Source organism: Salmo trutta, chromosome 36 (genome assembly GCF_901001165.1).
Source record: "Salmo trutta chromosome 36, fSalTru1.1, whole genome shotgun sequence".
Lineage (NCBI taxonomy): Eukaryota > Metazoa > Chordata > Actinopteri > Salmoniformes > Salmonidae > Salmo > Salmo trutta.
The window spans coordinates 34,191,781-34,470,796 of NC_042992.1; the positions used below are offsets into that span (position 1 = coordinate 34,191,781).

The 279,016-nt window shown below is 42.8% G+C and overlaps 13 protein-coding genes, 1 long non-coding RNA gene and 1 pseudogene across 36 annotated transcripts; 3 read left to right on the top strand and 12 right to left on the bottom strand.

Annotated features, from left to right (window-relative positions):
• Positions 1-3,911: 3,911 nt before the first annotated feature.
• LOC115176163 (glutamate receptor ionotropic, NMDA 2D-like) lies at positions 3,912-34,402 on the bottom strand. The gene is made up of 12 exons (XM_029736003.1): positions 34,101-34,402; positions 28,382-28,648; positions 24,795-25,126; positions 16,318-16,432; positions 14,139-14,347; positions 12,638-12,806; positions 11,949-12,102; positions 9,085-9,210; positions 8,650-8,879; positions 7,791-7,951; positions 7,057-7,244; positions 3,912-4,184 (listed from the first exon to the last, which is right to left on the bottom strand). Exons 1-12 carry the CDS (start codon positions 34,344-34,346, stop codon positions 3,940-3,942), a joined length of 2,442 nt encoding a protein of 813 aa, XP_029591863.1. The 5' UTR covers positions 34,347-34,402; the 3' UTR covers positions 3,912-3,939.
• Positions 34,403-77,245: 42,843 nt separating this feature from the next.
• Positions 77,246-99,415, bottom strand: LOC115176181 (hepatic leukemia factor). The gene is made up of 4 exons (XM_029736043.1): positions 98,069-99,415; positions 91,594-92,016; positions 79,551-79,816; positions 77,246-78,865 (listed from the first exon to the last, which is right to left on the bottom strand). Exons 1-4 carry the CDS (start codon positions 98,256-98,258, stop codon positions 78,650-78,652), a joined length of 1,095 nt encoding a protein of 364 aa, XP_029591903.1. The 5' UTR covers positions 98,259-99,415; the 3' UTR covers positions 77,246-78,649.
• Positions 99,416-105,102: 5,687 nt separating this feature from the next.
• LOC115176159 (zinc finger protein 865) lies at positions 105,103-121,300 on the bottom strand. Its single transcript, XM_029735992.1, has 2 exons — positions 120,378-121,300; positions 105,103-110,684 (listed from the first exon to the last, which is right to left on the bottom strand). The coding sequence occupies exon 2, from the start codon at positions 110,237-110,239 to the stop codon at positions 106,199-106,201; it is 4,041 nt and encodes a 1,346-aa protein (XP_029591852.1). The 5' UTR covers positions 110,240-110,684; positions 120,378-121,300; the 3' UTR covers positions 105,103-106,198.
• A 1,124-nt stretch (positions 121,301-122,424) lies between these two features.
• On the bottom strand, positions 122,425-138,287 carry shisa7b (shisa family member 7). Of its 3 annotated transcripts, none has more exons than XM_029736010.1 (6): positions 137,811-138,287; positions 131,428-135,212; positions 130,978-131,132; positions 130,606-130,671; positions 127,392-127,592; positions 122,425-126,792 (listed from the first exon to the last, which is right to left on the bottom strand). In XM_029736010.1, exons 2-6 carry the CDS (start codon positions 132,168-132,170, stop codon positions 125,930-125,932), a joined length of 2,028 nt encoding a protein of 675 aa, XP_029591870.1. In that variant the 5' UTR covers positions 132,171-135,212; positions 137,811-138,287; the 3' UTR covers positions 122,425-125,929. The 3 variants fall into 3 exon arrangements, with proteins under 3 accessions (XP_029591870.1, XP_029591869.1, XP_029591871.1); XM_029736009.1 differs by having other exon boundaries at positions 137,339-138,287; XM_029736011.1 differs by lacking the exon at positions 130,606-130,671 and having other exon boundaries at positions 137,339-138,287.
• A 4,973-nt stretch (positions 138,288-143,260) lies between these two features.
• LOC115176161 (CCR4-NOT transcription complex subunit 3) lies at positions 143,261-160,264 on the bottom strand. 5 transcript variants are annotated; one of them, XM_029735996.1, is made up of 18 exons: positions 160,078-160,264; positions 157,977-158,039; positions 157,322-157,389; positions 155,509-155,583; positions 155,033-155,122; positions 150,949-151,077; positions 150,306-150,401; positions 149,758-149,971; positions 149,045-149,226; positions 148,608-148,664; positions 147,493-148,504; positions 147,180-147,285; positions 146,907-147,045; positions 146,672-146,768; positions 145,972-146,173; positions 145,596-145,728; positions 145,303-145,428; positions 143,261-144,976 (listed from the first exon to the last, which is right to left on the bottom strand). In XM_029735996.1, exons 2-18 carry the CDS (start codon positions 157,999-158,001, stop codon positions 144,878-144,880), a joined length of 2,850 nt encoding a protein of 949 aa, XP_029591856.1. In that variant the 5' UTR covers positions 158,002-158,039; positions 160,078-160,264; the 3' UTR covers positions 143,261-144,877. The 5 variants fall into 5 exon arrangements, with proteins under 5 accessions (XP_029591856.1, XP_029591857.1, XP_029591854.1 ...); XM_029735997.1 differs by having other exon boundaries at positions 149,045-149,181; positions 149,758-149,977; XM_029735994.1 differs by having other exon boundaries at positions 149,758-149,977.
• Positions 160,265-164,198: 3,934 nt separating this feature from the next.
• On the bottom strand, positions 164,199-178,826 carry LOC115176173 (splicing factor U2AF 65 kDa subunit). The gene is made up of 12 exons (XM_029736026.1): positions 178,661-178,826; positions 177,904-178,042; positions 177,737-177,775; positions 177,197-177,306; positions 173,845-173,999; positions 170,345-170,461; positions 170,013-170,151; positions 169,842-169,921; positions 169,511-169,633; positions 169,102-169,188; positions 165,210-165,461; positions 164,199-164,347 (listed from the first exon to the last, which is right to left on the bottom strand). The coding sequence occupies exons 1-12, from the start codon at positions 178,707-178,709 to the stop codon at positions 164,213-164,215; spliced, it is 1,425 nt and encodes a 474-aa protein (XP_029591886.1). The 5' UTR covers positions 178,710-178,826; the 3' UTR covers positions 164,199-164,212.
• A 132-nt stretch (positions 178,827-178,958) lies between these two features.
• On the bottom strand, positions 178,959-182,866 carry ccdc106b (coiled-coil domain containing 106b). Of its 6 annotated transcripts, none has more exons than XM_029736050.1 (7): positions 182,766-182,866; positions 182,199-182,262; positions 181,905-182,003; positions 181,279-181,470; positions 180,769-180,930; positions 180,409-180,606; positions 178,959-180,259 (listed from the first exon to the last, which is right to left on the bottom strand). In XM_029736050.1, exons 2-7 carry the CDS (start codon positions 182,230-182,232, stop codon positions 179,943-179,945), a joined length of 1,002 nt encoding a protein of 333 aa, XP_029591910.1. In that variant the 5' UTR covers positions 182,233-182,262; positions 182,766-182,866; the 3' UTR covers positions 178,959-179,942. The 6 variants fall into 6 exon arrangements, with proteins under 6 accessions (XP_029591910.1, XP_029591912.1, XP_029591911.1 ...); XM_029736052.1 differs by lacking the exon at positions 182,766-182,866 and adding an exon at positions 182,564-182,654 and having other exon boundaries at positions 181,905-181,953; XM_029736051.1 differs by lacking the exon at positions 182,766-182,866 and adding an exon at positions 182,564-182,654 and having other exon boundaries at positions 181,905-181,956.
• Positions 182,867-189,775: 6,909 nt separating this feature from the next.
• On the top strand, positions 189,776-195,003 carry LOC115176193 (recoverin-like; annotated as a pseudogene).
• A 3,990-nt stretch (positions 195,004-198,993) lies between these two features.
• LOC115176182 (germ cell-specific gene 1-like protein) lies at positions 198,994-206,638 on the bottom strand. Of its 3 annotated transcripts, none has more exons than XM_029736046.1 (7): positions 206,342-206,638; positions 203,176-203,912; positions 202,432-202,626; positions 201,379-201,426; positions 201,013-201,171; positions 200,704-200,815; positions 198,994-199,742 (listed from the first exon to the last, which is right to left on the bottom strand). In XM_029736046.1, exons 2-7 carry the CDS (start codon positions 203,369-203,371, stop codon positions 199,358-199,360), a joined length of 1,095 nt encoding a protein of 364 aa, XP_029591906.1. In that variant the 5' UTR covers positions 203,372-203,912; positions 206,342-206,638; the 3' UTR covers positions 198,994-199,357. The 3 variants fall into 3 exon arrangements, with proteins under 3 accessions (XP_029591906.1, XP_029591904.1, XP_029591905.1); XM_029736044.1 differs by having other exon boundaries at positions 206,192-206,638; XM_029736045.1 differs by having other exon boundaries at positions 203,176-204,037; positions 206,192-206,638.
• Positions 206,639-207,273: 635 nt separating this feature from the next.
• epn1b (epsin 1b) lies at positions 207,274-216,100 on the bottom strand. 5 transcript variants are annotated; one of them, XR_003872167.1, is made up of 11 exons: positions 216,011-216,100; positions 215,267-215,407; positions 214,937-215,038; positions 214,068-214,223; positions 212,406-212,534; positions 211,880-212,000; positions 211,532-211,713; positions 210,371-211,373; positions 210,022-210,174; positions 209,368-209,559; positions 207,274-209,115 (listed from the first exon to the last, which is right to left on the bottom strand). XR_003872167.1 is itself a non-coding variant. In XM_029736015.1 (11 exons), the coding sequence occupies exons 3-10, from the start codon at positions 215,003-215,005 to the stop codon at positions 209,435-209,437; spliced, it is 1,938 nt and encodes a 645-aa protein (XP_029591875.1). In that variant the 5' UTR covers positions 215,006-215,038; positions 215,267-215,407; positions 216,011-216,100; the 3' UTR covers positions 207,274-209,115; positions 209,431-209,434. The 5 variants fall into 5 exon arrangements, 4 of the variants coding, with proteins under 4 accessions (XP_029591875.1, XP_029591873.1, XP_029591874.1 ...); XM_029736015.1 differs by having other exon boundaries at positions 209,431-209,559; XM_029736016.1 differs by lacking the exon at positions 207,274-209,115 and adding an exon at positions 209,835-209,856 and having other exon boundaries at positions 209,478-209,559.
• A 22-nt stretch (positions 216,101-216,122) lies between these two features.
• On the top strand, positions 216,123-222,622 carry LOC115176190 (adaptin ear-binding coat-associated protein 1). Of its 3 annotated transcripts, none has more exons than XM_029736063.1 (8): positions 216,123-216,254; positions 218,044-218,144; positions 218,302-218,406; positions 218,642-218,723; positions 218,953-219,061; positions 219,235-219,382; positions 219,586-219,682; positions 221,402-222,622. In XM_029736063.1, exons 2-8 carry the CDS (start codon positions 218,087-218,089, stop codon positions 221,454-221,456), a joined length of 654 nt encoding a protein of 217 aa, XP_029591923.1. In that variant the 5' UTR covers positions 216,123-216,254; positions 218,044-218,086; the 3' UTR covers positions 221,457-222,622. The 3 variants fall into 3 exon arrangements, with proteins under 3 accessions (XP_029591923.1, XP_029591921.1, XP_029591922.1); XM_029736061.1 differs by lacking the exon at positions 216,123-216,254 and adding an exon at positions 216,954-217,191; XM_029736062.1 differs by lacking the exon at positions 216,123-216,254 and adding an exon at positions 216,954-217,191 and having other exon boundaries at positions 221,430-222,622.
• An 11,354-nt stretch (positions 222,623-233,976) lies between these two features.
• On the bottom strand, positions 233,977-237,820 carry LOC115176179 (serine/threonine-protein kinase SBK1). Of its 2 annotated transcripts, XM_029736038.1 has the most exons (4): positions 237,086-237,816; positions 235,669-235,813; positions 235,355-235,557; positions 233,977-235,227 (listed from the first exon to the last, which is right to left on the bottom strand). In XM_029736038.1, exons 1-4 carry the CDS (start codon positions 237,089-237,091, stop codon positions 234,400-234,402), a joined length of 1,182 nt encoding a protein of 393 aa, XP_029591898.1. In that variant the 5' UTR covers positions 237,092-237,816; the 3' UTR covers positions 233,977-234,399. The 2 variants fall into 2 exon arrangements, with proteins under 2 accessions (XP_029591898.1, XP_029591897.1); XM_029736037.1 differs by having other exon boundaries at positions 235,355-235,813; positions 237,086-237,820.
• An 11,296-nt stretch (positions 237,821-249,116) lies between these two features.
• Positions 249,117-257,996, bottom strand: LOC115176180 (sialoadhesin). 3 transcript variants are annotated; one of them, XM_029736042.1, is made up of 9 exons: positions 257,888-257,996; positions 254,637-254,719; positions 253,489-253,857; positions 252,591-252,902; positions 251,889-252,155; positions 251,585-251,678; positions 251,444-251,462; positions 251,011-251,094; positions 249,117-249,577 (listed from the first exon to the last, which is right to left on the bottom strand). In XM_029736042.1, the coding sequence occupies exons 2-9, from the start codon at positions 254,704-254,706 to the stop codon at positions 249,515-249,517; spliced, it is 1,278 nt and encodes a 425-aa protein (XP_029591902.1). In that variant the 5' UTR covers positions 254,707-254,719; positions 257,888-257,996; the 3' UTR covers positions 249,117-249,514. The 3 variants fall into 3 exon arrangements, with proteins under 3 accessions (XP_029591902.1, XP_029591899.1, XP_029591901.1); XM_029736039.1 differs by having other exon boundaries at positions 251,011-251,097; positions 257,888-257,995; XM_029736041.1 differs by lacking the exon at positions 257,888-257,996 and having other exon boundaries at positions 251,011-251,097; positions 254,637-254,795.
• A 2,327-nt stretch (positions 257,997-260,323) lies between these two features.
• On the top strand, positions 260,324-264,109 carry LOC115176184 (fMet-Leu-Phe receptor). Its single transcript, XM_029736054.1, has 2 exons — positions 260,324-260,592; positions 262,789-264,109. The coding sequence occupies exon 2, from the start codon at positions 262,790-262,792 to the stop codon at positions 263,861-263,863; it is 1,074 nt and encodes a 357-aa protein (XP_029591914.1). The 5' UTR covers positions 260,324-260,592; position 262,789; the 3' UTR covers positions 263,864-264,109.
• Positions 264,110-273,544: 9,435 nt separating this feature from the next.
• LOC115176200 (uncharacterized) lies at positions 273,545-273,811 on the bottom strand. The gene is made up of 2 exons (XR_003872171.1): positions 273,768-273,811; positions 273,545-273,699 (listed from the first exon to the last, which is right to left on the bottom strand). It is a non-coding gene; the product is annotated as an uncharacterized LOC115176200 (long non-coding RNA).
• Positions 273,812-279,016: the final 5,205 nt, after the last annotated feature.

A 279,016-nucleotide genomic window follows, 5' to 3' on the forward strand; every position in this document is an offset into this window, starting at 1 on the left:
CACCAGCAGAGGTATCACCACCAACACTATCATCACCACTACCACCAGCAGGAGTATCACCACCAAAACCACTACCACCACCACCAGCAGGGCTATCACCACCACCAATACCATCACCACTACCACCACTACCACCAGCAGGAGTATCACCACCACCACCAGCAGGGGTATCACCACCACCATTACCATCACCACTACCACCACCACCAGCAGGGGTATCACCACCACCACTACCACCAGCAGGGGTATTACCACCACCACTACCACAAGCAGGGGTATCACCACCACCACCACTACCCCTAGCAGGGGTATCACCACCACCACTATCATCACCACTACCATCAGCAGAGGTATCACTACCATCCGCACTACCACCATTACCCCCAGCAAAGGTATCACCACCACCACTACCACCAGCAGGACTATCACCACCACCACTACCACCAGCAGGGGTATCACCACTACCATCACTACTACCACCACTACCACCAGCAGGAGTATCACCACCACCACCACCACTACCACCACCACCAGCAGGGGTATCACCACCACCAATACCATCACCACTACCACTACCACCAGCAGGGGTATCACCACCACCATTACCATCACCACTACCACCACCAGCAGGGGTATCACCACCACCATTACCATCACCACTACCACCAGCAGGGGTATCACCACCACCATCACCACTACCACCAGCAGGAGTATCACCACCACCACCAGCAGGAGTATCACCACCACCATCACCACTACCACCAGCAGGAGTATCACCACCACCACCACTACTACCACCACCACCAGCAGGAGTATCACCACCACCACCACGAGCAGGGGTATCACCACCACCACCACCAGCAGGGGTATCACCACCACCACTACCACCACTACCCCCAGCAGAGGTATCACCACCACCACTACCACCACTACCCCCAGCAGGGGTATCACCACCACCACTAACATCACCACTACCACCAGCAGGGGTATCACCACCACCACTACCATCACTACCACAAGCAGGGGTATCACCACCACCACTACCATCACCACTACCACCAGCAGGAGTATCACCACCACCAGCAGGGGTATCACCACCACCACTACTACCATCACCACTACCACCACTAGCAGGGGTATCACCACCACCATCACCACTACTACCCCCAGCAGAGGTATCACCATCACCACTACCACCACTACCACCAGCAGGGGTATGACCACCACCACTACCCCCAGAAGGGGTATCACCACCACCACCACTAACATCACCACTACCACCACTACCCCCAGAAGGGGTATCACCACCACCACTAACATCACCACTACCACCACTACCCCCAGCAGGGGTATCACCAACACCACTACATCACCACTACCACCAGCAGGAGTATCACCACCACCAATACCACCACTACCACCAGCAGGGGTATCACCACCACCACTACCATTACCACTACCACCACTACCACCAGCAGGGGTATGACCACCACCACTACCCCCAGCAGGGGTATCACCACCACCACTACCCCCAGCAGGTGTATCACCACCACCACTACCATCACCACTACCAACAGCAGGGGTATCACCACTACCACCACAACACTGTCAACGTTTCGGGAGCAGCTCCAATTCCAAACGGCATTCCTCCAAACCCGACCAGACCCAGAATCAACCCACCACTACCACCACTACCCCCAGCAAGGGTATCACCACCACTACTACCACCAGCAGGGGTATCACCACTACTACTACCATCACCACCACTACCACCACTATAACCAGCAGGGGTATCACCACCACCACCAGCAGGGGTACCACCACTACCATCACCACTACCACCACCACCAGCAGGGGTATCACCACCACCACTACCACCACTACCACCACCAGGGGTATCACCACCACCATCACCACTACCACCACTACCATCACTACCACCAGCAGGGGTATGACCACCACCACTACCCCCAGCAGGGGTATCACCACCACCACTACCCCCAGCAGGTGTATCACCACCACCACTACCATCACCACTACCAACAGCAGGGGTATCACCACTACCACCACAACACTGTCAACGTTTCGGGAGCAGCTCCAATTCCAAACGGCATTCCTCCAAACCCGACCGGACCCAGAATCAACCCACCACTACCACCACTACCCCCAGCAAGGGTATCACCACGACCACTACTACCACCAGCAGGAATATCACCACCACCACCACCACCACCAGCAGGGGTATCACCACTACCATCACCACTACCACCACCACCAGCAGGGGTATCACCACCACCACTACCACCAGCAGGGGTATCACCACCACTACTACCATCACCACCAGCAGGAGTATCACCACCACCACTACCACCACTACAACCAGCAGGGGTATCACCACCACCACCACTACCACAACCAGCAGGGGTATCACCACCACCACCACTACCACTAGCAGGGGTATCACCACTACCATCACCACTACCACCACCACCAGTAGGGGTATCAACACCACCACTACCACCACTACCACAAGTAGGGGTATCACCACCACCACCACCACTACCCCCATCACCACTACCACCAGCATGGGTATCACCACCACCACTACTACCACCACTACCACCAGCAGGGGTACCACCACTACCACTACCACCACTACCAACAGCAAGGGTATCACCACCACCACTACCCCCAGCAGGGGTATCACCACCACTACTACCATCACCACTACCACCAGCAGGGGTACCACCACTACCACCAGCAAGGGTATCACCACCACCACCACTACCCCCAGCAGGGGTATCACCACCACTACTACCATCACCACTACCACCAGCAGGGGTATCACCACCACTACCACTAGTAGGGGTATCACCACCCAGCAGGGGTATCACCACCACTACTACCATCACCACTACCACCACTACCACCAGCAGGAGTATCACCACCACCACTACAAGCAGGGGTATCACCACCACCACCACCACCACCAATACCAACACTACCCCCAGCAGGGGTATCACCAACACCACTACCACCATTACCACCACTACCACCCCTACCACCAGCAGGGGTATCACCACCACCACTACCAGCAGGGGTATCACCACCACCATTACCACCACCTCCACCACTACCACCACTACCACAAGCAGGGGTATCACCACCACCAATACCAACACTACCCCCAGCAGGGGTATCACCACCACTACTACCATCACCACTACCACCACTACCCCCAGCAGGGGTATCACCAACACCACCACTACCAGCAGGGGTATCACCAACACCACTACCACCATTACCACCACTACCCCCAGCAGGGGTATCACCACCACTACTACCATCACCACTACCACCACTACCCCCAGCAGGGGTATCACCAACACCACTACCACCATTACCACCACTACCACCCCTACCACCAGCAGGTGTATCACCACCACCACCACCACTACTACCAGCAGGGGTATCACCACCACCATTACCACCACTTCCACCACTACCACAAGCAGGGGTATCACCACCACCACCACCAATACCAACACTACCCCCAGCAGGGGTATCACCACCACTACTACTACCATCACCACTACCACCACTACCCCCAGCAGGGGTATCACCAACACCACTACCACCATTACCCCCAGCAGGGGTATCACCACCACCACTACCACCCCTATCCCCAGCAGGGGTATCCCCACCACCACTACCACTACCCCCAGCAGGGGTTTCACCACCCCCACTACCACCACTACCACCAGCAGGAGTATCACCACCACCACCAGCAGGGGTATCACCACCACTACTACCATCACCACTACCACCACTACCCCCAGCAGGGGTATCACCACCACCACTACCACCACTACCACCAGCAGGGGTATCACCACCACTACCATCACCACCACCAGGGGGCATCAGTACCACCACCACCAGTCAGTGACTCACCCTGCTGAGGGCCAGAAGGAAGTCCATGCCCCCGGAGTGGCCCAGGCATTGCCTGATCTTCCAGTACACCAGGTGCTCCCAGGAGAACACCAGCAGACTGAGCCCCATGGCCACCAGCAGCATGTAGAAGACGCCCGCCATGTTGTCGATGTCCAACTTGGAGCTCATCACCTCAATCTTGTCGTTGTGACAGATCCCAGAGAGCCACAGGCGCTCAAGCATGTCGATCTCATCTGGCGGGGGGAGAAGAGGGGCCGGGAGGCAAATAAAAAACAACGAGAAGGTGTTATCTGCCTTTGTTATGTGACAAGCAGTGTTTTATACCTGAAAGGGGGGAGCTGGGAGAGATGTTGTATGGCGGGGGGGTGAAGAGAGACAGAGAGAGAGACAGAGAGAGAGACAGAGAGAGAGAGAGACAGAGAGAGAGAGAGACAGAGAGAGAGAGAGACAGAGAGAGAGAGAGACAGAGAGAGAGAGAGACAGAGAGAGAGAGAGACGAGAGAGAGAGAGACAGAGAGAGAGAAGACAGAGACAGAGACAGACAGAGACAGAGACAGACAGAGAGACAGACAGAGACAGAGACAGACAGAGAGACAGAGAGAGAGAGAGAGACAGAGAGAGAGACAGAGAGAGAGAGAGAGAGACAGAGAGAGAGACAGAGAGAGACAGAGAGAGACAGAGAGAGACAGAGACAGAGACAGAGAGAGAGAGAGAGAGAGAGACACAGACAGACAGACAGACAGACAGACAGACAGACAGACAGACAGACAGACAGACAGACAGACAGACAGACAGACAGACAGACAGACAGACAGGGAGACAGACAGACAGACAGACAGACAGACAGACAGACAGACAGACAGACAGACAGACAGACAGACAGACAGACAGACAGACAGGGAGAGACACGGAGAGAGGAGAGAGAGAAGCTGCACAGCTTTGATGGAGGTCTGAAATGGCCAGGATACAGAATGTCCCATGCTAAGAGTGACCCCGACAGTGCTTCAAGATGAAAGGTAGCGGACACTGATAGGACTCACGGCACTAATCATTAGTACCTTATCAAAAACAACTGTTACACTGTCAAGGAATAATGAAAGAAAACCCAGAGTTTGTACTCAGTGGAGAGCAGATAATGTGCATTGAAATGACAGCCACATCTGTGAGCTAAAGCCCTCCGCATTGCAAGATGAGCTACTTAAAGGAAGTTTCAAAATCCCTGTTCATTATAACACTGAAATATTCAACTATATTAACCTTAGGTTCATTTCCCCTTGTGGGACACCCAATTGTAAAGCCCAAGGTACATGGATTAGAAAAACAGGAATTAACCATGTTGACTGGAATGTCATAATCCAGTCCAATAAAACTCAATAAAAAGGATTCTACCAAACAAAAATATTCTTCCAAGAATGTGTAGCTAAGAATTCACAGTCAGAGAGTTAGTGATCTGTCTGATTACATTTTTACATTTACATTTGAGTAATTTATCAGACACTCTTATGCGGGGTGATTTACAGTTAGAGCAAACCATCTTAAAATAGCTGGGTGAGACAACCACATATCTCAGTCAGAGTAAGTACATTCTTCCTCAATATAGTAGCTATCAGCAAAGTCAGTGCTAGTAGGGGGGGAAAAGTGAAGTGCAAATGTTGGTTCACGAAAATCCCTATACTTAACTGCCAATTGTGTTTTCAACAATGGATTCTAATTTGCATGATCATAAACTGTGGCAGACTCCTAATCTCATTCATCATATTTCAATAAGCACCTCCGTCCCCCAGTCGCTTTCGCATTCAATCCTGAATCACGACAGCAGCCTGAACTCAGGGCTTCATAAAGCCACTTTGAGATCTTTACAAAGACCGCTGAACTGAGACGGCGCTGCAACATCCTCGGCATTAGCGAAGGAATAACCCCACCTTTTAAATCTCAGAACCAGAGCAATTGAGTGACAGGATAAAAAAAGATGTAATAGAAAGAAAAAGTCCCATAATAGGAATACCAATTGTGACATTAACAATACAAAGTATGATACAGTACTGGAGAATACATGTATGGAATCTTTAAGACCTCGTATAATGTGATGATTAGTGAAACATTCTGGGGTGGTTGCACAGACCCAGATTAGGCCTACAGTTCTCATGCACTACAAGTTAACTAGAGAATCACCGTTGCAGTCCATGTTAATGCTTAATCTGGGTCACAACCACCCATAATAAATCCAACATTCAACATTAATTTACTGTCTTACAGTACGGTAAGCCTCCTGTAAAACAGAGTGTGTAGGCCCACTGTAAGACATACAGGTAACTGCCAAAATAACGGAAACTCTTGAGTAAATGAGGGATACAAAGTATATTGAAAGCAGGTGCTTCCACACAGGTGTCGTTCCTGAATTAATTAAGCAATTCAAATCCCATCATGCTTAGGGTCATGCATAAAAATGCTGGGCAGACCATTATTTTGGCTACCATGGCTATGCCCCCATTGGATGACAATGTCCCCATCCACAGGGTACGAGTGGTCACTGAATGGTTTGATGAGCATGAAAACGATGTAAACCATATGCCATGGCCGTCTCAGACCAGATCTCGACCCAACTGAACACTCATGGGAGATTCTGGAGCGGCGCCTGAGACAGAGTTTTCCTCCACCATCAACAAAACACCAAATGATGGAATTTCTCGTGGAAGAATGGTGTCTTATCCCTTCAATAGAGTTCCAGACACTTGTAGAATGTATGATCAAGGTGCATTGAAGCTGTTGGTGGCCCAACGCCCTGGTGGCCCAATGCCCTATTAAGACACTTTATGTGGGTGTTTCCTTTATTTTGGCTATTACCCGTAGGTCTACTGTAAAATGTACAGTATGTAGGACAAACTGTAAAACCGTGAATACGTACAGCATTCAACTGAATTAAGCAGTAAGTACTGCAGGAAAGTTTTTTTTTTTTCTCACTTCAATCCACCACCAAAAGCAGAGACATAGATTGATGCTGCCAGCCCGCCACTAACAAGCCAGCACATTTATCAACTTCTCCTGCCTGTCCCCAATCCCTCGCTCCCTCGTCCATCTCTCCCCCACTCCTCTTTCTCTCCTCACCGTCTCCCACCAGCTGCAGTAGGGCCAAGTCCACAGGGCGTTTCCAGCGGGTGTTCTTATGCAGGGCAATGCCGTAACCCGTGGTGGCGAACACCTTGCCCGAGCCAATGGTCATCACCTTACAGCCCTCGTCCTTCCGCGCCATGTAGTTTAGCACAGCCGCATCATAGATGAAGGCATCTAGTTTGCTGAAGGGGAGGGAGGGAGAGAGAGAGGGGAGAGAAGAGGGGATGAGAGTGAGATGATAAGTGAGAATGCATCATGTGAGGTTTAATAACACGGTACGTCAAGTCCGGGTGAGGAATAAGCTGCTAGTGGTCAAGTCGTCTGGGGGAAGTGATTGTCTTTCCTCTGCATGAGGCGCACAATTTCTTATAACTACCCTCATGCTTCCAACATAGGTTTATGTATGTTTTGTCTAATGTAAGCAGAATCCATATTTTGCACTACAGACACCAGCAGAGAGACAAACACACATACAGTACAGTACGACAGGACATCCCAGGGAGATAATTGTTGCTAAGAGGTTGCTATGCTGGGTTGTGTTCATTTGGGCACATAACGGGAAAAAGAAATGCAACGGAAAAAGAAAATGTGCGTTTCTTATTGGACAAGTCTAGGTAGTCCCTCCCTGTTTCAGTCTGTTTTCTTTCCGTTTGGTGCCTAATGAACATGGCCCTGGTTGAATGCAATGAAATGAAAGGGATGTCATCTTCACAAACACACAAACTGACCCAGTCTTGAGGTTGTCGATGGCCTCCTCCACGCCCTTCTGGTTGTTGCGGATCATGAAGTTGTGCATGTTGGCGTAGTTGCTGCGGATGTTCTCCTCTGTGCTCCCGTTGGGGACGGTGCCAAATCGTAGCGGGGGGTACTGCTCAGTGGGCTGCTGGAACTGAGGAGATAGAGGAGGAACTAGGGGTTGATGTGGGGATTCAGGGTAAAAGTTGAGTGACAAGAGTACATTACATCGTAAATAATGCATGCAGAGATCTAAGGAAGTTGGACAGGTGGACAATACCTCAAGCAACGTGTCATGAAATGAAAGAGCTGCCAAAACGCGAGAACATTTGAAAAGATTGCGGCTCAAATCTCCAACACCAACTCAGCAAGTTGAGCGTCTATCTTTTGAGATGTTACTGTGATTTTTGCCTGTGCTGTCCAGTGCCCACCCAACGTCCTTAGAGCTCATGTAAAAAGGCTTCTTCTATTTCCCCCCCAAAGAGAATTCTTAGTACAGAAATCTTCAGAAAGGGAGAGAATTGAGAGGCATGAAAGTTAGAGATGGATCAATGCATAAATTGTCTGAAGGTGGCAGCAGAATTACCACTAGACCAACCTTCAGCACAACAAAAAACATCTACTTTTATTGACTTCCAGGCGCTACCCTGATTCTCCACCCTTCTCCTGAAGCATGCACTTGCACATTCCTGTCATGGATTAACAATGATGGAGACTCCCTCCATCCAATGCCTTCACCAATCCATAGACAGGTAATGTGCAAGTGGGAAGAATTGAGGCACCGCTGTGGTATGGAAACAGACATTATGGCCATCCTGGCCTTGGATCAGAACGGCCTCCTCACTCACACACCTTCTTGTCGCTGAGACCAGACACAGTGTCGATGTACTCCTCCTGGATCATGAAGGCTGCCAGGTTGGCCGTGTAGGAGGCCAGGAAGATGACAGCGAAGAAGGCCCACACCAGCACCATGATTTTACTAGTGGTTCCTCTGGGGTTCTCCACGGGCACTGAGTTATTGAAGACCAGAGCCCACAGCAGCCAGATAGACTTCCCTATGGTGAATTTAGAGCCCCCTGTCTCTGGATAGAGAGAGATAAGGGGGACAGACAGAGGGGGGAGTGGGAGAGACAGTGAGAGAGAGAGAGAGAGAGAGAAATGGACATTGAATGGAAAAGAAATATCCCCAGGGTACTCACAATGGCATATAACTCATCACGACCACTTAAATTGCTTCAATGGTGATAACCTGAAATAATAATGACCATACTGTAATAAATGACTTACTCTTTGCACTTTGCAGGCTGCGGTTGTAGCCAACAGGGCTGAAGAACTCGAAAATAAAGACGGTGACGGCGACCACGGACAGGCACATGACGAACATCATCACCCACACAGCTGGGCTGTACGGCTCTGAAACATCACATCACAAAGACAAGGGTTCTGTCCTAAGGTTCTCACTAGCTTGCTACTTAGAATGAAGCTAGGGATGCATCCCAAATCGCCCTAAAAATGATCAAAGACTCCAGCCACCCTAGTCATAGACTGTTCTCTCTGCTACCACACCGCGAGCGGTACCAGAGCTCCAAGTCTAGGTCCAAGAAGCTTCTAAACAGCTTCTACCCACAAACCATAAGACTTCTGAACATCTAATCAAATGGCTACCCAGACTATTTGCATTGCCCCCCCCCCTCTTTTACGCTGATGCTACTCTCTGTTTATTATCTATGCATAGTCACTTTAATAACTCTACCTACAGTACATGTAAATATTACCTAAATTACTTTGACTAACCGGTGCCCCCGCACATTGACTCTGTACCGGTACCCCCTGTATATAGTCTCGCTATTGTTATTTTACTGCTGTTCCTTTTATTTCTTATTCATATTTTTTAAACTGCATTGTTGGTTAGGGGCTTGTAAGTAAGCATTTCACTGTAAGGTCTACACCTGTTGTATTCGGCGCATGTGACTACCGGTAATAACATTTTATTTTATTATCGTCAAAATAGGTACCCTATAATTCCCTATATACAGTGGGGTCTGAAATTATTGACACCCTGGAAGAAGATCAGCAATAGTGGCTGTATAAAATAAATAATTCAAAAACTGAGCTATATTGTACGATCCAAAAAATTGGGAAATTATATTATTTTATACTAATACAATTGCTCAGAGAAATAGCTTTTATTTAATAAGTAATACAAAAAAAATATCAACATGGTAGGAGTCTAAATTATTGACACCCCTAAAGATTCTTATTAATAAAGTGGTCAAAGGTTTCGTTTTTGGTCCCATATTCCGAGAACGCAATGACTATATCAAGCTTGTGACTCCACAAACATGTTGGATGCATTTGCAGTTAATTTTGGTTTTGTTTCAGATTATTTTGTGCCCAATAGAAATTAATGGTAAATAATGTATTGTGTTTTTTTGGAGTCACTTTTATTGTAAAAAAGAAGAGAATATGTTTCTAAACACTTCTACATTAATGTGGATGCTACCATGATTACGGATAATCCTGAATGAATCGTGAATAATGATGAGTGAGAAAGTTACAGAGGGTCAAAGATCATACCCCCAAGACATGCTAACCTCCCCTGTTATTGGTAATGGTGAGAGGTTAGCATGTCTTGGGGGTATTGTCTTTGACCCTCTGTAACTTTCTCACTCATCATTATTCACGATTCATTCCGGATTATCTGTAATCATGGTAGCGTCCAAATTAATGTAGAAGTGTTAAGATACATTATATTCTTATTTACAATAAAAGTGACTCCAAAATGAAACAATACATTATTTACTATGAATTTCTATTGGCCACAAAATAATCTGAAACACAACCAAAACAAACTGCAAATGCATCCAACATTGGAACACAGCGAGGAAGTGGAGGGAATTCTCCAAAAAAGCCATTCTCAAACAAATACACTCGTGTCATAGGTAGGGATAGCTGGATCTTAAAGGGGTTGTTTTGCGGTAACATGATGTTGATTTGATACCTGTGAAGTAACGCTGCAATTACATGTAATATTGTGTTACATGAAATGAAGTTTTTTGTTCTTACACAAGTGGAATAAGGAACTGTCTTTAAAGATTCTGTCTGACTCGAGTCATATAGGAGTAACTTACAAGCTCAAAACAATTAAGGTCAAACCCAAGATGGTTGACAAAATGGTTGATGGTCTCAAGAAAACGACCTTACAGAAAGGGTCAGGCTTGAAGATCCAAGATTTTCTTGGCAAGAGATTACTCTGGGATCAGGCCAGCTAAGACATACTAAGACCAAGCCAAGGACCCTTAGGTTATAATCAAATCAGTGACCCTTGAATCAGACGAAATGGCCTTGGGGTAAAAAAAAAAACTCCAGGTTGGATACAGTACATGTCCAGATTGCCTACTAAATCTTACTTGACAGATAGATAAACATCCATGTTTGAAACGGATCATTCAGAGGGGAAAAACGACATACATTATGTGCTGTTTGAGTGTCTGAAACTAAGACCACATCCAGTCTGTGCTACTTGAGTCGATGGCTGAACGAGCTTGTTTTACTTACAGCACAGCCGCCTCCTATGGCCAGATTACTGTGTAATACTGAGTCATATCTGATGAGCTGCCATTACACACTGTATTATCTAAGATCTGGCTGCAGATATAGACGTACCATCACGTCTCAATCGATGGCTGTAGGATTAAAATGTCGGCCTTGTCTGCAGACTGAGCCTCTGTCTCTACATGCTTGGGAAAAGTCTGGAATTATGCTAACGCGATTTGAAATGTAGAGGTGTTATCTTAGAGACATATTTTACTCTGAAAAATCTTCACCCTTCATTATCGGGGGGGGGGGGGGCATAGCCCATTGGAATAGTGAATTTCACCAAAGGCTACAGTGAAAAATACAAGAAAAAATGAAAATGTCGACGGGTTTATGGCCTTTGTTTGAGAAGCCTGTGAAACCATGCTTGACAACTTTGATACTAAACCAAGAGGGAGAAATAAAGGTTTTCCTTGTTAATGGGGGGTAACATTGGTTGGGGTATGTCAGGTACTGTGTGTTACAATAGACTCTTCATAGCCCATCATAGGCCCTTCATAGCCCATCATTTGCCCTTCATAGCCCTTCATAAGCTCTTAGTAAGCCCTGCTCACCAAGGAAGGCCGACGGCGAGACGGTGCCGTTGCTACGGGAGACCATGACGCTGATGCCCGTCTCCACGAAGGGCACGGAGAACTCCACAGCCTCTGACCTCTCCTTGTTGACGGTCAGGGAGCCAATGGCCATGTCGGCCCGTTTATAAACCACCTGGTGGGCGGGAGGGGAACTGCAGTTAGGAACAGAAAAAAATGGGCCCATTCACGTTCACAGGCATTCACTTCCAGCTGTCTCAGTAGTAAAATGGTTACGTTAATGAGATCCGAGAGTGAGTTGTGCAACTGAGGAGCCTCGCGGTGGGGGAAAAGGGACACCTGCACCTGGTAGTAGCAGGAGCCTAGCCACCCGGTGGCTGTGTAAACACAGCACCACACCCTTAGCTGTGCTGTCACTGTGAATGTGGGTTGACACATCCCCATCTCTTCTCTGTTAGCCACCCGTATTAATCCCGGCACCCAGAGGGGGATTGTCTTCCCTGGAAATAGCGAGGCATTTGCCCAAGACTCCACGCCAAACACTCCCGAGTTACTTCTCCATGGGAATACTAATCTACTTGACAGTTCTTGGTCTCATTCTGTCTCCCGTTTACTTTCAGGGGATTTTGAGGAGGAATTGCATGGCACCCCTTGAACACATTTTTTTAATATGAAAAGAAAGAGAGAAGAAGAAATACATGACCCCTGACCTCCCCGACCATGCCATTCCACTGCCCATCACTCCCCCTCTTCCCGTGTCTGCCATTGGTCACCAGGTAGAGGTCATAGGAGAAGCCCACTATTTTGGCCAATCGCTTGAGGACGTCAATGCAGAAGCCTTTGCAGCAGTGCTTCGATGATTTCTCATCCACCGGCACACTGTGGTTACAGATAGAGCGAGGGAGGGAAGGAAGGAGAGAAAGACAGGGAGGGAGATGTTAGAGACAGGAGGCAGAGGAAAGAGAGAAACAGAAGGGAGACAGAAGGGCAGGAGGAATGTATGAATTATTAGCAAGAGCTGTAGTTGCTGGATCAATACTGCCTGTAGGTGGACTGCTCAGTTTTAGAGAAGGGAGGCATATCAGGACAGACAGGAGAGGAGGTGGAGGACTGCATAAAAACTGGATTAATTGTCATTTTTCAAGGTGGGTTACCCTCAGCAGGGGACGAGGAGATTTAACAGGACATACATGGACTCTTTCCAAGCATGAAGCTTTACAATAGGAATGTCGACAGAAAAAGCCTAATGACATATCAAAAGTGAAGTTTAACTGGGCAAATATCAAACGTGTGGTCCCTCCCTGTATGCCCACTATCATAACCAACCAGTCAGAGCAGGTGTTGCGATTCCAATGGAACTTTAAAAGCAGTCTGATTAACTTGGGCAATCTCACTGAGCCAATACAATTGATGGAACTTTCAGCAGGCCTTGTTACCAGACCTCTTATCAGAGACAGGCTGGGAACACATAACACACTAAACAGACCTCCAGAGACCAGGACAGACTGTGAAACACTGAGTGAGAGTTGATAAAAGAGGACAAGAGAGAATAAACAGCAGCATGTCAATGAAACAAACTGGCAAAGCATGTGGTTACTGGTTAGACTACGCTGCATCCCAAAAATGTAAGTTTTTTTTTAAATTTCAAAGTATATTTCTACCTTGTGTGTAGCCCGGAGCTGTTTGTCAAAATCTATAGTAGAGCAATGAAGCTGATGATGTCATAGGGTCACTGGGCACTATTGTGGCGCATGGCATAGATTTACTTTGACAATTATAGAGACATTTTAAAAAGTTTCAAGGGTTTATTTCTTATTTACTGCAATTCAGCTGCTAAATCTTTACAAATTCCCTGCAATTCTTTTCCCTGAATGGCTTGAGGGGAGGGAATGTAACCATGTGACATCATAGGCAGAGTGGAGTAAAACATTGTACTTGAAACACACTCTCAATAAACTATATCAATAATGAGGAGCAGCATGGCCAACCACAATTATCATTTTTGTATTACCCTTTACGCTTATGATGGCTATAACATTTAAACTATGTTGGTTACATGTTGGTCATGGTTAAAACATCTGCATGGTTAGACCATGGTCAGTCATGGTTAAATATCTGCATGGTTAGATCATGGTCAGTCATGGTTAAATATCTCCATGGTTAGACCAGGGTAGGTCATGGTAAAACATCTGCCCCAGTAGCAGGCCTTACTTGGTGGTGTTGAGTGGTAGTCTGCAGGGCACCGAGTCCCGGATGCAGGAGTTGGTGCCTGGGTCGGCTGGCTCCACAATGACAAAGGGCCTCTCCTCCAGGGTGACAACCTTGAGGTGCTGGGTGTCATCCAGCGGCTTGAGGAAGGAGCCGTAGCGTGAAAAGGGCTGGATAATGAGATCCAGAACACCGTTCTGCCACGTGCCAACCTGCAGGAGATCATTTATAGCCATTTAGGAAGTACAGTTGAAGTCAAAAGTTTACATACACCTTAGCCAAATACATTTAAACTCAGTTTTTCACAATTCCTGACATTTAATCCTAGTAAAAATGTCCTCTTAGGTCAGTTAGGATCGCCACTTCATTTTAAGAATGTGAAATGTCAGAATAATAGAGAGAATGATTTCTTTCAGCTTTTATTTCTTTCATCACATTCCCAGTGGCTCAGAAGTTTACATACACAATTAGTATTTGGTAGAATTGCCGTTAATTGTTTAACTTGGGTCAAACGTTTCAGGTAGCCTTCCACAAGCTTCCCACAATAAGTTGTGTGAATTTTGGCCCATTCTTCCTGACAGAGCTGGTGTAACTGAGTCAGCTTTGTATGCCTCCTTGCTCGCACACACTTTTTCTGTTCTGCCCACAAATGTTCTATAGGATTGAGGTCAGGGCTTTGTGATGGCCACTCCAATACATTGACTTTGTTGTCCTTAAGCCATTTTGCCACAACTTTGGAAGTAGGCTTGGGGTCGTTCATTTGGAAGACCCATTTGCGACCAAGCGTTAACTTCCTGACTGATGTCTTGAGATGTTGCTTCAATATATCCACATAATTTTCCTACCTCATGATGCCATCTATTTTGTGAAGTGCACCAGTCCCTCCTGCAGCAAAGCACCCCCACAACATGATGCTGCCACCCCCGTGCTTCACGGTTGGGATGGTGTTCTTCGGCTTGCAGGCCTCCCCCTTTTTCCTCCAAACATAACGATGGTCATTATGGCCAACTATACAAACTATTGTTTGTACAGATGAACATGGTACCTTCAGGCGTTTGGAAATTGCTCCCAAGGTTGAACCAGACTTGTGGAGGTCTACAATTTTTTTTCTGAGGTCTTGGCTGATTTCTTTTGATTTTCCCATGATGTCAAGCAAAGAGGCACTGAGTTTGAAGGTAGGCCTTGAAATACATCCACAGGTACACCTCCAATTGACTCAAATGATGTCAATTAGCCTATCAGAAGCTTCTAAAGCCATGACATCATTTTCTGGAATTTTCCAAGCTGTTTAAAGGCACAATCAACTTAGTGTATGTAAACTTCTGACCCACTGGAATTGTGATACAGTGAATTATAAGTGAAATAATCTGTCTGTAAACAATTGTTGGAAAAATTACTTGTGTCATGCACAAAGTAGATGTCCTAACTGACTTGCCAAAACTATAGTTTGTTAACAAGACATTTGTGGAGTGGTTGAAAAATGAGTTTTAATGACTCCAACCTAAGTGTATAGAAACTTCCGACACGTATCCGACCCAATACAATTAGATTTGATTTGAAGCGGTCAGACTTTTTCCATTACATAATGTGGTCTTGGGTCAAAAACTGGTCCCAGAGCTCAATCGTCCACTGCTTGTTCACTCACCCTTACTGATCAGAGCCCAGAGCACTCAGAGGAGATAGGACATTAACTGAAGGAGCACTACTAAAGAGTCCATGTTATCATACAGCTGCAACTGGGTCAGATTAACCCACCTTGACAGTATGGAGGCATATCACGGTTCATGCTGAACAAATTCCTCCTGTTGTGAATGGATATCATGGAATCACCAGGCCTTGAGGCAACAACGTGGGTAAACGTACAGAGTGCTGAAAGGTTCGTTGAAAACAGCAGGAATGGAGTGAATGGAGAGCTGAGGCAAGTGCATGGGCTTTCTCTCTCTCGGGGGAACAAACATTAGACGTCGAGTTAGCCAGTTAACGAAAGCTAACAAGGTTGACAAAACGTTAAATAAGGGGTAAGTAGGCACATCCGATGGACTGTGATAGTGCGGTAAGGGTGGTTAGCAAGTTGAGGGGAGAGAGTGTGTGTATGAGGATAAGTTAGCCAGACTTGATGGTGGTGAAATGGTGGTTAGCGAGTGTGTCAGATAATTAGCGGTTAGCACGCTAACTCACTGACCTCCTCCCAGCCTTTCCCCTCGGAGTAGGAAATCACGTCCAGCACTGGATTAGACAGGTAGCCATCGCTGTTGAACGAGTAGTCCCGGCCACTCAGCGTAATGTTACTGAAAAACCTGGAAGACAGGGAATGGAGTGAGGGAATGGCAGACAGAAAGAGAAAGAAATAGAAACAGGGAAATAGAGAGGCACACTAAACAACTTTCAGCACAAACAGACAGAGAAACTGAGAAACAGGAGACGGAAAAACAGAGAAACGGAGTGGCATGCTAGACTTTCAGCAAGATTCAAGGTTTAGCTGGAAGTGACAGGGAAGGCGATGAGAGAGTGGCAGCGCGAGAGAGAGAGAGAGAGAAAACGAGAGAAGCAGGGGACACTTAATACTAGATATCTTTCATGTGTCTTCAGCTGCACGCTTTGTAGTTGAAAGTCTAGAGTGGCAGGGTGAGAGACAGCGGGATGCAGGTGGGCAGTTAGGCACTACACTAAAGATCTCTCAATGTCCCAAGCTGCTTGTTATTATGTTCCAGCCATGTACAGTTACAGGTAGCTACGTGACATGAAATGGAAATAAATCAATGAATTGATGAATAAAACATGTGAGCTTGCCTTTGGAGTAGCCAAAGTTCTGCAAACGGCAAGTAGTTTCTGCTTATCACATGAATAATGTGCAGACATTGTGAGTGGTTGAGACTTGCAAAGACTGCAGTATGCAGCGATGTAGGGTAGGCAGGCAATTTTCCATCATCTTCAACGCATCTGTATCTCGTTGATATCGAGAGTGCTAATGATTTCCCAGCCCTACCCCGATAATCAGGGGTAAAAGCTATAGAGCAAACTACACTAGCTGTTGGCTTTCATGTTTTTGTTAGGGGCAGTCTGTCGGTTACAGAGTCTGGGATGCTTCTGTGTCACCATGACAACACTGCACCTAAAAGCACCATTCACAGAGGACGCCAGTCAGATAGCATGTTAAAAAAAACAACCCCAGTTCGCTTTTTCTCTCCCTTCCTTCAAAAAGGCATTCGGAATTTGTCGTCAGCGCTTTCTTGTTTTCATGATGCAGCAATTGCTGATTGAAGATGCCCTCATTTCTTTTCATCAAGCCATTATTTATACGAGGCTGTCACATAGAAAGCCTACCACATAAGATGAGATGTTTATCTGCGTCTCACCCACTGCCCTCTCCCTAACTTCACAAGAGTATTGAGCTGAATTATGACCTAGAATTAATGGGTATTTCTAGATCATATAGTAGGAGAAATTATTCACATTCTGGCACATGATAAGACAGGCTGGAGCCCTACTTTTAGGGGCTGTGCTGATATTCATATCCATCCTGTTGCTACTGTATACAGTATATGAGGGGCAATAATGGAATGCAAAGTAATGGAATGCAATGCAAATGAGTTGGAGGGCCGTATATGTTTATAAAGGCTGTATGAAGGAGTCACAAAGGGCAATATTACTTTTCACACATGATTTGTCAAACCAAGCCTATGAAGAGAATACTGATGGAAAACAGAAATCCAATAGAAAGCATAAAAAAATGGAAGCAGAAAACACCCTTGGTCTCTATTCTACATTCAAATGATTATTTCATGGTTTGGAAAAATAGAGAAGAAATTCTGCTGACAAATACAAAAGTATTCAGTAGTTGCTTTTCTTATAAGATGGAAAAATACAATGTATTAATGTTAGCATTCACTTGAACTCTGCAATGCCACTGATCTCTCTTGGTGAGTGCCATGTTGTCATGGCGACACACAGTCATTGACATTACATGTGTTTCCACTGATGCCGAACATTGTGAGGTGAACAAGCTACGGAATATTTGAATATAGATTTGTCTCTCGTACCGTAACAAAGACAACTCATAATGGCTAATGCATTCAGACAGAGAGAGAGAGAGAGAGAGAGAGAGAGAGAGAGAAAGAGAGAGAGATGGGGAGAGAGAGATATGGGGAGTAGGGGTGAAGGGTTTGGGGTGAGGGGTTACTAGCTATTTAAACATCAGGCAACATTCACATTAATATACTCTCTTTAGAGCTGCATTTGCATGCCCCCCCTCCCCCCTTCTATTAGATTATCCCATGCCTCACTGGTGCCAGCTCCTCCATTAGGAAACGGGACGGGTCATGTGGTGGGAAGGGGGGGGGGGGTGTATGGGAACTGTTTGGTGTGTCCCTATGCTGTTGACAGTGCTCCTACCATGATAGTGATGGCTCAGGAGATATAGAGAGAGGCCTGAGGAGCTCTGGTGGCTGGTTGGGTTCGTGGCTGTGTGTGACTGCCTCCAATATTTCTACCCTGCATTTGTATTTGAATTTATTAAGGATCCCAATTAGCTGGGATCCAGCACCATTAAGGCAGTTATGTACAATTTAAAATGGTATATAACACTTTTCACAACACATTAAGTGTGTGTGCCCTCAGGCCACCACTCTACTTCCACAATATCTAAGCCACCACAATCAATTATCCTATTTACATGTAAAACGATGAAGCATCAGATCCCTTTTAGAGTCGGGCCAAGGGAGGGGGGAGATGGGGGGGGGGGGGGAAGGAAGAGGAGGTAAAGGGAAGAGTCGAAGTGATGAGGAAAAGAAAAAGTGAACCAGGGAGAAGGAGAAGAGAGAGAGAGGGTTGTGAAATGACAATAGATGGGAGAGCGTGGGAGGGAAGGAGGAAGGGAGGGATGAAGGGGAGAGAGAAGGAAATTAGATTGAGGATGAGATTGAATGGTGTAATAAAAACAAAGCATAAAGAGCATAGTGGTGGGAGAGATAGAGGGAGGAGAGAGGGGTGCAGGGATGACAGAGGAGCAGAGAGGTACGGAAGGAGATGCAGATGAAAGATAGAAAGAATTGTGAGAAAAAGAAGGGAGAGTGGTGAGAGGTAGATAATTGTAGATTTACCTTGACTGGTCAAATAAATGTATTAAAGAGACCCATTATAGCTGACACATTAAGAATGAACGAACAGTAGTTAATAATTAATACATACATTGGTACCATTTAGGCCTTTGGTAACAATTTATTGCCTTCAGAAAGTATTGACACCCTTTGAAATTGATTACATTGAGATTTCTTGTAATAATGTCAAAGTGGAATTATGTTTTTTGAAATTTGTACAAATGAATAAAAAATGAAAAGCTGAAATCTCATGTCAATAAATATGTACAGTGAGGGGAAAAAAGTATTTGATCCCCTGCTGATTTTGTACGTTTGCCCACTGACAAAGAAATGATCAGTCTATAATTTTAATGGTAGGTTTATTTGACCAGTGAGAGACAGAATAACAACAAAAAAATCCAGAAAAAACGCATGTCAAAAATGTTATAAATTGATTTGCAAATAAGTATTTGACCCCTCTGCAAAACATGACTTAGTACTTGGTGGCAAAACCCTTGTTGGCAATCACAGAGGTCAGACGTTTCTTGTAGTTGGCCACCAGGTTTGCACACATCTCAGGAGGGATTTTGTCCCACTCCTCTTTGCAGATCTTCTCCGAGTCATTAAGGTTTCGAGGCTGACGTTTGGCAACTCGAACCTTCAGCTCCCTCCACAGATTTTCTATGGGATTAAGGTCTGGAGACTGGCTAGGCCACTCCAGGACCTTAATGTGCTTCTTCTTGAGCCACTCCTTTGTTGCCTTGGCCGTGTGTTTTGGGTCATTGTCATGCTGGAATACCCATCCACGACCCATGTTCAATGCCCTGGCTGAGGAAAGGAGGTTCTCTCCCAAGATTTGACGGTACATGGCCCCGTCCATCGTCCCTTTGATGCGGTGAAGTTGTCCTGTCCCCTTAGCAGAAAAACACCCCCAAAGCATAATGTTTCCACCCTCATGTTTGACAGTGGGGATGGTGTTCTTGGGGTCATAGGCAGCATTCCTCCTCCTCCAAACACGGCAAGTTGAGTTGATGCCAAAGAGCTCCATTTTGGTCTCATCTGACCACAACACTTTCACCCAATTGTCCTCTGAATCATTCAGATGTTCATTGGCAAACTTCAGACGGGCATGTATATGTGCTTTCTTGAGCAGGGGGACCTTGCAGGCGCTGCAGAATTTCAGTCCTTCACGGCGTAGTGTGTTACCAATTGTTTTCTTGGTGACTATGGTCCCAGCTGCCTTAAGATCATTGACAAGATCCTCCCGTGTAGTTCTGGGCTGATTCATCACCGTTCTCATGATCATTGTAACTCCACGAGGTGAAATCTTGCATGGAGCCCCAGGCCGAGGGAGATTGACAGTTCTTTTGTGTTTCTTCCATTTGCGAATAATCGCACCAACTGTTGTCACCTTCTCACCAAGCTGCTTGGCGATGGTCTTGTAGCCCATTCCAGCCTTGTGTAGGTCTACAATCTTGTCCCTGACATCCTTGGAGAGCTCTTTGGTCTTGGCCATGGTGGAGAGTTTGGAATCTGATTGATTGATTTCTTCTGTGGACAGGTGTCTTTTATACAGGTAACATGCTGAGATTAGGAGCACTCCCTTTAAGAGTGTGCTCCTAATCTCAGCTCGTTACCTGTATAAAAGACACCTGGGAGCCAGAAATCTTTCTGATTGAGAGGGGTCAAATACTTATTTCCCTGATTAAAATGCAAATCAATTTCTAACATTTTTGACATGTGTTTTTCTGGATTTTTTGTTGTTATTCTGTCTCTCACTGTTCAAATAAACCAACCATTAAAATTATAGACTGATCATTTCTTTGTCAGTGGGCAAACTTACAAAATCAGCAGGGGATCAAATACTTTTTTCCCTCACTGTATGGCATGTCAAAATAAGTTCAGGAGTAAAAATATGCTTAACAAGTCACATAATAAGTTGCAGGACTCCCTCTGTGTGCAATAATAGTGTTTAACATGATTTAAAGAATGACTACCTCATCTCTGTACCCCACATATACTATTATCTGTAAGGTCCCTCAGTCGAGCAGTGAACTTCAAACACAGATTCAACCACAAAGACCAGGGAGGTTTTCCAATGACAGTAAAGAAGGACACCTATTTGTAGGGTAAAAATAAGAAAAGCATACTTTTTAATATCCCTTTGAGCATGGTGAAGTTATTAACTACACTTTGGATGGTGTATCAATAAACCCAGCCACTACAAAGATACAGGTGTCCTTCCTAACTCAGTTGCCAGAGAGGAAGGAAACCGCTCAGGGATTTCACAATGAAGCCAATGGTGACTTTAAAACAGTTACATAGTTTAGTTACAGAGTTTAATGGTTGTTATAGGAGAAAACTGAGGATGGATCAACAACATTGTAGAAACTCAACAAAACTAAACCAACTGACTGAGTGAAAAGATGTAAGCCTGTACAGAATTTTTTTCTTCTTCAAAACATGCCTCCTGTTTGCAACAAGGAAATAAAGTAATACCGCTAAAAATGTGTAAAAGCAATTAAATTTTGTCCTGAATTCAACACATTACTGAGTACCACTCTCCATATTTTCAAGCTTAGTGGTGGCTGCTTTATGTTATGGGTAATCTTGTAATCGTTAAGGAGTGGGGAGTTTTTCGGGATAAAGAATAAACGGAATTGAGGCAAAGGCAAAATCCTAGAGGAAAACCTGGTTCAGTCTGCTTTCCACCAGACACTGGGAAATTAATTCACCTTTCTGCAGGACTATGACCTAAAGCACAAGGCCAAATCTACACTATAGTTTCTTATCAAGAAGACAGTGAATGTTCTTGAGTGGCTGAGTAACAGTTTTTACTTAAATCTGCTTGAAAATCTATGGCAAGACCTGAAAATGGTTGTCTAGCAATGATCAACAACCAATTTGACAGAGCTTGAAGAATTCTTAACAGAAAAACGGGTAAATGTTGCACAATCCAGGTGTGCAAAGCTCTTAGCGAATTACTCAGAAAGACCTACAGCTGTAATCGCTGCCAAAGGGGACTCTTACATGTATTGACTCATGGATGTGAATATTTACGTAAATTAGATATTTCTGTATTTCATTTTCAATACATTTCTAAACATTTCTAAAAACACGTTTTCACTTTTTGTGTGTAGATGTGTGAGAAGAAAAAAAAAATCTTTAATCCATTTTGAATTCAGGCTGTAACACACATAAAATGTGGAATAAGTCAAGGGGTATGAATACTTTCTGAAGGCACTGTATCTACAGCCTATCAGTAACATTTCAACTAACGATCTACTAACCTTAGCCCTAACCCTTACCCAAACCCTAAACTTAACCCTAGCCCTAACCCTAACCGTAACCTTAGCAAGCAGTTTGCTTATCAACAGATAGTTTGATGATAGTACGACCATCTGCACAGCATCTACAGATTGAAAATCCGGACTATCCAAATAAAGTATGACCAGGCCTTTGTAGTTATTATGGAATACATCCTCAGCAGTTCATTTAATCCCCCAATGCTAGTCAATAAACTAGCTTGATTAGCATAGACAAGTCATGTATTTTAACTTGATTTACATTGACTCAACATGGCATGCACAGTATCTTTAACTTGATTTACATGGACTCAACATGGCATGCACAGTATCTTTAACTTGATTCACATTGACTCAACATGGCATGCACAATATCTTTAACTTGATTCACATTGACTCAACATGGCATGCACAGTATCTTTAACTTGATTCACATTGACTCAACATGGCATGCACAGTATCTTTAACTTGATTCACATTGACTCAACATGGCATGCACAGTATCTTTAACTTGATTCACATTGACTCAACATGGCATGCACAGTATCTTTAACTTTATTCACATTGACTCAACATGGCATGCACAGTATCTTTAACTTGATTCACATTGACTCAACAAGCCATGTACAGTTGAAGTCGGAAGTGTACATACACTTAGGTTAGGACATCTACTTTGTGCATGACACAAGTCATTTTTCCAACAATTGTTTACAGACAGATTATTTTACTTATAATTCACTGTATCACATTTCCAGTGGGTCAGAAGTTTACATACACTAAGTTGACTGTGCCTTTAAACAGCTTGGAAAATTCCAGAAAATGATGTCATGGCTTTAGAAGCTTCTGATAGGCTAATTGACATCATTTGAGTCAATTTGAGGTGTACCTGTAGATGTATGTCAATGCCTACTTTTATACTCAGTGCCTCTTTGCTTGACATCATGGGAAAATCAAAATAAATCAGCCAAGACCTCAGAAAAAATATTGTAGACCTCCACAAGTCTGGTTCATCCTTGGGAGCAATTTCCAAATGCCTGAAGGTACCACATCTGTACAAACAATAGTATGCAAGTATAAACACCATGGGACCATGCAGCCATGGGACCCTGACTCAGTTACACCAGCTCTGTCAGGAGGAATGGGCCAAAATTCACCCAACTTATTGTGGGAAGCTTGTGGAAGGCAACCCAAAACGTTTGACCCAAGTTAAACAATTTACAGGCAATGCTACCAAATACTCATTGAGTGTATGTAAACTTCTGACCCACTGGGAATGTGATGAAAGAAATTAAAGCCGAAATAAATCATTCTCTCTACTATTATTCTGACATTTCACATTCTTAAAATAAAGTGGTGATCCTAACTGACCTAAGACAGGGAATTTTTACTAGGATTAAATGTCAGGAATTCAACTGTATCTTTAACTTAATTTACATGAACGCAACAAGTCTTGCACCTTTTAACTTGATTCATAGGACATAAGTCATGTATCTTTACTTCAACACAGGAACATGCCTCATGTTCTGATTCTGATTCATGGCTCATTACTTTATTCTGACACGTACTGCTAACGGACGGACACAGACATACAGCATGTACACATGGCTCATGTATCTTTCAGACAAATGTACTGAATGAATGACACGAGAGGGACTTGGAGGAGTCACCTATGAGACACGGTTGACAGGCAGCAAAAGATAGACGGAGGGAGATACAGAGACTTCTCATACACAACTGAGAACTAGACAGGGAGAGAGAGAGAAAATGAGGGCGAGAGAGAGAGAGAGGGGATGAAGTGTTTCAGCTGTTGATGGGGAGAGAGAGAGAGAGAGAGATATGATCAGCGATGACAGAGAGAGAGAGGCCGAGAGAGATGATCAGCGATGACAGAGAGAGAGAGGCCGAGAGAGATGATCAGCGATGACAGAGAGAGAGAGGCCGAGAGAGATGATCAGCGATGACAGAGAGAGAGAGGCCGAGAGAGATGATCAGCGATGACAGAGAGAGAGAGGCAGATATAGACATAGACAGAAAGAGAGAGGAGAAGAGAGAGAACGAGAGGCAGAGACACACTGAGGAAAGATATAGAAGATGGACAGAAAGAGGCAGGCAGAGAAATAGAGACAGAATGAGAGAGAGAGAGAGATTGAGAGAGAAAGAGAGAGAGCAGAGAGAGAGAGAGATCGAGAGGGAAAAGCAGCCGTATGTGACACTCCTCTGCCACAGCTGAGCAGTTCTCCCCCCTGAGAGTTCTGAAGGAGCACCTCCGCTCTCCTCACCTGATCCTGTCTGGCACCCTCTGCGTCTGGTTGCCATCTGTCTGGCAGTTGCCTGCGAAGTAGTGTGGCCCTCGAGCCCAGCCGTACTCCTTCCTCAAAGCCATGGCTCCGTGGGTCAGCACAGACACCCCTTTGGCGATCCTCCTGCGGGGCTCGTCCCTCCAGCCCTGCGGCCGCACTGCGAACAGGGCCTTGGGGAGGCCCTCCAGGCCAAGGCCGGACAGGGCTGGCCCCACGGCGAACCACATGTGGGAGTGTCCGGCCTGACCCGAGGCCCAGGCCGCCTTGAAGATCAGCGCGGCCTCCTCCTGGGAGCAGTAGAGGAGACGCACCTGGAAGGAGCGGGAGAGGAGGATAGGAAGAAGAGGGTCGGGGACGGGGGGGGGGGGGGGTTAAGTGGGAGTCTTGTTGGACCAAACTAGGTCAAATGATGTCAGTCACACTGTGGCAGTTTTGGGGGAGTTGCTGACCCCGTTCACTGCCCTCTTTGAAAACATCTCAATTCAGACAATTTCCCACTCAGACTACAGCAGTGGACAGTTTTTGGGGGCGAAATTTCATATCGTTACATCATTTCTTTTTCTCTTTGTCCATTCTATTTCTTATTTACATATATATCAAAAAGACCATCAACAGCAGGGTTTCCATTACATGGAAGAAAAGATTGAATTCAATGTTCCAGGTTGAACTATTTGAAGTATTCCAGTTAATTTATGAACTATTCTGAAAAACTGGCAGAATATCTTAGCATATTTTCCAAGACAGGTGATTGGAGTGTCTATCAGGTAATTGGATACCAAGACGATTCTGTACTAATTAGTGTCTAATTAATTCTTAGCAGGAATGAAATCCGGCATAGACTGCACAGCAGGGTCCCCGGGAACAAGGTGGAGAAACACTGTCCTGCGGTACAGTTACACTGCGATGAAAGGACTGCAAAGACAGGACGACGGCATGAAACACAACAAAGGTCCCCACAGTCCTGTGGCTGGTACAGCGGGTTGAGTTACCATCTGCAGCACATCTATACAGTCTGATGGTCTATGGAGTTTTTAGTGCAGACTGGGAATGCGCAGGACTGGGGTGTATACACAACTGCATGTTTACCCTTCAGTGTGGGATCAAAGCCCAGTCCCACAGCTATTCTCTCCCCGTCTCCCTTCTACCTTCAACCCTGTGTCGTGGTAATTCTTACACAGGGACCCTCAAAGTCAATCTTAAACTAATCATTCTTTATTTATCAGCGTGCTGGAGAGGCTCCAACCAGCTCAATGCACCATAGTACACATGTCAATCAGGAGCTCTCCCTGGGCAGTCCCTGTAGTTGTCTTATATATGACAGTACACAGACAAGTTATATTTGCATGATTTAGCATAATTAATTAATCATTACCGTTTTGTTTCATTCATGTGACCGACCAATACTGGTTCATAACACGTGACAGACCAATACCTCACGAGGCTTCTTCTCACTAAGCGGAGACCTTGAAACTGAGATATCTTTCGTTCGTTCTCAAAACAAGGTCTGGGCGTACTGCCAAATTGCAGCTACTGCTAGTGAGGATTTGTACAGTCAGCCACTTGCATGAACACAGAAATTGGTTTATAGAACAGCACATGAATAGAACACAGAAATGAGTTATAAGAAAAGCACAAACATAAAAATTCCATTACACCTGTCTGAAGAAATAAACATGAAAATGACTAAATGATTAAGAAGAGGGAATTAAAGGGTCCCCAGTGTAGACCCTGTAGTATAGCGGTAACACACCCACTGCTAGCACATATACAGTTGAAATCGGAAGTTAACATACACTTAGGTTGGAGTCATTAAAACTCGTTTTTCAACCACTCCACAAAGTTCTTGTTAACAAACTATAGTTTTGGCAAGTCGGTTAGGACATCTACTTTGTGCATGACACAAGTCATTTTTTCCAACAATTGTTTACAGACAGATTATTTCACTTATAATTCACTGTATCACAATTCCAGTGGGTCAGAAGTTTACATACACTAAGTTGACTGTGCCTTTAAACAGCTTGGAAAATTCCAGAAAATTATGTCATGGCTTTAGAAGCTTCTGATGGGCTAAATGACAAATTTGAGTCAATTGGAGGTGTACCTGTGGATGTATTTCAAGGCCTACCTTCAAACTCAGTGCCTCTTTGCTTGACATCATGGGAAAATCAAAATAAATCAGCCAAGACCTCAGAAAATAAATTGTAGACCTCCGCAAGTCTGGTTCATCTTTGGGAGCAATTTCCAAACGCCTGAAGGTACCACGTTCATCTGTACAAACAATAGTACGCAAGTATAAACACCATGGACCACGCAGCCGACATACCGCTCAGGAAGGAGACGCGTTCTGTCTCCTGGAGATGAACGTACTGTGGTACGAAAAGTGCAAATCAATCCCAGAACAACAGCAAAGGACCTTGTGAAGATGCTGGAGGAAACAGGTACAAAAGTATCTATATCCACAGTAAAATGAGTCCTAAATCGACATAACCTGAAAGGCCGCTCAGCAAGGAAGAAGCCACTGCTCCAAAACCGCCACAAAAAAGCCAGACTACGGTTTGCAACTGCACATGGTGACAAAGATCGTACTTTTTGGAGAAATGTCGTCTGGTCTGATAAAACAAAAATAGAACTGTTTGGCCATAATGACCATCGTTATGTTTGGAGGGAAAAAGGGGGAGGCCTGCAAGCCGAAGAACACCATCCCAACCGTGAAGCACGGGGGTGGCAGCATCATGTTGTGGGGGTGCTTTGCTGAAGGAGGGACTGGTGTACTTCACAAAATAGATAGCATCGTGAGAAAGGAAAATTTGGTGGATATATTGAAGCAACATCTCAAGACATCAGTCAGGAAGTTAACGCTTGGTCGCAAATGGGTCTTCCAAATGGACAAGGACCCCAAGCATACTTCCAAAGTTGTGGCAAAATGGCTTAAGGACAACAAAGTCAAGGTATTCGAGTGGCCATCACAAAGCCCTGACCTCATTCCTATAGAAAATTTGTGGACAGAACTGAAAAAGCTTGTGCGAGCAAGGAGGCCTACAAACCTGACTCCGTTACACCAGCTCTGTCAGGAGGAATGGGCCAAAATTCATCCAACTTATTGTGGGAAGCTTGTGGAAGGCTACTCGAAACGTTTGACCCAAGTTAAACAATTTAATAAAGCCATTGCTACCAAATACTAATTGAGTGTATGTAAACTCATTGAGTGTAAACTTCTGACCCACTGGGAATGTGATGAAAGAAATAAAAGCTGAAATAAATCATTCTCTCTATTATTATTCTGACATTTCACATTCTTATAATAAAGTGGTGATCCTAGCTGACCTAAGACAGGGTATTTTTACTAGGATTAAATGTCAGGAATTGTGAAAAACTGAGTTTAAATGTATTTGGCTAAGGTGTATGTAAACTTCCGACTTCAACTGTACATGCCTCCCCACCGGAGACCTGGGATCAATCCATAGCATCTGTTCTTCCTGTGTCTCCCCTCTCCATCAGTATCCTCCCTCTGCTTCTGTACCATTAAAAAGAACAGCAAATTTTAAAAAAGGTCGTAGCCGTCTCACCTGCGCCTCGTTCTCCTTGAGCAGCCTGCGTGTGCGCGTCCCTCCGGGGTCGTCGGTGACGTTGAGCATGACCACTCCCTTCTTCTCCCAGCCGATGAAGGATCCGTCCGTCAGGCCCTCCACCATGGCCAGGAAGTCCTCGTAGCCGTGGTGACGCGTAGCCACCACAGAAAAGGAGGTCCAGTCGAACTCCTCCAGCACCTCGAAGATCACGTCCAGCTGCATGGCTGTGGAGCAGGTGAACTGGAGGTAGATGGAGCCGCTCTCCTGGGGGAGGAAGACAACAGTGGTGTACAGAAGGGGGAGAAAACGGTTTGTTAAAGAGCTAAATGGGTTTTCAGGACCGGGAGAGGGATAGAGAAGAGGTCGCAGTGAACTGTCTCCTAGAGGGTTGTGTTCAGTAGGGAGACATTTTTTTGAAGCGGAGTGAAATGGGGAGGTAGTATGTGAACAGAGTTTATTTTCTGCTATTGCCTCCTAAAATATGTTTTTTTTTTACATAAACAAAAGTATTTCGGGGGGGAAAAAAACATGTTACCAAGAAAAAATTGGGGAAAAATATTGTTATTTATCTTTTAAAGTGCTAAATTGTTCTCTGTAGTGGTCATTAGGACATAAATATTATACATTTACATTATAGTCAATGGGTACAGTAGGTGAAAAACCTAGCTGTGGCATCCAGGTGTCCACTACAGAGGACATTTCTTGATAACCTCTTAAGTTAACTTTTTTCACGTGAAATAAGAGCATTACACGGTCCTGACAACTCATTTAACTATTCCTGAGATATTCACTTACTAGAAGCAACTTCAATATCAAACTCACAAAAATGATCATTTATAATTACACATACTTCTTACAAAATGTACATAAAATGTGCTAATTTTCACAGCTGCAATTTTTCTGAGAACCAGGAAGATAAAATTGTCAAGGTCACACCCCCATACATGTGATATCATTGAAAAGCCCAGAATGTCCTCTCAAATGGACAACAGGACTTAATACAGTGGCTTGTATGGCCTCAGAGATACGGACCAAGAACGGATGTCTACTCGAGAGGACAAAAATGAATTGCTGTGTCTCAGGAGGATAGAGGAGGAATCAAGGCCTCGTATTCACAGTGCATCTCAGAGAAGGAGTGCTGATATAGAATCAGTTTAGCCTTTTAGATCATAATGAGAAAGATACATGGACAGGAGAGACCTGATCCTAGATCAGCACTCCTACGCTGATACGCTTTATGAATACAGTGGAGACCAGTGTCGTGTTCAATAGGGAGAAAACATTTTGAAACGAGGAGGTAGAATCTGAACGTGTCCAATAAGAACACAGATTCTTCCTACTGAACATAGTCCATGTTAAGAGTAATGTAAAATGAGAATGACAATGTGAGCTTAATTCAATCCTACACGCATTGCAGTGGCTTAGTCTGATGAAGGCCTATGTAAACGTTGGTTAGAAAGATCCATTAAAGTTGTGGTGCATCAAATTTCTTACCTATTCAGTGGCTTACATTCATGCCATAGCAATTTTACCCATGGTTAAATAGGCCTATAATTACACAATGTCAATGGGTAGTATAAAAACCCTTCTACTGCTGCTACCCCCCAGGTAGACTCCTTTCAAAGCTTCCTGTTTTCAGAGTAACAACTACACGCGTAGGTAGTAGTCTTTACCCAAAGACACCGCGCAAACATCGATACGGCCATTTTAATTGAATTCCAGTCTCAATAGCCCTCCTCCCTTTCTTGTTATTCTCTCTTTGTCTGTCTTGTGTAGACATGTGACACGGTCTACTGTGAAGTCTTTCCTGTACAGTCCAACAGTATGTCCCAAATGGCAACCTATTCCTTTTACAGTGCACTACTTTTGACCAGAGCCTCGCGGGGCCTGCTTAAAAGTAGTGCACTATGTAGGGAATAGGGTGTCATTTGGAACACACCCAGTATGTCCCCGTTGTTTTTTTTAACCAGATGTGGGTTAAATTAAATGATTCGTTATTCACTGTGCCACTATTTCCATTTTTATAAAAATGGTAATCTTATCTTTAACTCTGCATTGTTAGAAAAGGCCCCATAAGTAAGCATTTCACTGTTAGTCTACATCTAACAGTAAATCCTTTTATTTGATTTGAAATTCTGTATTGTACTGTAGGCCATCATTTTAAATGAAAAAGACTAGCCTTCGTCTCCTTGTCTCCTTTCTTTCATCTTCACTGATCTGACCAGATTGGACAGGTAAAAGTGATTTGAGGAAAGCCTACAATTGTCCAGTTCTTTAGATTAGGATAAAAAACAGATGGAGGAATGAAAGATAGTGTACTGAAAGGTTTACGTAGAGGATAAGGTTTCTAGACCCTTGTACATAAGGCAGATAAAATAACAGAGCCAGAGATGGGCAGATACTTAAAAATGTTTCTTGTTAGAAAATACAAAATATCAAAGTAAAATACAAAATACTTTTGCCAAGTAATGTATTTAATTAAAATACGTGCAAGTAGCCCCATTGACAACAACAACATTCTCAGTAACGATTACAGAAATGTTTTACTTGCTATGACTTTGATGTGGTTGTTTATCTACCTTAGTTGAATGTACTGACTGCTGTAAGACGCTTTGGATAAGAGCGTCTGCAAAATGACCAAAATGTACATTTGTAAAAAATGAGCACCTGCAAAGCACATTGGGTATTATTTTCTAATGAGCTCTACCCCCAAACAATTAGTATTTTAATTAAATATGGCCTTGTTTGTGGGCAGAGCTCATTAGAATAATACCCAGTGTGTTATGCCAGTGTTCATATTTCCATTTTGGTCATTTATCAGACACTCTTATCACACCCGAGTGCCATCACACTTCTGATACCAATGCAGCAAATTTGGGGTGATGGGGGGAGCAAAATTGTGAACCGCTATAAAAAATGGTACAGAAAAGTATTTTGTATTGTCCCAAACTCGGTCCTGTGGACCCCAAGTAAAGCACATTTTGTTTTTTTTCCCCTAGCACGACACAGTTGATTCAAATAAACAAATATTGATGATTAGTTGATTACTGTGCAGTGCTAGGGTAAAAAAAAATATATGCACTACTCTAAAGTATCTTGTTACAAAATACATTGGATTGTACTTCAGATCAGTTACTCAAAAGTAATTTGAATATGTATTTCAAATACATGTAACAGAAATAAAGCCCATCTCTGAACAGGGGGATACAATTTAGAAGGAACTATGTACTAAGCATATGTAAATTACCCCCATTGAACTCCCTCATTATATACATTTTTCAGAGAGCTACAGTGCATTCGGAAAGTATTCAGACCCCTTGACTTTTTCCACATTTTGTTACATTACAGCCTTATTCTAAAATTGATTAAATTGCGTTTTTCCCTCATCAATCTACACACAATACCCCATAATGACAAAGCAAAAACTGTTTTTCTGAAATTTTTGCAAATGTATTAAAAATGATCAACTGTAATATCACATTTACATAAGTATTCAGACCCTTTACTCAGCACTTTGTTGAAGCACCTTTGGCAGCGATTACAGCCTCGAGTCTTCTTGGGTATGACGCTACAAGCTTGGTACACCTGTATTTGGGGAGTTTCTCCCATTCTTCTCTGCAGATCCTCTCAAGCTCTATCAGGTTGAATGGGGAGCATCGCTGCACAGCTATTTTCAGGTCTCTCCGGAGATGTTCGATCAGGTTCAAGTCCGGGTTCTGGCTGGGCCACTCAAGGACATTCAGAGACTTGTCCCGAAGCCACTCCTGCGTTGTCTTTCTTGGCTGTGTGCTTAGGGTCGTTGTCCTGTTGGACGGTGAACCTTCGCCCCAGTCTGAGGTCCTGAGCGCTCTGGAGCAGGTTTTCATCAAGGATCTCTCTGTACTTTGTTCCGTTCCTCTTTCCCTCGATCCTGACAAGTCTCCCAGTCCCTGCCACTGAAAAAACATAACCACAGCATGATGCTGGCACCACCATGCTTCAACATAGGGATGGTGCCAGGTTTCCTCCAGACGTGACGCTTGGCATTCAGGCCAAAGAGATCAATCTTGGTTTCATCAGACCAGAGAATCTTGTTTCTCATGGTCTGAGAGTCCAAGCAGGCTGTCATGTGCCTTTTACTTAGGAGTGGCTTCCATCTGACCACTCTACCATAAAGGCCTGATTGGTGGAGTGCTGCAGAGATGGTTGTCCTTCTGGAAGGTTCTCCCATCTCCACAGAGGATCTCTGGAGCTCTGTCAGCGTGATCATCGGGTTCTTGGTCACCTCCCTGACCAAGGCCCTTCTACTCCAATTGCTCAGTATGGTCGGGCAGCCAGCTCCGGGAACAATCTGGTGGTTCCAAACTTCTTCCATTTAAGAATGCTGGAAGCCACTGTGTTCTTGGGGACCTTCAATGCTGCAGACATTTTTGTGGTACCCTTCCCCAGATCTGTGCCTCGACACAATCCTGTCTCTGACCTCTACGGACAATTACTTCGACCTTATAGCTTGGTTTTTGCTCTGACATGCACTGTCAACTGTGGGACCTTATATAGACAATGAAGTTGCAGAAACATTTTACGGATGATCAATGGAAACAGGATGCACCTGAGCTCAATTTCGAGTCTCATAGCAAAGGGTCTGAATACTTATCTAAAGAAGCTATTTCTGTTTTAGTTTTTTAAAAATGTCTAAAAACATGTTTTCACTTTGTAATTGTGGGGTATTGTGTATAGATTGATGAGAAACCTTTTAATCCGTTTTAGAATAAGGCTCTAACGTAACAAAATGTGGAAAAAGTCAAGGGGTCTGAATTCTTCCTGAATGCACTGTGCACAATTAACAAAGCCAAGTGAGACTTGAACGGAGCCTCTAATTGTAGAAAGGTTCACAGTTGGATATGAGTACAAAAATAGGTTAAGCATCAAATTATACATTTGGGTTTGAGAAGAAAGACTGATTAAAGGTGCTAGGCAAAGGTCTGGGTTGCCTTTAAGGGTTGGGTGCCCTTATCCTAAATGGGACTGCGTGGCGAATAAGCACATAAGTACACTTAGACAGGATATGCCATTGAGAGAGTCTCTAAAGGTAAGGTTGTGCAACCACTCTCTCTGTTGTCTGTTTCATCAGTGGCTGATTTTGACCTTTGGAGACCAAGTGTTGAACCTTCCCAGCAATCAGTGACATTAATTGTTCAATTATAGTAAGTACGAGGCAGACACAAAAAGCAGCAGGACTGTGGCCCTCGAGAACTGAAGTAGTGTTCTCCTAATCAGACCACACCGTATACAGCGGGCAACCATTGTTGCAAAGATCAAATCAAATCAAATTGTATTGCGCCGAATACAACAGGTGTAGACAGTGAAATGCTTACTTACAAGCCCTTAACCAACAATGCAGTTCAATACTAGTCGTATAAGGAGGACGTTTTGTGAACATCTTTTGAGCAACTAGATAGCAACCAAAATACAACGTCTTTCCTCATGACGTCTTGAAAAAGACATCTTTACCTGGTTGTAACAGAGACCAGTTGGTTGCAATCTGGTTTTATGACGTCTTCTCAACCAGAAACCCAGTTTACAAGCAGAAAATGAAGACGTCATGTGCCAAATTAGTAAGGCTTCAAACACACAGTAACTTAGGACTTATTGTGGAAAATTCAATAATACTGCCTCGACAGAATGGTTGATTACTTGAAGTCCATTAACAAGGGAAAGGTCACAGCCAGGTAGTTACCTGTGGCTCCCTGCCCAGACCGGCCCCTCCTCCCACGGCCACAACGGGCACTCCGGTCTGGGCCGAGACAAACTCCATCATGGGGGCCAGGGGAGCCTGGTTGTGTGGCGGGGGCCTCTCCTCCTCGAACACCAGGCCCTGGAGCGGCGTGGTGGCCAGCAGCTCACACAGCTGCAGAAGAAGGCTCGCCGGGCTGCTCTCGTTCACTGTCAGGTAGATCACGTTGGCCGGGCCATACTGCGTCATCACGCTGTCGCCCACCAGAGCCGCCGATGCAGACGCCAGCGGCGCGGACGCCGACACCGTAGCCAATGACGATGAGGCCCCCCTTCCCTGAGGCCCCCCCGGCCCGCCCGTTGCGCCCGTTCCCCCAGCAGCGGCCGTCTCCGGGAGCAGGGAGGAGCCCGAGTGGACCACAGCGATGTTGACTACGCCCAAGTCCCTCTCTCTCTCCCGGGGGCGGAGCAGGAGGGGAGGGGAGGAGCGGGCGGGCCCCGTGCAGGCCAGCACGGCCAACAGGAGGGAGAGGGCAGGCTTGGCCGCCATGGGGGAGGGAGGAGGGGGGGCGCAGTTTGGTGGGCGGAGTGGTGGCGGCAGTTCACAGGCGAAGAGGGACCTGAAGTGTAGAGGGGAGAAGAAAGGATAAGTTAGTGAGGAGAGGAGCAATGATACGCATAGAAGTAAGTAGGAGCTGCAGTGGCGAGAGATACTATTGAAAAACTATCAAGTGGAAGAGAGAGGGGGGGTTAGGCGTAATGGGAAAAGGGGCGCTTTCCACTGTGCCTCATCTACAAAGAGCAGGTTTCAACAGGGAAGGGGGGAGAGAGAGAGAGAAAGAGAGAGAGAGAGAGAGAGAGAAAGAGAGTCGCAGTGGGGCAGAGAGATTGCGCTAGACGGGGGGGGTGGATGAAATGTGAAGGAAAGGCCTGCATCACCTACCATACGATCGATCAACATCAATTAAGGTCAGTGTAAGAGTAAAGCCAAGTACAGTGAACTACAGAGGAACATAAGCTCACTGCTAAGGGACTAGAGTAGGAGTGCTCACCCCTTGAACTCAACCCTCCCTCCCTACGGGACATCAGAATTCATTACCCCGGGAGCTGATTCATGGTTCGGTCCCACACCATTGGAGAGCTTTAAAGCTAAGCTATAGGTATTTGCAGCCATAAACCACCAACGGGTACTGTACATCTAAACGGACCGGGCTAAATTACAATACAATTAAAACTGTGGAGGAGGGAAGAGTTAAGTCGAGGTAGGTGTGTGTATGCAACAAAAAAAAATTACAAAAAATTGTGGTTGAGGTGGGGTAATGCTCCGTGCAGTCGAATCAGGCTATGGGACTGTATGCGAAATGTAAGGAGACGTAAAGCAATGAATCATTTTGAAGTGGCTTAGCGTGCCAACCCCCCCCCCCCCCCTACCAATCCCCTCTCCTTCTCATCCCCCCCTTTCCATTCACTCTCTTTAATTAACCCTCCCTCTCCCCTTGGGGCACACACAAATACACACAGTCGAAAACACACTCTCTCCAGATCACGAACGCGCAGAGCAACGTGCATACACAATCAGCATCTGGCCATCCGTCTCCTAGAGCCTGTTATTTCTCCTAGCGTCCGTGGCTAATGTCATTGCTTTGAACCAGAAGGCTTGCTGACGTAATGTTCTCCTCACACCCCCAAAACCAACTGCTTCTTCCTGCCTTGTTCTCTCACTCTCTCTATCTAATTCCATTTTCGCATCCTTTTGATGCCGAGTCATCATCTGAGGAAGAAATGCATAAAAAGAGGGGGATCACAATGAAGTGATCAGTTTGGGGGAAAAGGGGGGGGGGGGGGGGGGCAAACAAAAATAAACCGTAGCAGTCGTGGAATAGAGAGAGCAAATATAGGAGTGAGCCAGTGAGCCAGATAGCCACAGTGGCTGGAAAGTGAAAGAGAAGGCAATAAAGTAGGGCTAGAGGATATACTGTATCTAGGGGACGGTAGTAGAGGGAGGGTAGAAAGAGAAATATTTAACACTACCCTCAATATACCATTCAGACAGAGCCAGACCTCAGCCAGAATGAGTGAAAAATGGCTCACCCAAACCCGGCCTGTTGCATAATTAAGTTGGATATTACTACTGCCTACCCCAGTTAAGCCTATGGGCAGAACCTGCCATGAAACCTAATGGCCTCACCCTTTTTCACAGGGAGAAAGACTCTTGAATGTTTCCCCGGTACAGCCCAAAGGGCAAGTGGCTGAGTCCAGACCGTATGAAACCAGTACAGACCATATGAAACCAGTCCAGACCGTATGAAACCAGTCCAGACCGTATGAAACCAGTACAGACCATATGAAACCAGTACAGACCGTATGAAACCAGTACAGACCGTATGAAACCAATACAGAAACCAGTACAGACCGTATGAAACCAGTACAGACCATATGAAACCAGTACAGACCATATGAAACCAGTCCAGACCGTATGAAACCAGTACAGACTGTATGAAACCAGTACAGACCGTATGAAACCAGTACAGACCATATGAAACCAGTACAGACCGTATGAAACCAGTACAGACCATATGAAACCAGTATAGACCGTATGAAACCAGTACAGACCGTATGAAACCAATACAGAAACCAGTACAGACCGTATGAAACCAGTACAAACCGTATGAAACCAGTACAGACCGTATGAAACCAGTACAGACCGTATGAAACCAGTACAGACCGTATGAAACCAGTACAGACCATATGAAACCAGTATAGACCGTATGAAACCAGTACAGACTGTATGAAACCAATACAGAAACCAGTACAGACCGTATGAAACCAGTACAGACCGTATGAAACCAGTACAGACCGTATGAAACCAGTACAGACCATATGAAACCAGTACAGACCATATGAAACCAATACAGACTGTATGAAACCAGTACAGACCATATGAAACCAGTACAGACCATATGAAACCAGTACAGACCATATGAAACCAGTACAGACCATATGAAAACAGTACAAACCACACAGGTGCTGTACTCAGTCCGCAGGCCATAGGGATTCATCTAGTTCAAACCATATGAAACCAGTACAGACACAGGTTCTGCACTCAGTTCGAAGGGGATACGGCTAAATCCAGTACAAACCGCACTACAGACCGTACATACGGGTTCCGGATCAATCATTCCAGGCTAGCATTCCATCCGTTGGCCCTAACACCAGTCAGCTTGTGTTGTCACTCCCCAGAGCTCTCATACACAGGAGTTTTATGGTCTTCCACTGGCACGGAGCACATTGTTTGTTGCCTATGTTAAATGGGCCCTGCAGTATCATGGCTGTAGAGTGGTATAGGGGTTAGGGAAATGGCGTTGGGAGAAGATGATTAGAATACAGGTCAGAGTTGCTGTACGCTGTGGCTCCCCAAAGATTGCTGTCAAACACACAGCTGTATGAATGGATAATGAATATCCTGGCTGGCATGAGCAGTTTCAGCTGTAAGTACTGGACCGAACTCTGTAGCCACGTTATCTATCCAGGCATTAGCATAGAGGGTTTACATCCTTGAACTCCTCCCCATATCTATTTGTCTTGGTTGTCAGCGGCTTACAGTCCTAATGGGTTTTACAACATGAATGGATGTCCTCATATTTCCCCTCCAAAAGCCCCTGCATCTTGTGTTGACGGTCGTATTGCACGTTCAGCTCCAACATGAATCTTCTGTGATGATCATATAGCATGGTCAGCTCAAAACGCTGTCCGGGAAAACAAGATAACCGGTAGCCATTAGTAACTGCACTGCCCATGAAGGAAACGGACGGGCAGAGCCCATAGACAGCGTGATTGTGTCCAGTCTCTCTTTCTGGCCGTCTAAGTGTTGCCAGACTTTCTGCTCTTGTCCAGAGCAGCACAAGGCTTATGAGGAACTGTCTGTCCCTGTCTTACTCCAAACGGCATCCGCTGGCACTGTGGCACACCATTAGCACCATTAACACCATTAGCACCATTAGCACCATTAACACCATTAGCACCATTAGCACCATTAACACCATTAGCACCATTAACACCATTAGCACCATTAACACCATTAGTACCATTAACACCATTAGCACCATTAGCACCATTAACACCATTAGCACCATTAACACCATTAGCACCATTAACACCATTAGCATCATTAGCAACATTAACACCATTAAAACCATTAACACCATTAACACCATTAACACCATTAGCAGGAGTGTGATGGACAGTCAGGTGTGCTCAAAACATCTCATGACCCATAAGTCAGGACCCTCCCTAATAAGCTTAAAGATGACTTGGATAGCCCCTTGACACACAGAAGGACATTCACACACACACACACACATGCTCTCGCACGCAAACACACACACACACTCTCATACACACACAATCTTATACACACTCACACAGAGTAAGATTAAATTCAATTTTGTCAAAGCAAGCTGCTTTTCAAGGCACTCTGTGACTCCATGTCTGACAGAAATGGAATTTCACGTAGTTAAAGACGTCTTCCTCCTGCTACAACATCTACTGTAGTTTCAGCTCGATGCACGTGTAATATATACATTGTCAGACAGACTGGCGGCTACTATATTTATCTTATTCTATTTATATATTTATATATATATAACAAACAAAAAAATGATTTCAAAAAAATCCCCTCGAGGTGATCTGTCTTGTTTCCAAGGAAGTCCCAGGAGAACAACGGAACAGAACCAGGGCTCCCTGAGTTTAAAACACGTAAACATACCTATTTTTCTTAAACAAAAAATATACTCCAATTCCCTCACACTGAGCACAGCAGTTAGTTATGCAACGCTACTTTAAGTAGTTAAGATAAACGATCTAAAGGGCTTGCCTGGATGAAATACAATCATTACTTTACGCACTAGTATTTCTCATTACATTTTGCACCAAATAAGGACACACAAGAAGAAATATTCATCATTTCCTACTGATTTTGTGGCTGTAAATAAAGAACATCGCGTTCCAATTTATTGGGGATGTGATGCATTACCTCACGCATCGTCTTTGCATGAAAGTAATTTGGTGGTGGAAATTGTACTGGGAACAAACCTTGCCCCATAGCACTCTGCATACAAAGGAGCAATATTACTTCTATCAATAATTGCTACTCTAAAAATACATATCACATTACATTTGCTGAGGGACATTGGTGACATTCTTCATTCCCCATATGCTGCGGCTATGGATGATGGGAGGGGAAGGAATCAATGAATGCTGGCCTGCTCGGAGGAAGCACTGAGGTATTTAACAGCGTCTGCTCCCTCTGCAAAGAAGTAATCAACAGGCTAACCGGTGACCTTGCTAACAATGTTTTTAATAAACATTACCTTCATTAGATTTAAAGAGAAGCTGGTGAAGGGAGTTATGGGTAAAGGGGCAGAGGATGATCAGATGTATTTTTTCAGGAAATGACAGGGGAAGAAGGAAAGGTAAACTCAGGCAAGTGAGAGAGCGAGAGGGGTGGGAGGGGAGGTGGATAAGACGAAGGAGAGACATGAGGACAGACCAAGGACGGTGGGGGATGTGTGCCCAGTGGGTGTCTCTTGCTCCCTCGACCCCCCCCCCCCCCTTGGTATGTTCATTCTGCCTCTATCTCTCTCTCTCCTCTCTCTACCATTCCATCTATCTCCCACTCCCTCTCTATCTATCCCTGGCCTGTCCCTCTCTCACATCCTATCTATCACACTCCCTCGTTTGTTTCTCCTTCTTTCCTCTCCTGCCCCTCTTCCCTCTATCCTACTCCCTCTCCCTCTCTTGTGGCTCCCTCAGTCTCTCACACGCTTCTAAGGGTTTCATGTCTCCAGAGTCCCATTTGGCCAGGCCTAATGAGTTGGTATTTAGCTGGCTCACGATCCTCAACTTTGACCCCAGGGGAGCTGGCGGATTACAGGTCTCCGCCGGTGGGTGTCTCGGTTGTCACGCCACCATAAAGAATCGGCAAAGGTGCCTATCTACACGCCCCATGCAGTGCCACCAAAGATGAACAACCTTTTGCATTCCCGGGCACAACGTAAACCCCCAAAGACTGGCCTTATTGTTACACAAAGCTTTATGAGCAGCTTTATTAAATCCATGCGTCTGACAGGCGATCCACCTGTTTGAGGTATACTTATGTAAAATGCCTTGGCTGTGGTTTTGTGGTTTGGTGCTAAGGTGGAATCAAAGTTGTTGAAGGTAAAGAGAGACAAAGAAATTGGCAGGGTCTGTACACAAGCACACCTATCGCAGGGAAAGTACGCCTGGGAAGAACGAAAGGCAATAGAGAAGAGAAATAAAACAAATCTATACCAGAGACAACACACAACTCTTTATTTCAGTCTCTATAAATTGTCTTCCTCTTATGCCTCATTCAGCTCCCTCGCTCTCTCGGTTTCTCTCTCTCTCTCTTTCTCTATTCCTAGACATGTTCTGAACATACTGTACTGGGTTTTGAGCCAAAAACCTGCCTCTGTGAAAAAGGTCCACAGACTCATTCATCGGCTCTGTCAGACTCACCCAACCACCTGCCAGTCAAGCAACCGACCAATAAACCTGCCTGTCAGTAGAACTGACTAAGAAGAAAAAAAGAAGAAAAACACAGCTGATCCGAGATGTGTAATCATTTGTGTTGGTCGGTGTCGTAGAGTAGCTGACTGAAGCTCAATTGCTCTCCTCAGAGGAAGCGAAATGAAGACAGACGTTTCCAGTTGTACTGGTACAAGAGGCTGTGGCCTAGCAGGTCGAAGCAGTGACTTCATCAAGCCAAAGTGTGCAAATGAAATGTCAATTTACATTTGGACGAAGGGGATTTACGATCAATGCCGTTAGCCAAATGTTAGCTCTCCACGATAAGGGAGACGGAATTTACGACCCGATTAAAACGCAATGTTAACAGAAAGCAAACCAATCTGTTCCACAGTGTTCTCGACAACTATTATAGCTAGTATTATTTAGACAGTATCAGCCCCACCATCCTCAAGAATAGAGTCTCTCCATACCCAACTGTTTGCCCAGGTTAAAAACAAAAATCTATAACAATCAAGGTTACGTGGTCCCCTGAATACATTTGATCAAGATGACACCCCCTCCCAAAAAAAATTCACCTGAAGACTTTGGAAAGAGTGCTCAGCTCACAGTAAAGAACAAGTATTAATTCCCGGGCATTGTGTGGTTCATTATCGTGGGACGTTATCAGGTTTTGTGCTTTAGAAGTAGAGTAGAGATTGCAACACCTACGCTATAGCCATGATATACCACAGGCCTATTTGCAATGGATAGATACTGGCTGGCAGCACTGTAAATATGCAAACAGTGATACAAGAGGCACCATCAAACACCAGTTCGGTGAGTCACCGAGACAAGAAGCTTGAGTTGGTTATCATTGAAAAGTCTTACTAGCTACACACAGCCGATAAAAACAGAAAAGGAGCATTAATGAATTTTGAAAGTTCATTTGAACATTAGATATATCGGCTCCCAGATAGGCTTGTGTTAAATGAGACGGCGCCTTCTTTGGTCAATGGGATCTGATACTGAGAAGGATAGCATTTAGACCTACATTTAGCCTAGCCTTACTGTAGGCTAACTGACTAGGCTATGTAGCCAAACAGAAACAATAGAGCATTTGGAATGAAGATGTGGTTCAGAAGTTTCGGAGTGGCCTTCAAACAGGGTCTGGGTGAGTCGAAGGTGAGGTTCCGATCATATTATTCTGTCACGTACGTTCAGGCGGTCGTCTTTGGATGCGACCTTAAGGCAGACCCCCACCTCCAGCTCACTACTTTGACGTTAAGTCGGATCGAAGGCTTAATCCATTTTTGTCTTCAGTCAGGAAAGCTGAGAAAGTCTCATGGTGGGTCCCCTGGGTGTAGCCAAACCAACCAAGACTTTCACCACCATCACCTTGACCACCATCACCATGGAGGAAAGCCAGGGCCACTTGGCTTGTCTCTGAAGAAGGTGAAGCTAAAATGGCCTCCTTTCCTCCGCTAAGCAGAACAGGTGATTTCAGTGCAAGGCCCCCACTAACATAGCTAACAATGTCATGCAGCCAACAACCATTCATTCATACACAAGTGACTCAATGAAACACCTCAGACTGAGTGCAATTCTCAGGGATGAAGAATCACTTTTGTAAAGGTGTACTCGATATGAAAGGACATCCTGCTTTCTGTTCCTGGTCTGTGGTAGGGTTTGTGTTCACTAGGCACCAAATGGTAGAAAACAGGCTGAAACAGGAAGGAACTACCTGGACTCGTTTTCTGTTGCTTGAAACGTTTTCCGTCGTGTGCCCTAATGAACACAACCCACCCCTGCCTGGAAGTTGGAAGCACAGAGCTGAATCCTCAGGTGATACTACAGGTGCAGCCCTCCTTCTCTTCCTCCTCTGTCTCCTACTCAGTGGACCTGAACTTCTGAGTGTCACATTACTCTGGTGATTTACTGTGACAAGTCCCAACAAGTCGAGAGTTACTCAGAGCTGAAACAACTGTCTGAAAGAAGCCTCCCCTGAGTGACTTGGGTCTGCCACTGTCGGATTTGGTTCTCTACATAAAAGGGTTCCTCTGGGATAACGTAGCCTAAGTCATTCAGAGGCCATGATATCAGCTGATGACAAATGGTAAGATGTGTTTCAACATCCTTCCCGGATGAAATGGATGAAATGGAGCATTTTGGATTTGGCCTAGTTCCACAATCGGTTTCACTGAAAAAAAAACTAAATTAGAACGTGTGGACTGTTGCATATTGTGTGTGTGAAAATTTGATGACACGTGAAACTAAGTCCATTATAGTCCAATAGCAAATCCCACCCGCTTTCATGCACACATGTCCAGTCCAGTATAACTAACAAAAGAAAACATGTCGGGTACAGTGTCATCAACTGAACAACGAGTTTTCAGGCTACAGTCAAGATTCCATGCTGTCAAGCGCTTGAGAACCCCAAACATGGAGTGTCCCTTCAAGGCAATCTATCACATAATGATCAATGAAAAACCTGTTTCAACTTGCTCTAGGATAGAAATAAAAGGCCTACAATATTAGTTTCCACAATAATCAGAGTGTACCCATGGACGGTTTAAGGATGCAAATGCTATTTAAACATGCCACTAGCCTACAGATCAAGTATTTACTCAATATACACCAGTGGCGGTCGGTGCCGTTTATGACGAGGGAGGACCATTTTCTTTTTCATGAGCATGGCCTTATTTCTATTCCAGCATATTGGATGACTGTCATTCATATTCCATTCACCCAGTTCAATGTATCATCGATAGGTTTAGGCTACTACTGTACATGATGCTTGAATTGACCCTTTACCCATCATGAGGTTGCTACAACCTAGCCTATGAATGAACGTTTTACAATGTAGGTGCACAGGTCGAGAGAAATTCGAGTAATCAAGGTGACAGACAGTGACACACATTCAACACCACCTTGCACACTCTCGTCTGCATTTAGTTCATCTAGGTTATAATCATTACTCCAACAGTTGCAAACGAGAGTTTCTATTGGACAAATTCAGGTATGTTTAGCCCCGTTTCATTTTGTTTGCTTCCGTTTAAGAAACGTTTTTCAACAGAATCGGCGGAATTAATAGCCACATAGCCTATAGGGTGTGTTCATAAATTCACTCTGGAGTGCCAGAGTGCGCTCAGAGTGCGCTGTGGGCGTTTGTAAATTCAGAGCGTTGTCAGATTGTACGTTTGTAAATTCATAGCGTTTAGCTCTCGGCGCGTTCAGAGCACACACTGGACGCTCTGGCCGAGGAGTAGGGTTGATCCGAGCATTCTGACCTCAAAACGTCAGTGAAGAACTTAAGTTAACTGGCTAAAGTTGGCTAGCTTGCTAACTACTTCTAGACACAAATGAGAGAACACCCGACTGTCCATTTTACTCACCCTAGCAGAGCTGGTTGAGCTGTTTTCATGTTATCTAGAGTGTTGGTGACTGTAACTGAGCTGCTGGCAAAAATTAAATTATGTTATTTTGCCGACATTTACTGGCACCGGTCATTTTCAACGGGTGTTGCGCGTTCGTAAATTCATCATTTATTCTGCGCTCTGGCACACTCAGACTAGAGTGCTCTAAAATCAGAGTAGATAGCCAGAGTGAACGCACCCATAAACCACATGATCACTTTGCTCATTGTATGTATAATTCCTTCTTACATCTACGTTTTCTCCTCCTCTGACCTTTTCCCTTTGCTTCTGGACTTCAGTGCACAATACAACAGCTGTCTATTATGGGGAAAAAATCTTTCCAAGCCAAACTTTCCTACCATAACCGCTACACACAGTCTACATTGTTTTCACTATATTAAGGTCATAGTCAACATAGCTACTAGAACTAACGCATTAGTTAACCCGCTACAATCATGCAGTAAGTTTATAGCAAGAAGTTAGTTACACCGGTGGCAATAAATTAATAAAACCAAATGCTTACCTTGACTTGGAAGAGTTCCCATGTTAGATAGCCATAGCCAGCTAGCTAACACAGTATCCCTCTCTGAACCGGGTGTTTGAGTAGGCTAAACTACCTAGCTACATTTTCTAGCTAAGTAAGTGAAAGTTTAAAAAAATATGTATATATATGTATATATACAGTGCATTCGGAAAGTATTCAGACCCATTGACTTTTACCACATTTTGTTACATCACAGCCTTATTCTAAAATGTATTAAATACATTTTTTCCTCATCAATCTACACACAATACCCCATAATGACTGAGCAAAAACGTGTGTTAAGAAATTTTTGCAAATGTATTAAAATACATAACAGAAATACCTTATTTACATAAGTATTCAAACCCTTTGCAATGAGACTCGAAATTGAGCTCAGGTGCATCCTGTTTCCATTGATCATCCTTGAGATGTGGTAAATTCAATTGATTGGACATGATTTGGAAAGGCACACACCTGTCTATATAAGGTCCCACAGTTGACAGTGCATGTCAGAGCAAAAAACAAGCCACGAGGTCGAAGGAATTGTCCATAGAGCTCAGAGACAGGATTGTGTCGAGGCACAGATCTGGGGAAGGGTTACAAAAAATTGCTGCAGGTCCCCAAGAACACAGTGGCCTCCATCAATATTTTAAAAAAGAAGCTTGGACCAAGAGCTGGCCGGCCCAACCTGGCCCAGCCAGAGCCCGTACTTGAACCCGATCTAACACCTCTGGAGAGACTTGAAAATAGCTGTGCAGCGACGCTCCCCACCCAACCTGACAGAGCTTGAGAGGATCTGCAGAGAAGAATGGAAGAAACTCCCCAAATACAGGTGTGCCAAGCTTGTAGTGTCATACCCAAGAAGACTCAAGGCTGTAATCGCTGCCAAAGGTACTTCAACAAAGTGCTGAGTAAAGGGTCTGAATACTTATGTAAATGTGATATTTCAGTTTTGTACATTAATGAGGGAAAAAAAAACTATTTAATCAATGTTAGAACAAGGCTGTAACATAATAAAATGTGGACAAGGTGAAGGGGTCTGAATACTTTCCAAATGCACTGTAATACGAAATATAGCTAGCTAGCTCACTCTCTCTCTTGCTTCTCCTTCAATTTGAAATAAACTATTGTCTTTCTCTCTTTTTGAGTCAACTATTCACCACATTGTATGCACTGCAGTGCTAGCTAGCTGTAGCTTATGCTTTCAGTACTAGATTCATTCTCTAACCCTTTGATTGGGTGGACAACATGTTAGTTCATGCTGCAAGGGCTCTGATAGGCTGGAGGACGTCCTCCGGAAGCTGTCATAATTACTGTGTAAGTCTATGGAAGGGGGTGAGACCCATGAGCCTCCTAGGTTTTGTATTGAGGTCAATGTACCCAGAGGAGGACAGAAGCTAGCTGTCCTCTGGCTACACCATGGTGCTACCCTACAGAGTGCTGCTGAGGGTACTGTAGACCTTCTTTGCGAAACAGTGCATTTGAATCAATTATTTGGGGATGTGAATATATTTTGTATAGTTTTATCTAAAAAGGTTAACTTTTTAATGTTTCACTATTTTTATTTTTATGAAATTCACTGAGGAGGATGGTCCTCCTCTTCCTCCTCTGAGGAGCCTCCACTGAAATACACACAACATCAGTGAAAGTAGGATAGTTCAGCCCAAAGAATTCTGATAAGATCAGAGCAAATTACCTTGTGCACAGCTCAGAATTGCAATTCAAAGAGCTGTCTCCCAATGAATATAGTGGGGAGAACAGCTGACAGATGGGTATTGGGTACATACAGAAAGCTCTAGGATTGATTCAACATCTGAAAGCTGTCTTGGGCAAATAGCAGGAGATGTGGCAGGGAAAAGGCTACAAAGTGTTCTCCGTGGACAATAAGACAATAGAAAGGACAAACGCACACATGCGCATAAAACCGACATCAAATGAAGGCAATGTGGTCGACATGGCATATTAATGAGGAATGGTAATGTACCCAGATACACATGCGGATTTTGATGAGGTAAGAAAGGTCCACATTTCTTTCATCACTCATGTAAGTTATGTGTGGTGACTCAGAACGTGTGTGTGTGTGTGTGTACAGTAGGCTATGCATGTGCAATGCGAGTCTGGAAGCTCTTGGAGTGTGCACGCGCATCAATGACAGAGGGTCAAAGTCTCGCGCACCGGCCGGTTGTCGCCTATCCATCAAGCTATCTCCCCATACGAGTCGACACATATATAGCCTCGAGAAACGCTACGCCACTATTCCGGTCCCCGTGCATAACATTCAGCAGCATTTGAAGGGCAAATCTTGGAACACTTCTTCAAGAAAACCTAAACATATCAGCCTCGCAGCAAGGAGAAAAAGACTCACTGTTTTTCAGGAGCCCGACACTCTCTTCTCCCCTCGTCTCTCCGTCCACAATACATCCATTCCTCTTCTGACCATATCCTGCGGGTTATCTCCCGATGTGTAGCCTATATATTTAAACGTTGCACCGATAAACAGTGTCGAGCTGTTCTGTACTCCGCGAACCTACATGTTGCTGACTACATCTCTCTCCCTCCCTCTTTCCCCTCTCACCAGTTATTTTGTTAAAATTCCGTATATACGCCTCGTCACCTAGCAACCTCTCTCTTCATCACTCCCGCGACACGTGTTGAATGCTAAACTTGTCGTTGTGGAATATATATATATATTTTTTTTACGAAGGAGTAGATACACACTCAGTGGTGTATCAGTATGCAATCAAGATATTTATTAAAACTCTCTCTCCCCTGTCTCCCTCCCTCCCCTCTCTTTTTTCCCCCTCCCCTTAAACCCATATGTAAACCTCTATTCCTCCTCCCTGCTCCCTCATCTCCTCTCTCTCTCCAAGCGAAAGAGAAGCCGGTTTATAGCCTACCTTAAAAAAAACACTTAAGATAATTCAAGCCTCGCGCTTTGCGGTTATGTTTGTCCTAAGGGAATACATGATAATTGCTATTGTGAGTTTATAATATTCAACTCTGGGCTGAACTTTTTCACTGCAGGGGGATTTTGCCACTTGAAATTATTACACACAGATAAAGAACTTAATAATGCATATGTTAGAGATACACATATAAAGAATCGTGCTATTTAATTACTGTAATCCTGTCTGCATTTATCTGGTAATTATTTGATATCACAATATTAGGTTTTTGCAATTGTTCTACTTCTGAAAGTAAGTACTATAATTAGTCCTTATAGGAAATAAGAGAAAAAAAATTCTTATTCACCCTTTTTCATCTTTTGTGCTCAGCACCAGCCATTTTGTCCTCTATGCTGGACATCACATTTTTGACTGTAGCAGAGAAGAAGAGAGGATGTGCCTATGTACCATGCAGACACACACCTTTTATATATTCATGTAATCATTGTGTGTGTGTGTGTGTGTGTGTGTGTGTGTGTGTGTGTGTGTGTGTGTGTGTGTGTGTGTGTGTGTGTGTGTGAGCCTCTGTGTCTATGTCTCTGTTTTGTTTGAAGTGAATCCACATTCGCGGTGAAACCACTTGTTTTCATTCGTAAATATAGAGCTGCCACGCTGCCAACCAGTTCTGTGAAATATTAAAAATAGGCCCTAATTAACAGAAAACAATAGAAACCCATCTTGGTTGTTTACCCTGTTGTTTTGTAATAGGATGACAGGGCATTGGCCTCTCTCATCAGGAAGTTGAAGGAGATAGAGATGATAACAGGAGGAATATTGTGATGAGGTAGAGAGATGGGAGGCTGGAGCAAGTCTTTCATGACTGGAACACAAATCCAGGAAAATCTGAAACAAGCTGCCACAGGTGGAACAACACCAAGTGGATATAAAACCAATATGGCTTTTATACCCTACAAGCACTATCATGTCTGTACAGTCATTGCTTCTGAGTGTGTTACGAATACCTAAAGGAGATAAAAGCTAACCAAATCCTCTTTAGCTAACCAATCTATTCATCTTAGAGAATAATTACAGACAAATTGTATTGGAATGCCGCCATGAAGAAATAACTGTATTTCTGCACACTTCTGAAGGCTGTGCCTCGCTATTGGGATTATACAATTAAAGCAGCATATTAGTTCTTTGTTAATAATTGAGTTACAGCAACCAATATTCATACCAATAGACATATGACAGCACACTTTTAATTTAGTCTATGATGTAATTTAACATCTGAATTCTCCCTTTCTCTGTTCTGACTGGGAATACAATGTAGTTAATTGCCTTTCGTTTTTCAATAAAAAATACAAGCAATTGACACATTTCTTTTTTCGCACCGTAGAAAAAGAAAGTTGAGGCAAAATGATTCAATAAAATGGTAGCTTGACTGAAAACAGTGAAGTGGCAGTACAATTTGCTATTTAATTAACAAGGTTCAAAATCAAAGTTTGACAGATGCTTTCAGATCTCAAAAGTGGTCTGATGTCAAGATGATTCGTCAATCCCAGGTAAATAGAGATGATGAAAATAGAGATTGAGGCCCATACACCTGGATATGGATATATAGCTGGAACAAATGGCTTGGGGCGTTAACCCATTGTGGAGGTCTGAAAACATCTGACAAACCTTGATTTTGGAGTGAACTATCACTTTAAGTCTTGTGACACTACTTGCCATCAAAATATCAACATTTTAAGCACCTCAAAATTGACAGATTATTATTTTTTTTAATCAAAATGTATTTAGGTTGCAATTTCACAAAACATGTCGCAATACAAAAGAAAAAACGCTAGGAGGAAAAACATAATCACAGTACTCTCTCACCACCAAACATCCTGTAGATCCATATCTGCAACTTGGCCAAGTGAAGGAAGCCTACAAACAAATTTGGCAGGAGACATTGCCAGTTCATTGGGAGAATGATTACGTGAACTTCCAGGCTTGGTGAGAAGGGAATCTAATCGATGCACCAAGACAGAGCCATCCAAGGCATGTCGGTATCTCTGCAGACTTAACCATGGAGACGTGCAATACACTTAGACATTTAGCAGGTATAGCCTTGATTGAAGCATCCACTGATAACATGTCTGTTACTAATGACACAATTAAGAGGAAAGAGCGAGATCCCTCCTTCACTCACTCATTCCCTGGCTCATTAACTCACTCAATGTTCCTATAACAAGCTTACATGGCATCCACAGCGAACTTTGTTGTAAGTGTACATCGCTTCAATGTAGTAAGTCAAACGAAGATGTGTGTTTACGTTGCATAACACAAACCCTGCCAACCCATTACTCATTTGTTGTTTTCTTTCATTTACTTCGAGCGTTTGGGGTTCCTCCCTAGTGTGTTAGATGGGGGGGGAGTTTCACTTTTTGGACAATTACATTGGATCCATTGCACCAGGCAAGCTCAAACAAGCGCAGCTAAAGTATTCAAAAGAAAATGAATACTATTGACACTATATCTATCAGCAGGCCTTCCAGCCTACAGCCACAGCCGAGCACAGCTGTGAGGAATAGTCTCTCATTAAGAGCTCTATGCGTATCTGTCCAAGCTAAAATGACTTGAAAGCTTTAGCAGTTTCTCCCTGTCCATGGTGTTGAAACAATTGCAATGTAGCATCACATTTTACGACGCATTATTACTCAAGTGTGTTGATAAAAAGTGAAACGTTAATATATGTGTGTGGAACTGTCTAACGTGCTGAAACGGTGCCTGGTTTTCACAGGCTTTGTCCCTGGTTTAGGGTTGGTTGCTTTCCCTGTCCATGGTGCTGAAATGTTTGCCATGCAACGTTTGCCATGCAACGTTAGCGACGCACATTTACAATGCATCATTACTTAAGTGCAATGTTAATAGTGAGTGTTTCATAAAACACCACAGTCTTACTAGCTTGTTAAAATAAACTGAATGTCTCATATAGAAATAACACATCAGCATTCACCTTGAGAGGGTCGCTATATACAGTGGGGGAAAAAAGTATTTGATCCCCTGCTGATTTTGTATGTTTGCCCACTGACAAAGAAATTATCAGTCTATCATTTTAATGTTAGGTTTATTTGAACAGTGAGAGACAGAATAACAACACAAATATCGAGAAAAACGCATGTCAAAAATGTTATAAATTGATTTGCATTTTAATGAGGGAAATAAGTATTTGACCCAGCTCTTTGGCATCAACTCAACTCGTCGTGTTTGGAGGAGGAGGAATGCTGCCTATGACCCCAAGAACACCATCTCCACCGTCAAACATGGAGGTGGAAACATTATGCTTTGGGGGTGTTTTTCTGCTAAGGGGACAGGACAACTTCACCGCATCATTTGACGGGGCCATGTACTGTCAAATCTTGGGTGAGAACCTCCTTCCCTCAGCAAGGGCATTGAAAATGGGTCGTGGATGGGTATTCCAGCATGACAATGACCCAAAACACACGGCCAAGGCAACAAAGGAGTGGCTCAAGAAGAAGCACATCAAGGTCCTGGAGTGGCCTAGCCAGTCTCCAGACCTTAATCCCATAGAAAATCTGTGGAGGGAGCTGAAGGTTCGAGTTGCCAAACGTCAGCCTCGAAACCTTAATGACTTGGAGAAGATCTGCAAAGAGGACTGGGACAAAATCCCTCCTGAGATGTGTGCAAACCTGGTGGCCAACTACAAGAAACGTCTGACCTCTGTGGTTGCCAACAAGGGTTTTGCCACCAAGTACTAAGTCATGTTTTGCAGAGGGGTCAAATATTTATTTCCCTCATTAAAATGCAAATCATTTTCTAACATTTTTGACATGCGTTTTTCTGGATTTTTTTGTTGTTGTTATTCTGTCTCTCACTGTTCATATAAACATACCATTAAAATTATAGACTGATCATTTCTTTGTAAGTGGGCAAACGCACAAAATCAGCAGGGGATCAAAAACTTTTTTCCCCCACTGTAAATACAGTACCAGTCAAAAGTTTGGACACACCTACTCATTCAAGGGTTTTTCTTAATTTTTACTATTTTCTACATTTTAGAATGATAGTGAAGACATCAAAACTACGTAATAACACATATGGAATCATGTAGTAACCAAAAAGTGTTACACAAATCAAAATATAGGTTAGATTTTAGGTTCTTCAAAGTAGCCACTGTTTGCCTTGACGACAGCGTTGCACACTCTTGGCATTCTCTCAACCAGCTTCATGAGGAATGCTTTTCCAACAGTCTTGAAGGAGTTCCCACATATGCTAAGCACTTGTTGGCTGCTTTTCCTTCACTCTGTGGTCCAACTCATCCCAAACCATCTCAATTGGGCTGAGGTCAGGTGATTGTGGAGGCCATGTCAACTGATGCAGCACCATCACTCTCCTTCTTGGTCAAATAGCCCTTACACAGCCTGGAGGTGTGTTTTGGGTCATTGTCCTGTTGAAAAACAAATCAAATCAAATCAAACTGTATTTGCCACACATGCCGAATACAACAAGTGTAGACTTTACCGTGAAATGCTTACTTACAAGCCCTTAACCAACAGTGCAGTTGAAGAAGATGAAAATATTTACCAAGTAGCCTAAAATAAAAAGTAATAATAAAAAGTAACACAATAAGAATAACGAGGCTATATACAGGAGGCACCGGTACCGAGTCAGTGTGCGGGGGTACAGGCTAGTAGAGGTAATCTGTACATGTAGGTGGGGGCGAAGTGACTATGCATAGGCAACAAACTAACAGCGAGTAGCAGCAGTGTACGAGATGGTGGGGGTCAATGTAAATTGTCCGGTGGCATTTTTTATGAATTTTTCAACAGTCTAATGGCTTGGGGATAGAAGCTATTGAGGAGCCTTTTGGTCCTAGACTTGGCGCTCCGGTATCGCTTGCCATGCGGTAGCAGAGAAAACAGTCTATAACTTGGATGACTGGAGTCTCTGACAATTTTATGGGCTTTCCTCTGACACCACCCATTATATAGGTCCTGGATGGCAGGAAGCTTGGCCCCAGTGATGTACTGGGCTGTTCGCACTACCCTCTGTAGCGCCTTACGGTCAGATGCCGAGCAGTTGCCATACCAGGTGGTGATGTAACCGGTCAGGATGCTCTCGATGGTGCAGCTGTAGAACCTTTTGAGAATATGGGGGCCCATGCCAAATTTCTTAGTCTCCAGAGGGGGAAAATGTTTTGTTGTGCCCTCTTCACGACTGTCTTGGTGTGTTTCGATCATGATAGTTTGTTGGTGATGTGGACACCAAGAAACTTGAAACTCTCGACCTGCTCCACTACAGCCCTGTCGATGCTAACGGGGCCTGTTCGGCCCGCATTTTCCTGTAGTCCACGATCAGCTCCTTTGTCTTGCTCACATTGAGGGAAGGGTTGTTGTCCTGGCACCACACTGCCAGTTCTCTGACCTCCTCCCTATAGGCTGGCTCATCGTTGTCGGTGATCAGGCACACCACTGTTGTGTCATCAGCAAACTTAATGATGGTGTTGGAGTCATGTTTGGCCACGCAGTCGTGGGTGAACAGGGAATACAGGAGGGGACTAAGTACACACCTCTGAGTGGCCCCAGTGTTAAGGATCAGCGTGGCAGACGTATTGTTGCCTACTCTTACCACCTGGGGGCAGCCCGTCAGGAAGTCCAGGATCCAGTTGCAGAGGAAGGTGTTTAGTCCCAACGTCCTTAGCTTAATGATGAGCTTCGTGGGCACTATGGTGTTGAACGCTAAGCTATAGTCGATGAACAGCATTCTCACATAGGTGTTCCTTTTGTCCAGGTGAGAAAGGGTGGTGTGGAGTGCGATTGAGATTTGGTAGAACTGATTTAAGTTTGCCTGCATTAAAGTCCCCGGCCACTAGGAGCGCCGCTTCTGGGTGAGCATTTTCTTCTTTGCTTATGGCCTTATAGAGTTGGTTGAGAGCGGTCTTTGTGCCAGCTTCGCTTTGTGGTGGTAAATAGATGGCAACGAATAATACAAATCAGAACTCTCTTAGTAGATAGTGTGGCCGACAACTTATCATAAGGTACTCTACCTCAGGCGAGCAATACCTCGAGACTTCTTTAATATTAGACATTGCGCACCAGCTGTTATTGACAAAAAGACACACACCCCCACCCCTCGTCTTACCAGAGGTAGCGTCTCTTTTCTGCCGGTGCATGGAAAATCCCGGCAGCTCTATATTGTCCGTTTCTTCATTCAGCCACGTCTCGGTGAATATTAAGATGTTACAGTTTTTAATGTCCCGTTGGTATGATAATCTTAATAATAGGTCATCAACTTTATTTTCTAACAATTGCACGTTAGCAAGGAGTATGGAAGGCATTGGCAGTTTACTCGCTCGCTTGCCTCTGGCTTCTCAGAAGGATCTCCGATCTGCGTCCCCTTTTCCGGCGTCTTTTTTTCACGCAAAAGGCGTGGATCTGGGCCTGTTCCAGTGAAAGCAGGATATTCTTCTCGTCAGACTCGTTAAAGGAAAAGGTTTCTTCCAGTCTGTGGTGAGTAATCGCTTTTCTGATGTCCCGAAGTTCTTTCCGGTCATAAGAGACGGTAGCAGCAACATTATGTACATAATAAGTAAAAAAATAAGTTACACAAAACGCAAAAAAAATAACAAAATTGCACAATTGGTTGGGAGAATGTAAAACGTCAGCCATGTTCTTCAGCTCCATCTTATCCAAATGATAGTCCCACTAAGCGCAAACCAGATGGGATGGCGTATCGCTGCAGAATGCTGTGGTAGCCATGCTGGTTAAGTGCACCTTGAATTCTAAATAAATCACAGACAGTGTCACCAGCAAAGCACCATCACACCTCCTCCTCCATGCTTCACGGTGAGTACCACACATGCGGACATCATCCGTTTACCTACTCTGGGTCTCACAGAGACACGGCGGTTGGAACCAAAAATCTCAAATTTGGACTCATCAGACCAAAGGACAGATTTCCGCCAGTCTAATGTTCATTGCTCGTGTTTCTTGGCCCAAGCAAGTCTCTTCTTATTATTGGTGTCCTTTAGTAGTGGTTTCTTTGCAGCAATTCGACCATGAAGGCCTGATTCATGCAGTCTCCTCTGAACAGTTAATGTTGAGATGTGTCTGTTACTTGAACTCTGTGAAGCATTTATTTAGGTTGCAATCTGAGGTGCAGTTAACTCTAATGAACTTATCCTCTGCAACAGAGGTAACTCTGGGTCTTCCTTTCTTGTGGTGTTCCTCATGAGAGCCAGTTTCATCATAGAGCTTGATGGTTTTTGCGACAGCACTTGAAGAAACTTTCAAAGTTCTTTAAATTTTCCTTGATTGACTGACCTTCATGTCTTAATAAAGTAATGATGGACTGTCGTTTCTCTTTGCTTATTTGAGCTGTTCTTGCCATAATATGGACTTGGTCTTTTACCAAATAGAGCTATCTTCTGTATACCACCTCTACCTTGTCACAACACAACTGATTGGCTCAAACGCATTAAGAAGGAAAGGAATTCCACAAATTTACTTTTAACAAGGCACACCTGTTAATTGAAATGCATTCCAGGTGACTACCTCATGAATCTGGTTGAGAGAATACCAAGAGTGTGCAAAGCTGTCATCAAGGCAAAGGGTGACTACTTATATTTTGATTTTGGTTACTACATGATTCCATATGTTTTATTTCATAGTTTTGCAAAGGGGTTTTCTAATGATCAATTAGCCTTTTAAAATGATAAACTTGGATTAGCTAACACCATCACTCCTGGAACACAGGAGTGATGGTTGCTGATAACGGGCCTTTGTACGCCTATGTAGATATTCCATAAAAAATCTGCTGTTTCCAGCTACAATAGTCATTTACAACATTAATAATGCCCACACTGTTTTCCTGACCAATTTGATGTTATTTTAATGGACAAAAAAATATGCTTTTCTTTCAAAAAGGACATTTCTAAGTGACCCCAAACTTTTGAACGGTAGTGTACATATATCAGCTTTAGAGCAACATTGTTTTTTTGGCAACAAAATGGATATTAACGATTAGCTTAACTCTGCAAAAGCTCTAGGAATCTCAGCCTGTCTGCTTTTGGCAGATCACTTTTATACATACCCTCTCCGTGATTAAGTTACATTATTTTCAATCATCTGAAATTTGCTTCTTACCACAACCAATCATTGAAATGCCATTTTTCAGACCTCCCAATCACATAATCTCAATATCTCCCTGATAAAGATGGCTGCAATTTCTTCGGTTCCCGACCTGAAATAGAAGTTTCACCAAAAGTCTAATCAGTGTCTTCATCCCTTGAATGTATGTTGAAATAAAATGAATTCAATATGCATTTACCTTATCAATTCAGTTTTTATAAGTGCAGACAGGCAGCCAGCCAGGCGGACGGACAGACGGACGGTAAAAAGGGGTAAACAGGTCAGAAGACAGTCAGTTAGAAAGACAAACAGATTGAAAGATAGACAGATAGACACCCAGAAACTCTGTAAATATCGCTAATAACCTTTGACCCCACTCAGTGGACGAGGGATCCTAATGCGGCGTGAAACTGTAATCCTCTCCAGTTTTATAGTTTTGGTGAGTTTAATCTTTGCGCCACAAGCCCACGACAACTTCCTTTTATTTGCATGGTTGACTCTATTGCTGGACATCGTTTCCTCCTGGCGGTTTCCGCTCATTAATCATAATGAACATCATGCCGGAATGGATTCAATAAAGGCTACCTCTACGCACCTGTGAATCAAAGTACATATTCATCTATTCCCCAAGCCCATTTAAGTGGCCGTGAATGAGGAAAATCAGAGAGAAGTCAAATCAAAGAAAAGAAAAGTCTAATCACACATCTGGTCAAGTTCTTTGTCATGAGTCAGAGGACTTTTACATGCGCCACCAGAGATATTGGACTGTCGCCCCGAAATGACTTACAGTCAATATACTGTACTTATGTACTGCGTTGGGCCTATGTAGTTCAGATTGGGGTGCATTAGTAGTTTGAGTTAGATTAGCTACTCCCAAATCAGGTCCTGATGTGCCCTTGAACATTGCTGTTTTTTGTATTCACACTAGTCTTTAGGACTCACATAGGATGACTGTGAGACATTATCAAAGGTGTAATGTGAAAATCAGTATCTCATCTTGAATGTATGTCATAAACGTGATTCATTGATAGATCAAGGTTAAGATGAATACCCGTTTCCCAGAATGTAGCTCAGGAGAGACTGGTTAGATCATACAGAACCTCATTGTACCTGGATGTATCTGGTCACTGTCTGCTGAATTCCATGGATGTATGATATTTTCCAGGAGAATTATGATTTCTGTTTGCCGTTGGGAACTTCTCTGCATGTTTGTTGACTTTGCGGCATGGCAATGATGGGGCTTTGTATTCAGGACACTCTCCGGTAGGGTCTCAACTCTGGTAAAGGTGACCTAGCCATTTTGTTTGTTTACATTTCAAATCAGACCGCTTGTTTTATCAAGACTTAATGGGAACTTTTGGATGTGGTTGGTGGATGTGGCTTCTGTTTAATTATTAGATCTAATATGTTGTAACAAACTTGCATAAACCACAAAACGTTATATTTTACCGAAGTAAAATATTGGCGTACTTGCTCAGTGCAATAATAGCGTATGGATAGGAAAATCAAAATATTTCAAAATAAAAAACACAAGAAAGATTTATCAAGAATGATTCATTCAACTAATGAATAGTCATAGCCACACAGTCCAATGAGCAGATTCACTATATACTGTAACTGGAAAAACTTAGTCTTACCAGAACCTCTGGTTGAGTATTTGAAAGAAAGTCTCAAATCCAAATAAATATTTGTAATCCAATGGTAAAACCCCCCCCAAAAGAAAAAGAAAATAGTCCCGACAGAATCCCAAATTTAACGTCAATAATCCAACAGAAAGTGGAACGGTCCAACAGAAGGTGTTGGCTCTGAACCACTCAATGTCTATTTTCCTAAATTGTATTCATTAGCCAGATTACGTTGCAAAACGTTTGGTCTGTTGCGCAATTCTTTTTGCAACGGAAACTGTTTACTCCAAACGGAAAACGTTTTGCAACGAAAACAAGTTTCTACTGGACAAATTCAGGTAGGTCCCTCCCTGTTTCGTTCCGTTTGCTCTATTTGCTTCAGTTTGGTGCTTAAAGTAAACGGTGACCGGTTCCAACCAAACGTTTTGCAACGGAATCCAACTAATGAATACACCCCTGAAATCCCTCTTAATAGCAAACATTATTAGGCTCTCTCCAAACAATGGTGCTTCAGCTTAATTCAATATGGCACCTGCAGCCTTAAAGGCCTACCGCATAATACTCAATTATCAGCACAATACAGTGTGCTGACATAGTCTTGGACAAGCATATAATTTAACACATTATTGTCGTATTTTCACTTTATGCTTTTATGTGGCAATGTTCTTGTTAAAGAAGTGCTTATAACAAAAAAAAATAAGAAGGTTGACACTTTATATACTCTCAACTATTTAATGGAAAGAACCAACATTTCCCCTAGGATTCACAGAACCCAGAAATGTGCTTATCTTTATGGTAAGTGAAAATGGAGAAAAATCACGAGTCTATTCATTTGCAATGGACATTATCAAGGGATGATCTAATTTATGGCCTAAGATAATTTTAGACTCCCCTTTCTATCTCCTTCCTAATATCTCAGTTAAACCCATTTGCTGTTGGAGCGAACCTGGAATGAAACCTTGCTGCTATCATACTGATTTGCATTCAATTGGCGCCGTTGGTATCTAAGATTAATTAGGAACTAATTATGTGGGCATATGGAGTGAGAACCAGCATACAGAGTATGTATAGTAACTCTTCTGAGATCCGACATCTTGAATACCTTGCCTTAAACACGTTACGCCTCACTGAAATATGGACCAAATATGGACCTTGTATTTTTACTTCCTCTTTCCCACTGGACACACACTGGCCCCATTCTAATTCCTGAAACGTGCATGATTGGACAGGTGAACGTAAGGGCTCCAGAGTGCTCCACCGTGGCTTTCACCTATCACGCCATTTCTAGTCAGAGATTACCTCAGGGACAGGACAAAGAAAGGATGCACGTTTAAAGAATTTGAACGGGGCCGGTGGTTGCCGTTCTGTGAGCAGAGCAGTTTATTCCATGTCCCGGGGACAGGGTGTACCCTGTTTTCCTCTGGCGTTCTGTTGGCATCAGTGCAGTTGCAGTTACTGTATCAGCCCACAGTTACAGCTGGTGAACAGCAGGTGGCAGCACTGCGTTGTTTTTTTTGTTGCCCTGCAGGCTGTCCTCTCTGTTTGATTAGTGAGAGAGGAGCTGTAGGCTCCTCATAGGCTCTCATGAAGTCACACAGACGCACTTCCCCTCTCTATCTCCTGGTGTATACTCACCGCATAGACACTCATACACTTAGAAATGTCCATGTGCACACAATCTCATTGTAGAGGCATACATAAATGCATGTGTGCGCACTCACACAAACCGTAGACACTCTCACACATAATTTCCCATGAACATACACACACTAAAACAAAGTCTCCCACACACATACACAGATATTGCCATTTAGCCTAAGGATCCCATTGGTGCACTTGCATTTGCACACACATGATCAAACATCAATTATCATGCACACACACACACACACGTCTGAGTGACGCAGCGGCCTAAGGCACTGAATCTCAGTGTTAGAGGCATCACTACCGACCCTGGTTCGATTCCAGGCTGTATCACAACGGGTGCACAATTGGCCCAGCGTCGTCCGGGTTAGGTCATTGTAAATAATTGTTCTTAACTGACTTGCCTAGTTAAATAAAGGTTACATACAAATAAACACACATTTACAAATTCCGATACACACACACAAATACATTTACAAATTCCCATGCACGCACACACACACACACAGTCTTGTATACAGTGTCTTCGGAAAATATTCAGACCCCTTGACTTTTTCCACATTTTGTTACGTTACAGCCTTATTCTAAAATGTATTCAAAATAATAATAATTCTCAGCAACACAATATCCCATAATGACAAAACGAAAAAATGTGTTAAGAAATGTTTGCAAATTTATGAAAAATAAAAAACAGAAACACCTTATTTACATAAGTATTCAGACCCTTTGCTTTGAGACTTGAAATTGAGCTCAGGTGCATCCTGTTTCCATTGATCATCCTTGAGATGTTTCTACAACTTGATTGGAGTCCACCTGTGGTAAATTTATTTGATTGGACATGATTTGGAAAGGCACACACCTGTCTATATAAGGTCCCACAGTTGACAGTGCATGTCAGAGCAAAAGCCAAGCCATGAGGTTGAAGGAATTGCCCTTAGAGCTCCGAAACAGGATTGTGTCGAAGCACAGATCTGGGGAAGGGTACAAAAACATTTACGTGTAGCATTGAAGGTCCCCAAGAACACAGTGGTCTCCATCGTTCTTAAATGGAGGTTTGGAAGCATCAAGACTCTTCTTAGAGCTGGCTGACCCTGCCATACTGAGCAATCAGGAGAGAAGGGCCTTGGTCAGGGAGGTGACCAAGAACCCGATGGTCACTCTGACAGAGCTCCAGAGTTCCTCTGTGGAGATGGGAGACCCTTCCAGAAGGACAACCATCTCTGCAGCACTCCACCAATCAGGCCTTTATGGTAGAGTGGCCAGACGGAAGCCACTCCTCAGTAAAAGGCAAATGAAAGCCTGTTTGGAATTTGCCAAAAGGCCCCTAAAGACTCTCAGACCATGAAAAACAAGATTCTCTGGTCTGATGAAACCAAGATTGGACTCTTTGGCCTGAATGCCAAGCGTCACGTCTGGAAGAAACCTGGCACCATCCCTACAGTGAAGCATGGTGGTGGCAGCATCACGCTGTGGGGATGTATTTCAGTGGCAGGGACTGAGAGACTAGTCAGGATTGAGGGAAAGATGAACGGAGCAAAGTACAGAGAGATCCTTGATGAAAATCTGCTCCAGAGCGCTCAGGACATCAGACTGGGGCGAAGGTTCACCTTCCAACAGGACAACAACTCTAAGCACACAGCCAAGACAACGCAGGAGTGGCTTCGCGACAAGTCTCTGAATGTCCTTGTGTGGCCCAGCTGGAGCCCGGACTTGAACCTGATCGAACATCTCTGGAGAGACTTGAAAATAGCTGTGCAGCGATGCTCACCATCCAACCTGACAGAGCTTGATAGGATCTGCAGAGAAGAACGGAAGAAACTCTCCAAATACAGGTGTGCCAAAGTGTCTGAATACTTATGTAAATGTGATATTTCCGTGATTTAGAATAAGGCTGTAACCTAACAAAATGTGGAAAATGTCAAGTGGTCTGAATACTTTCCGAAGGCACTGTAACTAACCTTGTGAGGACACACAAATCAGTCCCATTCAAAATCCTATTTTCGCTTACCCCTAACCCTAACCTTAACTCCAAAACCTAACCCTAAAATTAACCCTAAACCTAATTCTAACCCTAACACTAATTCCAACCTTAGCCCTAAACCCCCTAGAAATAGTATTTTACCTTGTGGGGACTAACAACATGTACCCAGTTGGTAAAAAAAAAAACAATCCTATTCTTGAGGGGACTTCTGGTCCCCACAAGTATAGTTAAACACGTCCACACACACACACGTCCACACACACATCCCACACGCCCCTCTCTCTCTCTTCTCCTCTGTCTCTCACTCACCCAGACTCTGTCTAACAGATGGGACAAGGGCACTGCCAGATCCCGGTCACCTGACAGAGTCCAACAATCTGATATGTGAGAGAGAGAGAGAGAGAGCGCAGGAAGAAGGGATGGGGTTTGATGATGACACACAGGGCTCAGACGACAGACAGACAGACAGACAGACAGACAGACAGACAGACAGACAGACAGACAGACAGACAGACAGACAGACAGAGACAATAGGAAAAGAGGGAGATGAAGATAGAGATGAGAGAGGGGGAGATCAAGAGCCTCTCTTTAGCTAATGGCTTTGATATTACAACCTCGGTGACATATTCATGAGACATTTATTTTGCACAGTTAGCAATGCAAATCAGTGGACGACGAGGAGCGACAATTTACATGCTAATACGTTCTCGTTTATGTGTGGAATGTTTTACATGCAATATCATTTTTTGAAGAGAGCACTTCTGCATGACTAAGGCTGTGTGGTCATAATTGTGCACAAGCTTCTAGTCAAAATTAGTCCCAATTTTATGTTAGACTTGTCACAGCAAATTATACATTTTTTAAAGTAAATTTGTTTCCCTGGTGAGATGCAGAGGAATGGTAATAAAGTATTTCATTTTACAGTTTGTCAACTTTGATTCATTTTATAGTTGTATGACTCATCATTGACCTCTATGACAATACACATATACTGTCTGTAAAGTATATCCCAGGGACCAACCAGCTTAGCCTGCTACAGCCTGATAGTAAACTGTCCTATTGTCCTGTTGTGCTCAGATTTGTCATGTAAATCACATTTCTTCATTTGTTTTCATTCATTTCAATTGAAGAAAATTGAATTGGGAAATTGCCTGTATTTATGTGTGTGGGCAGAGAGAGGTCTCGGTTTCTCCTTCCTCATCAATATCATGATTTTCCTTTTCATCTAAAACCTTTATGAACCAAATTAAGACCAACGTATGGTATGTCAATGGTTTCAGTGTGATTAAAATCCTTCTGGATGTGTGGATCAGGTATGAAGCTGTGAGATTTGGCATTACTCATGATAGGCTTGGAATTTAGCATGAAAGGCATTTAAAGGATTAGTGTAATGATGAGTGAAGGTAAACAAATCACATTGAATCAGATCTGACTGGCTCTCTATCTCTGAGACACAAACACACACACACACACACACACACACACACACACACACACACACACACACACACACACACACACACACACACACACACACACACACACACACACACACACACACACACACACACACACACACACACACACACACACACACACACACACTGATATAAGACAAATGTGCCTGAGATAGCTAGAAGGAATGAGATAATTGGATGAAGCGTGTGCGCGCGTGCATGTATGTATACAGTTGAAGTCGGAAGTTTACATACACTTAGGTTGGAGTCATTAAAACTCGTTTCTCAACCACTCCACAAATTTCTTGTCAACAAACTACAGTTTTGACAAGTCGGTTAGGACATCTACTTTGTGCATGACACAAATCATTTTTCCAACAATTGTTTACAGACAGATTATTTCACTTATAATTCACTGTATCACAATTCCAGTGGGTCAGAAGTTTACATACACTAAATTGACTGTGCCTTTAAACAGCTTGGAAAATTCCAGAAAAGTATGACATCATTTGAGTCAATTGGAGGTGTACCTGTGGATGTATTTCAAGGCCTACCTTCAAACTCAGTGCCTCTTTGCTTGACATCATGGGAAAATCAAAAGAAATCAGCCAAGACCTCAGAAAAAAAATTGCACCTCCACAAGTCTGGTTCATCCTGGGGATCAATTTCCAAACGCCTGAAGGTACCACGTTCATCTGTACAAACAATAGCTAAACTTTACATACACTGAAATACTATTTGAGTGTATGTAAACTTCTGACCCACTGGGAATGTATAAAGTATAAACACCATGGGACCACGCAGCCGTCATTCCACTCAGGAAGGAGACGCGTTCTGTCTCCTAGAGATGAACGTACTGTGGTACGAAAAGTGCAAATCAATCCCAAAACAACAGCAAAGGACCTTGTGAAGATGCTGGAGGAAACAGGTACAAAAGTATCTACATCCACAGTAAAATGAGTCCTATATTGACATAACCTGAAAGGCCGCTCAGCAAGGAAGAAGCCACTGCTCCAAAACCAGCATAAAAAAGCCAGACTACGGTTTGCAACGGCACATGGGGCAAAGATCGTACTTTTTGGAGAAATGTCCTCTGATCTGATGAAACAAAAATATAACTGTTTGGCCATAATGACGATCATTATGTTTGGAGGAAAAGGGGGGAGGCTTGCAAGCCGAAGAACACCATCCCAACTGTGAAGCACGGGGGTGGCAGCATCATGTTGTCGGGGTGCTTTGCTGCAGGAGGGACTGGTGCACTTCACAAAATAGATGGCATCATGAGGCAGGACAATTATGTGGATATATTGAAGCAACAGCTCAAGACATCATTCAGGAAGTTAAAGCTTGGTCGCAAATGCGTCTTCCAAATGGACCATGACCCCAAGCATACTTCAAAAGTTGTGGCAAAATGGTTTAAGGACAACAAAGTCAAGGTATTGGAGTGGCCATCACAAAGCCCTGACCTCAACCTATAGAAAATTTGTGGGCAGAACAGAAAAAGCATGTGCGTGCAAGGTGGCCTACAAACCTGACTCAGTTACACCAGCTCTGTCAGGAGGAAAGGGCCAAAATTCACCCAACTTTTGTGGGAAGCTTGTGGAAGGCTACCCGAAAAGTTTGACCCAAATTAAACAATTTAAAGGCAATGCTACCAAATACTAATTGAGTGTATGTAAACTTCTGACCCACTGGAAATGTGATGAAAGAAATAAAAGCTGAAATAAATCATTCTCTCTACTATTATTCTGACATTTCACATTTTTTAAATAAAGTGGTGATCCTAACTGACCTAAAACAGGGAATATTTACTAGGATTAAATGTCAGGAATTGTGAAAAACTGAGTTTATATGTATTTGGCTAAGGTGTATGTAAACTTCCGACGTCAACTGTATGTATGTATGTGTGTGTATGTGTGTGTATGTGTGTGTGTGTGTGTGTGTGTGTGTGTGTGTGTGTGTGTGTGTGTGTGTGTGTGTGTGTGTGTGTGTGTGTGTGTACATGTGAATGCGTGCAGGCGTGTGTTTTCATGTCAGAAAGGATTGAGAGCAATCGCGGCACAGCTGTGCGAGAGGGAGAGCGAGGCAATTTATCAGCAATGAGTGTCTGAAACACATGTCAAACATCTGGAGACATTGGGCAATACCCTCCACATGGCTACTTCATTTGGCAATAGTGGGGCACTCACAGCCTTACTGATAAATCCTCTCACACTCACACAGAAATAGCCAGATGGAGGGAGAGAGAGGAGAGGATGAGAGAAAGAGAGAGAGAAAAAGAGACAGAGACTGTAAATGAGTGTGCAGGAGAGAAAGAGGAAGAAAGAGAGAGAGAAAGAAAGAGGGAAAGGAAAGAGAGATGAAAGAGTTGTGAAATAATCTAGCAGGAAATGAATGCACTTTGAAGATCAGTACTGTTCCGGAGATTCAAGGAGAGAGCCCACTGCCTACAAACCACCATCATAAAAAAAAGAAAAGTAAACCATATTGTTTTCCATAAAAAGAGGTAATCTCCATCAGATTCCATATTGCATTATAATATCATAATGTTGTTAGATTAAGCAGGTCTGAGCATAAACATGAAAACAACAGATCTTAGGCCTAAGTTGCCAGACTCTCCATGCTCAGCCAGGCGAACCCAGCAAACCAGCCACATAAATAGACACACAACAAGACGGGCAAATGAGGCTAGCATAGCGTAGCATAGCCCAATTAAAACGCAGTGAGCAGTAATGCGGTCGATGCTACATGCCGTACCAAAGAGGTACCAACGAGATGCTAACGATTACATGCTTGAAATAATACTTTGATACTCCGAGAGGGCGGGGATGGAGGGGGAGGTTGAAAGGGTTCACTCGGGCTTAGTTCAAATATGCAACATCTAAATATAGCACCTAGAGTCTGCTACTTAACAGATTCAAATTAATTAAGCTTGCTTTTTCCTGGCTCCAAAAAGGGAAATGAAATAAACTGGAACGGGGTCATGTTTGTTCTCATGTACAGTAGAGAGAAGGTTTGTAAAACATGTATTCCTTTTCAGATATTTTATGTATGGCCTACAGACACCGTCTGTTTCAATCTCGCTAAAATGGGTGAAATGGTGTTTCAGTAGATTTTAGAGAGTCAAATCATTCCCAAACTGATGTTTTACATGCTGTTAAAATGTTATTAGGCCATAAAGGGAATTCAAAAGCTACAATTTTATGATATGCAATCTGAAAAAAATGTAAAATGCTTCTCAATTCACAGCCAGTGGCTTACTGGTCATCTGGCTAGAGCCAGCATAGCAACGAACTGTTAAGCCGCTAACAGCAGGCTGCTATCAAATAGCCTCCTATAAATAGTGTTGGAGCCAAGATCTGATTCTGACTCTGGGGCATTTAAAAACGGAACAAGTCACCACAGTCAGTAAAGACCTTACCAACCAGGGGTGATTGTTCATTCACCAGTAAGCATTTAGGGAAATTCTGTGGCCGTTAGTTATCCAGATGTGGTAGTAAACAATGAAGTTGTATTACAATACTACTCCTTCAAATCACATAAAATGAAATGTTATCGGTCACATACACATATTTAGCAGTTGGTATTGCGGGTGTAGCGAAATGCTTGTGTTCCTTGCTCCAAAAGTGCAGTAATATCTAACAATTCACAACAATACACACAAATCTAAAAGTAAAAGAATGGAATTAAGAAATATATCAATATTAGAACGAGCAATGTCAGAGCGGTATTGACTAGAATACATTAGAATACAGTATATACACATGAAATGAGTAAAACAGTATGTAAGCATTATTAAAGTGACTAGTGTTCCATTCTTAAAGTGACCAGTGATTCCATGTCTATGTATATAGGGCAGCAGCCTCTAAGGTGCAGGGTTGAGTACCGTAAATTCCGGACTATAAGCCGCAACTTTTTTCCCAGGCTTTGAACCTCGCGGCTTAACCTCGCGGCTAATATATGGATTTTTCCCGCTTTCAATTTTTTTTTCCCCCCAAAAAAACATTCTGTGACGTGCTCAGTTTTTGGGCGGCATGAAGCTTTCATTAGACCAATGAAATTGCCGAACGGGTTACGGTCAAACAACTTTTTTGTTTACTGTTTAGATTAAATCGAGCGCTCTCAAACTTCCCATCTTTCTGATTACGGTAGTCATTTTGTCACCCTCAACACGGAGAAATGCATATGATGCAGCTTTCAAGTTGAAGGCGATTGATCTGGATGTTGGAAAAGGAAATAGAGCTGCTGCACGGGAGCTTGGTCTTAATGAGTCGACGATAAGACGTTGGAAACAGCAGCGTGAGGAATTGACTCAGTGCAAAAAGACAACTAAAGCTTACTGCTAATTTAAATTTTTTGTTACAAGCCGTGTTTCGTTAAAGCCTATTTATTTTTGTTACAAGCCGTGTTTCGTTAAAACCTGTGTAAAGGTCATTTGTTTCAATGTACCGGTAGGCACCTACGGCTTATAGACATGTGCGGCTTATTTATGTTCAAAATATTTTTTTTTTTTTTAATTCAGTGGGTGCGGCTTATATTCAGGTGCGCTTAATAGTCTGGAAATTACGGTAACCGGGTGGTAGCCGGCTAATGATGGTCTTGGATGCAACATACTGAATACACACACCAACACATCTGTGTCAAGCTTTTCCAGCTGCTATACTGCAAGAAAAAAAGAGACATTAAAACTGCAAAAGGAAGAAATTGGAGTCTACTTTGTATGCAAACCTATTATATTTTTCCTTTGATGTAACAAAAAGACATCATGACCTGGAACCAACTGCTGTTCAAACCAAGAATCATTTATTGTGAGATGCAGTCATCTCCCAATAAATGTAATGACTGGGACTGCTGTAAATTGATGCCCAAGACCAGAACAGATAGATATCCACAGCTACAAAAATGAATTTATTTTGGAATTGGAACCGGTGACCTGCAATCCACTGCAATACAGCGTGCACTTATTCAATAGACCCTCTTGATTTAAGTTATAGGCCATACTTGATCACATCTACGGTGTCCATTTTTAGGACATTCATCACCCGTCTAGCTCCAACACAACATGCTCCTATGAACACCAAAGACCTTATTTCACCTATACGAAGTCTATTGCACCATCCGAAAATGTGTTTTCCCTAGCACCTAACACACTCTAGAGAGTGAACACTTGTTTTGGCTTGGGTGCCCATTCTACTCGATTGTTATCTGTGTCCTGGCCTCAGTGGCTGGGTTCTTGGACCTCATTCTGGGTTTCTATCTGCATCACAGCACATACTAATAAGGTGCCTCTGCCTCCCACCTCTCTCTCCCGTGTCACTGCAGAGAGGTTTGGACCACGGCCTGTCCAAATCTCTCTCCCTCTCCCTCTCTCTCTATTTGGTCTCTCTGGTCACTGCACATAAAGATTTGGAGCGTATGCCTCTCTCGTTCTCTCCCCCTATCCCCTCCCTCACTCTCTTTCTCGGTCACCTCCCTGCATCCCTCTCTCTCCCTCCCTCTCACCCTAGGCCTGTGCCTGTTTACTTTGATCCGTGCTGTAGGAAAGGAGCCAATTCCAGGGTGCTGCGGTGCACTCCCCCTGCAGCAGCCAGGAGCCCAGGGCTCCAGATGAGCTGAGCTGATCTCCAGTGTGTAAAAGGAACAGTCGGAACCTTCGCCTCCACTGCAGCTGCCACCCACACAGCGCAGAAACACATTGACACACACTCTGCCACTGCATGGAAACCTCACACTGTAGCTTATTTACAGAGTTATGATTAGAGTGAAACAAAAAGGCACGTGTACAGTGGACTGAATAAAGAAATACAACTGTGACACACACTCACACCGGATGGTACACATTGCTAGGCAACCAGGAGTGTGGAGTATTCCTTTCGGAACAGGCAGCCACACCAGCTGAGAAGCAGGAGCCTCGTTGCTGGCTTCACTTCACTCACACACTCTCTGCCTCTCGGACAAACATATTGTAGACGGCACACACTAAAACACACACACACACATTATCACACGAGAAAGCTTCACCTCACCTACCTCTGCGGAGGAACTAGCCCTCCCCGCAGCACTCCAGCACCAGTCTCCATAGCGACGGCCAATCCAGAGCTGAGGGGAAAAAAGAGTCAGTCATCTTTAAAGCAGAACTGGCAGAGGAATTCCAGGAGTGGAGAGGTGTAGAAGGAGAGTGAAGGAGCAGGTGAGAGAGGGAGAGGGAAAAGGCTCTGGGGCTCGGGACGGAAAGCAGAGGTCAAATCGAACCTGTAGAGAGAGAGAGGGAGAGGAGAGGGGAGAAGAGGAGAGGAGAGGAGAGGAGAGGAGAGGGGAGGGGAGGGGAGGGGAGGGGAGGGGAGGGGAGGGGAGAGGAGAGGAGAGGAGAGGAGAGGAGAGGAGAGGAGAGGAGAGGAGAGGAGGGGAGGAGAGGAGAGGAGAGGTTGCTGAAAGGCTTTGGGGGGGTAGATAGAACAGTTTCCATTTCCACACCACTGAATAACTGTCAAATCTGCATGTGCCTATGCTCAACGTAACTGTCAATGTGTTATGACTGCTTATACAGTGCAGACAGCCTATACCTAGATTAGAGTCAGGACCTAATGCACATGCCTTTAAGAAAGACTTGGGTTCCACCACTTAGTCAAATTGCCTGTTGCCGGGATTCAATCAAAGGCACAGTGTTGACAAACACACTGCAGTTCACTTTTAAAGGTAATTTACGTTTACCGAAATCTCCACGAATGTCAGAAAAAAATGCCTTTAAAAGGCATTTTGCCGACAGTGCCGTTTGCTTGTGGACAATGCATCTGATTGAATCCCAGCCTGTGTGTAGGCTAACTGGTGATGTCATCCTGATAGTACGGAAAGTTTCTCTGACCCAGCAGGCCTCTGGAGGGGTGGTTATATAGATTACAGTTGTAGCTAGCGACACATCTATTCAACAGCGTACCAGAAGAACCTGGCAATTTCCTGGAGTTCCTGGAAACTTGGCCTCCTTTGACATTTCAGTGTTTCAGGGACAAAAAACTGAGATTTACTCCCGCCATTTAAAGCTGTTCCATTGGTTTGCCACCATGCCATTGAGAGACTGCAATAGGACAATTGATTTTAGTCACACGGAGCGCTGTTATGTACATTGACATGTGACGCATTAATTTTATTGGGCCACTATTTTCTGTTGTATAGATCGACAGAGTAATGCGACATTGATATGTTCCAGCCGGTGGATTGATGTGTTCCAGCCGGGTGGGTTGATGTGTTCCAGCCGGGTGGATTGATGTGTTCCAGCCGGGTGGGTTGATGTGTTCCAGCCGGGTGGGTTGATGTGTTCCAGCCGGTGGATTGATATGTTCCAGCCGGTGGCTTGATATGTTCCAGCCGGTGGATTGATGTGTTCCAGCCGGGTGGGTTGATGTGTTCCAGCCGGGTGGATTGATGTGTTCCAGCCGGGTGGGTTGATGTGTTCCAGCCGGGTGGGTTGATGTGTTCCAGCCGGTGGATTGATATGTTCCAGCCGGTGGATTGATATGTTCCAGCCGGGTGGATTGATATGTTCCAGCCGGGTGGGTTGATGTGTTCCAGCCGGGTGGATTGATGTGTTCCAGCCGGGTGGATTGATATGTTCCAGCCGGGTGGATTGATATGTTCCAGCCGGTGGATTGATGTGTTCCAGCCGGGTGGGTTGATGTGTTCCAGCCGGTGGATTGATGTGTTCCAGCCGGTGGATTGATATGTTCCAGCCGGTGGATTGATATGTTCCAGCCGGTGGATTGATATGTTCCAGCCGGTGGATTGATATGTTCCAGCCGGTGGATTGATATGTTCCAGCCGGGTGGATTGATATGTTCCAGCCGGTGGATTGATATGTTCCAGCCGGGTGGATTGATATGTTCCAGCCGGGGGATTGATATGTTCCAGCCGGTGGATTGATATGTTCCAGCCGGTGGATTGATATGTTCCAGCCGGGTGGATTGATATGTTCCAGCCGGGTGGGTTGATGTGTTCCAGCCGGGTGGATTGATATGTTCCAGCCGGGTGGATTGATATGTTCCAGCCGGGTGGATTGATATGTTCCAGCCGGTGGATTGATGTGTTCCAGCCGGGTGGGTTGATGTGTTCCAGCCGGTGGATTGATGTGTTCCAGCCGGTGTATTGATATGTTCCAGCCGGTGGATTGATATGTTCCAGCCGGTGGATTGATATGTTCCAGCCGGTGGATTGATATGTTCCAGCCGGGTGGATTGATATGTTTCAGCCGGTGGATTGATATGTTCCAGCCGGGTGGATTGATATGTTCCAGCCGGGTGGATTGATATGTTCCAGCCGGTGGATTGATATGTTCCAGCCGGGTGGATTGATATGTTCCAGCCGGGTGGATTGATATGTTCCAGCCGGTGGATTGATATGTTCCAGCCGGTGGATTGATATGTTCCAGCCGGGTGGATTGATATGTTCCAGCCGGGTGGATTGATATGTTCCAGCCGGTGGATTGATATGTTCCAGCCGGGTGGATTGATATGTTCCAGCCGGGTGGATTGATATGTTCCAGCCGGTGGATTGATATGTTCCAGCCGGGTGGATTGATATGTTCCAGCCGGGTGGATTGATATGTTCCAGCCGGTGGATAGATGTGTTCCAGCCGGGTGGGTTGATGTGTTCCAGCCGGTGGATTGATGTGTTCCAGCCGGTGGATTGATATGTTCCAGCCGGTGGATTGATATGTTCCAGCCCGGTGGATTGATATGTTTCAGCCGGGTGGATTGATATGTTTCAGCCGGTGGATTGATATGTTTCAGCCGGTGGATTGACATGTTTCAGCCGGGTGGATTGATATGTTTCAGCCGGGTGCATTGATATGTTCCAGCCGGTGGATTGATATGCTTGTGCCTAAGCATGAAATGTAACTATACAGACAAGTCGAACTTGAGAACACAATCAAGACCTATTTCATCTCCGTTGTTCTGCAGTAAAAAAAAAAAGAATGAAAAAAAAACTTGTATCTCCACAGATATCGCAACCCTCCTCCAAAAGCAAATGGGAGACATTTGCCGTAACTGCAGGCCACGGAAATTATGGAGTGTGTTGCCCTTTTAATATAACGCAGCTTAGATGTATTTAATCATGTTGATACTTAAAGGGAAAAGGGAGACACAATGATCTACAAACAGTTCACTAAATGGTTAATAAACGAGTTATAACAGTTAATAAGCAGCGTATGACCTTCACGTCGTTGTGTTACTTGGTTATTCACCAGTGTCTTCTATACCCTAACCCTCATAACTTATCGAAACACCTTGCTGTCAACTCTGCTCGGCGACATAAGCTACAAATGTCAGGAGCCACATATCAACAATCAGACAGGCTTGCACCATATATATCCACCCTACTGGTGATCACTCACACTGCCTACAGTACATTACAGCCTGGCTTGGACAGGCTCACATCACAGAATACATCAGTGGGATTTCTATCTCCAACTACAGCCGTCGCTCATTAATGCCGTTCGGCCTTTGAATCTGATTCCACACGGAACTCGATATTACCCCGGAACAATTACACGGCTGATTCGGTAATCAGCATGCCTGTGACATTTGGCTCGCTCGGTATCGCGACAGCTTTTCCAGACCTGTCAGATATGCCGGCCTCCCACGCCACCACGGCGATCGCTCATAGGGCCATTGGCACGCTCAGCTAGAGTGGAGGAGGAGGTGGGAGGTGTTTGCTTGCGCTGTGCAAGGCCACACTGAGACATTTGGAGTGACATTCTCATGCGGCTGCGCTGAGTCTCGGGGCTATGATGTGACAGGCTACCCATCTCGACCCCCCCCCCCCCCCAACACACACACCCAATAGCATAGTGTTACAGGTTGGTTGTCAGGGAGATGGAAAAGTCCTAAAAAGGGAGGCTAGGGGAGGAGGGGAGCCATCTTCCCTGGCTGTCAAAAGAAGAAAGCTGGGGGGGTGAAAGAGAGAGGGAGGGGGTGAGGAGTTAGTGGGGGCAGGGGGTGTCCAGTAGGATAAGGGGTAAAGTGAAAAAGACTGGGAGAGAGGGAGAAAGTGAGAGACAGAAGGCGGTGTTTGTGGATGTTTGAGGAGAGGCGAAAATGGAGGAGAGAGAGGATTGGGGAAAAAGTGAGAGAGGAGAGAAGAAGTAATGGTGGAGATGGGGGTACATAACGAGAGAGAAAGAGGCGGGGGAGTGGTGGAGGTTGGAGAAGAGAAGAGAGGGGCACCACAGTGAGGGACCTTACATCTGTTTTCCATTGAGGCATGACACATCACACAGCCGTAATGAACGGGACCTCTCACCCAGTTCTGCAGGGAGCTGAGGGAGGCTTTGAAGAGCACAGAGACGGACATCCACACATGTAAAGACATTACACTACCCACTGCCACACTCTCAAGCACGCGCTCTATGTCTCTCTCTTCAATTTTCTCAGGCCCAAACTCTTGCACACGCACACCAACATCCACATGTGCATTCTCTCTTTGTAAGTGATTAGACTGTCTTCTCAGTCACACACACACACACACACAAACACACTTTCCACTCATCCTCGCAGTAAGACAGTACAATTATTTCCCTCACGTAATCTTCCTGTTCACTACCCTCTATTATTTCTTTCACTGAGCGCTGTTCTTCCTTAAGCATATCCCTGCCTCAGCGACGACAGAATAACACTTCGTACTGGTTTAATCAGTAGCAGGCCGAGGCCTTGATACCGTGGTCAAAACAATGGCTTACGTCTTAAATTGCACGCTATTCCCTTTATAGTCCCCTACTTTTGACCAGGGCCCCGGTCAAAAGTTGTGCACTTAAAAAGGAACAGTGTACCATATGGGACATAACCAACGTCGTCTCCCTCTAATGGTAGGGAACACATTTGTCCTCCGGCAGTGTTGTCAAGGACACTGTGACGCCATGGTAATTGAAGGTGTTGCAGTGTGTCCACCACTTAATCACTGCTCTGGTGAAGAGCGTGAAAACTTGCCTTTGGCTCTGCTCGTATCGCGTCGGCACAGATTCGGGTTTTCCTGCATCTAATACGATAACACATGCTCTGCTAGATCGAGATCAATTACTTTTTATTGAATTTTTTCAGAAATGTATCATTTTTTAGGGGAAAAAAAAAATCAATGACTTAGTCGAGACTATTTCTCTAGCCCCAAAGCATACAAACATTGTAATTGTATGACATCCAGGATTTGTGGAGGGTTCTTTGTTGTCAGACGTGAAAATAGCCTGTGCTACAGTTAATGAACTGCAAACATATCAAATGTACAATCTAATATTAACTTTTTTATTCATCATTTCATCACTTCACCTGGGAAATCAGAGCATTACATACTTGTATCAGGTGGAGCACTGAAAGACAATCAAACTTTCCATGGTGAAATGGATACTGTGGTCAGAAAACAGACGCTCCGGGAGTCCATGTGGATCTATCATTTGAACCCATGTTAGTTAACACCTGGGCGATGCCATGCTGCTACTATTGACTGAACAGATGGCAGACGGAGTTGAGAGGGAACTGCTTGAAGCAATCCATGTTGACGAACAGCTGAACCAGCCCACTGGTCACAGGTGGCAGTGGGCCGCCATTTTATGATGTCTAATATGGTCTCGGGGGGTAGCACCATCTTAAATGGCCTTAGTGCTTTCGTTGTACTTTCTGATGCTGTGAGAGTTCGATTCACTGTAGTTTCGCACAAAGAGAAGATATAAAATGATGACAACATACAAGACACCACAAAAGCGTTCTCAGTGAGTAAGGATGAATCTTTATTGGTGATTTCGGAAAAGCCAGACCACATTCCCCAGCATCCATATAGGCAGGATCAGTAGACATTACTGGTGCAATAGGGTAGTGGTGTGCTCATGGGATTTGTAGTTTATTTATAACAGTCACAACAGGTAGTAGTTTATAATCCACATGGGGAAGGGGAAATAGGCTGTGTACATTACCCGCAATGCCGTTTAGTAGCATACCATCATTGTGAGGATGGGCTACAAATGCCCACAAAAAGTTGTAGTAATCATACAGTATACAGACATGTAGAAAAATACCGCTGTTAAAAGTTTATAAGCTTCTGCAAACAAGTCCCAGGTATCAAAAAGTTGCTTCTTTGTCCATCAAAAGATGGGTGGTGTTAGAAGCCTGTGCTGGGAGGTGTAGCTCAAATTCTTCCAGGTTTTTTCAAGTCCATAGTTTGTGGTTGTTTCTGCTTTTGTTACATTACAACACACACACACACGGACAAGACTACAGCCCTCACAGTGCACCTGCAGATAGTCTCAGTGGATAGTGCCGATAGTGAACAGGCTCATGGAAAGTAGAGTAGAGTAGAGATGGTCTTGAAAAATACAAAGGGAGATAAAAATAAGAACTGCATTCCCACTTAAAAAGTTGTAGCAAGGAAAAGAAACAAGAGTAGTGATAATAACAACGACGACAACGACGATAATACTAGCAATAATAAACTGTAATAGAGAGAAGAATAAAAAAGAACATTGAATCCTATGTCTGAAATCAACAAAGACCTTTAAATCCAGAACTGGTATAAATACAACCTCCCTACCAAGGTGAGTCGGTAGTACGCAGTACAATTCCATCTCATTTTACCGAAATGTACTGCCAAAGTGGGCCAGCTCCGAAATGTATCCTGGTCAAACCGTAAAAATAAAGAACAACTTCAGTAATCAAGATTTATCGTAAAGAGTTGTTTTTTTTTTTTTTTTTTTTTTTTAATCCCCCAGAACACCTGAGAAATTGACAATGATTCCAATCATTTTATACTACATTTATATATTCAAGCCATGTATATTATTACATCTATAGTCACATGTTCAAGCATATATCATATACACACACACATATCTAGTGAGAGATTAGTTTTCGTACTTAATTGTACATGTGTATGGTACATTAGGGTGTATGGTTTCACTGGGTAAAGTTGTTCAGGAGAGGTATAGACATACTCTGTGTGTCAATCTATATATATGATTTCCTCTTACAACACGATACGCTAAACAAAGAACAAACCAAAAGAAATAAAAGGTATAGGCAGTTCAGTTACTGTGTTGAGGTGTGTGTGTTCAGATGGAGGATCAGGATGAGCACCATATATAGTCCGCACTAATAATAATAGTAATCAAACTTGAGGTGTGTTAACGGTCGGCATGCTCAGGTTCATGCTAAACACTGCCGACTTAACCTGGGCCATCCATTCCAAACCAGTTTAAATTCGGTTTCACAATTCAAAATAGGATCAGAAGATAGAGGGAGAGAGCGATGCTGTAGAGAGTGATGAAGTGTTGTGTGCTATCACACACGGCCCTGCGTTTCAAGGTCCAGCTTGCTTTCAGGGCCAAATAAGTGTGTGTGTGTGTGAGATAATCTGAGAGCATATGTGTGAGTACGTGCATGCATGTCATTTAATGTAAAAATGCATATGTAGTCACTGGTCCAGCTTATTTGACTGTGTGGCTTGTAATGTTTGTTTGCGGTGTGCGTCGAACATATTCACCCATCTACATGAATACCTGGCAACACATTTGAGCAATATTTATTCACAAATATCTGTACGGCTGCAGCTGTTCTCGCGATTGATCACTGACTGTAGCATTTCCATTTATTTTCTCTCTCTCTCTCTCACTCTCCCTCAGTGCCAGACACACAATTAAAACGATTTAATTCCAGAAAGGAATCAAAGAGAAGATAACAAATTAAAGGGCAACTCCACCACTTTTCAAATTCACTTTCATTATCTCCAACACAATACCAGTGTCAACATACATAACATGGCCAAGGGTATGTGGACACCTGCTTGTCGAACATCTCATTCCAAAATCCTGGATATTAATATGGAGTTGGTCCCCCCCCTTTGCTGCTATAACAGCCTCCACTCTTCTGGGAAGGCTTTCCCCTAGCTGTTGGAACATTGCTGCGGGGACTTGCTTCCGTTCAGCCACCAGAGCATTAGTGAGGTCGGGCACTGATGTTGGGGCGATTAGGCCTGGCTCACAGTCGGCATTCCAATTCATCCCAGATGTTCAATGGGGTTGAGGTCAGGGCTCTGTGCAGGCCAGTCAAGTTCTTCCACACCGATCTCGACAAACCATTTCTGTATGGAGCGCTTTGTGCATGGGGGCATTGTCATGCTGAAACAGGAAAGGGCCTTCCCCAAACTGTTGCCACAAAATTGGAAGCACAGAATTGTCTAGAATGTCATTGTATGCTATAGCGTTAAGATTTCCCTTCACTGGAAGTAAGGGACCTAGCCCGAACCATGAAAAACAACCCCGAACCATTATTCCTTCTCCACCACCAAACTTTACAGTTGGCACTATGCATTGGGGCAGTTAGGTTTCTCCTGGCGTCCACCAAACCCAGATTCGTCCGACGGACTGATGGTGATGCATGATTCATCACTCCAGAGAACGCGTTTCCATTGCTCCAGAGTCCAATGGTGGTGAGCTTTACACCACTCCAGCCGACGCTTGGCATTGTGCATGATCTTAGGCTTGTGTGCGGCTGTCCGGCCATGAAAACCCCCATTTCATGAAGCTCCCGAAGAACAGTTATTGTGCTGACATTGCTTCCAGAGGCAGTTTGGAACTCGGTAGTTAGTATTGCAACCGAGGACAGCACTCGGTGGTCCAGTTCTGTGAGCTAGTGTGGCCTACCACTTCGCGGCTGAGCCGTTGTTGCTCCTAGACGTTTTCCCTTCACAATAACAGCCCTTGCAGTTGACCGGGGCAGCTCTAGCAGGGCAGAAATTTGATTAACTGACTTGTTGGAAACGTGGCATCCTATGACGGTGCCATGTTGAAAGTCACTGAGCTCTTCAGTACGGGTCATTTTACTGCCAATGTTTGTCTATGGAGATTGCATGGCTGTGTGCTCGATTTTATAAACCAGTCAGCAACGGGTGTGGCTGAAATATTTGGCCGTGTAGTGTATTTCTATGTTTTGTAGGGGGAAAAAAGTTAAAAAGTTCTACCCAATGACATCATTGAAAGTTTCAACATTTGAAAAACTGATTTTCATAAAACTGAGATTTGCAGTGACGTGGGGAGCAAGAAAATACCCTCACTTGGGCTAAAAACTTGTTGCAGGTGATGTCATAGAGAAGCATTTTTTTTAGGACCTATCTTATCTTTTTAAGCACAGATAATACAAACGTGATGTTCTCATATATGTAAACACTGGTTTGGTGTTGGAGATGATGATAATGTAGTTAAAAAGGAAATGTGTCATTTTCATAATCTCCAGAACCACCCCAACGTCAACATATGTGAAAAGTGTTTCCAATGACATCATCGGTGTGCATCATGTGATTTTAACCAATTACAAGTAGGCATTGCCTACTAATCGATTGATGAATTCATTGGAAACATATTTTTTACTACAAAACATAAATGCCCCATTTTCACATGTTAAATGGTACTGGAGATGATGAACATGAAGTGAACATTTTTGAGAATTCCCTTTAAGTGCTTCAACGAACCCACCAGAACAAAATTAAAACTATACAATGTTTGTTTCATCTTCGATCTGTCTATCTCCACAAACATTTACTAAGATAATTATCCTCTCTTGCCATCATGTTATCCCTGGATACAACCATTATACATTCTCTATTATGACCTCTGACCCCTCTATCTTAGTTCAAAATATATCATTTACCAATCCATTTACCAATAGCCCCCCATCTCTATACTAAACTCACCCATATATAAAATATACAAAATATTATTTCCAAAATCTCCTCTGAACTGTCCATCTTTGCAAATATAAAAATATACAGTTATGTTAAAATCTCTTTGCTTTCTTCTGTCCTGAACCACCTCTCCTAATCTTCCTCTTCTAGTTATACTGTAGCTCATCCTCTGTTTCCTAGTTTGCCCATGTCTCCCTCCCTGCCCAGTACAGTTCAAAAATATACACGTTTTGTCATAGAAATAAAGTACACACCTGTCTTCCCCTGGCTTGTCTCCTTGTCTATAGCTTAAAAACATTAGTTGTCTTGTGATCTGTATGATTTGAACACCTCATTTGAACGGGTGCACGTATGGCCTGCGCATTAACCGGAAAAACACTGCAACGCACCTGATATAAAACACTGAATGACGTCGCGACGCCCAAGTGACAATACCAGTCAAAGAGACACGGGAAGTGAAACCAGCATAGCACAGAATCACTAAATGGAGGCTGCACTCACTACAACACTGCAGGCTACTCGCAACATGGACGCTTACGCCAGGTGTCATACGATGCTTATGTCACGTCTACGTAGGCCGTACGCGCACCCCATCAAATAAAGTGCTGCCAATGTTGCCTTATACCCCTCTCTCCTCCTCCTCCCTCCTCCTCACAAGTCTCCGTGTCGACTCTCAAACTTGTTGAGGATGTTGCGGCAGCGGCCCAGCTCCTTGCGCATGTCGGCCACCTCCTGTCTGAGAGCAGCGTTCTCTCGCTCCAGGAAGGCGGCGCGCACCGTGATCTGGTTCTCCTTAAGGCGCCGGGCGTCACGTGAGCGCTTGGCAGCCTCGTTGTTCTTGTAGCGCCGGCTCCAGTACTTGTCGTCCTGCAGAAGTCACCACAAAGTAGAGGCGTGTTGTGGGGGTGTGGGGGAAAAGAGGAGAGAGGAGGAGAGGGGCAAGAAGGCTCAGTTTTGTGATGGCGAGGGGGGCAGGGGGAGAGGGGTCACAACTGAGCATTGTAGTTGCACACTTGAAGCATGTATATAAAAGGTTTGTATAAACATTTGTGTTGAAATTACTGAAAAATACACAGAGCCATACTAATAATGCCATCACAATTAGCTACTCGACAGACAGCAATATGACAGTTTCCTACCTTATTCTTACCATGGTGTTTCATGCACATCTACATGCCAGTTCCATCAGGAACGTATAACTACTTCTTTCTGCTCTACAATGAGCAAGAAAGATGAACGCGTGCACCTCAATTACGCAATTAGTTTTAATTCATTGAATTCAGCCTGTAAAAAAAGCTGCACATCTATTAAAAGGTAGACTCAGCAATATGACATCACACGCAGCGGGGAGGACCTCCTGCCTACAGACATCAACAGAACTTAAACTTGCCCATTCCCAATGTGTGCCCTCCCTTGAGGCATGCCCACATTGTCATTCACTTAAGCAGGAAGTTGACCTGCTTTTTTTTAGGGTTACGTTTTGTTAACTCTACCATTAAGCTTCTTAGGTGCAAACTCCGTTTAAAGACAAGAATTGTAAGAAATGTAGCACCTTCTGCTCGTCTGGCACCAGCATCTTGCGGGCCTTCTTGATCATGGGCTGTGGCTTGAGCTCCTCGTCCGAGAAGCGGTGCCTCCGGGGGTCGAAGGCCTCCTGGCCCGGCACGCTGGACAGCGCCACGTCTGCCGGGTCCGGGTCAAAGTTCACCATGACGTCAGCAGTGCCGCTGGTGACCGGCGGGCCCCCTGGAGGCCCGGGGGGACAGGGAGAAGTGGTGGTGGAGGAGGGCGAGAGGTCGGGAGGCCCAACTTGGCCACCTATACGGAGAGGGGCAAACAAAAAAACTTGTGATTGATAACATACTTTTCTCCATGGCCAGTGTGAAAGGTCAAAGCCTCAAGCATGCCGATAATAAGGTATAGAGGATGAGTTATTTCTGTGTATAAAGGCATCATCACACATGACACGTTTATAAACAGGCTGCTGCACGGAGGCTGCAGTGTTACTGGTCAGCCACCAGGTGGAAGCAGAGGCCACATCACTCAGTCAGTTTTGGGGTTGAGTTGGCAGCTGGCTGATCCAGGATAAAATGGCACCAAAGCCCAATCTTATTAACAACCATTTTGGGCAAAAGGTTGAAACTGATCCAAAAACAGTGTTGCTGGGTAAACAACCTACATGCAGCGCTAAGCTTTCTTATGGCCCTTGCCATCTCCCCTCTTTACTCTTTAAACCTTTGGTCAATGTCACTCTATTTTACCCTCAGTCAGTAAAATATGCTTGATCTTCAAAGGAGTAGTTCACTATTTTACAGCTTGATGTTAGATGGTTGCTCACCTTGAAAGTGATCTATGAGCCAAGATAAACTGTAATCATTGATTACAGTTTTTCTTTAAACAGCCACTACAAAATTCAGCTAACCTTAGCCCCCACAAGATCATTAGTGGAAGTGATGGGGGCATGTGAGCATGTTTAACAAGAATATCCAAATGACCTGAAATCAATTCAAATCTACTCCATATTTGGTTTGATGCTACTTAAAAAGGTGATTTTTTTTTTTAAATACACGCTTACATGCCCCCATCACTTCCATTGATTGTTAGCTTGTGGTAGTTAAAAGTTAGCTGAAGTTTTTAGTGGCTGTTTAATGAAACCGGATTACAGTATCTGCTGGGCCATAGATTACTTTCACAGTGAGGAACAATCAAGTTGTAAAATACACCTTTAATATAAATTTTTTTTCACACTTAATAGCAATACAGGTACATTTTCCAGGTAACAATTCTGAGCAGGGTTGTTGGCAACGATTGTTTGATTGCGCTTTGTTTTTAGGAAACACTTGAGGAAATGGAAATGCTGAAATGGAATGTGCTTTAGGAAGTGTTACATAAAATGCGCTCCCCAGTCCTCTCGCTACATAGCCACCACAAAGACAGTTCCCTACAATCCCTACCCCACACTCCCTCCATCTTCGATTTAAAATAAGCACAAAATCCTTCCTTCGTAAGTATCCATAGGACAAACCAGTCTCTCACATTCTTCCTCCCTCCTTCAGAAAATAACACAGAGAGAGCACAGCTGTCTAAAGCAGCACCTCCCCCCCCTCCCCACCACACACTCACAATAAACCTCACCTTTCATTTCATAGCAGTCTTTCCCTCAGTCTTTATGTCAACAACACGTCATTCTGAAATGTTATGTCACAATGTTGTTCAGTGTGTTAAAATGGTATGGCGACATGGTGGGGATATCTCTGCAATGTAAATCTCTCGGCTTCTTTATGTAAGGCTAGTCTTATGCAATATTATGCTAGGGCTCACCAGAGCTCGCTCGCTCGCTCTCTCTCTCTGCTTTACTCCCTCTTTATGCCTCTCTCCCTCCAACCCCTCCCTTCTCTTGCTCTCTCTCGCGCCATTGCTCTCTGCATCGGCACGTGACGCAACGCCTGCACATGGCCCAAGCGTGTGAGAGTGGGAGTAAGGGGGGGGGTAGAGATAGAGAGGTTTTAAAACATGCAAGGAGAACACTCAACTGGACTCTCTCCCTCTCGTTTTTACTGTATTGCAGAGTCCTTAAAACCCTTTCCTCTCCACAGGTCATTAAAATTATTTATTGTGCTAAACATTTCTACGATTGATTCCTGAATTTGATCATTTCTCTAAGCACTTGGATTGTATTCCCTGGTCTGTAACTAATCTATATACACTGCTCAAAAAAATAAAGGGAACACTTAAACAACACAATGTAACTCCAAGTCAATAACACTTCTGTGAAATCAAACTGTCCACTTAGGAAGCAACACTGATTAACAATAAATTTCACATGCTGTTGTGCAAATGGAATAGACAACAGGTGGAAATTATAGGCAATTAGCAAGACACCCCCAATAAAGGAGTGGTTCTGCAGGTGGGGACCACAGACCACTTCTCAGTTCCTATGCTTCCTGGCTGATGTTTTGGTCACTTTTGAATGCTGGCGGTGCTTTCACTCTAGTGGTAGCATGAGACGGAGTCTACAACCCACACAAGTGGCTCAGGTAGTGCAGCTCATCCTGGATGGCACATCAATGCGAGCTGTGGCAAGAAGGTTTGCTGTGTCTGTCAGCGTAGTGTCCAGAGCATGGAGGCGCTACCAGGAGACAGGCCAGTACATCAGGAGACGTGGAGGAGGCCCTAGGAGGGCAACAACCCAGCAGCAGGACCGCTACCTCCGCCTTTGTGCAAGGAGGAGCAGGAGGAGCACTGCCAGAGCCCTGCAAAATGACCTCCAGCAGGCCCCAAATGTGCATGTGTCTGCACAAACAGTCAGAAACAGACTCCATGAGGGTGGTATGAGGGCCCGACGTCCACAGGTGGGGGTTGTGCTTACAGCCCAACACCGTGCAGGACGTTTGGCATTTGCCAGAGAACACCAAGATTGGCAAATTCGCCACTGGTGCCCTGTGCTCTTCACAGATGAAAGCAGGTTCACACTGAGCACATGTGACAGACGTGACAGAGTCTGGAGACGCCGTGGAGAACGTTCTGCTGCCTGCAACATCCTCCAGCATGACCGGTTTGGCGGTGGGTCAGTCATGGTGTGGGGTGGCATTTCTTTGGGGGGCCGCACAGCCCTCCATGTGCTCGCCAGAGGTAGCCTGACTGCCATTAGGTACCGAGATGAGATCCTCAGACCCCTTGTGAGACCATATGCTGGTGCGGTTGGCCCTGGGTTCCTCCTAATGCAAGACAATGCTAGACCTCATGTGGCTGGAGTGTGTCAGCAGTTCCTGCAAGAGGAAGGCATTGATGCTATGGACTGGCCCGCCCGTTCCCCAGACCCGAATCCAATTGAGCACATCATATCTCGCTCCATCCACCAATGCCACGTTGCACCACAGACTGTCCAGGAGTTGGCGGATGCTTTAGTCCAGGTCTGGGAGGAGATCCCTCAGGAGACCATCCGCCACCTCATCAGGAGCATGCCCAGGCGTTGTAGGGAGGTCATACAGGCATGTGGAGGCCACACACACACTACTGAGCCTCATTTTGACTTGTTTTAAGGACATTACATCAAAGTTGGATCAGCCTGTAGTGTGGTTTTCCACTTTAATTTTGAGTGTGACTCCAAATCCAGACCTCCATGGGTTGATAAATTGGATTTCCATTGATTATTTTTGTGTGATTTTGCTGTCAGCACATTCAAATATGTAAAGAAAAAAGTATTTAATAAGATTATTTCTTTCATTCAGATCTAGGATGTGTTGTTTAAGTGTTCCCTTTATTTTTTTGAGCAGCATATTTTGTTCTTCGTAAAGTTAGTGTGACGACCCTCCCACTCTGTCTGCCGTATTCTCTCTTGTTCTTGTTTCTTTATTAGGAGGCCGGTGGGCGGAGTTGGAAGGGTCGTCAGAGAAATGGGAAACACCTGGGCTCAGGTGTTTCCCAGGATAAATGGACCTCTTCCACATTCATTGAGGAGACTCTCTCCACACAGACACCTTATTGTTTTTGGTTGTGTAGTTTTGTGGTTTTCTTGGTTATTTGCTTTGGCACCTTTCAACACTCTGCATTATTACATTCAAGTATGCAACACACTCACTTACACTACTGATTACTGATTACACATGCCATTGTTAACTTCTTAGTTGCTTTATTTAATAAATATATATTTTTGATACACCTTGTCTCCACGTTGTCTCCCTTTTGTTACGAACCCTGAGCCGGTTCGTAACAAGTGGGAGCTCATCCGAGATCTTGAACTTGTGTTTGGGAGAAAACGTGGAGGTATGTTAACTTGAGGTGTTTTGTTTGTTAGTTTGAGTTTGGTGCTCAGTACTGGTTGTCTTTGGTTGTTTTGTTTGTGTGCTGCGTTGGAGAGAGTACGTTGGTTAGTTTCCAGGACTCTGCCCAGCCTGGAAACACTTGTTGTACTCGCTGTTGGAACATTGGTCTGAGGTGAGTAGAATCAGCTGTGTACCTCGGTGGGAGATTTGGATAGGGTAGTGAAACTTACTACCTGGAGCTATAGTCGTTTTCCCCTGATAGGCTTAGCGACGTGTTTCATTTTGGAATATGTTGGGCATTGTTAATGTTTGTTATTTTTGTGTGGTGTCTGTGGACTGAGCAGTTGTCTCGGGAGCACATCCGTGGCTTGGTGGAATCTACCAGCGTGCTGGGGGGTTACTTCCTCGCCAGCGGGCTACAGTGCATAATTACCCACCGCAAATCTGCATGAAGACTAGGGTTGAGTTATTGTAGGTTTTGGGGAAGCTCCATCTCTCATCTCTTTTCTGTGGTGCCCGGTGTGATTGTTTTTTCTCTTGTTGTGGTCTGGTGTGCTCAGAGGGGTTGAGTGAGATTTTTTTTTTTTTCTCTCCCTTTCCTCTCTCTCTCTGACTATGGCGTCTAATGTAGACGAGTTCATTCGCTTTCCATCAGAGGAACTGTTAGACTTATGTACTAAAGAACAGCTGTTGAAGGTTGCTGAACACTACAAAATTGAAATTAGTGATAAACGTCTAAAAAATTCCATTAGGTTAATATTGAAGGCCAATCTGATGGAGAGTGGTATTCTTGACGTTACCACTGGGGCAGCCTCTGCTGAGGACTCGCCGTCTCCCCGATATGTCACAATTACCGCTCCATCGGTTAGTCCTAGTAATCTTCTTTTTGAACAGCAGAAAGAGCTGCTTCTGTTACAGCAAGAGCACGATCGTGAGAAGCTAGAGTACGATCGTATGAAATATGAAAAGGAATTGGCTGCTGATCAGTTAAAATATGAAAAGGAATTGGAATTTAAACAGGATAAGGAGCGTGCAGATCGGTTGAAATATGAAAAGGAATTGGCTGCTGATCAGTTAAAATATGAAAAGGAATTGGCTGCTGATCAGTTAAAATATGAAAAGGAATTGGAATTTAAACAGGATATGGAGCGTGCAGATCGGTTAAAATATGAAAAGGAATTGGAATTTAAACAGGATATCGAGCGTGCTAAAATCAAGCTGCAACAAGAGCGACTAGAGTTGGTTAGGGAAGGAAAGCTCTCAGGAGAGAGTTTGCTCTGGGAAGGTGACCCAGAATTACTTAGGAATCGTTCCTCTTTTGGTCGTGCCCCGGACACATTTGACATTGTTGGGAATTTACGGTTGTTGCCTCAGTTTAATGAAAAGGATCCTGAGACATTCTTTTTGTTGTTTGAGCGTGTTGCTAACGCTAGGAGTTGGCCTGATTCTGATCGCGCTTTGATGTTGCAATGTGTGCTGACTGGTAAAGCGCAGGAAGCATATTCAGCTCTTAGTGTAGCCGACAGTGTCATTTATGATAAGGTTAAAACGGCGGTGTTACAGATTTACGAATTGGTTCCTGAGGCTTACCGCCAACGATTTAGAACTTTAGAAAGGGATGATAAGCAGACTCATGTTGAGTTTGCGCGAAAATTATCTTCACAGTTTAATCGCTGGTGTTCCGCCTCTGCGGTTATGACTTTTCAAGGGCTGTGTGATCTGATTATGCTAGAGCAATTTAAGGACACAATCCCTGATTATATAGCGACGTATATTAACGAACGCAAAGTAAAGACTGTCGCTGAAGCTGCGGTTTTGGCAGACGAATATGTTTTGACTCACAAAAGTGTTTTTGTAGAACCACGTACTTGGAGTGAGTGGGGGCGTTCGGAGAGATTTGAACCACGCTCACAGAGATACTCTGGTTCACGGGCAGAGTTTTATTCAACTAGGGTTGAGCCTGATTCCCGTGGTAAAACTGACTTTGGTCAAGAGTGTCACTACTGTCACGGCTCAGGTCATTGGAAAAATGAATGTCCGGTTCTCAGGTCTAGGGGTAAATTCAGTACGTGTGATAACGTTAAATCTAGGCCTACGGCGTTAGCGGCGTCTGTTTCACATCAGTTTACTCCTGAAACATTGTCTCAGGCCCAGGGCCATGTGAAAGTTCATATTGACCCAGGCTATTTACCTTTTGTTACAGAGGGTTTTGTGTCTATGTTAGGAAGTAAGAACCTAGTGCCAGTGAAGATCCTACGAGACACAGGTGCCTCGGAATCGTTTGTGTTGGAATCTGTGTTACCCTTCTCTGCTGAGACTGATTCTGGGAATAGTGTTCTAATTAGGGGAATAGGTTTGAATAATCTGTCAGTTCCATTGCATAGACTAATGTTGGATTGTGGACTGGTGAAAGGTGAGGTTGTTGTGGGGGTGCGTCCTTCGTTGCCTATTGAGGGTATCGACGTTATCCTTGGGAATAACTTGGCTGGCGAGTGTGTGTGGCCTGTTGTGTTTCCATCTCTAGTGGTTTCCACTAAATCGTCACTTGTAGGGATTCCTGATGAGAGTGAGCAGAGGTTCCCAGCGGTGTTCTCTGGGGGTACAGTGATGCGGTCTATGAGCCATGGTGACCTGGTCCCTGCTCCGGTAAATGTGAATACCACAAAGAAGTCTCTCGCTGTTTTCCCTGTTATTCCGTTGTCTGTACTCATCTCCGATCTAAACAATGCGCCACGGATGGACCACACATTAGAAGAGTTGCGTGACCAAATTGTGCCTGTGGAACAGTTGGGAGATGTCGCATATGGTTATTTTCCCCAAGAGGATGTTCTGATGAGAAAGTGGGTGTCTATAGGGGACGGTAAACCTGTTCGTTTGGCTGATAACGTTGCTTCCCTTGGTTCTGTTAATACTAGGTCTGTGCATGAGGAAAAAAATGTTCCTAGTCCCGATGATTGCATACTGCAGGGTAGATTAAAAAATTCTGAGACACTGGATATTTTGGATGGCCCTTTCACTCAGCTACCTGTTGATGGGCGGAAAGAGCTGGTTGTTCTGATTCGGAAAATTCCAGGATTGTTTTCTGTGACACCTACATGTACAAACTTGATAGAACATGATATTGACACTGGAAATGCTGACCCCATTCGTCAGGGGTTCTATAGAGTCTCTGTAGAGAAACTGCGTTGTCTGGATGCTGAGGTCAGGTACATGCTGGAGAGTAAGATAGCAGAGCCTTCTTTCTCTAGTTGGGTTTCTCCCTGTATCTTGGTCAGTAAAACGGATGGAACGGACCACCGTAATGTAAACGGAGTTACTAAGCCGGATTAATTTCCTCTTCCTCAGATGGAGGATGGCGTTGATCAAGTCGGCGCAGCTAAGTTGTGAGCAAATTTGAACGGTTATTGTGCCATTGGCAGGTGCCACTGACGAGTAGGGCATATGACATTTTTGCCTTTATTACTTCCTCTAGTCTGTACTCGTATTCGTTATGAGTTTAGGACTATGAATCGTTGGAAAAGGTTGTTTGCGTTGGTAGTTAATGTGGTCTCTTGTGTGCCCTGTTCCTGAGTGTTATGTGAGTGATCATTGTTGGGGGTTGTCATGTTCTAACTTTCCTGTCTGTTCCCTCCTAGTCTTGTGTTCTCCTTTCCTCTTAAATGTTGCTTCCCTTATATATAAAGGTTGCTGAGGACTGGGGAGAAGGAGGTTGGTTGGGGCAAGTGGAAGGTGAACATGTAACCTCTTGTAAATTTGAGACGCAGAGGTTTGTGTCAATTTGGGACGCAGAGGCTTGTGTCAATTTGGGACGCAGAGGCTTGTGTAGATTTGGGACGCAGAGGCTTGTGTCAATTTGGGACGCAGAGGTTTGTGTCAATTTGGGGTTGTCGTGTTCTGTCGTTCCTGTCTGTTCCCTCCTGGTCTCGTTTTCTTCTTTCCTCTTAAAAGTTGCTTCCTGTACACAAAGATTGCTGAGGTCTGGGGAGAAGGAGGTTGGCTGGGGCAAGTGGAAGGTGCACATGTAACCTCTTGTAGATTTGGGACGCAGAGGCTGGTGTGTTGTTCCGGGGTCCTTGTTGGTCCCCGGTTTTATGGGGGGGGGTGTGACGACCCTCCCACTCTGTCTGCCGTATTCTCTCTTGTTCTTGTTTCTTTATTAGGAGGCCGGTGGGCGGAGTTGGAAGGGTCGTCAGAGAAATGGGAAACACCTGGGCTCAGGTGTTTCCCAGGATAAATGGACCTCTTCCACATTCATTGAGGAGACTCTCTCCACACAGACACCTTATTGTTTTTGGTTGTGTAGTTTTGTGGTTTTCTTGGTTATTTGCTTTGGCACCTTTCAACACTCTGCATTATTACATTCAAGTATGCAACACACTCACTTACACTACTGATTACTGATTACACATGCCATTGTTAACTTCTTAGTTGCTTTATTTAATAAATATATATTTTTGATACACCTTGTCTCCACGTTGTCTCCCTTTTGTTACGAACCCTGAGCCGGTTCGTAACATTAGTCTGTTTGTGTAGAAGGGATTTAGCAGATCTGTTTTGGTCCGGCGTGAATGTTTTGTCAGAAAATAGAAAGTGACACGTCATTTGAAAGCTACAGCCCTTGTCCTTTTGGAAATCAAACTCAAATCTTACTGCTGGCGATGTCATAAGAGTATGCAATGTAGGTCTAGTCATGGAAAGGGTACACCCTGATGGACATTGTAAAGCATGTATTTGTAGTTTTGGAAACAAAATGCACTTCACGGGGGTAGTATACAATATTATGCATCGTTTAGAAAATGCCACCAGAGGGCGTCAGAGTTTAAGAGGTTAATTACGATAAAACCAAGTGTCAAAATGAAGGGCCCTGGATAGTCTATTGGACAAGTTGTTTGAGACTGTACCCTGTCTTTTTACCCTTTCTATATAGTTTCTGCTTGTTTTTGTCTCCTGTCCCTTGATCATCTTCCGCTAGCATCAAGCCACCAATTTCGCACTAGACAGGGGATTTATCAATGCACAATGAGGCGTTTGTACTTTGGAATAAAACATAAAGTAGTTCTATTGGCCCTCCTAAATATTCGCTTTTGCCTTGGAGCTTCACAAACTGCCGTGTTTTCCCCCACCGACCAATGCCGACACGGGGCATGTTGAGGAAGGTGCAACTACTGCAATGACAGTTTCAGTCATCTTGTAACATTGCAATCTTGTGACATTGCTCAGACACACGCCAATGCAAAACACGCAAACATATGGTCAAAAATAATCCCTCACCTACACACCGGGGGTTCGAACCGGTTCAAGGCACAGAAACAGAACCTGGGCCTCCCGCGTGTTTCACAGAGGTCTATGGCACTGCATCGCAGTGCTTGAGGCGTCACCACAGACCCGGGTTCGATCCCAGGCTGTGTTACAGCCAGCTGTGGCCAGGAGACCCATGAGGCGGCGCACAATCTGGATTAGGCCGTCTGGGATTTCCTTGTCCCATTGGACTCTAGCGAATCCTTGTGGCGGGCCAGGCGCCTGCAGGCTGACCTCGGTCGCCATCTGGACGGTGTATCCTCCGACACATTGATATGGCCGGGTTAAGCAAGCAGTGTGTCAAGAAGCAGTGCAGCTTGGCAGGGTTGTTTTGAACAGAAACAGTATATTTCTCTCCCTGGTCGGAGAGAATGGCTCTCGACCTTCGCCTCTCCCGAGTCCGTAGGGGAGTTGCAGCAATGGGACAAGACTGGATACCAATTGGATATCATGAAATTGAGGAGAAAAAGGGGTAAAAGTACAAATCCAAAAAATATAAATATATATAAGTAAACGGAAGCTAGAGCGAAAGTGATCCATACTGTTCCGGAACAGAACCGTCATTTTAGAAGAATGGGAACCGCAACCAAGCATTTATGCAAAGCGCTCAAGCTGCAGGCAGACACTGGAAGCATACTGTACTGACGTTACAATTTTTTTTTATTTAACTAGGCAAGTCAGTTAATAACAAATTCTTATTTTCAATAACCGCCTAGGAACAGTGGGTTAACGACAGATTTTTACCTTGTCAGCTCAGGGATTCGATCTTGCAACCTTTCGGTTACAAGTCCAACGCTCTAACCATTAGGCTACCTGCCGCCCCGAACTTGATTCAGAAGATAGGGAGAGATATTTATAATTATATAGAGAATACTTTTTAATGCTAGTTAAGGATACTATAGGCCTAGGCTAGTTATCATGTTTCACATTGGATTTATAAATCTACAAAAAGGTAAGACGTGTTTTTAATTTTGGTGCCGCTCTGCACACACAAGCTTGTTAGCTAGCTAGCTCAAAGGACATTCAAAGTTCCTCCATAGAATCCGCTCCTCCTAGGCAGAATTCTGTGGACCTAATTCAGATAACGCATGTCATAACAAGATGCCCGGCACTTCAAGCCTCATCAACCCGCAAAATTTACTTTGCATCTTGCGCCATAGGCTACACTTGTCTGTCCATTACGCATGTAAACAACTAGCTTGCCTGCTCTATCCTCAACGATTGGTGAAGTCATTCATGAGCTACATGTGTAAAAAAAAACGGTTGATTTGACAGGTTAAAAAATGAACGATATAAACCAATACTTTTTTGGGGGCCGAACCAGCTCAAAACTTTATTTCGCTGGTCAGAACAAAAACGGGGAAAAAAAGTGGTTCTGTTCAGAATCAAAGATGGGGAAATAATTTCAGTTCCAACGTATGCTACACACAGAAACAAACACACACACATACTGTACATACCTACACCCACCCACACCCTCCCCTCTTTTACCACACACTAACTAGAGCCCTGCATGGGCATGAATTTTAAGCCCTGACCTGCGACGTTCAGGCCCTACCATACCCAGGCCCGATTGCTTCTGCCATTAGCGGCTCCCCTCTGTCTGTCACTCGATCATTCCCTGCGTGCAGGCAGCTCGCTCCGCATGCGTTCTGCTCATGGCGGCTTTGAGTCTGTGTATCCATAGCAACGGCTCTGCTTGGGCTACTCTGCCAGACATATTAGAGAAAGGAGGACATAGGAATCCCATTGGCCAACGAATAGGGGAATGTATAACGCCCCACCCAGCAGTTTTCGACCAATCGCATTCACATTGTCATGCTGCATCACGCGATTGCTAAGCTAATCGTCACGCAATCCCTTCTCAAAGTCAGGATATGAGTCAAGAAACGTGCCTATTTTCCTTGAAAAGTACGTAATGTCATGATTCCAAAGTTCTACAATATTACAGATAGCAAGTTACAGTAAGTATCTCACATCTCGGAAAATATTTGTAATGTTGTACTTCTTGTTGACGAACGTCATGCTAAGGTTGCGTATTTGACTCTCATTCACTCCTTGAAGGAGATCTCTCCATGTCCCAGAATCGCCCAGAATGCACAGCACGGCCCATTGACGTAGCATGGGCAACGTACAAAATGGCCGTCAATACGATTCCAATGGAGTTTCCCCATCTCCTCAAAAGTATCTCTGGCTTTGCTCTGCAAACGAAGAGACATGAGAGAGCAGTTAGCTGTTAGCTACTTTTGGTCACTCTACACTCGAGGAAATGTTTTTTAAAATAATTTCTCCTGTCTTATATTTGCCGAGGTTTAAGGACTTCTGACATCATGTTATGATCTTAGTCAGATATGGCTGTACTGCGCAGCAGAACACGAGCAAATAGCTCAGCTTCAAAACGTTAGTGATTAATTTAGCGATACCCGAGCCCTACTAGTACCTTAGTTATTGATGGAAAAAACAGGCCCTAACCCGATGTATAACGTTGGGGCCCGTCAGGCTTGGGTCAGGTAGCAGAGCTCTACTACTAACCATGTAGGCACTCGGGCCCTCCCATCATGCCTGGCAGTCCATTTGGTGGCAGCGGCACATTGTCCAGGCCCAGCAGCGAGGAGGAGGATGAGGAGGAGGACATGGAGGACGATGAAGAAGAACATGGCGGAGGGGATGACGGCGGGCACTGGGAGCTCTGGTTGGGCACGGCCGACTGCAGGGAACTCTGTGAGGGCACCTGGGCGCTGGCGCTGGAGCCGTTGCCACCTTTGTTGTGCATGGCCATGCCGTTCTCAGTCAGGAACTCCTCCAGGTCCATGTACTGCAGCTGGAAGAGGCCCCCGTCACTGCAGGGCAGCGTGCGCTCCCACAGATGGGGCCCCAAGAAGGCCGACTGGGAAGGCCGGCCACCTGGAACCCCACCCATGGAGTCCTCGTCTGAGTCCTGGGGCTTGTCTTTATCTGTTAGTGGGAGATGGGGAGAAAGAGATAGAAAGGAGATGGAGAAAGAGAGCGAGCGAGATGGAGAGAGAATAAATGAAAGAGAAAAATTGGAGGAAAACGGGAGAGAGAGCGAGAGAGAGAGGGTCATTGAGTGCAAAAATCCAGCCTGTTCAGTGTTCATCACTGCTGTCGCTTATCATCACATAATCTGCCTGGGAGCCTTGTGCCTTCAACAGCTCTGCAGGCAACCAACCGCCATTACATGGCTGCATCAGTAACAGTGCCAGCAGTCTTCCCATCCACACACAGGCTGGCTGACAAATGTGAGCAAGGGTGTGAGATGCTATGCTAATATCATGAAGGTGAACTGAAATGCTAAGCTAACATAATGAGGAAAGAGAGAGATGCTAGGCTAACATCATGAGGAAAGAGTGAGACGCTAAGCTAACATAATGAGGAAAGAGAGAGACGCTAGGCTAACATAATGAGGAAAGAGAGAGACGCTAGGCTAACACCATGAGGAAAGAGTGAGACGCTAAGCTAACATAACGAGGGAGTGAGATGATATGCTAACATTATTGGCGGAGGTGGCATCGTCTCGTGTCTCAGCCCTCACTCCCTCGAGTTGGCAGCTTAGCGAGGGTAATAAGGGGAGGCGAGAGCCATCACATTAATGAGCAAGGAGAGGGGGCTCCAAAATGGGGGATGACTATCAGTGTGACACCGCTGAGAGCTAGGCAGAGGAGATCAGATAGAGGGTAGACGGGGTAGGGAAGGATGTGACAGGGCCGATTCATAGTGTGATGATCACACCAGGGCTGTACTGGCCAGCAGGACAGCCCAGCACATTATTGTCAGCACACACACACACACACACGCAGTTTTGGAAGAGGGAGAGAGACATGCAGAGGAAAGAGAGAGAGAGGAGAAAAAAAGGGAATGCAAAATAAGCCAGACAGACAGGAGAGATGATAGAGAACAGAGGAGACGTGAGAGGGGTGAAAGGGAGGAGAGAGGAGAGAAATTCAGAGAAAAGCAATGCAAAAATCATAAATAGACAGGAGAGGAGAGATGGAACAGAGGAGTAATTAGGTAGGAGAGGATGGAGACAGAAAATATAGACGGGGAATGAATATAAGAGGAGATGTGGTGATAAGGAAGAGGAAAGGGAAGAGGAGACTAAAGAGATTCAAATAGGAGGAGAGATGGATGACAGAGCGATTATGGTGGATGAGGGGAAATATAGGAGATGAGAATAAAGAGGGTGAGGAGAGAAAGAAGAGGGAGTGGAAATAGGAGGAGTGACAGAAGAGAGGAGAGAAAAGGGTAGACAGAGAGATATGCAATGCAAAGAAAAGAAGTGGGATGAGAAAAGAGATAGAAGTGAAGGGGGATTGAGGGAGATGTGACAAGTGCAAGAGGAGTGAATGAGGGGGATTTGGTAAATGTGCTAGAGGATGGAGAGGATGGAGAGGCGGACAGAAGAGGTAGGAGAGGAGAGATACGCACAGCAAGTGGGTGTACATGAGGGTGTCGAACAAAGCAAGCAAGCCGACCAGGGAGAGAAATATACTGTTTCTGTTCAAAGGGAAATGCATCATGCATCGAAGCCACAGGCAAGCAAATATGTTGGATGCAAAAAACACTCAAGACTCCATCTCATGTAATAAAACCCTTCTCCATCCCTTAACATTAGTGATGCATCCCAACTATGCATGCTCTAATGGTGAACTTGATGCTGGTAGGCCCTTTGTGCCCCGACTCCATTGGAGGAGCTGTCAGTCTTGGTCAACGTCACCTCTTACACAAAGACATCCATGGAAATGGTGGAGGGCTGCTGTTCAACTCTATAGCCACCAGGGGGAGGCTGTTAGTCAATGTGATTGTTGTTTGTGTACGGACAGCAGCCGACTACGGTTGTGACATCCCTTTAACCTAAACGTTAAGTTCCTTATTTTAGGGGACTAGCTACAGAACTGTTTCGGCTGCACAGACTGGAATATGTTCTGGGACTCTTCCAATGGCATTAAGGAGTTTACCACATTAGTCACCGGCTTCATTAATAAGTGTATCAATGACGATGTGCCCACAGTGGTCATACGTACATATGCCATTGATTACAGGAAACATCCGCACTGAGCTAAAGGTTAGAGCTGCCACTTTCATGGAGCAGGACACTAATCCGTACACTTATAAGAAATCCCGCTATGCCCGCCGACGAACCATCAAACATGCAAAATGTCAATACAGGACTAAGATCAAATCCTACAACACTGGCTCTGATGCTCATCGGATGTGTCTTAACAGATTACAAAAGGGAAACCCAGCCAAGAGCTGCCCAGTGACACGAGCCTACCAGACAAGCTAAATGCCTTCTATCCTTGTTTCGAGGAAAGCAACACTGAACCATGCGAGAGCACGTTGTTCCGGACGACTGTATGATCACACTGTCCATAGCCAATGTGAGTAAGACCTTTAAACAGGTTAACATTCACAAGGGACAGACAGATTACCAGGATGCGTACTCAGAACATGTGCTAACCAGCTGGCAAGTGTCTTCACTGACATTTTCAACCTGTTCCTGAGTCTGTAATACCTATATGTTTCAAGCAAACCAACATAGGTTACCTTGGCGTTCTTCGCCACAGTGGCTGTCTAAATGACTACCGCCCTGTAACGCTCAAATCTGTAACCATGAAATGTTTTGAAAGACTGGTCATGGCTCACATCAACACCATCATCCCAGAAACCCTGGACCCAGTCCAATTTACATACCGCCCCAAACAGATCCACAGATGACGCAATCTCCATTGCACTTCACACTGCTCAATCCCACCTGAACAAAAGGAAGAATGCTGTTCATTGACTACAGCTCAGCATTCAACACCATAGTGGCCTTCAAGATCATCACTAAGCTAAGGATCCTGGGACCGAACCCTCCCTCTGCAACTGGATACTGGACTTCCTGACGGGCTGCCCCCCAGGTGGTGAGGGTAGGCAACAACACATCTGCCACGCTGACCCCCCCGAGTGTTCACCCACGACTGCGTGGCTGCGCACGTCTCCAACACCATCACATTAAGTCTGCCGACGGGGCTGTAGTAAAGCAGGTCGAGAGCTTCAAGTCCCTCGGTGTCCACATCACTAAGGACCTATCATGGTCCAAACACACCAACACAGTTGTGAAGAGGGCACGAAATTGCCTCTTCCCCCTCAGGAGGCAGGAGTCTGAGAAGATTTGTCATGGGCCCTCAGATCCTCAAAAAGTTCTACAGCTGCACCATTGAGGGCATCTTGACTGCCTGCATCACCGCTTGGTATGGCAACTGCTCGGCATCCGACCACACGGCGCTACAGAGAGTAGTGCATATGGCCCAGTATATCACTGGGGCTGAACTCCCTACCATCCAGGACCTCTATACCAGGCGGTCATTGCAGCGGGAAGTAGGGGGTTGCTAAGGGTGCTGCAGCCCCCCCTGAAAAAAATCTAAATTATATTTGAAATAAATAATTTTTCAGAAAAGTAGTGCACCGGGCATTTAATAGTCCTGTTTTAACAGACCAATATAGCCGTCTGCAGTGCCAGCACAGGCAAAAAAGATTAGTCCAGTCCCACCCCAACTACTTCCCACGGCTATGCAGGCAGTGTCAGAGGAAGACACTAGAAATTGTCAAAAACTCCGGCCACCCAAGTCATAGACTCTTCTCTTTGCTACCGCACGGCAAGCGGTGCTGGGGCACCAAGTCTTTGATCAAAAGGCTCCTGAAGAGCTTCTACCCTCAAGCCACAAGACTGCTGAACAGTTAATCAAATGGCTACCCAGACAATTTACATTAAAGCCCTCTATTATTTATTTCTCAGTTGTTTTGCACTGACACTCCAAAACACACATTACATACACTCGCACACACATGCATTTTGACGCCACACACACACACACTGCTGCTACTCTGTTTATTATATATCCTGATTGACTAGTCACTTTTCCCCCTACCTACTTGTACATACTATATTACTTCAATTACCTCATACCACTGAACAGGTACTGGTACTCCTTGTATATAGCATCGTTATTATTGTGTTACTATTTCCTTTTTTATTTAGCAAATATTTGTCTCTCTTTTTAACTCTGCACTGTTGGGAATGTCCTCGTAATTAAGCATTTCACTGTAAAGTCTGCAGCGGTTGTATTTGGAGCATGTGACCAATAAAATTTGATTTGACTCAAAGTTCTGGTTGTCCCCGTTTCACATGCTGTTCTCATCTGAGATGCAGTATGTGAAACCTGACGCCTTATTTGCATAGGCCAGAAAATGTGTCGCTCCCTATCTAAACAAAGGATCGATTTCCTCTGGCTGTGAAGCGTGCAGCTCCGCTTACAATGAATACAGCATATGAAAACAGGTGAGGCTAGCGATTGCAGAAAGAAAATATCTCTCACTGTGATGTTCTCAGATGGACTTAGAGCTCTCAACATGAAAAAATGACAAAATAATTTAGAACAATATAAACAAGACCACTTTCTCTTGGTTACAGAGCAACTAAGTCATTTTGTGCTTAAAGTTGAAGTTGTAACAAGTTAGCAGGCGTTTGAATGGCGTCTTTTCTGTTGTCAGTTATATGAAATGTCAATTTTGTACTGTCACAAAGTATGATCATACTTATTTTACAGCTATAAGAAAGATTAAATATTATAGTAAGTCATTACCGTAATCATTTGATTGTTACTATATTTAGAATGCATTTTAATCATTTCAAGCCCTTTCCCCAACTTTTGTTGAATAGGAAATAAATCATACATGATTTTTCATATTTTCATCATATATGTAGTGTGAACACCTCAGCATTTTATAACTACTTGCCAGAAAGGTGAGATTTTAATATTTCTATCAGTATAAGCAATATATAGTAATTCTTATGGCCTTCATGATAAATAACTACTTTTGGGTACATCCATTTTTTTTACATTACATTTAACAACCTTCCCTGCCCCTACCCTTAGTTAACGTTTGACCATTTACAATGTATCTAGTCTGTTTTTGTTGGATCAATGTTTTTTGGATTGAGAGCTCGTGTTAGACATCCTTATACACTGAGTGTACAAAACATTAGGAATACCTGCTCTTTCCATGACATAGACTGACCAGGTGAATCCAGGTGATTGATGTCACTTGTTAAATCCACTTCAATAAGTATAGAATGTTTTTTTATTATTTAACTAGGCAAGTCAGTAAAGAACAAATTATTATTTACAATGACAGCGTAGGAACAGTGGGTTAACTGAACGACAGATTTTTACCTTGTCAGCTCGGGGATTCGAACTAGCAACCTTTCGGTTACTGGCCCAACGCTCTAACCACTAGGTAACCTGCCACCCCATACAATAGATGAAGGGGAAGGGCCAGGTTAAAGGATTTGTAAGCCTTGAGACAATTGAGACATTGATTGTGTATGTGTGCCATTCAGAGAGTGAATGGGCAAGACAAAAGATTAAAGACCTTTGAACGGGGTATGGTAGTAGGTGCCAGGTGCACCGGTTTGAGCGTGTCAAGAACTGCAACGCTGTTGGGTTTTTCCATTTCAAAAGTTTACTGTGTGTATCCAGAATGGTCAACCACCCAAAGGACATCAAGCCAACTATGGGAAGCATTGGACTCAACATAGGCCAGCATCCTTATAGAACGCTTTCGACACCTTGTTGAGTCCAATGCCCCAACGAATTGAGACTGTTCTGATCACAAAAGGGGGTGAAACTAAAATATATTCCTAATGTTTTTTTACACTCAGTGTACATAAATATCATGAGATATGTCCTTAACGAAGGATAAACACACTCATGTTCTATGCTGTGTATGTGTTGTTGCTTGCAACAAAAATATGAACCTATTGCCATAAGAAGTAATGCATGATACAAGTTAATGCAAGAATGCTTTATATTTATAAACATGAAACAAGCAAACGGAATGAAAACAAAGATTGCAGGCCAACCTGTGTGTATGTGTATTTATTTTAATATTTGTTATGCATATACTGTCCCCTTCCTGCCCTCACCACACACACAAACCTCACCTTTCATTGCACAGCAGTCTTTCGCTCGCTGGTCAACCTTGATGGGCAGCTGTAGGAGAGTCTTGAGGCTGGCCATGGAGTTCAAGTGTCCGCCGGTCGGGACACTGCCCGCAAGGTTGCCCGTGCCGAACTGTGGGCTCGCTCCAGCCGGGAGGTCAGGCGGTAGGAGCTGTGTGAGCGGCCTAGACATGATTGGGATGGTCGTTGATTCCCACGGTGGAATGAGCGCGGAATTTATCCGATTAATCCACAAAACGATTGACTGGCTGTCAGCGGGTTCACAACACAGTGACGTGACGATTAAAAAGGTGGACAGGTGGGCAGCTGAATACACACTGCTAGACCGACTGTTATTTACCTCATTCGAACACCGAATGTTAGCCTATCTAAATATGCATTAAGTGCTAGAGAATAATAGTAAAATTCGACATGACAAATATAACTTGATATCAACAATAAACTATTGCTATTGCTCTTCCAACTTTCCATGAGAAAATCAAAAGTGAAAATGATGTCCTCAAAAATATGTTCATGGTAAAATGTGTTCCTATTCAATATCCTTAACAGATGCAATGTGCCCTTTAAGAGTTAATCACTTATCCCTGCCTCTATCTATGAGATAAACAAAGTTGCACGTCAGCGCTCAGATGTCGCCAATATGCCTTGCTTGATGATGTCCGTTTAATTGAGGATAATAGGCATCAAACCGAGTTGATTTTCTTCTTGACCTGGACAAAAATAAAACAAACCTGAGGGTTGTCCATGGAGTAAACTGGATTATGGAGCGATACCTGGAAATCCAATAATAGAGAAAATACGTGTGGGCGGGGGGTGATACGAGGGGGAAAAAAGTATTCGTCAAATAATATCCAACATGAGTAGGATAGGTGTTGAGGTCTCTTGTTTTTCCTCTCCCTACTTAGTCGATGTCGCTCCCTCCGTCTTTCTCTCTCGTTATTTTTGTCGTTTACCTTCTTTCCCTGCCTTTCTGTAGGCTTCGAGCAAGGAAGCAACCGAGCGCGGCAAGAGTCAGCTGGAACGAACACGGGCCGCTCTCGTGACATCACCGCTCACAGGGGATTGGCGCTGGGGAGAGGCTGATCAATATTCATGATCTACAACTCCTAAAACGCCCAAAACAACATTAATGAGCACCACCCCTTCATAAACAAACCAGTCAGGGGGAGTTGTCGATTACTGTAACCAATTACTGCATAACTTTTAATGTAACCAATGGATGGAACACGTGGTTGACCTTAATGTCAGTCATAAAGCTAAACTAGTAACCACGAGATGAATGGACCAATGTACATATCTGATTAAGATCACGGTTACACACAAACTCCACAACTGTAACCAATCCTAAACCTACACAAGAATGGAATTGCTTTGCAATGTCCAGTACCCTCTGATTTATTTAAAAAAAATGTTACTATTAAATTCCTTGTAGACTACTTGGGGTGTGGACTATCTCTGTAATTTCAAGGATCCGGATCCCAAATTCAACAAATTATTAAAATTATCTTTATCAATATTTTTTCATTATGTGAAAGATATTTTGTGTCGGCCAAAACACAGACTATCTCCCTACTACCTTAAAACCGATTCCTGCACTCGAAGGGAGCACATGGCCCTGGCACGCGCGGATGGTGCCTACCAGCGATTGGTTCAAATTAGGTTAGTCTCTGCCCTTTGCAGAACGCTATTGGACAAAACTAGGTCATTGGCTCCGCCCAAAGATTTCCCCATGGTCGGGCCGCGTGAGACAGAGGCGAGGTAAAACAGGCAAGTTAGCCCAGTGAGATTGAACGGATTAGTGTTTCATTTAGCAAGATCCAGAGATCATACGGAATTTGCTTTAAAGTAATTGGTGACCACCGCACAGTGTAAAAGTGTTGCTTGATCATTTCCTTATTATAGTATTCCCATAATGACAATAGGCTATTAACACTTAACATATATCTATGGAAGGTACTTCTCTATATTAACTACCCCTCTAGGTAATATTTGCTTTGAAAGTTAAATACAATTTTGTCTTGATAGTAATCATTTCCCATTTTATCTGTCACACTTCTGAAGTACAACAGTGTGATGTACTATTTTACATAATTTAAAAACTGCTTCTGAGGAACTGTGTTTAGGAAAAGTAGACCATATTATCAAATCCACATCACAACTCTTACAATTCATTTTTTAAAAGACAGACATTAATGCTTTGTATTATTTATATTACTATTCACATGGGGCCTTTCAATAAAGTAGGGGATATGTTGGGATTTGAATTAAATGAACAACATGGATTGTCTGCCTTGATAATCCCAAATTTGAGTGGTTAAAATTGCCTAATGCATTTGATTTTATATTGTGTCATTAATTAAACAATAACCTGTCACAATTTATTAAAACTTCAATTTTAAAATATGCATTAGACCGACAAACCACTAGATGGAGGCGATACTGCGGTTTTCAAGAGCAAACATATAAACCAAAAACATTCAAAATACATGGACAAATTATTCACACAGATTAATCACTCCTTGACTTGTGTATATGGTGTGAATTGTTATAGGATGGATACTTTCAATGTGCATGTATAACTTCATTTCTTTATGTAAACTGCAATGTTTCTCATACACAAAATATTCCCCTCCGTCTCCCTGGTCATACTTCTGTAAGCGTTCATAAAAGGGCCTTATGGCCATCTAGAGGACACTGAATAGTATTACACAAGTCATTTTCTAACCACAGATGCGCTGTTCTCCCAACAGTAATCAAATGTTACTGTGCGCTTAATCTGTATCATCTAATTTGCAGTTTTGACTGCAGATTCACACCATTTACCCTATGAGAAACTAACGTGTTTAATGCATGCCCTGCAAACTGGTGACAAAATACAGTATATCAAAAAATAAAGAACTTTCTAAAAGGAGAATTCTTGCAAATACACACAAACTTTCAGAACAGCCGGTTGTGAGTCTGACAAACAGCCGTACTCATCCTCAGGGATTTTTTCACTCTGTTTCTAAATGGAGCATGGAATGTGCCAACAAGTGCGCAATAAACATCTCTGCAGTGTAAGGACAGTGCACTGGGGTGCCAAGTGTGGAGGACCTGGCAATTCTGCCATTCTTTTGAACCTGTTAACTGATCAACACACAGTGCATTCTGAAAGTATTCAGACCCCTTGACTTTTCCACATTTTGTTACATTACAGCCTTACTCTAAAATCGAATATATACACTACCGTTCAAAAGTTTGGGGTCACTTAGAAATGTCATTGTTTTTGAAAGAAAAGCAAATTTATTGTCCATTAAAAAAAACATCAAATTGATCAGAAATACAGTGTAGACATTGTTAATGTTGTAAATGACTATTACAGCCGGAAACGGCTGATTTTTAATGGAATGTCTACATAGGCCCATAATCATCAATCATCACTTCTGTGCTCCAATGGCACGTTGTGTTAGCTAACACAAGTTTATAATTTTAAAAGTTTAATTGATCATTAGAAAATCCTTTTGCAATTATGTTAGCCCAGATTAAACTGTTGTTCTGATTAAAGAAGCAATAAAACTGGCCTTCTTTAGACTAGTTGAGTATCTGGAGCATCAGCATTTGTGGGTTCGATCAGCCTCCAGTATTTATGCTGCAGTAGTTTATGTGTCGGGGGGCTAGGGTCAGTCTGTTACATCTGGACTATTCTCTTGTCTTATCCGGTGTCCTGTGTGAATGTAAATATGCTCTCTCTAATTCTCTCTTTCTCTCTTTCTTTCTTTCTCTCGGAGGACCCGAGCCCTAGGACCATGCCTCAGGACTACCTGGCATGATGACTCCTTGCTGTCCCCAGTCCACCTGGCCATGCTGCTGCTCCAGTTTCAACTGTTCTGCCTGCGGCTACGGAACCCTGACCTGTTCACCGGACGTGCTTGTTGCACCCTCGACAATTACTATGATTATTATTATTTGACCATGCTGGTCATTTACGAACATTTTAACATCTTGACCATGTTCTGTTATAATATCCACCCGGCACAGCCAGAAGAGGACTGGCCACCCCTCATAGCCTGGTTCCTCTCTAGGTTTCTTCCTAGGTTTTTGGCCTTTCTCAGGAGTTTTTCCTAGGGAGTTTTTCCCAGCCACCGTGCTTCTTTCACATGTATTGCTTGCTGTTTGGGGTTTTAGGCTGGGTTTCTGTACAGCACTTTGAGATTTCAGCTGATGTACGAAGGGCTATATAAATAAATTTGATTTGATTTGATTACAGGCTCAAATTGGCCAGAAGCAAAGAACTTTCTTTTGAAACTCTTCAGTCTATTCTTGTTCTGAGAAATGAAGGCTATTCCATGCGAGAAATTGCCAAGAAACTGAAGATCTCGTAGAACGCTGTGTACTACTCCCTTCACAGAAAAGCGCAAACTTCATTAAATAGTACCCGAAAAACACCAGTCTCAACGTCAACAGTGAAAAGGCGACTCCGGAATGCTGGCCTTCTAGACAGAGTTGCAAAGAAAAAGCCATCTCTCAGACTGGCCAATAAAAATAAATTATGAAGGTGGGCAAAAGAACACAAACACTGGATAGAGGAACTCTGCCTAGAAGGCCAACATACCGGAGTCGCCTCTTCACTGTTGACATTGAGACTGGTGTTTTGCGGGTACTATTTAATGAAGTTTGCGCTTTTCTGAAGAGTAATAATTGACGAGTTTCAGAAGAAAGTTATTTGTTTCTGGCCATTTTGAGCCTGTAATCAAACCCACAAATGCTGATGCTCCAGATACTCAACTACTCTAAAAGCCAGTTTTATTGCTTCTTTAAATCAGTACAACAGTTTTCAGCTATGCTAACATAATTGCAAAAGGGTTTTCTAATGATCAATTAGCCTTTTAAAATGATAAACTTAGATTCGCTAACACAACGTGCCATTTGAACACAGGAGTGATGGTTGCTGATAATGGGACTCTACACCTATGTAGACATTCCATGAAAAATATGCTGTTTCCAGCTACAATAGTCATTTACAACATTAACAATGTCTACACTGTATTTCGGATCAATTTTATGTTATTTTAATGGACTTTTTTGTTGTTGCTTTTCTTTCAAAAAACAAGGAAATTTCTAAGTGACCCCAAATACCCCATATAGACAAAGCAAAAACAGGTTAAGACATTTCTGAAACTCGATAAAATAAAATAAAAATATCACATTAACATAATTATTCAGAACTTTGTTGAAGCATCTATGGCAGCAATTACAGCCTAGAGTCTTCTTGGGTATGACGCTACAAGCTTGGCACTCCTGTATTTGGGGAGTTTCTCCCATTATTCTCTGCAGATTCTTTCAAGCTCTTTTAGGTTGGATGGGGAGCATCGCTGCACAGCTATTTTCAGGACTCTCCAGAGATGTTCGATAGGGTTCAAGGTAACTCAAAGACATTGAGACTTGTCGCGAAGCCACTCCTGCATTGTCTTGGCTGTGTGCATAGGGTCGTTGTCCTGTTGGAAGGTGAACCTTCGCCCAAGTCTGAGGTCTTGAGCGCTTTGAAGGAGGTTTTCAACAAGGATCTCTCTGTACTTTGCTCCATTCATCTTTCCCTCAATCCTGCCTAGTCTCCCAGTCACTGCCACTGAAAACATCCCCACAGCAGGATGCTGCCACCACCATGCTTCACCGTAGGGATGGTGCCAGGTTTCCTCCAGACGTGACACTTGGCATTCAGGCCAAATAGTGGAATCTTGGTTTCATCAGACCAGAGAATCTTGTTTCTTACAGTCCGAGTCCTTCAGGTGCCTTTTGGAAAACTCCAAGGAGGCTGTCAAGTGCCTAATACTGAGCAATGGCTTCTGTCTGGCCACTCTACCATAAACGCCTGATTGGTGGAGTGCTGCAGAGATGGTTGTCCTTCTGGAAGGTTCTCCCATCTCCGCACAGAAACTCTGTCACCATTGGGTTCTTGGTAACCTCCCTGACCAAGGACCTTCTCCCCCGATTGCTCAGTTTGGCCGGGCGGCCAGCTCTAGGAAGAGTCTTGGTAGTTCCAAACTTCTTCCATTTAAGAACGGAGGCAACTGTGTTCTTGGGGACCTTCAATGGGGCATAGATCTTTTGGTACCTTTCCCCAGATCTGTGCCTCGACACAATCCTGTCTTGGAGCCCTACGGACAATTCCTTTGTCCTCATAGCTTGGTTTTTGCTCTGACATGCATAGTCAACTATAGGACCTTAAATAGATGTGTGTGCCAATCCAAATCATGTCCAATCAATTCAATTTACCAAAGGCGGACTCCAATCAAGCTGTATAAACATCAAGGATGATCAATGGAAACAGGATGCACCGGAGCTCAATTTCCAAGTCTCATAGCAAAAGGTCTGAATACTTACTGAATACTTGTACATTTGCCAACATTACTAAAAACCTGTTTTCACTTTGTCATTATGGGATATTGTGTGTAGATTGATGAGGGTGAAAACATTTTTTTTTTCAGAATAAGGCTGTAATGTAACAATGTGGAAAAAGTCAAGGGGTCTGAATACTTTACAAAAGCACTGAAGGTAAATAAACAGCGAACTGTTTAGGAGTGGTCATTTGTGCTTTGGCAAAAATTGCTCTCAATTTAAATCAGTGGTATTCAAACCTTTTCAGCGCAGAGCCCATTTTTTTGCGCCAGAATTTCTACCAACCCCACCCACTCAAACAAATAGCGTAATCAGTCCGCACTTAAAAATGTTGCATTAAAGCTGACTTAATTGTTAAATTTTTGAAATTATTTTCACTACATGAGGGATAGCGCGTAGAGACATTTAGGATTTCCAGCCTTCTTCATTGTGTAGGTAAAATGTTATTTGAATTAAAAACAGCATTTGAAGGGAACAACCAATGAGCAGCAGGTGCTTCTCAGGGTTGCTGCTAATCTTACAATCAGGGATGTGGGTTTCTGGTCTACCTGTATACAAATTAGACCCCATTGCATTTCCCTCGCGTCCCCACTAGGGGGCGACTTCAAATACCACTGATTTAAATTAAAAGGGAAGGCATGAGATTTTTACATTTTTATTAGATGAGGGTTTCAACAATTCACTTTAGGCAAAGAAAAGGATAGTTATTTAGTAATAATATTTAATGTTTTAGTTTACTGAAAGGAAAACACTGGGGAACAGGACCTAGGTAATGAACAATGTGTATGCATGTTACGGGATAGGGCTTAACTGTGGCGTAGGGTTGGTAAAAGGGGGAGGGGGGAAAAAAATCACATCGATACATATACTCATCATCCCATTGTTTTACAAAGACAGTCCCCAAACTCATTCCCACCCACCCATAGAATAGCAACAATGATAAAATAAATGATACTTGGGAGTATTACAAAAAAAATGCAACAATATATAATACGAATTGTACAGTATTCTCCGGTTGTTCCCATTGACCCTTTCCATTCCTGACACCTAAGTCCCATTAATGTTTTCCCATATATATAGGAATAGTTTACAGAAAAATGCTCTCATTCCATTCTGATCCATTTCAACCTATTCAGCTAGTCAGTTTTGCAAAATTTAACCGAATGTTTGAAAAGATACCTCCAGTTACACTAAGTGATTAATCAATTTGGTAAGTCAAGTTTCATAACAGGAGTGACTTAATTTACTTCCTTTTTCGGATAAATTGCTTCTTAGAATGGCTGGGCAATTTTTAGCTTCAGGCCAAACATCTGTATGAAAAATAATCTCTACAGGGAACAAAGAAAGAAAAAAACACATAGTACAGAACGAGACAAAGACTATACTGTTTAACTGTGAATAATGACAGAAAACATAAAACATCAGTACTTTTGGTACTCCACTCTTACTAGTATGCATTCATAATCCCAGCGCAAACACAGCTAACAAAAACGATACTGTGGTTGAAAGCATTTTAGAAGAGGTGCTCCTCAAACACTCAGATCCAGAATACTCTCTCCCCTTTGGGGAAGCAAAGACCGGTGGATGGTGCTTTTGATGTGAGCCTTTAAAAGTCTCCTTACAAACATCTCTGCTATATGAAGGATTGTATGGGATGTAAGCCTCTTGCCCACATCTTTAAAACTTGCTAGTTCTTGCTTGCTTTTTAGTTTAAAAAAATCCTACACTAGAAAATAATTAGTGGCTGTATTCAGTCACCACTGTTGTTCTCCCAGGCAGGCCCCCCTGGCCCTCTTTTTCCGCTGTCTTCTCAACAACCTCTCTTGGGGACAAGTTCACTTTCAAGGCCCAGTTTCCACTACCTAACATAGATTGACCCTGGCATGCGACGCTGTGCCTCTCCAGGAGAGATCCATTCCAGAAGCGGGAGCGGCATTTGGGACATGAGAACCGCCCTTGGGAAAGGTGACGTCCACGATGAATGAGGGCTTTCCGTAACGTCCGAGAACGCTTTCCGCAGACCGAGCACTTCAGACGGGCTTGGTGGCCGTTATTTCTTGGAGGATGCCTCACAGAACGATGGAGCAAAAGTTTGGCCTGACTGGCGAATGTGGTGCTGGGGCAGTACTGGCATGGAAAACGTTTTATGGGGACTTCCATAGATGACAGCCCACTGACTTTAACCACACCTCCGCACCATTGTCTAACTCTATACCCTCCTCTCATCCTCAGGAGCTGGGCGAGCAGTTTCTTTTGCTTAAGCTTTTCATGCATTATTCCCTTTTTCCGCTTCATCACTTTGAGTCTCCTGCTCGTGGCCTTATTCAAGGCAACCCCTACTAGTTGCCCCCCTCTCATTATACTTTGATATTCAACCCTCCTTTTTTTCTCTCTTTTTCTCTTGCCACCAACCCATCCTTCTTGGGACTGGAACTGAAAAGGGCGGTGTTGACCTTGGGAGGATTGGTTTGGCATGTAGGAGCCTGACGGATAAGTTAAGGGGTGGCCTGATTCAAAAAGAGGGATGTACTGATCTGCTTGGGAAGGATGTTGGGTTCCACTAGCTGGTGGGTTTGCTGACCCGGTGCGGCCCAATCCATGCTGCGATTGCCTGTGCCTGGACAAGCTGTTAGAATAAGCAAAGGCCTTCCCGCATACCTCACAGCAGAAATTCTTTTCACCCCTTATTCCACCACCATGGACAGTTTGTTGATGGGCTGTCAAGTGGAACTGATGGCGGAAGGATTTCCAGCACGTTGTGCATGTAAAGAGCTTCTGAGTGGGCTGAGGGGGCTGAGTGGATGAGCTGGACCCCTGAGACTTATCTTGAGGGTACGGATAATAAGATTGAGAGTTTGCTTGATTTCCATCTAGACTAATAACCCCTCCATGGCCTTTAGCAATTTTTCCTCCTGGTGTACCATCCAATTCCACTTTTGTGTGTAATTTTCCATGTCTCACCAAGCTCTGAGCGTAAGCAAACTCTTTACCACATAGGTCACATTTGTAGTTCTTCTGCCCAGAATGCACAGTGGAATGTTTAGTAAGATGGAAGTATTCCCGGAACTCTTTCCCACAAACATCACACCGGTGTGGCTTTTCACCTGTGTGAACACGGTCATGCCGACGTAGGGTCTCACGTCTCCTGAATCCTTTACCACAAACTCCGCATGAATATGGCCGTTCTCCCTCTCCACGACTTCTTCTTTGTCGAACTATGATTCCATCAGGTCCTGGTTCTCTCTTTTGCCGAGGCTTGCGGGGCTTTTTCGGTTTAGCGTTCATCATCTGCTGGCTTGGATGGGTTAAAGGGATGGTAGAGCCACTTCCTGATCTGTAGGTCTTGTCGATTTCTGATGTAGATGATGGACCACCTGGTGAGACTCCCATATTCCCAAAGCCAAGTCCCCCAAGCAAACCTCCAATGATGTCTCTTCGCTCCTCTCCTCGACTCTCGCCAGTACTTATCTCGCAGGATGCAGCGGCAGCTGCAGCAATGGCAGACATGGCACTGCTAGTGACCTCATCCTCAGAGTCATCCAATAGAGATGAAAGGGGAAGATGAGGTTGCTGTTGATGGAGATGGTGTTGCTGTTGACTTTGAGGGTGTGGGTGTAAGGTAGGAGCCAGTGGTGCCTTTCTGAGTGTCTGGCTTGATATCCCACTGCCATGGGAGCTCTCTCCAGAATAACAAGATGGGTTAGCCTGCTGTCGTCGGTAGTCATCGACACTGTAGGATGGCTGGTATGACGGCCGGTTCCTTGAATAATCCGTGCCAAATTTGCTCGCGCCATCTCGTTGGTAATCACCTGTACCACTGCCTCCAGCCTCCATTCCAGTTTTTCTGCTACTCGCACTTGATGAGCTTTGATTTTCACCACTACCACTTGGTCTGGGCCGGGAATTCCTTCCAGGCTTTCCACAGGTGCCAGACGCAGCATGGTTTAGCAAAGAGGTGCTCTCTCGGAAGCAGCGACCACAAGCAGGGCATCGGAAAGGCTTATCATCATGGATCTTCTCATGCCTGGTGAGGGACTCACGGCGGTTGAAAGACCGTTGACAGACACCACATGCAAATGGACGAGCACCTGAATGGATAACACCATGCTGGAGGAGGTGCCCCCTTTTCTTGAATCCCTTTCCACATTCGGTGCAACAGAATGTTTTGTCTTCGCTTGAAGTGTCTGGCTTGGCATCTTCAGAAGTCAAACCATGACTACGGAGATGCCTGCGAAGGCTTGTAAGATGACTGAAAGTCTTTCCACATTCACCACAGTGGTAGATGGCTTCAGGGTCAGGTTGACAAGGCATGGAGGCCATGGGATTTAGGTTTTCAGGTTTAGGTAGCTGTGAATCATTAGCTACCAGCACAGAGGCCGTGGATGAGGAAGGGGCTGAGGAGGAAGAGGAGACCGTTGAGGAGGACTGTTGTGTTGAAGAGAGGACTGATGAATGGTTACCACCAAGACTGGTTATGGCTCCTCCTACAAGGCCCGGTTGAATGGTTGAATTTTGACTGTGTTCAGTGGAGCTGCTGTGGCAGTTACTACCACTGCTACTGCTGTGACTGGTGCCATCTGCTTTTCTCTGAGGAAGGTAGCCAGCCATAGCCTTCTTTCTCCTGCTACCACCACTTCCACCAGATCCACTGTCTCCTTTACCTTCATCTTTCGAAAGTGATAAATGGAGTGGTAGAGGGAGGGGCATACCGCTAGCCTCTTGTTGCATCAACGAAGCCAGCTGATTGGAGGAGAGAACTGGAATACCTTGGAAATCAAAGCCACCCAGAGACGACGGCTGAGGTGTTGGGTGAAGAGGATGGTGTGGGTGGGTATGGCTGTGAGAGTGAGATAAAGCATGGGGTGCCAATGGTTGCTGCTGCTGTTGAGGCTGGGGAGTGGAGTGACTATGACTGTGAGAGGAGTGAAGAGCTGGAGGTGGGGCAAGGGCTGAGCTCGAGTCACTAGCTCCTTGGCCCAAACCCAGGCCAAGATGATTATGACCCCCTTGTTGAACCAGAAACTGCTCCAGACTGCTGTTGGTCGGGACACCAGAAAGAAAGTACTGATTGGCGGCAAGCATGCAACTGAACTGCTGATGTAAGCTACGTGGATCAGACTGCCCAACGAGTGGTTGCCCTAGGGAGGACACTGCACTGCCAGGGTTGTTAGAGGCGGACGATGAGGCTGATGGGGAGGGCGAGGAGGAGGATGGTCCAGGTGATGCTTGGGGAACAGAGAGGCCAGGGTGTAAGGGTGGCGGTGGGGGAGCAGATGTAACCACTCCTCCAATAACACCAGATCCTCCACTGCTACTACCCCCAAAGTCAAAACGTCCCATTCCAGAGTGCAGCTGTTCCTGGGCTAGCGCTGCTTCTGCAGGGTGAAACGGACGTAAGAATTGTGGGTATCCTGCAGCAGAGCTCCCACTAACACTACTGCTCATCTTGCTGGATTTCCGTGAACTGTGTGAGGATGAGGACTGGCTCTGGTGTGATATTGGTGGAGGTGGGGCACTCATTTTGGCAAATATAGATGAAGAATCAGCAAAAGCATTACTTCTAGACCCCTGAAGAGACCCCAGACCGAGCCCAGAGAGAAGAGCCCCTGAGGACTCCCCCTGCTGTTGGTGCTGCTGCTGAAGCTGTTGCTGGTGCTGAAGTTGGACTTGCTGTTGGTGCTGGAACTGTCTTTCCAATCCAAGGCCTTTAAACTGGTGGGCTTGGTGTCCACTTAGCATATCTAGAATGTCCAAGGGGTACTTACTGAACTGGAACATCTCCCACTCACTGATGGGAGGTTGTTCCTGGGTCACTCGCCCTACTGTTGAAGCACAACAATATCCCACCAATAATAATCAATTATCAATAGCCACAGCTACTGGAAGTAATGCTTCATGAACAACTCTAGAATGACTCGCTGCTACCAATGTCTATGCCTGATCCCCTCTTATACAGATTAATGCTTACTGCTTGCACGTTACAACCAAGAAGAGCAGGTAAAAGGTCCTTTTAAATAATAAATTATTTTCCTAATTTGGAATACAATGTATAAAACACAAAGTATAAATAGAATGCAGTCTACGTAGTGTTTTTAAGATTCCTTCTATAGTTGTAGTCTATTTTTCACCAAAAATGTGAAGCTGTCAGCATCCAGCTGGGGAGATGAAGGATGAACAGGTGTTCCACTTCTTTGTCTGCCCGTTGATGTCACGATCTCGAAGACTGGGGAAAAACAGAAATAGGGATTAAGATAAATAGGCCGGGTGCTTGATAGCGCCTCATCCCCAGAGAATTTACCATGCATAATTTCTAATAATTTTCAGCTCCCATTGTTAGCATACATGACCACTTATCGCTAGACAAAACTCTGGAGACCTTCATTTTCCAACTTAAGAATTGTCAAAATGCAAACAAACATCTGTGCCTGTTGCATAGACCAGAACTGTTGTATAGACCAAAGCAGCAACCAACCCTGTTAAAGGTGCATTTGGTAATTTAACCAACTGCAGGTACTAAAGGATTACAATCATTTACTTTATTGAAACACAAAAAGGGCCAACATTTTCAGGTCAGAATCAGACACTGATTTGAAAGAGCAAAAAACAGGACAATGGCCCGAGAACCAAAGTTGCTTGTCCGCAGGGTCCTTCCATTTGATTTCAATCACTTTTTGACCTCACCCCTTTTGATATGAACAAAGCTTTCTATACATATTTGCCTATGGTAGAAGCAGGTTTAGAACTTTAGAAATCAGCATTTCAGGCCTCTCAAGTGGCACAGCTGTCTAAGGCACTGCATTGGAGTGCTAAGACGCCACTACAGCCTGGGGTTCAATCGGGAGCCCCATAGGACCGTGCTCAATTGGCCCAGCGTCGTTCGGGTTAACAGAGGGTTTGGCAGGGGAGATTTCCTTGGCTCATCAATTTCTAGCGACTCCTTGTGGCGGGCCAGGTGACTGCAAGTTGACTTTGTCCGTCAGTTGAACGTTGTCTCCTCCGACACATTGGTACCGCTGGCTTCCGGGTTAAGCGAGCAGTGTATTAACAAGCAGCGCGGCTTGGCGGGACATCTTTCGGAGGACGCATGACTTGACCTTTGCCTCGCCAGAGCCCATTGGGGAGATGCCTTCCCTGTAGCTCAGTTGGTAGAGCATGGTGTTTGCAACGCATGGTGTTTGCAACGCATGGTGTTTGCAATGCCAAGGTTGTGGGTTCGATTCCCACGGGAGGCCATGTATGAAATGTATGCATTCACTACTGTAAGTCGCTCTGGATAAGAGCATCTGCTAAATGACTAAAATGTTAAAAAATTAAAATTAAAAAAAAAGTAATGCTGTGATGAGACAAAATCGTAACTACCAACTGGATATCACAAAATCGAGAATAATAGGAGAAGACATTCAAACTATGAAATAACACATATCTAATCATGTAGTACTCCCTCAAAAAGTGTTTAACAAATCCAAATATATCTTATATATTTCAGATTCTTCAAAGTAGCCACCCTTTGCCTTGACAGCTTTGCACACAATTTGGCATTCTCTTAACCAGCTTCATGAGGATGTCACCTGGAATGCATCTCAATTAACAGGTGTGCCTGGTAATTGCGGAATTTCTTTCCTTCTTAATGCATTTGAGCCTATCAGTTGTATCGTGACAAGGTAGGGGTGGTATACAGAAGATATCCCTATTTGGTAAAAGACCAAGTCCATATTATGGCAAGAAAAGCTCAAATAAGCAAAGACAAGTAATGATGGACAACAGTCCATCATTACTTTAAGACATGAAGGTCAGTCAATGCGGAACATTTCAAAAACTTTGAAAGTTTCTACAAGTGCAGTTGCAAAAACCCATCAAAGCACTATGATGAAAATGGCTCATGAGGACCGCCACAGGAAAGGAAGACCCAGATTTAGCTCTGCTGCAGAGGATGATGTTCATTAGCGTTAACTGCACCTCAGATTGCAGCCCAAAGAAACTCTTCAGAGTTCAAGTAATAGACTAGAGGTCGACCGAGTATGATTTTTCAACGCCGATACCGATTATTGGAGGACCAAAAAAAGCCGATACCGATTAAAAAAAAATGTACATATTTTTTTTTGATAGAACAATTTTTTGTATAAATAAATGTGTTCATTGTTCATTCAGTGCTGTTGTAATTGTTTGTTTATATACACACACATACGTATTTATATACATATATATATATTTATTTATTTATTTATTTATTTATTTAGAGGTCGACCGATGATGATTTTTCAACGGCGATACCGATTATTGGAGGACCAAAAAAGCCGATACCGATTAAATCTGTCGATTTTTTTTTTGTTTTGTAATAATGACAATTACAGCAATACTGAATGAACACTTATTTTAACTTAATATAATACATCAATATAATCAATTTAGCCTCAAATAAATAATGAAACATGTTCAATTTGATTTAAATAATGCAAAAACAACGTGTTGGAGAAGAAAGTAAAAGTGCAATATGTGCCATGTAAAAACGCTAACGTTTAAGTTCCTTGCTCAGAAAATGAGAAAGCTGGTGGTTCCTTTTAACATGAGTCTTCAATATTCCCAGGCAAGAAGTTTTAGGTTGTAGTTATTATAGGAATTATAGGACTATTTCTCTCTATACCATTTGTATTTCATATACCTTTGACTATTGGATGTTCTTATAGGCACTTCAGTATTGCCAGTGTAACAGTATAGCTTCCGTCCCTCTCCTCGCCCCTATCTGGGCTCGAACCAGGAACACAACAGCCACCCTCGAAGCATCGTTACCCATCGCTCCACAAAAGCGATGTTCAAAGCGGAACAACTACTCCAAGTCTCAGAGCGAGTTACGTTTGAAACGCTATTAGCGCGCACCCTGCTAACTAGCTAGCCATTTCACATCGGTTATACCAACCTAATCTCAGGAGTTGATAGGCTTGAAGTCATAAACTGCTCAATGCTTCAAGCACAGCGAACAGCTGCTGACAAACACACGAAAGTGCTGTATGAATGAATGCTTACGAGGCTGCTGCTGCCTACCATCGCTCAGTCAGACTGCTCTATCAAACCATAGACTTAATTATAACATAATAACAAAGAAATACGAGGCATTGGTCATTAATATGGTCGAATCCGGAAACTATCATTTCGAAAACAAACCTTTTATTCTTTCAGTGAAATACGGAACCGTTCCGTATTTTATCTAACAGGTGGCATCCCTAAGTCTAAATATTGCTGTTACATTGAACAACCTTCAATGTTATGTCATAATTATGTACAATTCTGGCAAATTAATTACGGTCTTTGTTAGGAATAAATGGACTTCACAGTTCGCAACGAGCCAGGCGGCCCAAGCTGCTGCATATACCCTGCCTCTGCTTGCACGGAGCGCAAGAGAAGTGAACATTTCCCTAGTTATAAGAAATTCATGTTAGCAGGCAATATTAACTAAATATGCAGGTTTAAAAATATATTATTGTGTATTGATTTTAAAGAAAGGCATTGATGTTTATGGTTAGGTACACATTGGTGCAACGAGTGCTTTTTTCGCGAATGCGCTTGTTAAATCAACACCCGTTTGGCAAAGTAGAATGTGATTCGATGAGAAATTAATAGGCACCGCATCGATATGCAACGCAGGACATGTTAGATAAACTAGTAATATCATCAACCATGTGGAGTTAACTAGTGATTATGTTAAGATTGATTGTTTTTTTATAAGATAAGTTTAATGCTAGCAAGCAACTTACCTTGGCTTCTTACTGCCCTTGCGTAACAGGTAGTCAGCCTGCCAGGCAGGCTCCTCGTGGAGTGCAATGTAAGGCAGGTGGTTAGAGCGTTGGACTAGTAACCGGAAGGTTGCAAATACGAATCCCCGAGCTGACAAGGTAAAAATCTGTCGTTCTGCCCCTGAACAAGGCAGTTAACCCGGCGTTCCTATGCTGTCATTGAAAATACGAATGTGTTCTTAACTGACTGCCCTAGTTAAATAAAAGGTGTAAAAAAAATGATATAAAATATATATATATATATAAACGGCCACAATCGGTGTACCGATTACCGATTGTTATGAAAATCGGAAATTGGCTCTAATTAAAATCGTCCATTCCGATTAAAATCGGTCGACCTCTAATATATATATATATATATGACAATTACATCAATACTGAATGAATAATGAACACTTATTTTAACTTAATAGAATACATAAATAAAATCTATTTAGTCTCAAATAATGAAACATGCTCAATTTGGTTTAAATAATGCAAAAACACAGTGTTGGAGAATTACCGTAATATCCGGACTATTAAGCGCACCTGAATATAAGCCGCACCCACTGAATGATTTTTAAAATTATTTTGAACATAAATAAGCCGCACATGTCTATAAGCCGCAGGTGCCTACTGGTATATTGAAACAAATTAACTTTACACAGGCTTTAAAGAAACACGGCTTGTAACAAAAATAAATAGGCTTTAACGAAACACGGCTTGTAACAAAAACAAAAAAAATTTGAGGTAAGCTTTAGTTGTCTTTTTGCACCGAGTCAATTCCTCACGCTGCTGTTTCCAACGTCTTATCATCGACTCATTAAGACCAAGCTCCCGTGCAGCAGCTCCATTTCCTTTTCCAACAGCCAGATCAATCGCCTTCAACTTGAAAGCTGCATCATATGCATTTGTCCGTGTCTTTGCCATGACGAGGGTGACAAAATGACTACCGTAATCAGAATGATGGGAAGTTTGAGAGCGCTCGATTTAATCTAAACAGTAAACAAAAAAGTTGTTTGACCTTAACCCGTTCGGCAATTTCATTGGTCTAATGAAAGCTTCATGCCGCCAAAAAACTGAGCACGTCACAGAATGTGTTTTTTGGAAGAAAAAAAATTGAAAGTGGGAAAAATCCATATATTAGCCGCGTCATTGTTTAAGCCGCGAGGTTCAAAACTGGGAAAAAAGTTGCGGCTTATAGTCCGGAATTTACGGTAAGTAAAAGTGCAATATGTGCCATGTAAAAAAACTACCGTTTAAGTTCCTTGCTCAGAACATATGAAAGCTGGCAGTTCAATATTCCCAGTTCTTCAATATTCCAAGTTAAGAAGTTTTAGGTTGTAGTTATTATAGGAATTATGACACGTCGACTATTTCTCTCTATACCATTTGTATTTCATACACCTTTGACTATTGGATGTTCTAATAGGTACTTTAGTATTGCCAGCTTAATCTCAGGAGTTGATAGGCTTGAAGTCAAACAGCGCTGTGAATCAAGCATTGCTAAGACATGCTGACAAACGCAGGAAAGTTTGAATGAATGCTTACGAGCCTGCTGCTGCCTACCACCTCTCAGTCAGACTGCTCTATCAAATATCAAACCATAGGCTTAATTATAATATAATAAACACAGAAATACGAGACGTTGGTCATTAATATGGTTAAATCCGGAAGCTATCATTTTGAAAACTAAACGTTTATTCTTTCAGTGAAATACGGAACCATTCCGTATTTTATCGAACGGGTGGCAACACTAAGTCTAAAAATTGATGTTACATTGCGCAACCTTCAATGTTATGTCATAATTATGTAAAATTCTGGCAAATTAGTTCGCAACGAGCCAGGCAGTCCAAACTGTTGCATATACCCTGATTCTGCGTGCAATGAACGCAAGAGAAGTGACAATTTCCCTAGTTAATACTGCCTGTTAACATTAATTTATTTTAACTAAATATGCAGGTTTAAAAATATACACTTCTGTGTACTGATTTTAAGAAAGGCACTAATGTTTATGGTTAGGTACATTCGTGCAACGATTGTGCTTATTTCACTAATGTTCTTTTGTTAAATAAATCACCCGTTTGGCGAAGTAGACTGTGATTCGATGATAAATTAACAGGCACCGCATTGATTATATGCAACACAGGACAAGCTAGTTAAACTAGTAATATCATCAACCATGTGCAGTTAACTAGTGATTATGTGAAGATTGATTGTTTTTTTTATAAGATAAGTTTAATGCTAGCTAACAACATACCTTTGGCTCCTTGATGCACTCACGTAACAGGTGGTCAGCATGACACACAGTTTCCTCGTGGAATGCGACGTAATTGGCCATAAACGGCTTCCAAAAATGCAGATTACCGATTGTTATGAAATCGGCCATAATTAAAATTAGGCCTTCATGGTTGAATTGCTGCAAAAAAAACACTACTAAAGAACACCAATAAGAAGAGACTTGCTTGGGCCAAGAAACGAGCAAGGAACATTAGACTGGTGGAAATCTGTCCTTCGGTCTGATGAGTCCAAATTAAAGATTTTTGGTTCCAATCGCCGTGTCAGCATTCTGCAACAATACGCAATCCCGCCTGGTTTGCGCTTAGTGGGACTACCATTTGTTTATCAACAGGACAATGACCAAAAACACACCTCCAGGCTGTGTAAGGGCTATTTGACCAAAAAGGGTGATGGAGTGCTGCATCAGATGACCTGGCATCCACAATCACCCGACCTCAACACAATTGAGATGGTTTGGAATGAGTTGGACCACATAGTGAAGGAAAAGCAGCCAACAAGTGCTCAACATTTGTGGGAACTCCTTCAAGTCTGTTGGAAAATAATTCCTCATGAAGCTGGTTGAGAGAATGCCAAGAGTGTGCAAAGCTGTCAAGGCAAAGGGTGGCTACTTTGAAGAATCTAACATCTAAAATATATTTTGATTTGTTTGACCTTTTTGGATACTACATGATTGCATGTGTGTTATTTCATAGTTTTGATGTCTTCACTATTATTCTACAATGTAGAAAATAGTAAAAACACAGAAAAACCCTTGAATGAGTAGGTGTGTCCAAACTTTTGACTGGTACTATACACACACACACACACACACACACACACACACAATACGCATTTAAATTCATTTCACCTGCATTTTATATTTGTAAGTCATCAATAGCGATCAGGGTGTGCAACTATAGTTTTACTTCACGCAAAATAAATGAATGGTACCCATTAGATTGCAACTCTATTTGGCTTGCATTATGTCAAAGACATCAGAATATGCTAGAGCCCAATTGCACCCTTTGACTCATTTCTCAAAAGGAAAACTCAGCTGGGTCGTTCCATACAATTTCAACCAATTTCTGACTGCACCCCTTTTGAGTTTAACAAAATCTCTCATACATGGTGGAAATGGTCAGAACGTGACTTTTTGGACCCTTTTTTGACAAACCATTTAGGAGATGCTCAAAGTTGACCCATTTTCAATACCCCACCCTACCATGAGACATCCATGTCTTTATCACTGAAAATTATAAACGATTGAGATAAATATCATTTGAAATCTTACAAAACAGGGTTGTCAATATTCTGATTTCTCTAAAAAAAAGTTCATAAAATAAAATAGACTTTAAGTTAAAGTTAAATAAAAATATAAACGCAACAATTTCAGCGATTTTACTTAGTAACAGTAAATCTGTCAATTTAAATAAATTCATTGGGCCCTAATCTATGGATTTCATAGGGACGCACCGGCCAAACCTGGGCCTGGAAGTCTTGGAACTTTTATTGGTCTATTAACTCATTTACCGCCCGGTAATGTCCCCAGGCAGGCCAAAACTCCATCCCACCACAACAGGCAGAAATTTCAGGCAGTCGTTTTAAACAGCTCTTACACTAAAAGGGCATTATCAACTCAAATTGGCAACATATTTGCATGTGAATAAAATATTTATGCGTATTTTCCCTTCAGTGGTGTTAACGTCAAACTGACTTGTTGCACAGAAAATACTGTGCGTACTGCCCGCCCATTTTTTTTTTCATGTACAGAATAAAAATCTAAAGTTTAATGTGTTTCTGTTGCATTTTCAACTCTACCGATAACTGTCACAAAAACAGTTGCGTTGAAATAGCAAATGTGCCTACTCTGGTCTTGGCACATGCACTCTAGCCCAGGGTTTCCCAAACTCGGTCCTGGGGCCCCCACTGGGTGCATTATCAAAACGGCAGTCAAGCATCAGTCATGTCACCAGAATAAAACCCTCGATATTTATTGGAAAGCATCGTCAAGCTCATAGCGTGCACTTTCACCACCCTGTGAAGTTCATAACTTACTTCATCTGTAGGCTAATAAACTGCATGGTTTCACGAGTCGTAGTGGGAGGACCACACACACCATATCGTCACGTGACTCCAAGTTTGCTTCGATATGATGGTAATTAAATCAGCATTTGTGCATTAAAGGCATTTCCACCGACATTTATCACATAATCCATTTGACCGACACAAACATCCCACCATGTCGAATGAACAAAGTACCTATCTGTATTTTTAATATTGTATCGAAACGTCCTGTTTTCGTCACACCAATCTACTTCTTTTTCTTTTTTTTTAATAGGGTGCGCATGAAAACGTGGTTATTTTCACAATATTATTCCAACCTCAGTGTGGAAATATAAAACACACAGAAACCACATTTGACTGCAATGGACCTTTAATTTTTTAACAATGGATATTCCCATTCAAGTCAACCATCTTCGTAGTACCATTTGAAAGTTTAAATGTAAACTATTTTCATGTATTTTTTACATTTATCAGCAAAAGCATGAGAGCAACCATTCAAGACAGTATGCTGTGTCTCAACCGATCGCAGGCACAACAAATACCTCAGATGTAAAATAGGGTAAAAGCTAAAATGTGTTTTTCAATTCTGGTCCTTGGAGCCCACAGAGGGGACACATCTTTGTTCTAGCCCATCACTAATTCAATTAAAGTAAATCTCACAGGAACCCCAGGGTAAAACTTCTGCTAGAGTACAACAATGAATTCACTGTGTCCTTCCCCATAACAAGACACAAAAACAGTTTACCGTCTTGTGGGTAATTTTCAATTACCTTTCTTATAGGGCGATAAGCTCACCCAACCCATTGTATTTTCTTGGCTATTATAACAATGATGACACATATAACCTAACAGAAGTTTGTACAACTGTCTTATGTTATAATAACCAAACAAGTAGCCTACTCCATAGATTATTTGTATTGTCATATGAAACTTTATAAACAAATGTAGGCCATTTACTCTAAATAAAGTCTAAAATATTAATGTTGTTGTTCTCATGGAATGACATTGCTTGAGCACTACAATAAGGCCTATATCATAGACATTAAGTGTTACCAGTAACGTTATGTATGGGTCAGATTTTCTGTTCTCAATCATTTACTCTTTTTCAGGAGGGCACTTTGATAGAATGCACAAATTGCAGATGTAGGCTATGCACTAAAGCCTCAAAGGCAAAGAAAATTAAATGTATGTAACTAGTTATGAAATTCTCTACGATTGAACTTTAAAGTCTGAAGTACCAAGAAGGCAATCAAATAGGCCTAAACAGAATGCAGCCTGGGCCTTGGTCAAATCGACGTTTATTGGTCGCGTACACAGATTTGCAGGTGTTATAGCAGGTGCAGCGAAATGTTTATGTTACTACCTCCAACATTGCAGTAGAATGTCCCGCAAATGCAACCCAACTAAAAACATAACAAAAAGTAGATATATTAGCGAGAATCGAGAATATAAATACGTGACATAACTTGTGCAAAGTTTAGCAAAAAAAAATGATTGGCATGCAAAGCATTCAATTTTATGATAACATACTGTGCATCATTATGCATAGCAAATTGACAAAACTAAGGATTAGCTAACACGGCCATATCTAGACCAGTACCTGATAAGTGCTAATTGCTTACTGTTGAGATATTTGCAAACATACGATTTTCACACATTTTTAGGCCAATACAATCCTTTGTAAATTATCAGTGACGTTCCCAGTATTTCCTAATAATTGCTGCTGGTCTGTGAAGACCTTGCTTGCCCCACTACAACGTTGTAACGCAGCTACCATTCGAACAATATATTTTAAAACATCTTACCAACAGGTTTGGTGGAATGTATATGGGCTGGAGACTGGTGTCGCGCTTTCTTCTTGAATGAAGATCAAAAGGGGGGAACAGGTAGAAACGAATGGATCTACTTCCATTGATCTTCAGGTAGGTAGCTAACTAGACTAACTTGAAAAAAAGAAGAAATTGCAGGTGGTGGCAAAAATAAAAAAATGTGCAGTTCGTCATTCGCCAGCTAACGTTAGCAGGCTAACGTTACCTTGTTTTTTTTGTTTGTTTTTTATAGGCGGCTGCCTACAGTTTTCAACCAAAGTAACAAGAAAAAGTTATTTGATTTGAATACAGGAGTCTTTCAATCATGTCGTTGTTAGCTAGCTAGCTAATAAATTAGAATCTCGTATGAACGCCTGGTTGCATAGGTAGCTGATCCTAAGCTAACCTAGCCACAAAGATAATAACTAGGTTGATAGCTGTCGTTTTAGCTAACATTATATCTAGCATTCAAATCCCCTGCCAAAATGGTTAAAGAAAAAATATATATCATAAAAAGTGCGCGGGAAATGCCGTGATAACTACAACGGCCTCCTTTTTTTAAATGTCAGATTGCCATTTTTCTTCATCCAGGGAAAAATATTTTCAAAGGCCTGCCTCTCCATCGGCCCAGGAGGGCTATTTTCGACTCGTTGTTAACAAAAACTATTTCCGCTGGGTTGGCCTGCTAATTCAGATATGTTTCTTATTTGAAGCAGATGCTTGAATCGTTAACTCTTCCAAATGAGCCCTTTCTGGAGTTTTTGTCGTATTTTCATTATTTTTCTTCGGTCAAATATTTTCCGCCCCGTGTCAATTTTATGTGTACCCGTCTAGGGGCTACGGCTGCTAATGTTCTTCTCCTTAAAATGGTAGCTTCCGGTCTGTATTCTATTTCCGGGTAGTGTCACAGGTTAAGAAGTCCGACCAGCTGTATCTGGTTGTGCGTGTATAACTCAACCAATCTATGTATGGCCATTCCATGGCATTGACAAATACATAATTAAATGCATTTATTTAGTTGAATTATGCATTAGAAAACAGCAACTTTATTATATTCAAATACATTTTTAGTCTAGGAAATAGAGTGAATACATTTTTGAAAGGAAATATTGCCAGATTAGTTTCCATGTGTGCTCATACTGACATCATTCATACTGAATCCACAAGGGTGACAATGGGGGAAAAAAGAACAAATGACTTCATGTTTTGGTATAAGAAAGGTTAAGAGAACAATATCAAAGTGGCTCACATATTACTAGACACTTAACAGATGTGCATCACATATGTGAGGTAAAGCAATTAGAAATAATTAGTTCAGAGCATTTGGCCCAGAGAGTTTTATATTCCTGGAATTTTAAGTAAATGAGTAGAGTGTAATTATAGGGCCATTTTCAGAATTTACAGCCAGTTTAAATACTTTAAAGGCACAATCTAACCCTGCCACTTGATTTGCTATGGGGCTGGATAAATGAAACCACTGTCAAATTCAAGGAGATATGGATGCAAGCTTTTACAGTCCATGAAATCGACATATTTTTAAGCAATACATGTTTGTTTCTTTACAAAGGCATTGTTACAAAATTATTTTGCGTTATGATGGGGTAAGTCAATTGTGGGCTATTCAATTCGTGAGGCATTTGATAAATTGTATTATTTAAGAATAAATACATATAATTAATTTACATTATATTGAACAGCAGTACATTTAGCAGATTGCACGTTTGAAAATTAATTTTCTCTCCCGTAATTGCTGACCTAACTTTAGGACAGGTGAAGACAGGGCTCCGCACCGTCACATAGCTGCAGCATCACCTGTTCATTTATATCTGATCAGAGATTAGGAAGGATAAAGGGAGGGACAATCTGCCTGTCGGTTTGCCTGTTTGTCTGTCTATCTTCTGTCTGTCTTTGTGTGTTTCCTATCCATCATTGATCAGTCAGTCCAACCTTAAGACAAAAAGCCAAAGTGATTTGAATCGAACAATCACAATCATAACTTGTGTTGATTTGATCAACACCAATAACCCAGTGGACAAAAAATGAGTCATTGTGGATATTTTTTTATTGTTATTAACAATTGAACAGTACGATTCTACAAATGCGAGAATTGACCAATAACCAAAATAAGGGTTGCACGCTTGTAAGAGCTTCACTTAATATTCTTGGAAACAGACATGGGGATTATGTATTAGATGAATCCCTATACATTTTTCTGAGGTATGCCAAATTACTTGGGGGATACAATGCAGCCCCGCCTCCTCCTCACCCCGCAATACAATTAGGGGCCAATGAAGCTGTCTCATGCTTACTCACACCTCCTTCCATCTAAAAAACCCCACGCCACTAACTGTCGCCCCACGAGCCACACACAAAAACAAACATTTTATACCACAACCTCCCTCTTACCTACACACACACACACACACACACACACACACACACACACACACACACACACACACACATTAATCAACAGTACATTTACAGGCACACAGATTAATGAGGACGTACTCAACTAAAACATAATCACAACATCAGTATACCTCCAAATGTACACTAAAAACATACATTGAAAATATAACTGAATCTTCGTGTGACATAAATATATTTAGCCTTTCTTCATTTTAGTTTAACAAGATTCTAGTTATGGAATCTGACGTTTCCTCTCTGTAAAAATCATTGGGCCATTCTAGTCCTATAACTGGTTATCCAAAATCATGTCAAACAACAAGGCAAGCCACAATACATTCTCCAAACTATCCTAGCAAAATCCCCATTCTTTACAATAAAGAGTAAAGTTCTTGAAAAGAGTGATATTCCGGTTACATAAATGTAATCTTATAACGAAATGCACAAATTTTTACCAAAAATGTTAACAATGTAATTTTATAGCTTTTGCTCTACAACTTTAAATTTGAGAAACATTTTTTTTGTTATATTTGCTTTGGTGAATGTAGCTTTACAAGGAAAGCTGTGATGCATGTCCTTTGTGATATTAGGCTTTTGAATCCAAAAAGCCAATATGAATAATAAGATCATAGCCTTGGGTTTTAAATAGTTTGTGGATTTTTAGAAAAACACAATTGTCTTACTTGTTAATATCCCAAGTCAGATCAAATGTGAGATTCATCATTCCTGAAAAGACATTGAAATACACACACAGCAAATACAGACGCATGTACATTAGACATACACGCCATGACATCATAAGTCAGCACTATGACATCATCAACACTGGCTTTGACATCTTCATGCGGGTTTGTCTTTTTACTTTGATTGCATCTGGGGGTTTTTCCGTCAAGAATACAAAGGTTAATATCCACTAGGAAGTTCAATATTCAAAATCCAGGAAACATTGAGCTTCACAGAGAATAAAAAAATCAATAGGGGTAACTAATAATCATGTTGATAATAATAATACGAGTAAATCTATAGTAAACATAATCATGACTATAAACACACAAACACATATCATAGTTTTCAAAACGTTGTCTGAAAGTTCCATCAATCAATTTTTGTCTTTTGTTAAAGGGGAGAGCCGAAATACTATACAAAGATTTGAAGTAAATACAATGGTCTCCTTATCCTTTCAATCAAAGTGGAGAGTCCAACCCTTTTAAAAATGGACAGTAACAACCACATCTTCCATCTTATAACCAGATAACTGTGAAACACACACAAAAATAAAAATGTTACTTTTGCAAATGTACAAAAATATGACATGTCCAACTCCACCCCTGCAATGTAAAAAAAACGATGGTATGATTGGCTTTTTGTCACACTCAATGTCAACCTCACAAGGGCACAAAGTAGCTTTGCAGAATTGACTGTTTTCTTCACACTTACAAAATGTGTCTGTCATTTCTGCAGTGTTGCACAAACTGTCTCCAATATTGACACAGAAAAATTAAAAAGCCAACAAAGTACAGACCACAAACACACAAAGAGTTTTCAGAATAGCCCTTGGTGTTAAGCGTCCATTGTTCCCTGTTCCACCTTTCCAACCTGTCTCCAAATATTGTGAACAGCTGGAGTTTCAGAAACAGTAATAATATGTGGAATTCAGAGAAGACTGTGAGTAGTGTATATTAACTACTGACAAATCAATTTATTACCTCACAATCTGTGGTAAACAGCTCTGAAAGTATCATCAATGGAGCAGGAGCTTGACTGGTTTTGGGGATTGTTTTAAGGGGCAGACCCATGGGCAAGTATGGCTAAACAAAGCCTTTGCATTAGCCACTCTGTATGGCAGTGTCCCTCGAATTTAACACAACTTCACTGAGCTTTCATTCTCATCTTATGTGGTCAACAGTTTTGTCATCTTTTTTTCTTTTATCTCCTTAAAAACAATGACTGACATTGTGTGTCGAATAACAGTGTCAAAGAATTTCTGTGTGACTATAAATGTAACTGGAATCAGCTCCACAGTTTGGAAACTGACCTCAGAGCTGTGAAGGGACTGACCATTGCCGTGGAAATGCTCATGAGTGACGTATGTCTCTTTGGGAGTGACAGCCGTCACATCGACCAGCCAGCCAATCAGGCGAGGGTGCAAAGGTGATTCAGCAAAGTGATGTTTGTGTCAAATCATTATAATAATAACTGAGAAAATTCAGCCATAATCAAGAGATTAACTTATACATGACCTTATACAAAATGTCTGCAGACTAAGTTATGGCTGTAGTGTTAGATTGTGGTATGTAGCAACAGTACTCCAAATCTGTCTATTTTCAAGTCTTCCAATCAAAAATTAGGTAAGTGACGATTGGCAACTCAAATGTCCACTAAGTGTCAGCCATTCAGTCATCAGGCTATAGCATATATACACAGAATATACATACTGTCCAACGGGGCTTTATTCTTTTACAAAAAACAAAACAATTTACAGTCTTGTATTTTTTTTACAAAAGTCAAACAACCATCACATTGTTCTATACTCCATTGACATCTGTGTTTGTTCAGATTCAAAGACAGGTTTGTTCTCTGTCAGAGCAGCTAAAGGCTTCACGACAACTCAATAACCATTGAAGAATTTTGACCCAAGCAGGATCCACAAGTAAAAGTCATCATGTCCTAGGATCCTTTTTCAATTGCACAAAAAACTTTTTGAAATTGTTCATTTTTTGCTCTATACATGGCCCTTATTCTTTCTCCCTCCTCAACAATATGGCTGAATATTCTCTTTCCCAAGAATCAAATCAATGGGCTTCATTCAAAATTCTCTCTAATAATTCAATTTTTCTCAATGGTTCTTTCTATCATTGCCCTTTTCTGTGTTTCCTAGCAACAGGTAACAATGGCATCCACTCTTCTCTCACGTCTTTCCTTCTCTGGCCTTCAACACACTCATCTGAGGCGGTTGATGGGACGCACTATCCTCTCATCAGCTTGCCCATGTCTCTCTTCTTGTTTCTCCTTCTATTCACCTTTCTCTCCATCATGCCCCCAATTGACCTTTCCTTCTTCTCTTCTTTCTGTGTGAACACTTTCAGCTCGAACATTCTCAACGCGACCTTCATCATTCCTTCTACGTTGTCTCTACTCTCTCACACGGTCACCTCGTTCTTACTAGCCGTTCTCAATGTCTGGCCCCCTCCCCCTCCTCCTCCCCCAGGGATGTATTGGAGCTGTTCGATGGTGTTCTGCCTCTTGGTGGCGAATGCCATCCTCCGTGCGTTGTGGCCCCCGATGGTCCCCGCCCCGCTCCCTGGTCCTACCCCGGCCCCTGAGCCGTGCCCATGAGGGTCCCCCCAGCTTCCTGCCGGATGGCCCACCACGCTCATCTCCAGCTCGTGGCCCGATGTGGGGTGGGAGTTCATCTTGATCATGTGATGTCGGTCCAGCGAGGGTGTGACGCAGACGTTCTGCTGTGATTGGGCTTTGTGGCTGAGGCATCCCATGGTCGGAACCCCCATCCCCCCAAAGTCACCCATGCCCCCCATACCCACCATACCGCCCAACCCTGGCATGCCCATGCCCACCATCCTCTCCTCCAGACGGTCGGGCGAGACTAGGAGTCTCTCGTGGGACTTGCGAAGCGTCTGTGAGGTGGAGCTCTTGCTGGTGGTCATAGCCTTGTAGTACTGATGCTGCTGGTTCTTGGAGAGTCTGGAGAGGGTGTTGCCCTCACCAAGCGCCAGGAGCTGGTCCTGGGACATGACCCTCCGCGGGGGCTTGTCGAAGGCAGGCTGGTACCCCAACGACTGGGCTGGCAGAGGGTAGGGGTTGGGGGTGGATGTGGGCACGTGAATCCGTGGCCGGGAGGAGTGGAAGGGGAGGGTGCCCCTGGCTCCGAGGGTGTAGTCACCGCCCCAGTGGAGGTGGTGCTGGGAGGAGTGGAATGACGGAGGGGCGTTGTTAGGCCGTCGCTTTGATGTGTAGTAGCCAGAGTAGTCGTCCAGATCCTTCTCTGTTTTTTGGGAGGGGGAGGGGGGGTTGAGTAAAAAAAATAAAAAATAGGGATGATGAAAGAAAGAAATGTTGAAATGACAGTTAGTGAAATTCATTAATTATAAGGTGAAACAAAGTGTTCAACATTTCTCTCCCTTAGAACCCCTTCCTCTTTAAAGACTTTCCTTGGACTGAGCTCCCTGAGAGCCAATTTAAATGTGACCTTTAGGCAACCGTTACAATCCCCCAATACATCCTCCATATAATCTAGCTTTCAGGGGCACCCATTCGAGACAAACAAGCCTTTATCGACGCCCTTTCTATAGACTATAGCAGCCTACATTAAGGCACATCGAAAGGTAATACATCTGACGCACATCATCGGCTGCTGCCTCTCTCGCCTGTTCTGCCTTCTTCCACACACACACACACACACACACACACACACACACACACACACACACACACACACACACACACACACACACACACATCTCTGGAGCTCTCTCTAGCCACCGCCTCCAGTCGCCTTCCTCCCAGCAGCGGCTGCCATCCAGACATCCAGCCCTCTCTCCGGCCCCCACCCCACTGCCCCTCCCCCATCGCTCCCCTCCTCACCGAGCTTCTTCAGGGAGCTGTAGCGGTTGATCTCAGGTTTCATGGCCGCCTCGTAGGAGGGGGGTAGCTGGGCCAGGTTGTGGAAGGAGTGCGAGAAAGGGGGCTGTGGGTGCAAGTGCAGGCCGGAGCTGTTGTTGTGCTTGCTGGTGAGGAGGGTCCCCGTGGAGGCTAGCTGGGCGTTGTTCATGCGGGGCACGCGCTCTGGAAGAGGAAGAGGAGGAAGACATAGGGGAGCATTAACCAGGGACCTAACACATACAGTATATAGGGCTACATTTAGATTGACATGTTAGCATAATATTTATGAGTACATTAACCAGGGACCTAACACATACAGTATATAGGGCTACATTTAGATTGACATGTTAACATAATATTTATGAGTACATTAACCAGGGACCTAACACATACAGTATATAGGGCTACATTTAGATTGACATGTTAACATAATATTTATGAGTACATTAACCAGGGACCTAACACATACAGTATATAGGGCTACATTTAGAATGACATGTTAACATAATATATACGAGTACATTAGTTAAGGACCTAACACATACAGTATATAGGGCTACATTTAGAATGACATGTTAACATAATATATATGAGTACATTAGTTAAGGACCTAACACATACAGTATATAGGGCTACATTTAGAATGACATGTTAACATAATATTTATGAGTACATTAGTTAAGGACCTAACACATACAGTATATAGGGCTACATTTAGAACGACATGTTAACATAATATATAGGAGGACATTAATTAAGGACCTAACACATACAGTATATAGGGCTACATTTAGAATGACATGTTAACATAATATATACGAGTACATTAGTTAAGGACCTAACACATACAGTATATAGGGCTACATTTAGAATGACATGTTAACATAATATATATGAGGACATTAATTAAGGACGTAACACATACAGTATATAGGGCTACATTTAGAATGACATGTTAACATAATATATACGAGGACATTCGTTAAGGACCTAACACATACAGTATATAGGGCTACATTTAGAATGACATGTTAACATAATATATACGAGTACATTCGTTAAGGACCTAACATACAGTATATAGGGCTACATTTAGATTGACATGTTAACATAATATATATGAGGACATTAATTAAGGACGTAACACATACAGTATATAGGGCTACATTTAGAATGACATGTTAACATAATATATACGAGTACATTAGTTAAGGACCTAACACATACAGTATATAGGGCTAGAATTTAGATTGACATGTTAACATAATATATACGAGTACATTAGTTAAGGACGTAACACATACAGTATATAGGGCTACATTTAGATTGACATGTTAACATAATATATATGAGTACATTAGTTAAGGACCTAACACATACAGTATATAGGGCTACATTTAGAACGACATGTTAACATAATATATATGAGGACATTAGTTAAGGACGTAACACATACAGTATATAGGGCTACATTTAGAATGACATGTTAACATAATATATGAGTACATTAGTTAAGGACCTAACATACAGTTCCTTCGGAAGGTACTCAGACCCTTTGACTTTTTCCCTATTATGTTACGTTACAGCCTTGTTCTAAAATAGATAAAATAAACTCCTCAGCAATCTACACACAATATGCCATAATGACAAAGCAAAAACAGGTTTTTAGAAATCGTTGATATTAATGAAGAAAAAAAACAACAGAAATACTTTATTTACATAAGTATTCAGACCCTTTGCTATGAGACTCGAAGTTGAGCTCAGGTGCATCCTGTTTCCATTGATCATCCTTGAGATGTTTCTACAACTTGATTGGAGTCCACTTGTGGTAAATTGAATTGAATGGACATGATTTTGAAAGGCCTGATTGGTGGAGTGCTGCAGAGATGGTTGTCCTTCTGGAAGGTTCTCCCATCTCCACAGAGGAACTCTAGAACTCTGTCAGAGTGACCATCGGGTTCTTGGTCACCTCCCTGACCAAGGCCCTTCTCCCCTGATTGCTCAGTTTGGCCGGACGACCAGCTCTCGGAAGAGTCTTGGTGGTTCCAAACTTCTTCCATTTAAGAATTATGGAGGCCACTGTGTTCTTGGGGACCTTCAATGCTGCAGAAATGTTTTGGTACCCTTCCCCAGATCTGTGCCTCGACACAATCCTATCTCAGAGCTCTATGGACAATTCCTTCATCCTCATGGCTTGGTTTTTGCTCTGACATGCACGGTCAACTATGGGACCTTATATAGACAGGTGTGTGTCTTTCCAAATCATGTCTAATCAATTGAATTTACCACAGGTGGACTCCAATCAATGGAAACAGGATGTACCTGAGCTCAATTTCGAGTCTCATTGCAAAGGGTCTGAATACTTATGTAAATAAGGTATGTCTATTTTTTATAAGAAATAAATTAGCTAAAATTTCTCAACCTGTTTTCACTTTGTCATTATGGAGTATTGTGTGTAGATTGCTGAGGATTTTTTATTTTAATTTAATCCATTTTAGAATAATGCTGTAACGTAGCAAAATGTGGAAAAAGTCAATGGATTTGAATACTTTCCGAAGGCACTGTATATATGAGTACATTTACAAGGACCTAACACACATAAGGTAGGTAGCTACATTAATAATGGGCCAACATGTATAAGTACATTTAAAACGGCCTTACATTTAACGGTACATATACAATTGACGAAACGTGCCAGTTCCTCACAAATAATTTGTCTTAAAGAATTGCTGCCAATTTGTCATTTGTACATTTTCAAGTCATTCTAGGACGACTATTACAAAGGTCCCTTGAGCTAATATATAAAACAAGCCAAGATGATTGTCTGACGCTTTGGTCATTGACTGTGTACAATAATGTCTTTATAACCACTGAGCGAGCACACGGGAGACATTAACCACTGTGGAGTAACACGCGCAGGCTTCGGTAAGTGCAGTAACACACTGACTTCACTCAAGCCAAGGCCCACAGTGTACGTAAGCACGCTTACAATACAAACGGATACAGTACATAGTGCATGCTGAGACACTCACGAGGGTGACACACAGAATGAGTGGGAGTAGTGAAACGGCGACTGTGTTAAGAAAACAGCGACTGTGTTAAGGAAACACACCCAATGGTACATATATAACACCAGACAGACGTTTCATGAGGCCAACTCACACACCCGCCGGCTGTGTTAGATAGTTCGGCTTACCCATAGTGGCCGAGTGTTTGGGACTGGAACCAGACACCTGGATAAAATTGTGGTGCAAGTTGCCAACTGCAAGAGAGCACAGCGAACACTGATGGTACTGCCACTCGTATGCGTGTGTGGTGGTGTGTGCGCTGTGGGATTACATGAGCGTGTTTAAGAGTGCGAGTATGTCGAACGTGACCCCATACAGTCAGCATTACTAGGCTATTGCATCCGCCACCGCTGTCCACCATCATCACTGTAATGGTTCATATATCTGAAAACAGGCTAGTACAGTATTTCAACGTAATAGCAGTGTTATTATACTAACAGTGTTATAACATTGTCATCACAGTGTTGTTGTTGTCCCATGCTTTCTATGGCGTCACTCACTGCGGTTGTCTTTGCTCTGGAGCACCGGGGTGTAGAGGTTCTTGGGGGGACGACCGAGGATGTCGCCGGTGGTGGCGGTGGTAAGGACGGTGCTGTTGTTCCTCTCCCCCTGTTGGACTGGGCTGGCCTGGCTCCGTAGGATGTCCACCAGGGCTCTGGGAGAAAAAGGAGAGAAGAGAGGAGGGGAATGAAAAATCATAGACAAGGGCGAGAGAGTCGAATAGAAAATATATAATAATGTAGTATCCAATGTAAATGTGTTACTTGTGCATTGATTGTGGTTCAGTTTCATCACCCCTTTGGTCTGTGGCTTGTGACCTTAGTGAAACTCAGTAATGTGCTGAATTTAAGACTACAACCCGCTGACAGATCCACGTACACCCATAAGGTCATTTTCAGACACTCCTTACTGATCTTCTATTCAGAGACACTTCTCCATTCTTTTCTCACCTGGGCATGTTGATGTCTCTGTTCCGGGGTCGTCGGGATATCTTGTGGAAGGCCACCTTGACGCCCACTGCCACCACTAGGGTGAAGGAGATCACCCCGCCAATCACGTACGCCGTGCTGTTGCTCTGCTGCTGCAGCTGCTCCGAGTCTGGGTCACCCCGGTTCCCCGGCGGCGGGGTGTTCGTCAGCGGTGTGTCGAGCCACCCGGGGGAGTTGTAGTTGTTGCACGACTCCTGGTCCAGGCGGCTACGCTGGTGGTCACAACAGTAGCGGTAGTGGCAGGTGCCGCAGCAGTAGATGTAGGTCCCCTTGGAGCAGTTGAAAGTGTTGTCCAACTGGCCCATGACGTCGTAGTAGGCCCGGCACACGTCCACATCCACCAGGCGCCGGGGGGGTGGAGCCACCTGGGCGGCCCCCAGCGGAGGTTTGAGGGCGTCAGCTGCCGTCATGTTCTGAGGGAGCTTGATTTGGGGGAGGGGCTTTGGGAGCGTTTCGGGTTCTTTCGGCTCACTGTCCTGAGCGTCCTCCATTTCAGCCGCTTTAGGCGCCACCTTTGGCCCCCCCGGGGGCGGCGGCATCGGTTTGTTCCCAAAACCGGTGAGAAGGAACAGGGTGGCGCCGCTGGGGCCGCCGTTGGATGAGCGGCGCTCTGTGGTGATGGTCACGGCGGAAAGGACGAGGCCGGACACAAGGAAAAATATGAGGGAGGTGCTGAACATCTTTTTGTAGGTTCTAGGACTCATTTTTCGGCGTTTCTGAGCCAATTCAAAAAATAAAAGGCCCGTCAAGAGTTCAAATATGAAGGTCCTCCTCCAAGAGGGATAGTGTTCTCCTCTCCTTTCTTCTTTGAATTTCACTTACGTGTTAAGTGTAAAAATATTAAAAGCTTACACTCAAGGTTTCAACTTAAATACGGTAAACTAATCCTTTGTTAGTGCTTCCATGTACATTACATACAATAATGTGGAGGTTTTCACTTAGTTGAGTGATTATTTTGTTTGTTCAAGCAATATGTGTGGCATGTAACTTGTATGTATTTATGTAAACATATCTCTCAAGCTCTCAATACAAATCTATTATTGTTCCTAAGCAGCTTATGTAAACTCAGAGGTTATATGTTTCTATGTTTTAGGCCTATATTATGGCTATACTTGTGAAAGGACTATTTGAAGTTTGTCTCGACAACTTCAACTTAGCACACAAAAACAAAACAGAATTATAAGGATGCTGGAAAATGTATAGATTGTAAACACCAGTCAACCAAGTGTTGTTTTATGGAATGGTAAGAAAAATGATTGGAGTTTCTTGATAATTGTGTGGTCTCTAATGTGCAGACCTCACTAAAATGGCAAGTCTTTCTTTGTGATAGGCAGTATTGTCTTGTAAACAAAATCGATGTGTAAACGTTTCAAACCCTTCTGAGTCTTTTGAACTGAACTGACCTATGGTACAAAGTTATGAATAATGTAGCTAACGAATCCTCTTCGAAGGGAAGGTGTACTCTGTAAACATTAGCGTTGCATGTAACCTTTATTTGAGTACTTTTCACCTACGCTTAATCGTATTGTCACTGGAATTGGCACATCAGTTATCTGTTGTAGGTATTTGACCCACAAACCTTTCTGTGACACTTTAGTCAAAATCCATTTCTAGCTCTTTGCGTGAATTGTAAACATTTTGCTGGCAGCTTTAGGTGTCTGTAATTCATCATATCAATAAATGTGCTTGAACAGATCTGGCACTGTTTATTAACAGTATTAGCTTGCTAGGGAAATTTCTTCTGCACTGAACTTTCTATTTGTTCACGAATAAACTCTTAGAATATTTAGGGAAAGGAAATAGAGGTTGGGTGGTCAATTGAGGAAATATTATTCAGAGAGATTTGAGATTCTTAATTCGGACTCAAATACAGCGGTTGAAAGTCTACAAGTTTTGCACTATGAGACAAGGACCAATCACTAAGGCCTGTCACGAGGTCCGGTGAAAGTGGGTACTGCAGAATTGTACCAAGCAGCATATATAGTTGAGACAGACTGGGACCACACAATTCACACCTAACTTAGTGAGAAAGGGAAAACGAAGATATAACACAGTGAGTGGTGGACAAAATGAATAAAGGCAGCCGGAGATCGTACAACAATTGTTTGATGAATTAGGAAAATGTGAGAAAGGGAAGGAGAGACGAAACGGGGCTAAGGATCTATGTGCGTTTGATCCCCTTGCGTGAGTGTCTCTGCTCTGAGTTTAACTCGGCCCAACAGAATAGAACGAAGGTGGGCTTGGGCCCGGTTCTGGCAGGACAGCGCGGCTCCGCCCACAGAACAGACATGAAAATGTCTGGATTCATTCGTTCAATGCAGAATATGTGGAGGAAACGTACACTATGAAATGGTCACTTTCCAGCCTAACCTAACCTGGGCTGATGACTACAGATACATAGTAATTGTGACCTAAGAAAGAAACGTAGAACAATCTAATGTGAATAGCTTTATAAGCTATTTTCTTATAAATAAAATGGAAATGGTATCCTAGTATCATATAATCTCTTCACTGTATCCCTGAATGTATCAGCGTACCTATAGTTGAAAGTCAATATATGAGATGTTGTCAGTACAAAGAAATATTAAACATAGTGAGATGATAGTTCAAAATGTTTAGTCATAGTATGGCAGGTATAATATGGCTTAATTGTTTCTTTAGTAAGTGTTGAAGTTTATCTCTTTTGACAGACAACATGAATACGCTCAGGGGCTGTGTTGCATGTTTTGAGAAAAGAGAACACAAGGGTTTGAATATCATTCGGGTTAAAAGGAAAATGGGGACTTTTCAAATTGTTTAATGTGGCGTGCCTACACGCGCTGTATGGGAGAATGCTGGAGAGATTCTGACAGAAAATAAGTTTAAAAAATCGAGGAGCGATGGATAAGCAAAGGAGCGACAAAATAGCAGCAAGGTCAATTGATCTTGTTATATGTGACTTGTGTTGCCCATCAGTCAGTCAAAGCCCAGTTGGATTGATCGCTCTGGGGCCGAGCTGTCACAGCCCGAGTAAATTTGTAAGATACCACTGCTTACCATGTTCCAGCTAACGCACTACAAACAAATGCAGGCCATCCATTAAAGATTTGGTTATAAAGCACTTTGAACCAATAATGCACTATTCATCCAAATCTGAAAGACTATAGGAGCAGGTTTTTTTTTTTGAACACTGACGTCGGAAAGGGAATGTGCGTTTAACACCTCTCTGCAGGCATTAGGCTAACTCTCCACAATGTGGTTCTAACTACTTTTTCATTCATATGTTTTGCGTTTATGTATGCTATGAGCTTCAATGCTATTTTGATGTAATAGGGATCTGAAATGTCTATTTTATGTGTTAGGGAGACTAATTAAAAATGTGTATTTTGATATTGAATCAGGTATGAATGAAAAATGTGACTTTTTGATAGCTTTGTTGTTGTCGATATTTTGCTTTTTTCTTGGCGCAGTTCGTTTGGCACTGGTTTTGGTCTCTCTTGAAAACAAAACAGGGAACAAAGAAAAACAGTCTGTGCAAATGAAGGTCCAAAATCCCCCCCAAAAAGAAAGAAAACGAAAAAAAAGGGATGTAGAAAGGCCGTTGTAATTAGTAAACACCCGCTGGATCAAAAACAGGGTAGAACATCCCCCTAGTTGTTCCACCTGGCCAAGAGTGATGATGATGTAATCCAGGTTTGAGGTTATTTTTGTTCTTTGCCCTTTTCAAATTTCTTCGACTTCTTTATTTCTTTATTTCTCAATTGACACTGCAATAAGAAGAAGAGAGCAAGCTGATCAATGGATAACATTTTCTTAGTCCACAGTTTAGCCAAAATGTTTCTATTCTAGGAGAGTTAGCTACAAGACATACAAAAGCACTGGTAATACCAATATTGAACAAGCATACATGATTACACCTACATAAACAGTTGTCTAATAACTGAAATAAGCAGTAATTAGCAAGTACTAACATTCACTCTGTTTGGCTAAATCGATTCATATTTCAGATTACGTGATATCCATGTTGTAAAAATGACAATGCATGTTGCATTAATTCGTTAATTTAAAAGCAACAATTGAATTTATTCGAATCATCATACTGTCAACAAAACTGTAACAGAATACGATTCGGAAAAGCTCGTCCTTTCACACCGGACCTTGAATATCCCAATCATAGACACCTGAGAACCATCCTCTCATACATTCCTTTGTTAGATAAGGACCTGCGAGATCACACTACATTAACATCAACTTTGAGAGAATAGACATGTTTTCACTTCAACAAAAACAGCTAGATGGGAGATGATGATGAGAGACACCATGTGGATAGTGCTGACACCGAGAGACGAGTGTCAGGGGAGAAGATTAGGTTTCATGGTAAAGACTAGGCCTCGAGAGGAGAGAAAGGAGCGGAGAAGCCACAGATGTGAGCAGAGTGGGGGGGTTGCCCTGAATGGGAGTATCCTGTCGAGATGAGAAGAGGAAAACAGGGAGCGATGCTGTGTTGGGGCCCTAAAAGTGAAGTCTCTTGTGCTGGAAAGTTACGGGTGCCTTTCAAATCAGTGACTGCCCTGGGGTCCATTTCCCTTATGTCTCCTTGATGCAGCAATTAAGAAGCTACTGACGACAGCTGATCTCCTCGAATGTGAAGCTTTCCAGGAAAACACATCGTTTCGACAGACACACGTCTCGGCCTGGCCACAAATGGTGAGATGTTTATGAGTCTGTTCGGGTGCATATGGAACAGAGCATTCCCAACATATATGCTGCCTGAGCATCTGCTGATGCCTGGCCCTGCCGAGCACAGGTCTTAAAGAGACAGTGTAAACGCTGACACACAGCGTGTTAGCACCACACTGACCCCCTCGCTCCCACTTCCCTCCCTCCCTCCCTCCCTCCCTCTCTCTCTGCCAGTGAGTGGGCTGGAGCAGGCTCTCTCAGAATAGCACTGCAGCATTGAACGAGAGAGGGAAAGAAAGTGAATGAGCAACACTGTCCTCCACTGTGCTCTCTATATACATATATATACACGTCTATTGTCTTATCAATGCAATTCGTTGTACAAATGGGCTTTGCTTCACCTCTTCTCCTTTACCAAAGATCTCTCCATCTATCTCGCCCTCCTCCTCCCATGATGCTCAGTGTCAGATGTTTGTCCACCTCACTGCTCCATCCATCCCTCCCGCCGTCCATCCATCCCCCAGCTGACCTATTCTCCCTGCCTTTCTCTGAACTGAAGCATGCTGGTTCTTAAGGCAGTGCACTAGGACAGTGAGCCTTTGTAATTAGGTGTCAGCATTCATAGGCCTCCGAAGACAAGACATCATGAATTATGGAAGCAACGTAATTACCGTAGACCTATTACTGACTCCCTTGATAGTGAACGATAATTACCTTTAATACTGGGAAATGCCATAATATAGTATAACTGCCCAATTATTGAACTATTGTGGCTGTGTCTCAATGTGCCATATCATGAAGCATTCATTGAGCTTAGTCTACAGACTATTTGTGGGAGATTATATATGGACAAGACTCCCACAGCTGAGGTTTTGGGCAGCAAACAGGTGACTATGTGACAATGTTGTCAAAGCAAAACCATATCCATTCAGGCTTCTGCACATGAGCGACCATGAACATTATAGCACGGTTGGTGTGTCGAAATTTGCATTCATGTGGCGTTGTGGTATAGTGTGGTATAGGCCAATTCACACACTTCCATTTTCCATTGATGCTAGGGGACTTAATTTATGGGGGGAAACGGACAAGACAGACACAAAATGGGAGGGTATGTTATGGTGGTCGAGGCGCAAAGAGCGATACTTGTTCACGTGCACGTTTCATTGGGCAATGTTGCAGCACTAAACAGAAACAAAATGAAGGAACGTCTTACCTATGTGTCGCTGGTTGTATTCAGAATGGCAATACGATGATGATCCTTATTTAGATGCGGCCGTCAGACCCGTCACCATGTTTATTTGAAATGAAACTAGGAACAACTATTGCCGCACATCAATTGTTGCAGATTGATGCCAATAAAAGAATGCATATATGCATTGATCAAAAATGGCCCTGCACTATGCTGCATCACAATAAAAGCGCATAGATTGGAGTTCACAGGCGTATGCGCTCGTCTCTTTCAAATTACACCCAAATTGTATGTCTTATGGTCAAAATAATTGTTATAGAAATAGGAGAAAATCTGCACTCAATTAATAATTTACTTCCATCCTAAATTGCGAGAATCATGTTAATCTATCCAGTCGAATGAGGTTGTGGAAATCCGTTTCAAGCTTTGAAGTTATGCAAAGAGGAGAAAATGAATCAGATTTTGTTCTTAAAAAGTGTTCAAAAGATAGCTTTACCGGTTGTCTTAGTTGTCCATTCACCAACGTTGGATCTTTGTGATTCCCGGAAAATAATTGACCATGCCTACATTCTCATTGTAATTCCAGGTGAGGATGACATTAATTGGTCTCGAAAGACATTTTTCTCTGAATATACATATAAAATGCCACGATAATTTAAAAAAAAACGAGAGGGAGCGCGTCTGAAAATATATTTTCTGCTATAATTTACACCATCACATATGGCAATTTCCTTTTAGCGGTGACTATAATCCTCAATGCGCTCCCCCTTTGCTAAATAGGTTCTACCGCGTTGATGAAATTCGCAAAAAGTGATTGCTTTCACAAAGGTCCGCCACACTAGGTGTTCATTCATTGATTGGCCAATAGGGTATTTGTCTACGTTTCCATTTGTTAAGTGGGCTAAAGTATCTACCAATCGGTGACACACTTTATTCCCAATGAGATATTTTTCTCCAGGAACCATTGGTTTACAACCGGGGATGGAATGGAATAGTTTAAACGCATGCAACAAGAGCGAACACTCAGACACCTTCAAAAGGGCCAATTTGTCTATTCAATGTGCCGAACAAAGCTCATTGCAATTAACAATGGAATGTTTAACTCCTAAAACACTAGCAGAGTGATGGGGGGAAAATTACACTGCTTTACAGCGTTTCTTGGGGAATATATGAGAGGGAAGAGTCTATGATAATGCAGTGACATTAGTTTCCTTGACAACCGTGTCCCTGTATTTCAGCTAATTATTAATTTGATGGAAATTAGTAGATGCTTGTTTCCTTCTTCCCGAGTCATTGCCCCATTCACTAACTTCAAATTGTCACACAAACTGTTTCCAAAATCTCTCAGGCATGCCTTCCTCAGTTGACATAAATGACAGTACCCTGTAGGCTACTTAAAATAGAACCGAACAGAGACGATTAGAAAATAATATGCATCAAAGGCTCCCATAAAGTCCACCATTGGGGAAAGCATTATTATGTGACAGAGACAGCTATATCAGTCATTGTACCAGAACAGGAGCAGGACTGCATGGTGTCTGGGGCCACACAAATGGTCTTCTATAACATGGCACATGGTGGCTCTTTGAGCCAGGGTTAGTCAACTGTCCAAATCACCACCTCTCACCAGTGATTACTCTGAACGTCAATATATCAATGAATTAACCAAACACATAATCAATACTGTCTCCAAAAGGCTAACAAATATGGAAATAGTCATTTTAACAACAAAGGTAATTGCTGACAGAAAGCTTAGCAAATTGCATCTGATTGAAATGTCCAGAGACTCACTTTTCACTCCATAAAAGCCATTTGAGGATAGGCTAAATGAGAACCCCTGTGAACCAGCCACAGGAAATGCTCCCCACCTGAACAGGAAATGGAGAATTCTCAGGGGTATCTACACAGTCAATGGGCAAGCCCACCCATATGAAGCTGACAGGGTGTTAGTGTTGAGTGACTGCACCTCACAATGGCAATGTGTTACAACATGTTGTTTAGTAGTATTACTCTTAGATTAAAAAAAAGAGACATGTTTGGCTAGTCCTTGATGGCATTACAAGAGCCTGTTGGTGCCAAAATGATACTGGAATACAGAGTATGTTGGTCGAAAGCGTACTGTAATGGAAGTTAGTAATGGCTGACTTATTACTCATTTCAGGCTTTGGGTCAGGCTTTGAACCCGCCCCCTCCTGACCCAACATCCCCCAAGGGCTCATATGATTGGGCTATTTCTGCGGAATGTCATTTTTCTTTTATTAGACTGCAATAGTGACAGTTCAAAGTATTTCACAGTAATACAACATGCATCTTTTGGGGCGTAACTACAAAGCATATGAATATATACAGTATATGAACCATTGGGGCGTAACTACAAAGCATATGGATGTATACAGTATATGAACCATTGGGGCGTAACTACAAAGCATATGGATGTATACAGTATATGAACCATTGAACAAATTAGTATTAAAGGACCAAATCTAGGTCACATGGAGACAGAGAGCTAACAGCAAGCTCCCAGATGTGACATGGGAGAGAGTTAAGGCATAAGGAGCCTTTCCTTGCCACTTGCGTCACTTCCTCCATTCCACGTCTTGAGGGCAAAAGAGAAGTATCGTCACCATCGCTATGCAGGTCTCTCAGTAGTAGACCTGCCATACCTCTATTCAGTCAACAGAGCAGGATGACTCAAAGTGTCCTCTGGACAGGATGGAGTCGGAGTGCGTCACACACACACACACACACGCGCACGCGCACGCGCACACACACACACACACACACACACACACACACACACACACGCACTCCTGGCTCCCAAACATCTTCAGGCGGTAGTCCACGACCAGGTAAATCATGTCATTCAAACAATAACAAAGCGCTCTACACTGCACTTTGTGGTCCACAGCTGAGGAATGGAGATGCAGAAATGTAACCATTATCATAGTCATAGACAGACATATTGAATCAAGTACTGACCATGACCATGAGATCAAATGTACAGTTTTAACCATGTTTTGAGGCTATATGCAGTACATTCGGAAAGTATTCAGACCCCTTCTCTTTTCCCACATTTTGTTACATTCAGCCTTATTCTAAAATGGATTAAATAAATAAAAAATCTTCATCAATATACACCTAACACTCCATAATGACAAACAGAAAACAGGTTTTTAAAAATGTTTGCACATTTATTAAAAGTAAAAAACTGAAATACCTTATTTACATAAGTATTCAGACCCTTTGCTATGAGACTTGAAATTTAGCTCAGGTGCATCCTGTTTCCATTGATCATCCTTGATGTTTGTACAACTTTATTGGAGTCCACCTGTGGTAAAGTCAATTGATTGGGAAAGGCACACACCTGTCTATATAAGGTCCCACAGTTGACAATGCATGTCAGAGAAAAAACCAAGCCATTGTCACGTTCATCGTATGGATTAGACCAAAACGCAGCCGGAATGTGTAAACTCATCTTCTTATTTATTGAGAAGAAACCGTGAACACAGAAACACAAAATAACAAACAATGACGAAGAAAACAGTCCTGTGAGGCACACAGCTACACTTGGAACAACTACCCACAAATCCCAATGACAAACACCCCTATTAAAGAGGACCTTCAATTAGAGGCAACGAGGAACAGCTGCCTCCAATTGAAGGCCAACCCAACAAACTAAGCATAGAAATAGAAAAACTAGACACCGACATAGAAATAGACTAACTCAGAACATTACCCAAAACCCCCCGAAACACATAAAACAAACACCCCCTGCCACGTCCTGACCAAACTACAATAACAAATAACCCCTTTTCTGGTCAGGATGTGACAGCCATGAGGTTGAAGGTTCAATAATCAATGGTCCATAGAGCTCAGAGACAGGATCGTGTCAAGGCACAGATCTGGTGAAGTGTACAAAAAAATCTGCTGTATTGAAGGTCCCCAAGAACACAGTGGCCTCCATCATTCTTAAATCGAATAAGTTTTGAATCACCAAGACTCTTCCGAGAGCTTGCCCCCCGGCCAAACTGAGCAATCAGGAGAGAAGGGCCTTGGTCAGGGAGATGACCAAGAACCCGATGGTCACTCTGAGAGAGCTCTAGAGTTCCTCTGTGGAGATGGGAGAACCTTCCAGAAGGACAACCACCTCTGCAGGACTCAGCCCGCTTGGAGTTTGCCAAAAGGCACCTAAGACCATGGGATAAAAGATTCTATGGTCTGATGAAACCAAGATTGAACTCTTTGGCCTCTTTGGCCAAGCGTCACGTCTGGAGGAAACCTGGCACCATCCCTACGGTGAAGTATGGTGGTGGCAGCATCATGCTGTGGAGATATGTTTTTCAGTGGCAGGGACTGGGAGACTTGTCAGGATCGAGGGAAAGATGAACGGAGCAAAGTACAGAGAGGTCCTTGATGAAAACCTGCTCCAGAGCACTCAGGACCTCAGACTGGGGCGAAGGTTCACCTTCCATCAGGACAACAACCCTAAGCACACAGCCAAGACAACACAGGAGTGACTTCGGGAAAATTCTGAATGTCCTTGAGTTGCCCAGCCAGAGCCCGGACTTGAACCCGATCGAACATCTCTGGAGAGACCTGAAAATAGCTGTGCAGTGACACTCCCCATCCAACCTGACAGAGCTTGAGAGGATCTGCAGAGAAGAATGGGAGAAACTCCCCAAATACAGATGTGCGAAGCTTGTAACGTCATACCCAAGAAGACTCGAGGCTGTAATCACTGCCAAAGGTGCATCAACAAAGTACTGACCAAAAGGTCTGAATACTTATGTAAATGTGATATTTCAGTATTTTTTTATTGCTAACATTTCTAAAAACCTGTTTTTGCTTTATCATTATGGGGTGTTGTGTGTAGATTGATGAGGGATTATAAAATATATACATACATTTAGAATGTAACGTAACAAAATGTGGAAAAACTCAAGGGGTCTGAATACTTTCCGAATGCACTGTAGTGTTTGTTTACAATTAATTGTTTACAAACATTGGAGTAAAACAAGCTTGTATTTTGGGTTCGGATGGTGTAGGGCAGAACTAAACTCATGAGACATTTATAAGTTGAATTCTTCAATAATCAATGGGTAGATTGTACAAGTACAAATGTAGCTACTGCAAATTGCCCCATTAAAGAGCTTGTTCTTACAGGCTTGCTGCAAGTCTTTTCACGTTGCTTATTAGTGCATATGCCGTGCATATCCCAGAGCAGCCTGAGTTAAGTGCCTAAGCCTAGCATCAGCACGCAGTGTTCCTAAATCTGGAACAGCAGGTAACTGCTTCTATTGTTACCTCGGTAGACACCTATCCTCTCTGTAGAATAGAGTACTCCACTCAAGTTTAAAAAAGCACCAGTCACTTCCATCAAACGGTAGAAATATCCCATGAATATTGCATTGAGCCGTAGAGGCGTAATCCGTTTTAAGGTGTGACCACGTGTATTGCTTATAACGTAAGAGTGGAATCCATGCATGCTTATGACAAGTCTTTTAATGCATTATAACTGTATCATACCAGGGTTTTAAGTCAAATGTTACCACTTCAACCATACAATTTCGGCTGCCCCCTCTGTTTCATTGTTTTTACATTGCTCCATTGAGCGCCTATGTTTTCCTCTCCTTGTCTCTACATACCTTATGATACACGCAGCACAACACAACATATGGTTGCTGATGTGTTCAACAACAAGATGGCTGCTGAGGCTCTTGGGAGACTGGCCCTGCATACACCGCATGTGGTAAATGTAAATGCCATGTAGCGTTCAGTACACCTATTGGACCAACTATGTGTGGTCCTAAAAATGTGTATTGTAAGATAAAAGGCACTGTATTACTGTAGTAATACTGTAGCGCTATTATAACAAGTAATAATGCATTATAACTGTCTGCTTTAAAATACCCCAGAAGCTTTATCAATGATTAAAAAAACAAATACTTCTGAAAAGTAATTATTTGTATTAATATTTTACAATCCTTTATTCATGGTTATGCTTCATATTTACTTAATTTTCTCAGCTCCACTTTGCAAGTGTCATTGATCATGCTGTCCAGAAGACAATGCCAAACAAAAAGAAAAGGATGAAAATGACTGTCTATACAACACCCTTTCAGAGGGGGAGAGATTCACATTTCACCTCTGGATGACTTCTCTTCCCTTCCGCTTGCCAAATAGGTAAAGGTAACATTAAAAAACAGCAGGCTCGCCTGACAAGTTATTTTCTTAAAAAAATAAAATAAAATAAAAAACTGGGTCTCACTCTTTCGGATTGAAATGCTTTCCATCTCTGAGATGACATACACAGGCAAATGAAAATGACTAACTTAAGATTGCACTCCAAACATTGGAGGATATGATTTTTTAAAAAGCCTGAAATGAAAAAGAATGGCCATTAAAAGGGATAGCAAGCCTTATTGGGGTGGACAAATAAAAATTGCCTGCGGTGTCGGTCTGATCTCTGTGGGGTTTTTGTGCTGCAATGGAGCTCCGGACCTGGTATATTTCCTCACATAATGATCCACCAAACACTTCCTGAGAAAAGGAAATATCTACCTGGAGGTTGAAGTGAATTTTGGAAGTGCAATCACAACTGATTTGTACATTATCATCATCAAAGTGGCGGGAACAAACAATGAATTGTTATTACTAGGGCGGTCAAGTTTATTGTAAAAGCCCACCTCTCGGGTTAAAACACTTGTAAACATACTCTACAGACGAGACGCTTAAGTGCTGGTGTGGTTTCTGTTGCTGTTGACCACAGCAATATAAACGTAATGCTGTAACTTGGGGTCAGAATGAATGGAGGGATGGAGGAGGGCTGGGTTACCATATTTTATTAGAGCAGTCTTTATGGCAGTCTGGTCAATGCTGGGTGTACCCAAGAGGAAGCTATTAGTTTAACATTAGGGTGGGCTGGTGACATGAAGAGTCTATTCATTAGGGCTAAAAACATGGAGTCACCCCAAAAAGACCTTACTGTAACATGGAAATGCTACCGTTTCCCCTCTAGTCTTTAGCTTATGTACAACCCAGCAATGACCTCGGACTGCTGTGAAATGCTTTAGGCTTTGGACCCACCCCCCCCTCTCTGACCCACCATCCCCCAAGGGCTCATTTGATTGGCCTCTCGCTTCATCTTGTCCCTTTTTAAAAAACTTTTTTTTTAATTGGACTGCCATACTGCTGGGAATTAAAACAGATTTGACCAATCATCTTTGGTTCTCTCAAAATGAGTGGTAGGTGAGTAAAAATAATAAAAGGAGTGTGTTATCAACCAAACATACATATATATATATATAAAAAGGGATCCAGTTCAGGTAAAAGATCAAATGCTTCAATCTAAATCAAAACTGCCTGATGGGAAAAGAGGGAGGGCGTTTATCACTGTAGGGGGTGTGGCTTCGCAGGGCAAAGAGGGAGAAGCTCCAAATGCATTATGCTCTGCTAAGACTGGCTCAGTCTGGCGTCTGCATCCATCCCTCTTCCCAGTGTGTTGAGTTCAATCCAGGAATGTCGACGGTAGTCCACCCTTTTATTCTCCTCCTCTGCCTTATGTCACTGGAGGTCTCGGTCCTCAAGGTACCTGTACTCAAACGTGAATCCCTCCTTCTTCCGTTGTCCCCACTTCTCGTAGTCAAAGTAAATGTACGTCCCCTTTAAAATACATTGGAGAAAGCACAGTAACGTTAGCGAACAAAAAGTAAAACATCAAATCAAATGTAACAAAGACTCCCCCTAAAAATTAATAATAATTCTGACCAATCTTCAAATATGGGATAATCTACAGAGAAAACTATATTTTAACGGAGCATGCAACGGATAACATTTTTAAACATTTCGCAACGGAAAATGAAAATAAGTGTTTATTATTGGTCAAGTCTAGGTAATCGCTCCCGGTTTCAATCCGTTTGGTGTCCAATGAACACGACCCAGGTTGCGGTCCAAGGAGTCTGCTGTGTGCGGAGGGGTGCCGAACTCACCTGCTCAAACTCATCTGTGATGGTCTTGGGCTCCTCGTGCCTCTGGAACCACATCATGTACTTGGTGTGGAACCGCCACGACTGCTTCTTCAAGGCCTTGGCTGCCAGATACTGGGCCTTAGTGCCCTGCGGAAAGAACCCAGAAGGGAATCTGTTACTACAATCGTATCCAAAACATGCTTGGCCTGAAGACTGAAAAGACGCAGACCGCCATCTTCAAAAAGTAAAACCATGGGAAATGATCAGCGTCTCAGTCACACAGTCAAGCTTGTTTTGTCACACGCACAGCACACCTCTAGGTAGTAGAAGATGAAGAACAGTGTCTCCGTGGACAGTCTCTGGTAGAACTCTACAGAGTCGGAGTGGGGCGGTGGCACCTGGTGGTGGAAAGGCAGGGTGGGACACGGGTTCCTCATCAGGTACTGCCTGGAGGACCAAAACAGTCACAATAGGGGATTAATACATGGAGTAATGATGAGGAAAAATCTACACGCCTTTAGTCTCAAAAGCAATAATAAAGAAATTCCCCAAATGTAGACCTGTGGTGAATCTCACAAGTATTTTCCTTGATACCTCATGTCCTCTTACTTTGCCAAAATGTGAGAGGGAAGCGAGAAGACTTGAGATTCAACCCTGGAGACCTTTTTCAGATTGCGGCTCGGTTCGTACCTGATCCTCTCCGAGTCGGAGGGGTGGGGCATGTGCGTCCATGCCGACTCCTGCATGGCCTGCTGGTACAGCTGGTCTTTGGACAGGGGCACAGGCCCGAGTGGGCACACGCCCAGCGATGGGGGGATGCTGACCTCTGAAAGCGAGGGCTGCTGGGGGGCCGAGGGAGGCCCCGGGGGCAATGTAGTGCTGGGGAAAATGTCTGAATTCACAGAGAGAGAAAAAAATAGTTATAAAATGGAGCGTCTGGTGTGAAAGCCCCCCCCAAAAAAGTTGCTTTATTGTCACATACACCGGAATAGACTATGGGAGGCACACAGTACTACATGGAACTCTATTCCACAACAAGTAACACATGCAAGCAGTAGAATCAGATTTTTTTTTTTAAAACATCTTATGGAACAGCAGGGACTGCGAAGAGAGACAGAGGCACACGCATACACACACAATAACATACACACACACACACACAAGGATTTTGTATTGAAGATATGTGGTAGTAGAGTAGTGGCCTGAGGGCACTCAATGTGTTGTGAAATGTATTGTAGTGTTTTTAAAATTGTATATAACACTGCCTTGATTTTGCTGACACCAGAAAGTCAGCAGCTAATGGGGATCTATAACAAATACAAACTGGTCTCATTCCAAGACTGATCCCCCCCATGGCCCAATTTTGAGCCTAGTCTAGTCGGTTGCTTACCTGTGGTGAGGTGCAGAGAGAGCATCTCTCCCTCCATTCCTGAGCCCAGTGCCGCTCGTTCTGCCATAGACTTTAGAGTGCTCAGAGGCTCCTGGGGCTGAAAGAGAGGGAAGAGGTTAAACCGACTGGGTGAGAGATCACGAAATCTGGCTTCCGGTTGAGTCCCAAGAAGATCTCCCTGTAATGGCTCAGGGCAGGGCAATTACTACATGAAGCTACCTGTGTTTTTCCTCACCTTGCTTTCAGAGGTCTGTGTGTAGGAGAGTGGCCCGTTGAGCATACCGCTGCCTGGAAGTTTACTCTCGCTGTAGGAGGGCGAGGGAGAGCTGGTGGGAAGAGTCATGGGCCCTAAGAGGCTGGGGCCACTGTCTTTACTGGGAGGGTGGGAGAGAGAGGAGAGACATTGGTTGATGTGCTTTTACGTTTGACTAATTCTGACTATACACATTGTACAGTGAGAGTCACAATCCAAGATACTATAGGACATTTTTTATTATATTTGACTCACGGCTGATTGGTGGTGGAGGTCAAAGACGAGGGTTGGCTGCTTTGTAATTGGCTGGCACTGTTGAGGGCGGAATCGGGTGTGCTGTCTGCTACTACAGCACTGTAACCTGGGACAGAGGAGATTGAGAGGGAGGCTTACAAACTGAATCAGACCTCTGATAATACATAGGTGATATACATTTGGTTTGCTCTACCTTATCTGTATAACCCAATGCTGGGTTGAACAACTATGGAACAAAACAAATACCCAAATAAGGGCATGGATGGATACAACCAATCAACAACAATATAAATGTATAGTAATTCAAGCTTACTAGTGCTACCATTCTGCTTCTGTCCACTGGGTGGCCTTGTGATCGACATGCTTCCTCCTCCCATGCCCACGCTACTGCTTGGCGCGCCTGAACCAGAGTTCCCTCCAATGCTTCCTATGGCTCCCAGGCTGCTTCCAGGGGCCAGGCCTCCTATGGGACTGGGGGCCACCAGGGGAGGGCCCTGGACCGCCAACTGCCCTGAGCCAAGGCCGCTTAGGCTGAGGATCCCACCGCTGACACCACTTGCACCGGGTGCAGATCCCAACAGGCCCGTGGATCTGTCGCCAACAGTGTTCCCGCCCACCGGTCCCACTGTGCTGGAGTTAGGGCTGCTACTGCAGCCGCTTTTCCCTGCTAGGGGGCTTCCGATGGTTCCGGAGCCTGCTGCTGCCGTGGCGTAAGGGGCCGAAGTTGAGCCCGCCAGGAGCCCGGCCATGGTGTTTAGGGATGCCGGCATCCCCGACAAGCCAAGGCCCGACATCTGGCTGACGGCCGGTGACCCCGTAATGCCGCCTTTACCAAGGCCCAAGCCCAACCCAAGCCCCAAGCTGGAGGACGGTGAAGGCCTTGACGGAGCATGCAACTGGGTGTTGGGCGTGAGTGGGGGGAGGGTCGTGCTCGAGTTGGCGGGTGAGGAAGCAGAGGGGCTGGGGAGGAGGATGTTGTTCGACGGGTTGGAGTTGGAGGGGGTGTTGGAGGAGATGACTGAGTTTCTGGCCTGCTGGGTTTGGTAATGCTGCTGCAGTTGCTGCTGCTGGGTAGCGTCTCTGTAGCTGCCAGAGTTGGAGAGGAGACCCCCCATGTTGCCCAGGAGGCTGTTGCCCCCAGTGACAGGCAGGCAACCCCCGGCGATGGTCGCCAGCGAGGATGAGGAGGCACCCGAGGAGGCAGAGGATGAAGAGGAGGATGAAGAGGAGGAGGAGGACAACGACGAAGAGGGGTTGCCGTTCTTGACAGGCGACTGAAATGTTATAAAAGGCATTACTTCAAAACCACTCCTGGTGCAGCACAGCTGAAAATATATAGATGGAAAGTTGTGACATTTTTAAGACCATAGACCCAAATCAATGCAAGTGACTCATACACAGCACTGTTACCACTGGAATTCATCTTACCTGACCGACTTCACTGTCTGTCGAACGTCCCCTTTTCTTGTCATCTTCAGAGTTCTCCTGGGGGGGGAAAAACCAAAGAAATACCTCCTATAAGCACTCAGCCACAACCATCTGTTCTAATTCAATGCAAAATATGGTGTATCGCATGCTATGTTTTGTACCAAAATTCATACAAGTGCTGTTCATATTAAAGCTCAACACAAACTTCAAATCAAACGTCAACATCATAATCCTCTCGCTTTCATCCTCGTTGCTCCAAACCCCCTCTGATCTGAGAGCGAGGGACCACTGAGCACCCACTTCAGCCCAGGAGCATTCAACATTCACAAGATCTAATTACAGATTGAGAGTGGGTGGTTCTAAAGAATGGGAGAGCAAGTAGGGGATACAATGGAGGCTGTAGAGTGAGAAGTAGCATGGCGGGGGCGTTCCCTCACCGTAGTGTAAGTTGCGGGCGAGGGAGGGATGGGCGAGGAGGACGTGGTGGAGGTAGGTGTGCCGCTGGAGATCTGATGGAAGAGATCGTCGTCCAGGAGCGATTGGCCAGGCGGGGACGTGGCCACCAGCGACCCGGCTAGAGAGACAAGAGATGGATGGGGGGAGACAGAGGGAGAGGTAGCTACATAAAAACAAAAAGTTGCATATGGAAAAAGTTAAGTGGGCAGTGATACAGAGACAACAGGAACAGAAATTATAGAATTTACAGTATTGTAATAACCAAGCTACGCAGACAATTACATTGATAGAAGCCAGAAGCCACAATCTCCAATATCAAAGCTGATCTAGACAGATTTTTTTTAATAACCAAGCTATCATCCATTTGAGGCTATACATACTCCACATGCGGTCTAAGATATGCAGTACAAACGCAATATTCAGGAATAAACACACAAGTAGTGATGTCTCGACACAGTATCGATACTACCGATACTCCACGGTTCTTTAAGAACCGGCTTTAGGGAAAACAATGTGTGCTATAGTGTGGGAAATAAACAAAATGTTGGGACTTTGGGTGACTGTTTCCAACATCAGGATTGTTTCCTCAGGAAATTCAGTCTGCTTCATGTTATGTTTCCTTGCCGTGATACTTTGTCGTATCAGTAGCGCGATACTGAGTATCGCGACAACACCACGATGAAGCAGCACTTACGGAGCTCCTCCAGATCCAGGTCGTCGTAGAGGAACTCGTTCTCCTCGAAGTCGGGGTCCTGCGACGAGTCCATGTAGTACTCCACGTCGTCCTTGATCTTGCGGATGGAGTCCACCGGCAAGGTGTCGTTGTCCAGCATGCGCAGGATGGTCTCCAGCATCCGGATGTGGTACCGGTGCTTCTCGATGAAGCACTTCAGCTCTTCGATGCGGTCCTGTTTCTATAGCAGAGATGCGGGTGTAAGTTCATGCTTAAAACTCACTGTATGTTTGGGCTAACAATCTCAAATGTACTATATGTATGTGTAGAGGCATGGAAGGGGAACACAGATGGTAAAGTAGATGGTACCTACTTCACATTTGGTGCATTGGGTAATGCAGCGTGCCGAGAAAATAAAGAGAGACATATAGGATAAGAGATGAATTTGGAGTTAGAATGGCAGCATCTGAAGAGAAAAGATTCAAGTAGTACGGAAGGAAACAGGGAGAGAAGGAGGAGAGGAAGATATGGAGAAGATAGCCATATGGCGCGGCAGAAAGACTATTGACCTCTTTGTCTCCCTTCTTCTTTCGAGTCTGGACTGAGAGGGACTCCACTTCGCTCTCAAACTGGTCCACCTGCATGTTCAGAGTGTCTATTGTATTCTGATGGGCGACAGGGAAGACAGAGGTCATTCATGATTTACACCAACACAACAGCCGTAATCACACCACAACCACAGTCTGTATGGACCACACTGCATAATAACCTATTTCATAGGTGAAACTACTAGGGCTGGGACGATACCAGTATTGCGATAATAAAGTGTATCATGGCAAGGAAACAAAACACGAAGCAGATTTAACTTTAGAAAACAGCCTTAATGTTGGAAACAAACATTTACCAAGCTAAAGCACACAATATTTTACATTCAGCAGGTTTTTAAAGGACCAAAGACGTCCGTCTGCTTCGTGTTTTCATTTTTGCCATGGAAAAAAATGTGCGATAGTGGTATCGTCCCAGCCCTAGAAACTATGCAGTAAAACAAAAGAAAATGCAAATTTTTTCCCAATCTACTTTGAAAGGCCTAGCATGCATGATGAAATCTCTAAGTCATTATTGTCATGTCATCAGACCACATTATTGAAATGTGCTCATGTGTGAAACAAATTCACTTTGGGGTAAAGGTTTTCAATCAAAAGTAGTGCTCACCGTTAGCCAATTTCCGACCTCCTCTTTCTCCCTTTGGGCCGGGTCCACCTTCTGTGCCAGGCCCAGCCCCTCTTTCGAGTACGCCTTTGTCTTGGTCTCTCGCTCCACGATCTTGAACCGCTCCATTTGCTAAAGGGGGAGAGAGCAGGAATTGGTTTATAAAATCACTACAGGTGACAGGTTCTCTTTTGACCATATGCTAGCTATGCCAGAGCCCAAAACATTTGGCTTGTGAAAGCCAACGTTTCCAACTGCTCATGTCAAATCATTGGACTAGTTGCCAATCAAAGCAGGGTCATATTAGGGCATTAGGACGCGCCATAACAAAACATTTCAAAAATGTTTTTCAACGGTAAACGAAAGGGAGTGTGTTTTTGTTTTTTGTTGGTCAAGTTCAAATAATACTTCGCTGTTTCAGACCTACTGAACTTGTACCTGCTGGCCACTGTTGGTGGAGATTGAGACAGAGTCCTCACCAATTAAAGCCATCCAATATAATGGTTCAGGATGACTGTGGCAGGTGTACACATCTCCCAATCAGGCCAGTGATTACTAAGTTGAGACACCTGTGTGTGCTTCCTTGACTAGTAACGCTGTCTACGCTCTCCTAGGTGTTCTCAGTAGAGGCTCCACAACCTCTGACTTCTACATGCAACAGAGTTCACTGAGATTTTGATGCATGCCAGAGGAGAATGCTTGGAGGCGTGTGAACCTAGACTAAAAGCCAATTGATGCTTGATCCAAAAATGTGGTCCGCGGCTCCCTATGGAGGGTGTGATGCAATCGCGGAGCCTCCAGAGGTATGCAGAGTCCGCATCACCGTGCACCTTCCCAATGTCTGTCTAGCTCCATATTGACATGATTGGTTGACGGTAGGTGGGGGGCGGGAGGTCCTGTATAAACACAAACTCACTTCCTTGACAACAGCTCTGCTCCGTGAAGCTCAAGAAGTATGAATGCCCTGACTTCTGCAGAGGCCTTATCCCTGTGAATGCTGCACGGCCAATACAGATGCCGGATTGACTATGCAGCGCCCTTTTTTTAACGCGCAACACTGTTTAAATGCATTGCCCTTGAAGTCAGCTGCCACCGTAAGTGTAGTAATATGTGTCGTCCCCACGAGCATCCCAGAAGCACCTTTGTATAAAAGATTGATTGTCCCCCTGTGTTAATCTGTTAACTGCATAACAAGAAGCTAAATTAAAGCCCTGGCATGAAGCCTGTGAATGCTTAGCAGAGCGGTGAGTATATGCTAAATGCTTTTTAGTGCTGATGTGGCTAATTGTTCTCCTGAAGGGGGGGGGGGTCCTGGTTGTGGATGGAGTCTCTGCTGGGGTTTTTATTCCGCCTCAGCACTGGCGTGGACTGCTGAATCCTTGATCAGGGTAGGGCTCTGCGAACCTGAAACCTAAAGGCTGCGTCCCAAATAGTACCCCATTGCCATCTGGGACAGTCAAAGTGGCAAGCTGCCAGGTGTTGCCAAATTATCCTCAGTTCCTTGGACCCTACCTCAATACTACAATACGTATCTCAAATGCTGAGTGACAAACAAGACAATCAGTCTTCAATAAGTGCTATGGAGCAACTTCCTTTGTTTATCATATCTGCGGACCATACATTGGGCTATGGTGATGCCATAGATTTCACTAACAGTGATCAGTTTAGTTTTCCTCCCTTGTTAATGCAACACAGATATTGTCTGAGTCTAGAAGTTGAGCGCCAGCCTGGGGGGGACAACAAAAAAATGTAAGCACATTATGCTTCGAGGCATTTCCATCAAAGGACCCATGAGCACCAATGTGAAATTCATAGCAGGGTTGGAGTCAATCCAGGAAGTACACTGAAATTCCAATTCTCTTCAATACTTTTCAATTAGGAACATTTCAAATTGCAATTGTGTTTACTTTCTGAATTGACTGGAATGAAAATTAAATTGACCCCAACCCTGTGGAGGAGCATATCAAATTGGGTGTCAAATGAAAGCCAAGAGTCAATATTTTAGGGAAATGAAGGTATAGATACATTTTAACCATTTTCCAACTTACAAATTTGGAATAAGTAAAGGCTTTGATTTCTGGATAAACGGATGGAAAAGGGGTCTTAGAAAACATCTACCAGAAAGTCTTAAAAGGTATTAGAAATGATAACACAATGTTGAAGACCATTGCCAACTAATATCAACACGTTAGCCTTCTGTAAGTTTAAGAAATATTGCCTGGTGCCTTGTTACCAAAAACTCAAATTTCTTTAAGAAATGTTCTAATATTCCCTCCCATGAGGAGGGAGGATAATGAAAGTTCACAGAAGTAACAAGTAATGGTAGACCTACCAATTATTAGTTATAGTGATTTTACTGATATCAATTGTTTCTGAATTAAGTGATTAAAACTTGGTAACGGAATTACCCAAAAATCAGTAACGGAATTGTTATGTTCAGCTCCTAACGGTTTTCTTTGTCTTTCTGTTTGGTGGTCAAACCAAGAGTGTTAAAACAGTCTAACTCTGGACAACTCCTCACCCTCTCTCTCACTCTGCAGCTCTTACTGACACCTACCCATGAGCCCCCTCTTTCCATTTACTTTAACCAGAATCCTCACCCACTGAGCACCGACCAACACCGGGTGTCCATGGGCATTGAAAAGTAGTTGAAATTTGATCAGTCCACCCTGGCCTTGACGTCTACAGACGGACCGGACTGGGCCAAATCTGAACCTATCAAAGACGCATGTTTCACACGTTTGGACAGTATAGTACAGCGAGTACAGTAAAGAAAAGTAGCGTACAGTATATTGTACTGAACTCTGCTCTGCTGTAATGCACTGTGCTCTGCTGCGATGTCCAAACTTGTGAAACATGAGAATATCCATAATTATGCATTTCTGTGTGGTACAGATCAGGGACCTTTGATGTAATTCCATTGCCGGGTGTAAAGCCATTTCACTTACTGTAGTTCAATAACAAAAATCGATTTTTCAAAACTCAAGATACCATGCCATAGCTGACACTCCATTCTTTCTGCAGACATAATCTTAATTCGGAGCAGATATTTATGAGTTTTTAGAAAAATTGGTCACATAGAAACCTGAGATTTTAACCGTGAATCCATTATCAAAGTTGGCATCCTGACTCTTCTTCCACTAAATTAGTTTATGTACATTTTTCTGTGGAAATTGTTCAAAGTAGTCCTTGTGCATAGAGGTGTATGCTTTGTTAAACTTGGAAATCAATGGTTTTTGTTTGGCACACATTTTAAGTGGAAAAAAAACCAGAGTCAAAGTGCAATTTCATTACGTTGAATTGCCCTTAGCTAAGAACAGTGCTACAGGTGTGAAAAGCAGATGATTAAAGAACTGCAGTAGACTCAAATAGACCAGGGGTCTGCAGCAGGCGGTTTTGGCCCGCGAGTGATTTTTATCTGGCCCTGCAAATCAAAAATGTTGTTACATTAACTAAATCTGTATTCCCACAAAAAAAGAGATATGTGATCATGTTGCAATGTAATCAAGGTATGAAATGATTGTTATTTTTAAATATTAAAAAAAATAGTTGTCAGTAGTTGTGGTCAATTTGCAGTGTACAAATTATGTCCCCCCCCACCCCCACCCCACACACCTGATTTTGCCTACACCTGATTTAAACCTTACTGCTAACAGAGATAATGGTATTCACAATGAACATGGCTTTGACATGAATACTAACAAAGATAATATTAGCAAAAGTCACCATTGTTTGTTTCTGCATTTGTATTGCCCAATCACCACAATAGAAAAGTCGCATCAGGAGTCTTGATATCCAAGTGCCCTTTTCACCATTATCCCTTGTATTTTTGGCTTGGTAGCGCCACGTTTCAGGTCAACCAAAACCACACAGATGCTCACACTTACATACGAGACCCTAGATAAAAACCCTTAAGATCCATAGGCTAAGATGACACATCCATCTCATTGTGTTAGCAGGTGCTGTTGTTGAAGCTGTCTGAATAACCTCAGTGCACTATGTGGCTTGGTAAGCCCTGCTAACCACAGGCATTTCATACCAATTGTTTCGTCAGTATGCGGCTAATGAACGTGTTCCACACACTCACCGTCTCAATCAGTTTGCGATTCTCCACTAGCTGCCTTTTGTCTTTAATCTCGTTGGAGGCCACCCACGTCTTGATCTGGTCTCGAAGACGCTGGGGGATGAAGGTGAAGGAGAGGAACAAATGGAGAAAGAAAGAGATAAGTTCTCTTAATGAAGGCATGCGGTGGCTTGCCCTGAAGTCAAGTATGGTTGACACGCACACACGTACGCAAGCTTGGCTTGGGGTAAGATATGTCCACATGGCCAAGTTAAGAAACAAACAAAAACGCACAGACACTTTCACTTGGTTTTAAGGATAGCTGACCCTCATATTTAATCATCAGCACATAGATGCCCTCTCGCACGTGTACACACACCCCTACCCATGGTCAGGCGTAACCATATAACACTAGTAAACAAACATTTGAGGAACATCCCAAAACCATGTCCCCTCAAGCCACATAACAGTTAAGAGTCATAGGGTTGTCGGTGTCCCACCTGTAGTTTTTTAATCTCTTTCTTGAGGTCGGCTTCATACTTCTCCTTCTGGTTAGCGTTGGCTGCATTGTGAAGCTGTGGTTTGGAGGGGTACAGTCATAGAGTACACTCAGACAATCAGTATCTTTTCCCAAGCATGTTTCATATAGTCTTTGTAAACAAAGTAAATCATGTAGGCTATAGCTTCAAAATACGTCTAAAACTAGCGTATCGTGGACTGTCAGTCCTAAACCATAGGTCAGCCTCCGCCTAGAAATTTGAGTGATTAGCCTACATTCCCTCCAGTTTCATCCCTCAACTTTCCACCAAACCAAATGCCAATGGGCCGAAACACAAACTCAGGAGTGTGCCTTTAAACCTGGTTCTTCTTTGGCTGTACAGAACACACTAACAATAGGTCTCCTCTCCATCCCCACGGCCGTGAATAGGAAAGGCTACAACCCCACCAAACAAAGTGTGATGAAGTATCGAAGACCCCTGCATATACAACGGATGTTAAACGTTAATCATTTGGTGGACCTTTCAAAAGGTCAGCACAAAACGTTCCAACAACCAAAGTGTTAGGGTGGTAGCACTTAACTTGCATACAGTGCCTTCGGAAAGTATTCACACCCCTTGACTTTTTCCACATTTTGTTGTGCTACAGCCTGAATTTAAAAAAGGATTAAATTGGCCTACACACAATACCCCATAATTTTTTACAAATTAATTAAAAATGAAAAGCTGTCTTGAGTCAATAAGTATTCAACACCTTTGTTGTGGCAAGCCTAAATAAGTTCAGGAGTAAAAATGTCCTTAACAAGTCACAATACGTTGCATGGACTTACTTTGTGTGCAATAGTAGTGTTTAACATTATTTTTTGAATGACTACCTCATCTCTGTACCCCACACACACAATTATCTGTAAGGTCCCTCAGTCGTTTCTGTAGAGGAAGGAAGCCGCTCAGGGATTTCACCATGAGGCTAATGGTGACTTTAAAACAGTTAGAGTTTAATGGCTGTGAAAGGAGAAAACTGAGGATGGATCAAGAGCACTGTAGTTACTCCACAATAATAACCTAATTGACAGAGTGAAAAGGAAGCCTGTACAGAATATTTTTTTCTCCAAAATATGCATCCAGTTTGCAACAAGCCACTAAAGTAATACTGCAAAAAATGTGTAAAGCAATTAACTTTTGGTCCTGAATACAAAGTATTATGTTTGGGGTAAATACAACACATTACTGAGTACCACTCTTTATATTTTCAAGCTTAGTGGTGGCTGCATCACGTTATGGGTATGCTTGTAATCGTTAAGGACTGGGGAGTTTTTCAGGATGAAAAGGAATGGAGAGAAGCGCAGGTAAAATTCTAGAGGAAAACATACAATTGAAGTCAGAAGTTTACATACACCTTAGCCAAATGCATTTAAACTCAGTTTTTCACAATTCCTGACATTTAATCCTAGTAAAAATTCCCTGTCCTTGGTCAGTTAGGATCACAAATGTATTTTAAGAATGTGAAATGTCAGAATAATAGTAGAAAGAATGATGTATTTCAGCTTTTATTTCTTTTAGAGCTTTTCTTTTAGAGACTTACCCAGAAAGACTCACAGCTGTAAATCGCTGCCAAAGGTGCTTCTACAAAGTATTGACGAAGGGGTGTGAATACTTATGTAAATTTCTGTATTTCATTTTCAATAAATGTGCAAATAAAACACGTTTTCACTTTGTCATTATGGGGTATTGTGTGTAGACAGGGTGAGAAAAAAAACATACATTTAATCCATTTTGAGTTCAGGCTGTATGATCCACCACCCTCCCTGCATGTTACCTTTTGCCAAATGTCTTCAAACTGTTCCACGCCTTCCGTTACTTTTTTCAAACATCGATCTATTTCACCTGGGGAAGGGCATAGAATAACAGGGAGGTTTGGGAAAGAGCCGTGGTTTAAAAAAAAAAAATCCTTCAACACGCATCGCATCAGGATGAATAATGTAAAGTCAAAATGCGGAGCTCTCCCACTCCCCATAAGCAGCACTGCTTTTACAACTGTGGCTGGCAGCCTTATCAAAGATACATGCAGTAAAACCTAAATGTGTCACCACAAACCTGTTTAAAAATGCAACACCGCAGGCACTGGCAACAGGGTATGGTATATAGTCTTAATTTAAGAAGGTTGTCTCTGCAGACTAAGTCTGACTTTGGCCTTGTGCAGCCTTGCACAAGCCTTGCTTCTGGCTTCTTATTTTTGGTATCACAGGTCACAACCCTTTTCAGTAATACAGTGCAGCACTTCTCTTATTGCGATCACATCCGTGCAGGACAATTTGACAATCTCTACATCATGAATGGATAGAGAAATTAAAAGTGACATTTCATCTGTTGGATAGACATGCTTCATAGAGAAAAGGGAGGTAATATAGTGATGGACTGGGTCGTGGATCATTGGCAGGGGTACCATCTGGTCGACCATTTGGTAACCTCACCTTGAAGTTTCCTTTTATCAGCCATGACTGTTGACTAGGATGCTGTCTTCATGCCTTCTTTCACTGTAGAGAAAAATAACAGGTGTGATAACCGTAATCTCTGGCAACCTTTTTACGCTACATTACTTTTTCATAGCATTTTAGCTTGGCAGCCAAGTTCAGTGAAGTCAGCAGCGTGAAATCCTGGGATGTATTCATTACAGCACAGGCACATCATAGCAAAACATTTAGCAACAGAAAATGAAAACGAGCGTGTTATTGGACATGTTCAGGTAGTTGCTGCCTGTTTCATTTCACTTTCTACCACTTGATGCCTAATGAATACAACCCAGCTTTCCACCTGGGGAGAATGTTTCTCACAGCTCGATGTGATGAAGATGTATCGTGAGAGCATGCATGGCTTTCACATTAGGCTACCACTTCAAAACTGCCAGCATGCAGAAAAAAGTTTGGATTCATTTCGAAACGGTACAGTATTCCACTTTCACTCAAGTTAATTACATTAAAAAGCATTTTGAACGAGACATACTCGACTCTCTAATTTACTACCCTGGAGGCATCACCATTACATTAGTTAAATAAAGGTTAAATAAAAAAAAATACATTGCATCATAAAGTGTCTTATAGTTATTAAGGAGTAGTGGATAGACCATAGTTGACCGTCTGACTTGTTGACCTCTCACACACAATCAATTCCTGGTAGAATGGTGCATGTAATTGGGTTTAGACATGGTTCATTCAACAAGGCATTTCTGACCATTACGGAAAAGTGACTTTTCAAGGGGGGCATCACAGAAACATTGATATTTAAAGTACTGTAAAGAACTAGCCTGTAGTTGAGAATTTAGAAATGTTTTAAAAACTCAATGTCTCAACAAAAACATTGACCATGTTTCTTGAGAAAATGCCAGTGGTGTAAAGTCCCTTAAGTAAACATACTTTCAAGTACTACTTAAGTCTTTTTGTGGTATCTGTACTTCACTATTTATATTTTTGACAACTTTTACTTCACGACATTCCTAAAGAAAAGTATGTACCTTTTACTCCATACATTTTCCCTGACACACAAAAGTACTCGTTTTGAATGCTTAGCAGGACAGGAAAATGGTCTCATTCACACTTATCAAGAGAACATCCCTGGTCAACCCTACTGCCTCTGATCTGGCAGACTCACTAAACACATGCTTAATTTGTAAAGGATGAGCCTCTGGCTATCTGTAAATAAAACATGTAAAAAAAAGACTTTTACTCAAGTAGTATTTTACTGGGCGACTTTTACTTGAGTTATTTTTTATTAAGGTATCTTTATTTTTACTCAAGTATGACAATTGGGTACTTTTTCCACCACCGGAAAATGTTAACTAAAATGTTGGCTAAAGTATTTTTTCTGTCAAATAATACAAGAGTAAATATCACAAGTGGCAGTAGACCACAGCTAACTGATGTAGCTTGCTAGCCTGCCTACGTGAAAACTTGAAACATTGTAGCCACTGAGTGACTTCTGGTCTGGATAATTTGACATTGACGGTTCACGTGAATTGAACAACATAACGCGCATAGCAGGTTACTTCGCTGAGCATCACTTAATACTTTTTGCGACAATTTTTCACGTCCACGCAACCACCGTTTGATAAGGTCATTTTACCATTACTTCAGCCAGTGAGTTTTGACCATGTATTTACCAAATGTTACCGACGCTAGACTTTCTCAACAGATCCAGCAAGCCAGCTAGACTAGTCTCCATATCTGGCTTGGGGGCAACGTTCGCTAATAAAAAAGTGAGCAGTAATAAAGAAACATTAAATGTTTACAAGCAACATAGCTAATGACTTTAAAAGCTGTTTCTATTTGTCAGAGACAAGCAAACAAGTATACCACTTCAACACCTGAGTAACAAGAACTTGTCGGCTACATAATTGCCGTGCATTATAGCAAAATGTATGAATTTCCTTGGAAAATATCAGGCGAACCCATGTCAATTTGGCTCTGTAGCTGATAGCCAGCTAGTGGATAACCACCAGCTAAGATATTAGTGAGACACATTGGAAGGGAGAAGATAATGGCACATAAGTACATCTGTTTTAGCGTACAATTTATTTACCTGGATTTTCCGATTTATCTTTTCTGTTCTTAGTTGACACCACTCTTTTAAATCGTATTTGCCTAAGTCTTCACGCTATTTTTCTAAATTATATTAATTATTTTCGCCAAACAATCACTCCGCACATCCAAGATGGCCACCAGGAACACCTCCTCTGCTGTTGCCCTGATGGACTGGAGGCCCGCCTCCCTTGCAAGCGATTCGATCCTCACCCTCATTCTACGCCTTCCACTGGCTAGACTACCTGTCACTCTGGAGTCTGGAGGGACAGGTTTCCCACTTCCGCACAAGTCGCACTATGATTGGTTAACTTTGAAAGGTGAAAGGTAAACATGAGTTCTCAGAACACCTCATCCCCTTCATGTTTTGGTTCCTGTCCCTAACCACTGACACTGGCCAGAAAATGTCAAGAAAACAACATGATAGCAAACTGAGCTGACAGAAAATCTATTGATAATATGAGCTGTAATAGTCCAAGTGTAGACTGCTATGTATATTATTAATTGCAGTGCAATATGAAATGCTGTCTTTCATTAATCAAATGGCCTACATTGTTAAAACTGCATTGTTGGTTAAGGGCATTTCACTGTTGGTCACGTAAGCATTTCACTGTAAGGTCTACACCTGTTGTATTCGGTGCATGTGACATACATTTGACTGAATTATATTTACATTTTAGAAATTTAGCAGACGCTCTTATCCAGAGCGACTTACTGTAGTGAATGCATACATTTCATACATTTTTTTTGTACTGGCCCCCCGTGGGAATCGAACCCACAACCCTGGCGTTGCACACACCATGCTCTACCAACTGAGCCACAGGGAAGACTTATGATGTTGCCATCAATCTAAAGTAAAATTACATTTTTTTACCTTTATTTAACTAGGCAAGTCAGTTAAGAACAAATTCTTATTTACAATATATATATACACTGAACAAAAATATGAATGCAACATGCAACAATTTGAAAGATTTTACTGAGTTACAGTTAATTTAAGGAAATCAGTCAATTGAAATACATTCATTAGGCCCTAATCTATAGATTTCACATTACTGGGAATACAGATATGCATCTGTTGGTCACAGATACCTTAAAAAAAAAAGCTAGGGGCGTAGATCAGAAAACCAGTCAGTATCCACCATTTGCCTCATTCAGCGCGACACATCTCCTTCGCATAAAGTTGATCAGGCTGTTGATTGTGGCCTGTGGAATTTTGTCCCACTCTTAAACGGATGCGAACTCGCTGGATATTGGCAGGAACTGGAATAAGCGGTCATACATTTCGATCCATATAATCTTAAACATGCTCAACGGGTGACATGTTTGATGAGTATGCAGGCCATGGAAGAATTGGGACATTTTCAGCTTCCAGGAATTGTGGACGAGAGCCATGCGACATGGGGCCGTGCACTTTCATGCTGAAACCTGAGGTGATGGCGGGGAATGAATGGCACAACAATGGGCCTCAGGATCTTGTCCTTGGTATCTCTGTGCATTCAAATTGCCATCGATAAAATGCAATTGTGTTCATTGTCTGTAGCTTATGCCTGCCCATACCACCACCATGGGGCACTCTGTTCACAATGTTGACATCAGCAAACCGCTCGCCCACACGACGCCATACACGTTATGGCGTCGTGCGGTTATGAGGCCGGTTGGACATACTGCCAAATTCTCTAAAATGACTTGAGGCGGCTTATGGTTGAGAAAATCATTACATTTTCTGGCAGCAGCTCTGGAGGACATTCCTGCAGTCAGCATGTCAATTGATCACTCCCTCAAAACTTGAGACAGCTATGGCATTGTGTTGTGTGACAAAACTGCACATTTTACAGTGGCCTTTTATTGTCCCCAGCACAAGGTGCACCTTTTTGTGCATAGGAAACATTTCTGGGATCTTTTATTTCAACTCATGAAACATGGGACCAACCCTTTACATGTTGCGTTTATATTTTTTGTTCAGTGTAGTTATCAAAACACACTGAATAGACCTCTGGGCTGGCATTGTCTTTTTTTCCAACCCTGCAGGGAGGCACTGTGAAATTAAAGACTGACCGATTCAAGGCTTAACCCATTTGGGAACACGTAATAGAAATGTTCTATTACACCTTTTGATCCCCTTTTCCATCCACCATCAAAATTATTCCGCCTTGGAGCAGATCTCAGATAGTTGGCTCCATAAAATATCAAGGACGAGCCACAAGCACACTCAAATTTTGATTCAATATCCTGTAGACATTAAACAGATCAGACAGACATCAGAGTACATTAAATATGTTTTAATGAGATCAGTCAGACCTTCTGTAAACAACCTTACAATGTAGAGGGAAGTGACGGAGTGCAAAAATTCTCACCTGCTAACCTGTTGACAGTATATGGACAGAATCAAAGCCATTCTCTTACATAATCGTTCAACCTGTTTAGGAAAACAAACAATCTCAGACGTGGAGAAGCTTTGGTAATGCAAATCATCTAAAAGATCCTCAGGAGACTACAGCATTTGGAATGCAAACCTGTCAAAATAAAAGTCCATTATGAAATTCGAAGCAACGGAAAGTCTTGGAGAAGGGGATGGGAATAGAAAGGAAAATAATTGCAGACAGGTTCTTCCAAGTGTCATCCTTGTTGTAAAGAGAAAATCGAAAACAATTGAATAGGAAAGAGGAGTAGAAGTGGAAGAAAGGGGCATGTAATCGAACTCTTCACATCGTTTTAATAGGGCCCACCCACGCCTGCAAATTATCTTGACTTTTCTTTTTTATTGCCTGTCATCAACCTGAATTCATGTCATCCACCAGAAAGCCTCACACGTGCATATCCACATCCTTTTTTGGTCCTAAAGATATCACTTTGAGGCAAAACGTACTACAAAAAAACAGCAGATATGATTTTACAGTGAAATAAATAGCATTAAATAACATTGTGTCAATGTTGTTTTACAAAACCAACCAAGGGTCGAGGCAGGGCAGTGATAACTCTTTCGGGCTGTACAGCAGTTTGTCTGAGGAGAGAGAGAGAGAGAGAGAGAGAGAGAGAGAGAGAGGGAAGCTGTGGAGGGGGAGAGTTCAGGGTCGTGTTCATTAGGCACCAAAACGGGGAGGGATCTGAACTACCTGAACTTGTACAATAAGAAATACATATTTATTTTTTCAGTCGCAAAACAGTTAGCTATGGTATGCCCTAACGAACACGACCCAAATGTATCTAGTTACAGTACCTCTGATTGGGTGAATAATATATGCAGTGCATCCAATCTAATGGAGCTGATTGGACATACAGTAAGGCCTAAAATACAGTTAAAGACTTAACACATACAACCCTATGAGATATGGTTAATAAAACTCTGCATTTCATCGTCACCGCTGTGTCATAGCATCAGCATGGTCGAGAGCCTTCTATTACAGGCTCTGGATCTGGCCTGGTTCAGCAGGTACTTCCTGTTAATATACTGGCCTGTAAGGTCTCCATATCAATGCAGTTGCCATTTTGGAGGTCTCATTGTTTTCTGTGGAATGGGGGTTGCCCACTGAGAAAGTCACATTGCATCATTTTCAGACATTTTGTTATCAAAAGAGGGCGGTGATGCTAAGTTAAATGTACACAAAGACACTTACAATACTTGAAGGTCCCCTCAGACTTAAGTCAGTGCTGACTTCACAATAAGTGGCATTGATGTTCTGAAAATGGGGGGGGGGGGGGGGGGGGCTAGAACATTAAAAAAATACCTGGCTCAGGTATAGACAAAACAAAATGGTTAAAATCGTGATTGAACTTGATTCATAGGAGAAAAGTCAGAATTTGACCAATTCTGCTGATAAGTGGCCTTAAATGAACTTCAATAGGCCTCTGTTACTCATTATATCAAAGTGATAAATTAATAAATAAATACTCCATATAAATACATATTATCCACTGGCCAGACCCAGTTTGCTGTACAAAATGTACCTCCCATTCTTATAATACAATATAGGAATAATCTTTGTTAGAAGTCTTCCAGTTTGCCTCTCTAGTAGCTAAATTCAAACTTTGTCTCCTCTTTTAAAAAAAATGCAAGTTGGGAGTGTTGTGATGCTCATAAATATTCATATCATTACATAAAACTCTGCTTCTCTCCCTCTCTCTGGTTCTCAGGTCTACCAGAAGTCTCGGCGGTGGTAAGCGTCTGGGTCACAGTACTTGGTCACCACCACCCTGTTGGCAAACTTCCTGCCTGTCAGCGCCTGCATGGCCTTCTGGGAGTCAAACAGGGTCATGAACTCCACAAAGATCTGAGAGAGGGAAAGAAAAGGATAGGAGAGTAGGTGAATAGCCATTCTGTATGGAACCAGACAACCATGTTAAATGTAATTCTACAGCAATCAACTATGATAAATATTTACACATACACAAAGGGCTTATTGCATTGGAAACTATTATCTTAAGCCTAGGCAAAAGTGATATGTTATAAAATGCTTGTTTGATGGAAGGTGAAAGGCAAATTTCTTCAAGGAATACATTTTTCTATTCAAATATTTTTTACCCCCCTTTTTCTCCCCAATTTCATGATTACAATCTTGTCTCATCGCTGCAACTCCCCAATGGGCTCGGGAGAGGCGAAGGTCGAGTAATGCGTCCTCCGAAACATGACCCGCTTAACAGCGCTTCTTAACACCCGCTTGCTTAACCCGGAAGCCAGCTGCACCAATGTGTCAGAGGAAACACCGTTTAACTGACGACCGAAGTCAGCCTGCAGGCGCCCGCCACAAGGAGTCGCTAGAGCATGATGAGCCAAGTAAAGCCCCCCCGGCCAAACCCTCCCCTAACTCAGACGACGCTGGGCCAATTGTGCGCTGCCCTATGGGACTCCGGGTCAAGGCTGGTAATGACATAGCCTGGGATCGAACCCAAGGCTGTAGTGACGCCGCAACACTGCGATGCAGTGCCTTAGACCGCTGCGCCACTCGGTAGGCCAGGGAATTCAATCATTTAACCTGAACTGAACGGATTCACTTTAAAACTGTACAATTTCAGAATGCACACCACACAAACTCCTCAAATCACTGCAACAAACACCCCCATGTATCATGACCCCTCATCCCCTCCCATCTTAACATCCAGGTACTCCTTTACCCCTCCCCTTGCTCATCTCACCTTCCCAGTGCCTGGGACCTCCAGGCCATCCACAGGCTGGGGGATCTCAATGCTCTTCACCTGGCCGTACTTGCCGCACTCATCCCGGACGTCCTCCACGATCTCCTCGTACTCCTCGTCATCCAGCAGCTCCTCCACAGCCACCATGTTCATCAGGCAGAGGACCTCAGTGGGTAGGCCACCCAGCGAAGCCATGGAGGTGGGCATCAGGCCTGGCACCTGAAGGGTCACCGGGGTCTGGTTCATACCCGTCTGATGGGGGAAGGGTGGGGAGAGGTGTTGGTGATTGGGAAGGTGGGAAGGTTGAAAGAACATGAGCACTTTTAGAAAACCAATCAACACCTTGATTGTCCTGCTGGAAAAAACAATCCTCCACCAAATTTCACAGTGGATGCGAGACACTGTGGCTTGTAGGCCTCTCCAGGTCTCGCACCCACTGTACAATTTGGTGGTGGATCGGTGATGATCTGGGGGTGCTTCAGCAAGGCTGAAATTGGGCAGATTTGTCTTGGTGAAAGACGCATGAAACAACCCACGTACAAGGTTATCCTGGAAAAAAACTTGCTCCTTCTGCTCTGACAATGTTCCCCAACTCTGAGGATTGGTTTTTCCAGCAGGACAATGCTCCATGCCACACAGCCAGGTCAATCAAGGTGTGGATGGAGTGTGATCAAGTGGAAGATGGATGGTCACAAGCCATCAAACAAAGCCGAGCTGCTTGAATTTTTGCGCCAGGAGTGGCATAAAGTCAACCAACATCAATGTGAAAGACTGGTGGAGAGCATGCCAAGACGCTTGAAAGCTTTGATTGAAAATCAGGGTTATTCCACCAAATATTGATTTCTGAACTCTTAAGATAACAGTAATGTGTTAAAAAATGAATATGAACTTATTTTCTTGACATTATTCAAGGTCTGACAACACTTTTTTTTGACCAGTTGTCATTTTCTGCAAATAAATGCTCTAAATGACATTATTTTTGGGGGGAATTTGGGAGAAATGTCAGTAGTTTATAGAATAAAACTAAAATGTTAATTTTACCCAAACACATACCAAAAATAGTAAACCAGAGAAACTGATAATTTTGCAGTGGTCTCTGTATATAGAGAGTTGTATATACACACTACTGTTCAAAAGTTTGGGGTCACTTAGAAATGTCCTTGTTTTCCATGAAAAAATACATGAAATAAATTGTAAAATTAATAGAAAATAGTCAAGACATTGTCATGGTTATAAATAATGATTTTTAATTGAAATAATAAAAGTGTCAAATAATGAAATAATCCTCCATTTGCAGCAACTACAGCCTTGTAGACCTTTGGCATTCTAGTTGTCCATTTGTTGAGGTGATCTGCAGAGATTTCACCCCATGCTTCCTGAAGCGCCTCCCACAAGTTGGATTGGCTTGCTGGGCACTTCTTTCGTACCATACTGACAAGCTGCTCCCACAACAGCTCAATAGGGTTGAGATCCGGTGACTGTGCTGGCCACTCCATTATAGACAGAATACCAGCTGACTGCTTCTTCCCTAAATAGTTCTTGCATAGTTTGGAGCTGTGCTTTAGGTCATTGTCCTGTTGTAGGAGGAAATTGGCTGCAATTAAGCGCTGTCCACAGGGTATGGCATGGCGTTGCAAAATGGAGTGATAGCCTTCCTTCTTCAAGATCCCTTTTACCCTGTATAAATCTCCCACTTTACCACCACCAAAGCACCTCCAGACCATCACATTGCCTCCACCATGCTTGACAGATGGCGCCAAGCACTCCTCCAGCATCTTTTCATTTTTTATGTGTCTCACAAATGTTCTTCTTTGTGATCTGAACACCTCAAACTTATATTCGGCTGTCCATAACACTTTTTCCCAATCTTCCTCTGTCCAGTGTCTGTGTTCTTTTGCCCATCTTAATCTTTTCTTTTCATTGGCCAGTCTGAGATATGGCTTTTTCTTTGCAACTCTGCCTAGAAGGCCAGCATCCCGGAGTCGCCTCTTCACTGTTGACATTGAGACTGGTGTTTTGTGGGTACTATTTAATGAAGCTGCCAGTTGAGGACTTGTGAGGCGTCTGTTTCTCAAACTAGTGTAATGTTCTTGTCCTCTTGCTCAGTTGTGCACCGGGGCCTCCCACTCCTCTTTCTATTCTGGTTAGAGCCAGTTTGCTCTGTTCTGTGAAGGGAGTAGTAACTAGCCTCTCAAAGCACTTCATGATGACAGAAGTGGGTGCTACGGGGCAATAGTCATTTAGTTCAGTTACCTTTGCATTTTTGGGTATGGTGGACATCTTGAAGCAAGTAGGGACAGCAGACTGGGATAGGGATAGATTGCATATGTCCGTAAACACTCCAGCCAGTTGGTCTGCGCATGCTCTGAGGATGTGGCTAGGGATGCCATCTGGGCCGGAAGCCTTGCAAGTGTTAACGCGCTTAAATGTTTTACTCACATCGGCCACGGAGAACGAGAGCCCACAGTCCTTGGGAGCGGGCCGCGTCGGTGGCACTGTGTTATCCTCAAAGCGGGCGAAGGTGTTTAGCTCATCTGGAAGCAAGACATCATTGTTCGTAATGCGTGATTATCTGTGACCCTGCCACATACATCTCATGTCTGAGCCATTGAATAGTGACTCCACTGTCTCGGAACGGACGTTTTGCCTGTTTGATTGCCTTACAGAGAGAATAACTACACGGTTTGTATTCGACCATATTCCCAGTCACCTTGCCATGGTTGAATGCTGTGGTTTGCGCTTTCAATTTTGCACAATAACAACAAAACAATCTTGAAGCATGGATTCCGATTGGTCAGACCAGCATTGAATAGACCTTAGCACGGGTAGGAGGAGCAAAATTGAGTCATGATCTGATTTGCCGAAGGGAGGGCGGGGGGAGGGCCTTGTAGGCATCTCGAAAAGGCGAGTAGTTCTCCCATCTCCACAGAGGAACTCTGGAGCTTTGTCAGTGACCATCGGGTTCTTGGTCCCCTCCCTGACCAAGGCCCTTCTCACCTGATTGCTCAGTTTGGCCGGGCGGACAGCTCTAGGAAGAGTCTTGGTGGTTCCAAACTTCTTCCATTTAAGAATGATGGCGGCTACTGTGTTCTTGGGGACCTTCAATACTCCAGACATTTTTTGGTACCCTTCCCCAGATCTGTGTCTCGACACAATCCCGTCTCTGAGCTCTACGGAAAATTCCTTCGACGTCATGGCTTGTGTGCCTTTCCAAATCATGTCCATTCAATTGGATTTACCACAGGTGGACTCCAATCAAGTTTTAGAAACATCTCAAGGATGATCAACGGAAACAGGATGCACCTGAGCTCAATTTCAAATATCATAGCAAAGGGTCTGAATACTTGTGTAAATAAGGTATGTTTTTTTTTTTAATATAAACTAGTAAAACATTTAAAAAAAACTGTTTTCGCTTTGTCATTATGGGGTATTGTGTGTAGATTGATGAAGGAAAAAAATGTATTTCGGCTGTAACGTAACAGAATTTGGAAAAAGTCAAAGGGTCTGAATACATTCCGAATGCACTTTGTGTGTGTGTGTGTGTGTGTGTGTGTGTGTGTGTGTATATTTACAGTACCAGTCAAAAGTTTGGACACGCCTACTCATTCAAGGGTTTTTCTTCATTTTTTACATTGTAGAATAATAGTGAAGACATCAAAACTATGAAATAACACATATGGAATCATGTAGTAACCAAAGAAGCCCCCCTTTGCCTTGATGACAGCTTTGCACACGCTTGGCATGTTCTCCCAGATTTTGTGCCTTACTTACTCACACATTTTTCCCTCATTCCGTCTTCCATTTCGAAACATTTTCTACCGTATGCTCCTTTTGAACAGCACCCAGTTGTAAAGTGTGCCTCTACTTGTAGTCTATCATCTCTGCTACTCACCAGAGCTGCGTTCTTGGCCCCAACACTGGCTCTCTGGACCAGGAGCTTCTTGTCCCCCAGCTGCATCCCATTCAACCCTGCAATTGCCTGAGACAGCAAACAGAGTTAGAACAGAGGGATGCATCACAATAGTCTAAATTAGTTTCCTATCCACATCTCCTTTCCTACAACAGCGCTGATCTGCTAAGGCTGGATGGGTGACAGCAATATGGAAGACGACTACTATGAGATTGGCTTTCACCTGGCCAGGTATATCAGATCAGTGCGGATTAAAGACAGACAGACAGACAGGGTAGCCACTTTGCACTTTTGACATGCAGCCCAAGAGTATGTGACCTTATGTTAATCTCATATCTATAACAAGAAACATATTGCACACAGCAATACAGGTGCAATATCTGACACTGACCTGGTCGTTCAAATTGACGTCCACATATTCACAGAAGGCGTAGCCCTTGGAGAGGGCCGTGGCGCTGTCTTTGACCAGGTTGAAGGCCTTCAGAGGGCCAAAGGAGGTCAATAGCTCTTTTACCTGGGGGGGGGGGGGGTTTGTGAAGACAGGAAAACACAAACAATTAACAAAATAATACGAGGGGATGGATTGCTCTATCAGTAATATTGTCTGAACTAAAACAAATTAATTTTGAACCTTGATGATTAACAAAAATAAACAGTAGTATGAAATGTATTGATCATGCTAGAGACTTAGAAAGGACTTCAATAAGTTAGAAAGGACTGACCTGATCATCATTAAGATAATTTGGCAAGCCACCGATGAAGAGTTTGTGGGCTGAGTCTGGCACCACAGTTGAAACCACCCCTAATCCAAGCAACAGTGAGAAATAGGCTTGAGACATTTTCTATTGAAATCAGAGGATTCAACTGGGTCAACAATCTTTTGAAAGACCCACCTGGTACATAGACACTGGGGCTCTCACTCATGCCGGGCAGGGGCTGGTAGTCGTGAGGCCGTCTGATCTTCAGGCTCTGACCCTGGAAGATGATGCCGTCAAAGGCCATGGCCTGGGTCGTCTCGTCCACCGAGCGGAACTGGAACAGGTAGAGAGAAGGTCAACATTATGACGTGCTATTGTAGAAGCATGCAGAACACAAAGATACTTCCGCACTCAGCATGGCAACTGTTAGCGGGTAATGCAAGTTAGCTAATAACTGCCATCCATGATCTACATGTATTTTATGCCATTTCATTTTTATACTAAATACATTTTAGTTGAGCACACACCTCGAGGAAGGCAAAGTTCTTGTCCTGGTTTATCTGCACAGCTAGAACAGGGTTGCCAGGGGCCTGGGTGAGTCCGCCAAGGCACATCTGGGCATTGAAGAAATCCATCATTGCCTCCTATTGACACAACATGGACGATCACTTATACGTTTTGCAGTGGGGAAGGCAGAAGTATGTAGAAGGCTCTCGACCAGGCTGATTCTATGACACAGAGTTATTTTTTAACCATATCGCATAGGGTTGAGGCGTTAGTCTTTAACTGTATTTTAGGCTTTATGTCCGATCAGCTACGATGAACAAACGCAACATGCAACAATTTCAGCTAATTGAAATAAATTGATTAGGCTCTAATCTATGGATTTCACATGACTAGGAATACAGACATGCATCAGTTGGTCACAGATACCTTTAAAAACAAAAGTAATCCCAAACATGCTCAATCGGTGACATGTCTGGTGAGTATGTAGGACATGGAAGAACTGGGACATATTCAGCTTCCAGAAATTGTTTACAGATCCTTGCGACATCGGGCTGTGCATGATCAAGCTGAAACATGAGTTGATGGCGCCGGAAGAATGGCACGGCAACGAGCCTCAGGATCTTGTAACGGTATCCATGTGCATTCAAATTGCCATCCATAAGATAGAATTGTGTTTGTTGTCCATAACTTATGCCTGCCCATACCATAACCCCACCGCCACCATAGGGCACTCTGTTCACAACGTTGACATCAGCAAACCGCTGGCCCACACGACACCTGCCTGATACAGTTGAAACTGGGATTCATCCATGAAGTGCACATTTCTCCATCAAAGGTGAGCATTTGCCCACTGAAGTCGGTTACAACGCCAAACTGCAGTCAGGTCAAGACCCTGGTGAGGACGACGAGTACTAAGATGAGCTTCCCATAGACTGTTTCTTAAAGTGCAGAAATTCTTCAGTTGTGAAAACCCACAGTTTCATCAGCTTTCCGTGTGGCTGGTCTCAGACAATCGAGCAGGTATAGAAGCCTAATGTGAAGGTCTTGGGCTGGCGTGGTTACACGTGGTTTGTGGTTGTGAGGCCGGTTGGAGGTACTGCCAAATTCTCTAAAAACAATGTTGGAGGTGGCTTATGATAGAGAAATGAACCTTCCATTCTCTGGCAACAGCTCTGGTGGACATTCCTGCAATCTGCATGCCAATTGCACGCTCCCTCAAAACTTGAGACATCTGTGGCATTGTGTTGTATGACAAAACTGCACATTTTAGAGTGGCCTTTTAGGTGCACCATTTTAATTATCATGCTGTTTAATCAGCTTCTTGATATGCCACACCTGTCAGGTGGATGGATTATTGTGACAAAGGAGAAATGCTCACTAACAGGGATGTTAACACATTTGTGCACAACATTTTAGAGAAATAAGTTTTATGTGCATATGGAAAATGTTAGGGATATCTTATTTCAGCTCATGAAACCAAGACTTTACATGTTGCTTTTATATATTTGTTAGGCTACAGTTGAAGTCGGAGGTTTACATACACTTACGTTGGAGTCATTAAAACTCGTTCTACAACCACTCCACACATTTCTTGTTAACAAACTATAGTTTTGGCAAGTTAGTTAGAACATCTACTTTGTGCATGACACAAGTACTTTTTCAAAAATTATTTACAGACAAATTATTTCACTTATAATTAACTATCACAATTCCAGTGGGTTAGAAGTTTAAATACACTAAGTTGACTGTGCCTTTAAACAGCTTGGAAAATTCCAGAAGATTATGTCATGGCTTTAGAAGCTTCTGATAGGCTAATTGACATCATTTGAGTCAATTGGAGGTGTACCTGTGGATGTATTTCAAGGCCTACCTTCAAACTCTGTGACTCTTTGCTTGACATCATGGGAAAATCAAAAGAAATCAGCCAAGACCTCAGAAAAAAAATGTAGACCTCCACAAGTCTGGTTCATCCTTTGGAGCAATTTCCAAACGCCTGAAGGTACCACGTTCATCTGTACAAACAATAGTACACAAGTATAAACACCATGGGACCACGCAGCCGTCATACCGCTCAGGAAGGAGACGCGTTCTGTCTCCTAGAGTTGAACGTACTTTGGTGCGAAAAGCGCAAATCAATCCCAGAACAACAGCAAAACACTGTGTGAAGATACTTTTGTACCTGTTTCCTACAGCATCTATATCCACAGTAAAACGAGTCCTATATCGACATAACCTGAAAGGCTGCTCAGCAAGGAAGAAGCCACTGCTCCAAAACTGCCATAAAAAAAGCAAAATACGGTTTGCAACGGAACATGGGAACAAAGATCGTACTTTGAGAAATATCCTCTGGTCTGATGAAACAAAAATATAACTATTTGGCCATGATGCCCATCGTTATGTTTGGAGGAAAATGGGGGATGCTTGCAAGCCGAAGAACACCATCCCAACCGTGAAGAACGGGGTTGGCAGCATCATGTTGTGGGGGTGCTTTGCTGCAGGAGGGACTGGTGCACTTCACAAAATAGGTGGCATCATGAGGAAGAAAAATGATGTCAATATATTGAAGCAACATCTCAAAACATCAGTCAGGAAGTTAAAGCTTGGTCGCAAATTGTTCTTCCAAATGGACAATGAACCCAAGCATACTTCCAAAGTTGTGGCAAAATGGCTTAAGGACAACAAAGTCAAGGTATTGGCCATCACAAAGTCCTGATCTCAATCCCATAGAAGATTTGTGGGCAGAACTGAGAAAGCGTGTGTGAGCAAGGAGGCCTACAAACCTGACTCAGTTACACCAGCTCTGTCAGGAGGAATGGGCTAAAATTAACCCAACTTATTGTGGGAAGCTTGTGGAAGGCTACCCGAAACGTTTGACCCAAGTTAAACAATTTAAAGGCAATGCTACCAAATACTAATTGAGTGTATGTAAACTTCTGACCCACTGGGAAGGTGATGAAATAAATAAAAGCTGAAATAAACCATTCTCTCTATTATCCAGACATTTCACATTCCTAAAATAAAGTGGTGATCCTAACTGACCTAAGGGAATTTTTACTAGGATTAAATGTCAGGAACGTGAAACTGAGTTTAAATTTATTTGGCTAAGGTGTATGTAAACTTCCGACATCAACTGTACATTAGATAGGGTGAATAATATTTGCAGTGCATCCAATCAGTAACTGGATCTGAAATGGATAAATCTGGTTGTGTTCTTTACGGCACACTACAGCTATTTGTCAACTGTTGCATTGACTTCACTTGCTATGGTAGCTGATGTGCATTGTCATCAGCATATACAGAGAAACAGGCTTCACTCAGAGCCAATGGCAAGTCATTAGTAAAGATTGGTGGGAAAAAAAACATCAGTCTGCTTCATGTGAATTATATACACTTTTCACACCATCATGCCAACCCAAACCGTACTGCAACTATGTTGAATGCTTAACCAGGCCAGCACAGTACCGCTCAGCTTGGCTCTGCTCAGTAGTGTGGAAAGGGTAGCAGTTTCCCCATTACCTACCTCTGTGATGCCAAACGGTATGTTGCCTACGTAGAGCCTTCTGGCCTGCCTGGTCATTTGGCTGCCCACCACGGGTACAGAGGTGGGGGCGGGGGGCAGCCCCTCTGGAGTTATCATGGTGGGCAGCAGGGCCGTGGCTGGGATCTGGCCAGCAGCTGGGAGAGGAACATGGACTCAAGTTAGATATGAGTCTAACGGAGACGAAATACTCAGCTCCTTCCATGACATTGGCTGACCAAGGGAATTCAGGTGAAAGCTATGATCCCTTATTGAAGTCACTTGTTAAATCCACATCAAAGAGTAGATGAAGGGAAGGTGACAGATAAAAGAAGAGTTTAAGCCTTGAGACGTGGATTGTGTGCCATTTAGAGGGTGAAGTGGGCAAGACAAGATTTAAGTGCCTTTGAACGGGGTATGGCAATAGGTTCCAGGCGCACCGGTTTGTGTCGAGAACTGCAACGCTGGTGGCTTTTTCACTCAACAGTTTCCCGTGTATATCAAGAATGGGTCCACCACCCAAAGGACATTTGGGGGGGGGGGGGGGGGGCAGTAGCAATATTAAGAAGGTGTTCTTAATGTTTTGTACACTCAGTGTATGACTATATACAGTGCATTCATAAAGTACTCAGACCCCTTCACTTTTTCCACAATTTGTAACGTTACAACCTTATTTTTTTCCCTCATCAATCTACACACATTACCCCATAATGACAAAGTAAAAACAGATTTTTTGAAATGTTGGCAAATATATTTAAAAAAAATGTAATATTACGTTTACATAAGTATTCAGACCCTTTACTCAGTACATTGTTGAAGCACCTTTGGCAACGATTACAGCCTCGAGTCTTCTTGGGTATGACGCTACAAGCTTGGCACACCTGTATTTGGGGAGTATCTCCCATTCTTCTCTGCAGATCATCTCAAGCTCAGGTTGAGAGACTTGTCCCGAAGTCACTCCTGCGCTGTCTTGGCTGTGTGCTTAGGGTTGTTTTCCTGTTGGAAGGTGAACCTTCGCCCCAGTCTGAGGTGGTTCCAAACTTATTCCATTTCAGAATGATGGAGGCCACTGTGTTCCACTGTGTTCAATGCTGTAGAAATGTTTTGGTACCCTTACCCAGATCTGTGCCTTGACACAATCCTGTCTCGGACCTCAACGGACAATTCCTTCAACCTAATGGCTTGGTTTTTGCTCTGACATGCACTGTCAACTGTGGGACCTTACATAGTGTGTGCCTTTCCAAATCATGTCCAATCAATTGAATTTACCACAGGTGGACTGCACTCACATTGTAGAAACATCTCAAGGATGATCAATGGAAACAGGATGCACCTGAGCTCAATTTCAAGTCTCATAGAAAAGGGTCTGAATACTTTTGTAAATAAGGTATTTCTGTTTTTTATTTTTAATAAATGTGCAAATGTCTAAAAACCTGTTTTCGCTTTGTCATTATTGGTATTATTGTGTGTAGATTAAATTTAAGAAAATCCTTATCAATGTAATCAATTTTAGGATATGGCTGTAACATAACAAAATGTGGAAAAAGTCAAGGGTTCTGAATACTTTGCGAATGCATTGTATTTCCGTACAGTTGAAGTCGGAAGTTTACTTACACTTAGGTTAGAGTCATTAAAACTTGTTTTCAACCACTCCACAAATGTCTTGTTAACAAACTGTAGTTTTGGCAAGTCGGTTAGGACATCTAATGTGGGCTTGACACAAGTAATTATTCCAACAATTGTTTACAGACAGATTATTTTACTTATAATTCACTGTATCACAATTCCAGTGGGTCAGAAGTGTACATACACTAAGTTGACTGTGCCTTTAAACAGCTTGGAAAATCCCAGAAAATGATGTCATGGCTTTAGTAGCTTCTGATAGGCTAATTGACATAATTTGAGTCAATTGAAGGTGTACCTGTGGATGTATTTCAAGGCCTACCTTCAAACTCAGTGCCTCTTTGCTTGACATCATGGGAAAATCAAAAGAAATCTGCCAAGACCTCAGAAAAAAATTGTAGACCTCCACAAGTCTGGTTCATCCTTTGGGAGCAATTTCCAAATGCCTGAAGGTACCACGTTCATCTGTACAAACAATAATACGCAAGTACAAGCACCATGGGACCACGCAGCTGTCATACCGCTCAGGAAGGAGACGTGTTCTGTCTCCTAGAGATGAACGTACTTTGGTGCGAAAAGTGCAAATCAATCCCAGAACAACAGCAAAGGACCTTGTGAAGATGCTGGAGGAAACGGGTACAAAAGTATCTACATCCACAGTAAAACGAATCCTATATCGACATAACCAGAAAGGCCGCTCAGCAAGGAAGAAGCCACTGCTCCAAAACCGCCATAAAAAAGCCAGACTACCGTTTGCAACTGCACATGGAGACAAAGATCGTACTTTTTTGAGAAATGTCCTCTGGTCTGATGAAACAAAAGTAGAACTGTTTGGCCATAATGACCATCATTATGTTTGGAGGAAAAAGGGGGAGGCTTGCAAGCCGAAGAACACCATCCCAGCGTGAAGCACGGGGGTGGCAGCATCATGTTGTGGTGGTGCTTTGCTGCAGGAGGGACTGGTGCACTTCACAAAATTGATGGCATCATGAGGCAGAAAAATTAAGTTGAAATATTGAAGCAACATCTCAAGACATCAGTCAGGAAGTTAAAGCTTGGTCGCAAATGGGTCTTCCAAATGGACAATGACCCCAAGCATACTTCCAAAGTTGTGGCAAAATGGCTTAAGGACAACAAAGTCAAGGTATTGGCCATCACAAAGCCCTGACCTCAATCCTATAGAACATTTGTGGGCAGAACTGAAAAAGCATGCAAGAGCAAGGAGGCCTACAAACCTGACTCAGTTACACCAGCACAGTCAGGAGGAATGGGACAAAATTCACCCAACTTATTCTGGGAAGCTTGTGGAAGGCTACCCGAAACGTTTGACCCAAGTTAAACAATTTAAAGGCAATGCTACCACATACTAATTGAGTGTATGTAAACTTCTGACCCACTGGGAATGTGATGAAAGAAATAAAAGCTGAAATAAATCACTCTACTATTATGACATTTCACATTTTTTAAATAAAGTGGTGATCCTAACTGACCTAAGACAGGGAATATTTACTAGGATTAAATGTCAGGAATTGTGAAAAACTGAGTTTAAATGCATTTGGCTAAGGTGTATGTAAACTTCCGACTTCAACTGTATATGTATTAAGTGAGAGAGGGACTGAGTTGAATACTTTCATACAAAATCGCATTAACAGCCTTTTCTTTTGAGCAAAAATAATACGGACCATGATGTGACACTATTATAGTGAGTGCTGACAAGTACTGACAAACTGACCCTGCATAGCCTTGTACTGCAGGGGGGTGATATGCTCGAAGCCTGGTGCTGGGACATCCCAGTACTTCCTCACTTTCTTCTTCTTCTCTCTGTGCAGAGCTGGAGAGCGACTGCAGGAGAGAGACAGGAGGGGACAGGAGAGATGGACATATAGCCTTGCAATGCAGAGACCGTGTGGACGGAGGTTAATGGATAGCTCAAAAGTTGGGAACCAATGGGATATAAAAAAAACATTTTGGATTGATAGTTATAACACATTCCTCTTAGAACTCTACCTGGCATCTACATGCTCCCACTTGTATATGGTTTAAACATTACACATTTACCATAATATAAGGCCTGATTTCAAAGCAAGCCTCTGACCATTATAGATTCAAGTAGTCTCCCCTTACCTTGACCTTGTTTGTATTAGGAACCATTCTAACATTAGAACACTCAACAACCACCAAGTATATTACTTAACAGATGGACAGCCGACTCATAATTAGCAGTTCAAAGTTGATAGTGTCATGCACGTCACTGTCTGCTGTAATACTGTACCTCACAACAGTCTCTTGGGATTGTTTTTGAGTCTGTATGCTGAAATAACAGTTGAAACAAGGGTATTCCGTTTATTATTGCATAAAGGTGGGGAAAGAAATAGTTGAAACCAGTCAATGATCCACAGAAAGCTATTCAATCATTTCAAATACTTGTACAGTATCCACCTGCGCCTGTGTCGACGACGTTCCTTGCTATCGCTGCGGCTTTCCCTGCTCTTCCTCCTTTCCCGGCACCTCTTCTTCCTCTCTCGGCTGAGACTGCGGGACGGGGTACGCCACCCATGCCGATTCTCCTTGTCCCGCTCTGAAGGGGGAAAGAGGGAGGAAGAGGAGGCGAGCAGGGGAGAGTCACAGTGACTAAGTCACAGGATCCTTTAGTTGCAGCAGGAGAGAAAAATCCTTATGCATTCTGCTTTAAAAAAAGTCATATGCACAAGTATATGCTGATACTCCTGTTATAGCTAACGTTAGAGTTAAAAGGCAATTGCCATTCACGCTATCAATATGCAGAGAAAGCACATCTGTGACACTATTCCCTGATTCTACATTGCATAAATGTGTCCTGGTCTAGTAGCCTTTATATAAGCTAACTGATGGTGAGCGTGGTGCAGTTAATAAGAGCAAAAGTCATGGACAAGGTCCCAATTCTTTTTTTCTTTCGCTCCCGAAAACCCCCACTAATCAGGCAGATGTAACTAGCTATTCTGTGACGGCTAGCGGGTCAATCAGTCCCTTTTGTCGTACATTGCGAGCAGACGTGCCAGCATGTGAGTCTGTATGTGTCATAAATTAATATTGTTTTGGTAAACAAATCATCGGCCTAGTGCAAGCAGCTAGCTGACAGCAATGTAGTGACAGCGGGCTACTGGTATGCTAGCTGGTAAAATGAACCATTACTATAGGATGAATGGGCAACACTCACCTTTCTTATTTTCAGTCAACAATCTCTCGAATTCATCAAAATCCGACATTTTAGGCCTAGATTGGATGACTTATCTTGTTAGTTTAGCTACCAAGGCTACAAATAAACACAGCTTGTTTGAATCAAGACTGGACACAGGAAATTAGGACGCCCTCTGTCGGCATGGAATAATACTGATCTAGTGTGTGTGCGGAACAGAGGAATTCTGGAACATTTTTCAGAGGCCAGTTAAAAAGACAGACATATTTCTTAAATGTAATATCTAGGAAGACAGATACCAACTACTAAAACGCATAACTGCATTTTGCGCAAACAATGTTTTTTATTGTACAGCAGATGGGTTACACTGCTTTCACTGACCTCAATATACTATCGAAACGTGGGGAAAAAATGTCAATAAATACATAAATTAACAAAATAATATTGTAGCTGTGGATCAGGAATTAACAAATGGTTCAACAATGAAAACAAATAAACATGTACAGGTGGAGTTTCTTTAAACCCACGGCTCAGAACGGTGTGCCTGTCCATTAACTGTCTTTACCATCAAAACAACATTCGATGTATGCTCAAATTCTTCACATTTTCCATTAATTTGGACTCCGCAAACTTGTAGAAAATATTTCCCTGAATGGCAGTCATCTACAAAAACTAGCAGGGCTCTCAAAGGAAGGAATACAGTGTCTGCAGTATGTCAGTGCTTCTACCATTCATGAATCATGCAGAAAGTCACACCGCAGATCATTCTGCTGTGCCACCTGACAATGAAAGATAGCCATGAATCAAAGACTATAAAAACTTAATTTAATTACCATGAACAGCATCTCCAACCAGCAGATGACTCAGGATGGAGCCAACATTATTTTTCTATGTAACTGCTGTAACAGGCTACGTCACAAAATTATCCAGTGTGTGGCTTTTAGTCAATACAGTGACAGACTACAACCTTTTACACAAATTCCAGCTCTCTTTCCTTGCAAAAAAACAAACAATCTATGATGGGTAAACAGATATCTCGCTCAGCAACAAAAAACTCCTCTTGGTGCCCCAATGCAGTAATCCTGCAATTAGCCCTTTAGAAAATGATTCAAACACAATGAATGTGATACTTCAAAAGAGGTAAAAAATAAATACAAAAAATTAATTATAACTTCTGAAACTAGAGCCAAATGGCTCTTAACGAAGCCTTACAGCCTTTGGTATGTGACTCCCCATGAAGGTCAATAACTTTTCAGTCTACCTTCCCTCCATGTCTAAACTTATAGGAGGAAAGGACCTTCCATTAGTTTCTGAACCTGTAGGAGATAGGCAGAAGCAGGTGGTTCTTCTTCATGGCTGCCACTTTGGCGTGCATGGGCTCGTCCAGGGCCTTGTAGCAGCGGCGGGCGTAGTCTAGGAGCTTCTCCTTGGAAGACTCAAACTCGCCCACCTCGGCCACCTTCTCTGGGGCTACCAGCAGCAGCTCGGCGATGGGGGATGTGGAGGCCATAGTGTTGCGGTCCACCCGGTGGACCTGGAAGGCCTTGGACATGCTTCTCAGGCGCTGGTAGGTGAGGAGGATCTTCTGGTACCGATGGAGCACACCGTCAGGATCTTTCACTGAAGGAGAGCAGCCATTTTAGTTAGCAGTTGATAGGAATTTCCCCCAAGATTGTGATAAGGAAACAATTTTTCCCAACATACAATTGAATATTATGACGCAGCAGACAAATGCACCGGGCATAGGAAATAAACTATGACTTGATTACCTCTTTGTCTTTCCTTGCCTCGAGTAATCCGGAAAACTCGTCTCATTTTCATTCTTGGCTCCCCACCATTCTTGGATCCCTTTTTCTTGGACATCTTCTCATCCGATGAATCGTCCTCCTCTTCCACTTCCTCTTCCTCCATATAACCGTCTTCCTCAAAGTACTTATCTTCTTCGATCACACGCACCTCCTGTTTTACTGGATTGGGGGGAAATGGGGGGGGGGGGGCAGTGACAAAATGTATCCTCGTACACGTCAAGACACTAGATGACGGTTGACACTAAAGCCCAGCTTAAGCTATATGATTCTCCCACTCCTAAAAAGCCATCCCACCCAAAATCTATTCTGCTTCCCTCTCACCAGGTACTCTGCTGCTACATGTGTGAGGTTGGCTCTGGACGTGTTTCCGTAGCATTCCAGACCTAGTGGTCATGGGTGAAGGAGGAGGGCTTGGAGCTCTCTCTGGTGGAGGTTTCAGAGTAGTGTAGTTCAGACTAGTGTGCTGGGATTCGGGATAAACATCTAACAAAGAGGGGAGAGGATAATCGATTTTTAAACGAGTTCCAATTTTGAACTAATTTTTTCCCCTCTACCTCAATTTCCCTCTCTCCATGTATCGGCCTATATAGTTGTGTATTCACTTGTATATTTTTCCAAACAGTGCACTAAATAGAAAGCGTGACTAGATAAGAAACAGTGCTTCAATTGAACGTACAGTCAAGTACTAACCCACTGGGCACACACTGGTTGAATCAACGTTGTTCAATGAAATCACATTGAACCAACCTGGAATAGATGCTGAATTGACATCTGTGCCCAGTGGGAAGTCAGTAGAAAAGTGCTCCCCACCCACAACCCCCCAGTCTTTACGGTTGCTCTCCGGCGTCCTCATGGAGGAGACAAAGCGGTCCAGCTGGCAGCGCAGGAAGTTGCGTTCCTCCTCCAGGTCCTCGATGCGCTTCTGCAGCCACGAATTCTTCTCCAGGGACACACAAAGGTGGGTGCGCAGGTTGGTGATCAGCATGAACGGGCTGTAGTGCGGAGGCATTTCAGAAGCCGACTCTGGAAGGGGGCAGTTCATTATTTGACTGTTTGAGGCATTGGTCATACATGGGTAGGCCCTGAGAAGTTATTGACCACCTGACTTATGACACCATAATTACATTATTAATATAGTTGATTAAGGTAGCAAGAGGTGATTATGCAGGGCACTATTCATGAGGGATGGTAGTTTAATTACCTCCACCCTCCAGGTGAATGGAATTTCTATCCAATTAGTGACAATCAATAAACTGTAGATCACTTTGCTCGGGTTTGAGTAGCCCTGAACTATCTGACATTGTCATGATAGGAGAACACATTTATCAGGGGTTGCTTAACTTACTAATATTCTGTATGAGAGACAGGTAAAATGGTTAATACAGAAGTCTGGTTGTTACCCAACACCCCCCCCCCCAAAAATGTATCTGTCTGACTGGTATTATGCACAAATGTACCTTCCAAAATCTGCTCACTCTGGTTCAGATAGGCAGACCGGCCCTGGTTCTCCTCAAAGGGGAAGGAGACTTCATATTCATCCACAACATTATACAGACCTTCAGGGACCACAGTCAATGGTAGTGACACATGAGTGACACATAATAAAAAATTATGTCATTTGATAAATATACTGTTTAAATGAAAGTGCATCGAGTAAGCCAATTCTGCTTTTAAACATTTGCAAAGTAAATGCAGTAATTTTGTAAAATAACAATACAGGCTATTCGGAGGAGGAAGACAAATGAAAGTACCTGTTGCATTCCTCGTGCTTGTCCGATCCGTCATCCTTCGTGGGTTGAGTGCTGTTCTGCAAATCTGTAATACATATGGCAACATTGTAACATTATAATAAGCACCATCGTGGATCATACGTTAAGAAACGTGTTGAAACAGTCATTAGTCCGTCGAGACGGTGATGTCACCAGCTGTAAAACAATTAAGGTACCCCCAATGCGATTTCGCCACATAAGTGGTATCAAATAAGTTCACCTGCTCCGAAATTGCTTGCACAAAGCTGAACTGTAGCTAATCAATGTAGAATGCAATACGAATACAGGTTAAAAACAACTTATGTTCTGGCATGAAAGGTCAGCGAATGGTTTGTATTAGTTGTTACCTCGTTCTTCAAAAAGAGCCGCAAGTTAATAAGCAAGTTAATAACCATCCGTTTCCCATCAGGTGAAATGGGGTGAATTCGACAGCTTTTCTAATCGAGCCACGTGCGTAATTACTGCGTAGGGGGTGTAACGCTTCGGACTTCCTCTTCGATGGCTAATGAGAATGTATAATAATTACAGTGAAACTAATCTAATACCTACTTCATCGTGTCTTCAAATAACCTACATCAGCTACTGCATTTGCATCTTATAGCCGACCATGAGAATCATTTCATATTTTTTTTTGCATACTGTATGTGGGAGGAGCTCAGGTGAGATTGTGGGAGGGGATAAAATAGTTTTTGAGAAAACACAAAAAAAATTAAAGATGGGTTGGAATTCGACAATTCCGGGAGAATACAAAACTTGGCCAGGTAGACAATTATTTTTTCTAATAAATAACGGCATTAAAAGGTGTCGGAGTCAACATCAGTGTCACCTGGGCCAATTAAAAACAAAAAGTGTAAAACATGACAAAGCGCATCTAAACCTCAGTCTACCGACTATCAAAATTATGTTTAACAATATATTCTGCCTAGCCTTACTATTTTCTTTGTTGCTTTGGAGTGAAAATGTAATTAGTTTGGATATGCTGGGATTATAAAATAGTACCTTCCCACAGGGCACAGTTTTGATTTACATTTGGTTGAGTTGTCAACTAACGAGAATTCAACGTGAATTCAACCAACAATTTCACCCTTTCGTTGGATTTATTTTAAAAGTTGGGTGAAAAAAATACGAAATTCTCTTACTTTGATTACATTTTGCAATTCTACACAGTTTTCCACGTTGATTCAACGTCATTACATATACTTTTTGGGTTGAAATGAAGTGGAAACAACGTTGATTAAACCAGTTTTTGCACTGTGGATTCCTTATACCATACAAACATTGTGTTTACATTTTTGTTACCTAATACCAACCACTTTTATTTCCCACTCATGTAGATGATAAATTATATTTAGCCTTTCATATTCCCTAGCATTTATTTACATTTTTTTTGTGTCAGATTTCTGATTCCCTCACTCATTCAGGTGTGACCATGGGGCTTTGTGATGGCCTGTCCCACTGTAAATGGACTTGTGCTGATGGACTTGCTGGGTGGCGCCGCCTTGCTGGTGGGAGTCTTTGTCCCTCTGGATGTCAAAGGCAGAGACTTTGGGGATCTCCTGGTGTACACAGGGGCACTGTTCGTGCTCATGTCTCTGGGTGCTGTGGTACAGCGGCAACATTGACGGCCTTGCCTCCAGCAAAGAGCTGGGCCACATTGGCACCACTCTGAACCGACTGGCCCGCATCCTCAGCCGCAAGATGCATATCCATCGCCCCAGGGGACCTTGTGGCTGTCCATAAAAACAGGTAAGTTACTTATCGGGACTTAAATAATGGGTTATAGGCCCAAACATATTCTAAATTATACATACAGTATAGGGCTCATCTGGGAAAGAGACGGCATGATTCCCTGTTAAAATAAAGGTTCAATATTATAAATACATGCCAAGACATGCTAATTGTGATGCATCTACTCTGCAACATGTAAAATAATGACATGCAATTGATCTGTAACCTCTCGTTCTCTGCCTCTTCTTTCAATAGGCTTTCCATCTTCACACTGGTGGGTGGATGCCAGACATGGATCAATTACCCCCCAATCTCCCCTCACATTGAACCACTTCAATAGTTATTGTTCTAGTGCAGTATTTTACATTTTCTTCTGAGACTTGAGTCCAGCAGTATTAGTGTTTGATGGGTAATAATAGCAGTGTTTTATGCCAAAGGGTTGACTGCACTCACCTAACATGTATTTCCCCTGTATAGGGGCGGCAGGTAGCCTAGTGGTCAGCGCGTTGGACTTGTAACTGAAAGGTTGCAAGATCAAGATTTTGGGACCGTTTCTACAGTGAACTGTAGATAGAGTCAAACAGATTTATTCTCAGGTCCCCACAAGGAGAGTATGTACATTATGTACCAGTAGACCTGTTTGGACTGACACTCTTATTCAACCAAATCACACAGCATACATTTAAACACACTTAAGAACTTGGATACACACAATGCATATTCCATCGCAGAGATACACCAATGCAAGTATCTATGGTGACTAAGCATGGGAGAGAAAATGGGCTCTCCTGGAAGAAGAGAAAATAGATTTGTTCTGTCAAATGTAGAGTTTTTTTTAACTTGTGTTCTATAAGAGGGCAACTCTGGTCCAGGAGGGCCAGCCGCAATGTGTGCAGAGTTTTGTTCTAGCTCACAATCAACACCTGATTTAATTAATTAATGATGGTCTTCAATTTAATCATGGCCTAAAATTAAGATCTAATCCGGTATTTAAGAGCTGGAACAAAAGCCTGCAGTCTGTGGTCCGCCGGTAGCAGAGTTAACCTGCCTATATAGCCTGTCCTGCCCGGGCTTGTTTGTTCCATGTTCCATTGTTGTGATCTAATTGCCAGCTCTTTTCATACCCCTCACTATATTTATCATGGCATGTATCTGACATACAGACATGGCATGGCCATTAGATCGCTTTGGCACCGCTTCGTCCTGGCATAAACCATCACTTTAACCTCTCCTCCCTCTGTCTCTTCGTCAATCAAAAGATCCCTTCATTAGCACGGTCGGCCCGCCACCCACTAGGCCTAAACCTTAATTTAGAGTGAAGGTTAGATTGTATTCGGTCTTGGGGCAGCAGCTTTACTGGCTCAGAGAGTTGAGGGGGCTGTTGAAACACTTAAACACAAGTATAGATCCAGCCCAGGGGAAAAAAACACTCTTTAAAATAGGAATGGATGGACAAAACAAGTGGGGGTGAATGTGTGTCAGGCCAGGGAGATCCCAATGGATAAGGTGTGTGTGGAGAAAGTGGAATGTGAGGACTAGACTATAGCTGAAGAGTGGCACTATGCCAACCTCTTTTAAGGCGATCTGGAGCTATGCCTCTGTCAGTGGGTGTTCTGGCCATCTGTCACGGGTGTCATATGAATTGGACCAAAACGCAGCGGGAATATGTATACTCATCTTCTTTTTTATTGAAGAAAGAAAACAAAAATAAACACGTATACAAAAACAACGACGAAACAGTCCTGTAAGGCTACTAGGCTAAACAAAGAACAACTACCCACAAAAACCCCATGAAAAACACCCTTACTAAATAGGACCTTGAATTAGAGGCAACGAGGAACAGCTGCCTCCAATTGAAGTTCAAAACAATAAACTAGACATAGAAATAGAAAAAATAGAAAATAGAACATAGAAATACAAAACATAGAACACAACCCAAAAACCCCGACAACACAAAACAAACACACCCCTGCCACGTCCTGACCAAACTACGAGAACAAATAACCCCTTAACTGGTCAGGACGTGACACCATCTGAACCTTTAAGTAGTTTGATTTCATTCACAGGTTAATTGGGGGACTGATGTTAACACACATGTCTTGGCGCCAGTCTTTCCAGGGGTCTCTCCTTGATGTGGTTGAGAAAATGTAATCAATGTTAAAGGTATTTCAGTACCTGGCATCATTTAAATTAAATTCAAACAACTTTATTTTCCCCCTTAGGACAATTCTATAAGTGATATAGTGGGGCTTCACACATACAGCGCATTCGGAAAGTATTCAGACCCCTTGACTTTTTCCACATGTTGTTACATTACAGCCTTATTCTAAAATTTATAAAATAGTTTTTCCCCTCATCAATCTACACACAATACCCCATAACGACAAAGTAAAAAATAGTATCACATTAACATAAGTATTCAGACCCTTTACTTTGTTGAAGCACCTTTGCAGATCCTCTCAAGCTCTGTCAGGTTGGATGGGGAGCGTCGCTGCTCAGCTATTTTCAGGTTTCTCCAGAAATGTTCGATCGGGTTCGAGTCCGGGCTCTGGCTGGGCCACTCAAGGACATTCAGAGACTTGTCCCGAAGTCACTCCTGTGTTGTCTTGGCTGTGTGCTTAGGTTTGTTGTCCTGTTGGAAGGTGAACCTTCACCCCAGTCTGAGATCCTGAGCACTATGGAGCAGGTTTTCATCAAGGATCTCTGTACTTTGCTCTGTTCATCTTTCCCTCCATCCTGACTAGTCTTCAAGTCCCTGCCGCTGAAAAACATCCCGACAGCATGATGCTGCCACCACCATGCTTCACCATAAGGATGGTGCCAGGTTTCCTCCAGACGTGACGCTTGGCATTCAAGCCAAATAGTTACATCTTGGTTTCATCAGACCAGAGAATCTCGTTTCTCATGGTCTGAGTCTTTAGGTGCCTTTTGGCAAATTCCAAGCGGTCTGTCATGTGCCTTTTACTGAGGAGTGGCTTCCGTCTGGCCACTCTACAATAAAGATTGTAAAGTGGTTGTTCCACTGGATATCATAAGGTGAATGCACCAATTTGTAAGTCGCTCTGGATAAGAGCGTCTGCTAAATGACTTAAATGTAAATGTAAATGTAAAGGCCTGATTGGTGGAGCGCTGCAGAGATAGTTGTCCTTCTGGAAGGTTCTCCCTTCTCCACAGAAGAACTCTGGAGCTCTGTCAGAGTGACCATTGGGTTCTTGGTCACTTCCCTGACCAAGGCCCTTCTCCCGCGATTGCTCAGTTTGGCCGAGCGGACAGCTCTAGGAAGAGTCTTGGTGATTCCAAACTTCTTCCATTTAAGAATGATGGAGGCCACTGTGTTCTTGGGGACCTTCAAAGGTGCAGACATTTTTTGGTACCCTTCCCCAGATCTGTGCCTTGACACAATCCTGTCTCGGAGCTCTACGGATAATTTGTTCGACCTCATGGCTTGGTTTTTGCTCTGACATGCACTGTCAACTGTGGGACCTTATATAGACAGGTGTGTGCCTTTCCAAATCAATTTCGAGTCTCATAGCAAAGGGTCTGAATACTTATGTAAATAAGTAATTTTTGTTTTTTATTTTGAATACATTTGAAAACATTTCTAAAAAAACTGTTTTTAATTAGTCATTATGGAGAGTTGTGTGTAGATTGATGAGGGAAAAAATATATTTGATCGATTTTAGAATAAGGCTGTAATGTAACAAAATGTGGAAAAAGTGAAGGGGTCTGAATACTTTCCGAATGCACTGTGCAACAAACAAACACATAGACAATAAATGGACAAGAAACATAATTAGTTTCCTCGATGCTATCTTTTATTGGTGTGCCCTTGAGCAAGGTACTTAACCCCTAAAACTGCACTAGAGGCGCTCACGGAAAATTGGTAACAGGTATTATACTACATACCTCTTTTGCTGTAAGAATGTTTGTATTCATTTGATCAATGAAATGATGTTCACTGTGAGAAACACAAAATAAATTGAACTCATTTAGATTCAGACACACTTTGGCTGCATTTAAACAGGCAGCCCAATTATGACAGTTTGCCAATAATTGGGCAAAAGATCGGAATTGGGATGCCTGAGTAAACACATCCTTTCTGGCTTAGATTCAATACACAGTGTTAAAATTAGTACTTTCTAACGTTCATAGGCCCATCTTTTTTCAGTGTTGATAAATGAAAACCCCTTCACAGTGTTGCGTCCCTATAATACACTGACTGGGGGTGTCGAAAATGAACATTGTGCCAGTCAATTAAGCAACAACGCTAAGCATTACAGGTGGGGTAAGGAAAAGGCCAGAGAAAACAAGGGAGAAGGAGAAAACGGGTTAACCAAATCAATAAAAACTTGGCCCCTCCATAGGACAATGCTACAAAGCAGGATCAACGAGTTAGCCAGCTAACTTTGATAAACAACTACAAATAACTATTGGTTTTCTGGTTCATTAAACTTCGGTATGTGTTTGTGGTTGTTGAGTCAATTAGACCATACCCATTTCAAGCTCATCTTTTTTTTTAAATATATAAAAAGTTATTTCAGAAAATGTATACAAGTTAGCTTGCTAACTTATTGATCCTGCATTGTAGTAAACCCCTCAGGTCCTAGTGATAAACAAAAGTAGACAGATGTGGTGAAACCTCAGGCTATCAAGACCCATCCTTCTTTTATGTAGAGCTATCTTGGTTGTCAACCAGTTACCGCCATTATACTTATACCAACTCCAACTAAATTAGGGAAGTAATTAGCACTCTACCAACAAATATAATGCACATTTTCTTCCAGGCAGTTTCACCTAAGCAGGTGGAGGACTTAGGGGTCATAGGTCAGGTGAGCGCACTTAAGACCCCTGGACCAAAGACAGAGGGGCCAATCATCACTAACTCGTCTTAGTTCTGTGAGAACCTGAAAGTTTAGCCCTTTCTAATTACGGGAGAAGAATAGGTTACCTGTGTGTTACTATTCTGTCTTTTTTACTATTCTATCTGTCTCTGTCTCGATGGTGGTTAAGTGTACATGGTGGAAAGAGGGGGTTTATGAACATCTTAAATAGTAACAGGAGCTCAACAAAAATAAGATCTACATCAACAAAGGAATCTTTGTTCACTGTTATGCTGCTCCCAAACCTGGTGATTTAATAAAGCTAACGTGATGATTTAATAAAAATAACGTGGTCATTTACCTCAGAGGTGATTTGAATAAAGCTTGACGGTTTGTTAAATAACCATATCTGGCAACAAAGAAACAGTGAGCAGACGTTACCTTTTTGTTCTATATCACTGTACATAGTTTGACCAAACCCTCTAGGTGGGATCCCAACTGACTAAAGTACCTAAACCTAAGAGACAGACCTACAGTTAGCTATCTAGGAACTGCCAACAATGTGTTGAGAAATGGTTGCATGGCCCCTCTACACTAACCTCAGCTGATATCTGTGACAACAGCTCATATCTGTAAGACCGTTGTTGTTGTTTTCTTATTCAACTCAAGCGTTGACAATGGACAAGTCTTACTGACGGTGTTGAAGGTAAAGCTACATTTACATTTTAGTCATTTAGCAGACACTCTTATCCAGAGCGACTTACAGTAATGAATGCATACATTTCATACATTATTTTTTTATTTCCGTACTGGTCCCCCGTGGGAATCGAACCCACAACCTTGGTGTTGCAAACATCATGCTCTACCAACTGAGCCACACGGGACCACTACAGACAATACCTACACAGCAGTCTGTGTATGTGGATAAAATGCTCATTGCAATAGGTTAAAAATAATGTAGTTGTTTAAAGTTGTTTGTACTTGTTAAGAAAGGGAAATACAAAAATAAGGACATATTAAGACATTACATAGACATTGCATAAAATATATTGTGTGTGTGTTAACAAGGATTGACGGCGAAACAAAAATGTGCAGATAAAAAGTTAATTTGCGTGTGTTTGTGGCTCAGCACCTTAACAATCCTGTATAATTGACTTAGTCCACCGGCGGGTGTAGCAGGATCCCCTTTTCTCTCTGCTGACCATGTGAGTATCACTTTCATCTTGACTCGTCTTCTCTGAGTCACTCACACCTCACACAGGTAAGCTTTGAATTCATCGATGTATGTCTTGTTTCCGCATCACAGTCCGTGTTGATATGCATTTGCCCTGTAAAGGACACAACGGGGGACTATTTATTTCACCTTGAAACATAACATGGGGAACGCCAAGAGCAACGCCGTCTCCAAGGAAATCCTGGAAGACCTGAAGCTCAGCACCAAGTTCACAGAGACGGAGATCACCCATTGGTACGAGAACTTCCAGAAGTCGTGTCCCACGGGACGTATCACGCCCAAGGAGTTCGAGGTCGTCCACAGCCGCTTCTTCCCCGAGAGCAACGCCCAGACGTATGCGCAGGTCGTCTTCCGCTCCTTCGAGACCAATGATAACGGCACTCTGGACTTCAACGAGTACGTCATTGCGCTGCACCTGACGTCCACGGGCAAGACCTGTCGGGAAGCTGGAGTGGACCTTCTCGCTGTTCGACTTGGACAAGAACAGATACATCACCAAGTCCGGAGTGACCGAGATCTGCAGCATGATTGGGGGAGGGGAAGCGGAGAGTGGATGAATGGGTAGATGAATAGACAGATCAATAGAGATGACATGCATGTTAGAAACTAATGCTGTTGACGGATGCTTGTCATCTAAATCCAAACTAGCCTTAAACTAAGCCTCTGCATTGACATTGAGGGGTTAAGGTTTAAGGTTGTGTGAGGTTGATTCTGGTCATCAAGTATCATCTGCTTGTCCTACTTGTTGAGCTACTTGGTGAATGACAGAGATGGGGGAGGGGCTGTGGTTAGGGTCTCAGGCAGTATGGATGATAGTGTCAATGTCCCTGCGGTGCAGATTCATTCTGACACTGATACCATTCCACTGCAGCATCTGACTGTATTCACCGGACCCATAGTCAGCTCTCCATCACTTAGGTAACCAGTTGTGTACTGAAGGTGGTCAGAATGAATGAGCTGTAAACAATTAAACATGACCTAGTACTGAGGTTAAACTAAAAGTGTGTAGAAGGGAGGGAGGGAATTAGGGAGGGAGGGATAAACAGTGTCTTAAAGACTTAAAGACACATCTCGTTGTGTCCTGGGCTGCAGGTCATGATGCACGTAACACTCACTGTGCAATTATCTCCCATGGCTGTCTGGAAGTAAATGTGTCAATTGTACAAACGTGCAAAGGATGTTGAATACTAAAATCGTGAATGATGTTTTAGGCCAAATGAAAATGTTTTTTTAAACCTACCATTTCTCATATGGCCCTTCGATCTGGATATATGCTAAAGAATGACAGTGAGTTTGCCCACCCTGTAGTGATCATGGTGAAGTGTACAATATTGCCAACCAATATCTGAACAGTCAGTGCTTTGCCGTGTAAATGTGACCAATGGCAAACACCACATACTGTATTTTGCTGGGGTTAATAGTGGTTTACATACAGTACCGGTCAAAAGTTTTAGAACACCTACTCATTCCAGGGTTTTTATTTATTTAGACTATTTTCTACATTGTAGAATAATAGTGAAGACATCGAACCTATAAAATAACACATATGGAATCATGTAGTAACCAAAAAAAGTGTTAAACAAATCAAAACATATTTGAGATTATTCATAGTAACCACCCTTTGTCTTGATGACAGCATTGAACACTCTTGGTATTCTCTCAAACAGCTTCATGAGGAAGTCACCTGGAATGCATTTCAATTAACAGGTGTGCCTTGTTAAAAGTTCATTTGTGGAATTTCTTTCCTTCTTAATGCGTTTGAGCCAATCGGCTGTATTGTGACAAGGTAGGGGTGGTGTACAGAAGATAGCCCTATTTGTCAATTTTATGGCAAGAACAGCTCAAATAAGCAAAGAGAAATGAGAGTCCATCATTATTTTTAAGACATGAAGGTCAGTCAATCCAGAAAATGTAAAAAACTTTGATCATTTCTTCAAGTGCTGTCGCAAAAACCATCAAGCGCAACGATGAAACTGGCTCTCATCAAATCAAATCAAATGTATTTATATAGCCCTTCTTACATCAGCTGATATCTCAAAGTGCTGTACAGAAACCCAGCCTAAAACCCCAAACAGCAAGCAATGCAGGTGTAGAAGCACCTCTCATGAGGACCGCCACAGGAAAGGAAGACCCATAGTTACCTCTGCTGCAGAGGATAAGTTCATTAGAGTTAACTGCACCTCAGACTGCAGCCCAAATAAATGCTTCACAGAGTTCAAGTAACAGACACATCTCAACATTAACTGTTCAGAGGAGACTGAGGCTTTTAATGGTCGAATTGCTGCAAAGAAACCACTACTAAAGGACACCAATAAGAAGAAGAGACTTGATTGGTTTTGTGCTTAGTGGGACTATAATTTGTTTTTCAACAGGACAATGACCCAACACACCTCCAGGCTGTGTAAGGGCTATTTGACCAAGAATGAGAGTGATGTAGTGCTGCATCAGATGACCTGTTCTCCACAATCACCCAACCTCAACCTAATTGAAATGGTTCGGGATGAGTTGTCATCAAGGCAAAGGGTGGCTATTTTGAAGAATCTAAAATGTAAAATATATTTTGATTTGTTTAACACTTTTTACTACATGATTCCATATATGTTATTTCATAGTTTTGATGTCTTCACTATTACTATACAATGTAGAAAATAGTAAAAATAAAGAAAAACCCTTGAATGAGTAGGTGTGTCCAAACTTTTCACTGGTACTGTATATTTAAAAAAAAGCCTAAATCCTCAACAAAGCAAGTCTGTGTGAACTGTAAATGGGAAAAAGCTGCTGCTGATTTGTCAGTTGGCACCAGTCCTTAGGCTCTAATCTTCTTTAAGCTCCATGTTTACAGTTGAAATGCTGAAATGTGATTTAGTGGTTTTTGTACCACCATTCTTCTCTCCAAAATGTTATTTTGATTGCTTACGAGCGATGGGAACACAATGCGATTTAATCAAAACTAAGGTTCAGATGGGAAGCATATTTATAAATGGTAGTTACTAACATTTGAAATCCCTCGAAACCAACATATTTTCCCTGAACGTAAATGTTTTAAAATGTTCATGGTATATGATTATTTCATACATTTACATTGTTCAGGAAGGAATGCGGTGTGTCTTTGACAACGCTTCGGAGCGATATGTTTTCTTTATCCTTACCTGTAAAGATTATAACTTGATTGTTTCATAGTACAACCATCAATGTTCCACAGTAATCTCTCTTTTAATATGTTCCCATATAAACTTTAATCAGGCCTGGGATATGGTTTTGTGAGAAGATTAAAAAGAACAGGATGGGGATGTTCTAAGGATATGTTCTCACTGCAGTGATCTGGTGTTTATAGTTGATGTAGGGTGAGAGAATTTCCGTGACATCCTTTCACAAACACTTTACAACAACGAGCCGCTTGTATTGAGCGTAATTCTCAAAGTGAATGTGGATAAAATGGTTCCATGATTTTTTAAGTATTCGGCACGATTGGTTTTTACGTATTTGTCAGTAACTCTCCCATGTTACAGAATAACTGATAACCGCCTCAAATAGCTGCCGATGCCTATTTCAGCAACAACAAAAAAACACCTGTTTCAAATAAACACCAGGTCTAAATTATTATTTTTACGATATTACCATGGACACAGCTCTGATATTCACATGGTCATGTGCATTAAAAACATTTTTACAAAATTGTGTCATTGTTGCCAGCCATCGCGCCACCATAAAGAAACACATCACCGGTATCGTTCTTCGTGGTGTTGAAGGGCGAAACGGGGGGTATGATAGGCAGTCTAGTCGTTGATCTGCGATGGATTTGTTGTTATCATTTTTATACTGGTCATACGGGTCACAATAAACAGTGTGGTAGTCTATTCAAAATTGTACTGAGCAAAAGCTATACCATATTTAGTCCCTCCCTGATATTTGACTGATCCTAAACTATGCCCCTTGTGTATCCAACAGGCTATTTTCAATCTAATTCCTAAGGACTAAACAGGCTGAGCTGCCCAACGACGATAACACACCGGCCCAACGACGATAACACACCGGCCCAACGACGATAACACACCGGCCCAATGACGATGACACACCGGCCCAACGACGATAACACACCGGCCCAACGACGATAACACACCGGCCCAACGACGATAACACACCCGCCCAACGACGATGACACACCGGCCCAACGACGATAACACACCGGCCCAACGACGATAACACACCGGCCCAACGACGATGACACACCGGCCCAACGACGATAACACACCGGCCCAACGACGATAACACACCGGCCCAACGACGATAACACACCGGCCCAACGACGATGACACACCGGAGAAGAGGGCCAACAAAACTCTGGACATTCTTTGAGAAAAAAGACAATGGTGAGAAAAATAAATTCTTGTTTAATGTGATTTGACATTTGAACTGTAATATAAACCTGTTGATGATGATTCCTATCTGTTTCTTCCTCTTGCTCTCTCTCCTCACCTCAGAGCGAGTTACAGACGGAGAGTTCATCACAGATGTGATGAGGATGCGCTTCGCCTCATTCAGTATGCTAATAAATTCTGCTGATAAATTCTGTTGCCTCCGGTCTACATTCCTAGCTTGGTCCCAGATCTGTTTGACCATAGGACCATAGGAGTTGACAATAGGAGTTGGCAAGACAGCACAAACAGATCTTGGTTCAGGCTCCTACATTCCACAATCCCCACCGCTATCCTCAATTTACCCATCATACCGCAGGAAGTATTTTGTTTTAATCCCAGTCCAATGTCAAAAATTGATCAGACCTGTGTTCAAATAGTATTTTTTTTCTTCAAATACTTTAGCTGTGCTTGATTGTGAAAACATACTATTTGAACCCAGATCTGATTCTAAAGTACACTGTCGACCAGAAAGAGATTTGAAGGACATCTATAAGAAAATATTAACATGTACATGTCCAAGTCAATGTAACACTCACTGACTTATGTTATGATGTACATGATTTATTGCGCAGTTGCCATATGCTGAAGTTTATACTTTATACTATACACTGACTGTACAAAACATTAAGAACACCTTCCTGATATTGAGTTGCACCCTCCTCCCTTTTGCCCTCAGAACAATTCGTTGGGACTGTACGAGGTGTCGAAAGCATTCCATAGGGATGCTGGCCCATGTTGACTCCAATGCTTCCCACTGTTGTGTCAATTTGGCTGGATCTCCTTTGATTGGTGGACTGTTCTTGATACAGTCGGGAAACTGTTCAACTTGAAAAACCCAGCAGCATTGCAGTTCTTGACACAAACCGGTGCGCCTGGCACCTACTACCATGTCCCGCTCAAAGGCACTTAAATCTTTTGTCTTGCCCGTTCACCCTCTGAATGGCACGCATACACAATCCATGTCTCAATTGTCTCAAGGCTTAGAAATCCTTCTTTAATCTGTCTCCTCCCCTTCATCTACACTTAATGAAGTGGATTTAACAAGTGACATCAATAAGGGATCATTGCTTTCACCTGGATTCACCTGGTCAGTCTATGTCATGGAAAGAGCAGGTGTTCTTAATGTTTTGTGTAATCCGTGTGTACTGTATACTAGTATTGCACAAATTTAGAAGGTTGTCTGTCAGAATTATTAAAATGTAACCAATGTGTTGGACGATACTCTTCTCATCAATTATCTTGAAAAAACATTTACTTAAACGCGAAATAAACCAATCCTCCATCTTTAAGACAACGGAAAATCATATGCTTGATTTTGTAAACATTGAGCATGGGCGACGGAGAGGAACAAATGGTGCAATTTGAGGACATGTGTCGGAGAGTAGTGCAGGCACTGGAGAGAGGAGTGAGAACAGATGTTGTTGATCTTTGTGTGCGTCTGTATGTTGTCTTTTGTGTGTGTATGTTTTGTGTTGTATTGTTTGAAGAAAAAAAATTATAAAATAATAATAGCTATATCATTTTTGGACTTGGTATTTAACTTCTGAATGATTTGAGAAAGGCTTAAGAGTATTGAGAGCTATTACAAGGGGTTTAGGAAATTAAAGCAAGCAATGAGTAATCTGTTGATAGTACTTAATACCAAATGTGCTATTCATTAGCTAATCATTCGTTAAATATTTTTGAAATGTGTATCAATGAAGCAATAATAACAAAGGGAGTGCAATCATAAGATAATGTTTTAGGACGTTTTAGAGAATGTGTTTAAAATGTAACTTGTAAAGACATGAGTCCTGATACCGCTGTTATTGAAGGATAAGGATTATTGTGCTTTTCAATCAGTTTCTTTGACTTAATATTACCCTCTGAAAATGATAGACACAAACTTTATAGAAGTGCAAATGCTTCGACTGAAAGTATTGCTGAACTAGCGTTTTCTCTGTCTGTTGGAGCTTGGTTCTCACTCATTTAATGTGCAAACCTTTTCTTTTGATAAGATGTTGACTTTATGAAAGATTTGTCATGAACTTTAGATTCCATTAGCTTCAAGCTTCATTAGATAAACATGTCTCTAGCAGTTCTTAGAGAGCTAGGGTGTATGGGAAGGCAAAATCAAATCTGTCTATCAGATGATTATTTGTCTTTTTGTTTGATTGTGTTATTTGTGTTTTACCCCTCTGTTTTTGCAAACAATTCGTTTTCTGTTTTGATTCTAAATAATTATTGTGAGATAAAGCATTTCACGTCAAGAAAAGTTATTTTAACGGTTGATACATTATTAAAAGAAATTGCTATTTTCTGATTGGAAATGTCAACATTAAATTCAAAATCGATCCATACAACATATAAACTCTTGCCAAATACATTCCATACAGTATTGTCATACTACTTACATTACTGATCATATAGGCTAATGTTGCATAATTCCAATCCTCTTTTTTTATTTACATTCTCTGTCATTTACTACATACACTACATGACCAAAGTATGTGGACACCTGCTCATTGAACTTCTCATTCCTTGTTCAGCTTAAGGTGATATACAGGTTGCATTACTCAAAACTGCATCAAATATTCCCAGACACCACACCACTGTGTGAGAGGTGCAAGCAGGATGAGGGGACATTGACCCACTTATTTTGGACATGTCCTAAGTTACATGCTTACTGGGATCTCATTTTTGATGACTTATCTAAAGCCTTTGATAGAGTTCTAGCCCCAGACCCATTGATCAGTCTGTTTGGTACAGTTGATGGGAATAACCAGGAAGGGAAGGCTGTCTCTCTTTGTACTCTATTAGCCAAAAGGCTCGTATTGCAATTTTGGAAAATGGAGACTGTACCTAGGGAAAGGAAAGGGGAATAACTAGTCAGTTGTCCAACTGAATGTATTCAACTGAAATCTGTCTACCCCTGTGAATCAGAGAGGTGCGGGGGGCTGCCCACGTCTTCGGTGCCCAGGGAAATCGACCTACCTTTGTCCTCTAAATTTGCTATCCCGTTCAACACTACAATGATTGTCAATGTTTGTTTCTCTTGTCTTCTTTTTTATTGGAAAATAATAAACATATTATTAAAAAAAAGAACATCTCATTGTAAAATCATGGGCATTAATATGGAGTTGGTCCCCCCTTTGCTGCTATAACAGCCTCTTCTAGGAAGGCTTCCCACTAGATGTTGTAATATTGCTGCGTGGACTTGCGTCCATTCAGCCACAAGAGCATTAGTGAGGTCGGGCACTGATGTTGGGCGATTAGGCCTGGCTCGCATTCATCCTAAAGGTGTTGATGGGGCTGAGGTCAGGGCTCTGTGCAGGCTAGTCAAGTTCTTCTACACTGATCTTGACAAACCATTTCTGTATGGACCTCGCTTTGTGCACGGGGGCATTGTCATGCTGAAACAGGAAAGGGCCTTCCCCAAATTTTTTCCACAAAGTTGGAAGCACAGAATCATCTAGAATGTCATTGTGTGCTGTAGCATTAAGATTTTCCTTCACTGGAACTAAGGAGCCAAGCTCGAACCATGAAAAACAGCCGCAGACCATTATTCCTCCTCCACCAAACTGTACAGTTGGCATTCTGCATTGGGGCAGCTAGCGTTCAAACCCAGATTCGTCCGATCGGACTGCCAGGTGGTGAAGTGTGATTCATCACTCCAGAGAACGCTTTTCCTTTGCTCCAGAGTCCAATGGCGGCAAGCTTTACACCACACCAGCCAACGCTTGGCATAGCGCATGGTGATCTGAGACTTGTGTGCAGCTGCTCAGCCATGGAAACCCATTTCATGAAGCTCCTGACGAACAGTTATTGTGCTGACGTTACTTCCAGAGGCAGTTTGGAACTCGGTAGTGAGTGTTGAAACTGAGGACAGAGGATTTTATACGCGCTTCAACACTCGCCGGTCCCGTTCTGTGAACTTGTGCGGCCTACCACTGGTGCTCCTAGATGTTTCCACTTCACAAAAACACCACTTACATTTGACTGGGGCGGCTCAAGCAGGGCAGAAATTTGACGAACTGACTCGTTGGAAAGGTGGCATCCTATGACGGTGCCATGTTGAAAGTCACTGAGCTCTTCAGTAAGGCCGTTCTACTGCCAATGTTTGAATATGGAGATTGCATGGCTGTGTGCTCGATTTTACACACCTGTCAGCAACGGGTGGGACTGAAATAGCCAAATCCACCAATTGAAGAGGGTGTCATTTTGTGTGTGTGTGTATATATATATGAGAATATCCCTACAGACTTATAGAGATGACTGTCACACACACATCAATCCATCCTTCCCTAGCCCCCCTCTCTCTCTCTCTCTTTGCCCTTGTTCTTCTGACTGGGGAGATTATTGACATAATCTTCTGTCAAGCATCTGTTTTAACTTCCAAAGCTCCCTGTATTTTTATGTAATCTTTGCATCACTGTCTGTTTAACTACAAGATCACGTCATCTCTTTCTGGACATCAACCGGTGATAGAGACAGTCGTCCCAACCGACAATGCCTCGGATTCATCCAGTTTAATTACAACTGGCATGACAACAGAGACTCAGAGAAAATCCCAATACTAAGTCATTGACATGAGACAGTTTCACTTTTTTAACCACTTATATTCACAATGTCACCACAGTTACTATCAATATCAGGATAGTAATAACAGGGTTACCATCAATACAATAAAAATTATATATATATATATATATATGTTAAATGTGGCCAATGCCAGGCATTTCTTAGCGATTGTCTCTATTGATCTCTACCCAGACAATACATGTCAATCTCTGTGTGGGGTTTTACAGAGCTTTATCTACTCAGATTTCATTTATGGGTTGAGGTACTGAAATCAAGCACAGTCCATTTCACAGTTCAATCCAAAACATGTAAAAAATAAAAAAGACCAAAATAAGTTTCAGGTGGCTAGAAGCTCTTTTTAACCTCTCCTCCTCCCTTCCCTCAGCACCTCTCACAGTCCTCTCCCTCCATCTCCTCCCTCTCTTCCCTATCCAGGGCATCCTCAATCTCATCCATCTCTCTCTCGCAGTCCTCACACCCCTTTGTCCCACAGCCACCAGCCATCATCACCAGCCCTCTGTGATCTGGAACCCCCGGATCGGGGTCGATCAACGCCCCCTGCTTGCAGTGCTGGAGCAGGCTGCTGACTGAGCAGACGCCCCCGGCCGCCTGCAACACCTCGTCGTACGAGGGTGCCTGGATGGCCGCCCGGGCCTCCTCCAGACGAACGCGGGTGCGGTGCTTCATCTCTATCAGCGTCTTGGTGTAGGAGTTGAGGGTGAAGACAGCCGCCGCCATGCAGCAGCTGAAGGAGATCCAGGCCAGACTGAGGGTAAGAGAGAGAAAGGATGGTAGGGCCGTGGTGGTCATTGGCTATGAATAAGTTGTAAATATGGCCTAGAAGTTTAAAATATGCTGATATCGGTTAAATACTGAGGGCTCCAGAATTAATGCATCCCTTGATAAAGATAAGCAAAAAACACAGTATAAAATAAACAATACAAATACTGTGCTGTATTGTATGCTCACTTTTTTTTATTATATTGTTTTATACTAATACAGTTGCTCAGAATTTTTTTATTTTGTCTAAGAAGTAATACAAAAAATATATATATATTATTGGATCCCTTGTTTTCAATGCTCCAGTACCCTCCCCTTGCGTGGATAAGGTCACTGGGCCTTTTTCTCAAATGTTTTATGAAATTGGAGAACACATTGGGAGGGATGTTAAACCATTCCTCCATACAGGTATATTTCCAGATCCTTGATATCCTTATTCTGCTCTTATGGACTTCCCTCTTCAATTCAATCCATAGGTTTTCAATGGGGTTCAAATCCTGAGACTGAGATGGCCATTGGAAAATATAGATTTTGTGGTCAATGAACCATTTCTTTGTGGATTTGGACCCCTATCTTTTTGAGATTTGTAGTAGTTGATAAACAAAATCTCTTTCTCTGAGAAATTGTATTAGTATAAATAATACAATTATTTAAAAAAATAAATAAATAGCATACAATATAGCTCAGTATTGTATTGTATTAATTATTTTAGACAGGGTTTATGAAGGGATCCAATAATTCCGGACTCCACGGTTTTCAATTGGACTGTGGTTAGAAAATGCTTAAGCCAACGGTTGGAGACAGTGCCTAGGTAAACAAACCAATCCTGGATTGTAGTGCATTGTAGTCCAATCCTGCATCTTCATGTCCAAAGACTGCTTTCAGGGTAAGGGAACAAAATAAGCTATTTTGTAATTTGGGTGAACTATGCCTAAGGGAATACTTACACAAATGACCAGCCGTAGTCCCAGGTCTGTGGTCTCCAATCTTTTGGCCCAATGCTCACAGTCATCTGGAACACTGTGGTGTACATCATATGAGCCACCATCCCCATCAGACCTGAGAGAAAGAGAAAGGGGGATGAAGAGTGAGAAAGAGAGAAAGGGTGATTTATTTGTGGACGATCTCTTAATTTATTTGACCAACATCGAATAATCAATGCTTTACCTTGTGAATATTTTTACAGAATGCTCAAAAGCCTTGCTATAGATCATTTTGGTGATAAGACACAGTTCTGCTCGTCGTGGCTGTCTCACCTGAAAGGACAGTGCATATTGCGGCAAAGGCGTTGATCTTGAGAGCGTACATCTCCTTACGGGCACAGAGACACAGCACCTCCACCCACATGAGGAGAAAGCCCATGGCCAACAGGCCTATGTACGCGAACTCTGACACTACTGACAGCCACAGCACCCCTGTGAGTGAGTGAGTGAGTGAGTGAGTGAGTGAGAAATAGATTGAGGAAGAGAAGAGAGCGATAGAAAGAGAGAACGAGAGAAAATGAAGATTGGAGAGAGGTAGAGCGAGAAAAAGTTGGCATACAGTGCTTATTTGACTTGACAACCCGCAATTTAATGGTGACGTAATAGCTTCGCCTATATCTACTTTCAATGAGCACAAACCTTGTGTCTCTCCTGGAGTCAATTCAATGAAGCTCCGGCATTTCTCCTCTGTAAGACAAATACAATGTGATTAGCAACAAATATAACTTAAGTCATTTTATTCACTCGTACTGTATCTTTTAGGGCCTTGTCAAGGAGATTGACATACTGATTTAATTTAGATCCCTTGAGTGTCTGTTGTGAGATCTTAAAATAGTGCTCCAATTGGCATGGGTAATCGGAAGGGGACACTTTCTGTAGTAGAATAAGCCACATTGAGAGGGAGAAATCCACCAGATGTTCTCTATCTAGGGTCAAGACAAAAGCTCTAACTCTCCCAATCTCTACAGTGATTTTGCTAATTAGTCCTAAGGCGACATGGAAAGACATTCCTTTGAGTTTTACTTCACTGACTAGAGCTTACATTGCCAACATTAAAGATTATTCAATTATTAACAGAGCACCCGCTTGTGATAATTTACTTCTAAATAGCCTTGGTTGATTAGGGACTATCCCAGATCAGTGAATGCGTATGGTGTTAAAGCAACCAGTCTTGCAGAGATAGATTGACAGTGGAACAGCAACACAGCCACATTCAAAGACACAATGGCAATTGCTGATAGATATATCAACATTATAGTGCATTCTAATAACTAGTGTCCAGTCATTATTGGGGTTCCACAAGGCAACGTCCTAGGTCCGACTCTATTGTAAGACTTTACTCAATCAAGGTTCTGTAGATCAACAGCCTAAAACAAGAGCTGTCTCCTGTTTTATTCACTTTCCAATTAAGTTCTCCGTGTCAAGCAATTACTGGCTAAGGCTAGAGATTTATTTTACATTTTAGTCATTTAGGAGATGCTCTTATCCAGAGCGACTTACTTAGTGCATTCATTCATTATAGCTAGGTGAGACAACCACATATCACAGTCATAGCAAGTACATTCATTGAGGAGATTGGATCTTACAGTGCAAGAACCAGGCTGGGATGAAGGGATGAAGGCTACTTAACCCCCCTTTCTATAAAGGTAAAGCATACTCAAACAATGGCCTGGATAAAGACCCAATGCTCACCCTCGTTGTGTGCCTCGCAGGACAACCAGAAACCTGTGTGGAAGTAGCGCAGCATGTACTTGTCCTCGCCCGTCTCCCAGATGTAGTGCACTGCGTTGGCGAGGGCCTTTTTCTGAAGCCTCGCCTCCTCTTCCTTTTCCAGGGGCGACAAGGTGATGTTGTTTGACGGCTTCTTAGGGTCCAGAGTGGGACTCTCTGAGAAAAAGAGAGGGTAAGAGGGTCATTGGGACAGGAACGGTTGGACAGTTTTAGGCGAAATATATGCGTCTAGTCTACACACCGTACTACTGTCATTTTTTTCTACAATAAACTCCAGAAACACATCTTCAAACCATGTTTCTCAAAGGCATTTCAAGACCATCATTTAATATTCTTCAGGGACAGAGGTCAAAAGTGCCCATGAGTCCATAAACCGCTCCCTAGTGTCAACGGAATGAAGGGGCAACAATCTACAGCTGTTTTTTTACGTAATCTACCTTATGTTGAAAATGGCATGTTCCATGGCAATAGGCTTAGACAACAATGTAATCCAGATATTCAACAAAGTTTGAGATTACATACATTGGACTTTGTCAACAGACCTCTGTGTGCCTTCTGTAAAAAGCAACAATTCTCAGTGTCAGGATTCATGTTCAGGGGTTGGTTCAACGTGGGTGAGTCCACAAGTACAGAGCGAGGGAAACAAATCATTATTTATGTACCGGGCTCCACATTCATTCTTGCGCAGGTGAATTATTTCCCTACCTGTGGTGTAGGGCTGGCTGTCGTTCTGGCCGCAGTTCTTCAACTTGACCGGGGAGAGGCAGAGGGGCTTGGCAACTTTGTGGGTCCCCTCGCACCAGTACGAGGTGCAGAAGGCCAGGATGGACAGTGCCAGGGCCAGTGAGGTCAGGGACAGGGAGAGCAGGGAGCGGTTGCATCGTGACATGTTCTCCAGCATGGTGGCTTATGGGTGTGGGGCGAGGGCCACTGCTAAGAGAAATAGTGGCCCTCCGATGGAGAGACAGAGGTGGGAGAGAGGTCGGGGAGAGACGGGGTGTCTCGAGAGGAGCTTGAGACGAATGGTGGTGAAACAGGGTGATGAGGCTGGTTAGAGGACGGGTACAGGGATGACAGATCAGCTAGAGTGAGGGCAGTGACAACGATGAGGGGGGGGAACTGTGGGGGATGGAATGGAGCGATATAGAGTAGAGAAAGGGGGATTGACAAAGGGATGGTATGGCAGAGTGGGATTAGGAAACTGTGAGAAAATGATGGGATGGAAGAAGTAGAAGAAGAGGGCAATAGAGCGGAGGATTTATTCGCCGAGCCAGATGGATGAGGGCTAGCTAGCCTCTGTCACCTTCTTCAATTAGTCCTTTCGATATTCCTCCACCCTTTACACGCTGATCCAGCTGTGGTCCCGCAATAACAACTTGTGATGATCATTTGCAAATCAAAGCGGTCATTGAACTGAGGCAATCAGTCAGAGAGCTTTTGAGCTTTCGATTTGGGAAGAAAAAAGTAATATAAATTAGTTTCTTACATTTGACATCCATATGCTACATCCCATATTTCCAGTGTTTGACATGGATTTGTCATGTGTTCGCTGGTGTACAGCTGTGTCCTGGAAAATAAACATTTACATTTTTACCACGTTTTATACAACCACTAATTATTTTCTCCCGTCTCCTTTCTTTTTCTCAGGAAACATTCTGTTCTTCCCGTGCATCTCGGCTTTCTTAGGAAGATTGTGATTTGATATAATGATTAGTCTACCTCTCTGTTGACCCGTAATCCTCATTAATCTGTGTTAATCTCCCTGTACTAAATCCATCTGTTTAATCCCACGCTCGTAACGTCTGTCCAACCACCTATAGAGCAAGACAAATCATTTGGATTAGTATCGGGAGGAGTAATTAAGGGGAAACAATCTACAGAAAGCACCGGTCTTGATGTCATCTTTATGTAGGAACATTTCATATCACATGGCAATAGGCTTAGACAACAATGTAATCCATATAGTCAAAATTTGAGATTACATATTGTATATACATTGGACTATGTGGATTACGTAAACAGACCATTATCATAATCGATGACAATCATCATCATCATCATTTCATCGTCACAACAATCTTTTTCATCATCACAATCATCCACACAATCGTCATCCTATCATCATCATCATCATAATTGTCATCATATCCTGTCATCACAATCTTTATCATTGTCACAATCTCCTGCATCATCACACATACTATGCGGATGGTTTAGTGTACTGGTCTGGGCTGCGTTCAGTACGATTTACGTTCTGGAACGTTCAATTGAACAGAAAAGGTACTGAACGACCAGTTGAAAAACAAGGAGGGGTTGGGAGATGGGGAACGCCCTTTAAATACGTCACACATTGCTTCAAGCCACACCTCGCCACACCCACCAAACAGGAGCAAACATACCTCAAACTCTGTTCAAGAACGTTTTGGGGAAACGTGTTGTTCTGAACAAACCGTTCAGCAACGTAGCAAACGTTCAAGCGAACTGAACGCACTTCTGAGGTCTGTCTTGACCCTTTGAATGATTATTGGATACTTTAGAGCAGGGATCATCAACTAGACTCAGCCGCGGGCCGATTTGTTCTTGAGCCGATGGTCGGAACACAATTACAAATCATTTGTAGACTGCAAATTGACCGCAAAAAGACCAAACAGATACAGTATAATACTGCATTAATCAATCACTTTAACCTTGCTTACCATCACATTTTTCTTTATTATGCGTGGGAATACTTGGGAACAGATTTCTTATATTAAAATCACTTGGGTCTTATTTCCTGGTGTTTTTACTGTATTTAATATTCTACAATGAAACAAAAAGCGTTTATTTTTTTGTTGTTGCTCAGAAAACTTGTGGGGACAAATTCCGTACGCGAACCTTGCTTTAGGGAATAATCATTGAAATATTAATCCATCTGTGTTGATATGGTCTTTATGTAAAATAGCAATCTGACAAAGATAGCAGAATGACAGATGTTTGTGTATTTTTATTTAATCTGGCGACATCAGTCCATCTGCATACTTTACCACTATACACTATTTGAAAAAAGGTGCCATCTATAACCTAATATGGTTATTCGGCTGTCCCCATAGGAGAACCCGTTGAACCCATTTTGGGTTCCATGTAGGACCCCGGACAAGAGCATATGCTACATGTAAAAATGTAATAAAAAGACAGCCAAATAACCTTTTTGGAACCCTTTTTCCAAAGAGAGTAAAGCTGTATTGTTGACAGATTGGTTTGTCAATTGCGCCACAAAATAATGACAGCGATTATTCCTCATTACAGTAAAACCAGGAGTTAATCAGACTCGGGTATTTCATTTATCCCATCATGACACCAAAATATTTCAACAATTAGAATATCCTTCAAACATTGTACATTTCCCCCAAAAGTATTAAATTACAAGCTCTTAAATTTTCCAAATCGGTAAGCGTTCCAACAAAACGTTTGTTGCAAACTGTCAATCAATATCTCCTTCCTAAGAGTCTCATACATATTAACTCCAGATACTCCGGCAAAAAAAAACGTTTTTATACTTGACTCGAAACCGGAAAATATTTGCAGCAGTCTAGGAACCGCATCAATTTAATGCGTAAACCAAAGAAAAGCTCCTATCCCAATTGTCCAGCAATATGATTAAATATGACACAGCCACACAATCACACACGCAGTTTCATTTCCTGTAATAGCTGTGCCTAGATTTGAGTTCAAATGGCCATACCAGTTGTATTTTCTCTGTGCTGCATATCACCGGGCTTTCCATTGAGTCCTCGTCCACCCATACGGTTGTACAATACATGCATGAAAGTTACTGAACGGATGTTCGTGAATGAAGCTAAAAAAAAATGAAACTGAAGCAAAAAAAACATACCATATAAGGCCTTCAGAGACATCGACCCTCTACCCTCTGTCCTCTCTACCAGATTAACTTTCTTCACCTTTTCTCACTCTCTCCCTCTCTTCCTCACGCTTCTGCCTTTCTTGGGTGAGTTTATATCGCAAACCCACCCAGATTTCACTTAATCCTCACAAACCCATCTGTTACTTCCTCTCCCTTTGCTCCCTATATACATCTATCATCCATCGTCACATTCTCTCGCTCTCTCTCCCACCATTTCTTACACTCCACTTTAAGCAAATCCATGATCCTACTTTGTAGTTCACTACATAATGATTAAGGGTCACGTGTTGTTCTATACTGTGTGTCTGTTTGCCTCCGGGGAATCCCCATCTTGACCCGGATGACGAGTCACCGCCCAGCTTCCCAAAGGTCATGCCATACTCTGAATGAGGAGCGGAATTAGAGAATGTACAGTATGCGCACCGCTCAGCCCCTCACGTTCATCCCGTCGTTTGGAGTGTTCAAGTTATGTAGCACACTCATCAACACTGATCCACCCAATCTCCCTTCGACCCAGCAATCTCTACTCCGTTTAGATCACTCCCCTTCAAACAGCTGTTCCTCAAATGGTGTCCACAAATGACTTTGAATCATCACGATTTTGGAGAGGAGCTGAAAGAGTGATGTGAGCGACTGAGTGAAAATAATTGAAATTGGGCTTTAGTATTGTGGCGCGCATGCATGTATGTGCAAACTAAACAACGGAGATACAACGCTGTACTGGAGTGACTGTAGTGACAGATGTTTCCCCAGCCCTGATGTGGCCATTTGTAATAGGTGCCAATCACTGATGTTGATTGTGACAAATGTGGCTTGAGCATAGGCCATACACCTCAATCAAAAGAGATAACAGGCATTGATGGACACCTCAAAACAAGAAATGTCAACAAAGAGAGAATTTGCCCATACCATAGTCAGATCTGAGATCTCAAGTATTGAATAACTTTATTTCTCAAATGTGTACTGTCACAGTTTACACCACAGCCTTGACATAAATAAAAAAGTATATCATACAAATTAAATTATAATAGTAGCTGCGATAAAATGTATTATCGTAACAATACTAATCCTTTTGCGCTACGATTCAGATACAATTTTTCATTTCGCTTCACATTTTGTAAACTGTCTTGTTCTATTTCAACTGTTTTGTTTGAGGCCCAAGAGGAAATGCAAAACACAGAATGACAAGCATCCCGTAGGATTCATAGGCCTTAGGATGAAAACGCACTGAATAGATAAACATAACAATACCGTATGCATGGAACGTTGTCCTGTCATACAAATATTTGACATAAAGACTTTCAACTGACTGAGATACAGTTTTCAACAACATACGCAGGACAGAAAAAAAGGATATGACAAATTCAGCTTTCAATTGTATACAATGTGTTTGTTCCCAAACATAACTAAATAAGTAGACTTATGTGTATAAAATGACAAAACGGAAATAAAGCCACTGTTGGTTATTGGCTGATAATGTGGATGATTAGGGTTCTATCCAATTGGATATGACCCGTTTCCAACCAAAGTCACTGTTCAACTCAAGAAACCCACTGGACAATGACAACTTTGATGCTTGCTGTCAGTAATGTGAGATGAATGAATTTGAATATGGCTCTAGTTTGTTTTGAAAGTATCTGTTGGAGGCCAAGTGTTCAAGAAACAAACAAATAATTTCATTAATAAATAGGCTAATAAGTAAATGAATAAATAGATACAATATGTACTTTTTTTTAAATCACAAAAAAGTTACTGTTGTGCTATGGTTACTTTTGCTCAAGGATCTCACCTCATTTTCACACAAAACATGCTCGCTCTCTCTCTCTCTCTCACACACACACACACACACACACACACACACACACACCTGATAGCGGCTCTACTGCCATCCTGTTCTTTTTGTGTACATGTTCCATTGTACACTCCTGTAATGATTCAATCAGGTCTTCTTAACCCTCCATCCACCTATCTCAGAGCCTTATGAGTCAAGCATAGAGAAGGTGAGCATTGATAATAACCAGTCTAATTGAAAAATAACAGCACAAGAACAAAATCACACAAGGACTAAATGGAACTAACTCCTACGGCCCGATCTCAGCTTCCCACTCCCAGAAGAACCGAAATGAACATCGAATCAACCAAAATGGAATGTTTTTCCTTGGGAAAAACTATTTTGAGATACTTATATTTTGTCTTGTTTCCATTTCTTACATATTATTGCATACACTTACATTGGACATGTACATTATATTAACCACTGTAGATATTGGGGTTGAGGAAGGTGAGCTGGACAGGTTGTAGCTTTTCAAAAAAAGGAAAGGATTGTTGTTCCGTTGGGGAGGATCTCCCATTCTGGTGTCTAAAACCGTGTGTCACTGCAAAGGGACCACCCTCCCATTTGAGGAGTGGAAGCTCCCAAGTGGGCCACTGCAGGGTGTCCTGCCTGAGGAACCCAACCCAGACAATTGGGTTGTACCATCCCAGCTCCAAAACAGGGGCATGCCATCTGAGGTCCCATTGCAGGCATTGCCAGGCCAGGATGAGGCATTCCCAGGGAACGGGATGATAGATGGGATAAAGGAGGCCCCAGCAAGGGGTCGTGGGATCCAAAGGCGGGTAACACCGTAGGGCATAGGGGTGGAAAACAAAAAGGCTGGAGTTTGGGGAGATTGTGGTACGAGACACTCCAGCAATGGATGTGACTCTGCCCATAGGGCCAGCCATGCCTGGGCCTTGTAAAACACCTAGGAAATACAGAAAAGCAAAACAAAATGGGGCAAGGGAGGGAGGACAGATACAGTACAGAGCATTCCAAGAGAGAGTATAGAACAGAGAGAGGAGTGAAACGGTTACATCTCTAAAATCTATGCATGGCTACAACTACCGATGCTGACCCACACAACAGTTATGCACTATAGGGGGAGGAAGGCCTAGTAAAAACACTGAATCACACACACTGCTTTAAATGAACAGATAAATATACTTCTCATATTCACTCTCTGGTTCTCTCTGTCTATCTCTCTCACGGTCTGGTCTCTCTTTCGTTTACCCGTCCTTACTTTGTTACTTTGCGAGGGGGGGTTGTTTGGGTTTGGGGGAAAGGAGTGAGTCCATGTCCACGAGCGAAGAGCCGGCACCATGGAAGGAAGCTGGCGATTTGTTGTCTTCGTCCGCTGTGGCTCCATTGTCTGTAGAGAGAGAGAGGAAAATTAGGCCTGTGAAATATTACAATATTATCACGATATTACAACATGATTGTATATCATGAAGATATATGACGACAAGGATGTGTTAAGTATAGTGTCGGAGACACAGACACAGAGGGAAGACAGACGGGCACGCTAACACAAACACATGACTGGGATCTGTTAGCGTACGCAGACGCTCTTCGGCTCAGCTTGACTGAAAAATGGAATACGGTGCTCAACAAAGGGACTTAGGAATCCAAAAAAAAACATCTTACCCCAGGGCACTTCAGTTGTCGACTATCCCAGAAAAAGAAGAAGGGGCACTCAGATGTCTGCATGCAAGGGTGTTTAAGGTTTATTGCCAGGACAAACAGACAGGCTTACATTGCGGCGTGTCAGACGCCTTCCTCAGAGCTTGGAGGCAACAGCCTTGAGGAAGCATACAATACTACACTATATTACCTGTGCCATTACTTGGATCTCCCCATGGGTCAGAGTTCATAGCGTCTGTAGTGGTGGAAGCCCTTCCATCTCCCCAGGGGTCGTCTGTGGATGCTGTGTCGGTGGGAGCTGCAGGTGCACCCCAAGGGTCACTGGCGGTGGGCGGAGTAGATGCTGGTGTAAAGGGGGTGGGGTTAAAGCGATTTAAAGGGGAACTCCAATGAAAAATTGTTATATGGAAATTGTGCTCTACATCTTAAAATGACCGTATACACATTTTCTATCATGTATTTAACCTAGGGATTGAGACACAAATCTGAATTAAGAGCACATGTGATGGTGTCACAAGATTATAACTATCACTGCTTACCTGTTGGTCCCCATGCGTCATCATCAGCCTTCGAGCCATCGCCAAATGGATCTGTGGGGGGAGAGGCAGCTGTGGTCCCCTCGTCTCCCCAGGGATCAGCCTTCTTTTCGGACAGTGGATTGGATGGCGCACCCCACGTGTCTGAAACCTCGGTTTTTGGACTGGATGGTGCCATAAAAGGATCAGCACCCTTCGTTGGGACATTCAATGGGCCCCCAAAAGGATCAGAATCGTCTTTTGGTGCCCCAAAGGGATCTGAACCGTCTTTTGGTGTATTGGATGGTGCTGAAAATGGATCATCTTTTGGTGCCCCAAACGGATCAGAACCACCTTTTGGTGTATTGGATGGTGCCAAAAATGTATCCTCTTTTGGTGCCCCAAACGGATCAGAATCAACTTTTGGTGTATTGGATGGTGCTGAAAATGGATCATCTTTTGGTGCCCCAAATGGATCAGAACCACCTTTTGGTGTATTGGACGGTGCTGAAAACGGATCATCTTTTGGTGCCCCAAACGGATCAGCTTCAACTTTAGATGGTGCCGAAAATGGATCGGAACCATCTTTTGGAGCCGCAAAAGGATCTGAACCATCTATTGGGGCACTGGCTGGCGCCGCAAAAGGATCTGAACCATCTATTGGGGCACTGGCTGTCGCCGCAAAAGGATCTGAACCATCTATTGGGGCACTGGCTGGCGCCGCAAAAGGATCTGAACCATCTATTGGGGCACTGGCTGGCGCCGCAAAAGGATCTGCTTCTTCTGTTGTAGCATTAGATGGTGCACCCCATGCATCCTCGGATGGAGCTTTGGATGTTCCACCCCATGCACCCTCGGATGGAGCTTTGGGCGCACCCCCCCAAGGATCAGGAGCGGGTGCTTTGGCTGCTGCGCCCCATGCATCCTCCTCTGATGGCTCATCTGCCCTGCCAAAGGCGTCAGCAACCTTAGGCTTTCCTGCTTTGGCGGCATCCTCCCATTCAAGCTCTTCCTTGGTCATCTTGGACTGCAATTACATAAGAGACTGGTCAATCAAAATGCCAAAAACACATTTATTTGGTAGATGATCCAAAATGTCCTAAGTGTACAATCATTTACCTTTGAAAGGTGCCTTTGAAAGTCCAAATAAAGGGAGAAATCGGACTATTAAGGTGTAATACTAACCCTTCGTTCCTCCTCTTTTTTCTGGGCCTCTAGCCTCAGTTTTTCTTGCTTCTTGGCCTCAAAGCTGGCGGCGAGATCAGCCACAGATGGGATGTTGGCTAGGGAGGGGAGCCCGGTGGCTCCTGGGACATACACTGGCTTGTAGTTGGGGTCCTTGGGGTCGTTGGGGTCGTCCGAGGAGGCTGTAGAAAGAGAACAATAAGATATAGCATAACGAGATACATTATTATGGTAAAGCAGGGTTGGGGTCAATTCAGTTTTGTGTTCTGTGGGGATTTTCCAAGAATGTTTTAAGGGAAATGGTCAATTGAAGTCTCTCAAATGTTGGGGGTGCTCTGTAACGCTCACCAGTGGCGTTCTTTGAGATCTTGTCTCTGGTCTTGAGTGCAAACTCTCGCTCTTCCTTTAGTTTCTCGTCGTCCTCCATAAGAACCAGTACTACCTTGGCCTTCTCCCTCACGTTCACCCCCTGTGAAGAATAGCATGAGGAGGCATCATTAGTACTGCTAGGCAGCTCTCTTTCTGAAGCATGGTGCTCCCTAAATGTAACTGTGCAGAATTAGTAAGGGGAAGCTCAAATGATCAGTGTATGCATGGAAAAGCAATGTGTTAGCTTAGATGTTAGTAGAGCCAGATACCTCAAGCCTCACTCACTTATTGGACTGGTCTCCCAGACCAGTTTAAGCCTATTCCTGTTCTACAAAGCACTTTCACTGGAGTTATGCTGGAGTTATCCTAATAATAATTATTCATTAGTAAATTATCTCACAGTGAATTTCTCAAGTGGGGAGGTTTCAAAAAGAGTACATTGGAGATGGAACCTGCATATCAGAGGAGTTGGTGGGACAAACATGCATTTAGCAAGCTTTAGTACCTGATCTTTCCCATCCTTGTCCTGGAAACGGAACTCTGTTAGCGCTTTCACAATGTAGATGTTGTCTTTCATCGTATTCAGAACGCGGTCTGAGCCCGTCTTTAATAGGTTCTCCAGCAGAGTCAATGACTGCAGTTGGGGGATGGGAGAAAAACAAAATGGGGGATCCAGATGAGTCAATGACTGCAGTTGGGGGATGGGAGAAAAACAAAAAATGGGGGATCCAGATGAGCGTCCCCTGCTCCTTAAAAACACTCTGCGACTTAAATCACTGAATGGAGCGATCATCAACAGAAAAATAAATACATAAAAAGTTAAGATGGCACCATAGTGTTGCAAAGATGGGAGGGTTTTTATGAAATTACAAGCGGATTGTAAAAACTGAGAAAGATTACCATGCATACTGTATATATTTCCCATGTCAATACAAATCCTGTGGAGGACATGTATTTGTATCTGATTTGTGGCAACAGAAACAAAACAAAGAAGAAAGTGTCAAATAATATAAAGACCATCTTTTCACAGAAAGATAAAATATATGGGCCACAGTTTTACAAAGCACTTGAAAACCCACCAAAGAACCCGAATAACCAAAAATAAAAAGGAAGGAAAAGAAGACCCAGAGTTTCCTCTGGGTAGGATAAGTTCTGGGTAGGATAAGCTGCAGAGGATAAGTTCATTAGAGTTAACCGCACCTCAGATTGCAGCCCAAATAAATGCTTCACAGAGTTCAAGTAACAGACACATCTCAACATCAACTGTTCAGAGACTGTGAATCAGGCCTTAATGGTCGAATTGCTGCAAAGAAACCACTGCTAAAAGGACACCAATACGAAGAAGAGACTTGCTTTTTCCAAGAAACACCAACAATGGAGATTAGACCGGTGTTAATCTGTCCTTTGGTCTGATGAATCCAAATTTGAGATTTTCGGTTCCAACCGCCGTGTCTCTGTGAAAAGCAGAGTACAAGAACGGATGATCTCCACAAGTGTGTTCCCACCGTGAAGCATGGAGGAGGTGGTGTGATGGTTTGGGGGTGCTTTGCTGGTGACTCTGTCTGTGATTTATTTAGAATTCAAGGCACACTTAACCAGCATGGCTACCACAGCATTCTTCAGCGATACGCCATCCCATCTGGTTTGCGCTTAGTGGGACTATAATTTATTTTTCATCAGGCCAATGACCCAACACACCTACAGGCTGTGTAAAGGCTATTTGACCAAGAAGGAGAGTGATGGAGTGCTGCGTCATATGACCTGGCCTCCACAATCACCCGACCTCAACCCAGTTGAGATGGTTTGGGATGAGTTGGACCACAGAGTGAACGAAAAGCAGCCAACAAGTGCTCAGCATATGTGGGAACTCCTTCAAGCCTGTTGGAAAAGCATTCCAGGTGAAGCTGGTTGAGAGAACGCCAAGAGTGTGCAAAGCTGTCATCAAGGCAAAGGGTGGCTACTTTGAAAAATCTCAAATATATTTTGAATTGTTTAACACTTTTTTGGTTACTACATGATTCCATGTGTGTCATTTCATAGTTTGATGTCTTCATTATTATTCTACAATGTAGAAAATAGTAAAAATAAGTAAAAACCCTTGAATGAGTAGGTGTGTCCAAACTTTGACTGGTACTGTAAATGCGTGATTATTTCTCTTTGGCCTCACCTTGTAGATGTGCCTCCAGTTCTTGTCGTCTTTGAGGCGTTTCCACAGCATGGTCATGATCTCATTGCAGGCCACCACATTGTAGGTGAGGTCCGAGATGTCGGCCATCTGTGAGCTAGAGGGGCCCCATGGGTCGTTGGAGGTGGCCTCCCTCACCTGACAGACATACAGCAGTGTTAATACAGATTATTGTCCAGATGGAGAACAAAGGCTCCCAAAGCATCCAGGCCTTCTGGCACCAAACTTGTACTACTGTATATAATTGTAGGGGAAATACTGGTGATAGAGTCACTGGTGTTTCAGATAGGGGTAAGAGATGGAGAACTGACTCATGCTCTGCTACAGAGGGTGTGTCATATATTAGAAGGATACTACAAAGGTATTTTGGAATGCTGACAGTGTCAACTGAACAGCATATGTGGCCAATCTTACTCTGCAAGGGCCAGTGTGGATGCAGGCTTTTGCTCCAGCCAAGCAGTACTAGCTTGATTCTACTAAATGAAAGCCTTGATCCAAGACTGTGATCAGTTGAATTAGGTGTGCTACTAATTGGCTGGCACAAAATAATGAACCCACACCAGCCCTTGCAAGGTAAAATTGACGCACCCTGGTTACAACATCAAGAGGGGAGAAAGAGAGGGATAGTCAAGATGAAGGGAAGCATGTCGTGGCAGAGAGTGCGAGGAAGATGAGAAAAATCAGGAGAACAATCAGAGAACGCAGGACAGAGAGCAACAAAGGAGAGAACAGGAGGAGTGAGTGATGACAGAAGAGAAGGAAAAGTGAGAGTGGAGGGAAAAGGAAAGAGGGGAAAGGAGAGGGGTAAATGACAAGATGGGGGATGGGGTAAAGTAAATCATCTCCCTTACCTTGACCTCAGCCTCAGAGAAGTTTTGAACGAGGTTCTTCAATTGTCGGCGTAGCATAGAGGACGTCATGACGCCTAATGGGGTGTCTCAAACCCCAAGGACCTAGTCAGTATAAAGACTAGTAAGAGCATGTACACACACACACACACACACACACACACACACACACACACACACACACACACACACACACAGTCAACGGAAGCAGACAGAGCTTTCATCCATATATTAATGAAGCTCCTGTCTTGCCCTGTAATGGCCGGTATCAAAACAGGAGAAGCTGCTTGGCACTTAGCCCAAATCATGCTGCTGATAGCTACATCTCCTTACCTATTGAAATAAAACGGATAGTGGGGGATGTCAAAGACGTGAGTCTGTCTTTCGATCTGGTCTCATTGGATGCTCATTCTTTAAGTCTCTCTCTCCACGACGACATCGGGTTCCAGCACACACAGATCTGGAAAAATGATTCTAAAAGGGAGCAAAGCAATCACATAGCTAGGCTAGTGAAGAAGCTACTTCACATTGGCATGCCATTGGGCAACAAATAGTTTGTGTTTTTATAATGTAAATGCCAGAAAGCAGCCTAGAAACTAGACCTCGTCATGATTGCGACCAAATCAACACCATTCATGTTTGCAAAAAGCTAAGCTAGCTCTGTGGCTAGCTAGCTAGCATTCCGCAATGCCAATGCTATGGCGACAAATCCAGGCTCTGCAGTGCTACCGATTAGCTATGCACCTGAGAAGGCTATTGTCGATTTAGAATGTTATTTGGCCATTTTCGTCTTGTCACGAACGCTAGTTGTGTTATGTACATCCATCTACTAAAAGCATCACGACTCAGCACCATGGACAGCGACCGCCGTAGCTAAAAACGTCAGTGCGTCTTCATGGCTGTCGAATGTTGTTTTTAGAGCAAGCTTTAGCAAGCGAACCAGTTAGCTGACGGCGACAGCTTTGGAAATATAGCTTTGGTCTACTTCTATGGACAACTGACACCTTTAAAATACATACTTCCATTGAGCATACATTTATTTAGATGATTCTGCGTCTATTTCAAAGGAATACGAACCTTCGAGATGCTTTCAGAGATCTGCAAAAAAAAACTACAATTTCCGCTTCCGTCTGGCATCCGCACCTGACTAAAAGACCACTCCCCCTACTTAATAAACACGAGGATGTCAGGCTACATTGTAGTCAATAAAAATGTAACAATGTAGTAACAGTGTCTTTATTGAGAGGGAAACAAATGACTCTTTGTTTTTCCACAAATTAACGGATTATTATTGGGAGCAGTCTTGCCTGTTTCTCATAAGGTAGGCATTTTTGGGGTCTCAAACGTTTACATAAACATCTGTTTGCCTTGGTTACAAATGCCATCTAGGGGTGCTTACACATCTATGCATATTGGCAGTGGTGTAAAGAACTTAAGAAAAAATACTTTCAAGTAGCACTTATTAAGTCGTTTTTGGGGGGTATCTGTACTTTACTTTACAATTTATATTTTTGACTACTTTTACTTCACTACATTTGTTAAGAAAATATTGTACTTTTTACTCCATACATTTTCCTTGACACCAAAAAGTTCTTGTTACATTTTGAATGCTTAGCTGGACAGGAAAAATGTCAAAATCATGCACTTATCAACAGAACATCCCTGGTCATCACTACTGCTTCTGATCTGGTGGACTCACAAAACACACATGCTTCATTTGTAAATTATGTCGAAATGTTGGAGTGTTTCTCTGGCTATCCGTAAATAAATAAAAAAACAAGAAAATGGTGCCATCTGGTTTGCTTAATATAAGGAATTTGAAATAATTTATACTTTAGCTTTTGATACTTAAGTATATTTGAGCAATTACATGTGCTTTTGATACTTAAGTATATTTTACTTAGAGGGTGACTTTTACTTGTGGTGTCTACTTTTACTCAATTATGACAATTGGGTACTTTTCCCACCACTGATTATTGGAAGGGGTATGCTGCCTTATAACGTTGGGGGATGTGCTCGGGGTCAATGCATCCTGGAACACAAACTCCGCTCTTGAATCCCCGTCACGTCATCGCCGTCTCGTGGCTTGTGAGAGTGTAGGCCACTCGCAAAAACCGAAAGGACCGATAAATACGACACACATCATCAATTTATTTTACATAAATGGCGAGCGAAGGCGAATATGAGTCAATCCTGTGCGTTAAACCCGACATCAATGTTTATCGCATACCACCGAGGGCTACAAATCGTGGATACAGGTAAATGCAAAGGGTTGGCCCATTTTTGGGGTGTTGGACTAAAAGCGCGGTGCCGGTGGTTCTATCTGTGGTCATAGTGCTGCATTGTGTGTCTATATCTGTCTGTTTGCTTAGAGGATGTTTACCGCTGTCGATGTGTGTCTAATATTTGTTTTGCGTAGGCCTATGAGTCATTAATTATTCTGCCCCATTGCCAATATTGATGTTACACTCGCAAAACTGGCACTATCAGTGCGGATGAATCGACAGTGAATGGCATGATATGTCTATTTGCTTGTGTCGCTTATCACCGTAGTTTACCCAGAAAATGTATTGGTGTAATGCATTGACAGCAAATGTTATGTGAATGTATATAGGTGATAAATAGCCCTATATCCGTTGGCCAAGGCTAGCAATTATTCTACAACAGTCTTATTATGATAGTAACATTTTATTACAGAATTGCTCAAATAATGAAACCATTGTCTATTAAGGGCAACTGAAACAAGCAGTGCCAGCTGCCAGGGAGGATAACAAGTAGTTTCAGCAGACTACTGTTTTCCATCTGGCCTATATGTCTGTGTCCCAGTTAACTGTAGGCTAAATGGTTTTAATTGAGATTCTCTAAGACCGTAGATGATCTGATATGCTATTAATTGGGGTTTGTGATCTTCCTAATAGTCTTGCTTCAGCCTTCAGGCGTTATAAGAACAAGACAATTGGGTCAATTCAGAATTATCTCCATATTACACAGTACTATTTGTTACAAAAGCTGTCTGAAAACAGTTTAAATAGGCACTGTTTACTGACCTTATGATATACTTCCTGTTTTGCTCTGTTATTGCCTACCTCTGACCTGGGTATTAACTGTAGGGCAGCAGACTGGAAGCTGGATGTGCCCGATTGGTCAGGGCGCATGCGGATCACGGCGAAGGGGAAAGTGGCCTACATCAAACTGGAAGACAAGGTCTCAGGTGAGAGAGTCATGAAACTGTGTGTGTGTGTTGCACAGCTGCCCCTTTGTCCCAGCATTGCTCATCAGGCGCCCTTTCGATGTAGCCAGTAAAATGAACTTCATACAGCTGATCTGTGTGGTTTATTATTATGTTGTTTTCTCCTCCCATCCTGCAGGGGAGCTGTTCGCCCAAGCCCCTGTCACAGAGTATCCCGGCATCGCAGTTGAAACCGTAAGCGACTCCAGTCGCTACTTTGTCCTGCGAATACAGGATGGCAATGGTGTGTATATGAGTGAAAGCCCCTCCCTGTGCATTCACAGCTGTCAGACTTTTACACAGGTCATATAGTGTTATGTCAGCTTCCTTTAGCAGGTTAGATTGATGAAAATACTACATGTCAACATCATGTCTCGGATCGCATTCGAATTTGTCAGCTCTCCTCAAATGTTAATTCACAATAGACTGTCAGCTCCATCCCTATGCACTCATATAGCGATGTCAACCTACTCTCTCAGGCCGCAGTGCGTTCATTGGTGTTGGATTCGGGGACAGAGGGGACTCTTTTGACTTCAACGTGTCTTTGCAGGACCACTTTAAGTAAGTGATGGAAGGGGTCACTCCAGGGACAGTGTGACTGTTAAGGCACTCAAACACTGGTGCTTCACCATTTCCCACTAATAACAAACACGCCGACTGTGGTCTGTCTGCAGCCAAAACTGTCATTGAGTACGCTTGTTCCAGATATTGCCGTTTCCAAAACAACTGATGTGACATTGGTTTTTCCAGTGTCAGTGCATATTAAATAGATTTTGTGTGTGTCTCACAGGTGGGTGAAACAAGAGAATGAGATCAGCAAAAACCCTCAGGGGGCAGCTTTGGGACCAAAGCTGGACTTGGGATTTAAAGAAGGACAAACCATCACCCTTAATATTGGGGTAAAGACCTGGAACAATTAAACTAGATCATTCTTATAGAAATTGTATAACAAAATCATAGCCTGTGCCCCTGGGGTCTGTTTGGGATTGGCCATTTAACCTTTCACCAATACCCAATATTCCTTAAGCGTTCCAATTTCAATATTTTCTCTATCATCCTTTCTCTTTACCAGCAAGGCAAAAAAAGGGATAAGCCACGCTCACAGGGGGCAGGTGGGTCCGGTCTCCTACCGCCGCCACCAAAAGGAAAGATGGCTCCTCCTCCTTCCTCTACCTTCTCCAATCACAACACAGTGCCTCAAACAGGAGGCCCAGAGATCGGTACAGCAGTTAAAACTCTCAATAAAGCCTTGATAAACTTTTCTCTATAGCTAAATAAAGCTTTGATTGTTTATTCTTTCTTTCTCCATTCAAAGGGGCTTTTTTGGCATTGGAAACATATGTTAACATTGTTTATTTCACTTGCTTTGGCAATCACAAATGAACAGTTGAACACACAAAAAGGTCTCTTTTTCTCTCTCTAGGCTGTTTGCTAGATCTGGACAGTAGTAACTCCAACACTGTGGTCCAATCATCCAACCCCAGCACTGATCTTTGGGGAGACTTCTCCACTCCTGCAAGGTAACTTGTTACAACTGGCTGTGATGAGCTTATTTTAGCCCTTTTTCTTGTGTGTCTATGACATACTGATATAACCTACCAGTCAAAAGTTTGGACACAACCTACTTATTCCAGGGTTTTTCTTTATTTTTACTATTTTCTACATTGTAGAGTAATAGTGAAGACAAACTATGAAATAACACATATGGAATCATGTAGTAACCAAAAAAGTTTTAAACAAATCAAAATACATTTGAGATTCTTCAAAGTAGCCACCCTTTGCCTTGATGACAGCTTTGCATACTCTTGGCATTCTCTCAACCAGCTTCATGAGGTTGTCACCTGGAATGCATTTCAATTAACAGGTGTGCCTTCTTAATTTGTGGAATTTCTTTCCTTCTTAATGTGTTTGAGCCAATCAGTTTTGTTGTGACAAGGTAGAGGTGGTATACAGAAGATAGCCCTATTTGGTAAAATACCAAGTTCATATTATTGCAAGAACAGATCAAATAAGCAAAGAGAAATGACAGTCCATCATTACTTTAAGGCAAGACGGTCAGTCAATCCGGAACATTTCAAGAACTTCGAAAGTTTCTTCAAGTGCAGTCGCAAAAACCATCAAGCGCCATGATGAAACTGTCTCATGAGGACCGCCACAGGAAAGGAAGACCCAGAGTTACCTCTGCTGCAGAGGATGAGTTTATTAGAGTTACCAGCCTCAGAAATCGGCAATTAACTACACCTCAGATTGCAGCCCAAATAAATGCTTCACAGAGTTCAAGTAACAGACACATCTCACCATCAACTGTTCAGAAGAGACAGAATCAGACCTTCATGGTCAAATTGCTGCAAAGAAACTACTACTGAAGGACACTAATAAGAAGAGGAGACTTGCTTTGGCCAAGAAACACAAGCAATGTACATTAGATCGGTGAAAATCTGTTCTTTGGTCTGATGTGTCCAAATTTGCGATTTTTGGTTCCAAACTCTGTCTTTGTGAGATGCAGACTAGGACAGATGACCTCCGCATGTGTGGTTCCCACCGTGAAGCGAGAGGTGTGGGGGTGCTGTGCTGGTGACACTCTGTGAAATATTTAGAATTCAAGGCACACTTAACCAGCATGGCTACCACTGCATTCTGCAGCGATATGCCATCCCATCTGGTTTGTGCTTAGTGGGACTATCATTTGTTTTTCAACAGGACAGTGACCCACACACCTCCAGGCTGTGTAAGGGCTATTTGACAAAGAGGGAGAGTGATGGTGCTGCATCAGATGACCTGGCATCCACAATCACCTGACCTCAACCCAATTGAGATGGTTTGGGATGAGTTGGACTGCAGAGTGAAGAAAAAGCAGCCAACAAGTGCTCAGCGTATGTGTGAACTCCTTCAAGACTGTTGGAAAAGCATTCCAGGTGACTACCTCATGAAGCTGGTTGAGAGAATGCCAAAAGTGTGCAAAGCTGCCATCAAGGCAAAGAGTGGCTACTTTGAAGAATCTAAAATATGTTTTGATTTAACATTTTTTTTGGTTACTACATGATTCCATATGTGTTATTTCATAGTTTTGATGTCTTCACTATTATACTACAATGTAGAAAATAGTACAAATAAAGAAAAACCCTTGAATGAGTAGGTGTGTCCAAACTTTTGACTGGTACTGTACATGCTTGATGTTCTGTAACACTGGTATTGCTATGAGTCAATCAGCCTGTAAAAATTTTACCTTTTATCTTCAGTTCTCTCCCTCCAACATCGCGACAACAGCACACTCTGAATTGGGGCCAGTTTTGAGTCCACGTCACTGCATTTTTTTTCTTTGATTCCATCGCCGAACGCACCGCCTCCCTCTGTCGCTACAATACAACAGAAAACTGTCCAAGAGACAAGGAACACCATGCACTTCTAGAATGTCTTTATCAAAACTATGAATGAATGTAGGCTATAATCTCCCAAAGTAAAAAAATAAATAATAATCAAGTCATATTTGGGATAATAATGCAGATCTATCGCACATATTCAATGTTTGGTCATATGAGATTTATGGTAGGTCTTCAATACCGCCTAAGGGCTATGATGGTCTTCAATTTCCTGTTATCACAGGAGTAGCAGCAATATTACAGTACTGCTTTTTACCCAGACACAGTGCCCTCTTGTTAATGTTTACCTAATCATCACGACATGCTTGAATTATAGAGGGCAACCCATAAGGAGACATCCTTTCCCATATGGTTTTCTTCTGATCATATGCATTGGCTGGAGGGAATCTACCATATTCCTTATGATTGCATACAAACTATAGGTGATTTTTGGGAGAACGGGGAGAAACGGTGTAGAGCTCATATTGATGAACGTATCTGTTACCATTGTACTGACCACCTCACACACTGAGCCTTTTTGAAGAGAGAAGAGCATGTATCTGTGTTTACTTTGTGGAGGACTTGACAGAGCGCTCTACAGTCCATTTGTAGGTAGGTAATTGTGATGTAGTGTACATTGGATGAAAAATGGGTTAAAATGCATACTTGTAGTGAAAAGAATGACAAGTACATCGGTATAAAACGAATGATATGCGCACAAGTGCTATTCAATGTTTCATTTGTCTGTTTATGAAATAAGTAGCCTGGGATGCCATATCTGTGTTTGCCTACTCCTTTATCAATAGCCAATGCAGAAACCAATCTGGCAACCAGGCTGTGAAATATGATGATTGTCTAACAGTGTAATTTGATGAATCTATGACAACTCCAGCTATTGTTTGGGAGGATGTGCTGCTGTTTATTGATGAATGCTGTTGGGAGTGAATGACTAAAGTTGCCTCATGTCAATAGCGTTTGTTTACCTTCCCCAGAACATGGTTTCACATGGCTCTGTCACTGGATGCGTACTTATGATTTATTGCCTTGGTCGTCATTACTCATCATGACATGTGAAAGTGGCAATAAAAACCTTCAAAAGGAGTCGTGTGTCTTTGTGCATCTTATGGATGATGCATGGTAGAAAAATAATTGACGTGCATTGAGGGTAAAAAAACGTTTGAAAGTTAGATTTAGTATTTTGTTAATATTTCGTGAGAATGTTCGAAGGGTGTTTTCTTACCTTCAAGGTTTTTCTTTATTTTCTACATTGCAGAATAAAGTGAAGACATCAAAACTATGAAAGGGAATTATGTAGTAACCAAAAAAGTATTGAAGAATTTAAAATATTAAAATATATTTTGATTTGTTTAAAGTAGCCACCCCGTTGCCTTGACGACTGCTTTGCACACTCTTGGCATTCTCTTAACCAGCTTCATGAGGTACATTTACATTTACGTCATTTAGCAGACGCTCTTATCCAGAGCGACTTAGTCACCTGGAATGCTTTTCCAACAGTCTTAAAGGAGTTGTGTAATTTCTTTCCTTCTTAATGCGTTTGAGCCAATCGGTTGTGTTGTGACAAGGTAGCCCTATTTGTTAAAAGACCAAGTCCATATTATGGCAAAAACAGCTCAAATAAGCAAAGAGAAACGACAGTCCATCATTACTTTAAGACATGTAGGTCAGTCAATCCGGAAAATATAAAAAACTTTGAAAGTTTTTTCAAGTGCAGTTGCAAAAAAACTTCAAGCGCTAAGATGAAACTGGCTCTCATGAGGACCGCCACAGGAAAGGAAGACCCAGAGTTACCTCTGCTGCAGAGGATAAGTTCATTAGAGTTACCAGCCTCAGAAATTGCAGCCCAAATAAATGCTTCACAGAGTTCAAGTAACAGACACATCTCAACATCAACTGTTGAGAGAAGACTGTGTGAATCAGGCCTTCATTGTCAAATTGTTGCAAAGAAACCACTACTAAAGGACACCAATAATAAGAAGAGACTTGCTTGGGCCAAGAAACACGAGGAATGGACATTATACTGGTGGATATCTGTCCTTTGGTCTGATGAGTCCAAATTTGAGATTTTTGGTTCCAACCTCGGAGTCTTTGTGAGACGCAGAGTAGGTGAATGGATGATCTCCGCATGTGTGGTTCCCACCTTGAAGCATGGAGGAGGAGGTGAGGGGGTGATTTGCTGGTGACACTGTCAGTGATTTATTTAGAATTCAAGGCACACTTAACCAGCATGGCTAACGCAGCATTCTGCAGTGACATGCCATCCCATCTGGTTTGCACTTAGTGGGACTATCAATTGTTTTTCAACAGGACAATGACCCAACACACCTCCAGGCTGTGTAAGGGCTATTTGACAAAGAGGGAGAGTGTAGAGTGAGTCCCTGTAGCTCAGTTGGTAGAGCATGGTGTTTGCAACACCAGGGTTGTGGGTTCGATTCCCACGGGGGGGCCAGCACAGGGAGAAAAAAAAAATGTATGAAATTGTATGAAATGTATGCATTCACTACTGTAAGTCGCTCTGGATAAGAGCGTCTGCTAAATGACGTAAATGTAATGTAAATGTAATGATGGAGTGCTGCATCAAATTACCTGGTCTCCACAATCACCTGGATGAGTTGGACCACAGAGTGAAGGAAAAGCAGCCAACAAGTGCTCAGCATATGTGGGAACCTCTTCAAGACTGTTGAAAAGCATTCCAGGTGAAGTTGTTTGAGAGAGTGCAAAGCCATCAAGGCAAAGGGTGGTGACTTTGAAGAATCTGAAAATATAAAATATATTTTGATTTGTTTAACACTTTTTGGGTTACTACATGATTCCTCATGTGTTATTTCATAGTTTTCAGTTCTACACTATTGTTCTGCAATGTAGAAAATAGTACAAATAAATAAAACCCTTGGACGAGTAGGTGTTTCCAAACTTTTGACTGGTACTGTATGTCAAAGGTGTTAGAAAACATGGCTTCCCAAAATACATTCCAAACATAGGATATTAATATTTCAAGTTTTACATTTGCATCCCTATATCCCCTGACAGGGGTGTCAAATAGTTGTTGTAGCTGTCAACCTTTACCACTAGGGGGACAGCCCAACGCTGACCACCACAGAGCCACTTTGAATGGCTTTGTACATGCTCTGCTTTTGCAGTGGTGGAAAAAGTGCCCAATTGTCATACTTGAGTAAAAGTAAAGATACGTTTAATAGAAAATGACTCAGGTAAAAGTGAAAGTCACCCAGTAAAATACTACTTCAAGTATTTGGTTTTAAATATACTTAAGTAACAAAAGTAAATGTAATTGATAAAATGTACTTTATTTATTTACAGATAGCCAGGGGCACACTCCACACTCCAACACTCAGACATCATTTACAAACGAAGCATTTGTGTTTAGGCAGTCCGCCAGATCAGAGACAGTAGGGATGACCATGGATGTTCTCTTGATAAGTGTGGGAATTGGACCATTTTCTTGTCCTGCTAATCATTGAAAATGTAACAAGTATTTTTGGGTGTCAGGGGAAATGTATGGAGTAAAAAGTACATTATTTTCTTTAGGAATGTAGTGAAGTAAAAGTAAAAGTTGTCAAAAATAGTAATGTAAAGTACAGATACAAAAAAAAAACTCCATAAGTAGTGCTTTAAAGTATTTTTAGTTAAGTGCTTACACCACTGTGCTTTTAACCTGCCACCCCAGCCTCAATATATCTACTCACACCTATATACTGTACACGGGACATGATGGTTAACACAGGCCCACGCAGATTCCCGCGTTGAACTACCTCACATTATCTAAAGTACGAAAGGTTGAGAAGTTAAAGGCCCAGTGCAGTCAACGGGACTTTTTGGTGTTTTATGTACATGTATTTCCACACTGTTTTAGTGGGAGGGAGTTTTGGCCTTCCACGGTGACATCACCATGCGGTAAATTAGTTACTAGACAAATAAGAAAGAGAGTTCCAAACCTCAATGCCAATATCAGCTAATTTTCAGTTCCCCACTCAAACCACCCCCAGACAGTCCTAGCAAAATACTTGCTTGAGAAATTGCTCTTTGCTAAGAAGATGTTTTTGGAGGACATTTGAGAAATGGACATCTATCTCAAAGAAAAGAAAAATCAACATATTTCTTGAATTGTGTATCAGAGAGTGGTGGTAATCAAGCCATACTTCTGGAAAGTGGTCAAATCCTTCAAACAAAACTCCACCCCGTCGTAACCCCCAGCAGGTTTTGAAAGCCTCTGGTCCCATACTAGACAAAATGGAAATTTGTAGTGCTTTTAATAACCATTTTGCGTCAGCTAGCCATCTGTTTGAAAGGATCATCTATGAAAATGTATCTCATTCCACTAGAGGGAGTCCTTTAGTCACATCAGAACAGATTGTAGAGAATGAGGCAGACTCACATTTATTTGACCTTTATTTAACTAGGCAAGTCAGTTAAGAACAAATTCTTATTTACAATGACAGCCTAGGAACAGTGGGTTAACTGCCTGTTCAGAGGCAGAACAACTGATGTTTACCTTGTCAGCTCGGGGATTCAATCTAGCAACCTTTTGGTTACTGGCCCAACACTCTAACCACTAGGCAACCTGCAGCCCCCACATCCTTTATTTTCATTTCAACCATTTGATTTCTATGATGTAATGTTTATGCAGGAGATGCTTCACTTGACCTCTTCTCAAATCAAATCAAACCAAAGTTTATTTGTCACGTGTGCCGAATAGAACAGGTGTAGACCTTACAGTGAAATGCTTACTTACATGCTCTAACCAATAGTGCACATTTTTTTTATGTTTGTGTGTGTGTGTGTGTGTGTAGGTAAGTAAAGAAATAAAACAGTAAAAAGACATTTGAAAATAAGAGTAGCAAGGCTATATACAGACACCGGTTAGTCAGGCTGATTCAGGTAGTATGTACATGTAGATATGGTTAAAGTGACTATGCATATATGATGAACAGAGAGTAGCAGTAGCGTAAAAAGAGGGGTTGGCGGGTGGTGGGACACAATGCAGATAGCCCGGTTAGCCAATGTGTAGGAGCAATGGTTGGTCGGGCCAATTGAGGTAGTATGTACATGAATGTATAGTTAAAGTGACTATGCATATAAGATAAACAGAGAGTAACAGGGGGGGAGGGGGAGGGCACACAATGCAAATAGTCCGGATAACCATTTGATTACCTGTTCAGGAGTCTTATGGCTTGGGGGTAAAAACTGTTGAGAAGCCTTTTTGTCCTAGATTTGGCACTCCGGTACCGTTTGCCATGCGGTAGTAGAGAGAACAGTCTATGACTGGGGTGGCTGTCATAGCTCTCTGCCCCACTCATTGTTGAACCTCTAACCTGTAATTTTAACTTGACAAATTACTACTGGTGTTATCCCTAAGATTTGGAAAGATTTGGACCAACTCCCAGCTAAGAACTTGTTTAACTTCTCAGTCTATTCTACATTTCCACTAATGTGGTTTTAGACCTGGACATGGCACTGTTTCTGCCACTATGCTTGTTTCAGCTGATGGGTTAAATTGCCTAGATCATAAAAATCATTGTGCTGCCTTATTTAGAGACCGTTCCAAGGCCTTCAACACAGTTACCATTCCCTACTCATTCAAAAAACAGTCTGAAATGGGCGTAGATAAATGGTTTAAGAACTATTTGACAGACAGGACACAATGTGTGCTTTCGGTTGGTGTCAAGTCTAGTTTCCTTGATATTATGCAAGGTTACTGCAGGGGTCGATTTTGGGACCTGTTCTCTTTACTCTTTATATAAAAAATATTGGGTCTATGTATTAAATCCTGTAATATTAATCTGTGTATAGATGCCATCGCACCGACTGTTGATCAAGGTATGTTAGAGCTGTGATCTGATTAAGTTACATCCCAGAAAGCCCTGGTTGATTTAAAAAATGTCCTTAATGCAGGCAAAACTAAATATATGTTGTTCTCTAATTCACAGGAAAATATCTCACACGGGCTAGACATTCACTAATTGGATGTTTGGTTCTCTTATAGAGTGGGGTCCCGCCTATAAATATCTGGGCGTTTGGATTGATAAGATCTAATATAAAAAATAATGTATACAGATGAGCTAGTTAAAACGCTAAGATTTAAGATGGGCTTATTTTTTGGGGGATCTTTTAGATCTTACCTCTCTACGAACAGCAGGAAGCTGTCACGGATCCCTCCGCAACTTTCATTACGCAAAATGGATTCCCTGGTGCCGATAGAGCAGTTTAAAACTCTGTTGTTAATTGAGTTTACTGAAGCGTGCAATTGTTTCAATGTATTATTATAACTCGTTGTAATAACCTGATGTATTTATAGCTGTCTGGTAGTTTCTTAATCATTTTGTTGATGTAATTTTGTCAGGCACCATTGTAAATGAGACACTGGTCTCAATTGGGTTGCCCTGAATAAATAAAAGTATATAAAAATATTTATTTTATTAACCCAATAATTATTTGATATTGAAATAAAATCGCTGCATTGGACCTTTTAATAGATCTGACACATTCGTCTCAAATACCAAGTTGACACAACAGGGTCAGGGGGACATGGGCACAGGGAACATCATGTGAAGAACACAGTGGACAGACAGATTGATAAGAGTGTGACAACAAACCAGGCAGAGGCTGGAAGTCAATGAAGAGAAGGAGAGAGGGGGGGAGAGAAAGAGGTGGGGGTGAGAGGGGGTTAGCGCGACTCCATGACTGGTTGCTGGTGACATGACCTAGACAGACGAGAAGGAAGAGTGAGGGAGAGGTGAGGAACAGGGGGTCTGTGCATGATCTCTCTGTGGCTGGTCGCTTTTAGCATTGCTGACAGAGAAAACGAAGGAAGGAGATGGATGGATGGTGAGAGTAATGAGAGAGATGGGGAAAAAGGAGAGGAGGTACAGTCTCAATGACTTCCACTGAGCCTCATCTATCTCTCTCTATTCCCCCATCTGTCCCCATCCGTCCCAGGATATCGTTCAACTGATCAATTGGCAACACGTGGCTGATACACATGTACTCATAGTTCTGAGGAACGGGACTTGCAATGCTATTAGTCTGTCAATGCTTGGAAGAGGACGTACTGTGAAAATACCAAGAGGGTCTGGACCAAGCTCAGTGTCAAATATCCTTACATTTTTCACATTCAAGGGATAACTTAGCCAAATTGGAAATTAGCATATTTGTTTCCTTAGTCTACTGGCTGTATGTACAAGAAAAGACTGCAATCCACACTTTGGTTATGTTCAACTAGCCACTGACACCAACTGCTAATATTAGCATTTTCTAACCAAAACCCATGTAAGTAAATGTCCCCCATTGGTATGGTTTAAATTTCATGTCCAAATCATCCAAAATAAACTTCATTTGAACTACACAATCCCTTTCAGAGATGATTTGGACATGATATTTGAAGCATGCTAACTAGGGGACATTCATTATCCTACATTAGAAAATGATAGAATTAGTGGTTCGTTGTGGCAGAGGAAGGGATGTTGCTCTCAAAACACAATTTAACATGATGTTTCCATCAACTTGGTGGTTGTCGATTCCGAACAAGCAATTTTTGGATAAATGTGCTGTATTCGCTTTAGGTATTTGATTTAGGTGTTTTCAGTATTACCATAGAGCCTCGTTAATTCTGAAAATATATCTGAAACACCTTTCAAACACTTCAATCCAACTCATATTATAAAAGTATCCTTTTCAGGAGGACGTGACTGAATAGCATCTTTGAAAAGTCACTTTATTATGTTATGTAATGTTATTCTTTACCTTGTATTTCAAATTATATTTGAGAGTTATAACATTTGTACACAAGCACATGAGATTCTAGTTCTGATTCCAATGCTCTCATGTCCTACATCCTCACAAACACAGGTCTGGTCGAAGGCAGTGCGGGGGTTCAGGTGTCAGACCGCAGAGTGACTGACTGCACTAGTCGTGTGCTAGGCCCATTAACAGACTTGTAGCTACTGGATGCTAATATTAACTTACCCATCAGAGACTGGCACCTTATGTAAAATTGTATGTCAACATTTAATACATATCTAGGAAACTCTAAGCCAAAGTACGAGACAGATCGGTTTGAATTTAGTTGGCATGGGATGTTCTGATGTTGTGGCTACGAGAAAATACCTTTTAAACATACCTAAAATGCACTTTCTTGCCCCACCCCCTCACTCTCACACACACAAGCATACTTTTACAAGCACACACCATTAATGACTGGTATCAGGTGAAATGTCAGGAGTGAGCCACGGTTGTAATACTTTATTGGAGCTGTGCAGTAATCCTTCTCAGCCCCCTCCAACCCAGCCCCTCTCCTTCTCATGTGTAATACCCTAATTAAACTGTCCAGCCGTTAACGAGCCATAATTAACGAGTTTAACGAGTTTTGGCCGAGTGAGTTATAACCTGGTGTTGTTAGCCTGGCAGATGACAACTGTATTTTATCCATCCATATACATTTACTACTGTCTAGTGCCCCTTTTCTGCCGCCATTTCCTGCCCCTGGTTTTGCTCATAAAACCAGAGTTTTTACCCAAAGGACAACCCATTGTAGTGTAACCTATCTTGCATTGGGTGCTTCAACCTCAGTGTTTTACAAGGGGATCTGGAGTTGTATCACCCAGGACTCAACATGGAATCAGTTGTTTGTAAGGACCGGCTGTTGGTCTTTGGGATCTAATGTAGTCTATGGGTCAAGATTACTCAAACCCACTAGATGTTGAATTCTTGTACTGTTTTTTCTAATTGGAGAAAGTGGTAAATATTGTCTTAGGTAACCATACCAAATGTAACATATCAGACAAATTTGAGTGTCCTGGATTTACATTTTAGTCATTTAGCAGATGCTCTTATCCAGAGCGACTTACAGTAGTGAATGCATACATTTCATAAATTTTTTTCCCGTACTGGTCCCCCGTGGGAATCGAACCTACAACCCTGGCATTGCAAACACCATGCTCTACCAACTGAGCCACACGGGACCAGGTTGTATGTAAAGTGTTAGGTAAGAATGATACAACCACAAGTTTTCCAGTTGCCTTGTGTTGGTTGAGTTACAGTTCTATAATGTTTTGGTTTGACTGGGTAATGGTTCAACATACTGTACATGTAGATATCTTGCCACTGACCTCGCTGTCGTTTCCAAGAATTGGCAAGTGTCAAGAGAGCAAATGTATTCAAGCTAATAAATTGACTAGCCGGACACAGTCAGGCAGAATTGACCCATGTAGGGTTGTACACAAAGACTTATTACAATAGTCCTAAAGAATAACTATTTTATTGACAGACTTATTGTACATGGAGTTAGTGTGATATATGTGCATTGGAGTGTTTACTGTTCACGTACACTACCGGTCAAAAGTTTTAGAACACTTACTCATTTAGGGTTTTTTTCTTTATTTTGACTTTTTTCTACTGTACATTGTATGAAATAACACATATGGAATCATGTAGTAACCAAAAAAAGTGTTAAACAAATCAAAATATATTTTATATTTGAGATTCTTCAAATACCCACCCTTTGCCTGTCACTGGATGCGTACTTATGATTTATTGCCTTGGTCGTCATTACTCATCATGACATGTGAAAGTGGCAATAAAAACCTTCAAAAGGTGTCTTTGTGCATCTTATGGATGATGCATGGTAGAAAAATAATTGACATTAATTCATCTTTGAGGGTAAAAAGTTAGAAAGTTTGAAAGTTAGATTTTGTATTTTGTTATTATTTCATGAGAATGTTCGACGAAGTGTGTTTTTTTGCCTTCAAGGTTTTTCTTTATTTTCTACATTGTAGAATGAAGTGAAGACATCAAAACTATGAAAGAACTTATAGGGAATGATGTAGTAACCAAAAAAGTGTTGAAGAATTTAAAATATAAAAATATATTTAGATTTGTTTAAAGTAGCTACCCGTTGCCTTGATGACAGCTTTGCACACGCTTGGCATTCTCTCAACCAGCTTCACCTGGAATGCTTTTCCAATAGTCTTGAAGGATTTCCCACACACACTGAGCACTTGTTGTCTGCATTTCCTTGACTCTGTGGTCCTCCTCATTCTAAACCATATCAGTTGGTTTGAGGTCGGGGGATTATGGAGGCCAGGTCATCTGATGCAGAACTCCATCACTCTCCTTCTTGGTAAAATAGCCCTTGCATAGACTGGAGGTGTGTTGGGTCATTGTCCTGTTGAAAAACAAATGATAGTCCCACTAAGCCCAAACCAGATGGGATGGCATATCACTGCAGAATGCTGTGCCATGCAGTGTCACCAGCAAAGCACCCCCACACCATAACACCCTCCTCCGGTGGGAAATACACATGCAGAGATCATCCATTCACCCACACCATGTTTCACAAGAAACGGCGGTTGGAACCAAACATCTCCAATTTGGACTCATCAGACCAAAGGACAAATGTCCACCGGTCTAATGTCCATTGCTTGTGTTTCTTGGCCCAAGCAAGTCTCTTCTTCTTATTGGTGTCCTTTAGTAGTGGTTTCTTTGCAGCAATTTGATCATGATGGCCTGATTCACATCTCCTCTCAACAGTTGATGTTGAGATGTGTCTGTTACTTGAACTCTGTGAAGCATTTATTTGGGCTGCAATTTCTGAGGCTGGTAACTCTAATGAACTTATCCTTTGCAACAGAGGTAACTCTGGGTCTTCCATTCCTGTGGCGGTCCTCATGAGAGCCAGTTTCATCATAGCGCTTGATGGTTTTTGCGACTGCACTTGAAGAAACTTTCAAAGTTCTTTACATTTTTCGGATTGACAGACCGTCATGTCTTAAAGTAATGATGGACTATTGTTTCTCTTTGCTTATTTGAGCTGTTCTTGCCATAATATGGACTTGGTCTTTTACCAAATATGGCTATCTTCTGTATACCACCCCTACCTTGTCACAACACAACTGATTGGCTCAAACACATTAAGAAGGAAAGGAATTCCACAAATTAACTTTTAACAAGGCACACCTGTTCATTGAAATGCATTCCAGGTGACAACCTCATGAAGCTGGTTGAGAGAATGCTAAGCGTTTGCAAAGCTGTCATCAAGGCAAATGGTGGCTATTTGAAATATCTCAAATATAAAATATGTTTTTATTTGTTTACACTTTTTTGGTTACTATATGATTCCATATGTGTTATTTTATAGTTTTGATGTATTCGCTATTATTCTACAATGTAGAAAATAGTAAAAATAAAAATAAAGAAAAACCCTTGAATGAGTAGGTGTTCTAAAACTTTTGACCGGTACTGTATTGATGGTATGAGAAAGAGAGCTGACAAGACTTCATGTGTGGTCTGTTCAAGGAATTCACCCATTGTTTGTGATAATGTGGACTGAAAGTGTGTGTGAGTGGGTTAAGCGAATGCTGTGTGTGAACTGTTTGAGAACTTTGTAGGCTCACAAGTGAGAAAGGTGCAGAGCAGGGGGTTGGGGATGATGATGGTTCGTCTTGGTTAATAAACTGCTGCCGGTCTATTTTTAAATATGTCTGTGGTGGCACCCTGGGAAGATCTCTCTGTGTGTGTTTGGTACTCTGTGTGTTAGTGTCTGTATGTGAGGGTGTGTGTTTGTATGTAGGCCTATGCATACCTGGGGGTCATATTATGGTTATTAAATAGTGTTCAGTTACTCGCACACCACAATGCAAATGTGTCATAACAAGCAGCCATTTTGTTCCAATCTTCCCTGGATCTTGTTTGTCATGATAAGTGAATGACAGTCACTGTGTCGTCTTGTGGAGTGAGATGGTCCCAAACACATAAAATGGCCTCCATATTTCCGTCCATTTGCAATGGGGACGATGACGTTCTGCTGACATTGTGCATTATTATGGGCTTTTGGAGCACCCTGCTGTGCAGACAAGCAGATTTATGTTGTATCATAATTCCGGTTCCTTCTATGGCGAGGAGTATGGCTACTTGTTGAAGGTCAACTGCCTACTGCATGGAGTTCACATTATGGAGTGATAGTCATGTCCCACTAGGCACAGACGTCAGTTCAACGTTTAGTTTTGATTTACATTTGGTTGAGTTAACCTGAATTCAACGTGAAATCAACAAAACATGTCACCGTGTCATTGGATTTAGGTTAAAAGTTGGGTGGAAAAGACTGAATTCCCTTACGTTGATGACTTTTTGCTAATCCAATCAGTTTTCCACGTTAATTCGATGTCATCACATTACATTTTTGTTGTTGAAATGACATGGAAACAACGATGATTCAACCAGTTTTTGCCTAGTGCTGTGCTTGCAGTCGCTGTTGTTATTCTACTTTCCAAGTCCAATAATAAAATAAAAAAATCTGAAATCTGGTCAATTTTCTTGCTTAACTTAATACAGTAGACTAGCCAGATAACTTACTGTAGAATCAACACAAAATGCAGAAGACTTTAACATTTGTAAATATCATAGCAATCTAGAGAGGTAGGCCCAGGAAAACTTTGAATTTATGAGTTTAATCCAAATGATAACTCATAATAAAATGTTTATTAGACTCAATTCCAACCACAAGAAATTATATGACATACAGATGACATTTACATATTTAAAAAAAACATTAGAATACAGAAACACCATCATCAAGTCACACTTAGAATTAACTAGATTGAACACATCGAAATGATAATTATAAAGTGCTTACAAGTCCCTAAAGTAGCCAATTGCAGCTGTGTCTATCCCCAAATGCTATAAAGTATCAACAATGACTTGATGGCTATTTATCGTACAGTAAGTGCAACTGTAGTGGTATTATATACTGTACAATGTCTTTTTAAGCACCAATGTGACACATCAGAGGATATGTATTGTCTTCTGGGAGGTCCAAAAATATTGTCTCTTTCACCTCTGAGTTTGTGAGTTCATGATCGTGTGTCACCACTCCTATATCCCTCTCCCCTTCCCTCCCTCTCTTTCTCGTTCCTGATGACCTCTCGCCCTCTGATTGTCTTCCTCTCCTCCTCCAGCTGTATCTTCTCCTTCACCTGCAACCAGTCTCCTCCGAGGTAGCCCAGCACATCGTCGGGCCTACCGCGAAGCCCAGGCTGTGGGTGAAGTAGTGACAGGAAAAGGGAACTGGCCAGTGGGGTGAAACAAGCAAACTGGGGGGCGACTGGATGGGATTTTCTCTTGCTCCGATTCTGCTTGTCTTCATCCAAAGTCATCATGATGTCCTCGTCTTTTCCTTCCCCCCATAGGTCTAGTTCATCGTCCTGACCATCTTGATCGTTCTGCTGGTCAAACCACTCTTGGTACTTGATGTAAGAGCGGTCGTCGGACGCAGTCTGCGTCCAGGGTAGACTGCCAGTCAGCATGGCGTAGATGAGGATCCCCAAGGCCCAGCAGTCTGTACTGGCCTCCACCGACACCCACACCCTCTTGATCTTGTTGTCCAACCCATTTCCTCCATCAGGTTTTGATGCAGTATTATGTCTACTATCCTCCGACTCCTTCGCCATCTCTGCCTCGGGCGTACAGTAAGCAGAACTATACCACACACCAGGTACCTTGGTTCCCGTGGCCTTGGCCATACCGAAGTCGCCCAGTTTGACCCAGCGGCAGGCAGCGTCGACCAGGAAGATGTTCTCGGGCTTGACGTCGCGGTGGACGAAGCCCAGGGAGTGGAGGTGGGTCAGGGCACCGCACAGCTGGGAAACCACCCTCTGGACGCAGTCCTCCTCCACACCCACCTGAGACATAGACATAGGCACAGTTGAACTACATTTCCCATTCTGTTAGTTACCAAAGATTCATAAGAGAACACTGACAAATGTCTCATGGGAGTGGAACTTTTTTTACACATACTGTATATTATACCTCAGGGACAATGACGTCGTATAGATCACCGAAGAGGCTGGCTTGCTGGGCAAAAACGTAATGTGAGGGGGTGGAGAAGGCAATGCCCAGGGCCTTGGTCAAGGACGGGTGGGTGCAGAAGGAGAGGGAGAGGTTATACTCTCGCAAAAAGGAGAAGAGATTTGTGGAATCACGAGGAAAGAACTTCAGGGCCATTGGAGTTCCTTGAGGGAAGGAAGAGAAAGAAAAGTGATCAGAACAAAAGAAAGAAAGACATTCTGGAGATATGAGGCCAGGCAAACTGGGGTTAGGAGTCAAACAGATCCATAGTTGACCTCTTTTCCGATGTACAGCCAACATGACCTTCCCGTACGACCCCTCCCCTAACATCTTGACCACCTGGAAGTGGTCCGAGGTCTCCAGGGATGTAAGCGACTGGGCCGTGAGATGGCACATCTCGTCCAATAGTCTCGTGGCAGCCTGCGGAGATGGGAGCATAGCAGATATCTGTCGTGATACTTATCACTAAACCAGATGTAAAGACTTCCCTTTATAGCCCTATGAATGGCTTGATGGACAGTTTTTGGACACCTCCTATTTCAACAAAGCCTTTGATTTATTCTGATTGGTTGTTGTCTTTTCCATTGATTGGCACCAGGAGAGCTATTGTGGGATTTTTCTGTATTAGCCGACCGGATTGACCCCAAGACACCCCATTAGTACATCTCTGTGGCATAGCTAGCTCCACGGGTTTAAGCCCAGACCAGACCCCTGCCAGCACGGTATTACCTGAATAGCCTGTAGGGACATGGATTTAACACCTTGGTTATGTAACTTTGTGTTGGGGGAAAGAGAGTTGTGTGGTTTGGGATTAAGCTTGTCCTGTCCTCTACCCCATGTCTATCTACTACTCAATATGGATTGCAATAGTGGAACGTTCTGTATCAATAGTGTAAGCAGAAACAGTACGGACTGATATGAATATGAATCAATATAATGGGTAAACACTTTATAAAACCTATCATGAACAAGCATTAGTAAACTGTTAATAAATAGGTATTTCATTATTTACAAAGATTACAAGGATTACAATTCATAAGCTTTCATAGCATGTATAATCATTTATAAAGCATTTAGAAACATGTATAATCATTTACAATGAATTATAAAGTGTTACTGAATAGTGTATACTACATATTCAGTTGGTTGTATCTAATAACCTGCTGTCTAGTATCAGTGACACGTGTGATAGCATTTTGTCACATAATGGGGACATCTCACACCACTATGAGGCAGAAATGTTGCTTGCATTTATACAGCTCAATATTAACCGGCTATTTCCATTTTTATTTTTGATCCTAAATGAAAATTCAATGAAATATAAATACTCTAAGCTTTATGAGTACATTTGTGTGTGTGGGGGGGGGTTGCATTTATGCATGATGTACATTCTAAATTGGCGTAGTCGGCAAGGAAAATACACTATTGTAATGGAGGCAGTACATGCATTAGAGACTGGACCCCCGTTGTTGATATAACAGTGCAATAAAAGGGAATTTCCTATTAATACATTTCGGGAAAAAATGTATGAAGTAAAACTGGATCAAATCAATTCCAGAAGTTGTCAGCATCTTAGAAAACCTCTACAAATGTCTCCCTAAACCTTGATGAATATTGGCTGAATGAAACACATTGCTCCTAATTCTTTCTTGGTTGCAGAGGAAAATGGGGTTGAGAGGTGGGTTTACTTACTGTCATTTTGGCTCTGTGGTTGACTTCACACTGATATTGTGATGTTCCTCACAGACAGGTTGCAGTGAATCTGTATCCCTGCCCACATCTACCAAGTAGTGCACCTTTCAGAAGTGCTTCCACAAAACATAAGCTGCGCTGTAGCGCTTCCAATCACAAGTTAAAAGAGTTCTCTAGTGCTCTAGAGATTTTGTCGAATAGCTGTCCGTGTCTGTCTTTCTCGGCAAAGGCCCTTCTATCTCCGCTGTTTGTGCATTTTGATATCTCCTCCCCTACTTTAATCCTTACATTATCTCGCTCCCCTGTTCCTCACCTCCTGCACTCCTCCCTCATTCTCTCCCTCCTTCCGGATTCTCTGGTGAGCTGTCTGTCCCATCAGTCGAAAGCCAGCCACTCCCACTGGTGGCTTCCCTCCCTGTTGTGGAGCCCAAGACCAGTCAATGTTTTGAGTTTGATCTGTCAGTCAACAAATGAACGCCCGTGTCTATCGTGTGTCTATCCAAACACTTATCTAGACACTCTCTCTTTTTCCATTCTCTCTCTCTCTCTCTCTCCCTCCACTCTGGCTGCACATTTCACCTTTGAAGAGGAGCGAGAGTGGGCATGCCACTCTGACAAACCTGGGCTTGGATAACCATCTGTGTGTGACCTGGGCTTAACAACTGGCACACACTCCGTCACAGGCTTTCAAATGACTGCCTCTTTTCCTCAACTTGTCCACCTGTTTTGTCCTCTTTCATTCTTTCTGTCTTTATTCTGTCTTTCTTTCTTTCTGTCTTTCTTTTTGTCTTTCTGTCTTTCTGTCTGTCTTTCTGTCTTTCAGTCTGACTTTTTGTCTTTCTTTCTGTCTTTCTGTTTTTGTTTTTCTTTCTTTCTGTCTTTGTCTGTCGTTCTTTATTTTTTAATTAGTTCTTTCTGTCTTTCTTTCTGTCTTCCTCTCCAACTCCCTCTCTCCCCTCATTTGACAAACCGAACAGCTGCAGGGGGTCACGCACCAAAACAACTTTATAGTGCGATCCTCTCGTATCTTGAGTGCCTGCCAACTCTATTTCCTCCAGCTTGCCAACTATCCAACTATCTCCCCCACCGCCACTCATCCGACCACCAGCTATTCTGCCCAACATCTTTTCTAACCCCTCCAGCCCCCCTTGGGGCAGATACATTTCTCTGTGCCTCGCAATACTACGCAACTTACAACTGTACTGTCACTTTAGCTGTGTTAGCAATATGTCCTCAGTGTTACATGTTCATGTGTAGCAAAGTTCTGGGTGACACTTCATTTAAAGGGTACCTACTGCAGCCTGATGGTCTGGGGTTACAAGCTATTGGCCAGTCTTTCATTTTTTTTACCATGATGCTCCTATACTGTCCGTGTCTGAGTGATGGAAGTGGGGAGAACAGTCCGTGGCTCGGGTGGCTGGTGTCTCTGATGATCTCCTAGGCCTTCCTGCGACACCTGGTGTTGTAGGTGTCCTGTAGGGCAGGCAGTGTGCACCCAATCGTGTGTTCGGCTGAGCTTTCCACCTTCTGGTAGCTCCTTGCGGTCAGCGGTGGAGTTGCCGTACCAGACTGTGATGCACCCCGACAGTATGCTCTTGATTGCGGTCCTGTAGAACACTGTGAGGGCCACACTGTGAGGGCCACACTGTGAGGGCCGTCGGAGACAGAGTCACTGTCGTGCCTTCTTCACCACAGTGTCCGCGTGATTCAACCATTTCAGCTCCTCTGAGATGTGTACGCCACGGAACGTGAAGTTTTTAACCGTCTCCACGGCGGCGCTGTTGCATCGAGTGGAGTTTAGTCCCAGGGCTGTGAGCTTTGCGGTGAGCTTAGAGGGCACTATATTTTTGAAGGCTGAGCTGTAGTCGATGAACCTCATCCTCACATATGCATTCCTTTCGTCCAGGTGGGCGAGGGCAGTGTGCAGTGGAATGGCGATTGTGTCATCCGTGGCTCTGCCGGGGCGGTAGGCGAATTGGAGAGGGTCGAGTGTGTCGAGGAGGGAGGAGGTGATATGGTCTTTGACTAGACTCTCGAAGCACTTGATGATGACGGAAGCGAGTGCTACGGGTCGATAGTACTGCTATGAAAGCCTTATAAATGTGTTATGAAGTCATGATGTAGATACAATTCAATTAAGTTACACAAACAGTATGTCCGTTTATTTAGAATGATGTATAGAAATGCAGGACAACATGGTAATAAATCACTGTCTTTTTATTTTAGATGGCTAAATCCCATGGATATTAGAATGTATTTGTATAAAAATATGTGATGCCAGCATCAGAAATATAATCGGCTCAGATATGAGACACTTGGTTAATAAATAACTGTACATTCAGTAAATACAATACAAAACAGGGTCATGGGCTCATTCATATTTAGGGTTAGGGTTAACCCTAATTCAATCACATTCTTCGGTAACAGCACTGTAATAAGGATATTATAAATGACTGTATATTAAAGAAGAAGAATTTTCATTTCAACATATAAACGAGCTAAGACCAAAGGGAGAGGTAAAAAACAACTGACGTTATAGAGTGCATTATGTTTGAAAGAATGACGTTGCAGTAAGCTGAATCTTAAGTACTCAAGTTGAACACAATTCGCAATCACAGTAAGTAAGCATACTTACCGCGGCAAAAAACCTTGAGTTAAATTGAATAAGATAACACTGCTTTCGAGGAAGGCATTTGTTGTTGCACAGAGTGGGAAACTTTATGTCAAAGGCGCTGAACCTTTGACCTAAGGAGGAGCAACACTCTGGTTGACCATTGACAGTAGAATCGTAACCGCTCAGGAATCTCGTAGGAGAGGAGGGCCACATCCCAGGCTTTGAGTTGTGTTGGGAAGGAGGGGATGGAAATCTGGGGTAGTGTGCATGCAGTCTATAATGCGGGAAGAAAGGGGGTGGGAAAAGTTAGAATGGTGCGAACTAAGAATCGTATGTTACTGTAAAATATGACTCCTGAACATGCCACAGTGAATTATCCAAATCCAAACAACTTTTCCGTGTGTTATATTATATAGATGTTCTTTACACACAGTGACTAAGCTAAAATTATTGGGTACATTGAGCCTATACTCTGATCTAAGGTCGGTCACATACTCTCTCACTTATGGATAAGGTTTGGAATTTGAGCGCGTCAGTGGATCCTAGAACTGTACCCAGAGTATATTGCGCTACCTACCTGCTGCAGTGCAGTAGAACAGAAGCTTGAGAGATTATGCAGGCCTTTAGCGACCTCTAGTGTCTTGGGAGAGACTGGCAAGCTCATATTGACTCGGGCGTCAATCATCCAGTCAACATGCAGTTTAAAGGAGAAGAGATCCGTGTAAAGTTGTGAGAGGGAGTCGTTTAGCTGGGAGAGGGAAGAGAGGGCGACAAGGTGTGAATTCCGAAGACTGGGGACTTGACACTGTGTTTTAAACGCTTACATCCTATTTAGTACAACGTCAAAAAAAGTTTCTGAAAGTGTTCCTGGTGAATTTATAAAGCATCACTGAAGAATTCCTCACAGTAGATTAAATAAACGGAGCAGTGATGAATTATGGAATACATTTATGTTGCTTTAAGTCACTACATTTACAAAACCTGGTCACTTTCAGACAATTGGCACTGTATACCGCTCCTTGCAAAAGTATTCCGACCCATTGGATTTCTTCACATTTTGTTGTCTTACAAAGTGGGATTAAAATGTATTTAATTGTCATTTTTTTTGTCAACAATCTACACAAAATACTATTTGTAATGTAAAAATGGAAGAACAATTATACAAAAATAAATAAATATGACTACAAATTAAAGAACTCAAATATAGTTGTTGCAGAAGTATTTAACATGTTAGGAACACCTTTGACATTGATTGCAGCTGTGATTCTTCTTGGGTAAGTCTCATAAGAGCTTTGCACACCTGTATTGTGTAATATTTGCCCATTATTCTTTTCAAATTCCCATTTATTTTCATCCTGAAAAACTCCCCAGTCTTTGTGGATGTCAAGCATACCCATACCATGATGCAGCCACCACCAAACTTGAAAATAAGGAGGCAGTTACTCAGTGATGTGTTGTGTTGGATTTGCCCCAAACATAATGCTTTCAATTTAGGCCGTGTTTTTTTTGCAGTAATAATTTAGTTCCTTGTTTTTTCAGATCAGTTTCAGATCAAGTATTTGTATTGATTTGTGGATTATTGCTGATATGTGGATTAATTGCCATTTTTCTGAAGCAAACATATCTGAAAAACATTAACCAGACAAGTCCCAATACATCTTGCACTGTTTGAGTGAATCAACTTGATTCATTGTCTTTGCATGTTTTTTTGCCGTGATATTTCACTATGTCATTTAGGTCATTATTGTGGAGTCCCTAAAATGTTGTTGATCAATGGCCTCGTGATGACATCCCTAAGCAGTTTCCTGCCTGTCCTGCAGCTCAGTGCAGAAGGACGACTGCATCTTTAATGTGTCTAGGTGGTTTAATACATTAAGCACATTATAATTATTAACTTGATCATGCTTAAAGATATTTTCAATGTCTGATTTGTTATTGTTACCCATATACCAATCACTGCTCTTCTTTATGATGCTTTTGAAAAGCTCCCTGGTGTTTATAGTTGAATCTGTGCTTGAAATTCAATACTTGACTGAAGGACATTTACAATTGTGGTAAAGGACATTTTTACAAATTAATTCAAAATTAAAAGTTGAAATGTCTTGAGACATTAGTATTAAACCCCTTCATTATGACTAGCCTAAATAACTTCAGGAGTAAAAATGTGCTTAGCAAGTCAGATAATAAGTTGCATGGACTCCCTCTGTGTGCAATAATAGTGTTTAACAAGATGTTTTAATGACTACCTCTTCTCTGTACCCCACACATACAATTATCTGTAAGGTCCCTCAGTCGAGCAGTGAATCTCAAGCACAACGACAAAGACCAGGGAGGTTTTACAATGCCTCGCAAAGAAGGGCACCGATTGGTAGATGGGTACAAAAAAAAGCATACATTGAATATCCCTTTGAGCATGGTGAAGTTATTAATTACACTTTGGACGGTCAATACACCCAGACACTGCAAAGATACAGCCATCCTTCCTAACTCAGTTAACAGAGAGGAAGGAAAACACTCAGGGATTTCACAATGAGGCCAATGGTGATTTAAACATGTACATTTTAGTCATTTAGCAGACGCTTTTATCCAAAGCAACTTACAGTAGTGAGGACATACATTTTCATATTTTTTGTTCCATACTTAACAATTTCCAGAGTTAAATGGTTGTTTTAGAAGAAAACTGAGGATGGATCAACAACATTGTAGTTACTCCACAATACTAACCTAAATGACAGAGTGAAAACAAGGAAGCCTGTAAGGAATACAAATATTCCAAAACATGCATCATGTTTGCAACAAGGCACTAAAGTAATACTGCAAAAAATGTGGCAAAAAAAAAAACTTTTTTTGTCCTAAATACAAAGCATTTTGTTTGGGGCAAATCTAACACAATATATTACTGACTACCACTCTTCATATTTTGAAGCATGGTGGAGGCTGCATCATGTTATGGATATGCTTGTCATCAGCAAGGACTAGGGAGTTGTTTAGGATAAAAATAAAAGGAATAGAGTTAAGCACAGGCAAAGTCCTAGAAGAAAACCTGGCTCAATCTGATTTCCAACAGACACTGGGAGACAAATTCACTTTTCAGTAGGAAAAAAACCTAAAAGGCAAGGCCAAATATACACTGGAGTTGCTACCCAAGACGACGTTGAATGTTACAGAGTGGCCTAGTTACAGTTTTTACTTAAATTGGATTGAAAATCTATGGCAAGACTTGAAAAGGGCTGTCTAGCAATGATCATTAACCAACTTGACAGAGCTTGAAGAATTTTTAAAAGAATAATGGGCAAATATTGTACTATCCAGGTTTGCCAAACTATTAGAGACTTCCCCAGAAAGACTCATTGCTCTAATCACTCCCAAAGGTGATTCTAATAGGGGGACTCATGGGGTTGAATACTTATCTAATCAAAATATATTTGTTTTATTTTCCATTAATAAAAAAATAAAAAAATTCTTCCACTTTGACATTGCAGACAAGAAATTACAATTACATCCATTTAATTCCCACTTTGTAACACAACAAAATGTGGAAAAAGTCAAGGGATATGCATATTATTTGAAGGCACTGTAGTTATTTAGAGGGCACATGCAATAAGGACTGGACTTGAGAAGACGCATACATACCTTTAGTGAACTGAGGTGATTTGCCGTGTGCTCCATCTCGGGAAGAGAGTCTAGATTGTACTCTGAAAGCTCCATACCGCTGCACTCATTTTCCCTCTAAATTAAGAGGACATAGATAAGAGTTAAATTGGATGGCCACAGAACGAGAGTGTGTTGACTAGCAATGACTGTGCTTTGCCTACCGAACTATGGTCATCTCACTCACCTGTAGATTCCTTGTCAGCATCTGCAGGCTTCTCATTTGCTGGACCATCACTGTCAGATGGGCACAGAGGGGGCACTTTTGGGTGGGGCGTGACCAGGAAAGGACCAGCAGCTGGGCTAATAGCAGCAACAGGAGGAGAGACTGTGTGGAGTCCAGGCACACTGCAGAGGTAAGAAATAAATCATAATTTTAGAGAGCTACATTAAATGAGGCATTGGATCAGGGTTACATTCAAGATCACAGCATTCATCAACGTTTCAAAAAAGGTTTGTTATTCAACAATTGCTAAGTGGTGGTACCAGACCACATGGTACCACCACATGGTGGGCCTACATTCCAGTGAGTGGACACACTGATTGGTTACCACGTAACAGGTTTTTGTCCTCCCGGAGAGCAAGAAACCATTATGGAAACAGATATTTCTTTTAACTTGCCCCCCCCACACACCCCCCTCACTTTGGTGTAACTTGCCTTTAACATGAGATGCCATTTGCTACCATGAACGGGAAATACATAGACCTGATAGCTTCCATTTGAAAAAGAGGTTGCGTTTGAAAAAGGGGTCATCCAATCAGCATGGAGTGCAACTGTTTCATCATTGACTCATCAAGCCGACAACTTCAAAGAACCTTTTCTAGACTACGTGGTTATTGCTAGCAAGCATTATGGCTCTGAATCAGCAGGCTAGTGATTCATTTGATGATATCAAATCACGAAATGACAAGCATTGATGCCAACTGTTTTCTTAGCCAGCAGACTGCAACCAAACCTTCATATAAATCACCAACCAGAACTAAACAAGATATTGCAGTTGAAGCCAAGTCATTGATGATGAATGCTGAGTATGTTGTGGTAGACATCTTACATTCCATGTGACCGTGAAGGAGTGAGATGGAATCTGTCTGAGCTACATGTTGATGATCAGTACAGTACATTGCCAGTAGAATAATACGGTAGCAATTATTTTTTTCATTTATAAATGTGTTATTCAATGTGTATCTATGGGCTATAGAAGTAAAGGCCAAATTCAATATTTTATCAAATAAAAGACACCTAAAGGGGTCCTAAAATTCTAAATCGCTAACTTATCCATCTTAAAACAATTCCAAATATTAGTTTAGAACACCCTCCCCCCCTCCCCCCCAGTTAAAAACAGATAAAATAAATAAAGAGTGTTAACCATTTCCTGTGCAGTCATTTCTTTGAAAAATGTATGTCCCTTTTGCACTGTCAAAAAGCTATTTCTGACCCAGTATTTATACTGTACAACTGATTCAGAAAGCGCTGCACTGAAGTTTCCCGTAGCCTTGGGCTGACCTAACACCCCCATGTATTTGAGAAATTCTGCACACGTTGCTGCTTGTAAGTACACAGCTTTGTCTACGTACAGTGGAACAGTATTAGTCTAAGTTCAGCTTCTGGAAACCTACCGTTATAGTGTTTTGGAGCTGCCTGTATTACTCTCCTAAGTAGAATAAATTGCTTAAATCAAAATCAAAATCACATTTTATTTGTCATATGCACCGAATACATCTGGTAGACTTTACCATGAAACCTTCCAAACGATGCAGCGTGACTAGCTGACTAGTCAGTCGTTTTACATAGTTATTTATTTGCTTATTTGTTTCCACTTTGTTTGCCCAAATCATGTCTTGAATGGATTGTGTTGGTCTCAAACTATTTTGATTATTTTGGTTTTAAATATTTTGGTGCTAAATGGTGGAGATTGATTTGCGTGAGGAATTGGTCCAAAAGTCCTAGTGTGGATTGCAGCCACTCCTTTTCCATAGACTGCTTTCAAGGTAAGGAAACAAATATCTAAATATGCAAAATCGCTGAATTATACCTTTAATCAGAATTGTTGGCAGGTTACAAAATGTATACACCCCCCCACACACAAACACACACATACACACAGACACACATACACACATACACACAGACACACATACACACATATACACAGACACACAGACACATTACATCCCGTCAATAGTGTAGTATCAGAAATACTTACATTTCATCGTCACCCCAAAATCCAAAAGTTGTAAATAAACTGTCAACAGCCCCAATCTTTCATCCCCCTAAATGAATTCACAAATCCAAAGGTTCTCTTTTATAGAATGTGTACGATGACACATCACCTGAGTCACCCTCTCCATTCATAGAAGAACTCCCCCACAAGGCCCCTCTCTCCCCCTCCCAAAACACAGCTCTTCACTTTCTTTCTTTGTTTTTCATCATACCGGTTGGGTTTTTTATACCAGTTGGTTTCTTTGTACTGGTTGGGTTCATTACACTGGTTGGTTGGGGTCTTTGTACTGGTTGGGTTCATTACACAGGTTGGTTGGGGTCTTTATACTGGTTGGGGACTTTATACTGGTTGGGTTTCTTTACACTGGTTGGGGTCATGGGTTTGGTTCTTGTTAGGTTCTTTATACTAGTTGGGTTCTTTATAATGGTGGGGTTCATTGGTTGAGTACTGGTTAGGTTCTTTATACTGGTTAGGTTCTTTATACTAGCTGGGTTCTTTATACTGGTTGGGTTCTTTATACTGGTTGGGTTCATTGGTTGGGTACTGGTTAGATTCTTCATACTGGTTGGGTTCTTTATACTGATGGGTATCATTGGTTGGGTACTGGTTAGATTCTTCATACTGGTTGGGTTCTTTATACTGATGGGTATCATTGGTTGGGTACTGGTTAGATTCTTCATACTGGTTGGGTTCTTTATACTGATGGGTATCATTGGTTGGGTACTGGTTAGATTCTTCATACTGGTTGGGTTCTTTATACTGATGGGTATCATTGGTTGGGTACTGGTTAGGTTCTTTATACTGGTTGGGTTCTTTATGCCAGTTGGGTTCTTTATACTGTTTTTTATAGTGGTTTGGTTCACTGGTTGGGTTCTTAAAACCGGTTGGGTTCTACTGATTGGGTTCTCTTATCAGGCCTTTCTATGGAATAATCTTGGGTTTGAAATAGTGATGCAATCAGACGCTAAAAAAAACTGTCCCACTCTGTAACTCTGATATGATGAGCTGCAATCTCTCTAAAAGAGATGATTCAAACCAATATTTATCAGATATGTTTGATGTTTGAAATGGTTGCTAAGTGGTGATTCCTTTTTATCTGAGTTTTATATCATTCTCCTCCTTTAGTGAATTAGGTAATCCCATAAAAGTAGTGGCACTGACCCTATGTCCCCACTCTGCACCCGACACACCCCACCCAACCCTTTCTATAGCAAGTACTGTCAGATCTCTCCGCTAGCATTCTGCCTGATGTTGTTTAATGGATGGACACAAACGGATAGAGACTCAGACAGAGCAGACAAAGGAGATGAGCATGCCATCAAAGATCTGCCACTTCCCCCCTGGTGGGAAATGGGGGGAAGGGAGGGGCCCAGCTAGCATCGAACGTTCCTGCAACGTTCTGTAAAGGTTCTCCTTCGTTTCTCCTTCTGGGAACATTGTAGAAAAGTAATTTTTCTAAGAATGAAAGAAGTTACTTTAGGGAACGTCGCTATTTTGGTAAGGTAGAAACATATTGTTCTGAGAACGTTCAAATAACCTCATAAAATAATGTTATTTGAACTTTCTTTACACTGGTTGGGGTCATTGGTTGGGTTCTGGTTTCGGAACTAGAGGAATTAGAACTTTTACGCAACGTACCTCTGTGGTTCCCGTTTGGATGTTGGAAGAAAAAAAGTTCTGGGAACATTCTGGTAATGTTGTATATCTAAGGGCCAGTGTGTGTGGAGGTGAGTGCACATCATTATGTAAATAGCTAACTATACTGAACAAAAATATAAATGCAACATGTAAAGTGTTGGTCCCATGTTTCATGAGCTGAAATTAAAGATCCCAGAAATTCTCCATATGCACAAAAAGCGTATTTCTCTAAAATGTTGTGAACAAATTTGTTTACATCCCTGTTAGTGAGCATTTCTCATTTGCCAAGATAATCCATCCACTGACAGGTGTGGCATTTCAAGAAGCTGATTAAACAGCATGATCATTACACAGGTGCACCTATGCAGGTTTGTCATACAACACAATGCCACAGATGTCTCAAGTTTTGACGGAGCGTGCAATTGGCATGTTGACTGCAGGAATGTCCACCAGAGCTGTTGCCAGAGGATGTAATGTTAATTTCTCTACCAACGTCGTTTTAGAGAATTTGGCAGTACAACCAACCGGGCTCACAACCGCAGACCACATGAAACCACGTCAACCCAGGACCTCCACATCCAGCTTCTTCACCTGCGGGATCATCTGGGAACATCTGATGAAACTAAGGTGTATTTCTGCCTGTAATAAAGCCCTTTTTGTGGGGATAAACTCATTCTGATTGGCTGTGCCTGGCTCCCAAGTGGGTGGACCTATACCCTCCTAGGCCCACCCATGGTTGCGCCCCTGCCGATTCATGTGAAATCCATAGATTAGAGTCTAATTTATTTATTTTAATTGACTGATTTCCTTATATGAACTCAGTAAAATTGTTGAAATTGTTGCATATTGCATTTATATTTTTGTTCAGTCGTTTTTATACCCCGCCCCCAGAAAAATATTGAACTCTCCTTTACAAGCCATGTAGAGGTGTTATCAAGATGACAGATGGCATTGGAGAGGTTGCACAGAGAGAAATGTTTGGAGAAAGGGAGCGATTGGAGATGATGGTGGAAAAGGAAATAAGGAAGAAAGTGAAGCATATTATGAATAACCATGGAGTTGGGGGATGGCATTGTGCTTCTGAAAGATCTGGTGAAGGAAAAGATGATGGACAAGGGGAAAAAAAGGAGAACCGCGGAAATGGTTATGAGGGAATATGGAATGAGGGATTTTGCTGAACTTTTGGAAAAACTTGAGGAAATTGAGAGTGACGAGAGTGAGAATCAATTATATACACATGGTGGCAGGTACAGTGATGACTGTCGAGAAGAAGTTGAGTGTAGAGGGAAGCAGTGTGTCGAGGAAGGTTGGCGTCAAGTGGAAAAAGAGGCATACGTGTTCCAGTAACTCAGAGATTGAACCTGACGAGTGTTGATGACGTTCCTGCAGTGAGGACCGCCGAGTTCGGGCCTCGGCTTGAGGATGTAAAGGTGTGTGTGTGTGCCAATCAGATTGCAGATTTCTCCGAACCCGTTTCATAAAACAAATTGATAACTGAAATTATAATTGTGTATTAATTGTTCATATTTAATTGTGTAATCCTGGGTGTGTGTGTTCCCAACTTTGTAACCTTCAGAGAACGTTCCCGGGAACGTTCCTAACTTTGTAACATTAGAGAACGTTCCCAGAACCTTCATACAACCAAAAGAGAACATTCAAAGAACATTAAGAAAACCATCTGTTTGAACCTTTAGGAAACATTGGTGCAATGTTCAGGGAACGTTTCCACAACCTTCGCAGAACCAAAATTTGTTATCTGGGGAGGTGTCAAAAAAGTGATGTCAGATCACGCCCCGCTTCGTCATTTCCCCTCCACCGCCCACCCACTCCTCTGCTTTCTTTCCTGTTCATTGATGGAGGCAATGGAATGTGTGGAATTTCAAGAGAGAAGGAAGGCACGGTAGAATGGCGTTAAGAGATTTATTCGACTGATTATGCCCATTATAATCCTGACTGACACAAACCACAACCCCCTGCATTGTTTGACATAATCTACAGAGAAGAAGACAGAAATACACTGATGATGCTGAACCACAAGCCAAAAACATTAAACTACAATTTAGTACTGCACTACATGGTCAGAAGTATGTGGACAACCCTTCAAATTAGTGGATTCGGCTTTTTCAGCCACATCTGTTGCTGACAGGTATATAAAATCGAGGCATCAGGTTAAAATATATAATATCATGTATTTTGTGACAGAAATATACAGTATGATCTGAAGAAAAATAACAAGATGAACATTTTCCATACAACAAAGTTAAAATGCAAAGGTCAAATCTGGATCTGTTTTGTCATGTGGTTTCAAGGAGCAGCTCTTTCACTTCTTCTGCCAGGGTGAACTTCACCTCGGGCAGCCCTGGACATCTGTCAAAGGAAGACATTGCAAATAGGCACATACACATTAATGATGTTTGACTTTTCTCAGTGGTGTAAAGTACTTAAGTAAAAATACTTTCAATTACTACTTAAGTAGTTTTTGGGGTATCTTTACTTTCTTTACTATTTACATTTTTTACAACTTTACTTTTACTTCACTACATTCCTAAAGAAAATAATGTATTATTTACTCCATACATTTTCCTTGACACCCAAAAGTACTCATTACATTTTGAATGCTTAACAGGATAGGAAAATGGTCCAATTCACCCACTTATCAAGAGAACATCCCAGGGGCTTCATTTATAAAATTGTTCTTAGATTTATACTTGAACTTAGTCATAAGATCATTTCCGACGGTGTGCTTACGTTCGATTCATAAAAGATACTGAGCATAAAAAACCTTGCTTACGTAGGTTCTAAGTAGCCTTGTAATTTACGCGCCTGTGATCTATAAATCTCAAATTAACTTCAAATTGACCTCACCTGAACGTGCCTTACAATCAGCGATTTCCCCTTATAGAATGCTAGCACAAATGAGGGTTTAGCCAGGAATAGCCATGGACCAAAAGAAAAAAGCTAACTTTTTGGAAGACGAGATCATGGTGATGGCAGAGGAGATTGAAGACAGGCAACACGTATTATTCGGTGGACTAAATAGGGGGCCAAAAAGGTAGCTTGGGAGTGTGTCGCCGCTGCAGTGAAGAAGGTGGGGCAGCAAGACATAACTGTGGCTGATGTGAAAAAGAAATGGTCTGACCTTAAACTACAAGGGAAAAAAAGAATAGCCCTACATAACCAGCAGGAAAATCACTTACGTCAAGTCTAGACTGCGTAGGGATAAGATCATTTCCACGTCAAAGTAAGGTTTTATAAATAACTACGTATACATTTCTGCGTAAGTCACACTTAAGATCAAAATTGATCGTAAGTCCATTTTATAAATGAGGCCTCTGGTCATCCCTACTGCCTCTGATGTGGCAGACTCACAAAACACAAATGCTCAATTTGTAAATTGTGTTGGAGTGTGCCCTTGACTATCTGTAAAAAGAAAAGAAAATGGTGGTGTTTGGTTTGCCTAATAGAAGTCATTTGAAATGATTTATACTTTTACTTTTGATACTTAAGTATATTTTTTGCAATTACATCTACTTTTGATACTTAAGTATATTTAAAACCCAATACTTTTAGACTTTTACTCAAGTGGTATTTTACTGGGTGACTCACTTTTACTTGAGTCATTTTCTATTATTAAGGATCTTTACTTTTACTCAAGTATGACAATTGGTTACTTTTTCCACCACTGACTTTACTTAATTCAAAATGAATGCTCACACATAAAACAGTTAGCTTAAATACCTACAAACTACAACATTGTATGTTGTTGTGAGTTTATATTAGACATTTTTCCTCATAATCACCTGGAGTTGGTCATAGTCAGAGCTGATGCTGGCAATCGTTAGGTTAGTGTACGTGTTGTCTCCTTTCTCTGACAGCGCTAGCTGCTGCTGGAATATTGAGGAGAAAGAATTGTATTTAAACGGAGGAGTTATATCTTATCCAACGGACTATCAGTCTCAGAGGTATCAATACTATATCAAATGTAATATGAAATAGGAGCATTAGTGTTGTACGTTTTATACAAAGCCACAGTGAATTTGGTCAAAGACTCAAGATGTGTAATAGTCATAAAGAGAATTGTTAAAGCTTTGACGTAGAATCTTTGACATAGAATCTTTGACGTAGAAACACATTGTCTCTGTATCGTATCGTACTGCGTCATCTACTGCCAATGCCTTAAAATTGCTCAGTTAATTAAACAGAATATTATGAAAATGAAAATGTTCCTCTTACTTTCAGTCTTCTGGACAGACTTAGGGGAGGGAAAAGGGGGAACTTGGGTTAGAACAAAGTGGATCGGAACAGTCCTTCTATAAATGTTTTCTATAAATGTATTCCTAAACTGGATGGGCATGAACATGTAAACATTGATACCTTTTATATTTATACACATCCACGGTGATGGTTAGAACATAGAGCAACACCATCACTCCACAGATGATGTAGGGGATCACGGAACATTGGCCACCTAAAAACAATGGGAATAGAACATGGGTTTTTAAAGTTTACTATTCATTTGTTGTCCATTTGTCTTGAGAGTTAACCATTGAAAATAGAGATTTAATGTTCACTTTTCAACAATGGCACTTTTCAACAAATAAAATGGCACCCTATTTCATATAGTGCACTATTAGGTCAAGTGTTGTGCATTAGTCATCAAGTGAACAAAATGATTTACTTTCGAACTCCAGAGGCATGGCCTTTGACCTTTGTGATCCCTTCTCATTGTGGGCCTCACAGAGGTACAGCCCGCTGTCTGCCTTGCTGACCAGGAGGACTAGTGTCTGCCCATTGGCCTTCCAGGTCACCTGCCCACTGATGTCTTTGTACCAGGAGTAGCGCTCCACTGGTGGGTTGGCATCACTCTGACAGGTCAGGGTCACTGCCCTCCCGTCGGGCACAGGCCCAGATGGGCTGGACAGGGCTACAGTGTTTTTAGGTGCATCTGGAAGACAGAATCCACACAGTAAAATCAACTTCCTGTGAGGTACGTGAGCTCATTTTGATCTGTGAGATTAAAGGCCCGTTTCCACAAGGGAACGTTCGTCATGCGAGTGTCAACGAGCGTGCGAACGATAGAAATAGAGTGTATTGGTGTGAATGAGAGAACAGGAAAAAAAGATGATGAGGAAGAATCACTGCATAGGTATGAATAGCTAACTGGCTGCTTATTACCTGCTAATTCATGTTTAACCCGTTTGTTTTTTTATGCCCTGTGCTCTTTGATACTGTTTAGCACTTAACACTATCAATTATCTATCAATGAACTAATCATGTTCACAAACAGAATGAGGAGATTCCTTGGTTTCATTCTATAGCTACGTTACTGTTTATATGGTTGCGGTATGGTCATATGATTATGGTTGTTGTGGTCTCTCACAAAGAACATTGAGGGTCAGGTTCCTCTGAGTCGTCTTGGTGGTGCCCCCTGGCTGCAGTGTGTAGCGGGCAGAACATTTGACCATCAGCCCGTGATGCCGGAGGGAGGCGGTAAAGGTAAGGGTGGAGGTCATGGTCATGAGCCCATCTATACCCTCCTGTAGCTGGCTCTCAACACTGCCACCCAGCCCAGAGGTCCAGGTCAGAGAGGGCGGGAACGAAGGGCAGGGGGCAGAGGCAGAGCAGCTCAGTCTAACCAGCTCCCCCTCTGGGATGTTGCCAATAGGGGTTAGTTGGGGTTTGGGTGGGGTGTCTGGAGGTAATAAAGGTATGTGGGAGAGAGAGAGAGAGAGAGAGCGAGAATCAATAACAAGACAGAAAGAGGCCTGGATAAAGCCCAATGACATACCTTAATGGGGCAACCAGGTTTAAACCAACTCTGCTTAGAACATCACTCTGTTTTTCATGTTAAGCAGTGCCGGCTCCAGGCATAAGCGATATAAGCGGTTGCTTAGGGCACCCGACCCAAAAAATTACTTTCTGTTGAGAGTTAGAATAGTAGAATACACAAAGTGCAAGGTTGAATTTATTTAAAAAAATTATTAATTCTGCAGTTTAGATTGGTAAATTAGTCAAGCCCCCATTGATTTTGTTAGTCACTCTCACTCAGATGTCATTAGCATGGCATAAGTCATGGCAAAATGTGTACAATTGCAACCAAATCTTGCTTAGGGCAACCAAAAGGCCAGAGCTGGTTCCTGGTGTTAAGTATTTAAACCTGTGTTTGCTGTTAGAATTCACAAGAATTCAATGTAGTCCTTTTGTTAGAATGTTTAGCCCTCAATATTTCTTTTAACTGGAAATCATAAATATCTTAGGTAAGGTCAAATTCAGTGTACCTGTATGACTGATATGTACTCCTGGGTAGAAAATATACTTGAGGCGATTTGTTCCAGCACATTCCAGCCTGAAGATATATGTGTCATCATATCCTGCAGGGAAACTGTTGAAAAGGGTGGTGCAGTTCTTGCTCAATAGATTTCCCTCCATCACTCCCTTTATGATGTTTTGGTCATCCGTATTGGCTGAGCTCAATACTATATTTCCCCCAAAATCTTTTTTAGACCAAAGCCCAGTGGGTGTGCAGTTTTTCAAGTCAGCATCATATGCAGCAGGGATCTCAAATCTACATGGGACCAGTAGGCAGGATCCACCAACAGCCACAATGCTTTGGGGTGTCCGCAGACTCCACTGTTGGCAGAGTGCACCTGGAGAACACAGCACCATCAAGAAACACTGAACAGCAAAACCTGGACTCAGGGATACTCGTAACATAGCAAATGTTAATCTGTCTCCCTCCATTTAGTGTGATATGTTACGTTTCGGATGGTATGTATTAATTTGTGGATGTCCATCATCCATTTTATATGATACTGTATGTTACGAATTTGCAATACGTATGACATGTTACGAATTCCACTTTGTTGTGGCAAACGTTAGCTAGGTGGCTATGTGGGCTAGGGTGGGGTTAAGGTTAGGGTTAGGAGATATGGTTAGGTTAGGGTTAGGGGAAGGGTTAGCTAACATGCTAAGCAATTGCAAAGTAGCTAAAAAAGTAGTAAATAGTTGAAAAGTTGCTAATTAGCTCAAACGCTAAAGTTGTCCTTGATGTGATTGTTCGTGTTATACGCCCACCCATCCTCCCCAACCAACCAACCTCCCTCCTTTTGTTTTTGGCTAAAGTAACCTTCTGTCGTACGTAACCATACCAAACGTAATATATCATACTCATTTCAGTGTCACCTATTCACATTTACTATGTTACATTTACTCTTTGAGGCCAGGCTGAACAGCAAAACACATTTGTCTGCACACACACACACGGACACACACACACGGACACACACACAGACAAAGGTTTATCAATCTCACACACATTTGTCGAAACACCCAAGCACATATTGCAGAGATGATATCATTGTCATTAAGTCAAAGTGTGTACAAGTTAAGAGGGAAGTACAGTATGCACAATCAGGAAGAAACTGACCTTTCAACAGAAAGGTGATGAAAGCAATAAACCCCAGAAACATCTGTGATGTTGTTGAGATTCCTTCCATAGTAAGAATACACCTCAAATAAACAGAGATAGAAAAAGTAGATCAGAATTAGACAGCTATGGATAATCTGTGCTGAACAAAAATATAAAACGCAACATGCAACAATTTCAAAGATTTAACTGAGTTACAGTTCATATAAGGAAATCAGTTAATTGAAATAAATAAATGAGGCCCTAATCTATGGGTTTCACATGACTGGGAATACAGATACAGTGGATTTAAAAAGTCTACACACCCCTGTTAAAATGCCAGGTTTTTGTGATGTAAAATAATGAGACAAAGATAAATCATGTCAGAACTTTTTCCACCTTTAATGTGACCTATAACATGAACAATTCAATTGAAAAACAAACTGAAATCTTTGAGGGGGAAAAATAAAAAATAAAAGAAATCACAATAACCTGGTTGCATAAGTGTGCACACCCTTAAACTAATACTTTGTTGAAGCACCTTTTGATTTTATTACAGCACTCAGTCTTTTTGGGTAGGAGTCTATTAGCATGGCACATCTTGATGTGGCAATATTTGCCCACTCTTCTTTGCAAAAGCGCTCCAAATCTGTCAGATTGCGAGGACATCTCCTGTGCACAGCCCTCTTCAGATCACCCCAGAGACGTTCAATTGGATTCAGGTCTGGGCTCTGGCTGGGCCATTCCAAAACGTTAATCTTCTTCTGGTGAAGCCATGCTTTCGTGGATTTGGATGTGTGCTTTGGGTTGTTGTCGTGCTGAAAGGTGAACTTCCTTTTCAGCTTTCTAACGGATGCCTGAAGGTTTTGTGCCAAAATTGCTTGGTATTTGGAACTGTTCATAATTCCCTCCACCCTGACTAAGGCCCCGGCTCCAGCTGAAGAAAAACAGCCCCAAAGCATGATGCTGCCACCACCATGCTTCACTGTGGGTATGGTGTTCTTTGGGTGATGTGCAGTGTTGTTTTTGCGCCAAACATACCTTTTGGAATTATGGCCAAAAAGTTCAACCTTGGTATCATCAGACCATAACACGTTTTCCCACGTGCTTTTGGGGGACTTGATGTTTGTTTTTCCAACTTCAGCCGGGCTTGGATGTTTTTCATTGTAAGAAAAGGCTTCCGTCTTGCCACCCTACCCCATAGCCCATTCATATGAAGAATACGGGAGATTGTTGTCACATGTAGCACACAGCCAGTACTTGCCAGAAATTCCTGCAGTTCCTTTAATGTTGCTGTAGGCCTCTTGGAAGCCTCCCTGACCAGTTTTCTCCTCGTCTTTTCATACATTTTGGAGGGACGTCCAGTTCTTGGTAATGTCTCTGTGGTGCCATATTTTCTCCACTTGATGATGACTGTCTTCACTGTGTTCCATGGTATATGTAATGCTTTGGAAATTCTTTTGTACCCTTCTCCTGACTGATATCTTTCAACAATGAGATCCCTCTGATGCTTTGGAAGCTCTCTGCGGACCATGGCTTTTGCTCTGAGATACAACTAAGAAAATGTCAGGAAAATCCTACTAGAACAGCTGAACTTTATTTGTGATTAATCAGAGTCACTTTAAATGATGGCAGGTGTGTAATGACTTCTATTTAACATGAGTTTGAATGTGATTGGTTAATTCTGAACACAGCCACATCCCCAGTTATAAGAGGGTGTGCACACTTACGCAACCAGGTTATTGTAAGGTTTTTATTTTTCATTTTTCCCCCTCGAAGATTTCAGTTTGTTTTTCATTTGAATTGTTTACATTATAGGTCACATTAACAGTAGAAAAAGTTCTGACATGATTTATCTTTGTCTCATTCTTTTACATCACAAAAACCTGGCATTTTAACAGGGGTGTGTAGACTGTTTATATCCACTGTATGCATCTTTTGATCACAGATTCCTTAAAAAAAAGGTAGGAGCATGGATCAGAAAATACCAGTCAGTATCTGATGTGACCACCACTTGCCTCATGCAGCGTGACACATCTCTTTTGCATAAAGTTGATCAGGCTATTGATTGTGGCCTGTGGAATGTTGTCCCACTCCTCTTCAATGGCTGTGCGAAGTTGCTGGATATTGCGGGGAACTGAAACACACTGTTGTACACGTCGATCCAGAGCATCCCAAACATGCTCAATGGGTGACATGTCTGGTGAGTATGCAGGCCATGGAAGCACTGGGACATTTTCTACTTCCAGGAATCGTGTACATTATCATGCTGAAACATGAGGTGATGGTGGCGGATGAATGGCACGACAATGGGCCTCAGGATCTCGTCACGGTATCTCTGTGCATTCAAATTGACATTGATAAAATGCAATTGTGCTCGTTGTCCGTAGCTTATGCCTGCCCATACCATAACCCCACCGCCCCACCATAGGGCACACTGGTCACAACGGTAACATCAGCAAACTGCTCACCCACAAGATGCCATACACGTGGTGTGCGGTGTGAGGCCGGTTGGATGTACTCCCAAATGATCTAAAACGATGTTGGAGGTGGCTTATGGTAGAGAAATTAACCTTAATTTCTCTGGCAACAGCTCTGGTGGACATGCTTGCAGTCAGCATGCCAATTTCACGCTCCCTCAAACTTGAGACATCTGTGGCATTGTGTTGTGTGACAAAACTGCACATTTTAGAGTAGCCTTTTATTGTCCCCAGCACAAGGTGCACCTGTGTAATTATTATGCTGTTAATCAGCTTCTTGATATGCCACACCTGTCAGGTGGATGGATTATCAATGCTCACTAACAATGATGAAAATAACATTTTGGCACAACATTTGAGAGAAATAAGCTATTTGTACATATGTAACATTTCTGGGATCTTTTATTTCAGCTCATGAAACATTGGAGCATCACTGTACATGTTGCGTTTATATTTTTGTTCAGTGTATGTACAAATAGGTAAAAATACTGGAATGTTTAGCATTTGATTCTAAGTAGCAATTACCTATGAACACCTTAACTACTGTTTAACTGACATACAATTACATTTTTGCAACAATTTAATTGTTTATCAGTACCATTTTTCCAAAACTCAATTTTAAATTTAAAGAGGTAACACATTGCCACGTCAATACAATTTCTACTTTCTCTACGATTCAAGTCTTTTTAGTATTGTGATTCAATATATTTGAATGAGATTTTGTGGAATTGTGTTTATTGTTCTGAGATACTCTAAATGTGTCTTTTAGATGAAATAATGAAAAAGCCTTACCTGTAACTGAGTGAAAGAGATTATGGATATTGAGATCACCGATATCTCCAAAATGGCGCTGGGTGTTTAATCAAGCAAGAAGCTGTCTTTCCTTTAATATGCATTGGGAAATAAAGGAAGTTGTCCTCATCACACCAAACCCTGCTTGCTCAATTCTTAACCAAGAACAAACGTCAGGACAAAGAGGATGTTTTCTGCAGTTGATAGAACATTTACAATTGGCTGCAACGTTCTGTGGCAGGATATATCTGACTTCTTTATTGTAAAAAGGCACAATGTGATGACTTGTCACAGTCTGCCACCAAATTGCAGCATCCCCATGTAGGAGTTACCCAAAACTATCAGGGGCCAGAGGCATTCCGCAGATAGCTTTTATAAAGCTCTGTATACAATCGTGCAGAACATGCATCAGTAAGACATATGTTGGTAGTTTTGGAAAGTTATATACTCAAACTCTATGTTCTCAAATACCATATCAAATCTGCAATGAAGCTAAAAGATTGACGTCGTTCATTTCGTAATCAAATAAAAAACTGTGATTGAATGATGAGTTTAGATGCGTCAGTCAATTCGTCATAAGGTCATCACTTTATTATGGTGTAGTTAGTCAAGATAAAGGCTTATTCGTGGTGGCATCCCAATCTCATTATGCCAACAACATGTCAAGTAATACTACTTTTTGCATATTTTGTTGTGTTACAGCCTGAATTTAAAATGTATTCAATTGAGATGTTGTGTCTCTGGCCTGCACACAATACTGCACACAATGTCAAAGTGGAGCTACAAATTAATTAACAAAGAAAAGCTGAAATGTCGAGTCAATAAGTATTCAACACCTTTGTTATGGCAAGCCTAAATAAGTACAGGAGTAAAAATGTCACATAGTAAGTTGCATGGACTCCGTGTGCAATAATAGTGTTTAAAATGACACAAATATTAATTTCCACAAAGTTTGCTGCTTCAGTGTCTTTACATATTTTTGTCAGATGTTACTATGGAATACTGATGTATAATTACAAGCATTTCATAAGTGTCAAAGGCTTTTATTGACAATTACATAAAGTCGATGCAAAGAGTCAATATTTGCAGTGTTGACCCTTCTTTTTCAAGACCTCTGCAATCCGCCCTGGCATGCTGTCAATTAACTTCTGGGCCACATCCTGACTGATGGCAGACCGTTCTTGCATAATCAATGCTTAGAGTTTGTCAGAATTTGTGGGTTTTTGTTTGTCCACCCGCCTCTTGAGGATTGACCACAGGTTCTCAATGGGATTAAGGTCTGGGGAGTTTCCTGGCCATGGACCCAAAATATCGATATTTTGTTACCCGAGCCACTTAGTTATCACTTTTGCCTCATGGCAAGGTGCTCCATCATGCTGGAAAAGGCATTGTTTGTCACCAAACTATTCCTGGATTGTTGGGAGAAGTTGCTCTCGGAGGATGTGTTGGTACCATTCTATATTCAAGGCTACGTGTTCTTAGGCAAAATTATGAGTGAGCCCACTCCCTTGGCTGAGAAGCAACCCCACACAAACTTCCCAGACCTTAATCCCATTGAGAACTTGTGGTCAATCCTCAAAAGGCGGGTGGACAAACAAAAACCCACAAATTCTGACAAACTCCAAGCATTGATTATGCAAGAACGGTCTGCCATCAGTCAGGATGTGGCCCAGAAGTTAATTGACAGCATGCCAGGGCGGATTGCAGAGGTCTTGACAAAGAAGGGTCAACACTGCAAATATTGACTCTTTGCATCAACTTCATGTAATTTTTAGTAAAAGCCTTTGACACTTATGGAATGCTTGTAATTATACTTCAGTATTCCATAGTAACATCTGACAAAAATATCTAAAGACATTGAAGCAGCAAACTTTGTGGAAATTAATATTTGTGTCATTCTCAAAACCTTTGGCCACGACTGTACAATCCAGGTGTGCAAAGCTCTTAGAGGCTTACCCAAGACTCACAGCTGTAACTGCTGCAAAAGGTGATTCTAACATATATTCACTCAGGGATGTGAATACTTATGCAAATGAGATATTTCTGTATTTCAAAAATCTCTAAAAACATGTTTTCACTTTCTCATTATGGGGTATTGTATGTAGATGGATGAGCGCAAAAAATCAATTGAATCCATTTTGAATTCAGGCTGTAACACAACAGAATGTGGGATAAGTCAAGGGGTATCAATACTTTCTGAAGTCACTGTATATATGTGAGAATATTACTGTAGATTTTGGGGGCATTCACCTCATTCTGTGTGTTTCTTTTGGCTGAACATAGAGAATACGGGCAGGAAGTGGACTCCAGTTGAAAAGGGAAGAGCATCTAATGACCGAGTAAGGCATGGCCAGTAGTCCCCACCCCCTTCCAACTCCTGCCTCTTCTAGAGTGAAAGAGAAAGATAGCGAGAGGGGGGAGAGAGAGAGAGAGAGATAGAGAGAGGAAGTTCATAGAACTCATGTCTTTTCTGTGGCCACCCAAGTGGCACTGTGACTTGGGGTTTGAGCCCACATCCTTTAGACTCGCTCGCACAGACACACTGATGCACACAGAGAGGACAGAGAAGACAGTGCGGATTGTAGGGACACAGAGACACAACTATCTGCACAGAGACACAGCATAGAACTATGCACCTCCACACTCTGTTCAACCATTGAAGCTGAAGTACTGGTCAGCTACTACTGGAGCATCGCAACTCATAGGTAAGCATTATCGGTATGAATAACAACCGTACACGGCATTTTTCGGCTTTACTTTTCATTTAGTTTCTTAAATCACTTCATTCGAATAGTTTCAAGTACAGGAGAGAATATTCTGTAGATGTTCTATCAACAGACAACTGGTTTGATTTAGTTAGTTAGAGACAACGTAAACTCTTTTGACATGCAGAAACTCTGTCTTCTGACTAGCTATACTATACTCAAGCTGTACACGTACAGTAGCAGCATGCTATAGCCTATTCTGGACAAATGATGAGATTCTGTGTATAGTTAGCTGAATATATACAGATCATCTGTCAGGGACTATCCAAAGAAGATGTTACCCTTTATCTGTGTCCATTGGTTTCCATTGCCATATCACCACGTCAGCTCAAATTGAGTTGCCAACAAGATGAATAAGGATTAGCCACTGATATACATTACTACTGTTGATTCAAATATGACATTGAGTTGGAGGGGGGCGGACCCAGCAAATTACACCCTGTAATTGAGTAAAGTCTAGGCTAGATATGGCAGGTTTGTTTTGCAGCATTTATTGCAACTTCATTGAAAACAAAGTCTCTTCGGTGTTTACGAGCAGGGGCAAACGGCATTTATTAATCATGTAGGCAAGCAGAAATATTGTAGTAGTAACACAAACAGTGCCATAAAATAGGTGTAGTAAAAATGACTAAATGCTCAAAATGTATACACTGTAGTCCAGAACAATCAGTCCACTGTGCTAGTCCCATTGATCATGAAGTCACCAGTACATACAGTATGTCAGTCAATCTAACAATAAGACATAGTTCTTTATCTTGACAAGAAAGACATTCGAACAGAAATAGTATCTCACGTCTGTCAGTGACAGTGCTTTGGATAAATGATCGGATTTTACTTTGTAAGGTGTATTTCCATGAATGGAATACATCCTCAAACTGATAAAGAACAACCAATGAATGTAGTCTGTCAATATTGACTTTGAACTTGTGCCGGGAGCCAGCTTCATGGCAATGAAAGTATTTAGGGGAACGCAAATCGTATTGGCGTCATATCAAAGAAGCCTCTGCTTATAAAAAAGCACAACCACAAAACCGTCCAAGAGGTGGAGTGAGTTCTTGGCTCAGGTCATAATAAAGCGTTCCTAATAATCTTGCTCCTAAGTAAACCCCATCAGTTATATGGACTGGAAGCTTATTGGTTGCCAGACAACAGGAATATGTTTGTTTACCGTTGGCTCATTGATGGGAATGGGTATATGGCACAGGATACTGTGCACTGATATACTACCCCAGGCCATAGCCGCAAGACGTTTTGACTAGCGGGTGCTGACTGCGGATTATCATCTCACCACCAGAGTGTGCTGTAACACCCCCAGCACCCTACTTCCCGCGGCTATGACCCAGGTATCTCTGGTCTGACTCATAATGAGAGGGTACCTGGGCAAGAGACTGGTCACATCAGTCATAAGACAAAACCATTATATGGTTCCTGTCTATGTATGCCTCTGGAAAGGAAATGGAGATACGCAAAGAGGAAGAGGATGGCAATCATGTTCTTACAAGTTCCTGATATGTTTTAGGTGGAATGCTGACGATATGTCAGTATCCGATAAATAGGATAGTATGTGGGCGTGCACCACAGTTTGGGAGGACGGGCTCGCGGTAATGGCTGGAGCGGAGTTAGTGGAATGGTATCAAATACATCAAACACATGTTTTATACCATTCCATTCCATTATTATGAGCCGTCCTCCCCTCAGCAGCCTCCACTGGTGTGCACGTTGGAAAAAGCTGAACAAAAAGGTACAACTGTGGGTAGTTCACAGTACCAGACCTCCGCCACATACTCACACAAACACACACACACATTCCCAGACACAGACACAGAATGACTCAGACTGTCATGGACAGATCACATCATGCCCGGCACACAAGGTCCCATCTGAAGATTCAGAATACTTCCTAAAAAGCTAAAGATATTTTAATCTTTAAGTCAAGAATTTATAGAGTTCTGTCCATTTGTGACTATGAGTCCTCTTCCTGATAATAACAACTGACTGGCTACTGGCTGGACAAAGTTCAAAATCATTAGAGGAAAAAGTGTTACACTTTATGACTAATCTAGAGGAAAGCCATTAAGTGGTAATGTATAAGGAAGTCATTCTGTATATTCACACCCTTCTCGCCCTTTTTTACAGAATGACATCCAACGCCACGCTTCCATTGGTCCTCCTTGTCTCAGCCGGCCGAGATGACAAAGCCACGGTGGTGGACATTGACGCCATCATGGACAACTTCATCATTGTCCTCTACACGCTGACCATTGTCCTGGGCACCACGGGCAACTCTGTGGTCATCTGGGTGGCGGGCTTCAAGCTCAAGCCCACCGTCACCAACGTGTGGCTGGTCAACCTGGCCGTGGCCGACCTCATCTTCTGCCTGAGCCGTGTGCTCTCGCTGACCAAGAAGCTCTTCTTCGACTACTGGCCGTTCGGCATCTTCCTGTGCAAGTTCAACGGCTTCTTCAAGTACACCAACATGTTCTGCAGCGTGTTCCTGCTCGCCGTCATCAGCATGGACAGGGCACTGTGCGTCTGGCACCCCGTCTTTACCAAACGCCGCCGGACACTCTGCGCTGCCCGCCTGATGAGCACCGGCGTGTGGGCGGTGGCGGCCATTTTGAGCGCCCCCTACTTTGCCTACCGCCAGGTCTACCTGGGCAAGAACAACCTGAGCAAGTGCTCGCTGGAGGTCAAGGAGCCAATGGAAGGCGACAACAGCGCTAAGCTAGCGCTCTACTCCATCCGCTTCCTATGCGGTTTCCTGCTTCCTTTTCTCATCATCCTCTGCTGCTACGTCCTGGCAGGGCTGGGCATCCGACGCACCCGCCTGTCGGGCAAGTCGCGTCCCCTTCGTATCCTGGCATCGCTGGTCTGTGCCTTCTTCCTGTGCTGGGCACCCTACCACTGCCTTCTACTGGCCAAAATGATGTACAGCAAGAGTACCATGGTGAAGGTGGGGCTGACAGTGGCCAAAGGCTTTGCTTACTTCAACAGTTGTGTGAACCCGCTGCTGTACTTCTGTATGGGGTTGGACATGAGAGGTTCAAGGTTCAGGCAGAGCTTAGCGGGGGTGTACCAGAGAGCACTAGCCGATGACAGGGATGGTCGGTCCACACATTCCAACGAGCGCACAGTGGATGATAGTTCTGGCCCTGCGTCACGACCTGTAATGGTGACCGGTCAGTCTCGAGTGAATGTGGCCAACGTCTGAGGGAAGTCACATTTGGTATGAGGAGGGGCTTCAGTCCTTATTAATTTACAGGCTAGTTAACACTGAATAGCTGAATAGATTGTGTAGACAAAAATATATATATATTTTTGATCAGTTGTTCAAGCCGTTCACATTCCATTGACCATGTTGTAGCTAGCTAAGAGAGGCGGAAGCTAGACCACAGGGGATACATAGAGACTGTAAATGTATGTAAATGACTCAATAAATAATTCTCACAGTTTCAAAGTGTTAAGTGCTAATGTTTTGATCTATGTGATGAAAATCACAGAAAGAAAGTGGAACTGTGCCTAGAAAATAGAAAATAACATAACGGGGAAGTGACACAACTTTTGGGGGAAGTCATAGATGACTTCAGTCATGTTATTTCTACTGAAAGCCAACTTCAGGTTTCAACAGGGGAAAAGCTTTTATTTCCATTTTAGCGTTTCCATTTAGAATCATTGTCTTCCACAGGACAGCATCCTTATGTGCCATTGGTGAATTTTACATATCAGTGACACCTCATTCACTCTCATTGATGATTCGAAAGGGGGAAATGAAAGATTTGAGAGAAAATAGACAGAAAGGGAGAGGGAAGTCAGAAACAGAGGATGTAATCTGGACAGCTGGACTTGAGGAAGTGTGGTGGTCGCTTGTTTCTCTTTTAGTCACCACATTGTTCCTCACTGTTAGACTGTCTCGATCATGTCTCAGTAGTATGACTGGTCTCTCAGTAGTCTGACTGGCCTCTCCTTCAGACTAACTGTGTCAGTGGTGAACACAGTGGCTCAGTTTAAGCTCTGTGGTTGCAGAGACAGGATGGCTAATTAATTTGCAGTGACAAACACCACACTCACACAATTCAAGTCACACTAGTTATTCAATGTATCTCTTCTGAAACTCAATCTCTCTGCTTATTCAGAACTCTTGTGCTGAAATAAAAAGTATGTAAGAGAGACAGTTCAGCTAAAGTCTAAAGTCTATCTAAAGTCTATCTAAATAAGAATCAGAATTGTTTTCCTTTCTTGACTGAAACGGTGTAGCTAGCTACATCATGTCCTCTGTGTCGTTCATGAAAGGCCCAAAGGTCCAGGATGCAGAGAAACAGCAATCTCCCTCAGGACAATGGAGGAGAAGGGACATGAATGGATGGGAACAAACAGAACAGTTCAGTTTGATTCACCAGAAAAGACAGAACAAATATTTGAACAAATATTATGGTTAAAATCAAATATACTAATTGATTAAAAAAACATTATTTTGGGGAAAAATGTACAAAAAAACTGTATAATCTTTGCAAATTATCTCATAAATAGGACTGGTGGAGTTATGTCACACATGCAGTTAACAAAAATATATATATCTTTTGCTTAATCCAAAATTGCAACCAACTGATTGCATCATTACCACGAAAATGGAGGACGCAAGTGGAAAGGGGAGAAGGTAAGGAGCTTGTCTGTTAGCTCTGCATTAAAGACCAAAATTGGTTAAAGAAAATTGTGATACAGAAAGTGTACCAGTTTCATTTAAGGACCAAAAAATGGACAGCTGTGCCATATAGGTCGCAAAAGAGTAGGGAGGATATTTTCAATGTAATTCTAGCAACCAATACAATGTTATATGTGGGATACAACCGTCCCAGCTCTACAGATTTTGCTACGAAGAGACAGAACCATTAGATCATCTGTTTTGGTACTGCCCATATGTAGCTTGTTTTTGGTCGCAGGTTCAGGAATGGCTAAAAAACTGCAAGACTTTCTTGGAGCTAACTCTGCAAATAGCACTGCTGGGTGATTTAAAAAGTCAGAGTCAAACGATCAATAATATTAAAATACTATTAGCAAAAATGTTTATCTTTAATTTACAATCTGTAGAAACTACGAGAATAGAAAGGTTCAGAACTTTTGTGAAACATCACAGCACAGAGGAAAAATATATGGCAACTAGAAATCAAGAAATCAAAACTGAATGGTCTTCAGGGATAGATGGGAGGGTTTAAGTGTAGCTGAAGGCTGGGACACCCCCAAAAAACAACAGATAACTAATGTAAAATATAATGGCTGTAAAATGTATATAGTATGAATAAGCTGGAAGTAGATGCCTAAGTATTGTTGTCCGTTAGTTTACTCCAATTATGGGAGGGGTGATAGGGTTAGGGGAAAATAATAAAGAAGGAAAATATATAAAAATATATACTGTATATACATATTTAAAATAATATACAGTACCAGTCAAAAGTTTGGACACACCTACTCATTCAAGGGTTTTTCTTTATTTTTTACTATTTTCTACATTGTAGAATAATAGTGAAGACATCAAAACTAACACATATGGAATCGTGTAGCAACCAAAAAAGTGTTAAACAAATACAAATATATTTTAGATTTTAGATTTTTCAAATTAGCCACCTTTTGCCTTGATGACAGCTTTGCACACTCTTGGCATTCTCTCAACCAGCTTCATGAGGAATGCTTTTCCAACAGTCTTGAAGGAGTTCCCACATATGCTGAGCACTTTTTGGTTGCTTTTCCGTCACTCTGCGGTCCAACTCATCCCAAACTGTCACAGATCCATCTGGAACTTTCATTACGCAAACCTGGCCCCTATTCCCAGTGATTAGTAATTGTGTAAGTGTGTCCTTGGTTAACAGTGTCCTGCCGATTATTGTTACAATGTTCGTTGGTCGTGTGAGTACCTGTGCTGTGTGTTTTGGCATTTGTGCCATTGTGGATTGCGCAGATGATTACGGGTCTCCTCCTGTGTGATAATCATTGTGCGCTTGTGTTATTTATTTGAGGTACTCCTCGCTCTTTTGTTTGGGTTTTAACCCTGTGTGTTGTATACGTGTTTGTTTGGTCTTCGTCACCGTGCCTGTACACGGCATGCTGTAATTTGGGTATAATAAAAAACTCTATTACGCATTCCTGCACGTCTCCCGATCCCTTATACCAGCGTGACACAAACAACCTCAATTGGGTTGAGGTCGGGTGATTGTGGAGGCCAGGTCAACTGATGCAGCACTCCATCACTCTCCTTCTTGGTCAAATAGCCCTTACATAGCCTGGAGGTGTGATTTGGATCATTGTCCTGTTGGCGTTTGGAACCAAAAATCTCACATTTGGACTCATCAGTCCAAAGGACAGATTTCCACCAGTCTAATGTCCATTGTTCTTGTTTCTTGGCCCAAGCAAGAAACAGGCCTAATTCACACAGTCTCCTCTGAACTGTTGATGTTGAGATGTGTCTGTTACTTGAACTCTGTGAAGCATTTATTTGGACTGCAATCTGAGATGCAGTTAACTCTAATGAATTTATTCTCTGCAGCAGAGGTAACTCTGGGTCTTCCTGTCCTGTGGCGGTCCTCATGAGAGCCAGTTTCATCATAGCGCTTGATGGTTTTTGCGACTGCACTTTAAGAAACTTTCAGAGTTCTTAAAATTTTCCAGATTGACTGACCTTCATGGCTTAAAGTAATGATGGACTGTCATTTCTCTTTGATTATTTGAGCTTTTCTTGCCATAATATGGACTTGGTCTTTTACCAAATAGGGATATCTTCTGTATACCACTCCTACCTAGTCACAACACAACTGATTGGCTCAAATGCATTAAGAAGAAAATAAATTCCACAAATTAACTTTTAAGAAGGCACACTGTCACGTCCTGGCCAGTATAAGGGTTAATTAGTATTGTAGTTTGGTCAGGACGTGGCAGAGGGTATTCGTTTTATGTGGTTCGGGGTGGTGTGTTTTGTTGAAGGGGCATTTGGTTTAAGTATTCTGGGGTTTTTGGGCACTGTTTGGTTTTCAGGTATTCTATGTTTAGTCTAGTATGTCTGTTTCTATGTTTGGTTAATTGGGGTTGGGACTCTCAGTTGAAGGCAGGTGTTGTCTATCTGCCTTTGATTGAGAGTCCCATATATTAGGGTGTGTTTGTGTTTGTTATTTGTGGGTGATTGTTCTGTGTTGAGCCTTATGCTTTGCCAGACTGTTTGTTGTTGTTGTTGTTGTTGTTGTTGTTGTTGTTGTTGTTGTTGTTGTTGTTGTTGTTGTTGTTGTTGTTGTTGTTGTTCGTTCTTTAGTTCTCGTGTTTTGTTGTTTTGGTATTCATTTTGAAAATAAATAATCATCAAGATGAGCATACACATACCTGCTGCGTTTTGGTCCTCCATCACCGACGACAACCGTGACAGAATCACCCACCAACTATGGACCAAGCAGCAGAGGAAGGAGCAGAGGGACTTCGAATTGGACTGGCGGGAGAAGTGGACCTGGGAGGAAGTTCTGGACGGGGCCGGACCTTGGCACCAGGCTGGGGATTATCGCCGCCCGCAGTGGGAAATTGAGGCAGCCAAGGCAGAGAGGCGGAGGTACGAGGCCATGGACGCGCTGAGGGAGAAGCACGAGAGGCACCCCCAATACATTTTTTGGGGGGGGCACACGGGTAGTTTGGCTAGGCGTAGGAAGAGCCGGAAGCCAGCTACCCGTGGTTATATGGAAGAGCGTATGGGGTGGAGAGCGCTATGTTTCGCTGAGGAGCGCACTATCTCACCCATACGCACGCACAGTCCGGTGCGAGTTATTCCAGCCCCTCGCAGGTGCCGTGCTAGAGCGGGCATCCAGCCTGGTAGGAGGATGCCTGCGCAGCGCATCTGGTCGCCGGTACGCCTCCGAGGACCAGGCTACCCAACTCCCGCTCTACGCACGGCTACCATCAGGCCCCTGCACAGCCCAGTCTGCCCTGTACGAGCACCCCGCTTGTACAGGGCTACTAGTTCCATCCAGCCAAGGCGGGTTGTGCAGGAGGTAAGATCTAGACCGACTGTGCGCCTCCATAGCCCTGGGTTTCCAGCTCCTGTCTCTCGTGCGGACCCGGAAGTGCGTCAACCCAGTCCGACTTGTCCTGTTCCCGCTCCCCGCACTAGCCTTCAAGTGCGTAAACCCAGCCTCGCCAGTCAACAGTCGTCAGAGCTGCCCGCCAGTCAACAGTCGTCAGAGCTGCCCGCCGGTCAACAGTTGTCGGAGCTGCCCGCCAGTCAACAGTCGTCGGAGCTGCCCGCCAGTCAACAGTCGTCGGAGCTGCCCGCCAGTCAACAGTCGTCAGAGCTGCCCGCCAGTCAACAGTCGCCGGAGTGGCCAGACTGCGCTGAACTGCCGGAGTGGCCAGACTGCGCTGAACTGCCGGAGTGGCCAGACTGCCCTGAACTGCCGGAGTGGCCAGACTGCCCTGAACTGCCGGAGTGGCCAGACTGCCCTGAACTGCCGGAGTGGCCAGACTGCCCTGAACTGCCGGAGTGGCCAGACTGCCCTGAACTGCCAGACTGCCCAGACTGTCCCGAGCTGCCAGACTGCCCAGACTGTCCCGAGCTGCCAGACTGCCCAGACTGCCCCGAGCTGCCAGACTGCACCGAGCTGCCAGACTGCACCGAGCTGCCAGAGTGGCCCGACTGCCCGGAACGGCCAGAACCGGAGCCACCTCCTGATATAGGTGGGTTGGGGAGGGGGGGTGTAGCACAGTGCCGTCGTTGACGGCAGCCACCCTCCCTTCCCTCCCTTTTAGTAGAGGGGAAATTTGTTTTGTTGTTTGGGGTTGTTGTTTTTTTGTTTTTTGTTTTTAAGGTGCTTCCGGGGTTAGCACCTTTAAGGGGGGGTACTGTCACGTCCTGGCCAGTATAAGGGTTAATTAGTATTGTAGTTTGGTCAGGACGTGGCAGAGGGTATTCGTTTTATGTGGTTCGGGGTGGTGTGTTTTGTTGAAGGGGCATTTGGTTTAAGTATTCCGGGGTTTTTGGGCACTGTTTGGTTTTCAGGTATTCTATGTTTAGTCTAGTATGTCTGTTTCTATGTTTGGTAAATTGGTGTTGGGACTCTCAGTTGAAGGCAGGTGTTGTCTATCTGCCTTTGATTGAGAGTCCCATATATTAGGGTGTGTTTGTGTTTGTTATTTGTGGGTGATTGTTCTGTGTTGCGCCTTATGCTTTGCCAGACTGTTTGTTGTTGTTTGTTCGTTAGTTCTCGTGTTTTGTTGTTTTGGTATTCATTTTGAAAATAAATAATCATCAAGATGAGCATACACATACCTGCTGCGTTTTGGTCCTCCATCACCGACGACAACCATGACACACACCTGTTAATTGAAATGCATTCCAGGTGACTACCTCATGAAGCTGGTTGAGATAATGCCTAGAGTGTGCAAAGCTGTCATCAATGCAAATGGTGGCTACTTTGAAGAATCTCAAATATAAAATATATTTTGATTTGTTTAACACTTTTTTGGTTACTACATGATTCCATATGTGTTATTTCGTAGTTGCGATGTCTTCACTATTATTCTACAATGTAGAAAATAGTAAAAAATTAAGAAAACCCTGGAATGAGTAGGTGTGTCCAAACTTTTTTCTGGTACTGTATATAATAAAAGAATATATATATGGGGGACTGAGAATGATGCAGACAATGACATTGATAGAAGCCACAATCTGTATGCAATATTAAAGCTGATCTACCCCCTAAAAAAATGACGCTCTTCCCCCTGTATCATCATTGCTTAGCATCATTGCCTTTTGTAACATATGTCAAAGGTTAAAATGTCCAATGCAAAAAATAATAATTGTTTGACCATTTTGAAAAGTGTAAATGGTGATACTGTCACGACTTCCGCCGAAGTCGGTCCCTCTCCTTGTTCGGGCGGCGTTCGGCAGTCGACGTCACCGGCCTTCTAGCCATCGCCAATCCACTTTTCATTTTCCATTTGTTTTGTCTTTGTTTTACAGACCTGGTTTCACTTCCCCAATTACTTGTTCATTATTTAACCCTCTGTTCCCCCATGTTTTTTTGTGAGTGATTGTTTGTATGTTATACGGTCTGTTATGTGGGCTTGCTTTATTGTATTGTATTTGCCTATTTTGAGTAAATTACGTTTATTTACTCATATCTGCTGTCCAGCTGCCTGTTGCACAAAACTAGGATAAGGGATTAAGCCAGGATATCTTGGTGATCCTGGCTCAATTGATCCGTAATCCGGCAGGAGGATATGTTATGGTATAAATTACCATGGAGATTTATTCTGTGGAGCTAGCCTGCTCCAGACCAGGCTAAATTCCAGGATCTATTTAATCTCATCCCTAATGTCAGTCAGCAGTCACCACAAATGGAAACCAATAGTTATTTCACTGCTCACTATACATTGTTATCACATATAACTAGACCCACTGTCATTATTTAAACGTTTGTGATCATTAATTTCAAATATTTTGGATAAAAAATAATTTTTAGATTATGTTGCTATCATTAGAGAATTTACAGTTTCCCATAGACTATAAGGCTATATATAAAATGATAGAATATTAGGGCCACAGAGGGGAAAAAAACACAAGTAATAATATTGTAACCGGTTGTTTTAAAGGAGGACAGTTGTTAAAATGACAGATGTGGGGCATTTCGTGAAATTGTACTTCAGTATGGTTTCATAAACAAAGACATGCTGATGTGCCAGAATATTAAGTATCACATTGTCATAAGTATCAAAACTGTAAAAACAATATGTAGCTTTTCTGCAGAAAGAACCAGCCTCATAAATGTATGACTTTATCCTTTTTCTTCAGTGTGGCCCTAGTACTCTGTCATATAAACAAATACACATTCCATATGAATATAAAAACACAATGTGTAACATTATGTTCCTTTATTGAATAAGGACAAAACAAAGCAGGTAAACCATCAGCTCCTTTCGAAACTGAAGTCACAGTGACTACAAGATGGAAAGCACAGAATCCAAGCATATTATACAAAATGATACATACACATTCAAAGGTCTGTATATAACACACCCTGCATGTCTGCACACTAAAATAAATGCAGGACAAATCCATACACATCAACTGAACAGACAAATGAATGGATGCAGTAGCCTCCCTGCAGCCTTGTATTACACACAGTATACCGCACAAACATCATAAGAGGCCAAATTCGTAAAAAAACGAACCCAAAAAAACCCCAATTCCTCTGCCACCGCAGGACATATTTAACCAAAATTGAAAGCACACATACTAACTAAAATAATTCAACACATATTGGTCCCTCAGCAGCCGACCACTGTCGTCATCAGGGAAGATTGCCGGATTGTCCCAGTCCATGGCTGGTGGCACTCTGGGGGCCCTCTCCTTCCTCAGGCAGGCCACATTGTGGAGGACAGCACAAGCCACAGTAATATCACATGCCCTAACAGGGCTGACCCTTAATTTGTGAAGGCAGTGAAAGCGTGCCTTCAGGAGGCCAAAGGTCATTTCAACTCTGGCCCTGGTCCTGGCATGGGCATGGTTGTAGGCCTGCTGTGCTTCCTGGGGGTCTGTGAAAGGTGTCAGGAGAAAAGGCTGGCAGCCATACCCCCTGTCTCCCAGCAACACACCAGAGAATTCACCTGTCAACACAAAATCTCATCATTACTACCTCATAAACACAGTGATATTCTTGACACAGCCATGATGGTTATAAATAGGGGTTGTGTGGCTTACCTTGTGATAGGCACTGATAGATTTCAGAGGCCCGAAAGATTCTGGAGTCATGGACTGAGCCAGGCCATTTTGCCACAACATTGCTGATCACACAGTCAGCATTGCAGACCATCTGAAATCATAAGATGAGGAATATTACACCAATCAATGCACATCACTGGCAATGCAGAGTGTTCGTCAATGGACAATATCAAAAAGTTATGTTCACCTGAACATTAATGCTGTGAAAGGATTTCCTATTCACAAAATCGGCCTCATGGGCACCTGAGGGGGCTTTTATCCTTATGTGTGTGCAGTCCACTGCACCAATGACATTGGGGAAACCTGTCACACAAAGTAATGAGTATCCTACTATGTGTTAACAGTTGTCCTGTAATTTGTAGATCCTCTTACCTGCAATCCTATAGAACTCCTCTTTGATGTCACAGAGTCTTCTGTGGCCAGGGAAGGAGATGAAGACATCTGCTAATGCTTTGATAGCCAGACACACACTCCTTATTGTGCGGCAAATTGTGGCCTTGTTCAGCATCCCCCACTGAGTACAGGAAGGCTCCACTAGCAAAAAAGCGCAAGGCCACACAAACCATTTGCTCCACACTCAGTGCATGGCTCCGTGCAGTGCGGTGCTTAATCCTGGGACCCAGTAGTCTGCATAGATACAGGTTTTCTGCAGATGGCATCAGGTATCTTTCATATAGATGGTCATCAGGGAAGGCCAGTGGGTCCAACCGGTCCCTGAAGACCCTTTCTCGCCTGAAGGCTCTCCTCAGCACAAGTGCTTCTTCATCCACCACATCTCGCACGAATGGGCATGCCATTGTCAGAGCAGAAAGGAACACACAATTTTGGGCCTTCATATAGGCTATTGGCCACACCTGGTGCTGGGGGGGTGGGCAAAAGAGGGCGATGCCTTATAACGATGACTTGGTTGTACTGATTGCTGGGAAAATAAAAAAAACCTTAGAAAGATGCCACCGTCCTGTGTGCTCACAATAAGAGCTCATATGTCATGGCTCACTTGACTTTACGAGAATATACCTAATTTTTATTTTGAGCTGTGTCATCTTCTTGGAGCTGGGGGAGGAAAGAAAAATAATGATTAATACATTTGTGTTACAGTTAGCATACAGTGTACATTGAAGGCATATCTCACCTCCCTCAAGTTTTCTCATTTCAAGGTCCAGTTTCCTAATTGTCCTCTTTTTTACTTCGGACTCCAGTGCAAGATTTTCCATCTTTTTCTTCTTGTACTGAATGTCTATGTCTGCCAGTTCTATTTGGCGCCGGAGGTGGTTGCCATACAACTTTCTGATAGCTTGTGAGCTCTGTGAACACAATACAATTAGCGCAGCTGGAATTTGGCAGGATGTGGTGTCCTTTTATTAATACGCACTATGTTGCCAGGCTGGTTTTCCCACTGTATAGCATCTGGGTCCTGTAAAAGAAATTAGATTTTCTGATTTTGATGAGGACTCCTCACCATTGTAGAGTAAATAGTACTTTCACAGTCTTAACATGATACCTCATGCCTTCTGGAATCCAGAGAGATGGTCTCCTCCTCATCATCGTCTCCATCATGTGCTGTTGCTGCTGCACTGGGGCCTTCACCCTATCACATTTAATCGGATTCATATTGAAGCTAGTAGACAAGACATGCCAGGCCTACAGTATGCCTTTGATGGAGTACTCACTGGATCAGCATCGTCTGGTGCTTGTGCTGGTGGCTCTAACAGGAACACAGTGCTGCCAGACACTGCAAGGCAATAGGTAAACCAAAGTCAGACAGTCCAAATTGATTCAATATGAATGTGGTTGTATCCCATGTAGAGATGGAAGGACATACCTTGAATGAAGCGGGTGGCATCTTGGGAGGAACCTATGCTCGTCTCTTTCCCCCCAGGGATCCCCTCTAAGACGGGCCTGCCTTTATTTAGCTCCAAGGCCATGTCCTCTGCTGGGGTAAGGTCAGCCTTTGGTGACCCACCACCCGTGCCTTGTCTGTGGGTATTCTTTTTCACTGCTAAAACAGTACAGACAATGTGTGAGCAGGCACCTTCTGGGTACAATATATGCTTGTGCTTTGTTAAATATTAGTCAGGGACCATACCATTCTGCAGAATGTTCTTGTATTTGATTTTGACCTGCTGCCATGTCCGTTTTGGCCCGTTCATGTTTAATCTACACACACACACACACACACACACACACACACACACACATTTAATGGAGTCACACTGCAAAAAATTACTTGGTATTTTTGTCTTGTTTTCAGTAAAAATATAAAAAAATCTATCATAGCTTTATACAGTGTGATGGAGTTACTTTACACAATTTCACTCATATCTGCAGTGCATTTCAATTAAAAATTTAACCGTTTCATAATTACAGTACAACTGCATTTTTGGAGATGTGAATTAAATATTTGAATTGTAATTGTGATGTTTCAGCGGAGCGGTGACTGTGTAATTGTGCACTACTTACGCATTCAGGCGGTCTGCAATACTTTGCCACGCTTTTTCTCTTTGCTTTATCACTGTGGCGGTGTTGCCTTTCTTCTTAATTATATCTTTTACCTCCTCGTATGCCTCCATGAGGATTTGTGCTTCCGACGGGGAAAAGTACGCGGCTCTAGTTGCCATGGTAAATCAGTTAATCTGTGATCTGTGGCGGGGTCTATTTGAGTGAGCCGTGAGCGCGCACCTATCCAGGATTGGTTTCACCTGGCTTAATGAATCCGTGTCTGCTCATCCTGGCTTGGTCTTTGTGCAACCAATTAAGCCTGGACGCACATGTTTTGGCTTCATTGAGCTCAGCTGAGTCATTTATCCCGGATGTCTTAATTCTACTTTTGTGCAACAGGCCCCTGGGCCTGACTCCTCTACACAAGCTACACACAGACCTCATAACAGATATGTTAAATATTGTGATATCTTTTTTGTTGATTTTATCTTTTCAATGTATTACACAATGTAAAAGACTTGTCTAAATCAATAAGTGTGTAAAGCAAATTGACCAGTTGCCATTGTCAAGAATGTACAATGTAAACGGATATCACATTCTTCAACCAACACTGTTGACCTATACTACTGTCTGTCTGAGTCATTTGATTCGTCATGAGTCAAAAGCATAAAGGTCTTGAACTGAGCAACAACTGAAATAATAAAATGGGTTGAAGGCAGTGGGGTGAAGGGTGCTACTAAGTTATGTTTTTCTTTGCTGCTATTTCAGCGATACACATTCGTCACAGTTGTTTTGTCACTGATCATCATGATTACATTCTCAAGATTAGGATTCTCACACTAGCCAAGGAATCAGCATTGCTTAGACACTGTGTCTAAACTGTGTCCTGACACTTTTAGACTCAAGGCTAGATTCAATCAGATTCGCGCTAGCCGACTCCTGCATAGCTATTATTTTGAAGGTGTCTGTCACGTCCTGACCATAGAAAGCTGGTCAGGGCGTGATGTTTTTTTTCTAGTTTAGATTTTCTATGTTGTTATGTTCTAGTTTTTGTATTTCTATGTTGGGCTTTTTTGGGATGATCTCCAATTAGAGGCAGCTGGTCATCGTTGTCTCTAATTGGAAATCATACTTAAGTAGTTGTTTTTCCCACCTGGGTTTGTGGGAGATTATATTTTGAGTAAGTGTATGTTGCACCGCGTCGTCACGGTTTGTTGGTTTATGAGTTTATTTGTATGTCTTGCATAGTTTCACAGTTTAAATAAAATGTGGAATGATACACACGCTGCGCTTTGGTCCCATTCTTCAGAAAGCCGTGACAGTGTCGGAGGTGGAATTATACAACCACATGTTTTTAAACCAACAAGGGGAAGTAACAAAGCAGAAATACACTGAAAATAATTGTGAACGGAAACATGCCCTCTGTGATCCTCTCGTTGACCTTGTGATGTACCAGGGGTGATGGTGTAAGTGTTGTTGGGGGGGTGGAGTGTTGTGGTTGGGGCACTAGTTCAGCAGTAGTGCTGCTAGTTGAAGATATCCCTCTAGTGGTGTGGGGGCTGTGCTTTGGCAAAGTGAGTGGGGTTATATCCTGCCTGTTTGGCCCTGTCCGGGGGTATCATCGGATGGGGCCACAGTGTCTCCTGACCTCTCCTGTCTCAGCCTCCAGTATTTATGCTGCAGTAGTTTGTGTCGGGGGGGCTAGGGTCAGTCTGCTATATCTGGAGTATTTCTCCTGTCTTATCCGGTGTCCTGTGTGAATTTAAGTAAGCTCTAATTCTTTCTTTCTCTCTCTCGGAGGACCTGAGCCCTAGGACCATGCCTCAGGACTACCTGGCATGATGACTCCTTGTTGTCCCCAGTCCACCTGGCCGTGCTGCTGCTCCAGTTTCAACTGTTCTGCCTGCGGCTATGGAACCCTGACCTGTTCACTGTGATTACTATTATTTGACCATGCTGGTCATTTATGAACATCTTGGCCATGTTCTGTTATAATCTCCACCCGGCACAGCCAGAAGAGGACTGGCCACCCCTCATAGCCTGGTTCCTCTCTAGGTTTCTTCCTAGGTTCTGGCCTTTCTAGGGAGTTTTTCCTAGCCACTGTGCTTCTACACCTGCATTGCTTGCTGTTTGGGGTTTTAGGCTGGGTTTCTGTACAGCACTTTGATATATCAGCTGATGTAAGAAGGGCTATATAAATTTGATTTAGTGAAACTGTGTAACGGTCGTCGTATGGAGTATACCAAGGCGCAGCGGGTCGAGTGCTCATATTTAACTTTTATTGAGACACGTAAGAAAACGAACGAACGACAGTCTTGCAGGCTACACACAGCAATGCAAAAACAACTTCCCACAAAACACAAGTGAAAAAAGGGCTACCTAAGTATGACTCCCAATCAGCAACAACGATGTACAGCTGTTCCTGATTGAGAGCCATACCAGGCCAACAAAGAAATACACAACATAGAACAATACCCAAAAACCCCGAACCACATAAAACAAACACCCCCTGCCACGTCCTGACCAAACTACAATAACCCCTTATACTGGTCAGAACGTGACACTGAAAGAGACCGGCTGAAACAAAACCCCAAAAGCAGAAGTGGATATCAGCCCAAAATAAATGTTTTTCTTCATTTGTTTTATGTCAAACTTCCATCAGACAGGGTTTGAGTCTATTTCATTTTAATTAAAGTTAGGGCTGGATTCAATCCGTATCGCGGAAGTATGACGGAAGATCCGCGTTTAAATGTAAAGGTAATTTAGAATTGAGCCAAGATATGCAGCGTTTACCGTGAATGCAGACTCCACGAACAGTGCCTTTAAATTAAAATTTAGCTATATGCGGATCTTCCACGATATGGATGTTTACACATTACAACACAGTGCCCTATGACTTTGTATTTATTCCTGTAATTATAGTGTAACAAGTATTGTCATTATTACACTGTACCGAGCTGTAGTTAGGGCTAGGGTTGGAGTTGAGCCGGGGTGTGGACATGAAACTAGGGTTAGGGTTAATCAACAAAAAAAAAAACACATTGGGGTCTACATACTCTCTCTTTCACACAAACATGGTCAGACACACACAGCAGACAGCTCTCTCATGCTTCCTCTTTCCTTTAAGGTTAAGAATGTGAGATTCGACAAGTCATCAACTAAACTATATCCTCTTCCAAGCATGTCTAAGACAGTGGCGTGTATTCATGGATGCCAAAGGAAGCCAGACTTCCCCAAATATTTTATTAATAAAAAAAACACAAAATATACAATTATTTGTATTTTTCGTCTCTGTGTATTCATAATGTTCTGTCAAATCGCAAGTGGCTGAATCTCACCGGAGAAATCATCAGAGCAAGGGAAACATTGCCCCTATGTCTCAGTATGTGTAGCCCATGTATGATGCTGTCTGGAACAAAAGAGTATGACATGTTGCCGCAGTAGTATTTGATTGATTTTTTTAATTTTCCCAAAAATGTATTTCACCTTTATTTAACCAGGTAGGCCAGTTGAGAACAAGTTCTCATTTACAACTGCGACCTGGCCAAGATAGAGCAAAGCAGTGTGACAAAAACAACAACACAGAGTTACACATGGAATAAACAAACATACAGTCAATAACACAATAGAAAAAGTCTATATTCAGTGTGTGCAAATGAGGTAAGATAAGGGAGGTAAGGCAATAAATAGCCCATAGTGGCTAAATAATTACAATTTAGCAATTAAACACTGGAGTGATAGATGTGCAGAAGATGAATGTGCAAGTAGAGATACTGGGGTGCAAAGGAGCAAAAAAACAATAAAAAATAATAAAATATATCAGTATGGGGATGAGGTAGTTGGATAGGCTATCTACAGATGGGCTATGTACAGGTGCAGTGATCTGTGAGCTGCTCTGACAGCTGGTGCTTAAAGTTAGTGAGGGAGATATGAGTCTCCAGCTTCAGTGATTTTTGCAATTCGTTCCAGTCATTGGCAGCAGAGAACTGGAAGGAAGGAAAGGCAGCCAAACGAGGAATTTGCTTTGGGGGTGACCAGTGAAATATTCCTGCTGGAGCGCGTGCTATGGGTGGGTGCTGCTATGGTGACCAGTGAGCTGAGATAAGGCAGGGCTTTACCTAGCACAGACTTATAGATGACCTGGAGCCAGTAGGTTTGGCGACGAATATGGAGCGAGGGCCA

Bases quoted from the DNA above. Each gene is read 5' to 3' on its own strand.
- LOC115176180 (XM_029736039.1), bottom strand. From the start codon at position 254,706: ATGGAAGGAATCTCAACAACATCACAGATGTTTCTGGGGTTTATTGCT. The intron at 252,903-253,488 runs GTACACTGAATT...TATTACCTCCAG, and splicing joins AGTACATATCAGTCATACAG to ACACCCCACCCAAACCCCAA. The intron at 251,679-251,888 runs GTAAATCATTTT...CATTGTTTTTAG, and splicing joins CATGCCTCTGGAGTTCGAAA to GTGGCCAATGTTCCGTGATC.
- LOC115176179 (XM_029736037.1), bottom strand. The intron at 235,228-235,354 runs GTATAATATACA...TCTATGTCTCAG, and splicing joins ACGACGTCATTGTCCCTGAG to GTGGGTGTGGAGGAGGACTG.
- LOC115176190 (XM_029736061.1), top strand. From the start codon at position 217,097: ATGGCGAGCGAAGGCGAATATGAGTCAATCCTGTGCGTTAAACCCGAC. The intron at 218,407-218,641 runs GTGTGTATATGA...CTACTCTCTCAG, and splicing joins GCGAATACAGGATGGCAATG to GCCGCAGTGCGTTCATTGGT. The intron at 219,062-219,234 runs GTAAAGACCTGG...TCTCTTTACCAG, and splicing joins CCATCACCCTTAATATTGGG to CAAGGCAAAAAAAGGGATAA.
- LOC115176163 (XM_029736003.1), bottom strand. From the start codon at position 34,346: ATGACGCAGTATGGCCCGGCCAACGTGATCTACCTGACAGTGAACGAG. The intron at 9,211-11,948 runs GTGAGCAGGGCT...GTGATGTTTCAG, and splicing joins CTCGCCGTCGGCCTTCCTTG to AGCCGTACAGCCCAGCTGTG. The intron at 4,185-7,056 runs GTGAGGAGAGAA...TCCCCCCGCCAG, and splicing joins ACTGCAGCTGGTGGGAGACG to ATGAGATCGACATGCTTGAG.
- LOC115176173 (XM_029736026.1), bottom strand. From the start codon at position 178,709: ATGTCGGATTTTGATGAATTCGAGAGATTGTTGACTGAAAATAAGAAA. The intron at 177,307-177,736 runs GTACAGTATTAC...TCTCTCCTGCAG, and splicing joins TCCCAAGAGACTGTTGTGAG to TCGCTCTCCAGCTCTGCACA. The intron at 169,189-169,510 runs GTCAGTGTCAGA...TTGCTGTCTCAG, and splicing joins ACGTCAATTTGAACGACCAG to GCAATTGCAGGGTTGAATGG.
- ccdc106b (XM_029736047.1), bottom strand. From the start codon at position 182,611: ATGGTTATTAACTTGCTTATTAACTTGCGGCTCTTTTTGAAGAACGAG. The intron at 182,004-182,198 runs GTACTTTCATTT...TGGTCCCTGAAG, and splicing joins AAGCACGAGGAATGCAACAG to GTCTGTATAATGTTGTGGAT. The intron at 180,931-181,278 runs GTAAAGACTGGG...CCTCTTTGTTAG, and splicing joins GAGGACGCCGGAGAGCAACC to ATGTTTATCCCGAATCCCAG.
- LOC115176182 (XM_029736046.1), bottom strand. From the start codon at position 203,371: ATGCTGGAGAACATGTCACGATGCAACCGCTCCCTGCTCTCCCTGTCC. The intron at 201,172-201,378 runs GTTTGTGCTCAT...ACTCACTCACAG, and splicing joins GACTCCAGGAGAGACACAAG to GGGTGCTGTGGCTGTCAGTA. The intron at 199,743-200,703 runs GTAAGTATTCCC...TCTTACCCTCAG, and splicing joins GACTACGGCTGGTCATTTGT to TCTGGCCTGGATCTCCTTCA.
- LOC115176161 (XM_029735994.1), bottom strand. From the start codon at position 158,001: ATGGCTGATAAAAGGAAACTTCAAG. The intron at 151,078-155,032 runs GTGAGTGTGTGG...CTCCCCCTTTAG, and splicing joins ATCGCAAACTGATTGAGACG to CAAATGGAGCGGTTCAAGAT. The intron at 144,977-145,302 runs GTGAGTTCGGCA...TGTATTTTAAAG, and splicing joins TCACAGATGAGTTTGAGCAG to GGGACGTACATTTACTTTGA.
- epn1b (XM_029736015.1), bottom strand. From the start codon at position 215,005: ATGACGTCCTCTATGCTACGCCGACAATTGAAGAACCTCGTTCAAAAC. The intron at 214,224-214,936 runs GTAAGGGAGATG...TATGTCTGTCAG, and splicing joins TCTCTGAGGCTGAGGTCAAG to GTGAGGGAGGCCACCTCCAA. The intron at 209,560-210,021 runs GTAATATAGTGT...CTCTCTCTACAG, and splicing joins AGATCCAAGTAATGGCACAG to ACAATGGAGCCACAGCGGAC.
- LOC115176181 (XM_029736043.1), bottom strand. From the start codon at position 98,258: ATGTCTAGGCCGCTCACACAGCTCCTACCGCCTGACCTCCCGGCTGGA. The intron at 92,017-98,068 runs GTGAGGTTTGTG...TCCCACTAACAG, and splicing joins AGACTGCTGTGCAATGAAAG to ATAAAGACAAGCCCCAGGAC. The intron at 79,817-91,593 runs GTTAGTAGTAGA...CTCTCCGTATAG, and splicing joins AGGGCCCGAGTGCCTACATG to GTGGCCAAGTTGGGCCTCCC.
- shisa7b (XM_029736010.1), bottom strand. From the start codon at position 132,170: ATGAGTCCTAGAACCTACAAAAAGATGTTCAGCACCTCCCTCATATTT. The intron at 131,133-131,427 runs GTGAGAAAAGAA...TTTTTCTCCCAG, and splicing joins AGAGACATCAACATGCCCAG to AGCCCTGGTGGACATCCTAC. The intron at 126,793-127,391 runs GTGAGGAGGGGA...CCCAAAAAACAG, and splicing joins CAGCTCCCTGAAGAAGCTCG to AGAAGGATCTGGACGACTAC.
- LOC115176184 (XM_029736054.1), top strand. From the start codon at position 262,790: ATGACATCCAACGCCACGCTTCCATTGGTCCTCCTTGTCTCAGCCGGC.
- LOC115176159 (XM_029735992.1), bottom strand. From the start codon at position 110,239: ATGTTCCAGTTCAGTAAGTACCCCTTGGACATTCTAGATATGCTAAGT.